This window comes from Sparus aurata, chromosome 17 (genome assembly GCF_900880675.1).
Source record: "Sparus aurata chromosome 17, fSpaAur1.1, whole genome shotgun sequence".
In the NCBI taxonomy this organism is placed as follows: domain Eukaryota; kingdom Metazoa; phylum Chordata; class Actinopteri; order Spariformes; family Sparidae; genus Sparus; species Sparus aurata.
The window spans coordinates 25,188,350-25,472,389 of NC_044203.1; the positions used below are offsets into that span (position 1 = coordinate 25,188,350).

Genomic DNA, 284,040 nt, shown 5'->3' on the forward strand with positions numbered 1-284,040 from the left:
TGAGTGAGTGACATGCAGCCACTGCATGCAAAGTGAACCACCAATATAATCATTCTTGATCATTTTAAGAAGGTGAGAGTTTTGAGGTGAAAATTACTATATTTTTTCATATCTCAGTGTACATATCTGATATTTTGTATACAAGTTAGGAATAAGAGGACAGTCTCTATCTTTAACCCCCAACTCTATTTTAATCATGAGGGATCATGTGGTGGGACAAGGAAGTAAACCTGTCCACTAATAAAGACGCAAAGAATTCCCTGCAGCACCATCTCCTTCTCGTTAATGAGACTTGTCATGATCTACACAGGAGAGTAGCGGGAAATGAAGCCTGTTGCCAATCAGTCATTGCAGAGTGCTGGCCTAATGAGTGTAATCATGCGAAGAGGTCCCAGCTCTGAGAGACCTCCAGGCCCCCCTGTCCTCCAGTCAGCAGCCCGCATTGGCTCCAGCACAGTGGTCAGAGGTCAGGGGGACTGCCACGCACAGCTGGCAAAGATTAACAACACAGCACATGTGCACATTCACATACACAAATGCACCATTGTACACAGACTCCTGCCCATGCATGCTTGCTTGCACACATGTTTGCAGTGTTTGCTTCATTTCCAACGTTCATTTAACTGTGATGGGCCTCGGCAGCTGGAAAACTGCCCACAGAAAAGAACATAAATAGAGTGAAGGTTCCGCAAGATTCCTGGGTATGGTGACGCTATAAATTCAGAAAATTTGAGAGAACATGCCACTGTTCCACTCTCCCTTACTTCAAAGGAAAGGCCCAAATACATCGCCAATTTTAATCCGCAGCACCATAGTTAGATCTGTGCATTTAGAAATAACCTCAGTGACCACATTTACAAAACATGCTGCAGGAAATACTGCTGCATGTGCACAGGGTGTTACTCACCTATCTGGCTGGGCTCGTTTGTGGGTCAGAAGGCCTCTTTGTGTGGAAACACCCAGGGCCAGAGAGAAAGTGCAGAGGGAGCACCCGGGGACAGTACCACTGTATGACTTTGTGTTAAACGTATGCTAGCGTGCATTGTCTCTCCATTGTCTCTCTCTGCAGCATGTATGTGTTCAGCGTACATGAGCATTGTCTGTGTGTCATTATCCCTGACTGAATGAGGCCTTTATTTTCCATGAGGGCGGAATGCACACACACCAGAGTGTGCTCGAGTACATATTCGCACCCACAGAGCATGTGACCAGACTAATCGGACCTTGACCAGATTCTCCTCTTCATACACAAATACGCATATATATACAGCTCACAAACTCGTATACACAGGGCATGTGACACCTTGCCTTAACATACACCCCACCTCAGCCCACATCGTCACACAAACGCATTTCATTTCCTTTTTGAGGCAGTAAACGCTCGTCAAATCTGGCCTTGGCACAAAGCATTCTCACGTGTGAACACACACACCTGAGTGTGAGCAGCTGGTGTGTGTGCAAGTGTGTAGAGGGGGCTCTGGCTCGGATGTGTGTGTAACAGCCAATGCTGACGAAAGAGGCAGAAAATAAACATGGGGCTCATGGGGAGTATTGTAATCCCAACTTCCTGTCACAGTCAGTGCCTATTTACAGCCCAACAATGGGCAAGGCACAGCCTGTCCACACACACACACACAAACACACATGCACACACACACAAGCGGCTTGGTTTACTTCATTTTTAGTGTTGATATTTGTGTTGGGTGAGTGTACAGAGTGATACAGAAATAGATTGGTGACCTTATACACATATCATATTATAGGTTAATGGTTGGCTATAGCAGACAGGTCTTTTGTCCTGAAGTAATACCCAATTACGTGAACTGAATGTACATATTTAGTTTACAATTATGTTCAATAATTTTTTTGTAGTAGTTTGCAGGCTGTGTTTTCAGTTATGGTAACATTGAACTCTCAAAAGTAATTGCTGAGGCATCGGAACACAAACATGAAAAAATAAATAAGACAAATGTGAGATCAAACATGAGATTTTTTACCTAATTGTGGCTGCATTACTTGATAAGTGAAATGTTATCATATATAGTAGAACCAATGCAAAAAAACCTGACTCACCAAATGGTTCTTTCACAGAACCATCTAAGGCACAACCCAAAACTGTTTGGAAAAGGGCAAACATTTTTTTAAAAAGATGCACGAAGATAGTGTAGAGAAGGGTGAGAAGTAAACTAAAAACTGAAAACTAAAAGTATTCTTTTAAATACCTAAAAACATTAAATTCACTAAGTCTAAAAGTAAAAAGACAATAAAATTTTTTTAATCACAGACAGGACACAAACTCAGCCCACCTACATGACAGTATAGACGGGACACAAACTCAGCCTACATGACAGTTGTACAAGAGCTATACATGAAGCTCATCTTGCTATGTACAAAGTCTTCATAAATCTTTAAACTACTACACCTGAATTCCTAAAGGCTGTCCAGTAGAAAACCTCTCATCTAACCGCTCAAATGCTTTTATGAGGTGGATTATCACTGTCCATGTCAATCGATGTGACATTGAGTACGCACATTATTGTTGTCCTTTGAGTCATTGTCGTGACATGATTCATGTTCTATTTAAGGTTATATTACTTTTCATTTAGTGAGGTTCATGTATGGCGGCTTGTGTGAAAAGTTGCTGGGCTTAAGAAGTTTGGCTCGTTTTGTGAACAAATGGAAGGGTTTTAGGGGAGGGGAAACTGATTATATTAATCAAAGTAATCAAACCACCTCCATTCAAATCTGTTTATAAGAGAATATTAATTAACACAATGGTGAATGAATAATAATACTGTGGTGTTTCCCTGTAAGTGGCTCCAAACCTGCTTAATGTGCTGTTATGAAATGCCTGTTCATTCACTGAGTTCCTGCACTCGTTGGTGTCTGTCTCTCTCTGCTTTGATCATATTTTTCGGACCACAGCAGGTCTGTGTAATCGCTGCCTTAATCCCTGGCCTAGAATCACACTTGGTAACAAGTGAGTTGATAGAAAGCCTCCCCTCTGCTCCCCTGCAGGCTTTGCCTAAATCCATACTTGCATTGATTGTTCAATCTACTCTTTTGGTTAAACAGGGAGCGGGATAAAGCTGCATCTCCTGGATGATACGCTCTGGGGGTGTGTGGAGGCACACATGTGTTTGAGTGTGCCTGAATGAGATGGCAGTTATAAAGTCAGGATAGGGGAGAGGTGTGTGTGTGTGTGTGTGTGTGTGTGTGTGTGTGTGTGTGTGTGTGTGTGTGTGTGTGTGTGTGTGTGTGTGTACTTGTGTGTGTTTAAGGCGAGTGCGGTGGGCAGCTAAACACAGGCACTCAAAGAATCTCTTTCTTCTCTTTTGAAGTGAGTTCAAATGCTCTTCAAAGACTGTCTGCCCATATGACGGCGCAGGAGGAGGGGGCGTGGAGAAAGAATGGGTGACCATGTGCTCTAAACACAGCTTCAGTTGTCTGCTTCCAACTCTGTATTTCAGCATTCTTTGTATTAGCTGCAATTGTCTGTACAGCCAATTGCAAATCAAATTTTAGTTGGCTATATTCTGTACTATCGCACTGCCATGAGCCAGAGTCAGACCGATGTGTCAATACAGTGATACTATTGGCCTTTGGGATGCATTCATATTTACACTATGTTACATACTTAGCTTATAAGATTGCACCCAGCTAAAACTATTGAAGTCTACTATAGAGCCTGAACAATATGTCAGCTGATCACAGATGTAAATGTTGTATGGAGTCCTGATATGAAAACTTTTTTTTAAGTACATAATGAAGACAAAGATGCTTGGGGTAGTAGTTTATACAAGACGAAAGATTCCCAGTGAGGATTACTATTTCAGTGCACTGTGTCATTTAAGACATAGTTCACTGTTAGACTGTAAAATATTCTGCTTCTTTTATGTATAAATCAGTCAATAAATGTCAGTGTCTGATAACAACATTTGAGGTATCAAAAATTTTGTATTTATGCATAAGTCCTGTGGTTATATGAATATCCCTAATATCAGGATCACGATTGGTTGGGCTGTAGTGTATTACAACTACTGTAGGTCGGTCTTGCTTATTACTTTAGCTAACCATATATTGTCCCAGAAAAAATAACCTGCAAATATATGCAATAAATAATATTATTGTCATTTCAAGAACATTTCTGCTGATATGATTATAATGTCTTTGCACAATAGTGAAAGGTACATCCTTGGGGCAATGAACTTGATAAGTCAATAATATAATCATTGTGACAATAAATCTGGCCATCGTCAAGGTGATAATGTACAGTTTTTGTTGAAAGCATTATTTAGGATGTGTTGATTCAACTACATTCAACATCAGAAGGTAGAGCTTGATGGTTAAAAATTGTGAACTATTTATTCAAATGAGGGAATCTCTGCAGGGAAGAAGCAGTGGGACAGAAAGTTTAGTCTTTACCTGCTGTGGATAAGTGTCCGTGGAGGAGAAGAGCATTATTGTTAGCTCATGGATTTCTCATTTGTATGTCCCCTGCCTCTAAAAGAAACATGCTGCTTGTAGTAAATAGAAAACATTTCAGGTTGCTTATTTACAGTGTTTGCTAACTAGCATGTAATCTTTAGCGACCAGCAAGCTCTAATTTTTATCGTACTTATCGTAATTTTGCACCACTTAGGGATTGCAGTGAGGTCGTGTGTTGCACAAAGTAGATTAATCTTAATTTTGTTTGTTTGTTTTCCACTCTTGCAATCCATATTTATATTAAACCAATATGTGGCCCTAGCACAGCCTGTTGAATTTTCTATCATCAGCTAATTCGATCACAGTCCTGTTGTGGTTTTAATTCTGCTTGACTTCCTGCCCATCTCTGCCCGTCCCCTTGCTCCCCCTCGCTCTCCTTCCCAGCCCTTGTGAGTGTCTCCCCTAGAGCAGAAATTACATGCTGCTTTGTGCCTGGCGTAAACAATGTTTTCAACAGTGCAGGCCTGTCCTGTCTCTCTCTGTCTCTCCCTCACCCTCTCCCATCGCCTCAGGGGATGAGAAGCGCAGGGAGAGTTGGGATTGGGGGGGGGGGGTTGATGAGAGAAAGAGAGAGAGCGGTATCAGTAGGATAAAGGGAGAGGAGAAGAAGAAGGGGGGTTGAAGATTGAAAAAGAGCAACAGTCTGTTCCCAGAGCAAAAACAGCCCAGCCAGTCTGTGTAATAAGCATAATAAGAGAGGGTGAAGGGCAACACCTCCCCACCACCAAACAGACAGACACCCACACACACACACACACACACACACACACCGCCGTCTGGATAACTACCATTCAGCGTAATGATAGTCAATGGGCTCTGATTAACTCAGCATTACCTACATACCCTGAAGCCCCTATCTTTGTCAGCACACTTCACTTAACTTGTGCCAGCAGACCCATGATTGAGGAAGGGAAAGCTGAGCCTAGTGCTATAAAAGCAGGTAGGCATGCAGACATGATGAGTAAATGTGCAGTCTGGTTGTGTTAAAAAGCCAAGGGTAGAGTGGAAGGGATAGGTGGTGGTTTTGGTGAGCTTCTACCCCGACGGACAAACACATCGTCTTTGTTCCTTTCTTGCTCTTTATCTCTTTCTCTTTTTACTTCACTCTGTCTCAGCCCTCAGCGTGTGAGGCTTGGCAGCCTGGGATCTAGAGGTTACATAAAGTGGATGTGGATCTGGGTAAGAAAGCAGAGATGTTACATAAAGAGCTGTAGCTGGACAAAGGTTAATAAAAATGGAGCCTTGTACTGTAGGCAGGAGCCATGGGAGCGAGAAAGCTTGGAAAAAAAGAGAGAGAGAGAAAGAGCGAGAGAGAGAATGGCCATTACATAAACAGATAAAGATGGGGTGAATTATTGGTGGCTTTGCTTTGGTGTTACATAAAGAGATGGGTCCATCTAGCAAAATGAATAACAGTGCGAGTGTGTTGCTGTGCGGCAAAATCTGCACTCAAAGGACCCTAAAATACTTTTTTCGTAATTCGTGACCTTCATTTAAACAGATGAAAAATTACAAAACATTCAAAATGTAGCACACAGCTGTGACATGCATGCAACTGTGCCCTTACTATCCACATTTGGCGGCGGTGTTAATGCTGAATACATTGACCTCTGCTCTCTTGATTGTTTGTTTGTCTGTTTATGCATCAACACCATTTTAAGCTGCTCCTCAGCTCAGTCCATCCACTGCTCCTCATCTATCTGTTTTCTCCCTTTTTTCTCCCCTTCCTCCCTCCTCCTCCCCCTCCACCTCCTTGTACTGGGTCTGCTTTGTGCAAACGTCATACAACACTCCGTAATATCTATCATTAGAGGGGGGGGGGGTGGTGACATGAAAGACTCCTGCTTATTAAAGTGTGTGCTTGAGTGTGCAGGCGCATCTGTCATTGGCTCAGTGACTTCAGGAGCAAAATGAGAAATTAAAATTTGGTGTTCATTTTGAATTGAATGTTTAGGTGTTGTTAGTGGGTTAGTATTTATGTTTTTTGGTAGAATACATCAAAATCATTGTATAAGATAATACACAGACATTTATTTAATCCTGATACGTTTCTTTACACAAATTATGCATGTGTGAACACAGCGTCTTTTCTTCAGGCTTTCAGTCTACATAAACCAACCATTTCCAGACTCTTGTAGCAATTCTCACCACAATTTCTCTGTTTTAATACGAGGATAGGCTCATTTCATTGCAGATCTTACAAGATTCTCAGTTAAGTCTGGTGTTGCTTGAATGAAACACCAGATATTTTGCAAAATCAAGCATTTCCTAACCCTGAAAATATAATGTTTAAATTATTATTTTTTTTTTTTTGCATTTACTTTCAAGACTTTATCATGTCTTTTCTATTCTCTTTGCCAGATACTACTACAACAAGAGGATCCTCCATAAGACCAAAGGCAAGAGGTTTACCTATAAGTTCAACTTCAATAAACTGGTCTTGGTCAACTACCCCTTTATCGACATGGGTTCTACTGGTAAGCCTTGACAGTCTGGCGCTGTGTGTGTATGTGTCCATGCCTGTGCATGTCCAGATATCTCCTAATCCCACAATAGGATAGCATGATTACATAGGATTACACAGGAGAACATTATATATTATTTCTCAGTATTCTCCCTCTTTTTTTTTCCCTCTCCCTCCCTTGGTGTTTCCAGGAAGCAGCGTTCCTCAGAGTGCCCCTCCCGTCCCAACCGGTGCAGGGACTCACTTTCGCTTTCCACCTTCAACCCCCTCTGAAGTCCTCTCCCCGAATGAAGACCTACGCAGCCCTGGTGGGATGTTCAGCTCGGTTGCCCGGCGAATGGCTCGCGGCTCCGTCAGCGACTGCAGCGATGGCACCTCAGTCAATTCTGAGATTGAGGATGGCAATACGGGAGCAGGAGAGGAGAGGGGTGAGAGGGGTGTGAGTGGAGCAGGAGAAAGAGGACCTGGTGGAGGAGGAGGTTACCGAAGTATCATCCATCCCCGTCTATCTCATGAAACCCTGTTCCGGATGTATGGAGGAGCAGGAAACCCTACCGGGCACCCAGGCTCCCGTGGCCCCACAGGGCACCGGATCCATCCAGAGCCCCTGTCGCCCTTCCCTGTGTCCCCTCTGCCGGGGCCGGGAGGAGCCGGGCTCCTGGCTCCTCCTCTGTCTCCAGCACTCTCCATGACCCCAACATCTCACCTCCCCTACACTCCCTCACCTACCCTGTCACCCATGTTAGGCTCCCACTTCTCCTTCAACCCAGAAGACATGAAGCGCTACCTGCAGGCCCACACCCAGTCAGTTTACAACTACGGCCTGAGCCCCAGAGCTTTCCTCCAGTACCCCAACATAGTCATCCCTCAGCCCCACCGGCCCGCTGCAGACAAGGCTGGTCTTGTCGAGCGAGGCGAGAGAGCAGAGAGGGCAGCAACAGCAGGAGAGAGGGGAGGGGAGCGGCACCACCATCCACCTCTGGCTCACTCCGCCCACCACCATCCACATCCACCTCACTCTGCCCACCCTCACTCGCATTCTCATCCCATGCATCACCCACTCCACCTGGGTGAGGAGCCTCCACACATGTCTCCCTTCAAGTTCAAGCTGCAGCCACCACCGCTTGGCAGGAAGCAGAGGGACAGTCAAAGCCAGGGTAAACCTAGGCAGAGCTCCATGTCTTCTGGCTCAGGGTCTGGGTCCATGTCGTCGACCTCTGGCCTGGGTTCCTCGCTGTCGTTTGGCAGCGACCTCAGCTCAGCCAGCGGCTCAGGCATCATCTCTGCCTCCTCTTCAACGCAGTCCTTAAACAGTGCAGGACTTCCCAAGATAAAGGTGAGATACAGAAATCCAGATCCAGTGTGTAGGATTTAGGGGGACTTAGGGTGTGTAGGATTTAGGGGGACTTAGGAAGATCTGTTTATATTATATTCCATTTCAGATATGGAATATAGTATTATGTATATATTATGTTTTCACAGGTGTATAATCACCTCAAACTAAAAATCTCTGTGTTTATCTGAATGTCCAGGTGGAGCCCATCTCCGATATTGAGTCAGAGGAAGAGGAAGAGGTGGAGGTGACCGACATAAGTGATGAGGACCCAGATGAAAGAGATGAAGATTTTGAGCTCTTCTCCCCTCGCCACCCGAGGGCGCCTGACCACCACCACCACCGCCTTGCTAACGGCTCAACTGCGGCCCAACACCAACCCCATCCTGATGAGGACCTGGACGAGGACGTCTTCAAAGCTCCTGCTCCGCCCCCACCTGGCCTGAGTCCCTTCTTCACCTCACATCACACACACTCCAATGTGCATCGCCTGCTGCCCACCCTCAAGACTGAACCAGTCGAACCAGGGGATGGTAACACACCCCCACCTCAGACAGGCACATCAGGGGCTCCCCAGACGAAGTGCATCCCCCTCAAGTTGCGCTTCAAGAGGCGTTGGAGCGAAGACCAGCGCATGGAGGCCTCACAAGAGGAGTCAGACGACAAAAAAGTGCGACCGGAGGAGGAGCGGGAAAGAGAGAGGCAAAGTAATGGGCGGATGGAGATGGAGGAGGACGGGACAGGCAGCGGAGAAGGGGACAGTCCTCCACCATTGTCGTATGAGGGCTCTTTAGCCACGCCGCTGAGGGTGAGCGCTGAGCTGCATCGTGCCACTGCACAGTTGTCTCTGGAGAACAAAGACTGCTGATGAGAGACACAGCTCAAACACTACTGCTCCAGTAGCACTGGAGGTGGTACAGGAGTATGTAAATGGTCCCTCTGTAATCCCTCTCCCACACTGACAAACTAGATTCCTGAAACCTCCAGTGAACTCGGAGCACAGTCCAACATACACACATATAAAACCAACACCTCAGAGACAGCCTGACTCTTGTTCTGTCAGATTCCCCACCAGTCCACTGTCTGGATCAGGGCTCTTCTGGGACACATCCTTTGGGAGGTGGGACTCACTCAGACTCGGCCATCCCAGGCACGGTGACTTTTAACAGGGCTGAAATCAGAGTTCACCTCCCACCTGGCCAGTGAAGCTCCAGACGCCCTGCCCCAGTAGCACAGCTCCTGCCGTCAGGCCCCATCAGTTGAATCAGCAGCCAGTCAGCACTTTCCTCAGGGGACACACACTCCCTTACAGCCCAGCAACACACCTAGGATGACAATGTGCACACTCCTCCCCTATGTTACTTTTCTTATACGCTGACGGGACTTTGATAAGTGCCTGTATCTAAAACCCACAGCCCTGGTGTGATGTGGAAGAGGACTGCTAGGAGTAATCATTCTTGGTCTCATGTAACTCTTGTAAAAGTTTGGCAGTTACTGAAAAATCATGGGGGGGGGGGGAATAGAAAGTGTGTCTCCAAGATTGAAGAGTGGGGCTGTTGGGTGTTGACTCTTAAACCTGGCCCACTCCACTCAGGGAAGCCATTTGCTGTATGTTTAATGGAATCATGCACACACACACACACACACACAAGCATAAAAAAAAAAAAAAAAAGGAAGGGGACTCACAGTCACAGCATTGCGTATGGACACTTTAAAATGTTCACTGCAACCCACGACTGTACACACATTTTACACACATTTTACACACACACACACACACAGACTTTGACTCTGGCACACTGTTCTCTCAGAGCTTTTGACTTTTGTATATCCTTCCTCCTGTCTCTCTCCTGTCCTGCCTCCTCTTTCTCTTGCGGACCACCTGTGGAAAGATCATGGCTCCACTCACAGAAATAATTTTAACCCAAGGGAGATGTGAGAAGAATGAAGAAGTACTTCATTGTAGAGGAAGCACTGCTAAGGGGATGACAAGGGGGAAGGCAGCAGAGGGGAAGGAAGGGGTTTTGAGGGGTTTCCGGTAACTGTTAACTAGCCTTCTTCTCACCTCACCTAACACGGCTTGTATACTGAAAAGAGTTTCTCTCGAGTCCCAGCATCCTAGTTCACCAGCTAAAGCTCCTCTAACAATCATAGATAGTGTTAAACTAAACCAGCAAAGACACATACACACAAACACATGCACAACACTGCCTTTAGCTGTTAAACATGCTCCCTCCATCTCCTTCTCTCTGTCTGGACCACCAGCTCTCCTTGTAGTGGCGTCATCCTCAGGTCCTGAGAGAGTGTGTGAGACTGCCAGGCCTGTTAACTACATGAATGTGAGAGCCTGAGAGAGCAGGGAATATCTTAGACCTCACACACACGCACACACAGACACACACACACACACACACACACACACACACACACACTGCCTCTCTATGCCTTGTTTTTATAGCATGTATAAAAGTGCAAACTGAGCTCTAATAACACACATACAGACTATATCTTTATATATTCTAATGAAATTATTGAGAAAGTGAGATTTTAAAAGAAACCATAGCATTTAAATTATATGATTGATTCAGGATTTTTTGTAAGTGGATTATTTTGAGTGGTAAGATGGGTGTCATGCCGCTCGCTTTGTGGTATGGAGGGTGGGTGTGCAGAAAACAAAGAGGGGTGGGGGTGTTTCTTGTACATTTGTTTCATAGACAGACAAGCCAGAGAAAAACGGCACACACCAGCCAGTCCACAAGACCAAGACCGACAAGAAAAGAACAAAAAGAAAACAGGACTGGAACAGACTGCTCATGAATCAGATGTGTGGCTCTCTCTGCTGTTCACTTCATTTGCAGTAGCTTGCCCTTTCAACGTGCAGCACTCCGCTATTTCCTGACTGTACAGTCTAGCTCCGCTCTGTGGGGTTCTCCCTGGCCGGAGCTGTCCTGGCTCCAGGCCACCTCTCCAGGCTCTGTGTGTGTGTGTGTGGATGCATGCACGTGTGTGTGAGTGTATGTGTGAGTGAAAGAGGGAGAGAGAGAGGTGGGGGTATGCTCAGAATTAGCTCATGGGTTATTAGTGAAGTAGTAATCTTTTCTGCATGTTAGCATAATGTTCACTTCACAGCAGCTCTGGATCGTGGCAAAGAGAGAGAGAGGGGGTTTCAATCATTACTGTAAGATAGCCTTTAAAAGTCTAGAGCTGCAACTAATAATCATTTTCATTGTCGAATAATCTGTTGATTATTTTCTTGATTAATCGATGAGTTGTTTGGTTTATAAAATGCCAGAAAGTGTCCCAAGATGACAACCCAAACAGCTTCAGTTTCCTGTCACTGAGGAGTAAAGACACCAGATATAATCACATCGACGAAGCTGAAATGTAGATGTTTGTTTTAAAATGACTCAAAACAGAACCATCGATTTAAGAAAATAGTGCTGGCGACTGATCGATCACACGTTGCAGCTCTAGCAAAGTCAGACATGCGAGGCCCCTCCCCAAACTATGCACATTCACACCTACACACTTAATTTGTGATCATGCTTTAACATCCCGGACCCTTTTCGTCTCAGCGGCCAGGTCATCCAGGCGTCTCATTGGCTAACAGAGCCGTGTTGACCAGCGGCCTGTCTGTCCCTGCCTGGCCGGCGACAAGACAGATCTATAGCAGTGAACTGTGAGATAGATGGCCTCCAGGCGGTCTGTGTAGCTGAGCTGATTGAATTTCCTCATCAGACCCCTGTGGTCTGGACTGGAGCATGTCACAACATGCACAGACACTCCTCTCTCTCTCACTCTCTCTCACACACACACACGCACACACCCTTACCCCCACCAAGTCCTGTGTCTGTATTTGAACTGACCGCTGCCTTACTACTACTTGTCATATCTCAGCATCAGATGAGGCATCAGTCTTGCCTGCTCTGCACTCTTTTTCTCTCTTCTTTCTGTTTATTTTTCCTCGTTCGGTTTCAGGCGTTGTCTGACAGCCTGGTAACCGTAGCGTGATCTGACTCGGTCATGATATTGCAGGGTAAAAAAAAAAAAAAAAAAAGATTGATTGGACTCTGATTGTAACACAGGCTCTCTCTCATCCTGTTTCATCAAAGAACAGTAGATAAACAGCACAAAGATTACATTTCTCTATCAAAAGAATAAAGATTTCTCAGTTTATTTTTCTGATGTCAATATTGCTATTGATTATTGTTGTTCTTCTTATTGTTCTCATTGGGTTATTTACCTCTCCACCTGGCATTATTGTTATTCCATGGATCTGTTAACTGTTGCTTTTTATGTTGTGTACATCTTTTTGGATGATGTGAACTCTCCTCCCCAGACTTCATTCCCTGTTTCAGACTTTCAAGCCCCCCAAACCTAGAGACCTTTTTTTCGTCTTTAGTTTTTACAAATGTAATATAACTAAAATGTGTAATATTAATTTTGATGCTGACAGAGAAATAACACCGGGGACTGAGAGGGAAGGGCAGCGGCGGAGGATTTTATTTAGGGGCAGAGGGGGAGTGATTTTATCTTTTTTGTCATGTATTGTAATTTTTATTTTATAATGTTTCATTTTCTCTCTCTTGCTCTTGTATATTTTTTTCTTGTTTTTTTTTTTTGTTTGAGGGGGGGTTGTATCATTTTAAAAGAAGAAAAAAGATGTGTATTGTTTGACTGTGTAAAGGTCTATCTTCTCCCTCTTTCAGTCTCTTTTCTTTCGCCTCGTCTCCCCCGAGCAGTTACATAACACTCAGATGGAGAGATGAGAGTTAATACCATGATGTAACATTGAATTTCTCCACTTCTTTCGTGTTTTTTTTTTCCAAACTTGTAATTAAGCTGTAATCAGGGTTAATTAAAACTGGTTAAAACCCAATATGAATATGCCTGTGTTGGTTTATGTCTGCCCTTCCTTCATACATCCATATTTATTAATGACTCACAATCAGACAGTGGAGTTTTATTATTTGTAAACAAAGAGATTAACCCCTGACTCTTTGTCTCATCAGCAGCTAGCAGACAGTCACATGAGGCCTTTTGGTATTTCTGTGAAGCTACTTTACGATCACAGTGAAGTACAATGAAAACAAAATCACACAAAACACTTGAAGCTTTTTGAAAAGTAGTTAAAAAGTAGTTAAAGCAACACTATGTAACCTTTTACCTTAAAATAACAGCTTAAAAATGATTTTGATGGTACAGTGAGGTGTAATAGGATGAATGGTGTCTCATCATTTGTTTTCTGCACTGTATAACTTCAGTGAGAGGGTAGGATCACAGTGTTACATACATGTATTAGTTTTGTTTGTAGTCAGCACCCACATTACATCTGACAAATTGTTACAGACCTGCGATTTGTATTTACAGCGATAGTGTTGCACTCAGAAACTGTGGGGGGACATTTTCTACTTAATGTTTTAACAGCTTTAACAAAACTGTTTCCACGCCAGAAAAAGAAAATGGCTCAAGTAATAACAGGAACAGTTTATCATTATAACATTATATCTTAAATTGTGCGAATCTATCATATAAAATATTTTTTTCTTTTATTATAACAGTATACTGTTAATCTTGTTATAACATACAATGTGAAATTTCATACATGGATAGTTGTTCTAACATAAAAATGTTTATCATAAACTACAAGAAACTTTATTCTTATGACCATATATCATTTATTTTTGTGATAACAATGAGGTATTTTTTAAGGCTAACCCAGAAGTTAGCGTCGCACTGGTTCCCTTTAGCAAATGTGCATTTGTTTTTTGGAATATTGCCGAAAATTAGACCTGAAGATTTGTACCTGCTAAGTGGCTAAGGCTAGGCTAAATGTAGATTCCCTGTAATGCAAATACTGGAAATAGTGTCAAGCGGCTAACCTGGCCCTGTGAAATGGCAACAAAATCACCTACCAGCCCCGTTAAAAACCTACTTATTAACACGTTTAGTTTTTGTCTGTTTAATCTCTGCAAAAACCAAAGTGTAAAAACGTCCACTCATGGTTGTATGCGGTGTTGTGTGGCGCACTATTTGTCTGCTGAGTAGCGAGTAACTTCCGGAATACTCTGCTGGTTGCTAGGCAAGAACTCAAGGCCGAGAAAAAAAACTCTGACCATCGTTTTTACACGTAATTGTTTACACGGATTTAACAAAGTAGATTTAGCGTGTTATTGGGTGCAGTATGGTGCTATTATGGTGTGATGGTATACCTTCGACAGAGCCAGGCTAGCTGTTTGCTCCTGTTTATGCCACACTTTATGCTAGCTGAGGGACCCACTGCTAGCTTTTTTTTAGCTTCAGCTTTAGCTAACTAATCAACAGGTAAGAGGTCTTCTAACTTTTCTCCAGTAAGTGAGTATGCCTATTTCCTAAAACATCTAACTGTTATTTTTAATGTAAGTTACAGTGTACTGTAGTGTTAAAGAAAAAAAAAGAAATCTCTTGCACAATTCATCAAAATGTTATTAAAATTGCAATATGGCAAAGTGCAATATCAAAGCAAGAAGCTGTAATATTTTGAAAAAGTACAAATGTGTGACAAAACAGCATTATAATGAGGCTCTTTAGATGCTCTGGCCTACAAATGATGTGAAAAAACGCCTTCCTGTCATTCCTGCTATCATGAATCATTTTTACCATATAATGCAGTTTTATTTTGTCCAGTCAGAGACTGGAATTAAAAAAGAGACATCCAAATCCATTTCTTATGTGAAATCAGCATTCCCTTCTTCTATCACACTTGATTTTCATAATTTTTAATTGTTAAAGAGGAAGAGCAGCCTTTTATCCTGGCCTTCATGATCCCTGATGCTCTGCGGGGGATGAAATGAACACACACACATCCACTCATGGCCTCTGAGGTCGTACGTTTAGCTGTGATAAAGAAAAGCACTTTGTCTGCGGCGCTGCTGCCCACTCACCCACATAAAGCTCATATAAGGCTCACCCATTTACCTTTTAAAGTGACGTCAGTAGTAGCTTCCTTGTCTTAAGCGCACTTACAGGCACATTTTGTATGTAAGTGGAGGAGGAGGAGGATGAGCTGCTGGAGCGAAGAGTTGCTGCCCTTGAGTGATTTTTTTAATGTCATAGGGGACATTTAAAGTAACGAAAATGCAATCCAAAACAAGAAACACCAAAACATGCAGCTCCATCATATATATATATATATATATATATATATATATCTTAATGAAAGGCTCAGCGTTTATTCACATTTGAGGTCAACGGCATTAAAACATTTTTCAATCATATTTTAAACAAAACACTGTTTGCCTGCTGAGCTCTGTGTTGTATAAAGAAACAGTGTCTCAAGTAGATCTAAGGGCTGTTAACAAACAATTAAAATTGTGTCATTAGATTGATACTTAATGTTGACTTTTGACATGATACAGTTTATGAACATCACATTTGTAAGAAACTTTTCCAGCCAGAATGAATCATAAACGTCACTAGATTATGTTTTTTTCACAAAAGTATCCACTCCTTCTATTGAAGCAAAGGCTAGCCAAAGCAAATGAATTTGAAAAACACAGTTCATACCCAAAGGCAACCCAAAGTTCATTGCAGGTGACACGGGTAAGAGCATATGGAAGAGATGCTAAAAACAAAATAAAACACAATACGAGCAAAAAAAGCAGACAAACAAATGTACATAGTATAAAAACAATAAGACAAACTAACAGGTTAATTTGATAATAAAGAAATGAAAAGACAGTGGTAAACGGATACAGTTTCTTCCACATTTGAGCATAATTTAAGATTGGCGTTACAACCATATACTGTTCTCAAGCTATACTGTGCTATGAAAACTGATCGTACCTTGATTGCTTACTAACGGTTTTGAACTCTAACAGAAATGTGTTTAGAGCATGATATTTTGTGAAATTATCATAAAAACCCTTTTGTTTTCATTCCTTTAATGTCCATCCTAAGTAATATTAATAATAATTATAATTAATGTATAATACCATATATTCTGATACTGTCAAACCATGATTTTCTCTGGTAAGGTTATTGGACCATGATAATCTCATACCATTGCGACCCTAATCAAAGCTGCATGCAGCATTGCCATGTTTACTTTTGACTCTGGAAACACCCAGAAATCCAGAAGCAGCTGACATGAGAGGTCTGCACACTGAGTTCAAATTGGGTTAACAGATCTGATAAGTATCTAGGGCCTAACTTAATAAGGCTTGAAGAATGGGGTTTAGATTTTTTCAAGTCTATGTTAATGATTCACTTATAGCGTGCTTGTATGTACACTGAAAGATTTAGTAACGGATGTAATCATTCATCCTCTCCATACTGGCTGTAAAGTGATCCCTTTCTAACATGACCACACTGGGCAGGATCAGGGAGAAAATCCACAGTCCTGTGTTTATGCAAAATTATCTACAGGTAAACTCCAAAGTACTACGAGGCTTCAGCTTTCTGGAAACAGAAATACAGTAAAATGACTTTTGATGAACTCACAAACTATAGCTCCGACTACTGAAGGGCTGAAGGATGCATCTGGATTTTGTCCTTCATCTTTTACCGAGTAATCACACCTGCAGCCTGCATGGAGAGGAGGGATGATTACAACAATAAAGAACTTTTTCAGTCTTCATCGGAGATGTGACTATTGCAGTAAGACAGACTTGTCATGTCCAAAAGCAATAGTTGTCTGCCTTGGGTTCCGGACCTGCTGGGTTATAAGATGATAAATGGAACAGGAAAGAAGCCAACTCTTGCTCTGCTGCTACATAAATGAAGATTTTTCAGAACTTTTGACCAATCTTTATTGTCTGTAAAATTTTGTAAAGTTTTACCTCCTCAGGCCTCTGACAGTCATTCACTTTAAGCTATATGATCGTTAGGAAGAGAAAATCCCTCTGTAGTAGGGCTGCAACCCCTGTTGTTGATTATTTTTACAAAATATCTATTAATTGTTTCCCAGTGCCCAAGATAACGTCTTCAAATGTATTGTTTTGCCCACAACCCAAAGCTATTCAGTTTACTAGAGAAGTATGTAGTCATAAATAAAGAGAAAAAAAAATCACATTTAAGAAACTAGAATCAGAAACTTGACTGTGGGATGGTGGCTCGCCTGACCTACAATCCCAATTTATCAGCATCTGGTGAGCCGGGAATGAGACTCAAAAATCAACTTTTCTTTTCTAAGATAACTCTAACCGATAAATTGATTATCAAAAAAGTTGCTGTTTAATTTGATAGTCATCATTGCAGCTCTACTCTGTAGTCAGACAGAGTAGAGCTCTGTTTTTAACCTGTGAGGAGGGGTCACAAGTGGGACCAGTGCTTTAAAGGATTCCCCGATACATGTGACTGCTGCCTTTACCTCCTTTGACCTCAGTGGGGGTCACTGTATGTGAGATTTCTGGCCCCTCTGCAGATGCACCAGTCACCCAGGTGCTCCATTCACAGCAGAGCAGAGAGAGAAAAAGAGAGACCACAGGAACCACTGTACTCTCTCACCTGTGCCACATCCTTCTCCCCTTGCTTCCTCTGAGCGCCTGCTTTCGCAGAAACCTGCAGAGAGCCAGCTCCATGCTCCACATATAACCACAACCTATGCATCATGCACCCGCTGCACAGCAAGAGGCCCTTGTGAATGCACACACGCACACACACACACATACGACTGTTGCATCCTCCAGAGTTACGGTACGGTGTCATACGGAGGCATGCTAGTAAGTTCACCACATCCTCCACCGTACAGAGAAAAGCTGCACCGCACAGGAGCGAGCGACGGCGCTTTTATTACACTGAGCACAGACGAGTGAGTGCGCACATTGATGTGGTTTGTTTGAAACTCTGGTGCTTGTATTTCCTTTTTATCTTTCCTTCTCACCAATCTTTCTGATTGACACACTTGACCCTAAAATAAATACTTTCCCTTTTCTCCTTTTGTCAGTTCAGGGGAATGAAATGTCACTGACCCTCCTGATATTTAAAGGATAAATCAGACTTGATGAAACAGACCGAAGTCGGCTTTTTCTATGCACCATGAAAACGAAAAAGGTTTACTTATCGCTCTCTGCTTACTCATTTCACATTGAATGTCTCCCCCTGTTGTTTGAACACTGCACTGCATAGTATGCAGCTGTAAGTTGCTTTATTTCTTAGATTGGAGATGCATCTTTTTTTTGACTCATTTGTTTATGAAATGACAACATTTAACATCGATTAAAACATCCAAATCTAACCCGATGGCGGTCCAACTTTGGCCCTTTGGCTCCACTTTTAGCAGCCATGGTTTCTGGGGACCATGGGATTTTTTTAAATTATTATTGTACAAATGTGGCAGTTACTTCAACTACATTCTTATATTTTCTAACAAATCAAAACGAAAAGAAATGCTGTAAATATTAAAATCAGGATATGAAAACCCAATTAAATATGCATGTTTGAAACTTAACTAGATTTGTAGGTGGGTGGGAGCACACATTTTGGCTGTGATCATTTTCATTAACAAGAACTTTTTACAATTTGTATTAGTAATGTACAACAGTATACTCTTATATTACTCATATATGATTATAATAATGGCAACGGCGCTGAGCATTTACATGCAAAATTTAATGCAAAAGTAAAATAATGGACTTGAAGCTCATTCTTCATCTTGTCTTTTATACAGGCAGGAATCTGTATGTCCAAGGACGCCTGTCCCTCAGAGACCTGTCTTCAGGTTCGGGACATGACGTGGACCTCGAAGAACAGCTGAGTGGTGTAAAGTTACTGTGAACAAGAATGCAGTGAGCACAAGGGCCTACTGTTCTCCATACTGGAGCATGTATGGATGCCGGCCTTCTGCGCCACTCTGTTAGGCTTTAATGATGTGGTCAGCTCTATGTGCTTTTCTAGCCGTTTACCAGTGTCGTGGAGCCAGCTGCATTAGATTGCACTGAACTCCTGTAAGCTACAGGAGCAGACTTGTCCTCTGCTGATCCTTGATACACAAAGAGCTGTTCCACTCCTTTAATAACAAACTTCATCCGTAAAAGCCCAAGGTAAAGAAAGCACAAGGTCAATGGTATAAAATAAAAGTACAAATCTATTAAAAGACTCTTGGCCTATTGTGTAAAGTTGCACAAAGCCCAAGTCGAATATTTTCTTAAGCTCAAGGTAGCCTGTGGGCGTTTGATGGGTAAAAACTGAAACTGAAAACTTGTAAGGAGCAAAAATAAGACATCACAATTCATATGAACCTCATGGTGGCACTACAGAAAAAGTCAGGAGAGAGCCTAAATTTATAGGACGCTGAGAAAACATGAGTGTTGTATGCCAATACATCTGATAGATTTTACGATATTGGATAAGGCAAAACTCAGATAAAGAGTCAGGGCATCAGCAGAGTCATTTGAATTCATCCTCTGGGCACCATGTACGGAGGACTGAAACTACCAACATCAGAAAAAAAATGAATTAATCAATAAATGAATTAATATTCCATAAATCGCAAACTTAAAAAAAAACCAATTAATTGCCACACTCCGCTAAATAGAGGAATTTATACAAATGTATAAATAATGATAATAAATAACCATGATTTGTTTTTTATTTACATATTTGTCCATTTATTTGGTTTTGAGTTTGGCTGCTTCGGTCCTCCATACTATGACTGCACAATCAGTCAAATATTTGTGGAGACTTTTAACTCTGGACCACAGTGGTGGACCAACCAGTACTGGCTCCCAGGGCTGCAGGGACAGTATAAAGACTGGCTTTAAGATGAAACACTGTATGACTTAAGGGTAGTACACTCGAAATCCGCTCTGAAACCTCAGAATCTGAGTTTTATTGTTGGTTTTCATCATTTTATTGGAGAGCGCCATCTCCATGACTGCAAAGCTATTGTTTTGACAACCTTTTGGTGCTTCGGTTTTCTATTTTCATCACTTCTTCAGGGTTAGCTGGGGCATGCGTGGTCTGACTGGGCTGGGTGAGAGGTCAAGGTAAGGGTTAGAGGTCAGAGGTTATGCTACTGTGAGCGTTACCCCTTTCAGAGACCTGGAGGTGAGAGACCTTCCTGAGGTCCTGGCTTTGTGTGGAATTAGCTGTAGTTTACAGATATGAACAGGGGCAATAGAATAAGAATGACGCTGAGTCATAGACCAGTTAATTTAAAATCATTTGCTGTTTTGAGCAAAGTATTTAATCAACATAACTTTGTCGAGCTCCGGTCATGTCATGCCCCATTGCTTTTCTTCTGGGCTCAAATGTTTCCCAGTGTCTTCCCTCTCTCTGTTTTCCTGCTGCTGTCTGTACCTGAGGCCAGACTGACAGCAGAGCCCAGCAGGAGAAGAGGGTCTCTGGTGTTTGACTGACAGACCAGTGATGAGCGCACAGAGAGAGGGTGAAGGCTGGAGGTGAGAGTTCAGTCTCCCATGGTGAGGGGGAGAGCAGAGCTAGGGAAACTAAAGGGGGGGGGGCTTGCTAACAAGGTTGGGTGATTGGTGGGGTTGCATGTGAGGAAAAGAGATGAAAAACCACACAGCAAATAGTTACTGGACATAAAAAGAAGAATCTAGATACAATGGGGTCCAAAGGTCTGAGCCTACTAGTCAGGATATTTCTATTTTATGAAACCTTGAGTCTAACTATGGTTTTATACTGAGAAAAGCCCTCCTTGCTTAGAATAACAATTTGACTTTGATACTTTCAGACACTTTACTTTCCTTATCCTCAAACTTTCTGATAGTTTCCAGGTTTGTAAGACAATATTACAGATTTTCTACTCACTCCTGTATAAATGCATTAACGGCTCAGTGTGTAGGATTTGGGGGGGATACATGAGACATGGAAGACATGGAACATAATTTTCATAACTTTCATAACTATCATTTCATTAATCTATGTGATATGAGTCTCATATGAAACTGAATTGTCCTGTGTAATCCAGGTCTCTGGCAGCCCCGAGGTCCCACACTGATTTGAAAAAATGTACGTATGTGGTCAAGTTCGTGCACCCACTTCAGACAGAGTTCATGTTAACGCTTCGAGCTTAGTAGCCACAACTATTTGGGCTTTAAAAAGGTTGTACATAATCTGTTTTCAAATCAGTGTGGGATCTCTGGGCCTTCAAAGGTTTGGATAACATGAAGACTACAGGGCTACAGATTGAAATCAAACCTGGACACTGTGGTGAGAACACAGCCTCTGTCCTTGGGGCACACGTATAGATGACTTTTCATCGGCATGCAATTTTCATTTTGGGTGAACTTATCCTTTAAGGCAATTTCGAAACAGGGTCCCTGCTGCTGCACAGTTTGTCCACCAGAGAGCACTGGCAGGTTTATTTTTGAATTATAAAATGTGTCATTCTGTACATCATACGTGGTAACCATTTTATAATAATATCAAACCTGTTGTGTGCTCAGCTAAAGAATTAAAAATATGGGTCAATTTGTTTTTATTAGATGTTTTGAACTATTAATTACCAGTATCAAAGTCAAAAATCTAAAATATGCTGCATTGGAAACCCAGTCCAGTACCTTAAATCTTAATGGTTGTGATCTGCTGATTGGTCTACTACAGAGGTTCCCCAAATGGGTTTCAGACCCCCTTGGTTAGGAGGAGAGCCACTGCAGAGGCACGGATCACCAGGGGAGAAACATGGAGTGAGACTATGTTAAATATGTCAGAAAAACAGTTTACTGATGCTGTCATGCTGAGCTTTAATTCAATCAAAATCAACTCAAATCACTTTTTATTAGTTGCTTCCCCTGACGTTAATAAAGATTGATTAAAAGTGGTGATGGATGGAATACTTTTTTCAGCTTCTGAAAAGTAAAGTTGCAATGTAGAAGATCCATGTAATGAACACCAAATATATTAAAAGCTCAAAAGAAAGATACATCTTCTGGTTGAAGAAGATTTAGTGTTGTGTTCACTTTAAAGAATATGTTCCCCCGAAAATGTACATTTCAGTCGTTATCTACTCACCCTCATGTCGAAAGCAAGACAGGTGAAGTTTTGCAGTCCACAAAACATTTCTGGAGCTTCACAGCAAAACAGAGTTGTGGGTGCACAAGCTTGACAGCTGGGATCTCGGGGCTTCTGTAGACTTGGATTATGCAGGACGAGCTGTATGGAGCCATTTCTAGGTTCAGAGGAATGTTTCCATGCTGTTTAGCAGTGAAGCTCCTGAAATCTTTTGTGGACCACAAAACATCACTTCTTGTCTCTCCATCATGGCAGGTGGGTAATTAGATATTTATTTTTGTGTGAACTTTAAGTCTGATGTTAACTTTTCAGATTGATTTGATTCATTTTATAATCTAAATTGTTTAATGCCTGATAAGAGGAGAAGTATCCAGTATTTCATAAAACAATTGAGAAAACTTGTTTGTTTTTTTTAATCTAATGATCCCTAAGATATTCAACATCAGGGGACGCCGAGGTTGGAAAATTATGTTTCCTCTGAAGACGTTAAACTTCTCGTGGACAAATAGCTCACCATTTAACTTGTAAGTTGTAGTTCTGAACAATTACAACTAGATGTCACTCTACATCAACATTTAATCAACAACCAGTCACGTCTCTGTCTTCTCCCCTCTCTCTACACACACACGTGCACAGACACAGGCAAACTCACATCATTGGCAAACAGACTCTTATAAAATATCCAGCTTCCTTTCAGCCAATCAGCACTTTCTTCTGTTTTTAGGTCTACTCTTCTCTCCCATCAGCGAGCTTGAGTGGATTCAACATGCATGCGTCAGATCACACCGACAGGGGGCGCTGTTCCTGTGAGCTCCCGCATGGCTGTCTATCTCAGCATGAGTCTGGTCTTTACTACACAGAGTAGGAGATTATGTAATGTTTACTATTATAGCACCATATCTTTTACGAGTTAGTGAGATTTTTCTACTTCTATGCAGAGGTTACAGGTCATAATACAGATGTCATATATCAAAGTGATCACACGTGCAAGGATGGCCGTTTGGCGCACGTGCCCTCATCTCAAACATGCACATCTTTCAGTCAGTGCTCAGCACACCGGCTCCTCTCTCCACCACTGCCTGCAAGTTACAAACACGGGGTTAGCCGAGTTTACGCCAGACCACGCCCCCTCGGTCCAGCTGGTGGCAACACTCTTGATGACATCACCGCCGCGCGCACCCATTGGCCCTGAGACGTGGCACACCTGCCCAATCGCCTGCCGGTGAAGTGACGTCAGCCGAGACCGGTCCCGTTGATTTTCAGTGGAGTGGGCGTGGCGGAGAGATCACCGACGTCAGAGCCAGCGGGATTCTGCGCCATGATTGGCTGTTGGCGGTGAAAGTGAGCGTCTGTTGCTGAGAGAAAAGGGAGAGGGAGAGCGGTTTGCAAGGGGCACCGATGCGTCGGCTGCGCCACATACGAGTTGACCATCTCTGAAGCAAACTTTTTAAGCACGCACTCATGCTAATTTTTGTACTGTGTCAATGCCTCTCTCCGGTTTGCCTGAATAATAACACAAAATAACAATTAAATGCACTTTGCAGCAGTTTGTATGCTGAGCCACAGAGCAGAAACAGCCGCATTGTGGTGCTTTAATCCTGCTGCACCAGCTTCTATCTCGACAAGCAGAAGGGTTGATGCATTATCACCGTCTGCTCAGGGATGGCACTTGTGCTGTCAATTATGGTAAACATACTCCTTTTCAGAAGGGGAGGGGGCATTTGTGCCTTTTTATTGGCTCTCAGTTTTTTGCTCCCTCCTCTCGACCCTCCCTCATGCTGTTCCTATGGTTCCCAACGCTCTTATTGGATACTGTAAAGTTTGGGATAGGACACCGGTCTGGCTCAGCATCACCGCCGCCATTGGCTGGACCTCACCGTCTGTCAACTGGACTTTGACAGCACGTCACGCCCCCTGTTCTGTGGCTCCGACACTGATTGGCTACTGTACCTGTCAGCGTTCACCGATTGGTCCGCTCCCCCAGCTGTTAGTGGTTCATTCACCATTTTGTGACTGTAGTGGAAAAGAAGACCGATAGTTTTTTATATCCCTGTTTGAGTTTCTGTGGGGGAAAGACATGTTTTGCGGAGGAAAAGTAAAGTGTGAGTCCGGACCGCACAGTCGCCAGAGCCGACAGCCGAGGGATGTTACCGAGAGTTGTGCGAGCCTCCTCATCGGCAAAATAAGACCATAAATCTTTCTGTGGCGAGAGGAAAAGCTCTGTTTGGGTGAGTTGAAACTAAGTTAGCGAAAGATAGCGAAGCTCATGCGACGTGAATTTTCCGTTTTCAGGAGCAACGGGTTAGCACGAAACGGGAATCAACTGCCAACGGTCGGTCGTTTCATCCGACACCGTCCGGAGAAATGGAGTGACACCGCTTGCGAGCCGAGGAAGAACCCGAGAGAAAGGGGAGGGGTGGGGGGTGTAACAGCCTAAAAACTTTCTCAAATGTTTTACCGCAGTCCCACGGACGACCGAGGAACATTTTAGCTTTCCTCGGGCGATCATAAAATATTGTTGAGTACTTTTGTTTGACCTTAGTTGTCGAGTTCGGCGTGGAGCAGCGCTAGCGTAGTAAAAAAACAAAAAAAACAATCGACCTATTTGCAGCATTGCAGCGCAAATGTTTACTAATAGCAACGCGGGCTTCGTTTATAAAAATGGACCCGGGAGAAAAATGGAAAAATAAAAACAGTGCGTATAACATCCCGTTCCCTTGTGGTCTGACTGGCGATGTCATTATGTGGGTACTAGTAGTCTGCTACCGTTGCGTACTACGACTACTACATCCACCACTACTACTAACGTTACTGAGCTGCTTACTAGAGCGAAACACCAACACGGGAAGATTCCTGCTTTTTTTCTTTTTTTTACAAGTTTTTAAAAATCATACGGAGAGAGTGTCACCTCGCTGGCTCCATGAAGGAAGCTTCACTGGTGTGGTTGCGTGTGTACACCAGGCGTTGTAGTGGATATTTGCATGCCCAAACATCGTTGTACGAGGAAGAATTAGGCCCTTCTTGATTATGAGACGTCACTTGAAACCGGTTGTGTGTGTTTGTTACCGGGCACCGTGCAGCAGAGCAGACCGGCTGACTGCCTCGAGTCATAATATTCCTTTGACATTGTGTAGCGCCTCTCGTAGTACTCGCAGAGATCAGCGCAAAGAAGCCGGGGAAGCATTCGGTGTTTTCTCGGCTTTTCCCTCGCCGACACTCCACTTTTCTGCACTGCAATCAGTGCAGAAACCACCGCTGACATCTCTGACTGGGCAGTTTTTTAACAGTCTTGTCAAATGTCTTTTTTCTCCGTATTTTCACTCACAGGAATTTAATACTTGTTTTTGACATTTGGACTTCAATTCTCCTCACACAAAGGCACGCGTTCCTCGTATCTACCTCATTGCTCTTGTTTACGCAGGAGACAAATCCCTGATGGTGTAGGCATCTTCGCATAGCTTGTAGAGCAGTTGGCCATTGATGTGGCATTGGCAGTTCTGCCATTTGGTCCCAAACAGGAACAGTCACCTCTGATCTGTGTTACTGCCTCCTGATCAATATGGGCCAGAATGCACAAATGCCAGGCCTCAATGTTTCTCTTTTATTGATATAATATCTACAGTCAGATATGCCACCCACTAAACAGCTGCCAGCATTCATAATACGTCACAATGGATGTTCTCCATAACAAGCGCAGTCACACACTTGCATGCACACACATACGCGCAACACAGCTCGCCCTCTTGCTACACCTAAAATACCCTAATGAAATGTTTTCTTATACTTGTTTCATGATGCCTGTACGATCACATCCCACTCACTCATGTGCATGTCAAACAAAGTGTGTGTGTGTGTATCAAAGAGCATGTTCTTTTTTTTGCTGTTTCATGTATGAGTGTGTTCCCCAGTGACCCAGTTAAGGGCAAAGCCGCCCTGCCATACTCAAGTGTATGAGGGCCATGGTAGGCTTCATGATCACTCCATTTCTACTGTCCTCGTCCGTTGTACCATGGCACGGTCTCCTCTCTCCATCCCTGTCCCCGTCACTGCAGCCCTGCGCCCATACAGACACCCATAAAATGCTTTTAGGAGAGGGATGAGCTGCAGTGTGCCTGCCTGGTAACTACGTATACACTCACACTGACATATAGTGCAAACGCAGCGTTGAACAAGGTAGACACAACCTGAAGACAGCTGTTTATAGTTGTATACCTTGTGTACTATAAGCAGCTCAAATGCCACCACGTCTCTCATGCACTCACACACACACATCCCGTGCTACGCCAGTAGGGCATAGGCTAAATTCTCTGTAAACGTCCAGATAAACTGGCTAGAATGGGGAGTTTTATTAGGGGTTGTATACCCTTCTAATAAATACTGTACAACTTCTTCTTGTAGTGTTGTCATTGAAATGAGATTTTCTAGTTAATGATCTTTCTGTGTGTGTGTGTGTGTGTGTGTGTGTTTGGCGCATACATGCACCTTCAACCAACCTGCCAAAAAAATCACCAGCAAGGTGCTCTTTGCATGAAATTTATATTTTTATTTTCAAAATTTAAGAATCACAACAGTTCAGTTGTTTTTATTTATTTTTATGTATGTAAACGTGTACTGACCACAGTGTGAGCTTGCATGTGTGCGTGTGGACGGGTGTTTATACAGCACAATGAATGTGTGAGACGATATATAGGTCCAAGGGAGATTTTAACAGTGTATGCATGACTGCACTGTAAATTCCGGGGACAGCATTTCGTGTGTGTGTAAAGTTTGATGTTGCTATGTCGTTGAGGGGGGTCACTTTGTGTGCTCCGGTGTGTGTGTGTGTGTTGGGTGAAACGGCATCTTTTTGCGGTTTAAGGAGGAGTCCAGTCCGACGCCACGGGTACTAAAGCCGTCGATTATCCGCCTATTCAGGATTTACAGTAGCTTTAGACCAGAGTGGCAAATATCTCACTCTTAACCTGCTCCAACGCTGGAAGGTGTAAACGTCTTGAATTGCCAAAATTATGACTGAGTTCCTCTCTGCTTTGTCTGGATTCAGCTCATGCTTCAATCTTTTTCAGTCTGCCCTCTATATTTTTTATCCAAATTTCTGATTATAACATATGCACTAAAACAAATCTCAAGAGAAGAGATTGTGATTTAAACTTGCACTTGGTATCTTGGATTGGAGCAAACAAACAACAAGAGTTAAAGGTCTGCAGTTATTTTCAATTTAGGGGATGCCTGTCAGGCACACACTGTGAGTGTAATGCTTTTGATCTTTTAGGGAAGAATCAGGACTATGTGAAATGTTAAAATCTTGTGCTGTTTATTATATGGCAGCACTGAAATTATACATACTTCATGAATACATTCATGTGCCTTTCCCTGTAATTTACTTTGACATATCTGATGTCTTTGACAACTTTGGTGTTTTGTTTGGAATTTTATACGAAATTCTGTGGATAAGACGATTGCTTATCCACACGTGTTTTAGCTTAAAGCCAGATTCACAAACGGGTACACATCGTTGAACAGTTAAAATTATTTTCACTCTTGAATTCCCGGTAAGAAAAACTTACAAGGCTTTCTATAACAAAAAGATACTGGTCACAAACTTGCACCACATTCTCAGCACTGACAGTGAGGACACGTCGGTGTTTAATTCTACAAGTTCCGCAGATAAAAGTCTCTTCATACAGACTGTGAATACACACACATGCCTGCTACTGGCTTATCAGCCAAATTGTGGAGCATTTTGGGAAGCCATGAGAGCATGACCAAACACATTTTTCTGAGCTAAGATCAGATCCTCCTGAGTCATTCAGTCAACTATTCAGTCGGCCAAGTGGCTCTGACTCCTTCCTGTCTTTTCCAGTCCACGACAGTAACTTTACAGGACCAACACTCCCAGTTCAGGCCGAAATGTCTACTTTAATGAAGGGTTATTTGGCCTGTTACTGGCAGGAGGTACATTCCTGCAGTAACCAAGTTTCTTTACTCTAAATGGTTCATACGTGGAATTTACAAACATGAACTGGAATTAAAAAGTGAGTAGTGGACTGTTTGTGGAGTTTCACTTCATGTTTTTCTCTGTATATATTTTTTATAGATAGTTCGAAACAGGAAATAGCGTCTGCTAATTTGTACTGTTTCTTATCAGCACTAATATCAAAACTGTGCCAAGTAGGTTCGATGGATTAATATGTTACTCACTGTAGATAATTTAGAAAAGACCAGAGATGATTTAAAACATCAGCATCCGTAAAAGTTTTCCATACATTTAAGATATAGACACTCTGTAACAGTTTTGTAAGTAGTAATAAAAGCCCTTATAGCAATAGAACATTGTTTTTCAACAGGAAGTATCACAGTTACAATACAATAGGTAAGCTCCAGATGTGAAATCACACTCAAGAAAAAAACAAAACCATACTATCGTTTTTGATATTTGTAATGATAAATATTTATATTTCACTACTGTGCCTTGACAGTCCATAAGAAAAATAATGAAGTAATGAAAATAAGAACTAATGAAATTGTTCAGTAATGAAAACAAAAGTATATTTTGTGAGGGCAGAGGTCAAAATGGAGGGCCAGAGACGACTGTGAACTACGCGCAAATGTTTATTACTCATTCAGGACCAGGAAGAGACGCTTTTCTGTACTGCAGGAAATTGAAATGGTGCGTAACTGGTTCACGTTATTACTATTTGTTACAGCAAGCAAACACATAACAACAAGGTCACCTTATGTGTGTGTGACAAACTTTTCCAACGTCTAGGACAGGAAGTGTGAGTATATGTGCCGTATAAATTTGTCCAGGCATTCTTGTCTGTATTTGTAGGAATGCAGGCATTTGCATATGGTGAGTTGCTGAGCTTAGTCGAGCAGAGCACATATGCACGGGTCTGTGTATGAGTGTGTGAGTATGCGTGTATTTGTGTGCATGTGTGGCTGTATTTAGCCTGTAATCTTGCATCAGTGACTGTGCCTGATCCTTTGCCAGCCTTTTAATTTCTCTCATTTTGGGCGTATCTTACCATGGCAGATTATTCCAATTATATTGTCCTTTTTGTAGAAATGTGTGTGTGTGTGTGTAAGTGTGTGTGTGTCAGTGAGACAATGACAAAAGACGACTGGGAAAGACTGAGACATCGAAAAAGAGTGAGAGCCCAGCGAAGGCTAGAATGACTGTGGAAATTCCCAATGACTACACAAGAACAGCCTATTTGAACAAACAGCCGCATACTCCTACCTCTCTCTCTCTCTCTCTCTCTCTCTCTCTCTCTCTCTCACTCTCTCTCTCTCTCAAGTAGGGTGACCTCACTCAGGCCACTGCCAGCCTTTTTCTTCCTGATGGAAATCAAAATAAAGGCTATGTTTTTTTGTTTTTTTGTTGCGCTCTCACGTCGACCAAGCAGCATCAAGTTTATAATGCATAGCGTGAGAAAGCTACCTTGTCGCATGTTGAAGTAGCCGGAGGGGGTACAGTGCAGAGATCGGGCGACCTGTAGTATGAGACTCAAGTGTGTGTGTGTGTGTGTGTGTGTGTGTGTGTGTGTGTGTGTGCGTTAGATAGAGAGAAAGCTTTTCTCTGCATGCATTTAAAATAAAAGAGATGTAGCCCTCGTTATGGCAGGCATTTGGATCCTGGAGAACTGTAAGAGACAAACCGAAACGAGTGACCTTGGATGTTTACCTTCCTTTCTTTCCTTCTTTCCCACTTTCTTTCTTTCTTTCTTTCTTTAGTTTGTCCTTTTTGCCTGTTTGTTTCCTTTTGTTGTGGACCCTTTATTTTTAAGAAAACTAACCCACAATTTGGAGTCTCGCAATATACCAGTAGTGATGAAAAAGGCGATGTTTAAAAATTATATGTTGATACCATGTAATAATACATCTCTTCCTTCTATTGCTGGTTTGTTACAGTAGGTGTTATGCACCTTAACGCTGGTCATAAAACCTGCCATACAAGGGAGCAATTGTGAGAAGAATAGTGTAATCATTGTTTTTTACACTTTTGTACAGTTTTGCTTACAGACTCTCGCCACACCTCCTTACACTGTATTTTGAGTGTAATGTATTTCCAAAAAAAGAGACAAAACACACACAAAGGTAAACATGACTGATAGCATATTTTTCTATAGATGTCACAATGATATCACTATCGTGAATTCCATGAAAGCCCTAAAAACATGAGAGTCCTACCCATTCTTTATGAGTGATATCATATCACTCATTTAGACAGATTTAATGGCATTCTCAGACACACTTACCCAGGATTACCTCGGAAATCAGTGAATCAATAATTAATCAACTGTTAAAACATAAATAGCATATTTTTTCACTTTTTATTAATTATTCAGTATTAAGCTAACTATGAGAGGGCCTTGAGAAGAATACAGATTTGTATGTGAAAATAAGTCCTTTATTTCCATGAAGCTCAATTTTTTTTAAATGTTGCTGTCTGGCTTTAAAATGGTGGATAACTAATGTGGGAATTAAGATTTTATGATTTGAGTACACAAACTCGCTCTTACAGAGAATCACACACACACACACACACTCACACATGTGCAGGCACACTCTAGTGGACCAGACAGACATGGATGGTGAATGAGAGCATACGTCAGATATTGAGCCAATGTGATAGTCAGTGCAGTGTAGCACACTTCCAGGTATGACGTCATTTTTATTCTCAGCAATTTTTGATTATAAAGATGATAATGACCACCTGTCTTCTGCGTCTCCCTCTTCCTTTCCAGTCTGCGAGTGATACAGAGGACAGAAAGACAGGGGAGAAGATTAAGTGGAGAAAAACAAAATAAAGGAGTGCCTTAGAAGTGAAAAAAAGAGGAGAGCTACGAAATCTGCAGCACTTTGTGGACAGGGAAGAAAAGATGAGACCAGTAAAGAAACACAGAGGGCGTTCTCCCCCTTTAACAAGAGGTAGAGGGGGGAGAAGGAGAGGGGGCGCTCAGCCCCTCCAAGAGAAAGACCCTAAAAGAGTCAAGAGGGAGACACTTGTTAAAACGACACAGCATTCACCCAACACTCCATCTACACGCAAACAGACCCTGCCCACAGCCTCCAACTCCAATGAAGAGCCAGTTACAAACAGCAATACCCCCATGAGGGAGGAGCCTACCAAGCTGAGGAAACCTGTGGAGTCACTCGACAAGGATGGAAAGAAGACAGAAGAAAAGACAGAAAATGAGAAGATAGTGGGCACGAATGGAAATAGTGCAATTTCCACTGACACTGTAGCATCTCCTACCTCTGCCCAAGCGCCACTCTCCACAGCCACGCCCACTCTAGCCACCAATCACAGCCCCAGCTTAGGCTCAGTCTCTAGCAGGAAAACAGCCACATTTAAGGCTCGCATACCCAAGAAAAAATACACATATGAGCACTTTGCTAACAATGCAAGTGCCCTGACTGCCATTCCTACCTCTAGTCCTGCACTCATCCACAACAGTAACTGCAGTATTAACAGCAAAATCAGTGATAGTGTGAATGCACCCAATAACTATTTCAAGACTAGTAACTATATTAGTAATACCATTAATAAAAGCATCAGTAGTTGTACAAACAGTAACACTACAAGTGGTATTAACAATCCGATTAACAGTAGTGCTGGGAGCCATAGTACTTTTATCAATAGCAGTAATAGTAGAAGTAATAATATCTCAGGTAATCAGCCATCAGTGCTAAATGTGGATAATAAAACTACAGAAGCAAACCATTTTGTTTCCACAGAGGATAGGCCCCTCAGAACAGCAGATTCCCAGGAAAAAGATGCCCAAACTATGGAAAATGAGTCTGAGGGGGCCCCGAACTCAGTGCGCTCCTCTTCCACTGATACAGCCAGCGAGCATTCAGCTGACCTGGACGTATTGGAGGCAACAGGACCAAGCCTTCATCAAAAGAACTCACACAACCCAGCTCCACTCCATAACTCGCACCATAAAGAGGCCAGTCTTTCAGAGGGTCTAGCTGAAGCTCTGGCCAAAGGCATGAAAAACCAGAGGGTTCTAGCTCGCCAGATAAAGAGGACCATGGAGAGTGGGCTTAAGGAGACTGACTCATGCACATTATCACCTGTTTTCCGACCAGGGGTGGTGCGTAGAGTGAATGGAGGTGCTGTTGAAGTCCAGCTCCAAGGAGAGGAAACCCTCATTAAATACCCTTTCCATGGTGGGACCATGATGGCATCATCATCAGGAGCTGAGAGAACTGTTGAGTTCATTTTGGATGCCCCCCCACCTGGCATGGCACCTGTTGCCATCAGGACGCGAGTGTGTGTGCCCTTTGCGGGAGAGGAGGGCCGTCCTCTGCTCTACAGAGAGGGGATTATTGCTCAGGTGGACCCCCACCCCGGTGTCTCATTTCCTTACCAGGTTCTCCTGAATGAAGAGACTCTGGACGATGGCTGGGTGGCAGAAGAGAAAGAGAAAAGGAAAGCTAATGCTCAAGCTGTGTGGGTCTCCCGACAAAGTCTGAGACTGCTCACTCCTCCTTGGGAGGTTCCACATTTAGATGGTGGAAGGGCCAAGGAGAGAGAGCGGGAGAGGGAGAGAGAAGAGAGGGAGCGGAGGGAGGAGATGGAAGTAGAGAGGGAGGTGTGCCAGTTGAGTATTGGAATGGGGGTGCTGGGAGGAGGGGCAAGGTTGGGACATGGTTTTGCGCATGAAGGGGTCACAGGAGGGCATCCCTTTGGAAACGTACATGCACCACCCCATTCTAGTCTAGCTGGCAACACAGTTAAGATAGATAACTACTCTGACAGAGAGAGACAGAAACAACCAAACACACCAGAGGAGGACGTTGAGGTGTCTCGTTTTAACATGGGCCTCACTGTTGGTCCCAAGCCACAGGCAGTGACCTCTCAGCACAGAAACATAATCTCCAAGTCCAGCAGCTACCCTCCCTCCTCCCCCCACCTCTCTGTGGTGCGGGGGCTGGGACCACCACACCTCTCCACCCTAGCTAGTCCTCAGCCTCCCCCTTCCCCTGCCTCACTGGCGTCCGAACTAAACAACACCACTTCAAACCTACCTCCATCAAAGACCACTCCCACTCAGAACCTTACTCCCACTTCTGGTGGGGGGTCCTCTTCTACCTCCTCTCGCTCCAGGACTCCCCTCTCGTTGGCTCAGCAGAAATACAAGAAGGGCGATGTGGTGTGCACCCCTAATGGCATCCGTAAGAAGTTCAATGGTAAGCAGTGGAGGAGGCTATGCTCCAGGGAGGGCTGTATGAAGGAGTCACAGCGTCGAGGATACTGCTCCAGACACTTGTCCATGAGGACCAAAGAGATGGAGGCAGCAGGGGGAGAGAGGGGAGGAGGAGGCAGTAGCTCAGGGACAGTCACCCCGTCTGACCTGCGGGGGAGAGCGAGCAGTGAGTTTGAGTGGGACGACACATCGAGAGAGAGCAGTGAGACCAGTAGCAGGGGAGATTCTCGACCCCGTTTGGTCCTCCCCTCCCTCCTCCCCCCTGACCTGTCGTCACGCTTTGACTTTGATGAGTGTGAGGCTGCCACCATGCTTGTGTCATTAGGGAGCTCCCGCTCTGGCACCCCCTCTTTTTCTCCCATCTCGAACCAGTCACCTTTCTCCCCTGCCCCCTCTCCCTCACCTTCTCCGCTGTTTGGCTTCAGGCCGGCCAACTTTTCCCCGATTACTGCCTCCCCGGTCCTGCAACACCGGAGGCACCGGCAACCCAGCGGAACAGGGGGAGGAGGTGCAGGGGGGAGTAAGTCAACTACCCCAGCTGGAGGAGGAGGAGAAAGGGAGAGACACACTTCAGGCATCCAGCCCTCCTTCCACAGCAACCTAATGTTTACAGTCCCCATGAGCCCCAGCAAAAGAAAGCCCGATGCTCCTCCACCACCACCCCTTCCCTCCCATCACCACGATTACACACCCAAGACAGAGCTGGAGCAGGGGGACCTCAACAACTCTTTCAGGGTGCTGTCACCCCAAACATCAGCTTCACATTCCCGCACACACACGCCCACCTTCTCCCGACCCAGAGGAGTGACCACCCCCTCCTCCTCTAGTAGGCCACCGTCCTCCACTGCTGTCTCCCCTCCTCCTCTGCTGGTGTCTCCAACTCCTCCTTCTCCTCTCACTCCAGATGGAGGGCCTCGTCGTGTGGTCCCTGTATCCCAACAAGCGTTACGGGACTCCCCTGTCATCGTGAGGAATCCCGAAGTCCCACTGGCAAAATTTACAGAGTGTCCCCTGGGAAGAGGAGGAGGAGGAGGAGGTGGAAACGAGGGAGGGACAGAAAACACCTCATCTAAAGACATCAGCCTAACACCCCTTACCCCTCAGCCAATTTCTGGCCTCCAGGTTCCCGTCCCCATTAATGCTGCTGCAGCCACAGTTCCCAATGGCACCGTCCTCTTGCGGAGCCCAGCCCAGACTCTGGTGCTTGTGTCCCCGACACCTTCCTCCCTGCCCGCCACTGAAACCCCCAACGCCCCCCTGCAGGCCCTGTCAGTTACAGTCAGCACAACAGTCACAGCTCCCGTTCCAAGTAGCTTGGACAGCTCTGTGGAACGAGAGGACAGCAGGGGGACAGGGTTTGGGGGCGAGGTCCAGCAGCCGGTTCCTTGTCACCCTTCTCCCACCGCTCTGCTGCCGCTGATCCTCCCAGCTGAAAGCCTTCACCCCGTCCCACGTAAAGACATCATCATGGGACGTCCTGGCACAGGTGAGAATTACCCCATATGTGTGAGTGTATTTAGTATGTGAGGTCAGTGACTTCAAAGGAATGAGGAGAAACTATGAAGAAATTAGCTGCAATTTGTGAATTCAGTTGCACTTAAATTAAACGGCATATTCTGGGCACCTTTAGAAAAAGTCACATAAACACAATCATAACTTTTCTTAATATGTGTATGAAAAGAAAGATGCTGAAAGAAATTCTTGTGTAAATGAGAAAATTAGATTGAAATTGAACATTGAACCGGAATAATGTGTTAAAAAAGGAAACATTTATAGTCTCACTATTTCAAAGAAAATAATATTTACACGAAATTCTCAGGAAACAGACTTTACACTGACGGTATTCTTTACACTGTTATTTTAAATACCTGAATTATAACTCAAGCATATTATTATAACTTTCAGTCAAATCAAACCAATTTTATTTATGTAGCCCAAAATCACAATAACGTCGCCCCAATGGGCTTTACAATCTGTACAGTGAACAATGTCCTCTGTCTTAATATGCTCGATTACAGTAAGGGAAATCTTCCTGTAATATAAATAAAAAACAGGGCAAAAAAATGAAAACCTAAGGAAGAGCCACAGAGGAGGAATCCCTCTCCCAGGATGGACAGACATGCAATAGATAACATGTGTACAGAACAAGACAACAAAATGACAGTATGACAGTATATAGAATTTAATGACAGAATGTCTGATACAAGTAGATTATATAAAATAATACACCCTGATTTCTAAACGGCATTCCAAATTGCAGCTCTGTACATACAAATGAAAAATGAAGGAAATATTCTTCTATATTTTTCTGACCTAACAAGCCAAGGACAAGATTTGCTGCAACGTCCCCAGTAGTGTGCATAAATTCTCAGAGTTCTTAATATATTTTAGTTTGCCTTAATAATTAAATGACATGTTATCTACAGATCATATTCACAAACTGAACTGTCATACCTTTTAAAATTCTATCGTTTGTGTTAGCTGCGTGGCTCTGTAGTGTCAACTACTGACAGTATCAACAGTATAAACACAGAATGGGCTGAAAACGCTCTGTTTACTTTCCTTGAACTAGCAGGTTAACACGCAGACTAGCAATATGAAGGCAGTTTTTCTTTTACTGAGAAACTCCACAGACAAATGCAGTGGTAGTGAAGCAACGTCTTGAGAAAAGTACCAGAGGAGAAATGTTGTTTATTAATGTGAATTCAGCTGAAGCTACTGCAAGTGGCGTAAGTATTATAATAATGAGAAGATGAAGCAAATAATGTTTAAATGTATGGTTTAGTTCTGTCATTTTATTTTTCACACACACACACACACACACACACACACACACACACACACACACACACACACACATATACACTGATTTAAAGATAGGGAGATGTATTAGGGCCTTGATTTTAAAATATTCCTGTTAAATAAAATAGTAAATAGAAAGGGCTGCAAATCACCATTTGTTACTCTCTTGATTTATCATTCTGATTATTAATGCCAGTCAGCCATGTATATACTGTGTTGAAATAATTCATCAAATAAATCAAATTCAGTGAAACAATTACTAATTTAACAATCACAGTGTCTTTAACAAAAAAGTATCAACCTGCAGTATATTTTTATTTTATTTTACCTAATAACCTGTATGAGAACGGGTTACGACCACAGTGTAATAGAGAGTTAGGTTGATATTAATATGCCATGACCTGTGTGTGTTGATGCCCAGTGAAAGACGCTTCTGTTAGCCAACATGCTGTTGTCCCATATGGCTTCCTCTGGTCCCCTGTCCACCATCCTCATGACTGCTGGTAACACTAAACTAAATGCTAAGGCTGGTCACGTGACCCACGTAAGCCCTTGAACAGGCGCCTGTGATTCAGCAGGCCAGGGGTAGGCTTGTGGGAATCACTGCTGATGACAAAAACTTGGAAATATGGTCACCATTTTCACAGAGTTTTACTCGTCAGTAAGAATAATCTGTGCCGTCCGTTTTAGCAACTTGGAGTAAGGGAGCTTAGTTCATCTGATGACCATTAGATATGATCACGTATCATATTTAAGAGCCAAACGCTGTTTGTATAAGAACAAAATTACCAAAGCAATAATGAAATTGTTGTATGTTTTGATTTTGAATGCAAATGGCTGCCTGGATGCAAAATTATCTCTATGTATCCGTGTGTGTGTGTGTGTGTGTGTGTGTGTGTGTGTGTGTGTGTGTGTGTGTGTGTGTGTGTGTGTGTGTGAGAAAGTGCAAAAGAGAAAATGTATGCATGGGCATGCATGCTTTGGTGTTTTTGTATTTTCTATGGGGATTAGACGGTACGTTATGCAGGATTAGCTTTGTTGATATTTAAGAGTCCCTCTTATATTCCAAGTCATTATAGACAAAAAACTTCATGTCTGAGTGGTAGCAATCATACCTACACCCTATAGACAAGACACAATGCGACAGAATGGTTTGATAACAGAGAGGAATGGGAAAGTTTAATAAGACAAAGAAGGAATCTGAAAAAAAGAAAATAATAAGGCTGAGTCCTGTTTCAATCACTGCTACACAAGAAATTAACATTTAAAGACGAAAGCAAAAGTGAGTATGGAACGTGTGGGCTACATGTACGTAGGTAGTCCAGTTATGGACTATTTCCGCCAGCTTTTCGGTTTGAGAAAGAGTTTGGGGGGTGGGGGGGAGACGGCCTTGATGAATAAAGACATAGAAGGAGAAAAAGAGGATTTAACAGCAAGTTTCGTACAAATGTTGCAGTCATTTATTTCTTGAAAAAGTCTGTCCAACATATTTATTTTAAGTGTATGTGTGCGTGTGTGTGACTTCCTGACCCGAGCGACGATCATCTTCTTACTCACTACAAACTATTTCCGCTGACTCTTGCCTTGTGTGTGTTCATGTGTTTGTTTGTTTATTAGTGACTCATGTCAGGATATAGTGAAACAAGGTGTGGGCAGGATTCTTGGCCTGTAACACTGAGGTGGGTTAATTCTAAATGTGTGTGTGCATGTAGGATATATGTTGCAGTGGATTGTGTGGGTGTGTGAAGAATTTGTTTCTCAAGCTCCTGTGTGGGGATATGCTGTAGTATAAAGTGTGTGTGTGTGTGTGTGTGTGTATGAAAGAGCATTGCTCATCATTAGCTGAAAAATAAAAACCTACTTCCTGATTCTTTTACATACACACATATAGTATAACTTCACCAGGGCCTTTTGCCCTCGGTGTGTAAGTACATGTCGCTGTGCGGACTTTGAGAGTGTGACAGAGAAGTGGACAGGAAAGAGAGCGCTGTCATTTTGAGTGTACGGTCTCTCCTCACATCCTTTTTTTTTTCGCTGCTGAGATGACGGTGAATGAATGAATGAATAGCATCTCTTTGTGTGAGTGCATGCACGCTTGTCCATGCGCTTGTGCATTTATTTTGAAGAGCTGTGAGTGAGAAGCACATGTGGGTGCTTTCTGTAGAGTTCAAAATGGAGCGCAAGCTTTTGCATATGGTCGTAGGAGAGTGTGAAATACAAGGGAAAGTAGGAAACACCATTCGGTATGTGTGCCATCACACATGTGGTATGTTGGTGATTTGCAAGTTTGTGTAGGTGTTAGTGTTTTCTTATCAGCTTGTGAAAAATAAAAAAACAGTTATTTTTTCAAGTTGGAGAGGTTAATCGGGTGTTCAAATGATCTTGAATATTATTTGTGTCAGAATATATTTTAATATCCTGAATATTATTTAAGAATACCAACTTGGCTGATTTTTAATCTCTCTGGTGTCAGTTTTTAAAAGTGAAACCGGAGCTGTAAACCCTCTTGAGAAATAATGTTGACACTTCTTGATCTTAAGGTATATTTGCATGTTAAATCTGTTTGTCTTTGTGTAATGGTTATAAACGTGATTCAGAGTACACACTGAAGTTCCCAATCAATATAAATACAGTCATATTTATGCCAAAAAGTACACACATTTCATGTAGGTAAGAAGTGTGTTCAAATGAAGATGAAAACACAAAAATATGTACACTGAAACTCAGGTTATTTAAAATTCTCCTGATGACACATTAAACCTATTCAAGGAGAGAAAAGCTGCTAGAATACATCATGCCCTTACATTAAAACTACATCCAAACAATTAGATAAACAAATAAAATGTAAAACTGAACATTATGTATCTTCTTCTGGTCAGGTGGGAGCTTAGATTTTATCAGGGGTGAAAAATTACTGTGAAAAATGTGGCAGTTGACAAAAGGCAATTTAGGTTGCTATTTCAGGAAAACAAATATACTTCTAACACCTTATAGATCATGTAATAAAATGCAGATTTAATGTGTAAGAGACCGTGATATGTAAGACGAAGGGAGCAAGTTAAATTAGATCTTGTACAATTCAAAAATAAGTAGTCTGTGAGTTCCTCCTATTTTGTCTGTTATGTACACATTTATGATGTTGTGTTTTTGATAATTCATTCTGAAATAAGGCAGCAATCCTCCACTAACACTGTCACACAAGTTTAACACAAAGCTGCGTATGTTCTCTGTGTTCCTACCTTAAGATGCACTAATGACTGATTATTTAATAACGTCTTTTTAAGTGTCTCCGTAACTTCCTGCCAAATAAAACTGTTAGATGAGCAGGCCCAAGGTGAAGGATGAGACCCTTTTTTTATGGTGTCACGTGTGTGTTGCATGCAGCGTGTGTGTGTGAGGCCGAGTAACCGAGCGTCAATCACTGAGTACCGGATATGATGTGTGAGCGCCAAACGTCTGTTGCCATGGCAACAAAGCAAACATCACACTGATGTAGCCTGTACATAACACAGAATATTCACAAATAGAAATAACAGCCCCTGTGTGTGTGTGAGTGTGTGTGCGTGTGTGTGTGCACGTGTGTGTGTGTGTGTGCGTGTGTGTGTGTGTACGTGTGTCCCTTTGCTTGTGTCACTTTCCACTTAGAGAGGAGAAACTTCAACATGCTCACATGTGTTTACACACCGACACATTATGATAAGACCCTTCTTATTCTGCCTTGTGTGTTTTACTCGACATTGAACTGAAAACAGAAACGATCCTGGATAATCGGAGGGTTTCCTCTAAATTATTTAAGCACTGACTGAAGTGTTCCCGGTCTAATATCCCTTTACACACTCACATTTACATCAGCCATTTCATCACCTACTACTGTTTGTTGTCTTTTTGAAAATGACAAATCTTATCATAAGCATGTGTTTAAAAAATGTTCTGACAATTTTTAAAATTAACTGAAAGTGAGAATGTGGCATTCTTGAGCGGCAGCTTTCATCAATCTATCTGAGGAAAGTGTGCAGGGTGTCCTTTTTATGACTTTGTTGCTTTAAAGGTCTTAAATGAGTGTTGTGTGTTCTTTCTGTCGCATTGAAATCCTGGATTCAACAGAAACGCCAGCATTCTCTGTATGACGACACACTGTAACTCCTCGGCATCTCTCATACTGTGCTGCATGATTATATCTGTTAAAATAACTGTTATAAACATGATTGGCCTTTGAACAAAACATCTTTTATTGTACTTCAAGGGGTTTAAATGAATGTGTTTAGAAATCACGATAGTGTTAAACTTATATCATGTCACACAGTTATAAATGCTTAAGTAAAATTACAGTAGTGCCTTTGCATGTTTGTTAAGTGTGCATATTCTCTATCTCTGTCTGTCTGTGTTGCTTACACTCACAAACATGCACACACACTTTGTGCACCACGGAGTAAACATGTCACGCTCCCTCAAGAACACGTGAATTCACTTTTTCGCACTGTTATTTTGCACTTGGATAGGTTTTTTTCTCTTAGCGCCCGCTTTCCTCTGTCTCATTTTTTAATTTTCTTTATAAAAAATTATGACACATTTGTGTTAACCCTTCGCTCCATCGCATTGCAGTGGCTTCGCTTCCCCTCCTTTTCACTTCGCTCTCTTCATCCTGGTCTACCCGGATACGGATACCCGGGAATAACATCCCCACTCCCTCCCGCCCCTGCTTTACGTAACGCTTAAAGCCCTGCATATCCTCCCTGGCCATGGCAACAACCACATCTGGATCACACAGCCATCTAGACTGGCACCAAAGCACATGTGAAGCCCTCAAGACTAACCACAAAAGTCATGTGCAATGATAATCATGTTCCTATTGGGTGAAGCAGCCTTTGGGGAGATTGTCAAAATGCACTGGTGCAGTGGGACTCTTTAGGCTGAGGTGGCTCCAAGACTTTGACTGCATGCACGTAAAGTTAGACCGATATTCAGATTCATTACGGCTTCTTCAGGATCTCAGTCAAGCCCACATTCATGAGTCTCAGGAGATCACACTCGTAATGTGTTCCTCACATCCCAGAATTTGGAATGAGAAGAGTTTTTATCTTGCTCAGGAATTTCTTTTCTCTCCTTCATCCCACTCTCCTCCTCTTCTTTGCTTGCATCTGTAACTCCACAGTCTTTGCTCTGGTTTTCTGCTGCTGCCCACCATTTATCTGCAGGCTAGTAGTGCCCCCAGATGGCCAGACACACACATTACAAGTTCCTTCACACGGGGGATGGAGGGATAGGTCTCCGAACACTGGTCTGAAGTTTGTGTTACGTGTTTTTTCTCCAGTGCTAATTATTCATTGTTTGGAAGAGAGAGTGATTGCATCTGCATATGTAGCCACAGAGTGTGAAGTGTGTTTTGTGGCAATGAGATCTGCTCAGTTCCCAGCAATTTTATTCTTCCCAATACTCTGTGTTATGTCTTCCCTTTGCAATGAACAAAATAAGGAGTAGCAGTTTTAATTAACTTTGAAACTAAGAAGAAGCTGTGATCGCATCCAGTCACTTCAAAATTCTCCTGCAAAGCCATCTATCTGCATGTCCATAAACCACATTGAAAAATGATCGGTTAACTTTATTTTGATGCAAAAGATGTTGATGGTCAGTGGCAGACTTGTGACCGCGGGCGACATGGGGACCTGTGCCCAACATAGCTGTTGCCATGGTAACTGCAAAGGACTGGTGGATCGAGTTATAATTGGACGGAGCAAATGGTGGGTTGTGGGAGGGAGAGACACGGAGCACAGGGGTGGAAGATGAATTAAGGGATGAGAGAGATGGGATGGGAGAGTGAGCGAAGGCGGTGCTCCTCCTCAGCGTAGGTAAAAGAGGAGGAGGAAAAGTTTTTCTCATGGAAGGTCACGTGCCATTTGACAGATGTAATTGGGGGGTAGAGACATGCATGCATACGCACAGCAAAAGCATGATGTCTGTGCAAGGAGACAGCCAATGAATGCTGCCGAACACCTACACAGATATTGCACTGCCAGCAGGGCAGCAGGGAGAGATAGTTAAGCTCAGCTGAAGGGGAATTTCTCTTCTTCTGTTTTTTTTCACACCTCTGTCTCTTACTTGTGCAGCTCTTCACTCCTTATCTCTGTTATATATGACTAAGCTATAAAATGTTGTTGTTTCCCAGCAGCAACTCATGACTACCTCCCTCCAACTGATTTTCTTATCTTGGCTCAACATCTATTGGGGCTCGCATAGCTGTTGTTTGATATTTGAAATTGTCTCAGAAGTGACAAAAACACTTTATATCTGAAGTGATTTGTTTGTGATGAATGCAGAATTTAGCTGTACACAAACCAGGCCAAAGGAAAAACCCATTACTCTGCTCTGAATAATTGGTCTGATGTAGTTCATTACTAAGAGCTTGTAATGTTTACCGAGGGTTGTAACCACTGAGCAGCCACAGTAATCCTTCATCTCCACCCTGCCCTCTTTTCACCCTCTTTCCTTTCACTCATACAGCCAAGCTGTCCAACTCCCTGCACTGAACACACTGTGTTTTCTGGATTGACTTGTTGAGAGCTCATTGCAGTTGATAAGCCTTAATCTCCTACTCTTTCTCTGTCTGTCTCTCTCTCACTCTCTGTCTCGCTCTGTCTTCCTCTAATGCCTATTAGTTGAATTCTTACTGGAAACGCCCAGGCTTAAAAGAAGTTCAGGCTGTCACCCAATTTTTTTACATGACGCAAGATGCCTTACTGATGCCAACAGACTGAAAAGATAAAGGGGCACGAGGGGTTATGATGGAGCTTCGGCACACAGTGAAAATGCTTCTTATTGCTTGACATGTTTGAATATTATTTATCCTTTTTCCAGATCCAAATTTGGATTTTTCAAGTATAGAGAAGTGTAACTCAGGGCTGAGAGGGTTAACTTTTTTACTACTGAGGACAGTGGCTCTCACAACCTCATTGGTCAATTCCTAAGCTTCCGATGAGCTGACTGGCTGGTAGTGATAATTAAGTCCCTCCCAGTATTGTATTAGTCTTATGGATAGATGAGCTAAGCTGAGCATGACTTCTTGACTCATACAGTGTGACGGGAAACCACATTATGCTCCTTCTTTTCCATCTTTGCTGTGTTATACCTAAATAACATAGGTATCTTTAAATCTTCTCCCTTTGTCTCCCCCATCTCTGGCCCCCCCCCCATACTCTCCCCTCCCTTCATTTAAGAGAAGTTCTGTTTTCATAAGTTGTTTTCTCTCCACCCACCCACCCTCCTCCTCCTCCATCCCTCCCTCCCTGCCTCTCCTGCTGAAAATGACTCTCTAGTCTATTTTTACCCTCTGGTCCTCTCCACTCTTAGCCTGTTCCACCCATTTTCCCTCTCTTTCTAACCACCCCTACTCTCCTGTTTTCAATTCTTCCCTCTCTCTTTTCTCCCTGTGAGTGTTGCATCAGAACATTTACATTTCTGTCTGGAGGAGGCACATTTGCACGACTGAAAGATGGAAAAATGTTTGGGGATTTGAAAAAGGGCCTTGAGTGGTGGAAGATTACATCACCTGCCTCTCTAGTGTTAGCTGCTTTCATAAAAACGATGGTTTAGCATTTTCAGAGAAGCAGTTTATAATGCTTTTCATAAGTGAATATTTCTGATTTATAAATACAAGGAATGAGCCTGCAGATTGGCTTGAATGGGTGCCTATGTGTTGTGTCAGAGCCCCCCTCCCCTCATCAACACCCATCCACTGTGCAGATTGCATAAAAAGACCAAAATCAGTGTGGAAAGTAAACAGTAGATGGCTCAATAGCGCCTTCCTGCATCAGATGGTCTTCATGGGTATTAAAGCTTTAGCTGAGCATTTGTAAGAAGGAGGGATCTTGTCGGACTTCTGTTAAGCTATTGGTTGGCCTACATCTGAGTGTCGGCTCTTGATTCGCGGAATCACGCATCAATCAGGGTTTACTACGAATCCTGTACCAATGACATGAGCCTGGGGTGGGCTTACTGATAGAAACAGAAAAATACACATTTTTGACACAATACTTTAACTCTAGCTTGTGTTTTAATAGAGATATGGAAGAGCTTAATGAGGTTTGTTTATTTATTGTTGTTTTGTATTAAAGAAAAGTTCCGTTTCTGTGGTACCAACAGCCGTTGCCCGTAAAGCCGGCTGAAATTTGCATATGACTGGCATTCCAGTGCACACTCCGACCAATCAGGGTCCGCGGCGGGCAGATGACAGGTGGCTGCCTCGGCCAATAGTAGCGTCGTATTCGCCGAAGGGGGGCGGGACAAGGCTGGGCGAGGTTGACAGGACGAGGAGGGGAGGGGGACGAGTACAGGGGGGGCAAGCAGCCTAGTTTACAACAAGAGGAAGAGGGAGGGAAAGAGAAAGAAAGGGCCAAGGCTTGCGAGAGACACAGCGAGACAAAATTACGAGAGTAAACTCGGGCTGGGAGGTGTGGAGATGCGATACGAGGACTTTTTTGGACCAAAACAACACTCGTAACGCCAAGTATTAACAGAACTGGACGGTGTGTGCGCCGATGTCGTCCACACGAAGTGGCTAGCTAAACTGCTGCAGACGGACGGACCTCACCAACGGCTTCAACCTAACGTACTGTATCGCTTCTTTTAAAGCCCCCCCGTCGGGTGCGGGTCCACGATTAGGGCATCTTTAACCAGCCACTCGGTCGCTGCCTTGAGGAGGCGACAGAAAAATACAACTGCGATTGATCCCCCCCCTTCTGCTCGCTGACTGGAGCCAGGAGTCTTCACCGCGTTGGCTTTTATCGCTGTGTTGTAGACTCATCAGTTGCTAGCTAACGTCAGGTCTGTTGCCAGATTGGCCAGGTAGAGTAGGAACTGGTACAATTAGACACTGGGTAGAGATCCGCTAACCTAGTTTGTAGTAGAGGTAGTGTTTTGAAGCTCTTGATATCCAAACCTGATGGGTTGCGGGCTTGTAAGCACTGGGTGATGGATGAATGCACCAGATTTACAGTCAGCGACATCTGCTTTTGCGTTGTAAACACGGATAAACTCGTGTTGGTCACTGCCCTTTAATAGGTGATTTTTGGATCTTGGTAGGTGTTAACTGTCAGGTTAGGACAGGTGCATAGTGGAGATCTGAAGGCAGATAACGGGAAAAACAAGTTAGTATTTGATGAAATGCACTTGTCAAACAGTCATCGCTGGATTATTTTGGCAGCCAATACGTGTGAATACGCCTTTGTAGTTGAGACATGAGAACAATCGCGTTTCTTTTGCCTCTGTCTGTGCGGAGGGTGCACGACCAGGGGCGTTCCCGAGAGGTTGGTCCAATTTGGAGTGGTGCACTTGAAGCTCCAAGAGGCAGCTAAATCAGCTGAGGTTGATTATTTGAATCAGAGAGTATTATAGTTTCAGTAAGCAGCTGTCTTGGACAGAAAGAGGATTGTCACGTCGCTCTTCCAAGCGCCAAGTAGACGAATCACCTTAGCTTTGATCGCCCCAATTTGCTTGTTGCAGTGCTGTTTAGCCTGGTCGATAGGGTGCTCTCTTACAGCAGACCTTCAGCTGTGTTACTCCGGAGCTTTATGTGCTTCTTGATACCCGCCGAGCCCACCTGTCTACAGCTGTATTGTAGCGCACAGCGAGGTTAGACATGGCCCAGGAAGACTGCGCATATCTCGGGCGGACGTTATAATCGAGGCCGTGGATGTGCTCGAGGCCTTGTTAACCCCTTCGTGGCCAAGCTGCTGTAGTAATGTAAACAAACAGGGAGAGAGGGCATCGGGGGTAATTAGACCAAAGGGAGGAGGATCGCTGCCTTCGATCATAATCGCCGTATCAGTGCGTCGTCTATACACTGATGCATTCTCACAGATTTCTTAAAGTTTTGTGATTTATTGTAATCCTTTATAGTACATTCTGTCCACTTATGTTTGACTCTTCCGTGTGCGTTATTAGATTGCGGCATTCTGCGATACGGAGACATGGACTCTACTTGACAGACACATTTCATTTCTACTCGCATTGGAACTGAAAAAAAAACATACCTCTTTGTGGCACATCTTTAAAATCCTCACGATGCAGTTATTATAGTGTATGTTGACTGCAACCTGTAGGGATGAAACGGCTACAGACACCATCGAGCACTTGTCGTCATCTGTAAGCTTCCCAGCAACATCACCCCGGGATTTTTTTATTTTATTTTTTGGATTAAAGATGTTTCCTCACCCGGATTTTTGTGTGTTGTAGAAGAAGAGAGATTTTTTAAAAGGACATATCATAATTCTTTTTGGGAGACTCAAAGCGAGGATTGAATTCAGCCATGTTCTCATCAGAGAATCCTCAGTATCTTCGCCAAGGATTAAGCATGTTTGGTTAGTCTGTGCCACTTACGTTACTGTTTATGTGAGAGTACAGGATCCTTATTTGCCAAATCTTAATCTTTGTTTGATTGTAGCAAAATGTAGTCCTAAAATGTTCAATCAATAACAGAACCTGATTTTAAAAGCTCCTATTTTAAAAAAGGGCATATTTTTGTACTTGAAAGTTTTTTTGGGGGAGAAGTGTTATTATTATGAGGTTGTTTTCAATAATACAGATAAGATGAGTTATCCAGTCTCTTTTTTTATTTATGATGGTTCAGAGTGTACCAGCTTCTGTCCTCCATCCAACCTGTTATTGAGAACAAACAGTCCTTTTGTACATCGGCTGTTGTCGGGGTGATTTAACCAGTTAAGTGGCTGGAGGTGTGCTTCTGTGGCAGCACTGATATTATTCACTGTAGTTTTCAAAGTACTGATGTTGTTGTATTTATTGCATTTACTTAGTTCCCAGATGTTAGTTGACCAAAATAAAGGCCAGTTGTGCTGTGCATCCAGTAGAACTACACTCAGAAGCAGTTGGCTCTCATTTATCACTGATTTTTTTTTTTTCTTCAGTTTATTTGTGGTTCTATCACTCCTAAATAATAAAAAAAACATGTATGGTAACATCACAAACTAATTATAAAAATGATTAGAGTTGGTGACTGGAGTAGGAATGCGTTGCTGGTGGGAGTGTTGCACCAAGGGCCTTGATTTGTTCCCCAAATAAGGAAATGGTATCTTGATATCTGAGCAGGGAAGCATATAATCAAGTTATGGACATCAGATGTGTCAGCTGTTGGTAGTAAACAATGCTCTCTTCCTCTGCAGTGTGGACCAACGTAGAGCCCCGGTCAGTTCCAGTCTTCCCCTGGCATTCATTGGTCCCTTTTCTGGCACCCACCCAATCAGATGCTTCTTCTCAGCCGGGAGAGGGCCCGCACCCAGTCAGCCACCCCCAAGCAGCCAGTCTGAAGACAGGTAATGAACACACGTATCCATCCCATTTGTTAAAACCGTAATAAAGTACATATATTGTTTACTTTGTCTTGAGCAAGTATCTCTTCTCTTGTTCTTCCTCAGAGTGTCAGGGGGTGGCAGCGCTGTCACAAGAGCCTGCAGAGGCACCTCCCACTGTAGAGAGAGGTCCCCTTTCCCAGCCTCCCCCCTCCTCTGATGAGCCACCTCCAGAGAAGGAGAAAGGAGAAGAGAGGGAGAGGCCTGACAGTGAGACAGAGAGTGATGTGGATGACCCGTAAGTCCGGGTTTATTTTTGATATAGTTAAGTCAAGTTACATGAATACATGAAGATACACGCCACACATATACCTTTATCAATGTCTTCATATAAAAGTGGTTATGTATTTGTCTAAGTCAGCCTTCACAGTCATTTTCTGTGTGGTACTGTGTGTACCCACACATACAGTAAAGGAGTGTGATATTTTCTGTATCCTTGCGCTAATTTGGGCAGAAGAGCTCCATGCCAGAACAAAGCAGATGGGAACAAAAGCATTCCATCTCTGGGCTCTATCACTATATGAAAGGCAGTGGCCAGGCTGTCAGCCATTGAAATGGCTGAGCTGAAACTGCTGATGTATCTCATGGGAGATGAACTACTTGTGCTCCGTGGTTACATGTGATAGATTTGAAGCTCTAAGATAAATAACTCCAGATATGGAGACTCTTTTCTTTTTTTTTTATTTAAGAGGGAAACTGAAATCAGTGTCAGTGTCAGATTGTATGAGCATATTGTCCCCAAGAGAAATCTAATAAAGATTGCAAACAGAGGGCTGTTTTTTTGTCTCCTTTCAGCTTTCTCCCAGGAGTTGTACCGGAGCAGCCCCTCTCTACATCACCAGTAAAGAGACGCACTCAGTCCCTCAGTGCGCTGCCCAAAGATGGAGATAAGAACAGTCCTGGAAAGGTAATCTTTCACTTCTCCTACCTGGCCATCAAAATTGTCAATGCTCCTTTTATAAAACCTTGTAATGTAATATCTCTTCATCTTTCTTGCACACTCTTTCAGAGGGAGAAGGATCACATCCGGCGACCAATGAATGCATTTATGATTTTCAGTAAGCGCCACCGAGCATTGGTGCACCAGCGGCACCCAAACCAGGACAACAGGACAGTCAGCAAGATCCTTGGGGAGTGGTGGTATGCTCTGGGACCCAAGGAGAAACAAAAGTATCATGATTTGGCCTTCCAGGTACACAGATGCATTTTCAACAACGTCAAAAAGACTGTGACATATTACTGAAATTTTCTGTTGTTGATATGCTGTATTTTTGTTTCTTTTTCACTTACTCCTTGTCCCTCCTTCTGTTCCCAGGTGAAAGAGGCCCATTTCAAGGCCCACCCAGACTGGAAGTGGTGCAACAAAGACAGGAAGAAGTCAAGCTCTGAAGGCCGTGGGGTGCCTGGGGGCAAAGACATAAGAGAGAGGAGCATGTCTGAGTCCACAGGTTTGTTTTACTCCACTTTCATGATATATCAGGCATACAGGCATATTTTTGTAACATCTGTCCTTTTAACAACATTTGTCCTTTCCAGTCTTTTAACTGTCTTCTTTTTGCCCCCTGATAGAGCCCCATTCAGTGGAGCTGAAGGGGGTTGGTCCAGGTCTGGTGGGCGTGTCTGAAAGGAGTGCAGGAGAAGGTCACGTCGGCCAGCTTACCCGTCCTCGAGCCTTCTCTCAAAGTGCCATGCACAGCCTGGAGCGGGTCGACAGGGGTAATACACAGGCCCTGGCAGAACTGGCACAGGTGAGAGTGAAACACAGCTCAAAGATCAGTAGAGCTGATTGTGTAAAATGCTCTTTGCATTTTGTTAACATAAATTGAAGACCACTATCACAGCTGGAGACATGAACAGTGTTCTACTGCTGTTTTTGTAAACATGACTTGATAAACAAAACTAGTTTGTTTTCTAATGGGTCTACTGCAACTTAAATATTTTTTTCTGGCATATGTTCCTCACAAACAAAACCGAATTTAAAATCTTTTTGATGCTTGCAGGTGTGACAGTGGCATTTCAGGTCTAACCTTTAAAAAAACAGAAGCCACATTAACGCACCGCGCTAGACAAAGCTAACCCAATTTGTTTCGAGTGCATCTTTGCTATAAAGTCTCTCACTTTGTCTTTTCAGATGTGTGGCGATGGTGGCAGTCAGTTTTCGAGTCATGCCCCACCCCTGTCACAGTCCCAAAGGGGGGTCAGCGAGGACATGACCAGTGACGAGGAGCGCATGGTCATCTGTGAGGAAGAGGGAGACGATGATGTCATCGGTGAGAAATCAGACCTACTTTACTGGTGAAACCAAATTTTGGATTACTGACCCTCCGTGTAAATTTCCATGAACTGCATGCAGAAATCTTATCAATTGATAAAATAAGATTATCAATCAGAAGTGATTTATTATGCCAGCAGTGATGTCTTATGTCACTCTGTCACAGAACAGTCCTGAGGTTGTTTTGCACATCATGTGGTTTTATTCTCCGCTCTGAACATTGTTAAATTGTGTCCAGTTTTGGACCACTTCCATCATTGGATTTAAAAATCTGCTGTCATTTAGAGCTGATTCATACACAAAGTACAGCCTGATTGTATTTGTTTGTAAATCGCAAGGAATGTCAAGTGTAGCTGTAGTGTATTGTTTCTTTTTCCACAGAGGACCCTTATCCTAGCAGTTCCATAGACCTCAAGTGTAAGGAGCGGGTGACTGACAGTGACAGTGAGAATGGTTCTGGAGACGAAAGTGAACAAAAGGTAACCAGTTTGAACAACTGTTTTCCCTCTGTTATTGAGTATTTTCCTTCAACTCAATCTGTGGTTTCTCAATGTATGTACTCTGTCTTCCATTTCAGAGAGTTTTTGCTCCAGTCATTTGCTCCTCTGCATTATCATCTTCCTCACAACATACGCCTCATGGCAGGAGCGTCTCGTTGTCCTCTTACCCTTCCAGTAAGCGCTATGATGAGGGGAGATCAGGTGGAGGAGGGTTTTCAGATCACAGGAGGAAGGACAGAGGAGAAGGAGAGGGTAAGGACACTTTTGGTGGGGAGGGAGGAGGAGGAGTGCAAGCCACTTCTCTCTCCCTCTCTTCTGGCCAGTCAGTCATCTCCACCTCTCCAGCTGGGGGGCCTCCATCCTCATCAGTAGGTTCACTGGGTGTGAACCCACTCCTGGGCATTGGTGCTGTTAGGGTGGCCTCCACAGTGGTGACCAATGTTATGCGTCCTGTTATCAGCACACCGCTCCCCATCGCCAGCAAACCCAGAGATGGAGGCACATCATCCAGCCCACATCCACCTGAGAGGAAGTCCCTGACCCCCCAGCAGCAGCAGCAGCCACAACTTCTAATTGGTTCAGGACCAGGAGGCGGGGCCACAGCCACAGGGGGTGGGTACTACTCCTCATCATCACCTAACCCTGTAGGTGCAGGCGTGGGCCCAGGTGGGGTAGTGACTAATCTGGTGTTGGGAGGGGCTTTGTCTGGTCAACCCTCTGTACAGCTCATCACCCCCTCCCCCCAGCCTCAGCCCCCCCAGCAGCAGGTGCATCACTCAACTGCTGTTTCATCACCGCATAGCCAAACCAATGGGCCCCTGCCTCTTCCTCTGCTTCAGCCCCAGTTTCTCCCAGCCTCTTCCCTAGCGCCCCATGGGGGTAAGGCCATCACACAAGTTCAGTACATCCTGCCCACCCTACCTGCCAACACCCACCCCAAGAGCCCACCTCAGCAGCTCAGCCAGCCAACCAGCATCTTCAACCTGCCCACAGCTCCACCCACACACATGTCCCTGGCCAATGGGAAGCAGCAGGGTACAGGTTCCCTGACGGGATATACGTCCAGCTCAGCAGTGGGTGTTGTCAGCCCAGGAGCTAGAGGTGAGAGTTTGAGAGCAGGAGTCATGTCAGTAAGGCCGAATCCATGACAGTTCCATAGATACATATAGCAGTTATTCTGTGGCGACACGTAATAAAATGCCTGTTCTCCCTCTTCCTGTCTCTTCCTCAGTGCATACACAGTCTCCGGTCCTCCAGAGTAAAATGCTTGTTCCCATGGCAACAGTACGGACTGCATCAGCCCCTGCCCAGCAGTTTCCCATCGTGGCTCCACCTCTTCCTGTCCAGAACGGAGCTCAGACCGGAAGCAAGGTCAGTGAGCACTTCAATGGCAACCTTGACATGAGAATATAATGTTTTGTTAGTAAAAACAAATAGTTTGCACGGCACTTGCACTGCTCAATCATTATTGTATTTGCCTTTCTCTAGATCATCCAGATAGCTCCCATGCCACTGGTCCAGTCCCAGCTGCCTCAGGGTGGAGCAGTCCACCCTGCCAGCCCCTTCCCTGTAACAGTTGGCACAGCAGCTGTGGTGGCTGCAGGATCAGCCCCCTCCCAGGCTGTTCTGTTACCACCCGCACCTACCAGGTAGGGAATAACAAACAAATTGAAAAATGAAAGAATAAATTTGGACTCACCCATTTGTGCTTTTTGTTGTGCACTGGGGCATCCACTGCTTACTTAATAACATCTGGCAAGCTATGTAAACAGACCACAGCATGAATGCTATGTGAAATATTAGTTCCAAGTAACATTGGGCTCACAGTTTGTGCTTGAAGCGGCAGTTATCCTAAATTGACTGTGAAATGTGTTTCTGTAATTGCCTGCTGAGACTAAACCCACCCACCTGCCAGTGAAAGAGGATTAAAAACAGGCACTTCATCCATAAATGTACTTTCAATTCAACATGTTGCTGTCATGTTAACGAAAGTCGCTTCGGCATTCTATCTTATTAGGAAGCAGTAACATTTCAAACCTCTCTTTCTGAGAGAACTACATTTTCATTAATGCATCCAGAAGACAATATGTGATGATTTAGATCCGTGACTTGTGGCACCCTATTAAGATAGCTGTGTAATACATTTAAAATCTAATCCCAATTATCATTTCTAAAGCGCAAGAAAATCTGTTTAATATACCCTTTTACAAACAAAATACTGTATATGAGCCCATTTTAAGGGAAGAGGAGATGTTCTCTTGTCATCTCGGGTGAGAATATTTTCTTTTTCAAGGAGGATTTTCACATTGCAGCACATCAAAGCAACAAAAACTGCCTTGGAAAAGCCCATTGATGAGATTATCAGCGAGTTGCCCTAAATTTTTCAGATCTCTCAATCTGGATACTTACGGGATGGAAATCCAGCAAAATGCTACAAATGACAGCATGTCAGCAAATTGAGAAATGAGTTGAGACCCAAACCTTAAATGTCTTGTCTCCTTTTCCTCACAAGCCGAATGTGGAAACTAAAGGATTTTAGAGTTCACATAATGTTCAGGCATTTCAGTCATGTTTCAGTCGCACTGTCTGTAATGGATATCTGCACTTTGTATCCCATAAAATGACCACGTATCTTTGGCATGTGGGGTGAGAAGGAGTTGCTTATATCAGACCAGAGCCATTCCAAAAGCGTCTATTTGACGACCTGAGAATGAGGCTAAAAAAAATCAACAATTTTTTAGAACATTTCTAAAGTTTGCCTACATAGTGTTGCCAGCTTTAGTGGACACACACTAGGGGTGGTGAAAAAAAACGATTATTGATTAATCGCGATTATAATATTGACGATTATGATTCGATTATTACATTTCCAAAAATCGATTAAAAAAAAAAACAACTTTTTTTTTTTTTTTGAAATAGTAATACAAACTGGAGTCCTCCTCTTACTGGCTTCCGCTACATGGCCCACAGTCTGGAGCCAAGATATGTTATTCCATCCTGGAGCTTTTTCACACTCAAATCGATTCCAAATCTTTACAAGGAGACAAAGCTTTCCGTGCAAGAGTCCCTCAACTCTGCTCACAGGGTAGCAATAACCTGCGATGCCTGGACATCCAGAGCTACAGTCTCATATGTGACCGTTACAGCTCATTATGTCAGCAGTTAATGGAAGCTAATGTCCTACGTACTTCAGACGAAAGCTATGGATGATAGCCACACAAGCGCAAATATGTGTGAGTTTCTCAAAGCAATGGCAGACGAGTGGGGAATATATAAACACGCCCTGGTTCTCACCCTGGTTCTCGTCACCAGCATGAGTCCGGCTGCTGAGCTTGGCAGCTTTCTTTTAACAGTGAAACACTACATTTAAAACAAATTAAAAGATAATAATTTTGATATTACAGTTACACTATACAATATCGAAGGTGCTGTGAGGTGTTACTCCCAAGATAAGTAAAATAATTCAGCAGCTGAATGTTAAATGGAAGATCAATAATCGTTAATAATTGAAAATCAAATCGATAATCGATAATAATCGAAAATCAATTTGTAATCGAATCGAGACTTCAATAATCGGAATTGAATCGAATCTGGAAATTGGGCCGATTAACCACCTCTAACACACACTGGCTTGCTTTGCCTTTCCTTTCCGTTTCTCTCTTTGTATGTGTCTGCTGTATTTACTTTCCCCGCCAGCATTATGGTTTTACAAAGTCTGCCATAAAAATACCTAATGTTTATTTTTTTTTTTCACCCGTGATTCCGTTTTCATAACAGAATGGAGCTGATGTGGAGGAGGCTTACTGTTAGTGGATTGCCCTATCTAAACTATCAAACCAATGTGTTGCAGAATGATATCTCATAAACCAACTGCACTTACAAGTTTTTTTGAAATGATGGCATAAGTTAAGAGATGATGCATCCCAATCACTCTGTTTACAGGAAGGATGTAATACCAGAGAACACATCTCTCTCTCCCTGTGTCTGTGTTTCTGTGCAGAGCATGTGCAATTCAGTGAGGGGAAAAAGTCCACTAGTTCATGGACTGAAAATGTAACCGTTCTCTCGGGCAGATACAGAATAAAAGTTAAAAAAAAAATTAAAATGCTAAAGTGGTTTAACAATTTCATTTAACTCGGGCCTACCGAAGTAAAGCTGATGACTTCCTTTGTTCATTCATAACAGTTACTTAATGTGCACATTTCTTTTTTTTCCTTTCTACCTTACTTGATTTAAAAAAAAAACATTTTTTTTAACCATTTTCTGACATTTTATAGGCCAATCAACTACACAACTAATTAAGACAATTGACAGTGGGAAAAAAATGTTAGTTGCTGCCATAGACAGCAGCCACTCATGGGACTTACAGTGACTCAGAATCTCCTTTTAACTAGTAAACATCACTTCACCAAAGATGATCCCCCTCAACCATCTTGGACTTAAATTGGCTTGCACAGAAATTGTGTTCTTGTCCAAAATTAGAGTGCAATCAGAAGTCTCACATGACAGTTTTTATCCTTCAGACAAATTACACATTTTCTGGTTCATTCAACCATTTTAGATAGCATGAAATGCCTTTCTAAATGGACAAAAGGAAAATGAATAAATAAGGCAGTTTTACTCTGAATACACTTCTGTTAGGGTTATTAGTGGGGTACAAAGCTCCATTTGGATATCACCGAATTAAGCTTTTTCTGATTACTGTCTAATAGGTATTGTTATAAAAAGTTGTATTTTCCACATAGTTTATGGATTGAAGTGACTCCAGTTACACTCTGGTACTTAAACTGGGATAAATGATCCTGTGAATTAGTAACGGGATCGGGAGTACGGCACTGATGACCGTATGTCTTAAAGCCCAGCGAGCAGACAATGCGAGAAACAAAAACTCCAGCAGGGGTGCAGCTGTAGCAGTGCAGCTCTATTCTGGATGTGTTAGTCATGCTGCTGGTGGCCCAAGTTGCCTCTGCCTGCCACCCCCACACTACCTCTCAGCTCCTAGCTCACACACACACACACACACACACACACACACACACACACACACACACACACACACACACACACACACACACCACAGAGCACTAGTCATCCAGTGCTTCTCGCTGTGATGTACACTCACCCACTGACCCTCACTGCAGCACTTCTTTTTCTGTCTTCCTCTTTCCTCCTAATCATGTCTCTGTTCCCTTCGTTCCTGTTCTGGCTCGTTACTGTAACTCAACACCTTCCAGCACAGCTATGTCGTCTTTCCTCAGAAAAATGTCATCCCGCCTTCTTCACTCTCCATATGCCATTTTGATTTAGATTTTCCTCGGCTCTTATCGCCTCTCCTTTTTTTGTACCCCCCGTCCAGGATCACTTATGTCCAGTCCACCCCAGGGGTCCCATCCAGTCTGCCTCTGGTCTCCACAACAACAGGCTCTTCCACCACACAGCAAGCCCTGCCGGTGGCTGGATCTGCATATGTTCCATCGCCCCTCGCAACACTCGGGTTCACAGCCATCGCACCACCGGGACAGACGCTGGTTCAGCCATTGATCACAGGTCAGTGCTGTGGAGAGCTGAATCCATAGGTTCTGTGTTATTTAGGGATTGTATGAAACAAGCCTTGTGAGCTAAAGCAGTGGTAGCGCTCCAACAAAGCCCAACACTGAAACAAAAGTATTTCACCCCCTGACAAATGTTTCCATTTCATAACTTACATTAAAACTTTGTATTGTTTTTTGTTTCTACACGAGATAAAGAAAACACGAGGCTAAATAATTTCCCATTAATAAGAACTCATGACATCTTTGGTATGCTGCTTCTTATTAGGCGTCATAAATAGACATCAAAGTGTTTTTCCTAAGATTTGATAATTACTTTTTCCTCTCTCTTTCACCACAATCTGCAACTGACTTTATTTAGCTGTGGACAGAGTCTCCATTTCCTTAGTGCATTGAATTGTGGTCAAATTGTGTCCAATAAAAAAATAATAAAGGCTTGTGTTTCGACTGGAAGAGAAGGAATCACTAATCTTTTTAATTAATCAGCTATAGATAAGCACCATGGACATGTAATCATGTGAAAATGTTGACGTTACAGAAAGTTAAATTAACGTTTGTCCTCCTGGGTCGTCTGTTTCCTTCCTACAGGTCAGCCGCCGCTCCTCGCCCCAGCTCACTCCCCGTCACCCTCCACCTCAGCCCCTGCCTCAGGCGGCCAGATCGTCACCGCCATCTACCCTCCTTCACCTAGCGTCACCATGGCAACAGGGGTGGTCTCCATGACAGCAGTGCCCCCCAGCGTTGTCTACTCCGTCTCCAGCCCCTCCAGTGCTTCCCCCCACATCCTGTCCAAGTACACGGCGACCCCCACCACAGTCACGCACATACATCCGCAGCTCCATCTGGACAGACAGGCAGACAGACACCTGCCTCCGGACAGACCCGCAGATCGACACACTGACAGACAGACCGAGAGGCAGACGGAACTGCTGATGCATTTGGACAGACAGTTGGAGAGGCAGGCGCAGACCTCCAGCAGTAGCAGCTCAGTGGCACCTCCCAGTGGCTCAGCTGGGTCCATGAGACCCTGCAGTCCTCCGCTTCAGCTCCAAACAACCGGTATTTGTTTATATTACCCTCGATCCACAAAGTTGTCATTTTTAGTGAACTATTTATTGATTTTACATATTAAATGTTTTACAGGCAGCACACCAGGTACACCCAAACTAACCCAGCTTCCAGTCAGGACCCCTCAGAAGGTGAAGGCGACGGTGGCCAACATCCCTGTGGGCAGCTATGAAGGAGGAGGCAGAGGAAAAGAGAGGGAGAGGGAGAAGGATAGGGAGAGAGAGAGAGAGAAGGAGCGCGACAGAGAGAGGGAGCGAGAGCGGGAAAAGGAGAGGGAGCGAGAAGCCGCAGCCACCAGTCACTTCTCCTTTGATCCCGACTCTCCGTCAACATATCCCACCGAGGAGCCGCCATCCTCTGACAGACCCCTGGAGGGCTCCAGTGCAGCCGACTCCTCTGACACACGGAGCAGGGAAAGCACAACCACCAAAGAGGTGAGAGGGGTGAAACACGCTGGCTTTCAGCTCGAACATAATGACAAGAAAGTTGTTGTCAAGTCATAAAATTAAACTGAACCTTCTGTGCAGGCTGGATGGAAGGAGTCCCTCCCCGCCTCTCCTCTCCTCCCTCCATCAGCCACAGAACCCACCCTGCCTCCTCCACAGACTGACAAAGACGGTCCAACACCCAAAAAGGTCAAAGCCCGCCCACCCCCGCTGAAGAAGACATTTGACTCTGTGGACAAGTGAGTTAACACCTTTGTGCATCTTTTCTGTAAGGCTGCAAATACGATGGTCGGACAGTGTATATATACTGTGTATTGTGTGTGTGTGTGTGCGTTGGTCTGGCAGGGTGCTGTCAGAGGTGTATTTTGAAGAGCGCTTTGCAGAGCTGCCGGAGTTTCGGCCTGAGGAGGTTTTGCCTTCGCCCACCCTGCAGAGTCTGGCCACTTCACCCCGTGCCATTCTGGGCAGTTACCGCCGCAAGAGGAAGAACTCGACAGGTCCGGCTCATATTAATGATCCTCTGAGTAAATGCTTTTAGACTACTGTGGCTGCAGCGACTGTCGGCAACAAATAGTTGTTGAAAGAAAGCATATTATTACGATAACTTTTTAAGAAATAAAAAGTCGAACATCCCTGATTCCATCTTCTTAAATGTTCGATTGATCGATTAATTGAGAAAATCACCCACAGATGAATCTCACTCTGTGTCCTGTTTCCTCTGCGTGCTTCTTCTAGATTTGGACTCAGCCACGGACGAGCAAGTCTCTCCTAAGAGAAAGAGTCGGCGGCGCTCAAGCTGCAGCTCGGAGCCCAACACACCTAAAAGTGCCGCCAAGTGTGAGGGAGACATCTTCACCTTCGACAGAGCAGGTAATGCACAGGGAGGAGCAAGGGCACGTAGACAGTTCTAGTGTGTTGTTCTACTATGCAAGTTTTCAAAAGTGATTATTATAATGAGAAACCCCTAATGTGTGACAGAACCCCCAAGTCGGGAGTGAGTGCTATATATTACACTTTACTTTCCAGGAATCAAAACATCAGATGAGATGGTGCAGTGAAATATGTCCAGTAGGCATGAAGGGACATAAATAAACATGTATCCTGAAGACTCAACTCTTTGTCTCTTTCCCAGCCACGGACGGAGAAGACATCCTGACAGAAATGGAGTTTGATAAGGTGCCGTACTCCTCCCTGCGACGAACACTGGACCAGAGGCGGGCACTGGTCATGCAGCTTTTCCAGGAGCAGGGCTTTTTTCCATCAGGTAAGACACAAAAACACACTCTGCCTACAGAAACACTTTCAGATCGGCTGTCCACATTCATCCATGTTGTCTTTTTTCCTTTCCAGCTCAAGCCACCGCAGCCTTCCAGACCAGATACTCCGATATATTCCCCACCAAGGTGTGTCTGCAGCTGAAGATCAGGGAGGTCCGGCAGAAGATCATGCAGACGGCCACCCCCTCTGACGCCACTGGATTAGGCATCCCGGACTCAACTGGTTCCCTCCCTGGACCCTCCAGCTCCCAGTCAGGAGAGGGATCTGCGAGAGGATGCGGGGACCTGCAGGATGATGAAGACGAGCATGGGACAGAGGCGAGCCCGGAGGATGTTCGCGATTCACAGGACTCTTCTAGATGAGGGACACTGACAAATCAGTCACACCTTTCCACCCCCGACATGCTTACACACTTGTTTTGATTTGATCCTGATTTCAACCTGTGAGAGTGAGAGATGTTTGTATGCAATGACAGGATGAGGGGTTTTTTGTAATCTGTGACCCTTGTACCAAAAAAAAGGACACAGGACAGACCAGTGGCACAAAACTACCATGTAACACACACAAACTATTGATTCCCACACTTGAATTAGCACTCTGTATTAACCACCTCGGAGAAAAAGCTCCCATGTTTGCCAGTGAACGAAGGACCATTGTGTGCAGCTGCACTCTTTCACCTTGAAGAAGAAAAAGGGTTCTTGTTTTTGAACGAAGGGACCTGATGAACCCTAAATGGGCAGTTTTAAAACAAGGACGATACATGTTTTGATATTTGTTTTTAGTAGGATAGGAGGAGTAAAGTATCTGCTTGAGGAACAAGCTGTACGTAGACTTAACTGTCTTGTTTCTGCTGACATTCGGGGGCTGGGCCCTCAACAGCCGGAAACTATTTGATTTGACAAGAGAAGTCATTACTACGGACCTGGAACGATCAGATTTTCTCCATTTTATTGCTCACAAGTAGACCTTCAGGGGAGGTCTACCAGGAAGTGACTGAAAAAAAAAAAAAAATGAAAAAACTGACTGAAACTCAAAGAAGATTTCTGGCAGTGCCATCATTCCTGAAATTAACCTGTCTGGCCAAGTCCTCCCTTCTTGCGACTGACCTGAGCACATGCCAGAAGGAAGGAACCAAGCATTCCTGTGCCTCTCATTCGCTAGCCATGAAGGAAGGAGGAAGGTCAGAGTCAATGGGCACATCCTGGCTCTTACTCGTAGAGGTTGGGCTGATACGGCCTTAATCCTCTATTGCCAAGCAGTTTTATTAACTTTTTTTAACATTGTCATATTCAGTTTGTTGTTGTATTATTCTGATGGTTATTATTATGATAATTATTATTACTTTTCATATCATTGCAGTGAGCCCTGGTCCTTTTGTTTCCTTAATTTCTACCAGCTGTTGATTTGTTGTACTAGTTTTTTTGTTTTTTTTTATAAATATAATTTTGGAGGCAGGAGAGCGATGCTGCTCCACACCTGTGCAGTTCCTCCATTGTAGTCTTCCCTTGACTGGCCTCTCACCTCAGCAAGGACCTGCGGTGCAGTTTATTTTTACTCATTTCAAAAAGGAGGACAGAAAACACGACATGGACCTTTATATTCTTTGAACAGTAATAAGCCGTATGTTTTTAGACGTATGCCTCTCTGTCCCTCGCTAAGTTTGATTCTATGCCCTCAAGACTTGTACATCGCCTTCCTCCACCTCTTCCCTTCCCTCCTTCCTCCCTTTGTCACTTTATTGCTCTTTCCAGACCTCCTTTTTTAGACAGGCGGAGAGAAAACTGGGGGAAGCGAGGGGAGGGTGATGAATCAAAGAGAGCTGGTAGGATCTAATTCTGGTTGTGTCTTTGTGCAAGACTTGGTTGTGTTGTAAATAATTACTGTAGAGTCAGTAGACTCGTTATATTATTGATAAGGAAAAATATCTGTCATTGAACATAAGTTGACTTTTAAGACACCCATTACCAAAAGTAAAACACAAGAAATGGAAAAAATAATAAATATGGCTGTTAATGTTTTTGTGTTATGCTCCTTGTTTTGCTGTTCCAGTATACAAGAGAGGAATTTATATGAATAATTTAAGTTTGTATCTGTATCTTTCAGTATGCAAATAAAATTAGGTGTTCAATTAAAGTGATTTCAACGCTGGAAATGTGAAAAATGGGTTTTCCTTAAGCACAGATACAAAAAAACAAAGTGGTGCAAGACTGTTATCTAAATTGAAGCATCATTTTTGTTCGGAGAGAGGCTCTGAGACGAGACGCTCGAACGTCACATCCTTTGGACGGTCACAGAAAATCTGACCCAAGTCCTTCACAAAGAAACCCACAGTCCAGCAGCATCAAACTACTTAAATCATCAACGAGAGCGACCGAGAAGGTCACATATTTCACATCATTTTACAACATATTTGCAAACCCTCCCCAATTTTCCCAGAGCCCTCCCATTTCCTATGGGGTCACAATTCTCCCAATATATGACAAATCTTCCCACTTCTACTTATCATTACCCATTTCTGGTGCTGTACATTGTGTAGTCTGCTGCACCTCATCCTTTTCAGTGAGTGGGAAAGGAGAAAGAATAACCAAATGTCAGACACCCTGGAGAGAAGAATCTAGTTCAGATAGTTTTGAAGGAAAGGTGGCGTAAAATCTGCCACGTCAATTTTTCTGTCCATCACGGGAGTCAAATAAAGAAGTGTTTAATTCATGTAAAATTGATATGAATGATTCACTAGAACCTCTAAAAATAAAAGTAGGTAATGAAAAAGTTCTCATTTCTACAAAGCTGTACAGAGTCGACTCTTGTTAAGTGAATGTTGATTGTTGAATAAGTTTGTGGGTTACAGATGATTATCATCTTGGAAAAACATTTATTGATTTCACATATTTACAACAGAACAGTTCACTGCAACAGTTCGCAGGAGCAAACCATTAGACAGAAGAAAAGTCACATCCATCTCATATAAATGCTAAAATTAATCATACAAATGTCATCTGACGCACAGCCAATGGTCCTTATCATAACGAATGCCAAATTTAAGTATTCATCACTTCAATAAATTTTTTGTATGATTCCTCTCAGAGCCTTGAGGGAGGTTGATATACTTTGGTGTGGTTACTGAACTCCATATGCATTTTGTCATTTTAAAGCATTCTCGTCCAGTAGAAATGATCAGGTTCCAGTAAACCATTACGCTGAACTGAATACTCAGTCAGCATTAAGACAATTACTGGAGTCATGGTTTCAGCGACAGCAGGATAAATCTTGTTTTTGTTGAAGGTAAGTCCTCAGAGGAGCTGCAGTCCATCCACAGCGAGGCTGTTCTCCAGAGCTGTGTGATAGATCTCCAGGGCCTGCTCCAGAGGCAGCTCCTCTCCCTCACTGGTCGATATGATGGCTATCGTCTCCCCAAACTCATTACACATGATGGTCGGAGTGCCCTGCCCCTGAGAGGAAAAACAGAATCCAGATTGAGTTTAGCTTATTGCACAGTGAGGACACGGACACATTTACTGATTAAATGTTATCCTCTCACAAGTTTTCAACAGTGTAACCTTCAGATTTTGTCAAAGTATGCCTCTCCTCCTCAGCTAAAACACACCAGAAGAACGATCTGGTCCCTACGTTTCTATAGAGGGAATTCAGACCTGGTAATAACACCTGTCCTGAGTGATCCGATCACAAGTGGACAGCTTCAGTCCGTCACTTAACTCCTGGCATTAAATGCGTCATTCACCTTTCAATATGAGCACTTACATCACTGGAACAAATGGATACGATGTATGTATGCTCATGTATAAATATGTTCATGTATAACTTCTGCCCAATGAATGAGGCCAAAATAGTTAAAAATGTGTTGTAGACTCAACAACTCGAAACAACTTTATCTATTGCGCTTAATGCTGCATTCACGGAAAGGCTCGAAGGATTCAGAATTTGACATCACTGTGAGAATCACAAGTTTATCCTCACCCAACACCTCTTAAAATCATGCAATTTGTAAAAAGGAGTCTGGGGATACTGCAGTTACTAGTTCAATGCTTGGTTGAAACAGTTTATAAACATCCGTTGCAAAACATTAACAGGTTTTAAGAAAGCCCACAGGTGTAATTCACATTAGCGAGCACGTGGATATCATACAGTGTTCGATCCATTCTGCCTTTTATCGGGCCGATATTTAGCATTATCCGATTATCAGGTAACAGGTCAGTGATTTTTCAGGCAGATTGCAGATGAAAGAATTTAAAGAATGTGCTACTTTGGCTCTGATGCAACATCCTCTCACTTGAGCCTAAAATGACTTCAGAGTGATAACACGTCTTGATCATTAACCTATAAACATGGAAAAATCTGTATCTGTAAAGTAACTAGTAACAAATGTAATGTTGAAAATTGCAGTTAAGAACAGCACCCAGCAACCTAAATGGTACTTGGGTTAATTTCATCACTGGTTGATTTTCATTTTTACTGCAAATGAATATCTGTTGTCAGTCACCTTGATTTCTAATAATTGGTAACAGCCTTGAAAAAGCCCTATCAGTCGACCCCTACCGCTAAAACAATGGCCAAGACGACCTCCAAATGTGGTCCGAGTGTGTCTCGGGGGTGTTCACATTTGTACCTACAGCTGTCCACTTGGGATCAGATCACCCAGGATGCATCTTGATACGAGGCTCGACAGCCTCGTAAAGTCCCGCTGCTGCACACCTTGTGCGCCATTATTAGCTAGAGACGTCCGGGACACCACAGAATGAGAAATTACAAAACAGATGGCAGTGTCTCTGCAGATACGAGCCCTTTCTGCACTGTCTACATCGCTTTTTAGATCCCCCAGTTGTGTTAACAAGTTGTCAAGACGTCACACCCCTGGTCCCATCCTGTCAGCCCTGCCAGCTCATATGACAGAAATCAATTCAACGCTCTCGCTACCCCTGCTGCCAACTCGGAGGCAAAACAACAATGACCCCTTTGTTCCACCTTTGCACCTTTATCTACAGAATGGATGGGTAGAGTAAAGTCACAACAGTCCCGTCTAGACCAGGCTGCTTCTGTGGGACAACAGACACTGCCCCATACTTCTGGTGGATCTTATGTGAATATTGAGGGGGATCATATTTTCATGAGTCTATACATTGTTTTTCAGGACAACTTGATTGATATATTTACTAGATAGGGCTCAACGTAGTCCCCATGGTATTATGCTCATGTTAGCTTCTTGCTGTGCTTTTATATTGGCTATTGGTTTAAATGGATGAGATGAATGCTACATTCATTCTAACCTGCTGAAGATCTGACGTTTGGATCTGGATGAGCTGAGGCTGCCCGTTAGCTAGTTCCACTGTGGAAGTGTCCACCACTGCCAAAGCAGAGCCGGTCTCCATGGCAGTTTGAGCGGCGGCCTCTTCGTCCAGCCTCTGCTGCCGGGCGTGGGTCTTTTTGTGGTTCCTCAGGTTGGAGAAGGTCTTGAAGGCTTTGCCACACTGTGGACACACATGCGGCCGTTCGCCTGTGTGTGTTCGACGGTGTTCAGCCAGGTGCATGCTCTGGATGAAACCCTTTCCGCACACCTCACAGTGGAATGGTCGTTCGCCCGAGTGTGTGCGCAGATGCTCTCGCAGGTGTGTGTTCTGACGGAAGCGCTTGCCGCACACCTGGCAAGGAAAGGGGCGCTCACCAGTGTGGACTCGCAGGTGAAGTGCGACTCCGGAGGAAGACACAAACAGTTTCCCACAGACGGGACACTGGTGGGCTTTGGGTCGCTTCCCTGAGGTGCAGCGAGGTCGTCCTGGGCCTAAGGTGCAGTGGCTCAGTCTGTGAAGTCGCAGATTGGCAGGAGAATTGAGCTTCTTCCCACAAATGTTGCAATCTAGACCCCCTCGCACAAAACTGGATGAATCCCCTGATTCTGTCTTTACTGTGGTTGAGGTGGAGGGCTCTGAGCTCGGATCTTTGCCCACCTCTGCTGGTTTGTCTGTCTCTTTGCTGACTTCTATCCCTGTACCAGCCTGCGCCAGGGTGGGGTGCTGCTCCAGACAGTGGCTCTCTCGTTGCCTCTTGGTCAGGAAGCCAGCCTCACAGTGAACACATGGGAAAGGAGCCGGAGCGCCTGGGTGTTGGGTGTAGCGATGTGCTGCTAACTTGGTGGGCCAGCGGAAGGTGGCAGGGCAGTCCGGACAGGTAAGTGCTGAAGCATTAGAGTGCAGCAGGGTGTGCTGACGGAGGTTTGAGGACTGTGAGAAGGAGCGGTGGCAGACATCACAGCGGTATGGTCGCACACCAGAGTGGATGAGGTTGTGCCTCATCAGATTGGCGAGGGATGAGAACGTTTTGCCGCAGTCTGAACACTGGAAGGGCCGCTCGCCGGTGTGAGTGCGGATGTGGTTGCGCACGTGGATGTGCTTCTTAAAACACTTGCCACACATGCCACAGATAAACTTGCGCTCGGTGACGTGTGCCTTGCGTCGATGGTGAACTAGCTGCAGCTGGGAGAGGAAGGTCTTAGAGCAGGAGCGACACGAAAAAGGCTCTTTTTCTGATGATGCAGCTGAAGCAGCTTCTGCTGAGTCAGCAGAGCCAGGTGTGACTCCAGTGTCATTCAGAGCAGCAGTGTTTGGAGCTGAGCTAGACTTGGTGGAATCTGCTACCTGCTGTGGGTCAGTGGTGTTGCCTTGAAGTGGGGCAGACACCTCCATGTTGTTGTCCTCCACCCATTTCTCCACGTCACCCCCTTGAGAACTTTGTATTGGGTTGAGCTCTCTGTGTTCTTCCCCCATCTTGTCCATCTCTTCCTCAGTGAGAGGGGCCAGCAGCTGACTTTTAGCGTCATCGGATTCAGAATTCTTCTTCTCTCTTGCTCTCTGTAAGATGGCAAGAGTTGAGCTAGATGCTCTTCTTGGAGCTGAGACCTACAGAAGAAAACAGGCAAATGTCATACTGAAACCGACAACCACGATTCCAAAAAACTTGGGATGCTGTGTAAAACATGAATGCAAGCATTTCAAACTAACTGTGTTAACCAATAACGAGTTCATGTAGTAACATCCCTCATACACAGGAGGAGTTTCACAAGCCCTTTTCAGACAGAAATTCCGCAATAGCACCGCAACGAAGGCTCCCCTATACGCCGCCTTTGTTTGTACACACTGAATCAAACAGTGCCTGCGTGAAGTCGCTCCATTGAGTCATTTCATTCGGCAAGCCAGCTTTGCAGAACCAAAATAGGTGCGATGGTACAAGTCATAACGTTGGGATCTGTGTGTTATTAGCTCTCTGTCTGGCTCTCACTCCCAGAGTGTGATGATGTGTCCCAGGGGGAAGTTCACAGTAGGCTCAGAAGCGAGGGCTGACCGGGTTGCGCTGACTATTCCACACTAAATTTGGTGATTTTTTTTCTATACAAGGTGCCAACGACAGTAAGTACAACAACAAAAGAGTGGAAGGCGAAGAGTTTTTTGCTCAAAATTATGTCACATAATTACCACGTGGTCAGGGAGCCAGGGAGAGTCTGCTTACCGGGCAGAAGTATGGCAACCTGTCAACAGGACAGACTCATCTTTTCGAGTATGCTCCTTTCATGCCCAAACATGGCTCTATCCCCTGTTATCAGTTGAAATGTTTCCCTGTTTGAAGTTCCAAACAGGTATTTTTTGAGCTTTCGACAATTTGCCCAGTCTTTTGTTGCCCCTGTACCAACTTTAAATGTATAGTCGTTTAACTGCTTTCAATTGAGTGTATGAGGTTGTAACTAGAGGTTGTGAACACAAATGCTGATGATTTTACTACCATGGAGACAGGGACAGATGTGCCAGATGAATCCCTGTTGAGGTGGGTTCTCCGGTGGTAGAGGTACTTGGTCATGTTGGTGAAGGTTTTGTTGCAGAACTGACACTTGTGAAGAGGATCTGCAGTGTGGGACTTCCTGCAAGACACCGGGAGCAAAGGATGAAACAATCATTAATCATATCTGAGGTCAGTTTCTCACTGTTATCTTGACTGCCGTGTTGGTGCTGAGCCTTTTACCTGTGCATAATTAGAGTCATCTCGGTGGTGAAGCCGTTGCCACAGTCCACGCACAGGTACCTGGCCACGCCCGAGTGTGTGCGCATATGTGTTTGCAATGACGTCGCCTTCTTGAACACCTTGCCGCACTCTGGACATTCATGCGTGCCCAGCTCATGCACGCGTTTGTGAGCAGCCAGCCGGTTGATGGAGGTGAATGTGCGGTTGCAGATCTCACACGGTTGGGGCTTGGCACAGAACGCTACCTTCTTCTCTGCCACTCTAATCCTAATGTCCTCCACCCTCTCTGTTGTCTCCTCCCTCCCTCGCACCTCCTCGAAGCCACTCATGACGCCTGGCTCTCCGCTCTCTTTGTCCTGACCAAGGAAGTGCTCTCCCTGGTGCTGGAGGAAGTCCTCTGGGGTCTGGAAGAGAAGGGAGCATTCTGAGCATTCATAAGGGTGGATGACAACCACCTCTGTTGGTTGCTGCTGCTGCTGGGTGTCATCCTGGGCACCGGGGGCCAACCTTAACTCCAGTCTCTGCACACCATTCTCCACGACCCCTAGCTTGGCCGAAGAACCTCGTCCCACAGCAGGCAGCAGAGGGGGCAGCCTGGAGCGGCGCTGACCGGGAGCGCCCGAGTTGTCTGCCAGCGCTTGAGCTGTGAGAATCTGTAGGTGCATGGTTGCAGAGCCAGGGGTGGGTGTCACTGGAGGCAGCAGGGCGGAACGGGAGGGTGCAGCATGTCTGGAGACTGACTGACGTTTCTTCTGTTGTTGCTGTTGTTGTTGTTGCTGCTGTTGCTGTTGCTGTAGCTGCTGCTGCTGCTGCTGCTGCTGCTGGGCAAACACCTGGGACATATACACAGACATGTTGAAAAAGGAACTTTCAAAAACTTTTCTAAAAAAAGGTGCCATTTTGTAAGAAAGGTTCTCATTCCCAACTAATCAAACACTGACACTTTGGAATGCCGTCCGACACGTCATACAATCCCATCTCATTATTTGAGGAGTTGGGAATGACGCTACAAAATCAACTTCTCTTACAAATAGCACCTTAAAAAACCCTCCCACATGTTGCCATATCTGTTCCTCTCTTGTGAGGTGTTGACAATTCCAAGTACCTGTGCCAAGATCTCTCCGGCCTGCTGCTCACTCAGCACGTAGTTCTGCATGTGATTCACTGGAGTGATGGTGCCATCAGGCTGAAGCACATACTCCAGCTTCAAGGGACAAAAAACATGGGGTTACTCCATTTAATTTCATTTTTATATTCAGTTCAGGCAACGCTAAGGAAATTAAGCAATATTTGATAACTGCTTGTTCATTTAGAATAGCAAAGGTCCAAGCATATTAGAGGTGCCATCACTCTGATTCATCTCCCCTTTAGTCGATTATCAGATGCTTGGGAGACTGGACGTCTGCTGTTTGGCAGTGACAACCATTGAGCTATTATTTTCTAGAATTAATAAACAGAAACAAACCAATCTGTGTTTTCCTACCTGACCCAAATTAGATAGCCAAGGACCCAAATGTTTCACTTTGAAGCAATAACAAGAGTATGCCTTGAGTATGCCTGACACAAATTAAATGAATGGAAAGTCAGAAACGATCACGAGTTATCTTTCTTGGAAAGTGATTCACTTTATGCCGACATCATCCAGAGATTTTTGGGAGAGTCTGCTACTGTATTTGTGGAAAAATAATTCCAGAAACTAAAGCTGTTTTTGACTGCTACCAAATAAACAAATTTTATAAAGAAGTTGAGCACGATGGATAATGAATGCCGACACCTGTATTACTGCTGGAATCTAACTTTGTTCCATCATCAGCCTAACTCCTCTATAATTTTATATAAGATTTTAAGATTTGACCAAGTATTGTCAGTTGTCGGCCATGTTGTGTGCCAAATGTGTTTTCTCAGAATTTGATCTTGGTCTAAAAACAAACTCCCAATAAAATCAAAACAATACAGGATTTCAGCATCAAGGGTGAAACCTTTGGAAAAGCCAAGTTAGACCTGAATATAGAGAGTGTGTTAAACTAACGACAGAGAACACATCGCTTGAGCAAATGATAGCCAACCTGCATAACCATAAAGAGTCATATTTGTTTGTGTTGAAGCAGTTTTTTTTCTTATATTATCAAGGATCAACATGTCATAGGAGCCAGAGACTATACTTGATACAACAACGTTACACTCAAGATCCCAAGGTTTTATTTGTCACGTACTCATACAGGATGCGCTGTGAAATGTTTTTGTGACATGTACTGTACTTCTGTGCTTAATTTAAGTAAAAATAAAAATATAATGCAGTGCAAGTAAAATACAATAGAATATAATAAATACAATAAAATACAATACAATAAAAACATTTTTTGTTCAGAGTGCAGAGTTCAGGGCTCTGATTGCCGCAGGGAAAAAACTGTCCCTCATCCTCTCTTTCAGGAAGCAAAATGTTTTAAAACTGGCAAAACAAGTGTTGTTGTTGTTCATACAGAAAACAGTTGATGAGTTATACTTTCTAGATCAGAACAAAAAAAGTCTCACAGTTATAAGTAAGTTGAATGAATCTTTCATGTGTGTAAAGTGTTTGGTCCCTTACCATTGTCTCAGTGTTACTGTGTGTGCTGCTCCTGCTGTGGGTCCGTCTGTGCTCCAGCCAGGTCTCAGGTGAGTGAAACAGAGCAAGGCAGTCAAGACACTGGTACTGGACAGGTCCCGATGCCTGAGCCTCCGATCCGGCCTCATCTGTCTCCAAAACCTCACACAGCTCTGGGGAACAGTCACATGCATAATCAGGTAGAGTTCTGTCTTGGCTTATACGATGACAAACAGAAATCTTACAGATAGTACGAAGAGAAGTGTTTGCTTCCCTTCTGTTATCTTATTGGATTAATGCATTTCCTTGTAAAAAGCCAGAAATCCCCTTCCATGAACAGCATCTCTCCAGTTATTCACGCTCACTCACCCTGATGCTCCACCTCCATCCCAGCTTCTCTCATGTGCATCTCCTGGTGCTGCAGCAGCTCCTCTGGGTTCACCAGTAGGGTCCCACACTCCAGACACTGGTACTGCTGGGTTTGCCCAATCTCATGGACACCCTGTATTGTCATGGCTTCCCCTTCTCCCTCTCCCTCTTGGCCAGTGTGGATCTGCTGGTGGATCAGCACATCTTCAAGGGTGTTGAAGAGCTGATGGCACTCACTGCACATATACTGGTGCTCCATGTACACACCTTCTGCCTCCTCCTGCTGCCCGGCCATGCTGGTGATCTATGAGTGTGTTGTGTTACGTGACTTCAATGCTGCGTCCAATGAATGAAGTGAACTACTTTAGTCATCCAGAAGGTGAAGGCACACCTGTGGTAAACAAACATTTAAAACGACAGGTAAGACAACTATGTCAGGATGCAGTGGCCATATTCCCTCACACAACTCAAACACTAGTCATATACTCATAAACATAAATGCACAGTCATACAAAAGACAGCAGTTTTCACACAGACACACTCTAGAACAACTCCGCGAGCAAACATCGCATTTTTCAGCCGTTAGCCAAATGGAGGCCCTCTGCTGCTAACAGTGCGCCCACTGCTCAGCAGTACCGCACATATAACGGCTAATTTTTCTCCCAAATGTGATTCATATCGTTGTTTACAGTGTGTGATGGCATATGGAGAGCTGTTGGCGGCGCTCCCTCCGATATTGCAGACCTGTTTCTCGGCACCGCGGTTTCCTGACAGCGGCTCCCCGTTTCGTCGGGCGGTCCGTCAGGCGGCGCTACCCACTTTTCCCCGCAGCTCAACGGCTACAACGGCGGGCCCTTCTTTCTCCTTACCTCTCATTTACTCTCGTTGGACAGTCGCCCATGTAGTCATCACTCGCAGTTCACACAAGCGTTCGCTTTTTGTTCGTCCCTGGTCGTCAACTGTGGCACGGAAATCCAAAAATGTAAAAGCATTCGTGGGAAATAACATTTCAAAGCGTGTAATGAAGCGTTTGCCCGCCGATCGCCTCCATTCTTGTGAAAGGAAGCCCTGCCCAATGCGGTAGTCTGAACATTTCAGTCTCTGTGATTGGACAGACTGACTGTCAATCATTAATGCGCCTCGCTGCCGGGTGTTGTAGTTTTTTGGTTAACAGATAAGAGCTTTTTTTTTATTTAGTTTTTTTTTTTATAGCACTTTAATCCCGAGCACTTCACTTTTAATAGTTTCTTTTTGAGCTTTTTGATTTTATGTGATGTTCTGTTGTGCTTTAATCTGTTTTCTATTATTATTTTTATTTAATTATTAAGACTAAAGACTAAACTATTTATTATATGAATGGCTGGTCGTTTTGAAAAAAAAAAAAAAAACATTGTTGACCCTATTAAAACTGTGTAAGCCAAATGTCCAGAACGCAATTTCAAAGTGACAGTCAATTATTAATCACTTGCAATCACAATATCCGTTGTAAATATGATGTGAAAATTACATTAGAGCGGAACTCGGGACTTTAAGCTCCATAGAACTCATTTTCCCAGTAACCCTTGCGAGCTTTACGTTGTCGTGCGTCAACTCCCCAGTCCCCCCACCATCACCGTTCTACAGAGGAAGAAAGGGGGAGACGGGCAACCTATACAGAACGCTGTAAGTGTAGTCTATATTTATATCGAATTTTAAAATACATACATATATAGCTAAAGTCTGTGCCGGTGTGGCTGCTAATAACGTTCAACCTTGCCCCGGGTTTAGTTCACACAAATATGAGCGGCAGCGGGCGGGCCAGGACGAGCTCATTCGCTGAGCCTCCCGGAGCTCCCGGATCCGCTGCAGCCGGTGCCGGATCAGCAGTAGCCGGTGGAAGCTCGACAGGAAAAACTGGGGCTTCACAAGCCAGTGGAAGCAGCTCGACGAGCTTTGGGAATTTGAAACTGCCTAGTGAGTATTGTTATATATTTCCATCATAGTCTCAATTTACATGTCATTGCAAAGACTCGGATTGTACTTTATTTTAAATTAAATGTGCCGGAGAGTATTAATGTCGATCATTGTCGCGGAGCTAACCTTAGCCAGCGAGCTGTTAGCTGGTTAGCTAACTTAAGTTAGCTGTTCAGCTAACGCTAGCTGTGTTTTTCATTAAGGAACCACTGCGATCAAGGGCTTTTATCGCATAGCTAACATTATCGTTAGCTTCTGGTGGCAAGCTTGGAAATAAGCCGCTGATATTTCGACGGTAAATAACGTTATGAAATATTTTTCGGCAACATTACCTAACCATTATTATTGCATTGTAACCCAAGAATGTAGTTGGTGCCGACCGATACTCCAATATATTCGTCATTAATATCAAATGTGGAAGCTAGGTAGCTTGCTAACGTTTGTAAGGAGTAGGTTGAAATTATATGGTCTAAGTTTTTAGGCGTCGTCCTTGGTCTAGTCTCATCTTGCACGGAGTTTTTGCTAAACTAGGGTCAGGCTTGTATAACGTTACGTCTTATGGTAGCCTGAAGAAATAAAAAAATATAAATTATCAGTGAAAATGTCTAAAATGCACTTCCAGCTGCCTATTAAATAGTATATGGTGACTTATATAAACATGATTGCACATATGCATGAGTTCAAACTGCTGGTTTAGTTTAATCTAAACCCATCTCAGGCCATCTTTAATCTGGAAAGTGAGAGTTCTTGCCATGTGTAATGGAAACAATTTGGCAAACGTATTTTGCATATTGTCTGTGCAACTCCGTCACTAACCCACAGGTGGAGGACAAGTTCTCAATCAAATTACATTCCTGTACTCCTTTAGTAGGTTGTCTACTTTTTTGCTGATGCTTACTCTTAATCATTATGTTGCCTGTACTGAAAACCCTTGTTAGCCAACAACAAGTCCCTCCAGTTGGTTTTGTTGGTGTCATGACAAGAACTTGCAGAATGCTCTGGGGTCATGTAGCTATGCCGCGGTAGCAGTTGGCTGAAGATCTGTAGAGTTGGACAGAGGTGTGCAGAAGGACAGACTGGGAGAGACAGAAGAAAATAGCATCATAGGTCTTGTGTCAGATTGCGTTTTCAAAAGCTGAAAGAAAAACAGGAGTTATTTGAGGCCCTCCTGGAAAATTATTGCTGTTGATTATTAGAACAAGTGAAAAGACTAATAAAAAAATAGAAGCCAAAGATCAAAGTTGTCTCAGCCTGCTGTGTAGGAAGCCTTTGCTGAGGTTAGTACATACAGCTAATCAGCAGGTCTCAGGTGATTTAACTCATTCATAAGATCACTTTTTCCCTTACACAGTATTCAGAACGTTCTTGTCAGAGGTGCGTCGACCCTGCAGGAACCCAAACAAAATGCTGTTTTAGACAATTTGATATTAAGCTGGCTAAATCTGAAAACACCTCTCCATCGCTACCTTTTGGCTGAACTGATCCTACTATTTTCACACCAAAAACTAAGCTCTCTTGGGTGGATACATCTGAAAACCTCAGGCTTATTTTTTAATGTGCGTGTGGAAAACTGATCTTGAGGCAGCATCATGTCTGCCTGCTCAGAAGCTGTGTAGCAGTAATGTTAACAGGCCACTTTCTGCTACCTCTACTCTCTCTCTGCGAGTCTGCCAATACTTCCAATCACACAATACTGATATTGCCATTAACATCAATTAACTGTTGTCAGACAACTTGGCAGCATGTAATAGTGATTTGATCAGTGGTTTAAGTGCATAAGGGAAGGAACAACTGGACTGAATCACTGGTTTATACTCATTCAGATGCCTGTCAACAGTACAGTATGTCAATGTGAACAACTAATTGGTATCTTCATCAATATTGAAAATTCTCATTCTCAAAAGTCATCGTTGAGAGCAGGAGGTGACAGAGATCAGCTTAGGCTGACCAAAGTAGAAGAGGAAGGGAAAACATAGTCATTTTGGCTGATCAAAGCCTCAAGGGATCTTTACTGATGTGAAGTGAATAGAACTGGTGAAACAAACAACCATCACAAAGTCAATCTTAGCAGTTGGTATCAATACAGATTATTTGATAACATCAGTTGAAAAAATTAAACATTTTTTCGACGCTGTATTTTGAAGAATCTAAACAGTTTTTTTTCTCTATAAAAAGCCCCATCGTCATTTAACAAAAAATATTTCCATTCTGGAAATGATAAGTGTGGCCTAACCATGATTAGTTTAGACTAATTGCAGCACAGTACTAATTTTGCCCCAAAAATATAGGATACAATAGAGTTAAACAAGAAATGATCCCATAATTACTAAGAAGAGTAAGAAGTAGAGGTGTAACAATTCTCCAAAGCCACAATTTGATGTGACTTTCAGTTTTGAATATTATTTCATGCATTTTGGATTAAAACTTTTTTCATGTTTCTCTTTCCAGCATTGATGGCTATGCTATTGTAAGACTATCACGTCTGGATTTGTAAAGATTACCAGAAGGTTTTAAGCCCTCACAACAATCTTTTACATTTTCAACTTGTTCTTTAAAAAAGATATGAGTATTTTACAACAACAGCTCAACTCCATTCTGGTGCATTGCACAGGGAGAGCTTGGGCAGTATCGCCGATACTGCTTTTTAACAATTTGACAATAGAGAGCAAATTTCAATCGGTTTCTCAGTAAGACTCCGATATCGGGACACCCTTTGCAAGATTCTGAGCAAACATTTCCAGCCAGCTTTCATTACTTTAAAGATTTTAATAGTCTGCAATGTATTTTCTTAATATGTACCTTTTATACTGCCAGTTAAATATTTTAAAGTTATTAAGCTATTTTACGACGATCTGTAGGTTATTACATATCCTTGTATGCTGTCAGACCCTTTAAAGATCCAGTTGCACCTGTCTTGCCTTCAAATTATGAACACATACACACATATGATTAACGCCATAGTAAATGTATGTTCAAGTACAGGGATTTACCAACACTAATCAAGCGACACGTGACAAATACACATTTAATACATTTTCTTAAGCTGAATTTCATGATGACACTGCTAATCAGTTGCCTTTTGTTTCAGTATTTAGTGCCAATACAATTACAGCAACAAAAAGATAGATATGGAACAACTACACAGATTTATATTCAGTTAAAAGAGAACGTCGTTTTTGATCAGCACTTACGGTAGGTTACGCAAGAGAAAAGTTGGATCTGTAAAAAAGAGCATGATTTTGAGTCTGCGCAGCACAACACAAGAACATTGGAGGGCGTTCAATAGTTATTAGATACGTTTATTTTGTGACTCAGATTGGTATCGGTGACTTGGGTCAATTCAATTATCTTCTATTGTGGAGTCACCAAAACCTTTGACGTGATTTATCCAAGCCACGCCCAGTTTAAATCTATCATCATTCAGTATCAGGCAAGGTGCTGTTGTAGTCATCATTTGCACTGATGATGATGGAATAGTTCTTCAGTTCATCATACAATTGCTGATCATATTATCAAGTTAAATGTGTATTACACTTACAAACAAGCCCTGAGCTAATTGCTCATAATTGTTGGTGTGATGAAAGCTAATCTGCTCATCCCTTTTCTCTTACTCATCAGGCTTTCGTTGAGTTATCAGAAACCAAAGCTCTTCATTGACAGCTGGGCAGAGTGCTCATTTTTGCATTCATTATTCAGGGGACTATCATGCCACAGCTGCTCCATATTTAATGTGCTCCCCTCTGACTTGACTTGTTTAAAAAGAGTGTGAAAGTGATGCTAAAAGAAGATACAGAGGAACAGTGTATTGTGGAGCTGGAATACAGGAATGTGGAGGAAACCGCACAATGACTGATCTCAAAAGCTGAATGCTTCCCTGCTGACCTGTGGGAAGAGATCAGATCTAGGTCAATCATGTGGCTATGCCATCGGCTGCTGTTTACTGATAACCTTGAAAAACTTTTTCCTGGAAAATTGCAAAAATGGAAAAGAATACAGTCGAGAAGAATCAATTGGAGGTGGTAAATCTAATTTGGAAATGATTAAATCGCTAAATATTATTTTTTAAAAGCAAACATTTTCATAGAGAAATTGCAGGTGATGGCAACAAATCACTGTCCTGGTATTTTGTTCATTTATGGGAGAAACCAAAATGCTTTATTGTGTGACTCCATTTTGAGACTCGGAGACCTACTAGAGATCAGGAGGGGTCCTGTCAAGACAGGCGAAGTGAGCAAGCCCAGGAAATGGTAGCACTTCTGGGTGTGCTACTGTCCACGCAATTTTATCACAGGCTCTGACAAGCCTTTTGGCAATGGCCCTCTTCTCTGCTCTTCTTCCCCTCCCAGTGTCTTTGCTTCTGGTACCGCTTTGTCAGATCAGTCTTGACCCAACACGTGCACAGGCGTAGAACACTGAGCAGCTACTTGACCCTAACTAGAGCTGTCAGTTACTGTTAGATCTTGATCATCTCACTTTGCCTGATTTCCACAAGGTCAAACATTAGCCTGATGATGACACTATACTCCTTCCTTCCTCTAAAATACTTTGTAATATAAGTGGTTGAGATCCCTCTTGTCCTCTTAGCTCTGTATAATGTGATCATGGTGCAGTGGCTGTTACTGTATTCCTTTTTCTAAAGCCACTTCAACCAGCAAAGCATTTTAGTTTAAGTGTTGTTCCATTGAATTAAATCTGACTTTGTTGTTAATTTAACCAGTCTACTCACAAGTCCTAGAGGCAGGGAAAATGTTGAATGGGTGTTCCTTTGAAGGTTCAGATCATAACATCACAACAAGTTATTCTTATCCAAGAGTCGCATCTCAGCCTGGACTTGATGTCATGTTCCTGTTTACATGATATTGCACTATGCAACACTCTACAGCGTGGTCCGAAGCTTGTTTTGATCTGGTATTCTGCAGTCCTCCCTATCATCACTAACACCTTACTTGTGGCACAAGTCACTTCATAAAAATGTATTTATTGTGATATTCACATTAAAAACTCTTCCAAATAGAGCTACCAATATGTGTTTCACTAGCCCTTTTTACTAGAGCCCATGTATATATCAGCTGTTATCTGAATTTCATGCATATGAATATATCAGCACCCAAAAATCAAACATCACATGTCCTGCTGCCTTGCCAGCCCCTGTTTTTGAAATTTGATTAATATCGCAATGGGGCAAAGTACAATATCCACATCGCAGGAAGCTGCAGTATTTTGATTATGGTAAAATTGGGACAAAACAGCATTGTAATGAAGTATCGTGGTGCTGCAGAGGTGCCTCGGACAGCAACTCTTACTCTCGCAGTGTAAGAAAACGTTTGTTTTGTGAAGAACACAACAAATGTTACCTCATCATGACTTATTTATAAATCTTTTTTTTTTCTGTGAAAATGAAAATTGTGTCACCCGGCCTGGCTTTGTGACTTGTCCCGAACTGGGTTTAATGTAGGCTGCAGTGCTGCTCCGGGCTCTCCTATTTTTAATGGGAATTTAATCTCACTAGATTTTAAACAACATTTAGCCGGCTTTTCAAACATTAGCCATAAGCGGAGGGAATAGGCGAGCGAAGCAAAGAAGCTTGCTGCAAGGCAAACCAACAAATTCATTGGTTAATTTATTTGTTAAGTACATAAATAATGGTGTATTTTTAGCAGTTACACACAGTTGTAAGTCTTAACTGTGATGACAAGGGATTCATCTTTGACTAGTCTCCCGAATGGGTCAAACTCAGGTTAAACACAGACTTGCATTATATACGTGTCTCCAGTTTGAAAGGTGTTTAGTCTAGTTTTACCTACCAGGCTTGCCTCATTCAGGGGAGAAGCAGGAAAGTATTGTGGGGAAGTATCAGGAGCCCATTATGAGCTAGTGGAGTGTGTCTGGTTAGCCACCACATACTGTAGGTCATAACCATTCAGAGCAGGAAGGAGTGCTTGTTGATATGTAACTTCTCTCTTAGGGACACTGTTTTAAAGACTGAACTGGGGAGGGTTATCTCACTGTGTTTCTCACTGTGTTTCTCACATGCTTGAATAACATTTGTTGCTTTAAATTGCCTTGATGGTTTCACTACAATATGTTTGTGTGTTTAGGTTGTTCCAATTTTACATATGTACATTTAGTTTGAAGCTAGAGTGCATTTCTTGATGGTGGGTGTGTCCAAGCGTTCAGGATCTTTCTAACAAGGTGTGTTTTGGTCTCTAATCCACAGGAGACAGTGGCAAAGTGACGACGGTGGTAGCCACACCCGGGCAGGGCCCTGATCGCCCGCAGGAAGTGTCTTACACAGACATAAAAGTTATAGGAAATGGCTCCTTTGGAGTGGTCTACCAGGCTCGCCTCATTGACAGCCAGGAGATGGTGGCAATTAAGAAAGTTCTCCAAGACAAGAGGTTTAAGGTATGCTTAGACAGGCTTACTCGTCAGATAATAACCGTGAAGGAGTAAGCTTTAAATTAGAAGTTTGCAACTACAGAGAACATTGTGGTGGCCGTTAGAAGAAGCAAATGACCTAATGTGTATTTTTTTATAATCATTAATCTTTCACTCTGGAATAGATCATTACATTCTTCAGTAACTGTTCTGATTTAAGGACATGTGCCAATTTGCAATGAAACTCATATTTTTGCACAATTCACAATGTTTGCCTTTCTTCCCCTTTTCCTTTCTTCATTTTAGAATAGGGAGCTGCAAATTATGAGGAAATTGGACCACTGCAACATTGTGAGGCTACGTTACTTCTTCTACTCCAGCGGAGAGAAGGTGTGTGTGCACTGACTTGACATTTCATGTGTTAGGAATCAAGTTTATAGATGAAGTACTGTGTTGCCACACCCAACCTTTTTAATGTGCATGCATCAACGATGATTCATAGACATGTTTCAGACAAGTTCATCTTGGTCTTTATTGTACATCAAATTAACACTCTGTACTGTAATGTAAGGTAAGGGTCAAAGCACATTTGCATTTCTTATTATTACTGCCTTTTCCCTGAAACGTGTCTGCATCTGAGAAAACACAAGCTACATCAGTTTAGCATCACTTACAACTCAGTCAACAAATACTACCTCTGCTGTCAAGTAAGCTAACCTTTTAGTCTATAACCTCTGAACTTTTTGCAATATAAATAAAATATGTGTGTCTTTGGATTCCTTAGATCAAAATGCATTTGCTCATACGACACACTGCATTTTCTGCCAAATCATACATAGAATATTCCCATAGAAAGAGAATCGGCTTTAGCACAGTTGTATTTTATCCTAGATGCCTTAAAGAGTACTAATCCTGTTATCCTATTTCATAATGAAAGGTTGTACAGTTTATGCCTATTATTAGAGTAGTATTACATTGGAGTCAATATCCTCCCCATATACTCTCCATTGTACTCCAATATTTACTGTGGCAGGTAAATCAATTGTGTTCAAGCTCATAAAGATATATCTTTAAGGTAATATGCACATCTTCAGTCAAATGGCTAATCACTGCATACAGTCACATAATTATTTTGTGTTTGTTTACTCACCATGTACTCTCCAACATGTTCAATTAGATTGTTTTGTTTGTTTGTACTCACAAAATTAGATTTATTATAGATTTCACTTCTTCCTCTGATTATGCATTATTCTGTTTTTTTCTTTCTCTCCAGAAAGATGAGGTGTATTTGAATCTGGTGCTGGACTTCGTTCCTGAGACGGTGTATAGGGTGGCTCGGCACTTCAACAAAGCCAAGACCACCATCCCTATCATCTATGTTAAGGTGGGTGGACACAACACTTACACACAGCTGGCTCTGGCTCTTACTCCTGACTGCTTTTACCATGCCACTGTAGCCATCAAACAGGTTCATTTAAGTCATGTCTCGCTTCATTTCTATATTCATCATGAAGGGAAATGCCGTCATAATCTTAGAAGCTAATATGCTATCCATTTCTTTCTGACTACAGACAATCCTGCATCAACGCTCATAGAGGTCATGTTTCCCCCCGTCTTTTAATCTTTAAAATGCTGAGAATGGAAATTAAGTTTGCTTTTTCTGGGTTCATTTTTGCGATTGATGTGGGACTAATGTGTCTAAGATGCATTTTAACTTACGATGCTGCACTTGTTTGTTTTTGGGAAGCCCTGACATCCGGATTGCCAAACAGCATTTCCTTCACGTTCTGTTTTGTAGGAGATACTCACAAGATAAACAAATATGATCTGTTAAAAAGACAGCTGCTTTGGCAGAGATCTGTGCTCTCTGCACTTTTGCAGTTTGAAGTATACTACTGAAAATGTTTGCATGCCCTGATTTCCAGGCTAGGTCATCCTACCAAATGATAAATGGAATGAGATTTACATATTTCATCCTAGCTTTTTATTTGAGTTTCCTCTTTTATCTTGCATTTTTCCAAAAGAAAACTGAAAGTTTTGTTCAGCAATTGCCTGTGGATGTTGTACGCAGTGCAATGTTTGTTTTTCACAGACGGCTCACTGTTTTAAGGATTATGAAAGCAGAACGGGAAAGGTGGTCTCATGGGAATTAATCTGTTTGCAATAGACTTGGTTCCCTGTTTAAAAGGGTGCTCATTTTAGAGACAGTGTTTGTGTGTTTACTGTGTTTGGAGCAGCAGAGAGGACATTATAGCTGTCTCATGGCCCATTTCCCTACCTCAGCCTGCTGCTCCCCTGTGGCTTTGAGATGCATACTAAGCTCTCACTCTCTCTCTCCTCTGTCATCCCTCCGTCCTCCAGCTACACACTTCTATCACAGCATGTCTGGGGTCTTTTTTTCCCCCCTCTCTGTCCCCTGGGTCTTGTGTTTTGTTTTGTCTTATCGTTTCCATCTTTCTCTTCTCTCTCTTTGCCCCCTTTCACCCGTCATCTCTCATCCCTCAGTCATCTTGTCTGTAATCATTTTGTAATCTGTGGCCCAGCCTGCTGTCACTGCATCATGTGGGTAATAGTGACGATAATGGTGATGATGACGGTGATTTGTCATATTAAGATGTTTATGTCTGCATTCCACAGACACAGTAAATGGGTGCAGACTTAACTGTGGGAGCCATATTTATTGGAGAATGATATCATCGACCTAGGATGTGTAGTCAAATGTCAGATAGGAGTTGGATGAAGGTGGTTAAACAATTTTTCACCCCTGTGTATGTTTTGTTGTATTAACACCACTGCATGTTCCATCGAGACCACACAGCTGCTTTTTTCAACCTACACAGGGCACTCAAGACAAAATTGGGGCACATTTTGAAGTGATTGGCACCTGACATAAATGTTACCGACACACGTGTTGGTGCACTGAGGATAACACAAGGCGATACATTTTTTCCCCCAAGCGCAAGAGCCACATAGAGAGTAAAGTTTTTTTGAGGATAGCTCGACCCATTTTCAGATGTTCACAAAATTGTTGTCTTGTTATTAATTAAAATTCTGATCAATATCTTTAATTGATAGTCGACTGCCTTAACAATTGATCTATTAATCAATAATGATGTGTTAAATATGTTGGACTTTTTCCATCAAAAACTGTTTTAACCCTTAACTAACTAAAAACCAAGTCACTTGAATGACCAACTAAGCTAAAATTGATTTCATTTTAACTGCAGAGCTCCTTTCTGTTGCTTCTCAACAACAGGCCCAACAAAACCCAACCCATATTGAGGCTACTGAAAGTATAAAATGTAGTAATGAGTTTGCCTAAAAACTCTTCTTTTTCAATCAGAAGTTACTTGTATTTTACAACATTAACATTTTCACACATATTCTGATACCGCTATTTTTTATTTTAATATATCTCATAAGCAAGTAGTTGTTATTGGTAGTAATTTGTAGTGTCACGCAGCACACACTACAGCTAGCTACAGTAGCTGGGAATGACTAAGCGTAAATTCTAGACTAACTTACATTCATGTCATTATGTCTTTAGGAATTATTGTTATATAATGCTGGGAACAACTGAAATATTAGATTTTTGTTATACTTTACCCACTAGTTTTCCATCATTTATAGAATGTAATGGAATATCTGCCTGATTCTGTTGGAGTTGTTAAACACTGTCGAGCGTCATGCTGACCCTCTCTGTCCCCCCTCAGGTGTACATGTACCAGCTGTTCCGCAGTCTGGCTTATATCCATTCCCAGGGCGTGTGTCACAGAGACATCAAGCCCCAGAACCTACTGGTGGACCCAGAGACGGCCATCCTCAAACTCTGTGACTTTGGCAGGTCAGTAGTAGACACCGCCTCTGGATGTCTCTGTCTGTCTTTATCATATTATGCTGACTGTCTTGTGTCTCATGTGCTTGTTTAGACGGCTGTCTGTTTGTGTAGCCTCAGTTCTCAATCTTGACTTTCCCTGTTGTTGATCCATCGTAAGCCTTCTTGCCTCTCTGTATTGTTGGCTCACATACTGTCGTTTTGTCGCCAAACATACCGAAAAATGCTTCACGACTGTTTCATGTTGACTGCCGCTCTCCACCTGAACTGTATTTTCTGCTTCATCGTGCTTCTACCATCTATTTTCTAGTGCAAAGCAGCTAGTCCGGGGGGAGCCCAATGTGTCCTATATCTGCTCACGGTACTATCGTGCCCCAGAGCTCATCTTTGGTGCCACCGACTACACGTCCAACATTGACATCTGGTCAGCCGGCTGTGTGCTGGCTGAGCTGCTGCTGGGCCAGCCCATCTTCCCTGGGGACAGCGGTGTGGACCAGCTAGTAGAGATCATCAAGGTGCGGCAGGGGGACTGCACACACTGGCCGAAAGCCAGCTGATGTCAAGATGCTAGATAAAAGAGGAGCAATGTAAAGTTTTGAATTAAAACTAATGTCAGTACAGGCTTTGGGTATCAAGGAACTGTGGAAAAGAAACAAATTGATTTCTTCCAGCAAAGTTTGTAACATGCTACCTCACCGCATGCACTTTGATGTAAATGTATTATCTAGTAATGTTGTTACGATACCACTTTGATGAAATAGTAGATTGCTCTTTTGATACCACAGCAAAAAGAGAAAAATCCTAGGCACACAAAATAGGTTTACTTTATTCAGTCTTTCCTTTTTTTAGCTCACCGTCCTGGTCCCAAAAAGTCACAAATACCAACACATTTCTAATATTGTTAATATCTGTGCAGCCCTTAAGTTGACAATCTGATTGTAGATCAGTTTTAATAGCTCTGGTACTCTCAAGCTATCAAATATGATATCGTTTCAAACACATGGTACAGAAGAAGTATTGATACTTCTGACAACCTCAGTTACTAGATAAAGATATGATTAAATAGAAATCACTACATCCAGTAGAATAATGCAAGCTGTACACCTTATATAACAAGGAGTATTTGTTACGCTGACACAATCCCTCCTCCACATTTTGTGTGCAGGCATGCGAGATGTCTGATTAATATTAATGAACATTAACTTTTCACCCTTGTTTGTCAGGTTCTTGGGACACCAACAAGGGAGCAGATCCGTGAGATGAACCCTAACTACACAGAGTTCAAATTCCCACAGATCAAAGCACACCCTTGGACAAAGGTATGTTCACACTACTGGAGAATATTGATCCTAGATGGGAGTTATCCCAACATCAGTGTGAGTTTTTTGTGTTTATATCTCTCTGAAACTGCTATTTAAAAAATAAATAAATAAATTTTGCCCCGAGATAAGGAAATGCAATTGCAAATACCAAACTTGGACTTTGATGGTTTATGTTGTTGCGCATGTAGAGTTGAGGATTTCGGTATTTAAAAGTAGCTCACACTTACTTAAAAATCTTACATAATTCTGTATTTTTCAAGGAGCAACAACAGTGTTTGGTATTTTGGATGGATGGCTACAGGGCACATCTCTGTCACTACTGCTTCCTGTAGGCTTCCCCATAAGCTGCTGCTGTCCACCTAGGATTAGCTAATCACCTAGTTAAGTAGAGTTAGTTGTAGCTTTACAATTGAGGAAATCGGTATGACATGATTTATATAGCAATTGTCTTCTAGCCCTGACCATAAACATTGTTTATTACCTCAGAGTTGATAACTTTGAAGCTCCAATTTGTTTCTCCTTATCGACCAGTCTATTCATCTCTGCCGGTGAAATTCATGGAACTCTGATTCGGCGCAATCAGCTCCTGTATAATTTCTCTTGATGTAGTTTCTGTTATTGCTGCAGAAAGTTGTATACTTGCACAGCTGTCGCTCTCTTCACCGCTACTATCATGTTGACATTAAAAAGCAAGCAGCTGCAACTCTTCTCTGTTTGAGAGCACCGTAAGCCTTGGATTTACATAAACCCAAATACCTCTCCAGACTAAGGTAATACAGAATCCTGAATTTCTTTTCCAAATGTTTCTCTTCTGTCAGGTGTTTAAGCCTCGTACCCCACCAGAGGCCATTGCCCTCTGCTCTCGACTGCTGGAATACACGCCGGTGACCAGGCTGTCTCCCCTGGAGGCGTGTGCGCACGCATTCTTCGATGAGCTGCGTCAGCCCAACACCCGCCTACCCAGTGGGCGAGAACTGCCGCTTCTCTTCAACTTCAGTCCCGTTGGTCAGTTTACCTCCCTGTCATTATTTTTTGTTGTCTGAAGTGGTTAATGTTTAATTAAACATTTGTTTGTCTCTGTGTTCCCAGAGCTGTCTATCCAGCCCCAGTTGAACTCCACACTCATTCCTCCTCACGCTCGTGCACAGACATCACCTGCCTCACATGGTACGTATCATAAAATAAAATAATTAAATATTTTTTGATGCTGTCATCCTCATTAAGATTCCTTATTTGTGTTTTTGACAGTATTTCTTTGGCTCTTTGTCGTTGAAGCACAAGTTAATTTACAAAATAATTGCAAGTAGGGCTGGTCATAGTATCGATCTTATATCGTTATCATGATATCAGACTATATACTGCCCCAGATTTTCGATATTATATCATAATTTGGCATGCAAGTGTTGTCTTTTCCTGGTTTGAAAGGCTGCATTACAGTAAAGTGATGTAACTTTCTGAACTGATTGAATGTTTACATTTATTTTTAGATGCATTATAATCACTTGATATATGGATTCAATATCACTGAATTATCAACCAAAAAGGTAAATTATTTCTATGAGAGGAGCTGTTTGTGACAATTGTTTTCCCTCTCTCTTCCTACAGAGGGCAGTGTGTCAGACAGTTCCGCCCAGCCCAGCTCAGCACCTGGATCCATCAACAACAGCACCTGAGCATCCATCCCTCTGTCATCCTTTCTTTTTGTCTTCCCCCATTTTTCCTTTTCTCTCCTCTGCTCTTCCCCCTCTCAACCTCCCTCCTGGCTCCAACCCCCCCCCCCCCCCAAGATAGAAAAGAACTATACACATTCACATAAACACTCTCTGAATTTTTTACCAATAGAAAGCAATTTCTTTGGCTGCCACCTTCAGGAAAATGTTGTTTTAAGGACAAATTGGTAGCCATGCTTGGTCTTAATATAAGCTGCAGTTCTATGCCTGTGCTGGCTCTTATCTGGCCTGTACGAATACACAAACTTCACATTGGTTGGGTTGGATTTTTGGGAGATGTGATGGGAGGTCGAATATGTTCTATAGATTTTCTGTGTTATTATCTAAAGTTGACTTTTATCCCTTTTTTATGTTCATTTTATTTGCAAAAGCTAATTTTATGTGTGGCAGTGTTGCCGTTGAATGTGGTCCTGATTGGCTATGGAGTTGAGAGTTAGGGCCGTGTGATGAGGCCTGACTAATATTGACAATCATCCTTAGTAGGGTTAAAAATGTCTCACACGTAAAGTACGAGCCACTGTGTAGACATGTGGCTTTTCTGTCACTTTCTACCCTGAACTCTACTAAAATATTGCAACTTCACCCAGCCCAAGTGAAGAGTTTTTAAAATCTCCAGACAGAACCTTTTGACTGTTTTTGTCCATGTCATTTTAGATGAAAGGTGGTTTTAAATTTTATGATAAAGGGGGGCACCACAACCTGTCTTCACTTTTTCTTTTTGACCATTAGCTCCTCAGCTCCTCAGCTGCCTTTTATGTGAACGAGTGGGAGCTTAATGCGAGTGGAGTGTACAACTTCAGTTTCTACAGTATAAGCTTGTGTTTTCTTTGGTTAAGCTGGAAACCAAGTGTTTCATGTTGATTGCACATCTTCAAAGGGAGTAGATGGGAAACAAAGGGGCCAGTTATGAGTACTGTCCAGCTGTTAACATAACTTCACTCAGAGGGAGCTGTCGGTGAGGGGCTCCAGTTGCATCTAATACAGAAGCCTCCAGGTCTCTCATGTCATACACCCAATTGCCTAGCACTGTAGGGTGAATAGTCACCTCATTAATTATGTGGCTTTATGGTATCAAGTTTCATATTAACTTGATTATGTTGAAGAATGCAGAGAAAGACTACTGGCTGCTTTCGCTGCTCACCTGGCTCGTCATTGTCATTTCAGCTAGTATTCAGTAATTGTTTGTGCAAGGGGAGGACTCCGAACGGATTAAGTTAGAGAGAGATTAGTTGAAACCCTCGTCGCACCTTCCCAAAAAGCCTGCCTGTGATGCTCATATCATGTTCTTCTTGTCCTTTGATGGAGGCAGGAACTGATCTTGAATGACTTACGCAGCCTAACGGTCTACTTTTCTTTTCTCCCACAACGCAAGTGTGCATGTTCAGCCTGAGTTGGCCACACTATATTACTTCCACTAATCTTGGTTACAATCTGACCTGAAACAATGCTCAAATCCCTGATAGCCAACAGCTTTTTGGAGCCTCCCCTTTCCATTCCTTTCTGTCCTCATCCCTCTGCCTACTGCTTCCCTCTGTCCTCCTCCTTTTTTCACTGCTAAACTGTAAATATCAAGTACCTTTTATTTTATTTTGTTATTTTTTGTTATTATTGTTATTATATTGTTGTTATTGTAATTTTTTTTTTCTCTAGTAGACCGGTGCAGCAGCGGCCGGACTGTTTATCCTCAGTCGCAGTCTGTAAATACAATTTCATTTCAGTCCCTGGTTCAGGAGGGGAAAAACAGAACAAAATGTTTCATTTTTATTCTCTCTCCCTCAATTTCTCTCTTCACGACTTTCCCTTTTCCCCATAAATGTTGTCATAATTGTTTTATTTATTGTATTGTGTTTTTTGGGCGGGTGGGGTATCTCTTCTTTTCCAAGGGGGGGGTAAAATCGAGTTGTTTTTTTTTTGTTTTTTTTTTAGTCTAAATTTTAGTCCACATGCAAAGTGATTTCACATCCAAGATACTGTACTCAAATCCAGATGTTGGTGTGTGTCCTCCAATCAGTGGTCTTGTATGTATGCAGGTGCACATGCCAGCCAACAGGTGGAACTCCAGTTTTCCATTTAACTTCAATGTGAAGGGAATGTTACAAGCTTCTGGAACTATGGGGTCGTGGTGTTGGGAGGGAGCGCAGATCACCCCGTGTCTGTGTGTTTGTGTGTGCGTGTGTGTGTGTGTGTGCGCGCGCGCTTGTGTGTGCGTGTGTTTGTGTGTGTGCGTGCGCATGTGTGTCTGGAGGTAAAGGGGAAATAATGAATCTGTCCACTGACATGTATCATCTCCTGTGTCCGACCGTCTCCTGTTTTCGTTTACCGTGTGTTGTATGAGTGTAACGGGTTTGACCTGTTAGTACAGTGTGTGTCTGCTCCACAGATACTTGGTGAGTTTCTTGAGCACAGCTGCAGGGAATGTATGTGTGTCTGTATGTGTGCTGGCAGACCATGGACATTATTCTCTGTACTCCTGACTCTTTCTTAAATGAAGAGTTGAGTAAATGTGCTATTTTAAGGGGGGGGGGGGGATGTTTGTTTTTTTTTGTTTCCACCTTTTGATCTGTCACACTTTGTTTTTAATTTGCTGTGACCCTGCTCTTTTATCGCCCTTGTCTTGAGGGTAAAACGACATTGTTGGGAACAGAACGGTTGGATAAAGGAGATGATGAAGAGAGAGGGATGGAGGGAGAGAGACAGTTTTTGTTTGTTGGTATAAATAATTAAACTCATTAATAAAGTGATGAAACTGTTCCTGTCTCACGTTCGTGATTGAATTATAACTGATTGATTGAGCCATGTTTACATGATCACAGTGGGAACACAATTCACAATGACGTTAGAACAGCATGTTTATTGATTCTTTGCCTGTCTGGGGTAGAAGAAAAGCCATGAGTAATATTAAGTAAAACAATGATACCTGAAGTCCTGCAGCACAAGGTTCAGCTGCCCCAAAAATGCAGGTTTGACTTAATTTAATGGACATTGATAATAGATGATGGACTGATAAGCACATGGCATTTAATGGGTTCTTCTTATTAAAGGGTAATGCAATAGATTTTACACATAACGTGTGTTTACAGGCCTTGGAGTGCAATGGCATCCAGGGAAAAAAGCAATGTGGAATTGCCACGGTTTTTAAAAATGTATCTCTGATGTTGCATTGTGGGTATTAGGTTATGAAAAGCGGTCCACTTCTAACAATGTTCTCCTAACACTGTCATACTCATTATGGACAGTTAAAAAGCAAATTAACAAAAACTTGACACAGCAGAACCAGAGATGCCGCCTTTTTTATTTCACACGTGCTTCTTTTAAAAAAAACTTGAGGTCTACATTACCCACGATGCAATTGGACTACTGAGTGACATCACTGGAGGCAATTTATCAGATTACATGCAGCTTTCTCTGCAGCCACAGAAGGCTTTACACTAATTTTCCACATAAGCAGTAGCTCACCAAGACCTGTAAACGCACTTTAATGAGGAACATTGGAGGAGTCACCCTTTGCCCTACATCAAAATTTAATTATAAGCTTGTTTCCATTTCATGCTCATACAAAAGCGTATGAGCATGAAGTGTTTAGATACAGCATTTTGAGGCCCAAGAAGCGAGTCCAGCAGCAATGTGGCAATAATGACACAGATGATCTCTTCTTTGTTGCTGATACTGATTCAATAACTGATGATGGATCTGTTGCAATGCTAAAATCCTCAAAAAATATACATTTTCAGTGTGTAGTCTTTTCTGCCAATGTAAAGTTCCAATTCAACCATTCAACAAAAACACTTTCTTTAGAAGTAAAATCCTGCATTTACATAGTTCAAGTACAGAAGTATTATCAGCAAAATGTACTTTAGGTACCAGATGTTGAAAGGCCTCACATTGTAGACCACACCTATCCACTGAAATGCCATTTTTCTGAACAATAACATTTATCGATGCTATAATCCACCAGTATAAAAGAATTACAACAATGCAAAGAGAGTGAATGGAGAAGGAATTTAAGGGGTCAAATGGCGGCTTTTTTTGCCCCAGGGCCCCATAACAGGTTATGGTGCAACAGAAAACCAGAGGTAAAAAAGAATAGTTGTTCAAACGCTGTTTAGTATACCCATGAAGTAATTATACTTTACTTTATCAGCTTTATAAGTGTGTCTTTTCAACTTCACTGTGGGTTACTTTTCAGATTAAAGGTTTAAAGACCTACAATTATATTGTAAACCGTTATAATTCTTATGCAGTAAATTAAACTACTTGGAAATATACAAATTGATTTGTATTAGCTCCACCTCAACCAAATATGATCTACACACATTAATGACTATTGATGTCAAGACATGTAGCTGAAGATGACAACATTTTGATTTTGAACATTTATTATGCCTTATTTAGGAGACAAAGTTGATTAATTAATACAGTGAAGATGCTTGTAATAAGTCAGATGATGATTTGAGGCCTTTACATTTTGTTTTGTAACTCTGGCTGGCAGAACTGAGCCATCCCTCAGATGACGGGGTGGAAGTCTTGCATTTTTCTTGCCTTCCATTTTTCTCATCCCAGGATGCCATCTGTTTTCAGTCATACATCACCATGAAAAGCTTGTGTTTAGCTGAGGAAGGAGCCGAGCCATTAACCAATCAAAAGATTGGTTAATGGCTCGGGAGTGCTGTTAGTCTTCTTTCCAGTTTCTAGGATTCTTTTAACCATGTACCTTTTCCATTACAAGAAATGTTGATAACTAGATGTGCTGAATATAAAGCAGCTCTCATTTAATGTACTTTGGTGCATTATAAATTGCTTATCAGGTGTGAGTCATAGGATTTACTTTAGCTTTGAATGAAACCTTTTTCAAGGAGGGATTAATGAAATGAAGCTCTCGTATGCTCTGCAGTGGAGTCGGCGGATCAGTGAACTCTGGAAGGGACCATTTGGAGAATGATGAAATCAGAACGGTTGTTATGGGAACCATGCAATTGGAAATGTCAGTGAACATGTTTTTGACCTTGACTGATGAAATCTTTTGCTTCCACAGTGTGATTATATCAGACGTGTGAATAGAGGGGGGGGCTGGCTCTTGAACAATTACCACGCTGGTATTGTACCAGTGCTGTATTTCACTCACTCTGTTTCATAACCGTTATACCGCTGTCTCACTTCAGTTTTAAGATATCTGATGATCACGTTGACTTCAGGTCTCATTTGGCTCCGGGATGTCAAGGACCTTCAGCACCCATCTCAAACGCCTTTTTGAATAACTTCATGGGTGCTTAACAAGAACCAGCAAAGTCTCTCCAAACAACTCAAATGTTTCATTCAGACAAGAATCTGCCGTTCACAAAAGAAGAGCAGGATTTAATGAAGTCTCAGGGTGTCCGTGAACTTCGTTCTTTTGTCTTTCGCCGTGTTCAGAAGAAAATATTTATAGGCTCTGGCAGAACCTTTGCTGCCAGGTACTTGACTAAAATATCTTGCTTGCCCTTCAGATTCATAAATTAATACCTTGCCCTGGTATTACCTGGCCTTGACCTACATCTCTATTCATAAAGATGAATTCAAGGCCTGACATTCTTTGATGATTCTTGAAGAAAGATTTTGGTTTACATTAAAAGAAAACATTAAAATGTGAATATTATGATTTTTGTGCTGTTTGTAAGAAAAGTTGGTTTTTGGGTCTCTATACCAACTCGTCAAAAAGAGATGTTTTGGGATTCGAGCATCGGTCCGCCTCCATCCCGAAGAGACACTTTTTGATGAGTTGGGAATGAGCGATTTCTCTGATGACATGCTGCTAACCTTTTTGTTCTGGGTATCAATTCAACAGTTGGACAATTCCAACTTAATGCACCTTTAATCATTGTAGCAGTTTGGTTCAGCTGATATTCAGTTGCTCCTGACAACCGCCTCAGTTTCTCTGACATGTTTTGACATTCATGGCACAACTGTTGATGTGGCTTCATTAACATCAGCTTTCAAGTTGGGGACACAGAACGTATGCAACACACATTTCATAACAACACCAGTACGTGAGGGTAAAGGAAGGGAAAAACACCAAGACAAGCGCACGAGGAATACATTAGCACAATACAACCTGTTGTGAATTTAGAAATAATCTGAAAACTCATCCAAGTCATTTTCCCTATTTCACGTCATGTGAACGCTATTATTCACCTGAAAGTGAACCTTTTTCAAAGATTGAACTTTCTACTCGTATTGTTAATCTTATGTTATCATGGAAAAACAGAATTGAGTTAGAGGCAATTGTAAATGGAGAAGTGTTTCCACAAGTGATCCCAGACTTTCTGTCTCTACTGGTGCGTTATTTCATTTATCTCCTCCATACACTTTTTTATTCTATCAATTCTCAACATCAGTCCATCCAGTGGTAATAGATTAATGAGACTGTACACTCAATTCTATCAATTCATTGATTTGAGTGTACAGTCTCATTAATCTATTACCACTGGATGGACTGATGTTGAGAAAAACAACACAATATGACGATAAAGACGGATCAAATGGATGAATCCAGAGCATGTGAGATGATACAGAGCAATCATCGCTGCATAACATGACAGCCCTCCTCTCTTGAGACCTGAACCGTAGCCTTCGATGAAAAACACGCCAAGTCATCATCACGGTGATACGATATGTCAAGGATGAATAATGTTATTCCGCAGTGTGTCAAGCAGATTGAACAGTTTCTGCGGAGCCGGAGTGGCCCCAGACCGTCTGGCTGAATGCCCAACGGGCTCTTTAATATCATTTGGAGTCAGGTTAAGCAGTCTGGAGGAGCTGCTCATCTTCACAATCAGCCAGTGGGGCACATCAGGGCACTGTGTAATTCTGCGAAATGAGTGGAGTGGGCTAGTCTATACTTTCACTGACCTCAGTATATAATACTTGGTGCAGCTGCCTGGCTGTATTCACTCTGAAGAGGATCAATCTGATAAGTGTGAGGCTATAGAGTGTAGACTTAATAAACCTCTGTAGGTATTAAAGTACAGTTGAGTCAAATAACTGCAGCCATACAGCTCAGATTGTGGTGGTTTGATTACATCGCTTGGTTAACAATGTTGTTTATCAAAAACTGAAACATTTGACTCAGTAATCAAGTGTTAGTCAGAGTTCCGTCCCCTTTTCTGTTGCCCTATAAAACCATTTGTGTAGCACAAATGGTGACTTAAAATAACAATAAGGATTTAACAAGATCAGTTGTTGCTAGGATGAAATGTTTTACATGGAGTGCTTTGGTTTGAGAAGTGTCGCAAAACATTGGTTCAGAAGTTATTTGAATAATAGGTTTCAGTATGTAAAAATCAATAATACTGCATCACATCATAGGAGTAGCCTGTAGTGTTCTACAAGGTTGGAAACTAAGTTATTTGTATTTTATATAGCCTAAAAAAATAGTTGTACTGTATCTAATACTCTGAAATTTGTAACATCAACCTATTCACTTTTTCAGTTATCAATTGTAAGACATTTTTTTATTTGTAATGTATATAGAAATGTTATTTTAAATGTGTGTTTCTATCTGATTTAGATTTTGTGGCATTTTATCTGTTTTTCATTTTGTCTTTAAATCAGTGTCATTGCTGCCAACTCAAAAAAGTGATTTTTATTGTCAGATAGACTTCCCTCCTAAATGAGTTTACACAATGTTTGTGATATCATGTCAGGCTCTTGTGAATGGACTTTTGCTTGTGCATAAAATCAGCAGTGATGAAATGTAACTTAGTACATTATTTAAGTAAAGTACTTCAAGACACTTTTGAACTTGAGTTTTTTCTATTTTTTGCTTCTTTATACTTCCAATCCACTACATTTTGGATACCAATATTGTATTTTTTACTCCACTACATTTAATTTTATAGTGCTGCATCAGAATAGCAAGGCAATTTTAAAGGTGCAAAATGTACAACTTCAGTTTTTACTTGTGCTTTTGATAATTAAGTATATTTATTGCCAGAAAATTCCTTTTGGCACTTTATATGGTCAATATCACATAAGTAATATTTCAGCATATCTTTAATGTTATTAAAAGACTTTTGAGTCTTACTGTTTATAACACTAAACCCTGGTCCAATGGCCCTTTGCTCTTCCTCTTATGCAACTTATTTACCTAAATGGAAATAAAACAAAGTAGCCTATACTCTTGTAAGATATTTCAGTGTATTTGAGCTTCATGCTAATGAAGCAACCGCTGTTGATGTTATCATGGTCTCAAGCAGGAAAGGGGAAACACTGACAATAACCAGAAGTGACCTCTGGCTGAATTTCTGGTTTGGAACCTGCATGTCAGAAACATATGCAGTTTATGCTCTGCATGAGAGTTTAGCTGCCTGTCCTTTTGTAAAAAGGGGGTTTTGACTTATAAAGTTAAATTACTGTATATATATTTGTATTGGTATTTACACTTACTATTTCTTATTATTTCACAAGCTAAGCATGGAAGTTCATTCTTGCTAATAATAATACTAGTTTCTTATGAAATACACTGTAGGGCCTATGTGCTGGTACTTTGTATGCAAAGTGTATGAGACTGAACTGTCACTGCCCTTTAGCGCGCTTTTGAACTACAAACCCCCTCAGTGTTGTGTGTAGTCTGCCACTATTGGTTTATCTATTGACCGAAACAGCCAATCAGAGCGAGCCTTCTAACATGCAGAAAAAACTGAAGTTGCTGTCCTATTTCCTCGACCGACAATGTCTGAGGACGGTGAGTTTTGTTGAAATACTTTAACTTAATTTACACGAATGCTACTTTTTCAGTGACGTATAGCACATTGATATTTATGTATGGAGGATTTCAACGGGGGGAGACAGCTAATGTTAACTTTTAGTCTGTCGCCGCCATTATACCACCGAAGAAGCATATCCCGCCCTCCTTCTTCGGTCTTTTCTTCTTCTTCTCCTTGTGTCTGAAAGTAAGCACCACTGGTCCAAGTGGTAAAAAGAGGTTTAGACGCTAGCTATGTTGTCTTGGACGCCCGCTATGAAGCACTGATCTCACGGCCGTTTTTTATTAGCTTGCGAGCTAGCAAGAGAGCTAGCTTCCACGCCGGCGGCACGTTAGCCATGTTGCTAGAAAGATGGCCATCGTTGCATATCAGCAACACTGTGATAGCGTTAATATAGTTTGCCAGTTAGGTTAGCTGCTAACCATTAGCTTCGATTAGCTGTGGAGCTGCTGTAAGAGAAGCTAGCTCGGGACAGACTCCCACCATGCCGATCAAAGGAGCTAACATAACACGAGGCTTGGTGTTAGTCGGCGATGACGTGAACTCACGTTAGAAGTTATTAATATTTTCCCTTTCCCTTGTGTGTGTCAACATCGGACTGACATTGTCCCTGCAGATGACCTAACGCTAGCTAGCGCTCATGAGTGTTTACTAGCATTAGGTCACCATCCACAGTGCATATAAGGGGTTTAAGACACAATGTGAACTACACCTGGCTCACTCAGAAAGGCATTATGTGAAAAAGGAAATTATTACAGGTGCTTGCAAGTTAATGGTTAAAAACGGATGCAGGACATCTCACATCTGACCCTTAAACGTTGCTGTCAGACTGAACAGTATTGCGCAAATCCAGTGGCTTGTATCTGACCACCTGTGCCAGGATAGTGTAGCCTCTGCTGATAAGAGACACCAGACAGGCCAAGTGGGGCATTATTAGTATGCTATGATCGTGTCTGCTTATAGTCTTTATCTTTCTTTCTATAAGCAAGACCCATCAAAAGACCAAAACTTCAACAGGTGACATGTTGGCTCATTTCAATAAATATGGCTACTGTTGCATTCTTCTGATTTGACCCCACATACACTGTCCAGCTGCTTTACATACTGATACTCACCACATTTTCATCTGGAAAACGTCCCAAACAAACACACCTTTGACTCCTTTTTTAGTAACTTGCTAAAACCTACATTTTCCAGCTGTTATGGGACTAGTTTTTTTGGGGGGGATAAAGTCAATTTAACAAAAATGAACTGATGTGATTTTCAGTAGGCACAAATTTGTCATGGACAAGCTGAAGTATTTGGAAAGCAGTGAGACTGACAGCATTATTAACTGTGTTCCAAAACATGGAATATGGCCAGCCAGTCTCAAGATCAATTTTTTTTACACTGGTTGCACCAGTATGCCTAACTTTATCAAGTTAATTTCTCAACAAATTATGAAAGGGATATTTCAACAGTTCTATGTTGAAAAATATCTTGAAAGTCTATGTTTTCTCTTAATGCTGCTGACTTTCAGGCACACCAGTTGAATCAATGAAAATGTTCAGTCGAACTTGCACCCCGGAGCCCTGGCCAGCCTTATCTTTGAAGTTATTGCATTGTCTGCCAATTATAATTTTCTACTAGAAGGCGTGTCACATTGATGTCTGTCAAAGGTATTGATGTGTGTCTTTCAGTGGGTTTCTTTATTTGTTTATTTGTCGAAGTAAAGCTTTGCTGGGCTGTGTAAGATCTGATTGGTATCCAGCAAGTGGGAAGGTTTGTGTTTTGATTATAGTTTCTTTTAAAAGCTGCATGAGCTAGACTGCACTTCCACCGGGTCCAATTACAGCACATATCTAATTGATGTTGGAGCTAAACGTCGCCTTAGCCCATGAAATGGCAGACAGAGAGAAAAGGCTTGGCAAGGTTTCTACCTGAGCAGCCACCTGCATGGTCAAAATAACAATTAGCTCAGGCTCAGCGCATGGTGAGTCATCTTGGCAACCCCAGAGTTAGCCCCCTGGCACTTGTGTCCAAGCTGTTGTCTTGATAATGTATGCAGGCACATCTTTTCATCAGGAGAGGGCAATGTTCACAACCTAACTTCAAATGTAATGCACTGGTGGGTAGGCATCTGTATAATGCTCACGTTGTGATATTATTTTCATATTCCAAGCATGCAGAGTTTTGTGAACTGTTTCACCTTTATCTAAATCAGTTTTGCATTGCTGCGTTTCTTATGAAATGTTTTTGATTTCTAATCCCCTGGCAGCCATGGAGAGTTCGTCCGTGTACATGTGCTTCCCCTGCTACCAGGAGTTTAACACTCTGGAGGAGGTACTCGAGCACCAGTTGACATGCACTGCTGAGGATGAACAGCCAGACACATCTGCAGCCACCACTGCCACTATTCCATTGCTACAGACTCGGGTAAATACTGGACCCTTTTCTCATGTAAATTGTGTCTGGGTGTTTTGAATGCAGGATATTGACTTTCGCTTGGAATAGAACCTAAAACATCAATATTGTGACCTAACATCACAGCAGCGTTATAACATGAAAGCCCCTGGATCAGATCTGGCGAACGACGTTGAAGAGATCTTTAGTCATAAATTGACAATGCTCTGCTACTCATCATAGTAATAGTGACCTTGATCAGAGCACTTAACATCGAGTTGTTTGTAATGATTTACTGACTCATTTCAAGGTGTTGCTGTGTATTAATATCTGATTTAGTTGCGCGCCTCATTGATAGGTGGACAAAATAATAGAATAAACAAGATTATCGCAACACAACAGCTCCACAAACTTTAGCCTTCAAGATGACAATATAGTTGGATCAACACCTCATAGGCAGGATTTATTGCAGGACTGTTTCATTAGGCTTAATACGTTTAAGTTAAGTGTACGTAATCAAGTAGCTAATAATGATAATTCTAATAATTGCTACTTGACATGACTCCTTGTAATGTTTTCCTATATTTGATGAGGTAAAGGTGCTTTTTCAAGAAAATCCTGGCCAACAGGGCAGCATCTAAACATTAAACTGAATAGAAGAACAACAAATACAAACAACCTAAACAGGCTAAGAAGCTGTCAGATGGTAAAAGAGAATATGCAATAGACGATATTCAGTTGGGGAGCATAAACACATATGAGGTGCTAAACATGATCCAAATAAAGCATAAGCAAAAATCATCATCATAAATGTGTTCAGTAGATGTGGAGATCTTAACATTACCTGTAATGTGGTTTTTGTTTTGTTTTTTGCACTGGAGTACTTATGTGCCTACATTATACTGGTAAATCTATCACTAAGTCATTGCACATGCACATCTGTCAGACCTCTAACTCTCCCCTAGTGTAGTAAAGCCTCCAGATTATTCAACAGTTTTTCCAAGTACTTAAGTGCTACCTGGAACTGCTCTCTGTCTAGCTTAATGGCAAAATAACACATTAGCACACTGTTTATCCGAGTAATGAATCACTGGTGAGGCAAACAGGTGTATCGGGAGAAAATGTGGCAGTGCTGAAACTGGATTGATTATGGGATGTTCAACCAGGCTTTATAATTCAGATTATATTACAGTGCATGCTTTTTATTTTTATTTAGCTCTAATGTGGCATAAATCATACATGTTGGTTGAGCTCCATTCTGAAACGTCTGCTTTATAGGAGGTTCTGGTCACATGATTAAATGCAATAGCAGTCTTCAGTTTGAAGAAATATAAACCAGTACAGCATTACTATTGGCCATGAATTTGAATCAAAGTTGAGGAGAACAGGAGGGAATGACCTGATAAAGGTTGCAGGCCAGATTGAGGTCCAGGGAACCATATTTACATGGTATCCGGCAAAGCCATCTGAATCACCAGAATGTTCCTCATGCTCCATTGACATTGAACAATTTGATGAAAAAAACAAAATGTCTTCATCTTTTTTGTGTTCTCCCCCTGTGTGCTTCCCTATGTAGATTCAGTTGTATTTCTATTGTTTTGGCTCGAATTTAAGAATTCGAATTTAAGAGGCCTGCAGATTTTTGCATTTTATTCAGTATTTTTTTGCCGTATGTGTGCTGTTTGGAATAGATTCCTCAGAACTGCTGAGCTCTATTATTTCTGAGTTCGACAAAAAAACTATTTGAATTACAAAATTTGGAAGTTGTTAAATAGAGCCGTTTTTTCCGTTTAACTCTGACACATTCAGCTGAGCCTATGTGCGACTGGCCCCTTTTTCTTTTGGCTTTCCCATGACAGGCTCAGAAAGCCCCGAGGGTTAAAAGCAGTCTTTGGCCCTCGTTTAGCAGTATGGCATGGCTGTCTGAGCCAGTGCCAAGGCTTCTATCCTTACAGTCTTCAGCACACGTCCATAAAGCACACTGACACTCATGACAGACAAATTGCATCCTGAGTCGCCAGCGGGAAGAGGAGCATGAGGAATGCATCAGTCAATGCCATACTTTCTCCTGATGGATCGCTCATTGGCCTTCTCATAGATGAAACAGCTGGAGAAACACTATAAAACCCGGGTACCTTATGGCTTCCTGCCCTCCACTTTGCCAAAAGCCGGTTTATTGCAAGCATCCCCACTTCATTAGTTAGATTATCGCAATATCTGCGTATATTATGCAACATTGCTTTAAAACAGTGTCTGTTTATTTTACAAATGACTGCAAAGGGTTTATTCCAATCAATGTCTTTTCAATACTGTCCACTAAATTAATGTAAGTTTGCTTTTCACTCCTTTGGTTGATCAGAAGGGAACCCTGCTCTTACAAAACAAATTCACCTCTTCTCCCTTTTGGACCAGAGTATGACTCATCTGCAGCATCTGCTAACTTCCTTATCAGCATACTGAAAAAAATGCACTTCACATATGGCACCATTGAAGCTCTGCAATAATGATTGATTAATTGGGTCATATCATTCGCTGGGTCTGCCATCTGAAAAATGAAATCTTCAGTTTTCTTAATTTTAAAAATAGCAACACAATAACTGCATGGTCAGGTTGGTGGACCTTAAGATTGGCACATTAGCCATGGTTTAGTAGTCTCGGTTCTCTGGCTAGTGGCTTGCTACCTGTCTGGCAGATATTGCTCAGAGTCATTCAAACAAGAACCATTTGTTTCATTAATTTCAGTCGTCAGCAAAATGTAAGCAGTTGATAAACCCGTGCAATAGAGGAGTCGAATAAATTGAGAACTTTGATGTAGGTCCAATACATTGTCATGTTTATTCAGTATTAAATTAGCATGTCCAAATGTTTAGTGAGATCAGTTGCTAAATGGACAGTGCAGACAAAGCTTTAAGGACAGAGCTTGGGCCCTGTCTCCACACTTTATCTACCATTTATCAGCTGCAAATGGGTTTGTTTGTGTTGTGTTTTTTGTTTTGATCGGATGGTTATCATTGTCAATTACTGAAGCTTCAACACCAATTAACAATACGCACAAAAGCCATAATAATTTTGGTGACAAAAGTTATTATATTATTGATATTAATGGCAATCTAAAAACATTTTGCACTTATCAAAAATGTGAAACAGACTTCATTTTTGGTTGTATCCCTTTTAGGATTGTTCATGAATATTGAAATCAAATAAATAATTGAAAAAAAAAAGGACATTCCATTCTGAAAACTAATATTTGATTGTGAAAAAAAGGCAGCACTACTGCAGCTGTCTGCCTCACTGCACTGAAGGCACTGCAAGATGGACAGGAGTCACATACACAACGTCACTTTCATTGATCGTCAAGGAAATGTAGGTCAAGCTTAGAGGAGCCAATAATTCAACAACAACTGTGTCGTAATGATTGCAGAGTTCACAACCCTTCTCTGTCCTAGAGGAATCTATTAAGTCTTGTTTGGAAATACTGGGATTTTGGTCATTGTGGAACCTCTAGATTAAGATTCATGCAATGTTTGTCAACTCCAGTTAGTTAGCAACCTTAGGTGCTAACCTATATTAGAAATTATAAAACGAAATTTGAATTTACAATTAGTTCATTTGATCTTACTCCGAGGGAGAGCATGTTCTCAATTCTCACCGTAGCACCAACCATAGCAAAGAGAGCGAAGTCTATGTTCTTTAAATGAAGTTTTATGGCATAAGACTTTGCATGGCATTTGTCTTTTTGGTGTGTGGGTATGCAGATCTTGATGAATAAAGAATAGGATTTTGAATATTTTGAACATGTGTGTTTTTTAGACTACTTAAAACTTGCAAGTTTCGTGCATACAGTATATGCCTGCAATTGGTTTGGTATGTCAGTTTCATAATGAAAGCTTAAAAAATGAATATAAGTCTGACTTGTATCATAAAAATGACAGCACAGAGGATGTGATCACACACTTTGTTAATCAAAAATCTTTACAAATTTCAGAAACCCTTTTCTTCATATCCTCCATTTTAATGCTGCCCAAGGTTTCTTCGGTGCACAGTGTGAAAAGCCTTATTCAGGATGGTAAATGCCTGACCACTTATCAGAAGAATCAAAGGTTCAAACTAGAGGTTATTAATATTAAGATGTTAGCTTTTATAACAACCCTTTTCACATATGAGACCTCTAGTATTGATGGGTTCAGGTTTCTGAATGAGGGAGTATTGGTGAAACAGGTCCAGTTGCCTATGATGCAGCACATAGATTAACCATGACCTGGATGACTTACAACCTTCAGCAACAATATAAAAAAAAGTTTTTATTTTTTATTAGTTTTGTTTTTATTATTATTATTTTTTTACTAATAATGCCAATAGGTGTCATTCTCTGTGTGCTTTTTGATCATGTGAAACCCTGTCTCCAATTTAGCTACTCTACTTGAGATGGACAGACTGAGACCAATACCAATGAAATTGCTAGCATCTTTGATATCTACACAACAGTGCATCTCGGACATTATGAAAAAGACAGTTAAATTGTGTGTGAACTAAGGCTTGATTCGGTGGTCATGAATAAAACAGTTATTTTAAACAAACATTTTGATTTTGACTATAAAGAAAAATGCATGTTATTGCAGTCAGCGTGCTATGGAATCAGCCATCACATGAAGGCGTTCTTCAGTATTCTCATACCACAATGTTAATATAAAAGCCCATAAATCATTAGAGTATGTGAGACATGGTGAACTGTCATGATTGAGACTGTTTCATACGTCTTTAACCTAAACCTTAATGTTCTGTTTTTGTCATCTAAATAGATTAAGGGAGCAAATGTAAGACCCTGCGGATTGACCCATTCAACCCTGATGGGCCTTTGATAGTTATCGGCCAGGCTGAAGGCCTTATCTTGGCTGTCTGGAGCCCTCAGTGGAACACTGGCTCTAAACACATGCTGCTCTAATTGACCTCAGTACCCCAATACTAAATTCTCATCCCTCATCTGCCTGAGAGAAAAAATAGAAATAAAATAAAAGCACTGCAGGTTGAATTTACTTCAAACAGCTATTTGATTTGTAATGCAAGAGTCGTTTTCGTTTATACACAGAAGCACAGAAAAAGTGAAATACTGAGAAATAATCTCTGATGTGTTCTTTTTTTTCACCCTTGCCTTTGCAGCAACAGATAATAAATATATCTAAGGCCATTGCAGTACCACAGATTCAAATCCAAACAACACAAACCTCCGTGCAACCTGTGAAGAGCGTATTCAAACAGGCTGCAGTCACTACAACAACAACATCGGACCAGCCCAGAATCCTCTACCAGTGTGGGGACTGTGATGAACTATTCAAGACCCTGGACCAATGGCAGCAACATCGTAAGGAAGGGACATGTCAGGACACTCCCTCTGGGAGCAAGTCAGAAGCTGATGCACAACCTGAGCAAGAGGACGATGCAGCTCAGAGCTCCAGTTCAACTTTGAATCCAGAAGATTCTGCACTCTCTCAGAGTGAAACCTTCGAAGATCTTAAGCCAGAACCAGTGGAGGAACCCATAGTGGAGCAGGAAAGGCCGCAAGTTGAAGAAACTACTTCGGCTCAGAGCTCTGATCCTCCTGTTGCTGTGACTGCTTCGACCTCTAGTCCAGAAGAGTCGTCTCCCAAGAGGAGAGGGGCAAACAAAAAGCCTAAGCCAGAACCAGTGCTCCTGTGTGTGGACTGTGGCTCATGCTTTGGCCTGGTGTCTGAACTCGTGGCCCACCGCAAGACCCAACACGGCTTTGAGGAAGCTCTGCACCGCTGCTCTGTGTGTGGTGAAAGCTTTCTAAACACTACTCTTTTTCTCTACCACCGCAAGCAGCACCGGCAGAAAGGTGAGGAAAAGGTGGTAGAAGCACCAGAGGAAATTTGCACTCAGAACAATGGGGCTGATGAGCAGGAGCAGGATGCCGCTCTCCCCACCGCTGCTGTCAGCAGTAGTTTTACACAGCCTGAGTTGTTTATGTGCACCCACTGTGGACAGAGCTTTAATGAAGAGGCAGGGCTGGGCGCCCATCGTAAGGAGAAGCATGACCTGAAGGAGCCACTTCACAGCTGCACCCACTGCGGGGAGAGCTTCATGAACACCACCCTGTTCCTTTACCATCGCCGGCAGCACAGCTTCACATCAGTGACTGAGGTGGCGGATGGAGCTGAAACTAGTGATGAAATGACCACCAGTAAAGATCAGGATGCACCGCAGAGCTCAAAACGGCTGCTTTCCCCGTCTGCCTCTGCTAGTGAGTCAGGTTCTTCACCTGTACCAAAGAGGAGCAGGCCCTCTTTCAGGATTGTGAGTGGCACCAGTGCGCTCAAAGGTAAGCAAAATATTTGTTTAAAAGTCCAGTGTGTGGGATTTGGTGGCATCAAGCACAGAGTTTGCAGATGGCCCATGTCCCTCCAGATTTTGGCTGTCGATCACATTTTCAGTTGCTGATAAATTTGTGAGACAATTAAATGACAATTTGTTAGATTTCTTGGACACTGGACCTTTTCTAAAGCTTTATTAAGAAAATTAGGCATTTGTCACTTGATATTTTGGTTCTCAATGAACGGTGTTTTTGGTGTCAGGAAACAAGAGCTCAGGCACCAAAGAGGAGTCAGAGTGCAGCACTACAGCAGACTCGGACAACACCAACCACCCTCCGCCTGCCAAGCTGCTGCAGGACTGGGCCCGCACACCACTACCACATGTTTGCCCCTACTGTGGCAAAACCTTCACCCGGCGCGTCTTCCTCCGCACCCATGTCTACAGCCACACTGGAGAAAAGCTCTTCACGTGCAAGGTGGCAAGGGATATTCTTCTTTGATGTTAATGTGATTTATGTCATGTAGCTGACTTTGAGGTGATGATCTACAGCATCTCTGCATAATTTATGTTGTTTAGTAAGTTATAATATGAGGAAAAAAAAAAAAGCCATTTAAACCTTTATTTCAAGAGATATAAAAAAAAAAAAGGGAACTGCTAACACTGATTGTTGTTGTTGTCGTCTTTGAAGGTGTGCACAAAGTCCTTCACCAACTCCCAGAGCCTGCTGCGCCACAGCATGAGCCACACAGGCAACAAGCCCTACAGCTGCGATGTTTGTGGCAAAAACTTCTCGCAGGCGCCAACCCTGAAGAGACACCAACGCATTCACACATCCACACTGGCGCCACGCAAGCGCGGTCGCAAACCGGTACAGTCTCATTACATTTTGTTTTTAATGACATACCACTCAAATCAAAGGGTTTCATTCTAATATCTCATTTACAGGGTTTGTGTAAAGTTTTGAAATGTATGCAAACTTTTATTTTAACCTTTAGGTCAGGAATATGCTAAAATTCAATTGATTCTTGCAAAATGTTAGATTTTCAACATAATCCGTTGTTTCATCCACACAATCACTCAACACCAAAAATGTTTTACATTTGAAATGAAACAATCCTGTCGTACAGAAAATACAATCCAATATGAGAGGCTGGTCAAGTAAACAAAATGACAATATACATTTAATGTTGTGGGTATAAAGTATCATGTACGCTTTATTTTTTACAGTAACAATTTTAGATGTCATCACAATTGCTATGAGAGTGTGGCCATTTCTGGCATTAATTAATTATCTTGAGAAGTACTTGAATTTTACCCTCAAAAAGCTTTATGATCACTGCACATATACAATTTATATAAAAGTTTCTAGTCCTCACACTATTGAAATGGTAGATATTATTTTATTTTATGACAAAACCTTCCAGACTTTCTATAAAAAGATGGTTTTGGTAGATAACCTGCCATGAAATCCTTTTTTATTGACCGTGACTGTTGTGTCCCTCGATGCAGGTGTGCACTCTGGACAATGAGGGAGCCGCTCATCTCTTCGCTTGTCCTCACTGCCCCTCACGGTTCAACACCGAGGATCAGCTCAACCATCACAAGTAATAACAACAGCAGCACTCCAGTAACATTAGTTATTCTGTTTTTGCAGTAATGGAATTGACCAGAACACTTTGATTGCACTCTGAACACTATATTCAACACTCTATCCAGCTCTGAACGTCTGGATTTCCATATAGACCAGAGATTGTCAATATTCAATAATTTCCAACCCTGTTTACCGTGTAAATAGATCAGAATTATGGCTCCAAACAGAACCCAGGACGGGATTTAGATAAACCTGTTCCCCTTCGCCAGGAGCAGTAGTAGCTGAGCCGTGTCCGACTACTGAGCAAGACCTTTAAGCTGTGTAGCAAACACGCTGACTGAGATGTCTGGTTGCCCTTGAGCCGCAGCCACATATGATTGACAGACAGAGGCCCAGTAAATTAAGATGATAATGATAACCCAGGATGGGGAAGAGCCTGGTCCAGTCCTACCTGGCTAAGCAAGGAGGAGAGGATATAGTGCGTGTGTGTGTGTCTGTCTGTCTGTCTGTCTGTCTGATAGTTAGCATTCTTTGGATTATTGGACTCTGAATCAATATTTGCCTCCAAAATGTAGTTCAATGGAAGTCTAAAGTAGCAGAACAGGGAAGTACTTAGGTGAAAGTATGAGTCCCTCAAAATTGTATTTAAATACACGACTTCCATAAGTCATTAACTGGTTGGTCTAAACATTTAAATGTATAATGGTTCAAATTGATTAATAATAATTGGTATCTATCCAGAAATAAATGTATCTTTCATCCCTTACTTGTAAGGTATTCTGCAAATTAGTTTTTTTGATTAAAATTTCTAGAAAAATGGTGAAAAATGTGCTTTATATGATGTCCAATCTAATTTCCTCAGATTATTTGGGTTTTGAACTGTGTGAGGCAAAAACAAACAATCTTCGGTAAATGTCCATGAGCTTTTTCCAGAGTCCAGTCTTCATCAGCAGATGGAATTTGGAGTTGAGATTCTCTTGTTTTTTTCCAAGGTCAAGAAAGAACATGCGGCTAAACAAAGAAATTCAGTTTCCTATTTTAGAAGATTAGAAAAGGAACATCTTTACATTTGACAAGATGTTTTTTTGGCATGTGGGTTTAAAAAACATGGCTAAAACAATTCAGTGTTTCTCAAACTTGTTGCTGATTAACCTTCTGACTATCGACAAATTGATTAATCCGATTGTTTCAGCTTAAATCAGTGTGTACCTGCGTGTAGTAGTACTAATGCTGTCGTGTCACCCCTACTCATTAAAGAGCATCTGGCTTGAAGAAGAGGTGACCCTGACTGAATTTGTAATTCTCTCAGCTGCCTCAGGGTCAGCTGTTCCTGAAATATTGATTTCTATTGTCTATTTAACAGGGAACAGAAACAGCCTGGCCTCTTGCACAGGCCTTGAGAGGTCCTTTCGCGCCACCTCTAGCATCCTGCTATGCTTTAAGTAACTTTTGTGGTTAAGAGCTTTCGCTGGCACATTACCTGCAGCAGTATGATATACACAATACATATACTTGTATGTAATACTAAGCAGAGCCGTATGTTTCCTGAACATTAACATCATCTGTGTTTGTTCTGATTATGAGAAGCTACCAAAAGAGCCGGTACTTTATTTTTTCCCTGCTGTGAAAGCAGGTCTGATGCAGCATTAGGTGAATATATCCCAACACTTCTCTCCTCCCCTAAGGCTATATCCAGCGTAACGTTATGCAATGGATAAATATAGTCTTTCATGTCCTAACTCTGACTCCTCCTAGTTTACTGCTGTTCTTTTATCTCCAGCGTTTATACACTCACTTAATACCCCTTATTTAACCTGAAGCACAGCTAAGCACATACTTGCTGGTAATCCTCCTACGAGTCACATATAGAGTGGCAGCTTAAAACCAAAACATGACCCTCATTATTATAGTTTTTATGACTCTATTTTGGTGGAAGTTATGCATAATTATTACATTTAATTGTTTGTGTGAAAGTTGCCTGTTACTGTGAGACATTTTGTGTGTACATGTCATTGTTTCTGCAAGTTAAAATATGTTAAATTGAATTATTTCAGTGTGCTAAATGGTCCAGGATACACAAAATGGTTAAAGCACCGACATGAATATGTTTGTTTGTGTATTCAACAGACTGCTCCACACCAGCCATCCATTCCCTTGTCCTGAATGTGGAGAGGCCTTCAAACGCAGGAAAGACCTGGACCTGCACTCGCTCACTCACCAAGGTGAGAGTTCAGCACACAGTATGTTGTTTTATTTATTCATTTATTCATTCTAATATATTCAACAAACAACCATTACACCCATATGCCCACAAGTATCTAAACATGGAGTACACTCACCTCAAGGAGCAGAAGGAAAAAAACCAAAACAAAAAAAACCTGATGAGATCACATTTGTCCATTATCATTTTTAGAAAAATACAATATATGTCTGATTAACAGGTGACTGCAAAACATAGCGCCAATCACCCCTCTCTGTTAGAGTGACCATTTTTGTGTTCTCAGTACCAAACAAAATAAGAGAGTGCTGCAGCTTCACTGGTTTGAAATTCAAGACGAAATCATGGCTAAAATCAACCCAATCATGTTCTCATCTCGCATAAATGCCAACCCATCTCCTCAAATCTATTGTTGTAGTGTTTTGATGTTTTAAAACGTTATTCTTGTAGATGCTGTTGTAGAGGATGCCGACGTTGTACTCAAGTGAACATGCATTGTCTTCATTTTCTCATTGGAGATGTTATCTCTTGCCGTTTTTCCACTAGCAGGGTTCAGTGATGTCTTGCGACTGCAGCTAGCCTGTAACAAGCACCCGTCTCTTACAAACAACGTGTTTCCAACTGAATTAGTGGAGCCACTTTGTTAGTGGTGATTGTTCGATTGTTCGTTATTGCTTTGCATCACCCCTTCAAGCAGGTAGCACATGTGTGGTGGAAGTGCAAAATCCCAGCCGCCCCCGGCTGCCCTGCCGAGTAAACTGAGTAAAGGCCAGCAGATGTAATAAAAAAACTTAAATATAAATTAGCTTAAAGCTAACTCTGGTACATCTTAGAAGCTATGCTCTGTTTCTTTCAAATAAACAAATACAACATAAATAAATATACATATGTTCCCTCATCAAATCTACAAGATATATACATAACAAATGCAATATACATAGAGCACACATTTATTCCCAAAAGTTAGAAACAAAGCACCCAAACTATTCCTTATCTGAGCCCTGTTGTATTTACATATTGAGAAAAACTCTCACGTCCTTCCACTGTGTGACCATTTGATCTCATGTGTCGCTCATCGATCTTTCCATCTTTCTGTCTGCATTATAACATTCAGGGAGATTAAAGATGAGATCAGATGTGGTGAACATATCGGATGTAAGCCCCTGCAAGCCTGCTTGTAATGGAAACCAATTAGATATGATGTCCTTATCGTACTGCAGGCAGTGAATTACTATTGATTAACACAAAGTCGCCGTTAAATGCCCCCCCCCCCCCCCCCCCCCCCCATCTGTTTGCCTGGGTGGCCTATCTTGTTTATTCACAAACATACATCTATGTTATATGTGCATTGTTACGCCGATGCATTAGGTCAATGACTTTCCATTGATTTGTGTCTGGAACGGAGGAGGAAGTGGAGGTAAATGAATTGGGGGGGCGTTGGAACGTCAACCTCATTAATTAAGCATGAAGAGTCAGCGGACAGCAGGGGTCAGAGGTACGTGGGTCCTCTGAGAGAGATGATTGGAGAGATTGATCCATTGATCATTTCAGGGCCATAGGCAGAGATTGTCCTTATTAAAGGTTTAATTAGACGGTCCCAATGGGGAGCGGGGTGGATCCTCCCCACTGAGGTAGGCAGTACAGATGGTTAGCAGATTGCAAGATGTTGGCGTGACGACTCATCGACATGCTGATGAACCATCAGTGTCAGCGATTTCAGTTCACCCAGTGAGAGTCTGGTTTGCATTGCCAAAATACAACCAGGGCAGCAGCTGATTGGAAGTGATCAGTCAACTGATCTGCAGCAAATTTGCAAATCAATCAAAATCAATCACGTAAGTCAAGTTTCAAGCAAGAAACAACACATAAACAGTAACTCATTAGATTTTCCCTTGTTATACGGCTGTAAATTCAATATTTTAAAGTTCTGGACTATTAGTTAGATGAAAAAGTAGCTTGAAATGTCACATTGGCCACTGATCACATTTTTGCTCTTAACTGACATTTAACAACACCAAAAGTATTTAAAATGTTATATAAAATGGAGACAGGTTGCAAATGTTTGATATTAGCTCATTCTGGATTTGCTTTTTTTCCCTCTTATATAGCTCTAAATGTAATATTTGTATTACTGTTGGATTGAAAAAAGGTAGTTTGAAATGTCACATGGGGCACTTTGTTACTCTTTTCTGACATTTCATAGATCACAAATTGATCAGTAAACATAGAGAGTAACAAGCTAGATAAACTGATAATACAAATAATTGTAAGTTCTATTCTAAGGATCTATTTTAAAATGATTATTAGTAAAGCTCGATGAATTGATTTGTCTACAAAATGTGGAGAGAGAAGAGCCATTATAATATAACAGAGCTTCAGAATTCTTGTTTTGTCTGACCGACAGTCGAAAAACCTAAAGTTTGATTCATTATTATATAAAACAGAGAAGCAGAAAGTGAATATTTGCTTGATAAATGACATAAATATCCGTGTATTTCAATTCATTTACTAGTTTAATTGTTAAATTGTGTTGCTGTGTGATTAATTGTCATACTAGGGAAAGCACAGGTGTTTCTAATAACATGAATGATTGCTCTGCTCTGTTCGAGTGGCCCAGTCAGTCATGACAGTGTGACAGTTAATCAGCAATGAGGAGACTGAAAAAAGAAATTCAGCCATCGCTCATTTTGATTACCTACACCTGTATTATTATTACTGTAACAAGTCTAAAGAGCTGTTGTTTAATCACTTATTCCAACAGTTCATTCCTTACATCTAGCGGCACATATTTGTTGAGGAGCTACCGTGTGTATTCACATTATAAGCAATCAAGACCACAGGTGCTTCCTGTGTCGACGCTGAAAAATTGGCTGCGTTTGAATGTTTGAGTACAGCAGCCAATCACCTGTCGCTGCATGACTGCTGGCATGACGGCTGGAAAATACCAAACTCAAATCAGCCAACCGATAATTAGCATGGCAGTGTGATCAGAGTATGACTACCTGCCTAACACCTGACACTGCTCCGTTACAGACAAGCAGCCAGCGATGTGTCCGCACTGTTCATCCCAGTTTGTGAACCAGTCAGTGCTGGAAATCCACATGCAGCGTTGCCCTATCACAGAAGAGGAGAAGACCGCTGGACGTGGACGCGGCCAAGGCCGAGGACGAAGCACTGGACAGGTGGAGAGAAAACCATGATAATTAAAACTGATTGTTCTTTTTTTCAGATTTGTTTTAACAAGTACTCAGGCAATGTGTTGAAATCCTGCTATAAATTCTCCTCTTTCCATCTCATTATGTTTTGTATATGGATTTTTATTTTTGTTATTTTGCCATTAGTAGTTTGCTAACGGTCCAGACAGAGAGAAAATGTGGGGTTTGATAAAGCTGGGTGACATCTAACAAAGGTCCCTCGTTTTAATCAAACTGTGACGTTGTGGTTACGTCTCAGTCAGACCACGAGGACGACGACCTTTTCTCTTTTCATTAATTGCTCTCCGCTGTCTGTTTGTCATATCTTGCCTTCCTTTTTTTCATCCTTCTTTCCTCCCTCCTCCCTTTATTCTGCCGTCAGATTGAGTGTGACCTATGCGGCCACCGTTGCATGACCCAGGAGGGCCTCGACCTCCATCGGTTATCCCACACTGGCCAGACTCCCCTCAAATGCCCAGTGAGGCCCTGCCGCCGACGCTTTACCTCTAACAGTGCCCTGGAGGAGCATGTGCTGGCCCACTTCCAAGGAACGCTCAGCAAGTCCAAAAACCGACCCCGCTTTCGCTGTCAGATTTGCCACAAGGATTTTGCCTACAATTCCACCTTCAATGTTCACATGAGGACACACACTGATGAGAGGCCCTTTGAGGTAAGAAAGCTAGAGGCGATGGTGTACAAGTGTCTGTGTGTGTGTGTGTGTGTGTGTGTGTGTGTGTATGTGTGTGTGTGTGTGTGTCTCCGTTTGAATGAAAAGGGGATTTCTCTGAGCCTCCTCGAACTTATTTTGTCCTTCTTACACAAGACTTTCAAACCCTTAACATCCATATTTCAAATTGAAATCCAGCACAGCCTCACCCCCCATGGTCACACCCGTTCATGGCTGTGGCCATCTCTCTGGTTCTGGACCATGGCCATTTGTGCAGTGTGTGTCCTGCGGGTGTTTCCTCCCTCCCTGTGTACCTGTGATTAATGGCAGGGCTGAGTTAGGGCCTGTCAGCTCCCCTCTGTGCCTGTTACTATTCTGGGACTCTCTCCCTCTCTCTCCGCTGCTCTGGTGACGAGGCAGGACATCAACCATGGACCCACCCAAGCCCATCTCAGCACATCGGACTGTTGGAATTGATTTAATGTTTGTGGCTTTGCTTTGAGTCATATCTATCAGCCATGCTAAGGATTGAGGTTCAAGGAGCATTGGTCCTCAAACACACCAGTGGTTGTGCGGATGAATTTTAATTTAAATCAAATACACTGTGCATTCCTAAAGGAACATTTATATTTGCTGACTATGTAAAAAGCAGACTCACCAGAAGAGGTAGTTTTATTAGAGTTTATCTCCCAGAGATTAAGAAACTGCAGAACTGACAGCAGGGATTACACTTTCAATCTGAGTGTCCCCAGTAGGAATCAAAGCACAACAGAGTCATTCTTCTGTATTGCTCCAGGTTTAATCAAGTGTCTTCTTGTAGTTCATTGTCTGCACTCAGGTAGTAACAAGCAGAGAGCGAGTGTAGGGTGGCAGCAAAGGTACGACTTGAATTGTTAATGTGATTACTTTATTTATAAATTGTTTTGCTCTTAGCAGACTGGCAAAATTTCCAGTTATGGAACTGCAGACACTATGCCTATGCCTTACAACCTCAAGATCAATCACTATGCCTATGCCTTACACACTCTTAGAGCTACAACGATAAATTGAAAAATAAATACATTTTTATAAATAAAAAAATAAATAAAATAGAAAATATGTGTTTCTGCGTCAACATTACAATTTGCACAATAGTCAAATCGTAGGACGTGCAGGATGTCAAGTAGTTAATTAGCTCAGCTTGCCTTTTTTTTGTTTCTGTAGCACTCAAGCAAAACATTAAGATGGCATCACTTGATCTCTCTCTCTCTCTCTCTCCCTCTCTCTCTCTCTCTCTCTCTCTCTCTCTCTCTCTCTCTCTCTCTCTCTCTCTCTCTCTCTCTCTCTCTCTCTCTCTCTGTCCCTCCCTCTTAGATATTTTTCTCGAAGATTTTGCTCTCCTGTGCTTTGCCTCTGTGCCTGTATTCTGACATTTTGAAAAACACATAGCTGAAAACCAAAATAATGCAATTTCAGTTTTTCCAGTATCATGTAGCCTTAGACCAGAGAGTTAATTGATTTATTATGTGAAAATAATCTGCAGATTAATTGATAATGAAAAGCATTGTTTGTTGCAGTGTGACACACTTGTTTAGTTTTTATTGCCTTCCCTCATACCCTGTTCTCTCTGCTCCTCCTCTACACCAGCCAGAGCGGAAGTGCTGCTTCTGCAGAAAAATATAGAGAGTTCTCAGGAAAATATTAATTGCAGTTGAGTTTTGTGCACTGGCTCTGTTGTGAACTGTATTTTCTTTCCATCCTCTTACCTTGTTTTAATATTTTGTCCACCAGTGTGCCACATGTGGCAAACGCTTCCGCCAGCTGCCCCACCTGCAGGACCACGAACGCATCCACAGTGGCCTGCGGCCTTTCTGCTGTTGGATCTGTGGCAAGAGCTTCAGCGTGGCTGCCCGGCTCACTGAGCACGCCCGCACCCACAGTGGCGAGAAGCCTTACCCATGTGCCCACTGCCCTGCCGCCTTCCGCTCCCGCTCCAACCTGGATAAACACATCCGGCTACACGGTGACCTGCCTATGGATACTGTCGAGGAGGTAGAACAGGCCGCTGAGGCTGCTCACGTCCAGAAGGTGCTGGAGGGGGCCAAGGTGCTGTCTACTATGACCACCACAGGGGACGTTGATTCTGGCACGGTGCAGACCATCTACGTCCTGCAGGGGGGTGAAGGAGGTACAGAGACGGTCATGATACCGTCCGATCAGCTCAGTGGCATTGATGGCGCCTCACAGGTCGTCATCCTGCCCTCCTCTGTTCTGGGAGCTCAGGGCATCACTGTTCCCACGATCACCATGGATGGGAATGAAATCACCATGGTGGAGACGAGCCAGTCACCGCAGCATGCTATCGAGTTCATTGTGGAGGAGACTGTATGAAAACTATTGTTTAAAGGACAACACGGTAGAGAAAGACGGAAAGGTTACCTGAGAATATAGACTGTTGATGAAGTTCAAAGTTTGATGATTGTTCGTTGAAGGATTGCCAGTTATTACCTTGTATGTAAATAGTTTGATAGGTTTCTGAGCCAGTTTCAATAAAAGTTCCCATCCTGTGTAGAAGTACAATTTTACATCTTCCCTTGAGCAACAAGATTAATAAAGGTGGCGGTGTAAATCTAATTAATTATAAGTTGATGCACAGAATGTACCCTGAATTAGTCTTTCAAACTGATTGGAAAAACGGGGAGTAAAATCGGCCCAGGATTGTATGCAGACGTGTATTTACGGCCTCCTTTATTAGGGGGAAGACCAGTGGTGGCCCATGAAATGTCTTCTGCTTTCTTTATAATAAAACGCTTCAGCTTTCACACTTGTGAACGTCCATCATTTTATAAGGTGGATGACACAAGGGCATCGCCACCATCCCATCAAATGGGATTGACTTTATAGGTTCTGCTGTAAATGGCCACTTCTGCCATTTGACAAACAATATGAGGTCTTCTGCCGAGAAATATACGGACCACTCAGCACAAGAACAGCTGCTCAAACCGCTCTGTCACGCACACTTGTGTAAGCGGACAGCAGAATGAAGTAGGATTGTGTGTGTGTGTGTGTGTGTAGATCAATCCTAATGTTCCAATAATTTGTAGGACATTATGTAATTGATTGGTTTTAAGCTGTAATTAGATACAGTAATCGCAGATACGGTAGGATTTATGATGATTTAGCTAAAGTAGGGCATTATGTGGTGGCAAGTAGTCCAATGAAATTATCCAGCTCTTGCCGTATAGTTATCAAAAATAATGATCCTATTTGTGTCTGAATGGGAAGAGGCATAATATGATATAAGTTTTGCCGGCGCTGCAGTAGCCCATTATAGGCTTCTAAAGCGCAGTTTATGGCTGTCTCCCACCCAGTGATTGCTGACAGGGGGGTTTGAAACCACACACACGCAGAGGCACTCAGTCTTAGTTTGTTTTCATGTCATGGAAGGAGAAATGCTGATGATTGTGCAGGGAAACTGAAATGAGGAAATGGCAGCATTTCTGCAGGGTGAGAAGCATATCAGGAAATAGAGGGCTCCTGAGGAGCAAAAAAGGAGCCGCTGCCAAGAATTTAGCTGCTTTTCGTTTCTTTTCTGAGAGAGTCAACAGGCAACCAGTCGATAAATACATGTTATTTTTTTTCCCTTCCTGGCAAATCTAGAGAGCTGATATTCTGGTGGAGTGCTGTTTATCATACCTGCTGCCTAACATTGAAAGTGAAAGACACCAAACACACAGATGTGTAATGAAATTGTTGATGCTGGAGGTGAAATCACGAAACACATGCTCCAGGGAAGCCGTCTGACTGCAGTTTAATGGTCTATTTGCTGTACAGAAGACAATATATTGTCTTGCTGTTTTCGTTCCTTTGCTCAGACTTGAGCTTGTGGATTTGTCTTTTGTTCTGGGTTGGGATAAACAAAGCAGCTTTTCCCCACAGTCATACAGAGTCTTGAAATCCAGATTTAAATGTAATTTAAATCCTCCTCAGTCTATATCTTCACTTGTGGCTTTAAATGTGATTTTTACATCGTGTCACGACGCCAAGACATGAGCAGACAGATTTGATCTGGTTTTACTTGCCGTGTGCCTTGGCTGTTAAACGGCAAACACCAAATTGTAAATATTGAAATGAGGAATGGCTACGGTCAAACAAATGCAGCTGATTTCAGCAGCTCTCTGTTGATAATCACAATGAAAATGGAGCATTTAAGTTAAGTGTCAGCAAATAAATACAGCCGGCGCTTGATGTATGAAAATGAATAAAACTGCAAATAGAGGCAGAAATAAGTAGCTGACTGGTTTTGGAAAACTAAACTGAATCCTGATGATTTAAACCAAAACAATTATGTGTACAGTAAAATGTTGGACAAAAATATAATTTATGATGTTAAAACATTACCTTGGGAGCTGTTGCTTTTAAAGATACCTTTCAAAGATACCTTTGAAACAAGAAAAAAGATAAAAACCCTCAGTTTGCTGAAGATTTTCACTGAAAACTGACAAGGCGAACCGAGCAGCTTTTCTGTTTTGCACCTCGCTGACGAAGACACAAACCAATATACTTTAAATGATTTATAATCATCCGTGCACACAGCTGAGAGGAATATAAACTACTGTATTTGCTGGCATGTGCAATTACATATTTAAATTATTCATGGCATTGATAGGCTGTAGAAGCAGCCAGAGAGAAGAGGGCTTTTATTTATTTTTAATACAACCAAATGAAACGGACAATTATGCAGATACGGCTGTAAAATCACCATCAGATGTAGAAATGTAATTCTTCCAAATGAAAAAAAAGAGAGAGAGAAACAAGCACATTCAATAGATGCTCTCTCCCTGGGCATCCGTTTGGTTATCGCCCCTTATTATTATTTTTTTTGTTATATCATAATAACCAAAAATAGTGAAGTGACCCTCAGGAGAGGATGTGCATATTCAGCTCTTACAGCACTAAACTCGCTGACATCACAGTGTCCCGTGCAGTTGGAGGACACCACCGGCTCGTTTTTTGGCTCACACCTCCAGGTAAGAATAGTACCAGGGCAGCGTATGAGGTAGACACGCATGTTTAGTTGGAACTTGATTTCGAATTTAAATGTTCTTTTTTTAATTTATATATATTTTTAATTGTTTCTTTCCCCCCTGTGGTCAGTGTTAACTTCTGTAAACCGTTTTGTCAGAAGCCGTTATGTCATGTTTGTACGGGTGGCACAAGATGGACGTTCAGCCATAAGTTAATGCTAACTAGCTTACTTTTAGCTAGCATACGGACAGCCATTTTAATCTTTTTCAACCACATTGCTCTTAACCGCTTCCCTATTCTAGCATTTTTAACTATACTTTTAGCTTGCGTTAATTCAACAGTTTCTTCATGAGCTAACTAGCAATTGTCTTAGCTAAATACTTCCAGCACTCCACACAGTCTGTTAATCTAAGCAAATCTTAACATTCACGGTTTAGTTATTTCAACAGTTTTTATCCCTGAATGTTGCTTTGCTTAAGCTTAACCATGTATGTTTTTAAGGGTTTTAATCCTTCATGCCATATTTTGAGCTATTTGACTCAATAGGTTACCTTAAGCAATTTAGCTATGATGTTAGCCATTAGCAGGTTCAACCATTAATGTAATCTATTTGTGTAGAGAGGCTAAGTAGGCTTTTTTCTAGCTTTAATAATCTTTTTTAATCATCAGTCAGTCTTCTTTGATAAGTATTTTAACATTTTATTCATTTCCTTTTTTAAAACCTAAATTCGCGAACGACACTTTTAGCTTTTTTTACCAGATTATAATATATTTGATCTTATTGTTTAAAACTCTTATCCACACTTTTTTTTTTTTTTTTTTTTAGCTATTTCAAATAGGGTTGCAACAGTATGAGATATTTCTTGTGGAAAATATTTTGTCCAGACAAACATAAAACTTGAGATATTATTTTTTAAGTTAACACTAATGTGGGAGAATCCATTACCATAGATAAGCAGATGTACTTAGTGTGATAGCTTTCATTTTATGGTATACCTTAAAAACTGTGTATTGATGCAACCCTTAATTCAACCATTAAATCCATTTATCCATGTATTTACCTGATTTACTTTTTTATGTTATCAATCATTTTTTGGAAACTATTTCAACGATCTGTCACTTTTAACCAGTTCAAGGTTAATCCATTGCTTTCAGCATTTCAACAATTTATCCATCATTGTAGCATGTAGGCTATAACTGTTTCAGCTTCTGTAGTTTGCTAATTAGTTTTCCGACACTCAATGAGATGTTCTGGTGTTGTTGCTCAATCAAATCATAATTTAATTTTTTCAAATTAGTTGTGCTACCTCTCATTCTTCCCACTTGACCTCTGGCAATAGCAAAGTTACCCCCGGCGGCACAAGTACCCCTGATTGAGAATCAAAAATAACACCAAACTATAATTATAGTGTTGTACTAATTGTAAATGCTAAGAGTAAATGAAACACTACCGTATAATCACTACTCTTGCCTTCCTGTTTAATATGGATTGCGTTTTTGCAGTATGGTCCACTGTGATGCTATAATGATCTGTCAGAAGGATACACTAAAAATGTTATGGATGGAAGTATATTATTGTAAATCACTGGAAATAAAAAAAAACATAGACCTACAGTAAACTTCTATAGAGTCACTGTGTACCCATTAACCACAGAGTCTCAAGAGAAGTAAATAAAGTCATGCTTTGTTGATGGCATTTTTATTGACATCTTGGCAATGTGGAGATGCTGGCCATAGCTTTGTTTCCACGGTAACATGATGGATTATTCTGTTTGCTGACACTTTATTAACACTTGTGAAACAGGCTGAAAATGTAACCATGCAACCATTTTCTAACAATGATAATTGCAGTGATAGGGTGTTATCTCTGCATACATACATGCGTGGTATAATGTCTTCAAGTGCTAAAAGAGCAGTCTTAATGGATTAAATGCTATATTTATATGCTACAGTAATGAACTTTGCCCAGAGTATTTCATGCAAATCAAGTCTTTGCGAGGGGGCTGATTTCATCCACTCCTTAAACAGCGAACCCAAGACATGCTGCAAAGTATTTTTGAAGGGATGCAATATAAATATCACAGTAAAACTATCATGTAGCTGTTAAAGGTCAAAAATTTTACCAGAGACACACACATCCAGTAGTTATGCTTCAGGAGAAGGAAAAGATGAATCATGTTAAGGTCAATGCAGTATGTGCAGTGCTACACAATATGTCACTGCAAGACAAATTATGCAGTTTTCTATACGGGGAGAAAACATTGTTTTAATAAGTTATATTTATACACTACCAAAGATGTATGCAGAATCTGAAATTACCTTGGTCTCCCCTGCTCGGGGTGTGTTATATGTTATCCATATTTATCTATGCTCTAATAGACAAATACTCCTTTCTCTTTTCCACTTGCAGTCCAGGCGACATTAGGCTGTTTAAGATTATGCAGTGTCACCTGCAACATCACAAGTACCAGGCTTAGATGCTGTATATTTGAAAGATAAGTTCACAAAAAAATGTAAATACAGTTATTATCTACTCACCCCTATGCCAATTGAAAGCTGTGTGAAGTTTCATAGACCAAAAAATATTTCTTGAGCTCCGCAACAATACAGTGTTTCAGCAGTGTTTGTCGTAACAACTGGAGTAGATAGGGACTTGTAGAGAAAACGACTAAAAGCAAACATAAAATGGCCCCATACAGTTTATACAGTGTAATCCAGGTCTTCGGTAGCCCAGACATTCCAAATTGAAGAGACAGTTTTTACGCCCTTAATGGTCCACGCTGAACGAGCTTGTATGGAGCCATTTTATGGGTTGTTCTTGGACACGTTAAACAAGTCCACATCTACTCCATTTGTAAAGGAGAATGCTGTTTTGCTGCGAAGCTCCAGAAATCCTGCTACGCAACATTACCTGGCTCTTCAATTCTCAGAAGGTTGAGTAGATAATGACTTTATTTTAATTTTGGGGGGAATTTATCCTTTGAATATAAGGCATTTAAGTCTCGTCCTCATGATGGTGCAGGTGGTATTTTATAATCTCCATCAGTTTAATGTATCCTGGACTGCATCTGTTGTTTCTATGCTACTATACTTATTGATAATCATATTTTCTTTTAGCTGAGCCCTACAGGTAGCATTACAGAAAATACTTTCCTTTGAATATTTCCATATTAATTGAAAAACATCTCACTTCTCTCTTGATGATCTGCATTAAAATAAGAAAGTCTTGAGTTAGGGGGGCGTGCAAAAACATGATGTAGTTCTTTGTATTTGACTAAGTGAGCACACTTATGCAAACTTAGTCAGTCGGCTACAGCTGACTTCCCAACTCTATTATCATATTGTGGTTATTAATGTATGATTGACCTATTTAAGTAATGGTATACATTTATCATTCTCCATGCCTTGTGATTACATATTTATTGCTTGCACATGCTTCCTCTCCACCCTCTGCCCTTCTCCTATTTTCTTTTTCTCCTTTCTCCCTTTTTTTCATCATTACTACCCCGTTCTGTCGCTCCCTCTCTTCCCCCCCTGCGACATAGCCTCTGTCTCTCTCTTTGCTGAGGTGGCTGTACCTGCTGTGACTTTGACAAAGTAGTCTCCACGCGTGTAGTGGTGTATTTTTCTCCCTACGTGTGTTTGTGTGTGCGTGCGTGGATGGATGCGACGGTGCACAAGAGTGTTTGTGTGCATGCACGAGCTTAGTTTATAGTTTGACTGATGCATTTTTTTACGTGAACATGTGCGGTGTGCATCAGTGTGTGTGTGTGTGTGTGTGTGTGTGAACATTCTGCAGCATACTAGCACGTACGTTTAGTGCTTATGTCATACTATACTCCTCTGTTTTGTCCTCTATTACCCCTCACTTTTTTCATCCCTTGCTCTCTTGTTCACCTTGTTTCTCACTGTGTGCTCCTCTCCTCCCGTGCCCCCTCTCCATCCTCCCTCTTCATCATCCCCCCCCCCCCACACCTCCCCCTGCTTGTCTCCTCCCTCTGTGTCCCCTCCCTCGTGTTTCCTCCTTCCTCTCTCTTTCCCTCTCTCTCTCATTGATAGTGTAGCATTTGTGACTAGAATACTGAGGAGCTAATCATTATTCCACGAGCACAGCGCAGTGCTCGGGCAGAATGTCAATTCTCCCCCCTCCCTCTGTCATCCTCTCCCTCTCCCTCCCTCGTTTGCATGCTTTCCAAGCAATAGTTAACATGGAAGCCACATTTGTGTTCTACAAAGAGAAAAGTCAGGAAACACTCACTCGCGATTGCAAACACTGGGCTCTCGACACCTGCAGCGAGGTGTGCGTGTAATGGTTGAGTAAGGTTTACATTTGTGCTGTGGATGGTGTTTCGAGTGTGTGTGTGTGATACGTAGTTGTTATGTAAAAGCGCTCCACATCAATTTGTCAAGAGCAAAGTGGTGTGGGATGGAGATGAGAGAGAGACAGCTGTTGAATGCATATTTAGAGAGAGGAGGGAGAGTAAAACAGAGAGTGACAGCAGACTTCGAGTGGATGCAATAAGGCTCAAAATTACCAGTATTATTAAGTCAAATTGCCTCATTGCATTTCTATAAATTGGATTATCAATGTATAGTTTAGACATAAAAACACTAAGGTAAAATGCGCTGACAGTCACTCTCACAGAACAGATTCAGTGTCACCCTGTAGTGCTGAAAACCAAGAGAGGGGTAAATTAAACCAGAGGTAAATTAGACAACACACACACACACACTCACACACACACACTGGGACTGCGGGGCGTGTGTCAGTGTGTGTGATGGAATGGGAGAGACAGCGCACGGAGAGTCCTCCCGACTTCCTGAAAACTACAGCTGTGGGTCGCAGCCGGGGGTAACGCTGTGTACGTAACCATCCCGACGCTCACACACACACAAACACACACACCACGTGCACAGAGCCTAATAAAGAATCTTACATTTGCAAGTAGGACGCACGCAGAAACAGTCATATCCAAATGTCTGTGCAGACAAACAAACAAAAAAAATGCCATGGCCTTAGGGAACCACTGGCGTGACATGTCTGCAGTCTAAAAGGCTCAAGCATGAGTGAGTAATAGGTGTTACAGCACTGTCCGCCCACTGGACAAAGACATCTTGAGATGCACATTATTTTATGAGATGCAAAGTGAATAGGTGAAAACATGATGAAGCATTGGGTGGGGGGGTCGTTTGAGACTAAAGCAGAGGAGACAGCTCAGCATTGTCACAAACTATATTTGCTTCCCTGTTTGATTAGGGGACAGCTTAGTGGACGAACCTGAGTTGATGTATCCAAAGGCTCAAATCAGAGGGTATTAGTCAATATGGGAGACACAAATAGGCCCTAACTTTACATTACGCCACTGTGCATTTATATTATGTGTAGACTAAGTTAAAGTATCGGTTGGACTGAAAAAATAAAGACCAATTATCAGTACAGGCACAGCAAATTGAGTTGCCTTTTTTCCATTTAAATTCTAATAGCAATCTTGTAACATCACACCTCCTCTAAAAATCTTTTAAAGCATTATTTACAAAGACCACTGTAAGGAAACACAGTGTTGTCACCAGCAATTAAAGAGCCACCTCATGCACAGAGTGACAAAATCAATGATTCAACACACTGTGGCAAGTTTAATAGCCTTGGAGGACAAGAAATGCTAAAGTGAGCACTGGAGCTGCAAGGTTAGGGAAAGGTTCTATAGTGAAAAGGCTCCTTGGACCGACCAGAGCACCAGCAGAGAGAAACAAAGGCATCATAAGGCCAACGTCCCAGTCTCGTTAGGGGGGATGAGACAGCGTGGCGTGATAGAAGTGGGATATGGGAGTTGGGCAGTGACATCATGTAGTGTGAGCTGCTTCTCTGGAGACTGCTGTCGGCTTGCAGTGGACTCATGCTGTTGTGGAGTTGTGCCTTATATGAGTGAACATTATAAATAGTGAGGAGGATGTCAACTCCATTCAAGGGAGTCCCACATGAAGTGTCAGGGTGCTCTGGTGAGAAGAGGGATGATTTTGAGCAATGTGAGAGTGTACAGTATGTGTGCATGTGTTCGCCCAGTGCTGGAAGAAGTACTTCAATCAGTTAAAGGTCCTCTTTCTTAATTTTACCTAACTAATTAAGTGCAGAAGTATTGCATTTACTTAAATGGCGCCCACTATGCAGAGTGAACCTTTTTGGAGTGTTGCATTACTTTTAGAAATGCATTATAGCATGTAGATTATACAACTGCATATTAGAGCCTCAAAGCCATCATAATTTTTAAACTCATATGTTTTGTGTGTGAAATTGAAAATCAACAGGGTGCCCTGGCATGGTTTTCGTCATCCGGTAATCACTGTTTTATAGCAGGAAATTTCTGTCAGATATATTTAAATCTCTTCAGTACTTCTTAGCACAATTTGAATTTGTATTAAAGGTGGTCCCAAGTTGTCAAATACCGACAATTTGGATCAGTGATGTGAGGCATCATCCGTCTCTGTGAACACAGATAATTTAACTGCAATTTCTCCCATTTGTTTGGGAAATTTAAATATTCCAGGACGAGGTCCAGCCACAGTTTTTTTTTTCCTGAAATCCATCAACCTAATTGCCAGAATAAATTTTTGTTAAGTATGTTTCTGCAAAACCAACAATAAGTTCAAGCTGAACATTCTTTATTTTTCAACTTTACTTTTGTTAAGGTTCAAGGTTCTATTTCTCTCTCATCATCTTAGGTTTAGGCGCAAAAAAACACTTATTGTTATGGTTATTAAAACATCGTGTTTTGGCATAAAACATCTCCTCTGGTTGCCACAAAAATGGCTGCAAATATCCTCAGGTATCCTTAAAAATAACCCGATTCTCTCACCACAAACACAGCTGCAGATGGCCCGACTTCTCATGAAAGATTTTCGGTTTCAGTCGCAACAAACATGTGTGGAAATGCCCCCAGGTCTCCTCAAAAATATCCTGTGTTCTCACACTTACAAAGGCCCAAATGCAGACTTGAACTGCAATTGCCTCTTTGGCTGCCTTTTTACTTGTAACTCCACCGTCATCTCCTCTACCTCCTGATGTGAAAGTCAGTTGATAAACATGTAATATGGGCGTGATAGGGCAGGTTTTGTATAAGTTGTACAATATGCCTAGTCTATGAAACAAACACACTTGGATGTTTATTTTTGCAGAAAGTTAACTGCCAACATTATATCCTGTGTTAGTGCGTGATGTGTGTCATAGGGTATGAGGCGAGTTGCGTGGTGCTGTGATGGCGTTCATCACCCTGAGCATGTAGCCATGTCAAACTCTGTCAGGGTAGAATACCCTGGCTGGGGATGTAACACATCCCTATGATTACTCCCTCACTCCCTCTCTCTGTTGGGGTGTGTGTTTCAGAAAGTGTGTGTTTTCTTCTTGCCCAGTTTTTTGCCTTTCCCCTTATTTTAAATGCTTATCGCAGAGACTGACAGAGAGAAGAGAGGGGTGGGGGGGTGAGTAGATATTCATCTTTGAGAAAAATACCTTGGAGGGAGGGAGGGAGAAAGAGAGACTGAGAGAGAGAGAGAAAGGGAGAGCGAGAGAGTAAAGGAGTGGGTGTTGGGAAGTAGGAGGGAGGGAGGGGAGAGAGTGGGAGGGTGCAGAGAGAGAGAGAGGGAGAGCTGATTAGATTGGAGAAAGCCAAGGAGGTACGGGTATACTATTGAGCAAGGGGAGAGACAGAGCGGAGAGAGGCAGAGGGGAGGGTGACTAAGTGAATGCAGTTTGCCGTCGCGTGTCGCCAAATCACAGCGAAGTCCACAGGCAGGCGGACGGATTGGACCTGAATCAACAAATGGAAACAGAAAAACTGGATGTACACTGCATATGAGGAGAAAATAAGGAAGGGCGAAGAGTCTGCCTTCATATCCTTTTATCTCTGCATCAGATACTGCTTTGAGGAACCCACGGAGAGGGAAAGGAAAATAGCGGACAACTCATTTCTCTCTAACATCCTCGGAAGCCGACGAGCTGTGAGCCAGAATAGAGTCGGCTGTGGGACTTGCTGGGATTGAATATTTGCTCAGTAAGTATTTGTATGGGCTGCAAATGCCAGTGTGTGAGCATGTGTATGTGTGTGTGGACTGATGCCTCTGGCTTGTGCACTGCCTCTGATGCTTTTTTCATGAAGAAAGAGAAAATAAGAGGGGAAGAAGGGAATGCAAATGCAGTTGTGCTGCAATGTCTCTTCTATTGTGATATGCTGTTTGCATCACTGAACAGCCTTTTTTAATTTCCTAATTCAAAGAACTACACCAGACTTGACTCTATATGTTTGTGCCTTTTCCTCCACAGTGCCGGTGTGTGTATGTGAGCGTGTGTGTGTGAGCTGATAATAGCAGCCCCATTGGTATTCAGTGGAGGGAGCTCCAGGATCTAGCTGCGCCTTTCCCCAGGATGGGATCACAGAGCGGGGATTGTGCTCGCCTGTGGAGATCCCACTGAAATGGGTGAGTGTCCGTCCTTCTCTTCCTCCTTTCTTTCCTCTTTCACCTCTCATTTTCTTGTTTCTTATGTCTCTCTGTCTGCCTCCTCTTCTTCAGTCTGCAGTTATGTTCAGAGCATTTTCACCGCTGCTGGGATTTCCCCTTTCATTTTCTTGTGTCTCTCACCCACTCACCCTGTCCAACCCACCTCTCTACCATTCCCCCACCTGTTTCCCTCTATCCCTCCATCCCTTCTTGCGTCCTCTTTTCATCCAGCGTCCATCTCCCCTCATCCTTTTTGCTTTCCATCGAAACATTAATGGGCCTGTCCAGTTTGATGGATTTGAATGAAATCTGAATGGCTCACTTCAATTTGTTGCTTCCCACACCACTCTCCCCCCATCCCCTTTTTGCCTCTCCATTTCTCCCCCTCTTCGGCTGTGTCACCCCTCCCCCTCCTCGCCTCCATCCCTCTCTCGGTCTCTTCAAGCTTCTCTCTACATTCTGTTGGAATTCAGACTCACCGAAGATGTTTGGGTCTCTTTCCTGAAACAGGCAATGAATGGAGATGCTGTGAAAGTATGTGTGTGTGTGAAGGGATTGCTATTTCTGTGTCTGTGTCAATCATTTTGATAGCGTTTCATGTGTGTGCGTCTGTTACACAATGCAGAGAGGGCAGAGGTGTGTGTTCAGCCTCAGTGTGTGGGATTGGTACAACAGAAGGTTATGATGGAGATCAATGTGTTTAATTGCTTCAGGCATGACAGCTGTGACACGCATGTGCACGCACACGCACACACACACACACACACACACACACACACACACACACACACACAGGCATTGTCACTAGCTTTACACACACCTCCATTTTTGCACTCCTTGCTGACATACCTTCTGCACACCAATTCACACCCACCTCCATCTTTTCACACGTGTGACACAAAAGCATGCAGATGATGCCAACAAAGGCTGTGCACACAGGCAGACACACACACAGGCACTGGGCACTAACCAAGTCAGTGAGTCAACACACACACAAACACACACACGCACACACACACACACACATACACACACACACACACACACACACACACACACACACACACACACACACACACACACACACACACACATGGCCTCATCCTAAATGGTCCTATGAGGATATGGGTGTCACAAGGGGGTCACATTTACCCACACAGCAGTATTGATTGGAGCTGATACACTGAATGACCTCTAATGTTTCATTTTAAATGGACCATCACCTCACTGGGCTACGGAATAAAGGATGGAGTCAATAAGCCTATTTAATGATTTAATTTTGTTCTGTCAAAAGCGGAGTTATTGTCACTGCACCGCTCTGAGTTCACATCTACTTTTAAATAAATGCTCGCTTTCTCCTGCTGTTCTGAATTAGGCAAGTATTCATCATTCCGCTGTGAGGTTTTTGATCAAAATTCAAAAATGACTTTTATATATTCAACAGGTGCAAACTGTTGCATAGTAACAGAGGCAAGACTACCTGTTGGGTAGCAAAGATCTTACATGCTGCTGCTATTTTTAGGTTCAGGCAATCTAGTTGACAAAAGGCGGTATGATTTATTAGGAGATAAAAAAAAAAAAAAAAACTCAACAGGCTTCCAAGACTGTCTCAGCTCAGACCAACATTAGTTTTGCCATCTGTCATCTACTGGCATACCTGTCTGCCTGGAGCATTGTTTGTGTGAGGAGATGTAACAATATGTCTTGGCACAATAGAAAGGTACATAAATATGACTATGTTAATCATGGAGATGAATAATTTATCAAAGAATAAGCCTAATCTGACCAGTTATTGCTCCCAAAAGGCATTAAAGTTTAACTGCGTACATTAAATGCAAGAGAGCACAATCAGATGCCTACATTATGACCTGTGAGAGGTCTCAAATGCTGCCAGGAAAAGTTACAGACTTGAAATGTTATTTTGTTACTCCCAAATCTAATATTAGTTTGTGTAAAAACATTTATATTCAGTTTGTGGCAAACTGAGAATGGTTCTCAGCTCTCACATCCTCATTCTCACCCTCTAGAAATGCACGATTGTATCCGACAGATAAATTATCTGCCAGATATTGGGAATGTTTTATTCTCAGCTATTTATCTGTATTGACTTCACTGAAGCGCAGCATCTATGCACTTGGAGTTGGTGACAAACAAGTCCAGTTGCCTACGATACAGCACTTAGGTGGTAAACAGCTTTATTGTGGGGTTGGCCTAAATTTTAACGGGTCTGCCCAAAGTGGGGGGCTTTGGAGCAAACCATTAGGTTTAGGGAAGTCAAAATACAAATTACTGTTTACACAGTGTTATTTTTAGTGAGGTAGAAATGCTCTTAAAATATATTGGATCCCTAATCTTCTATTGTATTTAATAGTCTGAGCATGTTAGGCAGTGATTTTGTGCAAAAAGTCTCTTGGGATCCTACTACCACTTTGCTTCTTTACAAAGCAATGCAATACAAATACAGTTTTGGCAGTCCAAGAGAAAAAGTTTGGGCACCCGTGCCCACCCGTGAAAAAAAAAATCTTTCTAAGATACAAAAATGTGAAATTATCAGCATCAGACATGTGAAGGAGGTAATTATCAGTTATTGGTATTGGTTGAAAATAATCAACATTGTGCATCTCTATCATCGATACATTTATATTCTAATGTTATTTTATTTTCTGGACAATTCAGTGGTGCTCAATAACTACTGACTAATTGAATTTATTCCTTGATTTGCATTTGCTTTGAAACCTGTGAGAAAAAGTATGGATAGTAAAACTCAAAAGTGCAGTTTTCACTCAAACAAGTACAACTTTGTTAATACTTTTAAAGTGTACAAAGTTATGATCCCGCCATCCTGAATTGTAACAAGACATGAGCAGACAATTGCAACCCTATTATTAGTTTGAGAAGAAAAGTGACGCATGTTTATACTCGGGCTGTCACCTTTTTCTGTAAAAAAAAAAATTTGTGAAAAATCAAACTGAAACCCAGGTAGCTTCATCCTGAAATACATTGTTTAATTTACTGTTTCGTTCATTCATGGCGCTTCAGCTGTCTCAGTTGAGTGACAAGTGTTACGATAAAGCAGTTGCATTTTACAAAGTTAGCAAACTGCCCAATCTTTTTACGCAATTTCTCCATCTTCAGTGAATCCAGAATGCTCCCTCCAATTATCTCTGAGATGGTTTGGTGTCATGATTATCCATTCAGCACAGCTCTCAAGTCTCTCATTTCCTTTTCATGTCAGCAGAGAGAGCAACCGCGGTTTACTGAGAGCAACAGGGCATGGTGGATCAGACGGACAGTGTGTTTAAGGAACGACCCAGCAGTATTACAAGGCACATTGCAACATTTTGATATTCTTATACATAATAACAGACGCTGGACAGATGCTAGTTTGAATTTTGAATACAACTGACAACCCTAGTCTACACCAGTCAAGTCTGACTACTTGTACCTGACCACTGCTATGAGCCTGGACTGCAGTCCTCCACATGCCTCAGGCACATTCAGTCAGAGGTCTGTCTCTGTCCGTCAACACGCTCCTTCACATGCTTCTTGTCTTGGATACTGTGGAGTGTGATAGACAGGTAACTTGGAATTGAAGAAAAAGACAAGAGAAATGATTGGATGAAAGCGGGCTAGGTGTAGATTTAAGATTGGATAGAGGCAATAGAGGAGAGATGTGACGGCAGGGGAGAGTGTTTGAAGATGAGCTCGTTGGGAGAGACTGAAAGGATCAAATCATAGAGTGAGTGGAGAGTAGGAAGGAGCAAACAAGCAGCAAAGTCGGAGGAAGAGTGACAAGGACAGAATAGACAGCAGGACGACAGGCAGGGTGGAGTGTGACGAGGAGGAGAATGACGTACGCGATAAGGCAGAGTGACACAAATGTCACCATGCTAACCTTTCATGCACTCTCACTCTCTCTCCTCTCTACTTTCCCACCTCTCTTCTTCTTTCCCTTCTTCCAGATCTGAAGACTTGCAGAGATGGACACCAAATGGGCAGCATGGAAGCCAACACACACCCTCCAGCGACTAGCTTTCCACACCTAACCGCCACCACCATCTCCAGCCATCAGCTCGAGCTACTCCAGCGAGGACTGCACCTGCAGAGTTGAGGCCAGACAAGCTTGTGATACCAGAAGCCGTCTACAGGAAGCAGAGAAAAGTCGAGTTTGACAAGCCTCAGGGGAGTTGACTTACAACAAACCAATCAAGTTGTTGACCGTACGATTGTGCTTCTTGGACTTCATTTGAAATGAAATAGGCTGCAGTGATGCTTGAGCAATGGTATGGAGCTTTCGGACATGTCCGGATTTATCGGCCGGATATCCTATCGAGATTACGACACTTTTGTGCACACCTCACAGCTGGGCCACTTCTCCAGATTGGCTTGTGGGCAAAAGCGAGTAATTGAAAATCACCCCTCGAGAGGTTCTCTCTTCTGATTTGCTGTGGGGGAAAAGGACTTTTTTTTTTTTTGGAACAATTTAAAGAAACCCTCTCTCTGTCCTACATTTCCCCCCTTTCCTTTTTACCATCTTTCTCACACATTGCGGAGAAATACATTATGAAGCTGCACCATTCTTCTTCATCCTCCCTCAGTGATGGAGAGAGAGGAGGGACAGACTGTCCAGAATAGATAACGAGCAAGGAGACGGGCACTGAGGAGAGGAGAAGGAGAGAAAAAGCACAGAATAGAGGGAAACAGGTGGAGAGGGAACGAAGAAGTAAGAGAAATAGGCAGAGAAGGAAAGAAAAGAAAAATAGAGAATTAACTAGGATTGTTCAAAATCCTCCTAGAGACTGTCTTGCTAAATCGTCTGTGCTGTGTCGGAGGCTAGTTTACGCAATGGGCAGGGGAGGGGTCAGGATTTACACCAGGGGGGGCACTTGAGCAGGAGAGTAGGGTTATGTCCCCCCTGCACCTGCCTGGTCTGTATCTCAGTGTTTGGCATAAAGACAGACTGAAAGATGGCCTGGTAAACAGACAGCTATACTGAATGACAGACAAGCTCTGAGGCTGGTAAGACAGACAGACAGACAGACGGGAAGATAGACAGGAAGACGGGTACGCAGCCTATTCCAAGTGTCAGGCACAGAGCCAGGCAGACATCCATTGCCGGCACGGCAGACATCCATTGCCGGCACAGTAGACAGCGTGCGATTCATTGTCATTCTATGCAGTATGTGAGGAAGAGACAGAGAGAGGGAAAGAAAGCCGAGACAGAAAGAAAGAAGAGGAGCACCCCTGTGTTTGTAGCTTCTGGAGAATCTCACTCCATCTGCACCCACCTCAGTCAGTACTGTGGCAAGCCCATGCACTGAAGAAAATACAGGCTGGGAGGGTGTGGGCTGTTACTAGAAAGGAAATACAGGTTGGAGAGAGAGCGGAAGGGAGGCAGGCAGGCAGAGAAGCAGAGGGAGAGAGCAGGTGTCGGAAATCCTCCCCTTCATCTGCTTGTCATTTACTCCTTTATGTTCTCTTGTCGTCTGGCGAGGTGATTGGTTTTCTGACGCTGGCGTTCCTCTGCTCCCAGGCCCACCGCAATCCCGAGGATAACAAGAAGTGGGCACACAGAGGAAAGCAGAAAAAGACAGCATAAAGAAAAGGTGGAGCCCCATTTTGATTGACTAATTTTTCACCCTTTTCCTTTTCTCACCTGTCAAGACGCACTCTTGCTATCTTTTTTTCTTGAAGTAAGAGACAGAAAGAAGAAAAACACCGACCCAGTCGATCCCTCATTCTCTTTGTACACAGAGTTGAACCTTCCCTCTCTCAATTGTTGATTTTTCTTGCTTTGACCCAACGGGATTATTTTCTCCATCTGAGTATAAACATTGGAATCCTCTAGATTCCCTCTATATGTCCTCACCCCCCAATGACACAGTGTGAACCCCTCTGACTCCCACCCGACTTCCCCCCTTCGGCTGATGTGCAAAAACTCTGTGGTCTCAGATCTCAATGCCTGTGTTGACTCACTACTACAGCGATAATATGGCACAGCACTTCTGATAACGTCTGATTCATTCTGTAAGTAGGACTCTCTCTCTCTTTATGTGTGTATGTGCGTGTATTCTCACATGTCCACTGCATGTCGTTTTGGTGTATTCAGCTCATGTATGCAGAAACACAGACGTGGTCTGTCTTTCTGCAGTGTTGGTTTTATAGTGTCTTCACAGCGGATTTGCTTTCCTGTGCTTCCTCTGCTCCGGGCAATTTGAGCATGTGTGTGTGTTTGCGTATGTGTGTGTGTGTGTGTGTGTCTGCCAAAGACTGAGATTTTGATCTTACAGCCAAGCTTACAACCGCATCAGAGTAGTGTCAGAGAGAGGCGATGGAGGTGCCTTTCTGTGTGTGTGTCTGTGTGGAGGGGTGTGTGTCTGTGCACGCCTACATATTGGTCCTGAGGTTAATTTGAACTAATTAGTGGTGAGTATTTTTGCTTCTCAGAGCAGTTTTTTGGTTCTGTGTCAGTGTACTTGCATTCATTAGGATGAGATGGAAAAGGGGATGGGGGGCTCAAACTGAAGAGGGTGAACTGGCTAATGAGAATGACTCTGATTCCCTGACTAGTTCTTTGTTGCCTCCATTTCACGTCTAATGCCCTGAGCATTACACCCCAACTGCATATCATTCCAGCCTCCTTTTATCTCACTCTATGTTGCCTTGGATGAAACCCTATCCTGAGACCCAGCCTCAGCAATGTCCTGCATATTACTAAGCCCATCTATCTCCGTGGACACATCCACATCTTTATACACTCCCACAGTCACCAGGCCCTGCACCAGGAGACGCTCAATCAAGATAGTCCCTTCAAACAGACCAATGAACTGTGAATAACGCCATTACACAAACTCCCAGCTCAGAGCGTTACAGAGACAGAAAGATTGGGAGGGTGGGGGGGGGGAAAAAAAGGAAGGAATAAAGCGAGAGAGAGAGAGAAAATGAAAAACATTCGGGAGACAGAAGAACAAGAGCAGAAGGGGGATGAGAGAGGAGACAGAGAGTGTGAGACAGAAAGCAACAGAGAGGAGGATGCAAAGAGGAGGGAGGGTGAGAAACAGACAGGCAAAAGGGAGTGCGTGGGCCTACAGGGGCCGTGGAGCAGGAAAAGACCTCTGCTCCATGGGAGCACTCTGATGGGCTTAGCAAGGCCCCGCTTTGTTCACACTGTTGGTCAGCCTCTCAGAATTAAGATTACTAAATAATACGATTACTGCGGCTGCACAGTGATAACACACTGCTGCCGATCCCCTTTGTCACTGTCAGAAGACCCAGAGAAGAGAGGAGGAGTGGCATATGATGGCATCAAAGGCATGACAGTACTGACTACATTACACAGTCTCAAGGGCCCTTGCTTCACAACATGGCTTCTCTGCTTGCCGCTCAGTGGAAAGATTTGGTGCGGCTGTTCATATGTGTGAGTGGCCATAAACAAAACACACAGTGAGTTACAGATAATGTCAGCACAGGATTTTTCCTCAAATGGATGGATGGCATCAAGTTCAGTCATGTGACGTACATTTTGACTCGCCTTATCTTTTCTCCAGTTCTTAATGTTGCTCTGTTGGCTCAAAAAAGGACAAAAATCAAGCAAATGGGGGAAACACTCCGTATATTACCAGATTCCACACACGTAAACATAAACCAGGGCTCTCGTGGCGAGACTTGCGCTCCTTATCTCGATGTTTTACACCACATCCTCTGCGTGGGCTATTTGTTTCATGTTTCCGCGCTTGACAGCTTTGACACGGATTCCTGCCAAGTTGACCTTGCAGTTTAAAGTGTAATAAAAGCTGAATTCCCAGGCTGTGTTGCACATTGATACATGTTCTTGTGGTAGCTGATAAATGGTCTCCCACCCCCCCGGGAGAGGGGAAAAACAAGCAGACAGCAAAAACCGCTGTCCAGTCCTGCTCAGCGGAAGTAAAGTACAAGCATGTGAAACCTACCGCTCCCAGTGTCATGAGCTAATATCAGGGTTGGGCTGGGCTCGAACCACCTTCTATGATCTATGAAGTATCTCCACTCTCCTCTCAGCAGGAACGACGGTTTGCCTGCAGAGCTGAAGATGAGCTTGGAGCTGAAAACTGAAAAGACTTATTTAGCATGTGATGATATAGTACAGGAGGAGGACAAATAACAAAGCAGAGCGGAGGATACAAAACGAAATCAATGAAATATGACACACAGGGCACAAACATGCAGCTTAAAGCCGCCTTAAACCACTGCGAGTTGGCAACCATTCATTTCAGTTTCTCTGCCTGTGCAGCACATTTGTCATCCAGTGGAGGTTTCACGTACATGTCATGTAGTGTATTTGCTTCAGTGACATCAAATGAACTTCGACCCCGGCCGGCCCCAGCTGAGCCCCACAGTCACAGAATAACTGTGTGAGTCACTCCGTAGAACCAGTAGAGCTCCAGTCAGAAAGCATCGTTGAATCACATGCACCCTGCTCAGCGAGTCCAGACATGCAGAAACAGAAAGGCAACATGGAGATGATGTTCCAAATTATCAGTTATGTGCTTGTGTCATTCGGTCTCCCCTTTTTAAGTGCTTTTCGCGGCAGCAGTACAGTAAATCATTTCACTTGACTTGGTCTAAATTGTGACAGAAATGCACATGGCTCATGAGAAAATCTCTCAAATTGGGTTCCAGAGCTTCCCCTTGCCCCTGTTTGGATCATTTAGGCCTTTTCAGATCAGTGATCCCATCATCCCTCAGGGTTTGATTTTCTAATCGCTGGTCTAGATTTGTATTTGCTGGTTCCAGCTTTGATTGTGCTTGACAGTATCGTATCCCAATGATTCTCCGCTTCCGTTACTGTTTAGACAAAAACACATTTTTACATTGTTTGCATCATTAATCCTTTTACAGTTCTTTGGTTGGAACAGATGTTGTTTCTTCAGAGGTGGTCAGCAGATGTTTTGTCTTTAACTGTACTGTCATGTAGAAGGGAATGCTTCATTCCTCTATACATATATAGGTGTGGATTTTTTCAGCTGATATGACAACCGATAATTCTGTGCTTCTCCTGGCCCATATAAGAGAACAATATAATTTCCTATTCTGATATTTAAAAATGTATAACCTGTCATTTTTGCACACTGGAGGGTAAGAAAGGCTAAGATGTAGTGAGTGGACACGGATGATTCATAACTCCAATAAGATTTGTTGTAACATTTCCCACCTTGCATCGCTACATGTTTGGCTCTCTAGTCTACACTGCAGGGTTTTACTCAGGTGCAGCAGGTTGACGTCATGAGCATCAGTCTTCTTCTCTGTATCATTGGCGGCTCACAAACCAACTTTAAGGACGCATACCGTTATTTACCGCACCCATTAAGTCATTGAAGGCATAATTACGTCAATACTGATACATAGACAGCAATACAAATTTCAGAATATCAACTGATAAATGATCATGCATGAATATTTTTCGGTGTTATAGCAGGAACAGATAAGTGTTGGCTTGTTGTCAATGCTGAATCCATCATTTTCTTATCAGCTGCGACTGGCTTCCTTTTGTTCTAATGGCCGTTCACCCCTAAAGTGTCTCAGCCTGCTCCAGCTCCAAAAGCGAGCCAGGCTAATTTGGGATATGAGATCTCTTCTAACACTGAGCAGCACTTCAGTTTCCTCTGCCTTCAATCTTCCGCCGCTTGACCACCAGCGCGAGGCACTGCAGCCTGCACTAAACCTTTGCTCCTCATTGCCTAATGGAGCACAAAAAATGGCCCTGTTTGCTTAGTCGTTTGTCCACTCCTGCTTCCTTCAGGCTAGCTGGCCTTGGGGGGGAGAAGATTGAGTGAGTGTATGAGTGTGTGTGTGAGGAGGATGACAAGAAATGGACATTAGGACACACATGCCCTTTCCATAATATGCTCCCGGCTGGGCTGTTTGGCTGGCCATAAAGTGAACGCCGCTAATGGCCTCTCAGTTAATGGAGTCATTAAGATTGGATTGCAAAAAGATAAAAGCAATGTGTACAATGTGTGTGAACCGGATGGAAGTGTGATTGTTTGTATATGTGTACTGTTACTGTAACCGCTTTGTGTACTTCTGGTTATTCAGTGCTTCAGTAGATAAACCCAGGACAACACTAAAGACAGCAGTGACACTCTCCTGCATTAGCATCAGTAGAAAAGGTCAGTATTCTATCAGTGTAATTGTAAAACGGTCTGAGGCTCAGGTGATCAGTCCTGACCCGGCCTGTCCCAATCAGTTGGCTGGCAGAGGCTCGGAAAGTCACAGCTTTAATGTTTCACAGCGAGATTGCCGCTGCCTTGTGTGAGCGTGTAAGTGACAATAGCTGATAGGCTCTATTTGAGGTCATTTCAGGACCTGTCCCTGAGAGAACATGGCAAGACTGGCGAAAAGCATTCTGGGTAGTGTTGCGTGTTGTTTTCATGGTGGCATGACTGCTCATTAAGTCTGTGTCAATTTCTTGATTTTTACCAGAGGGGTTTACTCATGTCACCGCGCTCATCATGTTTTTTTAAGGCTTCAGCTGAGTTTGGTTCTCCTCGCCTCGTTTATTTGTTTTATTCAATAAAATGCAGGAAAAGCTAGTTTGCGGGCAGAATTAACATTAAATCAAAGTACTAAATGGTTAAAACAGAATAGAAAATTGTTTTTAAATAGGTCAGAGAGACAGTCAATAGTTTGGCTGCTAAACGGCATGATTGTTTTTCTCTTGTAATGTCTATTTAAGAAAAAAAAAACTCGAAATAGAAGTTGTTTACAAATATTTTACACACACAGAACGTTGCCAGCTTCATGGTAATAACCATATATTTCTCTGTCAGAGGGTGTCAGTCCTGGATCGGAAGATCAGACAATAAATTTCAGCGTGAAAGAGCACACCTTTTAATCTAATCAGTGACTATGCAGGCAAAGCCCGTGGCTGGAAATGGAGTCTCAGCAGGGGATGTCACACTGCAATCACTGATCAAACCTGTCTGAGGACCCCCGAGGAGGCCTGAGGGGGTCATGCTGCAAAATAGGGAAAACTGGTTTAATTTGACTGATATTGTGTTTTGGGATAATACAGTGATAATGGGAGTGGCTGTTCTGATCAGAGATTTAATTATAAAGCATTGAAGTCATGTGCCTGCGTTTAGGGATGCTTTTTGTGAAGACATTTAAGAGTCCATATTTAGACAGTGTGACTAAAGTCAAAGGACGATGTCGTTGATGACATTATGAGCTGAAGCACTCTGTAAACAGTCTCGTACTGTTCATCCATTCTAGTACAATTCTACATAATTGCCTTTGTGTGAAAAATTGTTCAAAAGTCATCGAGGTAACAGCATTGTCAGCCTCGGTCTAGTGAGTCTATTTCACATTTTCATGTTTCACTGCGGCTCCTGCTGAGCGGCAGTTTTCCTGACAGTGTAATAATGGCACTCATCATGATATCTACAGGTAGCGCCTCTCTCTGAAGCTGATCATTAATACACGTGTGACTAAGCTCAGCCCTGCAAGACTCCAAAGGACTTCATGGTGGATTTGGATCAGGCAGAATGTCCACATATTTGCTCTAATGTACTCTAGTGTTATTTGAGTAGTGAGATAAATAGTAGTTGTTGGTTAGGAGGCAATTTAAAATAACCATCATGAATAAATGATCAATTTTCAGTTAATTAAACTTTAGTAAATAGTTAATTAACTGTTTACCACTTATTAATGATGGTTATTATATTTTCTCCTGTTATTTATTGTGTCATGCTTATACCAGTACTCAGCCCTCATGGATTCTAAAAAGGTAAAATAATGCTGAACCAAATTCAGAACTTGAAGCTTCTAGTGTTGTAATGGTAATGAATGTCAAAATCTGTTTTTGAAGGACGCGTGTTGGCAGCGCTGAAAGAGAGGCAAAAGATGGATAAAGAGAGGGATAAATGGAGCTCCTCTTTGGTGTTCAAGTAGTCTCAAAACCTGCACACACAAAAACCAGCGAGGAAGCCTTCCTCTTCCGCATGCGCAAAAGTCCTGCGAACACACACTCCACATTCGCGAGAGCTCAGCACTTGCTTGCTCTTCAAGTTTGAGACTTTGGAGGCTGAAACAGTAGCTGATGTCTCGTTTCTCGTTAAACTAATAATTGCAATAATAACAAGTTATAAAGGTAGGTAATGACCGCGTGTTTAACATCCCGTTAAAGTCCAAAAGCTTGATCTTGGATGTTGTGCTGCAGACAGGTCTCTGTAAAGATGTTGACACATCAGTCTCTGATTTCACATTTGTCCATCTCATTTGCTTGTGACTGGACATTAGCAGGCACCAACCTTAAATCCAAGCTGGATTAGCATGAAATCAACAAATCAACAAATAATGCTTTTCTGAAAAACAACATTTTGTGAAGAAGTGTAGGCTCTAAATCGTTATAAAATGACAATATATCAGCATGGTCTCACCTGAGACATTTGATGAACATTTCTATTAATAATATTAATAAACCTGAATATTACTATGCACACAGAGATCGATTTGTTACGAGTTAAGTTCACGATTTAGGTTTGTATCAATCATTGATATTGGTCTTTGCTTAGAAATACGAATCAATATGCTCTGGCATATATATTACTAGTTTCATCATTTTGATGAAATAAAGAATAAACTGACCACATAAAAAATACAAATGTCAGCTCACGTCCAGGGATGTCCACGCAAAATGCCTCAGTGAAAGATTTTTGGTAGAATCTCTTCAGCTTCCCTTGACATCCACAAAACATGATAAAGAATTTTCTCAAGAAATTGTGGCTAGCATAAATATACAGGATGTTAATGAAATCACCCACCTGAGATTTTTCATTTCTAATATAATTATCTAAATAGCTTTGTATTAAATCATCCTTATGACATTTTCCGCCTGACCAGATGTCAGACTCCACCAGATGCATCATCCTCTGTTAAATAATCAGTAAGATGTTAATTCACTCACGTTGGGAGACTTTTGTCTCTGAATTAGTGAGCAAACCAGGTTATTCCGGCGTTTGTGATCTGATAAAAAACACACTGAATAGAAAAGATGCCGTCTCTGCTTCTTGTTCTTGAAATAAGTCTATGGCCGGATTTCATCACCACTTCCATGTTTTGCCCTGTGTCTCAGTGTTTGCACAACACTGGTATTTTTGGATCGTGAGTCAAGAGCTTGCAATCAGCTTCGCCAATCAGAAGTATTAACATGCGAGTCAGTTCCAGCTCAGCTGCCCAAATGGTGATGCAGCAGTTGATTATGGGCTAGTGGCTGATTTTAAACTGCTGAATATTTAATTGACTCAATGAAACATAATACTCCAAATGGGCTCATATCACGTCATTATAACTGAATTAAAAAAAAATACAACATATGTGATTAATTAACTCATTTGTGATTTTATGGCCTTCAGATTTCCAGCGTGTGGAGGGTCGGGAAAATACGGCAGCTTTTTTCCCACTGAGTTAAAGCTTGGCAGCTCCCCACCACTGCCCCCTGCTGCAACTATGTAGAGAGAAGTGTCATGAAATAATATAATTTTATCTGCATCATTGCCTTCTTGAGGTATAACGTTTAGATGAGCTCAGATGTAAAAAAGTAGCCTGTGAATACCATAAATTCACCGACTCGGGGAAGGAAGTGTTGACTGTAATTAAGCTCATGTGGAGGTGTGCGTGACACAAAGCAAAAATGCTGCGCTAAAGCAAAGCAGCTCTTTAAACGGTCTGACACCTTCCTGAGGGCGATACTTTTTTACTTTGCGTGAGCTACACAATAGGAGCACATCATCCACGAGGCTCAGTTACAAATTAAAAACAATTTTTGCCTCAGGTTTGGTGGTACTTGATGTAATCCTCAGAGTTGTTTGACCAGTGGTTATTTCAAGTCCTGCTGAGCTATTCACTTGCTCAGGGATCAGAGTCTAAAGCTAGGGTAATTTATCTAGTGCTTTTCTCTGAAATCCAAGTGTGTGGTGATGTTCCAATTTCATCACCCCCAAAAAGTCACAAAAAATTATTTTCCAGTGCACAATGAACTACTTGTACACTGAGCTGTTTGTGCATTTGCATGAGCAAATTATATGTTCCTTTTAAATGTATATCTTACATAACCTGTGAGTATGCGCATGAGTGTACCATGTTTCTGCATACCATGCTTGTATGTGCCATATAAATGTTGTGTAAGCATTTTTTTCCTTTCATATATCAAGATAAGTGATCTGTCAAGATTAGAGCTGTATTGCACTGCCCGCCTGTGCTTATAATTCCTTCGAATTTCATACATAATGAAACCCTGAGGCGGGGCTTCACGTGTGCATGCTGCCGATGTCATGGTAAGCGCTGGTGTGTCATAGATGCCTGAATAAATGTTTTCATTATACCACAAAAGCAGAACTGTGGTCATGCTGAAAGGCACGGAGGATACCAGACAGTCTTTGATCCACAGGCTGAAAGAGCACACACTCCTGATCCACACAGGCGATAGCAGCCTATTAGCACCTGCCGTCAGCCTCAGCTCTGCTGTTCACAGGTGGGTAGTAGAAAATAAGATACGAAAGTCAGTAGGATAACTTAAGACACAACATTTTGTGTGTCTCATTTTAAAGCTGCTAGATTAAAGCTGCTAAGCATTGGTAATTAGTGAGCAAATTGGGGATTAGGAATAGTATGGTATGAAGGTATTATATAGCAGATGCTATATTAACTTTAATTGTATTCAACAGCATCTAAACCGGCAATCAGTGGTGTTTTGGCAACTTGGGAGAAACAGAAATAGAGCTAACATGTCAAAGCTTAGCCCCAGAAAGTTGAGGATGTGTTAGTACACAGATGTTTATTTAAATCCAGCAGATGCAGAGACGTGAGCATTCAGTTGGAGACATCGGGTCACTTGATGAATCTCAGTCCTATTTTCACTCCCTCTTTCAGATCTGTTTTGGATGTCAACCAGTTCCTGAGGAAAAATCTGCTATATGCTGTACGACTATCTATTAACTGTCTTTCTCCATCTGTAAGTTTATGTTAGTGGACTCCATCTCTAAACTAAGTTTAGCTACTGTTGATGAGACACTCAAAAAGGTGCATAAAATCACATCGTTTAGACTGTCATAGAAAATCTGACCTGAGTCCTTCACAGAGAAACCCACAGTCCGGCAGCATTAAACGACTTAAGGAAATCTTTCACAGTCTTGTAGGCAACCTAGATAAATGGGGAAGGTCTCATATCTTGATTTCTTCTGTAAAGCAGTGATAAGGGCCAGGACTAGGCGAACAAATCAAATTTCACGTTATTTTTGATATTGATATGTTAGAATGACTATTGGTATTTTCATAAAACATTAAAACAATAAGATTTTTGATAAATACAACAGTCTGGTAAGTTTAGAAAATTACATAATTTTACTGTGACGTAGCCCTTGAAACGGATAAAAAACAACACTTAACAATATCCAAGATCTATGATGATAAATAGTCTCAAATCACAATAACTATATATATGTGTGTATATATATATATATATATATATATATATATATATATATATATATATATATATATATATATATATATATATATATATATGTATATATATGTATATATATGTATATATTTATGTATGTATATATATGTCTAATGTTTTTAATTTTTAAACAACACTAGTGGTAAGAGTAAAACAAAACAGTTCTGCCCAAAAAAATTGCTTATAGATGTATAATCCCTCTTTACAGCTCACAGAATTAACTTTCTTTCTCATGATATAAAACAACTTTAAAGTTAAAGTTAGGAACAACCTGCATAAAACATCAGAAAAAAAAGATTTTGTAATTCCACCGTATCTTGGTGGAAATCCAAGTACATACCAGGTGGCTAATTAGCTGTTATGTGTTGTTTCCCCAGTGAAGATTCACTGTTAACCTGACAGTGTCAGACCTTTGCCCACTCAACAAATGAGGACAAAACACACAGCCATCATTTGCACCGCCGGAAGATTTGTGTGACCTCACCTCCCGATATCACCATTTTCCAATTTCGCCGTCCAGTCCCAATGGGACATAATCAGTCGGTAGCAGTTGGCCAGTGGCACTCGCTGGCGATATCCTGTCCACGATAATAACAGCCTCGCCTCATAAGGGGATAACCTGCCTTATTGCTCAATGGATTTACATACAGCAGGTAATCATTGTGACCGCAGGCTATCTGTGACTGATGGTGTGTGTCAGCACTGTACATGCAGCCTTTGTTTTCATTTGGCGATCAAGCCTGTCGGGCCATGCTGCTGTGGAGATCAGTGTACCATTCGGATGATTGTAATGTGTGTGTGGGTCTGTGTGTGCGTAATTCATCTGAATGCCTACCTGTGGGCCATCATCTCTACTGCCTCCATGTATCCATCTCACTCAGCGTTGCTGTGAAGCAGAGAAAACATTGGGCTCCCGTCACTGGAGACCACAACATTACAGTGCCAACCTGATTTACTGTCCCACAGAGGCTTCGATATTAAAACACTGTTGTACAATAATCCATTTTAAAAGAAAACCCAAATTCAGAAATATGCTAATAAGGGAAGTGTGTGTGTACAACCGTATCCTCCAAGGCTTCTCGAATGAGGGGATGTTGGAGGAAGAGGGGAGGAGATGTGGGGGAGAGGAGATAGGAAGCGATAGCTCAGCAGAAAGATGTAAAGTCCTCGAGTGGCTAGCTAATCTGCCAGACTTAGGGCGGCTAGTTTTCTCGGTGCCCTCATGGAGGTAGAAAGGGGAAGCTTTGTTGGGCTCACCTTTCAAGCCGCCTGGGCCACAGCCACTCGGGGAAACCCAAACACATTGATTAGCCATCAGGAAGCAGGGGGGAGACAGAGGCAGTGGGCTGGACTAAGTCTGTCTCTATCCTATCATCTGCTTTCCCTCCAACTCCTCCGACCACCTCCTCCAGCTCAGGCCACTGCTTTCTCACGGGTACAGTGGAGAGAATATTGAGGATGAAAGGGAAAGCAATCAAAAATTAGGTGGATGAAAAATGAGGAAGGTGTGTTGAGCGAGAACAGTCGACAAAAAGAAAGACAGGAATCAAACAAACAGGCGAGCCCAGAACAGCCGTGTTTTGTTTTGCTCTGATCGTAAGCCAAAATCTGGGGTGCGTGCTGGTGCACAAAATGCACTCGCGTGCGCCCACGTGTGTGTGGACTGTGAGTGTGTGTGCACTGCAGCTGCTGAGTTGCTGTGTTTATCTGTGTGAAAGCTTTACGGTAAATAAAGCTCGAGTCCTGGCAGGGAGACAGGTGTGGCAGGCTGGGCCAAAGAGGAGCTACTGTAACTCAGGAAAAGAGAGAGAGGGAGGAAGAGAGCAACTCCCTTGAAAGTGCCAAACGGACAATCTTTTGAAGTGGCCCATATTGGCATATCATGAATAAACATGAGCGATGTTTGCTTTCGAGCAGAGCAATGCTGAAGGTGTACGGCTCATTAGAGACCAAGAGGCCATGTTGATAAAAGAACTGTAGCCATGATCATTTACTGCGATGAAAACTCTGCTAGGATTTATCATTTTAACCCTCGTGGTCGTCTAATCATGCATGCATTGATGATAAAGAATGGAGGCGCCAATTAAAAGAAAGTTCACAGAGCTGAAGTGTACCATGTAGACATGAAAACATCTGAGAACCTCTACCGCACCGTATTATCTGTTCATAGCTGAGTGTTTCAAAATTACCTACCAATTACGCTGTCAACGACCCAATGATACTGTTTTGTCAGCACATTTATTAAGAAAACCATTATAATAATCTGCAGAGTTTCACTGTAATGCCTTCACTTTTTTTCATTTGCCGGAAACAAACTGATGATAATGTCTATTACTGCTGATAACGATAACACAAATTACATAACTCTCCCAGCACTTGCACTTCCAAATCATAACTCATCTATAGGCAGTTGGAATATTAACCCGGTGCTCCCCCAAGGCTGAGAATATGAACCAGCACCTTATAAACCCATGCAGCCCTGTGCAGCCGTGGTGTGATTAGAAACCCTGCCTGGTGAATTGCTAATACACTCGTGAAGTTTGATAGCCTCCAGTGTAGCAGGCTGCTGGTTATGAATAACCCTCTACATAACCAACCCTCCCCCACATCACTCATGGTGAGATACACAGTTTTCACTGCTTTTCCATCACTGTTTTACGCTGTGCAGATTGAGGGTGTTTTTTTTTTTTTTTGCCAGCTAACTGAATACATGTCAGAGCATAGGTTTCATCTGAAAGCATTAGAGAAATCAGTAACAGCCCTTAAGTCGTTCTGAGGCGGATCTGGGTGGAGATTAAGCAACATCGGTTAAAGGGAGACGAGAGGGGAAATGTGTTTTGGTCTTATAGGCATCTGACAGCTCCTCCATAATAGTGAGTTAATCCATTTTATGCAGTGTGTGTTCCTTTTCTACACACATTGGCAGCATCCAGACACATACGCAAATACACCACACAGACACATGCTTTCATAAACACATAAACAAAAGAGTACACAGCAGTCTTGGCTGAACTGCTGAATGAAGAGGCCTTTGAACTGTTGGTAATTTCTTGATGCGTTTCATCATCTCAACTTGACATCTGTCAAAACTGCTCAGGCCACCGTGGCCAAATAAGTGCTGTCGTCCTACCAGGAATTATTACTCCAAGTCATGCTAGCGGCTAAGGTGTTGAAGGAGCGTGCTCGGCTATTTCTGGCACGCTGCTACAAGCTTTTTAGACACCAAACTGACTCATTGTAAGTGCTAATGACAGGTGTCCCTTTGTGTTCGGTTTGCGGTATGGAAATGCTGCCAAATGCCTGCCATCACTAGCGTCAAAGCCTGCGGCGTGCAGATATTCTGTAGGGTGAGGTGCCTTGTCTGTTGTCGTGCATTCGTTCAACTCATTAAACATTAATTGATATGTGACATTTGATATCCATTGTTGAATCACTTTAATGACATTGATGTGACAGACTCGATTTAGCCAGTTATGCTACATCAGAGTGAGAAGTCGCTTCGTCCCTCCCGTCATTATCCTCCTCATCGCACCCGAAGATTGCACGGACCAATTAAAACGCATTAGCCTCCCATGCAGTGCAACCTTTTCTGCCACCAAATTGTTGCTGAGCATCATGGCTGCCCGGGCTCACTAGTTGTTTTTTGTTCCTCTCTCTCAGGGGCTGTCGAAAGTAATAATTGTGTTTCTGGCTGTGTGATAATGCGGTGCTCTCTGTTCCTTTCGGGCCTGTATTGAAATCTTGATCCTGTCCCTGTGCAGTGACTATCTCCCTCCGTATCTGAAGAACTGATGGTATCTCCCTCCCCCTGTGAATTTCCTCCTCTCCAGCTGAATTATCCATTCTCCCCCTATTGCACTCTTTCTCAACTTTCAATATTTCCTCTCCAGCTTCCCTATCTTCTCACCTTATCTCTGCTTCACCACTACATTTCCCCGATCTTGCTCCCCCTGTCTTATTTCTCCTACTTTCCCCTTTCTCTGCTCTGTCACATTTCTCTCTTGCCTCTTATCTGTCCACCTCAATCGCTCTTCTTCTGTCTTACTTCGGTCTAACTCGGCATCCTAAAGACACCTTGCATGTGTCTGGCCAGGAAGCATCGGAGTGTAACGCGCTAAATTGGAACGTTATGGTGAGGCAACACACATGCATGAGAAACTCTTGAGTTAATGGACAATTTACCTCACCTCATTGTTATAGCCTTTACATTCATTAAGCCCCCTCTGCTCCCTCCTCTGGCTCTTTATCTTTCGCCCACTCACTCCTTTATTCCTTCATTCTGTCCTATCTTTCTCTGCCCTCGTTGTCTTCATCCTGAAAGTCTGGCCGCATTCTTCTTCATTGTGTCCTAACTATGGCTGTTCTTGGAAGCACCAACCACATAAAATTGAATCTAATTGATTTATTTTGCAGTAGGCTTGGCCAGGCTAGATGCAAACCACAGCTCGATTGTGGAATTCACTTATACTTTGAAAACAATAAGTTATATGTCGATTTTCCCATAAAAGAGAGATTTTTAACACTTATCTACAAATGTGTTGGAGCTCAATCACTCATTTTTTTCTTGGTTTGGAAGTGTAACATTATCTGTATGTTCTAACAATTTCATTAAACTTACCGAAAATTTCATGAAAATTCACATTATCACTGTATCACTGTACGTGGTACAGTATGTACACATATGCATACACTGTGGGGCAAGAGAAGTCAATGAGCTTAACTGGCCGGTCCACAGTCGCTTTTGGACTGTCCGACGTCTGACAACATTGATGATTTTCTTCAATTTTCGTAAAAACCGCCAATATTTAAAATCCACAAAGATGATTTCTCACCTCAAAAATCTGCCAAAAATTAATTTTAGTGAAGAAACAGGATGTGAAACTTCCCGTTGTTGGTATGACCCATTGTTCTGACCATGAACCTAGTAAAGGTTCTGCTCAATTTTCACTCATCGAAATGAGGCTTTTTAAAATTTAGCTGCTTGGAAAGAATTGGTACATGGGGACACAATTCACCTGCATGCTGCCTCATGTAAGTTTTACTGCCTTGATGCTTTGTATCACAGTTCTCTCTAATTTAAAAACAGCTCCTTCAACAGAACACATAATGTACTTTATAATTTGATTTCCTGGTCTTCATTAAGCCTAAGAAGACTGCAGCATTGGTGTATTTTTCATTTTCAAAGCCATGCTGGATAAAGTCCCTTTGTGTCTGCTATCACTTAAAAACAACTGTTTACTATTTACTGAATGCTGATCCACTCGATGGGTGCTCTTCTGGGTTCCCAAGATTTTTCTGGACTTGGCAAAGCAGTGTTCTCTTATTCTGTGCCCTGGTCATGCAATAATCTTCAGAACACAATTCAGCAAACGTGTAACCAACAAGTTACTATTCCTAAGATGGACCTGGTATTATGTATCTGTTGGCCCTCGTCTCTTTTCAAATGTGGTCCTTTTTTGACTTTTCGACTTACTCTATTTTACAATTGTATTGACTGTATTGACCAGGTCTCACTTGAAAATGAGATTTTAACTTCAAGGGACTTCCTAGTTTAATAAAGGTTAAACAAATTAATGAAAGATTGTGGGGAACTATGGACGTAGACTTTTCTGATGAATGCTGGTGATTGTTTCTCAGTCAGTGTGACTTCCTGGCATTGTTGGCATACTGCAGATTTTGTTTTTGCCTGCGCTCTGCATGCCACATGCTACATTTTGGCCAAATTTGTACGCACTGCTAGTATAGTAGGCATTGTCGTGTACAGCCAGTGTTCCCTGTGGCTCTGCTGTTCTGCTCTCTAGCCCACCTCTGGCTTGAGCTGTCCAGCCTGGTTCCTCCAGCCTGCTGGAGTAAATGGTGAAATAATGGTTACAGCCAGCCATAAATCAACCCAATTGAAAAACATCACCATTAGATTCTCCCTCTCTTTCCCTCCCTCATCTGCTCTTTTCCGTGCCCTTCACCTTTGTTCCAGGAGGGAACGAGGGAGGGAAAGATGACTATTAGCAAGTGTTGTTGGGGGAAAACAGGCTTCCTGAGAAGGTGAAAGATAATGAAAAAATAAATGCACCACATGTGTTTGTGTGTGTGTTTGTTTCATTGTGTTTGTTTCATTAGGCTTGTGTTGTGTGTTGATTTCAGAGCAGGAGAACCACTCTTTAAGCTGTTACTAGTATGTGGATGCTATGAGCTCTGTCCTGACCCGGAGCTTAGAGGAGAAGACTCATGCGGAAGGAAGAATATCCTTGTGTCAGCACATCCGCAATCCGTTTGTGTGTGTGTGTGTGTGTGTGGTGGTGTATAGCCATGCATGTATTACAGGCTTAAGGGAGGGAAGGGAAAATGCATCACAGTGAGACAGATGCAAAATGGCAAAAAAACAAAGGAGTGATGCTGACAGATCATCATGGTAGTCTGAATCAATGGCTGGTGAGTGAAGCGACGCGTTAAATGTGATATGACACAGGTACATACATATTGTAGACACAGAGAGCTGTCTTTCCTCACTCATTGAAATAAAAATGCATCGACACACACACATCGACACACACACAAATTTAGTTATAGCAGCTGATTGCAGATATACACATTGACACACACACATTTTTAGTTATAGCAGCTGATTGCAGGCAGCGGTGTGTTGTTCAGGCTCTATTGGACCAGTAAAAGCCTGTCTGTGTTTGGTTGCTGTGGTGATGCTTGCCAAGGTACATGACCGAAAGCAGCGATGAAGAAGGTGTTTAGATCTGTTACTTAAATCATAATCAATTGCTTAAAACAGCGATTCGCTCATTGCTCTTATTATTAACAAAATAACTGAGTTACAGATCTTAGCCTGTTCACTTGAATTACATCATTTCTCACTTTCTTCTGTTGGTATCTAGCCATCCAGGTAGTTTTGGTAAAATCATCCAAGTATCAAGATATAAGTCTCTGATATTGCTGTTTGCTTATGGTGCTCAATAAAATATTACCTTGAAACAGCTCAGCAGCACAGTGTCATTCCAGAAACAATGTCCCAATTACTCTGGATGACTTTGCAGTGAGCAATTTTTATTGGAATTACTTTCTACCGAAGGTACAGTTTCTATTAAAACCCCTGCCTGTGTGTTTCAACCAACCAGATCCAGAACTATCTTTATGCCAGGAAAGATAAATGAGAATTTTTGTTCTGGTTAATTTGGGTGAATTGTCAGTTTAATTATATACATTCAAGTATTAGCTAAAATATTTTAAGATAGGTATCAAAATGTAAAATTACTGCCCTTTCAGCGTGTTTGTTATATCTTTAGTTTTTGTTACTGATGAACATGTAAGCAATATTTAGTGCTGTCACTGGTAGAAAGTAGGGGTGTAACGACCCATTGATCTGATCTGATCTGATCTGACCTCGCTTACATAATGAACAATACAATAGCATTGATGCAAAGTGTAAACATCATCATCCATATTATCATTTGTCAGATACTCATTATTTTGAAATTCCCATAGCACATCTGTGTCACCTTCGCCATCCTCTGTAACTGTGTTAAATTGGCATCTGATATCGTCTCAGGCCCCTGAATTGAATCAAATCGAAATCGACAATTATCATATAATTGTCAAAGGAATCAGTATAGAATTGTGTCGTGATATAATTTCCGGTTTACAACCCGAGTAGAAATGTGTCTAATGTAAACTACAGGCTACAGGTTTGGCAGTTGCATCATATTTATTTTGTACGTTTTGTTTATTATCCTTTGGGAAATTATTTTTGTTAAAACAACAAGCAATAAAAAATATTTATATTCAAAATGCAAGTGAGACACACGTCATACCACAAGTAGTTGTTCAACAGAGCTGCGGTATACTGGAAGGATCCCGGTTTTAGGAAGTCCGAAAAGATGTTGCTCTGTACTGTACCTCTGTCCGGAGGGTAACAGCTCATATTCACCATAGAGAGGGTGTGATACAACACTGAGGATTGCCCGTCCATTCCTTGCCACTCGTGTGTCACAAAGCAGCGACAAACTGCATTGTTTTTGACCTGCAATCTTATTGGACATAATAACAATCTCACTTTACTATGGTCAGTGTCCGTCAGTGAAGCAGAAAGTTAAAATACAAATGAACGATAAAACAAAACCAGTATTTCTTTGTCCGCTCTAGATGATTGAAGCTTCTGCATGAAAAGCAATCATTGTAATATTTTCCTATAGATGACATCAGTGTTTCTATACAACAGTTTTTCATCAATTACTGTGCCTAGATATTTATACTAGATATTTATTCTCATTTACAACTTCAGTGCAGTCACCCCTTGATAAATACTTGTTGGTATGAACCTCTTCTCACCCTGAAATTGATTTTTATCAATGCAATCATAAGTTTGTAATATGTATAATGTATTTTTTTCTGCAAGTTAACATGTAACTATAGCTGTCAAATCAAAATGGTAAAATTGGCCAAGAAGCACAAGACAGCAAAAAATATACACCTCAGATACAATAACTGTGAATAAATATTCATGTATGTTCTGCCTGCTTGCCCTCTCCGCTCCCGCACACTTGACTGAACCACGCGAGCCGTGACACATCTTTACACATACACACCCATCCACGCATCCTTACAGACTCGCGGTGCAAAGGCCACGCTGCACAGAGGTGCTGACGGCTGTCATGTTAATATGCCACGGAGGCTGGAAGATTGGGTTGTTACCAGCAAGATGAAGTTGGAGAAGTACAGAAGGGGGAGGCGAGGAAAAAGGAAGGTGGTGTGAGGGCAAAACAAAAACTTTGAATTATTTTATTCAGCTCTTTGACAAAAAGTGATGTCTAGGCTTGGAAAATAAAAAATAAAAAAGCTTCTTATTTCTTTGTAAAAGATGTGGGCGTATAAGATCCGTAACACTGAGCAATAGCCTGATAAGTCATGAATTGTTAATGAGCTCTTGAATAACTCTGATTAGAGGGCTGTATAGTGGATACTAATGAGTTACTAGAGAACAAACTTGGAGATACTATGTCAGTTTTAAGGCAATGCATGAAGTGGTTGTTAGATATTTTAGTCTGGATGGGCTGACCAACTGGTTGACAGACGTACAGAGTGCCATTGCCATTCCAAGGCCATATACTGTAGCTAGCATGGCTAAAACCTATGAAAACAGAAGTTTTTGTTATATACTATATAATAGTGACACATAGCTAATTGCTGGACATCATTTTGGCATTTAACATGAGAATTCCGCAAATTTACTGTTGAGTTTTACATATATATTGTTGTATATATTAATATCATCCCAGCTGCTTTAAGGATCTACTTCAGGCCTCGATGTTTTCCCACAAAATAATGAATAAACAGAGGTGTGGAATGGAGGGCCCTCTTTGTATAGTGGATGCAAAAAGCATGGTTGATGAGATGAAAATGAGGGGGGTGGCGACAAGGGAACGAGGGAGGGGCAGAAGGAGGCTATCCAGGACGAGGGAGGGGAGAGAAGTCATAACTGAGAAAGCAACATGGAATGTTGATAGGCTGAAGATACGCAGGGCGAGCAGGGGAGGGTGGAGGCGTGTTGTGGAGGAGCGGGGTAAAGGGATGGAGGGATTGTTGCAAGGACGGGAAGGAGAAGGAGGGGGATGTGTCTTCCATCCGGCAGGAGTGTGGTCCTTGCTGGCCCCTGCGGCACTGTCTTCCCAATCTCCATCCCTTAATCAAGAGGAAGAACAAAGATATGCATGTTATTAAAACCAGGCCCGTCACAGGGAGCAGGGGAGAGAAAGAAATAAATAATAGCATAGTAGAGTATAAATATAGTGATATCCTCCAGGCATGTCCTATCTATCCCTCATTTTTCCTGAGCCATTAAGGAATTCTTGTCTCTCTCTTGCCTCTCTCTTTTAAATAAAAATGGAATGGTGTTGATTTTCATTGTCTGCCTTTGTCTAGTCTCTGCGTCCCATCTCTATTTCAGCGGCGACTGCCCATCTCTTCTTCCTCTCGTTCATTTCAGTGCCTCTATTCTGCGACTGGCTCGAGCTCGCCGTCTTGTTAGCTTTGGTCTCGTTTCCTGCCTCTCACCTGTTCTTCATTTTTCTCTTGCACTCGCCTGCCACCCCTCCCCGAGTGCACCCTTATTTTATGTGATGTCAAGCTAATCACTCTGCCACTGTTTCTCTCTGCCTCGCTGCCCTGCTCTGTCCCTCTGAGGTGTGAAACTGATTATAGTGGATGGCGCATTAGGTGGTTTGTGTATGTGTGGGAGTGACGCTGATGGCATGTTGAGAGACAGGTGAAAGGTGAGGCACGGGGCGCGGCTGCAGACGGAGGCGTCGGTGTGTCATCTCTTATCAGCTGTACTTAGTACCGGATGTGTTACCCCAGTGTAATTTGAGGCCCAATATGGAATAATACAATATTTACAGCTCAGGATAATTAGAGGGCTGCAGTCAGCTATCACAGTGTCACCGAGGACATGGGCACTCTTAATTACATGTCACATGTTTAGACGTTAATATTTATAGGGGTTAGAGCATCATCTGTACGTTCTGTAACAGTGGAAAAAGCTGTGTCTCTGTTCCATAAAACATACTGGTTTTTATAATGTAGTGTGGGCAGAATTCATGCAAAGATGGCTTGATTTTGATGCTGCTGTTTATGTACCAAGTCCCCTGGACGAGAGCTGGTCTGTGCAGTGGTTTTGGTGGAGTGGCTGCACTGAGTATCAGTAACATCCAGGATCATCGCATGCTGGCCATGCACACTGGCCCATACACTAGGGGTGTGCCAAAATATCGATACTACGATATATCGCGATATTTCGTCCTGAGGTACGTTATTGATACACTGGTGCCAAATATCGATATTTAAAAATGTAATATATATATATATATATATATATATATATATATATATATATATATATATATATATATATATAATTTTTTTTTTCATTTAAATTTTTTTTTTGGCCCACCACCACCACCCCTCTTCGGAGGACAGCTTTATCTTTATTCAAAAATAGGTATACAACCAAATAAAATTAAAAAAATGGTTTAAGTAGCTCTGAAACCCACACATATAGATATTTAATGATAGTTGTAGTCAGTGTGTGTGTTAAGAAGAGACAGTGTGCAATACACTCTTTGTTTACTTGGCTGTCATTCATGTGAAATTGATTGACAATGTTTTGTAATTCCTGTGAAATGGATTCAGTGCAGTCAATAAATTCTGAATTTCTTCAGTGACACAGATATCGTGATGTATCGTGGATAAAATTTCTTGCAATATATCGATTATCGCAGAATCGCTGTATCGTGATATTATCGTTATCGTGGGCAAAATATCGTGATGGTATCGTATCGCGAGGTACCTGGTGATACCCAGCCCTACCATACACAGTCATTGGAAAAGACGCAGCTGTAAAACAAATACATTTTTCTGAGCATGACAACTTACCCTGAAATGTGACACTTCATCCAGTCTAGAAAGTCAAATAGAGCCATATGATATAATAATTTTGTCTTATGAATGTATGTGAGGAGCCAATATGAAGCATGTGTTCATTTGGCAAACTTTCATTGAAATCTGTCTCTGATTGGCTTACCATGATAATCTTACCCTAAACCTAACCAATCTCATTATTCATTCCTTACGCTAATCAACCCAACCAACAAAGGCAACGAGTACTCGCCAATCAGAGGCAGAGAAGGGTAGGTCATGTCTAGCATATCATTACCTTTAGATCGCAAACTTTATCAAGGAATAATCAGAAGACACTGGGCTCATTAGAGGAGGATTCATTACACTGATGACACTATTGAATGAAACTCAAGAGAGAAAATGTGGAAAAGAAGGGTACCTTGTATTTAAGGGGGTGGTATATTATGTTAGGCCTATTGAAACAAATTAAGTATAAATATGAGGGTTTTTTTTTACATTCTATTCCTACCTAATAAGCCATTTGAAGATAATTATAACAACAACAACATAAAAGCCTTTATCAGAATTCATAACAACCATACACATAAGGGTCAACATGAATGGAAAAGACCACTCCAACAATGATCAATGTCATTTATTTGCTGAAGTCAGGGAAAACAGCCAGTTAAATGTCATGTATTCACATCCCCACCCTGTGGAAAAAAATTGCGTCCACTAGTTTCTCACATACTGCATCATATCTTGTTTAGGAATGCTTTGTGCTGGAGTACAAGGTTCGATCAATTGCTCTTATACCAACAGACTGGTCAAATATTTTCTGTGTTTACCGACAAAACAACACCAACCCAACGTATTGGAATCTGACCATGGGAATGAAACACCTTTATAAAATTCCAATTGTGCTAAAAGAGCTAATTTTTTTATTGGATATAATAACTGTAGAGATTTGAATAAGTGAGACTTCAACAGAAATTTCCTGTTTGAAAAAACGATAATTACCAGTGAATGGAAATCCTCTTTTATTCACTGATTTTTTTGAATTCAGAAAAATCATTACAGATCCAGTATTTACCCACATTTAAATGGTAATTTGAATTTGGAATAAAAAATGACAGCTTGAGTGTTAAGTGTAAAATTCAGTGTGACTGTAATGCTCATTATGGACCAGAAAACAAACCAAATGAATTAGAATTAGAATTTGGTTTGAGGGTGCGACTGGATGAATACCACATTGTTGCATGAACAACAGGGTTTAGCGTTACTTCAGTGGACATTTTAATACATCTCAGACACTCTACTACTTTAATCAGACTAAGCCTCAGCTGTACATGAAGTTCTGGTAGTGTTTCATGAATGTTAACATTAGCTTGCCAGCATGGAGCATAGCAAGCTAATACCACCATTACATGTATAATAATTATTACCTTTGTGAAGCCGTTCTGTTGAATCTAAGTCAAACAAAGCCTTTATTCATAGGCCCTAGAATTGTATTATACTATTCAGGAATTAATGTTATTGCGTTGACCCCTATATTTGCCGTAATGTAAGTTTGAATCACTTACTTACCAACCAGCCTTCCTCTCCTCTTTATTATTATAAAAATGTGACAGTACAGAGATGGTGTTGACCGCTTTGACCTTTCGTTGACCCTTTCCTTTGTTATCATTTATGAGTTTAAAGTGATTCCATGTCTGTATATGAACTCTGAAAGCACATAAACTGTGCGTGTCTCTGCTCTGTTTAGCCTCACACTCTTTCTCGGCCTCTATTACACACACGCAAACACACAAAAGCGTACCTGCCTGACACAAACCATTTATTTCAATATACAAACAATCTACCAAATGCTGCCCAATTTCTCAGGTTTTCCTGCAGCATTCATGATCTTCCTTCTATGACAAATGGATCATTTGTTGGACAAGAAATAAGCAGATTGCAAGAAAGCGAGTCGGATTTCTAGCATCGCTCCAAATTCCTACCGTCTATAGGCCCAGGTGCAGAACATGATTGGTTTTCTAATAGGTGAGCTGGCTTGAGACACAACAAGGATATGAGACCACCTGGCTGTGTGTATGTGCACGTGTTTCATGGTATGTTTGACAGGTAAATGTGTGTGTGTGTGTGTGTGTGTGTGAGTGTGTGTGTGTGTGTGTGTGTGTGTGTGTGTCTGTGAGGGGGTGTGAAGCTGCATTTGCCCTTGGTTCTGCTCATTAGGCTGTATGAGGAGGGTTTATGCTCATTACTACATGAAGATTCACAAGGGCACCATTGTATCCAACATGAAGTCACTGAGGAAGGCAACAAAGAACATGCAGCACGTGATTTGTTCTCTGTGGTTGAAACTTATGTTGAGATCAAAGAACCTTAAATGTACAATTTGAATCAAGCTGCAACCGCCTCTGAGAAGACAACATCGAAATAACTAACTGGAATAGTGCTCAGTAAAGCCCAACAGTCCCCTCAGGGGCGTCTCTAGGAGTGCAAAACTCTGTAAACTTAACTGTGCTGGTACTCCAAATGTTTCTTCAAATTTGACGTTGTGTTTTTGAAGCTAAGCTTGATAGTACTTTGTCGCCAGCACAGAGTGTACAACACACCTTAATATTCTCATCTTTAGCTAACACAAACTCAAAATAATGAATGTATTTCCAGCTAGAAAATGTGCATCTCTCTCCTCCCTCCATTGTTGTTTGTGTTTGTGTCACTGCGTGGTGTTGTCCTCATGCTGAAAACGTGACTTATCGCATACGTGACATCACTCCCCGAGACGCAAGAAGAAAGCAAAAATATATTTTTACTAAGGAAAATTTAAAAAATAATAGTAACGCACAGTGACTTGAATAAGTAACTTTAATCTGATTACTTGTTTGGAAATATTAACGTGTGAAATATTAAAAGTGGTCAGATTAGATTCGGCATCACCACCCGCAGATAGTCTTTTTTTAACGGGGGTCCGGGGATTACTCCCCCCTGAGGTTGTTGTGTAATCCTGCTGACAAACCAACCAACAAACAAGCGGACATAGGTGAAGACATAATTACCTTGGCAGAGGTAGAAATACTGTACTACATAACCTCACATAACCTTGCTTAGCAAAGGCTTTGAATGTATACCATTTCCCTTCCCACATGCCAAAGACTGCTGCAAGTTAAAGACAGGGTTTGACATTTTGGGAAATGGGCTTAGTCGCTTTCCTGCCAGAGGTTATATGAGAAGATCAATACCATTTTCATGTCTAAATGCTTATTATTGAGCTACAGCCTGGACGTGGTTAGCTTTAGCTGAAAACTGTGGGAAATAGTTACCCAGGCTCTGTCCCAAAGTTCAGCATGCAGACTGAAATGTATAAATGACAAGTAGTTTCCCCAAACGTGAAACTATTCCTTTAAAGGTTACCAACTTGGCAGACTGGGGCTCATCTAGTCCAGAAAGGCTGTAACAAAGACACCACAGATGATCCAAAAGATGTAAAAAAGGTTCATTTAAAGATAAGGAAGCCTGAATGTATAAACAGGAACACACAATACAGAAAAAAGCTGAAGTTGTCCTAATGCCAACAGTTGTCAAGTTTATCATGAAGGGTTCAAGATTCCTCCTCATATCAAGTGTTGTAGTGGATTATCATTTATCTTCCCGTTCCTCTTACGGAATCCATTGTAAACACAAAGAGCACATTTTACTTTTTCAGAAAGACTCAGTGGGAGATGTATTTATTAACTAACAGAAGTTTGTGAAACAGCTACTAGCGCAAATGTCACATGAGGACTTTGAGTCTCTGTTGAAATCAACAGAAAAACCCTCGTTTAGAAATCCAGAGTTGGTACACAGTAGCAATTTCAATAGCTAATTGTACTTTTTCCAAAGTGTTTCTTAGTGGTGATTTTGAAAATTATTGTTCCATTAAGGGTAATAATGGTTTAAATGGAAGTTGTTTTCCCAAGTTACTGCACTCAGCTGCAGCGTTTCCTACTCGTTTAAATCATCTGAGCTCCTCGGAGCCTGCGTGCCCTGCTGAAACTTTAAATTTGTGGTTTGACTAACTGATGGCAATGAGTGATTAATCCAACCTCAGGGTTTTAAACCTGCCATCAGACACCTTTAGGAGCTAATCCCCTGTTCTTCTACAGTCAATGAGTCCAGCCATTCCCCCCCCCCCTTCTTTTTCCAGCAGTAGCTGCTTGGCATGCCGTGGATGCGTCCTCCTTGCAGACATGACTAATGCATGGAACACTCAATCTGCCAGTCAAAGTGAGCTAGACCTGCGTGGGCGAGAATGCTCTCACATTTACCTTTTGTTTATGCTTAATAAAATAATTTCATCTGCTAAATATACATAAGCCTGGATTAAAACGTATGATACAAGAGCACCTGCACAAACCTCACAACACACACAAACACGCATATAGATTTTCTCATCTCCATGTTGATTGTTCTTCACCTGATGAGAGTGTTTATGTAGTGGTGGTGAGATTCCTGCGGTTTGCTGATGTTCCATCATAGCGTTCCCTCTCAGTGAGCTGGCACCTCGCCACAGGGCTGGTCACGCTAATAAAGACCCTTTGAACTGAACCGAATTGACTTGAGACATGCGGAGAAAGGGGGAGGAGAAGCAGAAAAGAGAAAGAGAAACGGAATTAGGAACAAAGACTGAAAGAAAGAGGGAGATAATGAAAGGTTTTGTCCTCTAGGTAGAAGACCTGCCATTTTTTTCTGTCACCCATGCTTACATTAATAATTAAAGGCTAAGGCTGGATGGGTTCCCTGGATAAGGGCAGATGACGTCCATAGATAATGCTTGTTTCAACCTTCATTTTGATATTTAAGGTCGTATTCAAGGGGCATTTGACATTTTGACATTTGACATTTTAAAGGAGTGTGCTGTAGACTTCACTTTGGCATTTTATTAGGTTTTTTGTGACAGAAGTACATTCAAAATAAAATATGAAGGGAGAGAAATGCGACCCAGGCCTGAAAAGAACCCATTTCTGGCTCACATGTCAGTCATGGAGCGTTGCCAGACGTCATGTTATGCCCTCCTCTCCAGTCATTGTGCACCTCTAACTGTTCCTCCAATGACAAGTGGAGTCTTGAATTTTCACTGCCCTGATCTTGTATAATACTTACTGTTATCTGTGTCAGATCTGTCAACATTCCTGTGAATTCCACCTCACCTACATTTGAGAAAAAATGCTGGTGAAATTCTTACCGATCACTGTTGAGTTTATTTGGAACCTGCTTCCAGATTAGCAAAAAGGCTATCATAAGAACCAGACTGAATGTCAATCAAACAGTCAATTATGGCACAACAAGACGTCCATGAGCAGGATGAGACCTACAGGCTGTGTGCATTAGTTACTGTACCACTGATGAAGCGATGTGACATCTTGTGTGTGGGCCTGCGGCAGCGTCAGGCCTGCAGAGGCTGTCTAGTCCAACTAATGAGGATGGAGAGAGAGGTCAGAGATGATAGCCAATCTAAATAAGGACCTTGATGTGACTTTAACACTGTGTCATAGTGTGTCACTGTGTATGTGTGTGTGTGCGCTTGGAGGTGATGTCCTCCCACCTTCCTGCTGTTATGTTATGACTGGCATCCTCGCTCCAAGCCCACTGTCAACAGGAGGTGTCATCCACGCAGCGCAGCCATCAGCGCACTGCTGGCTGCATTCTGAACGCTGACAGAGACAGACACACCTTCACGAACACACAAGCACTTGAATGTTCACAAATACAACGCGCGCGCACACACACACACACACATACACACACACACACACACACACACACACACACAATTGCATAAGAAATATACTTCTTATTAGGCATTCTGCAAGCATAGCCAAGTACAGGACATGCTCCTTTGTGCACGCACATGCTTCCTGCTGTCAGTTCTCCCACTGGCCATCGGTGAGTGTCCATGTTATGCAAACTCATAACAAAACACTGTCAGAAACTGTGAGTGTGTGTCAGCTCACCTGACAGGAACAGAGGGCCGTCTTTCTCCCTCACTATCCCATTTTTGTTCACTCCATCCTCACCCGTCCTGAGGCAGATCCTAACAGCACTTAAATTCAACTGAACTTGACATATACTCACTTACCATTGACATGTTTCTTCTTTCTGTCTTTCTTTCTTTTTCTAGTTCCTTTGTAACATCTGACCACTGTTTTTATCAGATAAAGACCTCATAGTTTTTTGTTTTCTAAAGATTTATAAAGCAGTATCCACGATACACTGGACGTGTACAGTAATTGCTTACTTGAAATTGCTATTTTTTTCATTGCAGGAAGTTTGTAATTTTCCCTGCTCAGCAGGACTCTGAATGAAACCATGCCTGACTAACGTGGCATGCAGAGAACTCTTTTGGCGTCCTATCTATGCTTTAATACAGGGCTTAGCAGCCACAGTGGAGTTGTTAAGCAGCATAGTAGCTGAATGTTAACCAATACTGTGATGCCAACAGGCCTCATTGTAAGTGTAGCTGTCAGGAAGAACAGGAACTAAGCCCCACACTGGGGCCTGTTTCAAATGCACAGCAGATGAGCGGTTGATGAAGAGGACGATGCCTCGCAGACGAACGCAAGTGACATTTTGAACACTTGAACAATTCCCAGAGTTGTTGTTGGAAACATTTCCTGGGCGGAGGGGAAGGATTTGAGAATGTGCTGTTACTGAGCATATTTCTTGATGATAATGGGTACATTTGTGTGTGGGCTGTCACAAACATACTGTAAACAGCATCTCTTTGTTGTGTCATTGTTTACACTGTGGTGGCAGATACGTCGTGGGCGTATGTTTCAGATTCCCCCATGAAATGTGTATGATCGCTCCTCTGAATCTTTGTAATAAACTCACATTCTTTGAATTCTGGCTGCCCCAACAGCCTGTACACCGTTTCTCAGCTGTTGTTATTTCAGCCTGCAGGCCCTTGTGATAGGATCATTTAGGTCTTATTCGCTTCAATGATAGCGAGAGTGACACCTCCCTTTATGTGTCCATATATATGGAGCAATGTTAGGCTTCTTCACTTTGTCACATTTAGAGCCTTCTCACCTAGCAGCTCTATCCTTTTGAAGGCATTTCTTTGCCGCATGACTGGCTTTACTGTACAGTACATTAGTTGTTTAAGGTGTTTTTACAGCTGCAGGAATGTGATTGTTTCTGCAGCTCCTGACACAGAAGCCATAATGAAGAGACCCCTTCTTTTGAAGCACTGCTCCTTGATATAATGGCTTTATGCAGGCAGGAATGGAATTTCTCTGTGTGTACTGATGTGAGACCCACTGGTCAATCATAGCAACTCACATAGCAACAAGACCTGCGTAGGAAAACTGAAATAGATGAGATGAATCAGTAGCAGTGCTTTACTGTTGGCATGTTTCATCTCCCGGCCATGGCAACGCCTTTGTGATCAGTGTTTGTCAATTTGTACCCACATTCTGGGGTGAATAGCGTTGCCAGGAAATACACTGAGGAAAAATGATGCTAATTAGGAGATGGAATAATTCAAAAGCAAAAACCAATGTGTACGACACAGATACACTGTTGCTGTTATCGGAGACTACATCTAAAGATGGAGAGGACAAACAACAACAGGAGGTGAGCCACTTGCAGCAATGCCCTTGGTCTATCCGTATTTGTACATCCCTGATTGCCGCCCATACGTACAGATGTTGCCCATGAAGGTTGTTGACCACATGGTTTGTGTATGGTGGGTGTCTCCAGTCCATTACACCGTAGCCCAGAGTGAAACCTAAGGGCAGCCTTCATAGATTGATGAGAGTTCACACAGCTTGGTGGAGCCCCGGGTGGCATGACACAGACGCATATAACCAGGGAGGCACACTTAATGCGGTCAGAGGAGCCCAAACACATTCGCACACAAACACAGATGGACAGGTACAGTGTGTTTCACAACCTGTTCAGTCACCCTCACACACTTTAGAAGCGTCCCTCATCGCCGTTTTCTAGATGGGGTCGGCATGTCAACTAGCTCACCATGAAAGAGAGGGAATTAGAGAGATCTGTGTGTGTGTGTTTGTGTGTGTATGTGTGTGTGTGTAAGCATGCTGTAGGGCTTTGTTTGTATATTAGGCCTTAGTCCTGCATCACTCATTCCAGCACGACACATCAAAGAGACAGGAGCCGACGCTGCCGCCCGCTGACCATATATGGTTATTCCTGCACCATCCAGGCTATGGTTTAGCCCATTAGAGAAAGTAGGACAGAGCTGGGTCCTGATGACCATATTTGGCCGGGTGCTTTGTCCCCTGCAGCCATCTTGCCTGCCTCCACCGCACGCTGCCAGGGCACTGCTGCTCCGCGCCTTCCCTCTCCTCGACTATCCCCATTTCCTCTGTTTTCTCCTCCTCCTTCTCCTCCTCCACCACCAGAACAGAACACTTTTCATCCCCCTCTTGGTTTCTCTTTCTGCTCACTCGGCCCCTTATCGCTCCTCTCCCCTCCTCCTCTCTCTCGCTCATCCTGTTACTGCGCTGTTTTGTCTATTCTCCCCAAACCCACTTCCTCCGCTCATCCTCCTTCTCCCCGCTTCACCCCTCTTTACTGCTTTCTTTGTTCTTTCCCTTCTCATTACTTCCTGTGTTCCCCCTTTCTCCCTTATCCTTCTCCAGCAGGAAGCAGTGCGCATCCAGGTTTACTCCACTGGCTGCGTGCAGGGAGCTGGATCTGCTGGCCCCTGGCCTATTCTGGCTCCATCCCCGTGTTCCTAATCAGCCCTGTTGCATGGTGCACACGTGTTTGTTAGTTCATTAACGTACACACAGCCTCACACACAGACACTTTTGTTATGTGTCAGTCTGTTAGGGTGTTAAGCCTACATCTGCACACCCACACCAATGTGATTGTTAAAGCATGCGGACTTCACACAAACTCAATTTGGGTGAGTTAATAGTCACACACACACACACACACACACACACACACGCGAGCTCTCTCCACCTCCTGGCAGCAGGTTTGATCGCCTGGAAAATGAATACTAAATGCAGGGCAAAATGGCTGGCAGGGATCACCTTGGCTGCATGCAGCTCAGCGCCTGCTCTATGCAGGCATGAAACTGGAGCACCTCCATACCTCTATCCTCATCAGATATTCTTGGACTCCACAGCTTGGTAAGGAGACACAAAGTGATCATTGGCTTTTGTTAGTAATTTGGTGTCTAAGTAGAGAGGAGAGAGTCCCCCCTTCTGTGCCCCGACGGTAGCATTCCCTCCGAGCCCTCAGCCTTTCCTCTCATCGCCTCAGACTGGAAGGAAACAAACCAGGCAGCGGTGTGTAGATGTCTCCACAGCATGTACACACATACTGTTAACACTCAGAGACATAGAGTAAAGCTCGTATACACACTCACACTCTCAGGCAAGCATGCACACACACACACGGGAAACTATTTAATTTCCCCAATCGCTGGGATTCAAAAGAGGTGGAGCAGCTAGCTGAAGACTGGCCCAGCTGGGAGCAGGTCTTCCCGAGGCTGAAGGAAGCTGTTTGGGATCCACACACACACACACACACACACACACACACACACACACACACACACACACACACACACACACACACACACACCCCTAGGTAATTCGGTTGAATGTTTTTCCTTGATTTTGAAACACTTATTTCTTGGGGCATATCACATAATTATTTTGTTATGTAGTAATGTTTTGAGTAGAAAAACAATTTCTCTTAACTCTCTATCTAAAACAGTATTCCAACCATACAGAATGATGCAACCAATTTGAATTATTTACCTTTCCAAGTACGGGACTATGTGACTTACTTTTATAGCTCTGCTGACATTTTTAATGTGAACACTAGCAGGGAAGAAGCGCCTGTTGCATGAAGAGATTGATGAATGTTCTTTGACATTTTGATGCAACATTGTCAGTGTCTTCTGCTATTGTGATTGATTTGAGAATAGATCTCAGATTAAGCCACCTGTTAATCAAGTTTCTGCACTTTGTCTACTTGCCCCTTACCCCTAATCCTCCATTTTGTGTATTCATGCCTGCTGGTTGTGTGTTCTGATTCTTGTTGGGATAGTGGGGCCATAGGGGTCCCTTGAAAGCAAGGCATAGGGATAAAAAAGAGTTGGACAAAACCGCTGCAGGAATTCATCCAGTTGTATTGCCATTAGGGGTCTGTGATCTCAATGCTGATTGGACAAATGACTTAACATGGCTCTCCCTTGTGCAAAAAAAGAACTATCTTTAATATAATGATGTGTTGCAAAAGGGTGCAAATGGAGAAATCTATAAGTTATTTTGAGTCTGGCTGTAGTCTACAGGAAACCTATTCAACTAGTATGCCCAATCATTAGTTTTTTTTTGCTATACTTTTGTATATTTAAGGTTTTGTTTTCAATCATGAAAATTAATTAACAAAGAAAAAAAAAAAGATGTTCTTATTTTTGACACGTTCAGAGGACAGACATAGTAAATGTAAAAAAGCCCCATGGCACGTTTTTTATTTCTTTTGGAAAAAAAATTAAGGTCTGGCCCCTCAATTTTGGATTGTGATTGTGATTAAATAGATTGTAACATCACACTCTTGCCAGATGCCCACCCCTAACTAAAATAATAATGCCATCTCAAGGCTAGACTTTTCATGAACATTTTAAATATGTAAGAGAACAAGCGTGCACAGACAAACAAGCAGAGGCATTCAAAAATTGAATGATGATTGCCAGAATTTCAGGTAATAATGGGATCTCGGTTGTTGTCCTACTTAGCTGGCACACCTCCTCTCAGACCACAATAGAAAAAGGTTAGAGTTCTTACAGAGCAAAAAATGAACAATTAAGGTCTTTGCCATGGCTCATTGTGTCTGCTCTGTGTCCGCCTGTGTGTGGCAGGAGACTAGCATGGCTACTCGGGTGGAGTGTTTACAATACAGCCATGTCTGTGTGTTTATATGTGATTATGAATCTTTTTATGTATGTGAGATGTGTTCGAGGCACGGCAAGAATGTGTTTGTGTCCGAGTGTTTGTGTTTGTGAGTGGGCAGTGTTTGCTTCCGTTATCAATCCGGGCCAGACGACAGAAGCTCTTTAGTGGAGAGTTAGTTCAGTTTAGCATGAAGATGAGGTTTGCTGGCCCGCGTGTGCCAACCTTACTTTGCCGGGCGTGTATGTGTGTCAATGACTGTGTGCGCAGGGTATCTGTGTGTGTGTGTGTGTGTGTGTGGTCTTTGATGTCAGCTGGTGGCTGCTACTGTTTGCAGATGTGAGTGTTAGGTAATCACAAAACACAATCACTCTGATCTATTCCTGAACCTCTGCCATTATATATAGCATTCTCCACATCCACCCACAACCTCTCTCCATTCCTCTCTTTCTCACACACACACACACACACACACACACACACACACACACGTTTTGTCTTTTTTTTCCCCTCTATTTTCCATCTCTCCTCTGCCTCTGCCACTCCTCATCTCTGTCCTCCATCTCCTACTCCCACACTCACTCTATCTCCGTGTTGTGTTATATATTACTGCTCTCCGTTGTTTGTCTCTGCTCTCTGGACATTTTTCTTGTCATCTCTCTTTTTTCCCCTGTTCCTTCACCCGCTGCCCCCGAGCCCTCCACTCCCCATCACTAACGCTCCCCTTCCTCCCCTGCCTTTCTACCCCTCTTCCCCCTCCCATATCCCTTCTTTACCCTTGCTGTCCTCCTCCTCTCCTCCCTTTTTGCCTTCCATCACATGTGTGCACGCTGTCGGAGGGGGAGTATTGATTGCAAGCTTGGCTGACAGGCACAGTAATGGACGACTTGTAGCGCATGTGTGTGTGTGTGTGTGGTGTTGGTGGTGGGGGGGTGTTTAAGGAACAGTCCTGGCAATAATTCACCTGACCGAGTGGACGGCCGCCGGGCAGGCAGGCAGGCGGGCGGAGTGAGAGGTGCTGCAGCATGCGGTGCGACTTGACAGGCTGAATTTGAAAGCAACTGAGCCAAATATAGGGCAAGTTTCAAATCACTCCCTATTTATTCCTCAGGGAACTCATTTTTTTTGACCAGACGCAATAAAATAAAATGGACGAGTAAATTCAGGGACCGCAGTGACTGGGGCTCCTGTGCAGTCATATTACATTGTTGTACATTTATCTCAGACATGCAGGATATAAAAAGTGCCGTTTTCAAAAACACTTTGTGTGCTTTGTTGTTGCCAAATCATTAGCCATGCACCTCAATAATCACCACTGCAGCATGGACACCAACACACTGTAAGACTTACGCTGCAGTTAAAATGCAAATATGGGCGATTCAATTAAAACTTTCTTTGTCATCGCCCATAACACGGTTTTTGTGGCTTTTTGTGTCCACTCTTTCATGGATTATTATGGAAACAGAGGGTTGGGTTTCTCTTTTCCTTAGCAGTTTTCGGACATTGTCATAATGATTGCAGGGCTTTATGCAGCAGCTCTTTTGACAGTGGAATAGCTTTTGTTTCATGGTGCTGATCTTATAGAGGGAGGCTGTGAAATCTGGGTTCAGGCTGGATGCTATTACAAGTACTGTACATATATTAAATCTAATTCTGGTCTCGTTATGTTATTTCTATGCGCACCAGTACAATACATGTATTATTACAAACATAGCACACACAGGTCTCTTCATCATTCCTGCTGGCGTAATGTGCAGCACAAACAGTACATAAATACATGCTCATAAACATTAAATCACATTGTGTGAAAAGATATATTAGATTACTTTCACCCGCAAACGATATGATATTTTATTTACTTCATTCAATCTCTATTCAGATGTGGGAAAATGCAGCTGTCAGGCATGAAAACATTGATAGTGCGCTAGACATAGTGATTCAGATAAATGAGCAATTGAATAAACAAACATTTCTCATGCATAATGAAGTTAAACCTGACCTAGATCAAGTAACGTGAATGAGTGATTCTAATTTGAGATGCCAGTTGTAAGGCGTGTAAAAAATGAATGTGGATATTCATAATTCTGTAGTAAGTTGTGGAACTTCTAAGGCTAATGTACCATGGGCTAACTGAATGCATTATGCATTTATTCACCAGTGCTTGGTTCTGATTTACTCAACAATGGAGCAAACAAATGCTAATCCTGCATTAAATACGGCGCTGTTGCATAAATATTCTAACAGACATTGCTTTTAGCATATGCTACCATCTATTAGCATAGAGCCGGCGGAGGGATAACCAACAATTTAGCATGAGAAAGCTGAACTGAATGTTCTGCAGCAGTGTTTGACCACTGAATCATTTAATTGACCTTGAGAAGGTTACACTGTGGTCATGGAGGACCACACACAAACACACACACAAACACACACACACACATGCACACACAGCCTGAAAGTGACCCACTTCTCTACTGAAAATAAGCACCATATAGCAGTTTGTTTTCTTTTTATATTTCGACAGCTCTTCTGCAGTGAGGCAGCCCTACTTCTAAGCTGAAACGTGCGGAGATGGTTAAAGAGCCAATCTGTCCTGCTGGCCAGGGACATTAAATATTAACTTACAGATAGCATCAAGGTCCAAATGGCAAGAAATTATTCATCATTTGTCAGATGTGATGTTTTTGATCATCTGAACCATTGTTATGCATCCGAACTCTGGCCTCCAGTGCTCCGCTGCTGACCGTCATATTCATATTAAGGTGAAATGCCTATTGTAGCTAACAGCTAACTTCTTAAAAACATGACCTGAGCCGCTGAAAACACTGATAGTACACTCATGTGGTGCGCTCAGAGAATATTAGGGATCTATGCACAATAAAATACTCTCTTTTACCCTTATTTATACTTCAAGGTCCCATATTGTACTAAGTGAGATTCCCATGTCTTTTTTGATTATTAAGCAGGTCTTGGTGCTATATAAATAGAAAGAAATTCACACAGCCCGTATTAAGAAACTGTCTGTTTGAATGAGCTGTCAGGACTTTTGTAAGATTGTGAAGTCACAGCTATACAGTACCCGCCCTTAGCCATGCCCCCAGGACAGACATGGTTGCAAAAACGCAATCAGCGCTGCAGCAATTGACAGCATGAGAAAAATGATGTGTCTTTTTGAACATTAAGCATTAAATAGTTCTAGTAGACACTCAAAATTCAAACCTGGAATGAACATAATATGAGACATTTAAGGGCTGTCCATAAGAAGAATTATATCAATTTGAGCATCCACATTGATGTACAATGTTCTATAAATGACAGCAACAAGCTGTGTCAGTTCTGGTTCTATAAATGCTTCAAAGACTCTGGTGTGTTAGTTGTTGTGTCTTGATCAAATTACTAATTTTTATGTGAGTCGGTTATCCTGGCAATTGTCAAAGAGGACATCAGTAAGGAAAAACCAACATCAGATACCCCTGTCAGTGCCAAAGACCGTTTGGCAGTATGTCTCAGATAAAATGACGTGTTTTAGTGTGTAATTTGCAGCCTAAAATGCATTATAGGCGTTTAATAAGTTGTGAATGTGGCACCCTGTGAATTCAGATGGATGGTGACTGGCCTCAGTGTGTCTATCATTCATCAAATCTGAAAGTGATCCCAAAATTATTGTCCGCCATTTGTGGTGTGGACTAGCCATCTGTTTGAGGTTCATAAAACCTACTTATACATATTCATATTGCAATAGTAATGTTTCTTGGTGTGGATGTTCCTTTAATTGCATATTTGCGTTTGCTCAACGCACATTAAAGTTTTAATTTCTAGATCCAATGTTGAGAACTGCTGTTGGTAGTTAATACAATTCTTAATCAAAACAGTATTACTTTATCATTTTGCATTCCTGTATCCCTTCCTCCCATATTTAGTCAAACATTTTCAGCAATATACAGTACAACATGAAATGTTATGCTTTTTCCTCAGCAACTGTAAAAAGCATTCATCTTCCGACAACTTGGAAACTAAAATTGTGTTCATTAATCATACTGCTTGGAAAGTGTTCAAATCTTCACTTTTTCTTCCTGCATGATGTCCTTTTCTGTTTTTTAACTGGGCCTTAGAGGTACAACAAATGCCTCTCGCCCGGGGCATCTGAAAACAATTTGGGAATGCTGTTGTTTGTAACGCATTTAGCACAGATGGATACACAAATAAAAAGCTTTTTATGCAAAACTGATGCACAACAACATTTTGAAAGTGCCCAGTCACTCCACATTTCTGTGTTTTGCTGAATCTCGCTCTCCCCCCCTCCAGTCAGTCCCTATCAGACCTAATAGTGTGATGCCTCATGTTGAGCGGAGATGACCAATTTTAGACTCAGTCATGGGTGACATAATTATACAACGTCTTGAAGAGACATGCTACATATTCAGGTAAACTGTGAAATGATTTTGAGGGGAATACAATTCTGATAAATGCCGACCATTAGCCCCTGTTCAGACCACGAATCTAAAAAGATAATTATATGACTAATTTGATCTGATTAATATGTATTGCAGCCAGTCGAATAGCTCAGCCAGGCTAACAATCAGAACAGAACAAACTATCCCTTGACAATTTACATAACATAAATACCAATAAATTACACTTTTATTTCATAATATAAGAATTATAATCTGAAACAAGGAGCCATGAGAGGACATATGCACAGCTTTAGGATTAGAATGATAAAATATGGTCTGATGAAAGTGTTTTTCATGGTCAGTATTAAAATACGGTTATTAATGTGTTCATGCTCTGTGGGCATGTGTAGTGAAATTGTAAAACTGATGAAAACATTTGATTAAAAGGATAATTTATGGCTTAACACAAATAGAACACTGAAAATTCATTATTGTGCGTTTGTTGCCTCCTCCAGCGATGTGGCATTTTCTTTACATTCGAACAACTCCGCTATCTGGTAAAGGACATTATTAAAGATTATTCTCCTGGCATTTCCAGTGTGCTGGATGTTGCGGAGCGCGGAATGAAAGACAACATGAGAGAGAGGCAATGACATCGACCAAGGTCATGCGCTTTGATCATACCCATGTTGTTTTCAACATGAGACACAATGAAATAGAGTCCCTCCAGGCTTCATTGTGTCATTGTATTGCTTGTGTGACCTTTTTTAAAACGGATGCTGCTGTGCTTCTTTTTTTTTTTTTTTTCTGCTCATAAATTGCTCATAAATAATTTGATCAATTATGTAATCCAATACAGCCACCAGGACTGCCCCTGCTCATCACAGCTTTTGTTAATTTATCTATACACATGCACATGTAGGGATAAGAAATAGAACTAATTGTGTGTATTATTTCATTTAATTGTGGATACCATATTTAGAGATTTTTCTGCTACAGTAACATGAAGGCCAAAGTAAGTATTATCTATTAAGACGCAGACTTCAGATTGTCGCTGAGTCAACACAGATTGGCGCTGTCTCGAGTTGCATGGCATTATTCACGGCTTATATTCACTATTTTAGCAGCAGAATCAAAAGTAAAAATGTATTTTTTATGCGTTTATCCCAAGGCACAATCCTTAACATGAGCCGAAAACAATGTCAGGCATAGAAACATGAAGTAAACAAGATAATTACCACATTTATTCTCATTAAATTAAAGTATTTTAACATCCACTGCCTGGCGCGGACTTAACTAATAAGTGTATTACAGTCACAGATTAACAAGTGACTATGTGGAGAAGGCTTTGATTCAGAGGGTTGAACTGGCAAGTACTTACAAATAGCAATTACTAATAAAACACTGCTCTTACGCTGTCGTTAATTTGAAACCATCACATTGTCTGATCGTTTTAAAGATAAATGTCAGTTCATAGAAAGAAATTTACTGGAGAGATATACCAAAGTTTTTATTTTGTCATATTGATTCTCTGAAAGGCTTTCATCACACCTGCAGCCATCGTAAAAATACACTTCATCTAACTAAGAGACAATTCAAGTCTTGTTCATTTAGAATGCATCTGTGCAAATTTCCTTGAGCAAAGAAAGATTTCTTTGTGGAACATCTTCCTCTTGAAAAAAAAAACAACATGATGTAACGTTTTATTTTCGGCAGGATTTTTACTGGCACTCCACGTAAATACTTGACAATTTTAACACTACAAGGGAGCACGATCTTTCATCTCCTGAATGAGAACAGTGGCTTGCCCTACATATTTTGGTCTTTGCTTAGTTACTTTGCATAGTTGCAAGTGAATCCTTTTCAGATGTTGAACTGAGTCTGAGAAGTGCAGTCAGAGAGAATTTGTCTCTTGCCCGGGGCAGCTGAAAACAAACCAAATTTGAGCATGCTGCTTTCTGCAGTGCAAATTAGTACAGACGAAAAAAACACAAATTAGAAGCCCCACATGTAAACTTGAATCAGAGGAGCACTTTCGTAGCACTCAGTTGCCCCTTTATTTTCATGTTTGTTTTCTCCCCTCTCCTCCCAGTCGCCCTCTATCAGTTCGGACTGTGTGACGGCTCGCCCTGATCCCGGATGACCAATTTTAGACGTGGTCGTGGGTGACGGAATTACACAACGATATGAGTGGACACGCAACATGTCCTAGTCATACAGTACACACACACCCGAGTCAGACGCAGAGTGCACACTTGTTCCCAGTCACGTAGCAAATACACATTCCTTGTGTTTCTGCCTCTCACTATTAGAGCATAGTCAATCACACACGCACAGTAAAACACACACTGCAGCAGTGACGAAGCCCCGCCTCACATGACCGGTGGGCTCTGACTCCCCGATCTCTCATTTACCTGTTCCATCGCTGGCTCGCTCTCCTCTCCTCTCCTTTCTCTCCGTCTCCTTCACACTACCTCCCCACTCCCACTCCCTCCTCCTCTCATCCTCGACTCTGTTGCCACGGCAGCAAAACCTGACAATGAGAGAGAGAGAGAGAGAGAGAGAGAGAGAGAGAGAGAGCAAATGGCATCTGAGTCATTTAATCCACAACCTGTGAGTGTGTGTGTTTGTGTGTGTGTGTGTGTCTGTGCATGAAGATGAATATGTCTGATATGTTTGTGTACATCCCTATGTATCTGTTGCGTGTGTGTGTGTGCGTGAGGCGTGTGGGTGTCTAAGTGGGAGAGCTGTGTGGAGTTGGTTCATCGGTTCATCACAAAGCTACGGCAGTGCGAAGGCAAACACTCTACCTTTGTCTGTCTCACTGCATATAGCAGCGCTATTTCCGTTTTTTCTATTTGATGTTCACTGTAAATATGTGGTTATTTTATAAGCAATATTCACTCACCAGCCTCAAGTGATTCACAGACATCTGTGTTGTGAAGCCTTTGCTCTGCTCTGACTGATCGAACAAACTAAAAATCTGACTGATGTGCTTTCATGATGCACAGTACCACAGTCTCTCTCGCTGTGTAGTGTCAACCATGATGTTAATATTCTGCATCAGAGTTTGGCTGAAACACACAGACGATCTCTGTGTTAATACGAGGTCCTTAAGTCAAGTCAGATTTATTTGTATAGCATCATCTAACGTGTGAATGTCTCAATGGGCCTTACAGGCCCACACCATCGGCACTAAGCTCTCTAAGAAGTGAAGAGAAGTAAAATACTATTCACACACGCAAAAACCCTTTAGCACATAAGCGAACAAATTTGAAAGAAGCCTCAGGAGAGGCAATTCAAAAAGAAAACCCTCCTCCTTGGATGGTCGGCTGTAAAGTGGGAGCAGCAGTTTGGGAAAAAGGCAACTGCTAAAAAAGCAAGTTAGTAAAAATTCCAAAACACAAGGGGGTTTAGGGTACAAGAGCAGGATTGTGATAAGTCAAATAGAGTATGCACCAGTGCTATTATACAAAAATCCTATAACGAAACCCATGACAGCCATTTGTGATGGAAATTAAAGGGGCAATATGTAAGAACTGACAACCTGTCGAATTCATACGAAAAACAATTGGTGGCAGCATATCACTAAAAAAAACCAACTGCTGCTAACTGTAGATATCATTAGCTAGTTAGCCTCAATAGCAGTGCATCTAGCAGTCCAGACTGGGAGCTCAGATTACCGGGCATGTGTTGGTGTTTACGCCACTAGCACAGGAGCTTTGGACCGGTATAGACTGGGGCTATACATAGTTACAACTATTTATTTATCCCTATCGTTATATGTACAGGAAGATTTTATGATTTCGCGATTACTTATTTAACTCTCTAAGGTCTCAGTCAATTATTCTAGTTTCCTTCGGAAATAATGCTTCTTTAACTTTCTAACCACCAACCAAACTTTTAACTTCCAAACTTTAACCTCAAAGTCGGCAAGTCAGGTGCCAAAATGTTCGCAGTTTCAGAGTTGTTGACTTAAAGGGTTGCTCATCGGAATTTATCCAGTCAGGAACTCATTTTCTGATTACATGAATGCATAACTTCTTGTTATAGGTCACAGCACTGCCATATAGAGCTCTGCCAGTGCAACATGGACAAAAAAAAACAAAAACATAAATGTTATGTGTTAAAATCAATTACAGCATACCTTAACTTGATTTTTTGTTTTTCACTAAAAAAAGATGTGTCCTCAATGTGATGCAATGTAAACAAAAATGTCTAACAAAATGTAATGTTAGTAGGGATTCCAGTATATTTTTTTTTATTCTAAAATTTGAAGAATACTTGATGATTGTGGGGATGATTTCGGGAATCGCAATTATGTTGGACAGGATAAATGTGACATGAAATATTCATATTGTTCCATGTCTATACCTGACACTGATTTAAGTTGACAGTGCTCTTTTCTGACTCAGGCGTTGTTCTCTTTGCAGCGCCGTGTGTAATAATATCACTCATATATTTCCAAGGCTTTGTTCTGAATGCAAATTTTAGCTCTCTAAACAAGCCATGGGGCGAGTGAGTTCAAGGAGAGCTTCCTAATTGTGATTAAACTGCTGTGCTTACATAAGCCACAGCTGCAACAAGTGGTGCCTGCGTTGACGGATAGTCACATGGAGCAGCACATCTTTTTTAAACAGCTCCTTTGGAAAGCAGTGCACTGAGTTTCACCCCCCTCAAACCAGACCGGTCTGAACAGCAGGTGGTACATATGCATGCAGGGAGGCTGAAATGCAAACTCACCGCTGGCACATACAAACGCATGACACGCAGGCATAGATCGGCAGGGGGAAAAACAAAAAGACGCGCTTACGCATCAGCGAGCGCACACAATATCCTTTGAACCTTCCTCGAGAGTTTGGTGTATGCGTGTGCAGCTAGTGAATGCTCGTGCGCTTGTGTGTGCATGTTTCTGCGTGACATACTCAGATGTGACAGTGTCACAGGAGCACGGTGGTTCCCCAAGCAGCCGGTGTCACTGACTGAGGGCCTCTTTGTCAAGGAGAACACTGGGAAGAATTTATCCATGTCCAATGAACAGAGAGAGAGAGAAGGGGGGAGTCGGAGGGAGCTTGGGGGGGCAAGGGGGACTGTAACAGAGAAAGTGCACTGTCGAGATTGAAGAGACCAGTGAGAGCTAAGATAGGGAGAGAAGAGAGAAGCCAGAGAGGTCAGTAAAGAGACAGGGGTATAGAGTGTTCCTGAGGAAGAGAGACAAAATAGATAGAGGTTGAGTGAGAAGAGATACAGAGGTGGGGGAGGATGGCAAGAGAGAGAGAGGGAGAGAGAAAAGGAGAGAGAGAGGGAGAGAGAAAAGGAGAGAGAGACTGGAAATGAGAGATCAAAGTGTCTGCAGCCCTGCTGAGGGAGGACAAGGTGAGAACATATAGGAAGTGGGTGGGAGTAACAGCGAGAGAGAAGGCTGGAGACCTGTACACAATAATACGAACACTTGGTGCAAAATGATAGTCAGGTAATGAATGTGAGGAATATAATTACCATTGTAACTAATGTTTATCATACAAATTAGAAAGAGCGAAGTTAGGCGCACATCACATGTGGGTGCAAGGTTATTGGAAATTAGCACCAATTAGTAGAGTCACGCCTGCACACTTTTTTATTGAAGTAGACAGTGGTTTTCGATTCCAGGCGGATCTGCATCCGACTTGTTTTTTTTTTTTTTTAGACTTGATGAAGATCCGACTGGCTTTGTCTACTTCAGTAGATACAGTTTGGTTTGGATGCACTTTCCCAAAACCCACGGTGATATCTTTTTCTGAACTGCCCCAAACCCAAGCAAACTCATTTTATAATGATTTGACACAAAAATGTCCTTATGTTTGAGAAGCTACAACCAGCACATTTTTTTTTCATTTAGTTATTTTTTACATGTTTGCTTCATAAATGATTTAAACTTGTCATGAATGCTACATTTGTTGATTAATTGGTTGCCTGTTGTCTGATCTCTTTATCTCTGCTTATGAAGTTCTTCTCTTTCTCTTGCTGAGCAGCTCAGTTGTCCTTTTTATATTCTATAATGGAGTTTATGTCCACGACCAGTGTTCGGTGCCAATCATATGGTTACAATACAGGAAGTGGTTTGCCGTTTTATGCTGCGAAGCAGAATGTAAGGGTGTGGAGATTGTGGAAGTTTTCCAAAATGACCTGTTTAAGCTACCTTAAATGTTTAGGTGTGTTGGTTTGTTCAGGTGTGTACAAAGGGCCAAATGCATAGAAGAAGCCTTGTTCTTAAGAAACATTTGTGTACGTGTAGACAGGTTCTTAGTGTTTACCTTTTAAAAACTGAAAACACAGTTCCTCCGTAAACTTACACTAATCATTCAGCATCAAGAAGTTAAGTGTGGCAGTTGTGTTTGGCTGAGAGTTGTTGATTTGTTCAAGTAAAGCCACAAAGCATCTGTTACTTGATCTAAATGAGCTGCATATGTAATCATGCTTGTAACACATTAATGTGGCTGCAGAAGAACAGACGCTGCGCTTTAGAAAGAAAAGGGCCATGACATCATATATGTCGGTAAAATAAAACCTTATTCACTGTGAATGCACCTCACAAAACACGGTTGTGGGGGGTAATTACTAAATCACATGAGGTCCCTTGCTAATACTATTCCTATGTGAATTGGACTTTAGATTGCGCTTCCTTGTCAGATCTTCATTTAATTGTCACCCCCTGCTAGGCTGAGAGGAAGTCTCCCCTGAAACACCCACTCAACACAAAGCCTGTAAGGTTGTGTTAATTAATACTGTTGTATTTAATTGCATTGCTTACTGTAGCTGTCCACGTTATTGTTTTTTAATTCCATATGGCCAAGCCGCTATGACAGTTTACTCGACATTCTCCAGCCTCCATCATCACAGGAATAAATCACATTTGCTCAACTTAGTGTCTGGTGTAGACTGTAAGGTGAGGGTAATAATCCACAGAGAAAAATGGAAATAGGGAAACAAAGGGGATAAGAGGAACAAAGAGACAGCAGAATAGAGAGGAGGACGAAGATAAGAAGAGAAAGGCAGAGATGGTGAGATTAGAGAGGTACATGTAAGAGCAGAGGAGAGGGAGAAAGTGTGAGGTGTGTGCAAAATGAAACTGCTGAGTCAATGCGACCACGAACATGTGCTGCTGCTTTGATATGAGATGCAGACACAAAGCGCTAAACACTTAATCCTACAAAAAGCCAAAAGAGGTGAATGAAGGGGTCCTTGGTATTTTTCCACTCCCACTGACACTGCTTAGACACACGAACACACACACACACACACACACACACACACACACACACACACACACACACACACACACACACACCAGGCCGACCTCCCAGCTCATCCACAGCGTCTGGGGGTTGACAAATGCTCTGAAATGGCCTGCCTGTGCTCATTCAGGGACAGCAGCCTGGCCGTCTGCAGCAGGCCCTCTCTAGTCAACAAAGACTGTTAATTGTAAGAAGAATGAGAAAAATAACACTTGCGTCCCACAATAGCTGGCGGTGCAGTCTTCTTTAAATCCACAGCCACTGAAGCCGTTCCACTTGCAGATTCAATTATGGGAATGATTCATCCTTCCATTATGATAACTGTCAGATTTTCTTGTGTCATACAATAAGGCAGAAGGGGAAAAAACAAATGATTCGCCAGCCCCCCCCCACCACCACCCTTCTCTCCCCCCCCCACGCGCACGCTCCCCCCCGCAAGCTGCTTTTCTCCATCTGAGTCCTTTTTGTCTTTCTCCGCATCCCTCTCTTCCTGCTCTCCTCCCTTTGCTATTGCTCATCCTGCTTCCCCTGCCTTAGTCTCCGTTCATCCTCTCCTCATATGCCTGGGGGTTTGAGGCGAGATAGCGTTCCCTCGTTTTCTGATTTTCTCCATATACCCCACCTCCCTCCCCCCACCTCCTTCCATCCCACTCTGGCCCACCCTCCCCCCGTCCTTCCTCACGCTCCCTCTAGATAATTAAGATCTCTGATTTTATGGTTTTCTCTTTCATAATAGGCACTGCAGACACTATAAGCAAGCCGCCAAGTCTTGAGAACACACACACGCAAACAAATCAGCGGACACACACAAATATGCGTATGCCTTCATACACACCCGCTAAGACGAATGCATGCAGCAAACGGCTAAATCTCCAACCGGGATGGATGTCCCCTCGCTCATTCCATTCCAATTCCATTCTCTCTCTGTCTGTCGATCTTTTATAATTTCTCCTGCACACACACACACACACACGCACACAGAGAACGGGAGAGAGAGAGTAAGTCAGGATATTTATGTATTTTAGCTTTTGTATATTTCTCAGTGGTGCCAGTACGCAGGGTGACTTACAGCAGGGTGCAGAATGAAAGCGAGCGTGTGGGAGGGGTGGGGGGGCGGCTAGAAGCGTCGTTTTCTGTACAGCTCAGACTAGTCTGGCTCTGCTCGGGCCTCTCACTGCTCCAGCTCCCCACAGACTGACACCCGACTGCTACAGGGACTCAGCCATGTACTATTACAGCAGCAGCGAGAGCACGTACATCAGCCAGACACACAGTCCTCACAGATTAAACAGTGTAGTATAGTAAAAGTATCTCGCCGTTTGCTCTCTCCCTATCCCTGACTGTGTCTGTTTCTCTGACTCCCTCCACCTTTTTACTACCACATTACAGCTGCCGCTTCCTTTCACTCTCGTGCAGTGGAGGTAGGAGTCAAATCATTAATGCCACGAATGCATGTCTTGCATTGCAAATTTCACCTAAACAGGAACTTGTATTTTGGTTGTCTATCAAAATGAACAATGTTAGACTTCTCTCCATTTTGCCTGCACTCAGAGCCCCCCCCCCCGACTTTTTTTTACAAATATCCCTGCAAACTGTCATTTGATGGCTTCTAGGCCTGTTGTATCAACTAAAGATTGTAGTACTAATTCTGTAAGCGTACATCCAGGGAGTCAAAGAATATAGTCCAAAGTCCTATACATAATTTAGCATGCTGCTTATTTACAGTAGAGACTGATTGTGAACTGGAAATTGTCATCTTACATTTTGCTGTACTGTGTAAACCAAGGCTGAAAAAACTTTAAGTGTTTTGCTCTAATAAGTTTGCTACCAGCTGGCTGCGTTACGGTTTCCTATCTCAAAATGCTAGCCAAAATTGAGCACCACTCAACTCGAGTACCCATCAGCAGGAGTGTTTATTGGTCCAGTGCATTCTTGGTTGTTGTAGGTTTTCTACCTTTTGAGGAAAAGGGAATACAATAACCACTTTTCTCTGTTTTGTTTTTTTGGTCATGTTGCACCAATTTAAAACAATATTTGTCTTTGTACCGCATCAGCCAAGCGTGGCACAGATTTACTTTTCCATCACCACAAGGCTACCCGCTTGAAGGTCTTTAACTGATGAAGTCCCTGGCTTGTGTAGTGGTTGCAGAAAAGAGCCGCTAACATCGCTGGCAAACTTGTTTAACTTCCATCAGATTTTGTACAAGTAAACTCCTTTGTTATTTAGTGTTTGAAAAGCTTTTAATCAAAATCAGGAAATCTTGGGTTTTCACCAGCAATAACTTAACACGTCTTCTGAAACAGCTGAATTTTGTCAGTCAGCGATTATGTCAGTCAGTACACAGCAGATATCTGCATGCATGAACAGGGACACGTCTGAGCGAGAGACAGGCGTCATCATGGGTTGGCCACAGTCGCTACATGTCACAGTGGCCTGCTTGAAGGCAGGGCGAATGTATTTTGGCCTTAAAATGCCAAAAGTGCTATTGGAATAACCCCAATAGAAAAATATATGCAAGGGCTGCCTTTTCAGCGGTGAAGTACTATTTTATACTTACTTTGAAATATTAAGGGTAAATGCAATTATCATGCAAAACAGGCTCTTTCAGAGAGTTTTATCTCAGAACAAGATATTTGAAACATTGATAATCAGTAAACGAATCAACTTGCATTGAAAAGCATCTTAAGTTAAACAAGCAACATTTAAACGACAAGCAGAATTAATAAAAAACGAAAACATTTGACAGTAAGGCTTAAAATTCTCAAAGGTTAATGTAGCTGTAAGGCAACCCGTTCCATGCAAATTGTGCATATATTACATCAGTGTGTACTGTGGATATCTAAGCAAGATGTGAGCTGTGCTTCAGAGATGAATATCGTGAAATGATTTCACTTCCTTCTTGTCAGTGAAGAAGTCCATCCAGATTTATGATACGGAGAGCAGTGATGAATATGAAATTTGTCATTAACACACAGTGATAAACAGAGTTTAATGGCTGAAGTAATAATGGGGTCAGCCTGACAGTACTGACTGTCCCCAGTCTATTTAATTGTACTGGATTAGAGTTATTGATGAACATATAAGCAGCATTTTAACGTTGCAGCCAGGTGATATGAAGCTTTATTTTACTTAATGTACTGTTCGAAGCTTCATCTATAACAATGCATCATATTTTATATCGTTGATCGTATATTTTGGAGTACCACACTTGAATAAACGTACTATACTGCTACTTTCCACCTCTGCTCTTCTGCCTTTCTATGTCTATCCCGCTCTGCGTCTCTTTTTGCAGAAACACTTTCCAATCTCTTTTCTCTGTATTCAATTTTGTTCTTTTATTCCCCCATCGTCCCCAGCCCATTCCCACTGCTTCTTCTTTTTTTTTTTTTCTCTGATTCTCCTTACTTCTATCACGACTTTCCATCTCCCCCCCTCCCCCCCATCTCCTTCCCCTTGGAGTATAGATGCTGTAATCTTCCCTGTCTAATGCTGTCAATAGCTCTCAATAACAATGAAATAGCACCAGTTCCATCCCATCATTGATGAAGGCATTGCCTCAGTTAGGATCTTATTCGTCATCATGGCAATCTGCTTCTTGGTAAAAGCCAATCAGATGGCTCCTGTGAAATGCACTGCTCCCTTGATAGGTTCCCCATTGTTTTGATTGACCGCACCTGAGGGCCCGCCACTTGAGCTGGGCTCGATCAATACGCCATCACACTCACACGAAGTAAGCGCATGCCCATACATGTCCTGGAATAAACACACAGGTCTCGGGCGCCTCACACACACTTTGGCAAGGAGTAAATTGAGAAAGAGAGCGCTGGTGTGGGGAGCAAACAGAGCACAGTGGCTACCAGCAAAATGGACTACAATGCAGCTGTGTGACAGTCAGTGATCTCACTTTGTGGTGAGAATAATCAGCTGTTGGATAAAGTGTGTCTGTTGTACACCATTACATACGTGGAACATCATAGAACTCTTTGATGCAGTAATTATTTATTGGTACCTTTAATGTAACATGATATGATAAAACGACAAATGATTTATGAAAAACAAAAAAACCTCCTACTGTGTGCTTGTTATTCTGTGTTGTGTCACACATACAGATGGCCTGCATAAACCCTGCCTCTGTTCTGTTTCAGCTGTGGTAACCATAATGAGAGCAAGAGAGCCATCTGCACAGTATGGCACATGCTATTAGTATTACAAACATGTTTGTGCACACACTTGCTGCGCAAACTCAAGAATGAGAGACATGTAGCGTTTGACAAGAAGAACGTGAGGTCAGTAATTGCATATAGAACAAAGAAGAAGAAAAGGGTAAAAAGGGAATTTTGGCTGATTTATGAGACGGCCAGAGGGATTCAAAGCACAGGGTTGCAGTTTTTTGATGTGCTTTAAACATCAAAGCTAAACAAGGTGAGCAGGAGATGAAAAAGACAAAATAAAGATCTCAAAGTGAAAAAGATGGAGGTGGGAGGGATGTTCCTTTAACACAAACCCCACATGCACTTGTCAGGGTCAAGGGTCAGCCTTCCTCCACTCCAGCGTCCCCTTGTTTACAGCTGCAGGGGTCAATTGAAGGCCATGAACTGACTCTTTCAGCTGTCTGTCAGACCTGTCTAAAGCTCAGACTGGTGATCCAGACGCTTGAAACATTTGCAGGTCAATAGCCCCCACCACCTCCACCACCATCATCACCACCACTCCCTCAATCTCCCCGCCTAGTCCGTCACGCGACACTTCTTCCCCTCGCTTCTGTATTCATCCCTCCTTTCATCTCTCCATCCTTTTGCCTTGTCATGTCGTCAGTCAGAGCAAGGCTTTGTCACTACTAGAGAGGGCTGCTTAGTATCAGTGGAGCTCTGCTGAGCTCTCTTTGTGTGCGTTCTGTGTGTTTGTGTGTCTGTTTTGAGGTGAGGATGATTGTTAGGTGTTAGAATACATGTAAATGTGTGGGCATGAGTGGGTATATATTTATTGAATGGTTGTCAGGGCCCATGGGTGTTGAGTGAGCTTTTGCAGAATGTGACCGTGTGTTGGTTTGTTTACTTATGTATGCATGTCTACATAAAGCGTAGATGTGTTTTTGTGTGTGTGTGTGTGTGTGTGTATGGCAGTATGTGTGCCATTTATTGTGATTTTCTTCTTGGAATCGCTGGAGATTTCTTCAAGGCTGAGTCTTGTCACATCTAAACGGCAGACTTTCCACAGGAGACATGAATAGAGATGTGCGTTCTTCTTTTGTAATAGACAGGCTCTATGCATGGGACTTGGCTGCCTCTGTGATGTGACAGTGAACGTCTTCATAGCTGAATATAAATGTCTATTGTATGTGCTGTCAAATTAAAGGTGTTTCCACTACATGGAAATGTGACAGAGCAAACTGAAGATAAGCCGCAGGATGACAATTTAAAGAGAGACATCTTGTGCCAGGGGAACGATTACGTGTCCACTAACGTGCAGTGTGTCCTCCGCTCCTGCAGGTGGTGGTACAGGCAGCCAGCAGACCATTCTCCATGAGGAGCAGTAGAAGATGCCGGCTCTGCCAGCACTGCTGCTGTCAATACACTTCCTCTCCTTCCTGCTAGTCACCATGCCGCCACGCTCCCTCAGTCAGGCCCCCCTGCTCTCCTCCGTCCGCATGGGTGAGTGGCCAGCCGCCCTTCCTGACAACACCTGGATCACAAAGTTTTTCAGCATACTTTTCATGGTTTGTTTTTAGCCTGTTTTGGAACCTCAGAGTGCCACATAAATCAGCGAAAAAGTCACAGCAACGCATTTAAAAACCAGACAAGAAATAATACTATGCATGATTGTGTCCAAAGTGTTCTTTCACAATGAAATATGACCGCACCCAAAGACTGACTGACGGATACAATCTTTGTGTAATTATCTAAGTCTTTTACACCTCCATACATACAGCATGCAGGTGTTAGAATCAAGTTAGAGTTACCCCTAAAAAGAGAAAAAAGCTTTCTGACACCTGCAGCAATGTCTCTGTCCTCTTTTGGAGGAACTCTGTTTTGAATAAAGGGGGATCCCCTAGAGTATGTGCATAATATTGAAACATACAAATGGAAGTTTTCTGAAAGCACTAAAGACTTTTGTCTGGCCTAAACAGCTAACGCACACAGTGAATGAAGACGTTATAGGTTAATTTCCAACTACTTTCTATCTAACTTGACGTATGTCAAGTGCATTACATTTTTTTAACCATTTACATTTTTTCCCTTCAGCAAATCAGTCCAACTTTGAAACAATCTTCCTAAATGTCTTTTTTTTCAAATATAGTTTAGCCACTGTTAATTGTTAATCACAGATAACTCTATAATCAAGAATCAAGTGAAAAATGTCCTGTATTAAAAGTTAAGTGCCTTATTGCTTATCAAGTAAGACCTAATAATATTGTCTGCACACCACTCAAGTTAAATGTCACCATTTATATTTTGAGACAACAATAAATTAGCAAATAAATTAATAACAGGAAAAAAGAAAGTTGATATTCACAATCATTTGTGTGCCTGTGTGTGTGTGACAGAGAAAGAGAGAGGGAGTCTGATTGTGGATTGTTGACTTGAGAATGTAAATGGTTGAAAAGTTGGGCAGAAACTATGGAAAGAAAGCTCCAACACACACATACATTTAGTGGCCTGCTGAGAGGAAGTTAGACGGATACTACTGGGAATCTAAGATGGTGTGATCAGCAGAAGTTAAGCAGAAACCAGTTCCAACTTTCCTGGAAATGTATCAAAGAAATTACCAGCCATTAAGTCCTCATTTGGAAATAGCATAATATTATTATTAAACCATGTCTGGGTAATTTTCACGACATATTGAGGTAATTATTGTAGTTATTGTGGGCCTTTTCAAAGACATTTCAAATATGTTAATTGGTAATAAGCACATACTTATCATGACGTTTCCAGGCCTGTCACATAAAGTGTTCCTGAATTTTGCTTTTAGATGTTTTTTAAAAAGTGTTTCAAACCCAGGACCAAAATACCACTTAATAATAATATTACTGTTACGTACTGTTATTACTTATGGATGGAATTATAGTGAAAACATGTCACTTCCATTTTGCTAGGGACCCTCTCTTCCACTTTGAGAATCACTAAACTATAAAGGACTTGAGCTTTGAAGCAACTTAATCTGAACTACAAACACTGCGACAAAACTGGGTAAAATTGTGCTGAATGCCAATTAACGGCATTTGTAAGCTATCAAAGGGGTCTGGCAATTAGCGTTTTGATAACTGGGTAACTCCACCGAAGACAGATTGTATCACCCCAAATAATTTTTTATGACAAAGGGAATCTTTTTGAAAATAATACGAAGTGTCAAACAGTTCTTATTATTTCTGATACTGTTTGAATTTGATATTGCATGCTAATTTGATTAAGCTCAGATACCATTATTCCTTACCCGCACACAAGCATGGATCTTCCACCTGTACTCCTCATCTCGTTTGGCTACTCCTCACCTGCTCCCTCCATCTTCATGCTTCGTCCTCCTCTACACTGCGTCACCTATCTTTCTTTCCCTTCCCGCCTCTCTAGCGGCAATCCTGGATGACCAGTCTGTGTGTGGGCGTGGGGAGCGACTGGCGCTGGCCCTGGCCAGGGAGAACATCAACAGTGTGATGGAGGGTCCGGCCCGAGCTCGAGTGGAGGTGGACATATACGAGCTGCAAAAAGACTCCCAGTACGACACTACTGACACCAGTGAGTAGAGCTGATGTTCACTACAGAAGACCAGTAGAGCATATTCAGACAGCCCACCAGAAAGTGATTAAGTCCAGCTCTATCCATTAGAGTCCAATAGGGCATAGCTTTTAATTAGCACAGGCAAAAGTGGTCACTAAAAATACAGGTAGATATTATTAGTAATATGGATTATTATTATTAATACTGACCAGTACAGAGTAGAAAAGAGTGAAAGTCTACATTATGCTGCCAGTTTTATTCTACTTAAGAGGAAAGTTCACCACAAAGTCAAAAATACATATTTTTCCTCTTACCTGTAGTGCTATTTAGCCACCTAGATTTGGTGTACGTTGACAACTTTTGAACATAACAGGTGTAGAGATCCAAGCACCAAAACGAACAGCAACATCTCTTTTCAAAAATCATTACGTGGTTACTCAAGATAGTCCACAGACCTCGTTGTGAGCAGTTTCAAGGAACAAGTTTCTCTCTAAACTACACCTGCCAACTATATCACTGTGCAGAGGGAAGTGATATAATGACAAAACTGATGGTGTCCTCCTCAGCTGAGCTTTACGTTTATTTAGCTTAGTTGACTGGGTAGTTTAGTTCGGTAGGAAGAAAATAGCTCCAACATCAAACTCCTCACAACAAGGTCTGTGGACTATCTTGAGTATCCAGGTCATGATTTCTTTCTTTCTATTGTTTTGGCCTTTTCTATGTTTTATTGGATAGGACAGGTGAAGAATGACAGGGAACGGAGGTAGAAGGGAGATGACAGGAGAGGGTCATAGGTTGGAAACAAACCCTGGGCCACTGCGGCGAGCAGTCCATGGGCGACATACTCTACGAACTGAGCTCCTGGGGCCCCAACCCGGTCATGATTTTTGGAAGGAAATATGCTGTTTTCAAACATATTTTGGTGCTTTGTATGAGCACCACAACCCGAGTGCCATCTAGTTTCATTATATTCAAGAGAAGGCAGACATCTCGACAGCCGATATCTCAAAAAAAAAAAAAAAAAATTGCACTACGGATAAGAGGTTTTTTTTTATTGGGGGGGTCCCTTTACGAAAGGTGCTGATATTTTCTCCAGATAGATAATTAGATTTGCTCAAAAGCTGCCACTTTGTGAGCAAAAACCTAGGATGATGACAAAAATGATAAAAAACACGACCACTTTCATGTGTTTAGCAACCAGTAAGGGCTTTGCTGATTAGTTTACATCTCATTGGAGACTAGTAATGGGCTAGTAAGCCTGTCTCATTAAAAACAGTGGACCAATGCCCTAACAGCTGGCACTGTCTGCTCTGCAGGCTACGACACAAACAAATCATCAGATACTAATACAGACCAGCAGTGCAGGCCAACAGAAAACAGCACCGCACCACAGAGGCCGCTGCATGAAATTTGTATCGATATACAGCGTTAAAACTGAATGTTTGGAGTCTGTAAAGACAGAAGAAGAACTGCTGAATCGAGTCACTGAGGAGACACAGACTCCCTGCTCGTATTCTAATAGGTCACTGACCCTGCCACAAGCTACTGGCAAAATGTGTACGTGTGCTTGAGAAGAGTTGTGTACATATGTGCATGCTTGAGTTGCAGGCATGTGTCTCTGAGTGTATGTGTGTGTGTCCTTGACCGATGGGCAGGAGACTCTGACAGGCTTGTTTGCTTGCAGCGTTTTTTGGTCTGTGGATCAGAGAGCTCATCATCTTACAGCTACGGCTGTCTGAGGCGTGCTCGCACACACCCGCACACACCCGCACACACAGGCGTTTACACATGCATGCACACACATCTGCAGACACATATACACTTTCACACATGAGGCATAGTGAGGACATATACAGTACAGCTCACACACAGGCACACACACACACACACACACACACACACACACACACACAGACAGTGGCAGGGACTGAGGAGGACTAATTGGAATGAAATTAGATACCAACTAAATATACCAGCTGAGTGTTTTGACTATAAGAATAAAACAGTTATGCCAGCAGACTTTTTTCTCCGATATCTGTTCGAGCATTTTTGATTTGGTTAGAATAAAAATATTGTCAATAAAAATGAACTCACCGGACAGTCAAAGGCTTACAGGACTAAAAAGTAAGTATAACATAATAATAAATAGCAGATGTTTGAGTTTGAGTATAAAAGACTTAAAATGTAAAATGTGCTCTTTTTTTTTGACCATTTAAGTGAAGCTTCATATTTACCATGAAGATTTCTGTCTGCTCATCCAATTTCCAACGAGGAAGTGAATAAGCAGATTTTCCAGTGACTTCCTTCAAGCATTTACTAGTTTCTTATAATTGTCTTTGGCAGGTGGACATGTGAGTTCTGTTACGGCTCTTGAACCGTAACACAGACTACAAGCCGGTCAATTAGTCAAGCATAAGACAGACAATGAACATAACCTGTAATTTAATCATTTATTCATGTACCTACTCAGCGCAGTGGAAATGTGTGCAAAAGAGCAAACTTCATGCATAGAGGAGAAAGCGTGTCGTTTTGATAAAAAACCTTCATTGGTTACATGGCTTGTTCATGAAACAGTTGACCTTAGCTGATCTTTGTTGAGGGACACAACAGCTGAGCAGCCGTTTCATTCATTTATTCAAGGGTAAAAGTGGGAGATAATGACAGAAACACGAACCAGCATAACACAGGTGGCTAACGCAGGTATAACACGACAGGAAGACAGGACCAGGGAACAGACAAGAAACGCTGGAACACAGAGACACAGGATGAAAATAGACAAACCAAAAGATAGTGTGGGGGAAACAGGCTTAAATACACAGGGAGTGATGAACGAATGGAACAAAGGTGAGCAGGCAAAAAGGGCGAGAAAACAGACAAAGATAGGAAGCGGAAAGTAAAACATATGAAGATGAATATTCAACACAAAACAGGAAATCACAAAACTAAAACTGTGTGGACGTAGTAGAGGCATTTGTTGTCACTTGGCGGTTTTGATTCAGTAAATCTGATTACTGAGTAGACCGTACGGATTCAGAAAGATAGTGTTTAATTGAGCTGTTCTTGAGCAAAGTAGTTATAGTAATAGACCAATGTGTCACAGTTTCTCCCACATAAATGTCCTCCTGTTAAAAGAGTAACAATGAAACTGACATTTGTTAACTGGGATCATCCACCAGTCTGTTTTATTCTAATGATTATAGCCTAATATGTCTTACCAATCGTCTAAACGTCTAAAGAAGTGAATAATAGCAGCAGGTAACCCCTGGCCTGCCCCCTGCTCTAGTCTTTGGAGTGTTTATCTCAAAATAAAATTGGTGTCTTAAAAGAAATCATGATGTATCCTCTGAGTTTTCTCTGCATTTTTAAATTTTCCACATAGCATCCCCTACTGTATGCCAGCTGGAGGCTGCCATCAAAATGAAGCAGAGGGAAGGTGTGTGTCTCCGTACTCAGGGTTTATTTTCTCTTTTCTTCCTTTCAGTGTGTCAGATTCTACCCAAAGGCGTTGTATCTGTGATCGGTCCCGCCTCCAGCCCCGCCTCTGGCTCTACTGTCAGTCATATATGTGGAGAGAAGGAGGTGAGTGTGGAAGATAAACCCGCACACACAAAACTATACAAAACTGCCTCTGCGTCATGTGTGCATACAGTCGTGTAGCAACGTCTTCCCTCTGACTTACTTCCCCTCCTACCCACACAGACGTCATGATAAATGCATCTAGAGATTTGTTTCTTCTTGCCCGTTCAATTTCTACTCATCTAATTAACCGTCACCCACTTCTTCCGACTGTTTCCCCCTTTTTTCCTGTGGCCTTTTATCTCAACGCCACTCTGTTCTCTGCCTCTGCCATCTTTCTTATCTCTCTTTTCAGCCCGTAGCACCTCTAATGGATCCTCCTTACTCACTGTTTTTTCCTGTTGTGTTTGGATGGAAGTTAATAACAACATATTTGCTTTTCTTGCCTTCCCTAATCGCCTCTCCCCACCGTTTCTCTCTCCGTCTGGCAGATCCCTCATGTAAAGATTGGTCCGGAGGAAACTCCCCGCTTGCCGTACCTGCGCTTCGCCTCTGTCACTCTGTACCCTAGCAACGAGGACCTGAGCCTGGCCATAGGAGCCATCTTGCGCTCGTTCAGTTACCCCTCAGCCAGCCTGGTCTGCGCCAAGGCTGAATGTGAGTATACATGTAGCCTGCACTATAGTTTTACAGTAACATTATGTTTGACTGCAAGGTTGTGTTTATGATTAGGTGGGTGTAAATGCATCGGTTGTCTTCTCGCAAGCTTATTCACCTACTATATGTGTGTGTGAAAATGCCTCTGTGGGAGTGTTGGCACGTTCACACTGTTTGGGCGGATATGACTGTTTTGCGCAGTTGGACACTCACTTTGACAGTCTGGTCATAAAGTTCTGTCTGTTGTCAGAGTTCAGAACATGGCTCATGCTGCAGCATTTCCTATTTATTACTCATGCTCTCACACACTGTCTCTTATCCACCTCAGAGGGTTGTTAGTCCAAACCAATTTAATAAATATTCGTGTTTGAAATGCTTTCCAGTATTGCAAGAACTTAGGGGAGTTGATTTAACTTGCCAGGCACTCAGAGAGCTTTAACATCACAGGGGATTCGGGGCTTAGTCACTAGCCCTCTTTATTTTCATTTTGAAAGAGTGCGTTATTGATTTATTATGCACTACCCTATCGAAAGTCACAGGAATTAAAGGGCCTGGTCGGATGGTGGCTGTAGTATTCAATCAGCGCTTTGTGAATACATGACAGGGTACGCTATGTGCTGTAGGAGGTGGCAAATTTGTAATTTTTACGCTGAATAATTGCCAGACTTTTTGCCCAGTCCTGAGTGAAACCGAGCCGAGACCAGTTGTTGTGCAGCTGTTGACTGCTCACACCGGCCAAGTAGCTCCGTGCAAAAACTGAAGGGCAATCGCATAAACAATGAGTGGGACCACTGAAGCCTGTGAACACCTCTTGTAGCCATGAGAAAAGGGTAGATTTTGACGAACAAAAAGCTGTGACATTATGAAAAATGGATTCAATCAGTGAGATGCTTTCATTATCTCCCCAGCAGTTAAGCAGCCTCCTGCAGGTTTCCTGAAAGTAAGCTGAATTCCTTGTGGACTTGTCATTTGATTGAACTAAAAGAGCTTTGAAATGGCATCAGACAACCTTTTTTTCGAATCCAGTTTTGATCATCGGTTGAATGGGCAGATAAGAGCAGTCCCTCTCACAGGACTTTCTCATAGAGGCAACAGATAGGCTGATAGTTGCCATCCGGGCCAAGAGATGCAGTGGAGAGACGGAGTGGTGCGTGTGTGTAATGTATTTGGTTTGAAGGTGATCTATACAAGGTTATCACACTCACAGACTCTGACCCACTTGGCTGCGCTATCTATCGCCATGGAGCTGGTTGCCATGGCTGCAGAATAGGTGCTAACTGCCACTCAACAGGCTTGTTCCACACTCTGAACGAGGGCGTGGGTGTGTGTGGCCACGGTATGTGTGTATTTCATATATTTGTTGTGTTTGATATATTTGAGTGCTCGGTTCACTTTGTCTGTACGTGTGTGTGTGTGTGTGTGTGTGTGTGTGTGTGTGTGTGTGTGTGTGTGTTTTATATATTCATGCATGTGTGTGTGTGTGTGTGTGTGTGTGTGTTGCCCCTGAGTGTACTGCATATGTGTACATGTGAGAGTGGGTTTTGGGGTACTTGTTTGGTTGTGTGTGCGGCTCTATTTTGGCGCTGCAGAGGTTCAACATCAGACAATGTTTACCACCAGCTCACTTGTTTTATTCATCTTGTTTACCCCAGTGTAGAGTGGTGTGTTCAAGTGCAGTAGACAATCTCTCTTTTTTGCCAGTGAGGCGAGTAATGTGTGAAGTCACACATTTCATTGACACCTGCTGTGCGTGCATCCTAATTAAGCAACAGGTCTAGAAACTGGTCATTTTTTTCAACAGCACGTAAACGGCATCAAACTAATTCGTCCCCTTTAGCCCGTGCAAGTCGCAGTTCGCAGATATTCTGTTAAATGAGAGTGAGTCAGAGATTTTTGGGTCATTTCCGATGTATCCTTCTCCTGCCACACCTGGGTCAGAAATGAGCTATCTGAGCCTAATTCTATTATGCAGTTTTCATGAGATGGATGAGGTTAAGGACAGCGAGAGGGAGAGAGTGAGCGCAAGGAGGAGGAGATGGCGGCAGCGTAAGAGCAAGATGGATAAAGACAGAGAGAGGTAACTAGAGCACAGGGTGAAGACGAGAGAGACACAGAGAGGTTAGGGCTTCTGTGTGTGAGGGAGAGAATAAGTGAAAGAAGGCAAGTGAGAGAGAAAAAGAGAGAGAGAGATGGAGAGAGAGAGAGAAAGAGAGGAGAGGAGAGGAAGCTGTAAAGTGCATTGATTTTTTCCCCTCCTTCCTCAAACTAATTAAAGTTTTGGCCTGGTTCAGTGATTACCCCACTGCTTACAGAGGCTTTCTTCTGCTGAAGGGCTCTGTGCACTACCTCTCCCCTCCCCTCTGTCCCTCTAGATGCCTGCCCCACCACTTATTTACATAGCTAGGAGTGCTTTACTATGGAATTACAATTAGGAAGCGGCAGAGTAGACTTTCTAGTAAAGGCTCATTCCATGCACAATGTCAAGTGAGTCTTGACTGCCACTGGTTATACTCATTTTCAAGAGGAATTCACTCGAAGTGGGTGAATTGTCTCGAGCATTGTATTGCAGCCTTTCTTTTTGAGGAGAACTAAGACATTTAAAGCAGGAAACAAAAAAGCCAAAAAAGAAGATAACACACAATGAAAAATAAATAATTTATATGTCAAAAGACATGGTTTTGTTTTAATTTTTATATAAATGAGGTTACTTTTTTTTTTTTTATCTTAATTAACAGCTTCAAATTCATGGTGATGGCACAGTGCCTTGTCATAGGGTGAATGGTTTCACTCCACCCCCCAGTCACTTGTTTCTGCACCATGTATGTTCACTGAGAGGGTAGAATCACAGTGATATGTGTTATGTACATGTTTGAGGTTGCAAGACATAACATTGTTATCCTGTAATGATGCACTATTTATATTTAGATGATTTAGATGATTAAAGGGCTACTTGTATGCAATTGGCCCTATGTTGGTTTGGTTGTATTTTTTCTAGCTGATAGTATTCAATTTCCCACTTTATCGAGCTGAGGTGGTAATATTCTTACTGAGGTGGTCCACCACTCCTGAATGAATGTGGAGGAAGCACTGGACTGGTTCCCTACACACGTCGCTTTCACTATGCAGTTTTGTCTGCCACCAGGCACGAAATCTCTTTTGGAAAATGAAGGCTGACTGGCGATCCAGTCAGGCTGGCAGCTTGGCACCATATCTATCTGCTTTCAAATCTCCAATAGAGGCTAAATTAATGCATAAACTCACATTTGTCACTCACACGGCTTGGAGGAAATTGCAAAAAGGGATACGTTTGTCTTTGCGACGGCAGTGCCAACAATAAGACCACTTGGGAACGCTCCGAACAAAAAGGAAAAAATAGAGAGAATTTAGTGTACTGTTATTGAGATCAGGCTCTAGAGCATTTACTAATCAGTAATGAAAGTATAAGCAAGTATCAGTATGTAAGTCCATTATTACTTTCCACAATTGCTGTTCCTAATCATAAAGTTTAGAAAGTGATCGTCTCTAGGAGCAACAGTCCATCTCCAAATGCATCCTTCCAGTTTGTTGCTATCAGTCTTTTAACTGTCATGTATTTGGTTCATAAGACTTGTTTTGTGTGATCGGATCAGGTTCCTTCCACCGTGTGATTTAAAAAGCAAATTGCTGGATCACAATGAACAGAATATTTAATGATCTTTAATTGAGGGACAAGAGTAACATTTTGACAGAAGGTTTTTACTTGAGCACAAATCATACCATATGTGCCAACAAAGATCACAGTTGGATACACCCATCATGTGCAATCAAACAGAGGTGAAATATTCTCTAGGAGCAAAAGTTTATTTGATCATTTTGCTCTTTTAGATGCTTTGTGAGGTGTTTTCTGGACATTCTTCAGTTTCTTTACAGTTTTATGCCATTCCAATTTTTCCCTGGTGTGTCGTTCATCAGTTTGTGTCATTTCTATGCAATGTTGTCTTTTTTCTAGTGTAGACTCCGCTTCATGCATGATCAGGCGACCTCTTGTCAAAAGTCTATCAAAAAGTCTTTATATAACTCACTTTTCTGTCATGTGGATTTTTCATGTGGTCTCCTTTGGATTCCCAGTAATCATTTTAAAGTAGCCTGCCATTCATCATGACTCTATAGGCACCCTGTGAGAGTTATTAACCTTACAATGTGGTTTTATAATGTTTTTTTAATAACGGAGAAATGTTCTCACATAATGTTCTTACCACAGCCCTTGCATTAAACTTTTTCTAACACGTATAAAGCCTCCCCCTTCTATTCTTTCCTAACTCATGTGCCGTGAATAAAAGCCATGATCCTAATTCAAAGGAAATCTTTGTTAAATGCAATGTAATAAATATATTTGAAAGGCCAAGGACCCCCTTTTCTTATTTAAGTCTGTAGATTTTCGTGGACTCTGTCAGAATCCGCACATTTCCAAATTTGTCATGCGAGTTTAAGCTCGTCATTATTTTTTGAACACACACTACTTTACTCAAATTACATACATTGCTCATAGGACTCAAACAATTATTGATGGATGAGACAACAGACACAAAGTGAATTACAAAGCACTCAAAGAGTGTCTACCTGCACCAAGGCCCCACAACCATCTAAATGTATTATTCTATTAATAGAGAATGTTTGGAAATTTGTCATGCTGTTTGGCCGATGGTAGCCATGAATTTTGGAGGGCACTTAAACCCAGTCTGGGAATATTTGGACTTTGTATTCACCTTAATCCTAACCCCCCAATATGTATAGTGAATTATGAGCTTGACTTCCCTTAATCATAATCAGTGGTTTTTTTTTATGTTAACAGGATGCTCATCCTCTTTCTTAGAGCCATTGATACGGCATATCATTTGTTCATGAAGATCTAGGTTAGTGACCATGCGTGTGAATACTACTAACACTATTATTATTGCTTAGCCCACTTAGCTAACATGACAAGTACAGCTAGTGCGTCAGTTATTAGGGTGGTTTAATAATTTCGGTAGTTTGAACGATCACTGGACACATCACCCATAATTGCTCCCCCAGAAACCTCATCAGCGGTCTCCCCAAGAAACGCTTCGGACTCACTTACACTTAGTTCTGTTGAGTTGTATTTTGTCATGTTGCTGTAGCTACGTACATGTTTAAAGTACAGCAAGTAGAGTAAAGTAGAGTGTATATGTACACCCATTATCTTGCTGCATTTGCAAAGTGGATTTACATGTTATGGTAAAAAAAGACACGTGTAAGCATGATTTTATGACATTACAACTAGTTTGGCCCAATATGCAACCTATACAAATGTGATGTGAAAACTTGAAAGCTGCATATGCACTGAATGGACAGTAAGACAGGAGGCATTTTGTGTTTAGTTGTTAAAGCCCACCCTTCAGTCATTTTGTTTTTTTCTTTCTGCTTCTTCTTCTTCTTCTTCTTCTTCTTCTTCTTCTTCTTCGTCTTTTTCCTACAGCTGAATGTTAAAGCTTCACTGTAGAATAATGTATGTGCAGAGTTTCACACTGAAAGGATATTCTCGCAGTCTTTTTTTTTCTATGCTCTGATTTTAAGAGGTGGACTTAAAAGCATGATTTGTGACATCTCAAATAGTTTGGAAGCCACCAATCCTGGTCCATGTTCAAGTGTGAAGTGGAAACTCGAAGCCTCCAGTGCACATACACTGAGAATGGACTTTATAGTGAAGTAGGAGACATCCTGAGAGCAACGCTTCAACTTGCGAAATGAGAAAATATTTGTGCGTTCAAAAATACTAGAATTTGTAATAAGGGAGAAGGAATGGGTTCCATTTTAAGGATTTTAATTTGGTAATTCTACTTTTTTTTTTAAAGATCTGTACCAGCAAGGATCAAGATGGATTACACACTAAGTTTTATGTGCATGATGCGTTATTTAAAATGAAGTGGCAGGCACCTAAACAGCACACTAAAAAACACCCTTTGTAGGTGTGATGAAAAGTTCATTTTCATGCTAAGATATTCTGCTAACAACTAACTGAATAAAGAATCTCCTTGGTGGAGGTCATATTTCTATAGATAGAAATAAGTTCTACAGAGAGAGACACCATATTAAATTATGTCACATTTCAGTGAAGATTTACTCAAACCATCGATCATGTTTGCAAGATGACACAAATGCATAGCCATCCGAGGATAACTCATGATTCTCACAGGTCCTGCAAAGCTTACGTTCTGGAAAATATGAGTAGTATCTGCTGATATAGACCTTGATATGCTGCCCGGCTCTGCTTTGGCTCTGCCTCAGGCCTGCTGAGATTGGAGGAACTGGTCCGCCGCTTTCTCATTTCTCGGGAGACGCTGTCAATCAGGATGCTGGATGACAACCTGGACCCTACGCCGTTGCTGAAGGAGATCCGTGACGACAAAGTGGCCACCATCATCATCGACGCCAATGCTTCTGTCTCCTATCTCATCCTCAAGAAGGTCAGATCTCGAACATCAATACGTCCCTCAGAGCCTCCCACTAGTGCAGGATGTGAAGTTACTTGGGTTTGAAGTACACACAGCAGCACTCTGGGATTTGAGCTTTTCTCTTTAACGTTCCCATTTGGGAAAGAATCGGGTTACAGTCGTGAAGGGTGTGCAGAGCTCACCATCTGTAGAATAATAAAACAACTCTCTCAGAGTCCCACAGGGTGCACATTTGTTGTCTTAACAGAATTAACATGTATTTTTTTACCTTCTCTGCCCTCTAGAGCTGCACAGGGAACAATATTTATTCGTTCCTGCCAGCAACAATGACTTACACTCTTAAGAAAGTCTTTGACAAAAGAACATTTTGCTGGAATGCGGTGCAGATGTTACACAGGCTTGTTCTGATTCATGGTACGGCCTGTAATGCCGATAGCCAGCGCAGTGAGTCACAGTTTGAATGCGTATGGGATGTTTTCGCTGGGCATATTGGAGCGGCTGTCCGCCCTCAGCGAAATGTCCTAGTGTTAGTCTGATGATGTAAAACTGTGATTAACGTATGCTCCCTCTCCCTCCTCCTTTCCTCCCCCATATTCTCTCCCACTTTGTCCCCCAACTGTCTCCTTTACTCTCTGCCTCTCAATAACCCTCCTCCTTTGCCCTTTCTCTCCCTCCCTCCATCAATCTTTCCACATCTTCCCTTATTCCACATTCTGTATCCCACCTGCCTCTTCTTTATTTTCCCCTCTCACTCTCTCTTTCTCTTTGTCCTACAGGCGTCAGAGCTGGGGATGACATCAGCATTTTACAAGTACATCCTCACCACCATGGTAAGAGCTCACCAATGCTACCCCATCCTCTCCTCGGCCTTTTGTGGCTCCGCGTTCGCTCGTTCCTCCCTCCCACTTTGTCCCTTTATTAGCGGGCAAAGGTGCTAAAGCGGAGAAAGTGTGATAACGGGAGAGGAAATGACAGAGGGAGAGAAAAGAGAGGGGAGATGAAGGATGAGGAGAGGGAAAGAGAGAGAAAAGATCTGAGAAATGAACATACTGTAAAAAGATGTGTAAGTGCAGAGGAGGATGGCAAAAAACTTGGAAGAAAAAGGGGTTCTGGGGTGGAGGCGATGACAGACAAGATGTGCCCTTTTTCTCCCTTCCACCCTCTCTACACGTCGGGTGTTTTCATCTGCCTCTTTGATATCCTCTCCACCCCTTCTACCATTTGAATTAATGTGTCACTTTATGCTTTGCGCCTGATTTTTGTGTTTTTTTTAATCCCCTCATCGTCCTCTGAACATGGTGTGCTCTTGTGCTTTAGATGTCTTGTGTGTGTTTTTTCAGCGAGGTGCTACTGGAGTCATTTCCATCAACCTCTCTTTCCCCTTTGTCACTGTTTTACCCTTTTCATTGCTGTCGATATCTTTATTGCTCCCTCCTCCCCCGTTTTTTCGTCATCACACTCTCTTTTGCACAGTGTTATTAAAGAACATTGTCACTCGCCTGAATTTCTTCTCATCCTTTCTAGGACTTCCCACTACTGAGGCTGGATGACATCGTGGATGAGCAGTCCAACATCGTGGGTTTCTCCATGTTTAACACCACCCATCCCTTCTATTTGGAGTTCATCAGGAGTCTCAACCTCTCCTGGAGGGAGGGCTGTGACCTAACTTATCCCGGCCCTGCGGTCAGTCTCGTGGACGCTTGAGTATTCATGCATGCACACGTTGAGGAGTAATTTTCGAAGCCTTGTTTGTAAGCCACGTAACATTAAGCAACTTTATTCCTCACTCTGATTCATGGAGCAGTTAAAGAGATTCAACTAGTCTTTTGCTTGTATTTAATGGGTATTGATGTATCCATCTGTGTTTCCTCCCCACTGGTTTGCTCATACCTCACATCTCCTCTCCCTCTCTCTCTCTCCTCTTATTTTCCCTGCCTCCATCCCCCTCTCCTCATTGCATCTTCTCCCTTGGCTCCATGTCTTTCCTCGCTTTGTATCCATCCCCCCCCCCCACCCCTCTACCCCTCTTTTGTTTCCTCTCCCCCCTTTCCACAGCTCTCGTCAGCGCTGATGTTTGATGCGGTGCATGTGGTGGTGGGGGCGGTGAGGGAATTGAACCGCAGTCAGGAAATCGGAGTGAAGCCACTCAGCTGCACCTCACCTCAGATCTGGCAACACGGGACCAGTCTTATGAACTACCTGCGCATGGTAAACGCTTGAAACTCAACATGCGTTCAAATCACTAATGCATGCTCATAAACATGTACTTCTGAAGGATCAGTTTAATTAAGTTTTGACTTTTTTAAATGTCCATATTTGATATTCACATCCATTGTAGCATCTCCATGTGTTATCATAGTCAAGAGGTTTTCTTTTTTACATTACGATCGATTACTCCATTAGCAAAAATTGTATTGGAAACTGTTTTGATGATCTAATATATATATATATATATATATATATATATATATATATATATATATATATATATATATATATATATATATATATATATATACATATATGTATATATATTAGATATATTGGAGTTAATGATGGGTTACTAGAGAACAGACTGGGAGATGGCATATTAATAAATCATCAGGTACAGGAACGATTAGTTCATAACCAGCAGCTGAAAGACTGACTCATTAATGACTAATTACTAAATCATTAGTTACTATTTTTGCGCCTCCTCAAATGATGTGATACATAACACTGAGTCCTTAACTTTACCTTTTTTCTGACACTGTACTTCATAATAACAAAGTTATGAGACTACTTAGGAGATTGTGATATGTTTCTGTATTTCCTGACAACTCACAGATCAAACGGAAAAATCTGTCAGATTTATTGTTAATAAAGATAATCATTGCAGCCCTCCTTCAAACATTTTACATTTATAATGATATGAATCAGAGAAAAGAAAGTACAACCAGCAAATGTTTGGCATTGTTGCTTTAAAAAAAATGACTCAAATGATTAGCACTAATCAGAATTATTGATTGATGACTGCTGTACAGCTACACTGTGAATCACCATCATCTCATGTTGCATGTAACATCTGTCTCCTGTTACTCTTTGTCATCTCCCATCTCTGGTCGTCTGTGTCTGTCTCTCTCATCGACGACCTGTTGTCAAGGCAGCCCGGGCCCCATCCCTCATTGCCTCCGCCCCACCGGCCCGACATCTGCCTTTGTTAGTCAACATCATGGTGTGCTCCATCTTCAGCACTGTGCCATTCATCATAGATCTCGCTAACTGTGCCAGCAGTGGGTTTTGGAGAGCTGAGCTGTGAGGTGCAGTTCTGAGTCTTATTAGGGTGCTGTTGACTCCTTTTGCTGCTCCATCTGAGCCTCTCTCACTCAGTCACTTTCTCCTAGTTGATCCAAAGTTGATCACCCATGTCTGGTCCAGCCTCAAACACTTCCTCTTCTCCCTTTTTTTTCTGTCTTTGCCCCAATCACTGTAGATAGTACCTGTTTGCGAAACCTTAATAGATAGTGTGAAGAAGATGTTTGTTTTTATGCAAAAGATTGCTTGTTTTAATCTCTTATTCACTGTTTCTACCTACTCCACTCTCATTTTCTTATCTTTCCTTCTGTGCTTTTCCCCTCCTCCCTCACCTCACGCTCTCCACGTGCCTGCCAGGTGGAGTACGACGGCCTGACGGGGCGTGTGGAGTTCAACAGCAAAGGTCAGAGGACAAACTACACCCTGCGGATCCTGGAGAAACACCGAGGAGGCCACAAAGAGGTCAGGAGTCACCTGTTATCATGCTGCAGCCAGGTTACATCACCCATAGGCTTGCGGTTAGTTACAGGTCGGCCGTCTGAGGTCACAGTGCCAGGGGAGGCGTTTAACACTGAGGTCAGCGTCATCACAAACTCTCCTGATAGTGTCCAAATATCTTTCCTCTGTGAAGCTTGTTTGATGCGTTTCATCTGACGCCACTGCAGTGTAACCTGCCATTAGACATGGGTAATGCAGTAGCTGCAAATTTGTATTCACATTTAGTTTATCTGAAGGCCATTGGAATACATTAGCTGCTTGTATAGTCCATCAATTTCATTTAATCAAATTGAATGGTTGGTAAATTTTATAGCATGTCTGCTGAGTCGAGTTCAGAGTAAGTATTGTCCTTAGTCTTACAGTATGAATATGTACAGATGTTTGGACCGTTGCAGATGTTTTGTTTTTTTTCGCAGCCACAGCTGGAAGTTGACTTGATATTCTCTGATATCAAAACATACAAAAATTGTATTTTATTAACGCTTGATTTATTTTCTTCCCACGGCTTCAAACAATGACATCAATTTGTTGGGATCAGTGTTTGTAATTTGCCTCAAGCTCAGTTCAGAGTGTACAGTATGTGCAGAACCATCTACATCTCTGTTAATCAGATACACAATACTGCATACACTATTTATAAGGGGTCTTAATGGAGTTTATTTTTGTCTTTTTCTTGTCTCGTATTGCACTGGACCAAGGTCTTGGAGTTTAAAGATGTTTTTTAAAAGTGCTCATGTTTCCTAGAACCTCTTAAACTCTCTTGAAACCACAATTCAAAAACACTAAAATGTTATTATGTTGAAAAGATTGGTTCAAGTTTCCCTGCTCCTTTACTCACTCACTGCCATGCCGATGGAAATTGGAAAAGTTTCGTAGTCCACAAAACATTTCTCAAGGTTCAAAGCAAAACAATGATGCAGCATTCTCCAAAACAGCTGAAGTAGATGGGGACTTAAAAACAACTAAAACGTTTGAATAACATGGCTCCATGCAGTTGGTCTGGTGTAATCTAAGCTTCTGGAAGCCTGCTGCTAAGCTAAAATTGTTAGCATTCACCTTGTTTGAGGTGGCTGCACAAGCTCAACCAAGCATTAAGGGTGTAAATAATGTCTTTTCAAATCATCTTTGGTACTTGGGGCTGCCAGAAACTTGGATAAGTCTTCATCGACTTCACTAAATTGTCATTACTGGATCAAATCCTTTAAGCAGCACCTTGTAGTTTTTTCGTATTGTTAAGATACATATAACATCAGGGATCTTAGCAGTAGGCCTGAATTGAACAATCAGTTGGGTATAAGATCTATTTAGCAGTGAAATTTGTGAAATTGTATATTGATGATATGGTCATATCATGTAATAGTTTTTGTAAATGATCAGAATCAAGCTTCGATTGAAAACTACCAAGCGTTTGCGTACCCCCCACTGTGCCCACAAGTGGCAATTACAAGATTATAAGTACAGAGGAATGCTGCAAACTTCCTCAATAATGTTAGTGATAAAGCTACTGGTCATACTAGACAAAGTAAAGCTGTTGCAACAAAACCCCCTGAGTCTACTGAATTCTAAGAGCATGTTTCATTGCTCACAGTTTTCATTTGTAAGAGGGATCGCGTGTCATTTCTTCTTTGAAAAGTTACACAGTCTCGTTTAAAAGTTTTTGTTCTACACATTCCTTCTCATTCATTTTCCCTGTTAGCCTGGGCATTTTATCTTTCTGATGTACTGGTTACAAGCCAAAATGAATTTGTTCGGGTTAGTTGGACATTGTGGGAAACCAAAAAAAAAAAAAATGTTGTCAGCCCCAGCCTGCGAGGTGTTCAGGACCATTTTGGTGCATTATTCTGTCAATACAGACTCGGTGAACATTAAAGAAAAGGGTGAGGGACAATTTTCAGTGTGTTTTCACCTGCATTTCAAAGTCAGGAATAAATGAAGCATAAGCACACACATCACTGCAGATCCAGACTGAGGGAATTACGTCGCGGTTCATTGACTGGTGGAAACACTTTCTCTCCGCGGTCCCTTAATACATCTTGCTGTTTTCTACTGTAGGCCAACTGCCTCCCATGCTAACACTAAATGCCACCTGATAGCCGTACTTAAACCTGGATGTTAACTCTGCGGGAGAGTTGCGATAATTAACACTTTAACTCTGTACACCTCTCTGCACAGCTGCACACACACTGTGGTGGTGGCAGGGAGGGAAAAGAACACTCTTAAATGTCAGGGTGGGATAAAGAGTGTCAGAGAAAAACTGTGACTCTGTCTGAGGAGTCATTACCTCTCCTCTGACCTATTGAAAGACGTACAGTAATATCTCCCAAAGAAATGCCTCTGCGGGCTGCGGTTCCACCCCTGCACATTGGCTAGGTCATAATCACACACTTACGTACCTAAGCGGCTTTACTGTCGCCATAAAATGGAAATATGTGAGCTGTTGCTTTATGCAATTTGAGGTGTTAGTGAAGGAAAATAGACGTGGCAATGAAACTCCGGCTCACGAATGCTTTCACTTACTTTGCCATCCTGTCCCAGCTCATTGCTCTGCTTGTAAACAGAATTTGTTTTTCTGTTTTTTTACAATGCATGGTACTGCAGGTGTGTGTATAGCTCCCATGGGGGGAATTAGAGCATTGTGCATACGCAGTATGTTACACTATGGTTACCAGAGCAAAGCATCAAAATATTCAGCATGCAAAAGCACTCTATAAAATAGACCGGTAGTGTTAATGCACTCACTGAAATACTTCTTTGCTATAGATGGTGTGTAGGCTGCCACAACAGTAAAACAGTGGCAGTGAAATTAGAGCTTAACGGTACATTATTCATCCAACAATAGCCATTGATTTTCTCTCGCTTTCTCTTTTCTGTTAGATCGGGATCTGGTACTCTAACAACACCCTGGCAATGAACTCCACCAGCCTGGATATTAATGTATCAGAGACGCTGGCAAACAAGACCCTCATTGTCACCACCATCCTGGTAAAGTTACCTTCTCAACCGCCACGCTGCTGAGGTCAGGACTGTTTTCCTGTGGTGGCACAGCCTGTACCGCAGCTCATGCTGTGTTGTGATCTGTTTCTGATAATTTTCCTGTCACTGTAGCTGTCATAGCAACTGACAGAGCGCTGAGAGAGATGTGTGAGGAAATTCAAACTGCCAAAATTCTGATCAAAACACTAGAGGTTGTCTCCTTCTGGTTTCCATATGAGTAATGTCATATGAGAAAATCACTAAATCCTTTATATGACAGTGCTCCATCATCTTAACGTTGGTCCAGATGTGTAAAAACACAGTATGTTTATCTGCGTCTACCTCTTTTCTCCCACTGCGGTCACTGAATCTGTCTGCCTTTTGGCTCTTTTGCCTACTTCTGCAGCCATTTTATCTATTTTAAAGGAGTACTCCAGCAGTCCAACAGTAGACATCCATAATGGGGACTCACATGAGACAGATTAAAAAAAAGAAAGGTCTAAATTGATTCTGCAGAGGCCAAGATATCCTGACTTTCAGTCCATAGTATTGGTCAAGCTCCAAAAAAGCTGAATCCTTCAATTCCCATGATGAAACTGTAAATATATAATGTCTTAGACACTCCCTGCCAAGTAAAGTCCCAGTTTTTTTTTTTTACTCAAGCCTTCCAGCTATACTGAATCTGTTTTGACAAGCTGAACAATACCCCAAATGACAGCTAAACTGATTTTGATATATGAAATTAGTGGAATAATCTTTTGAGTACATTATAATTAATTTGAGTAGAGAGTTACATTTGAGAAAATGTACTTCCCACTCAATTACCAATGACATGCTAATAGCAACTTATGGGGGTATCTTAAGTGGAGTGGTTCGATATTTGGGAAATAAGCTTATTCTTGCCAAAAGCTGAACATAAAGCTTGGCTTAGCACAAAGACTGGCCTGTACGCATTAAACAAACAAGCCATAACTTAGTAATAAAGAAGCTTTGGAGAGGGAGATGTTAACATTCTGCAAAGCAGTAACTTTTAGGCTTCTGTAAGCAATATTGTTTATCAATATTTATTAAAGATAAGATAAGTGTTGATTCGCTCTACATTCCAACAGTTATCTTTTTCCCTGTAATTACTCTCCTCCTGCTTATGCACTAAAAGAGAGAAGAAATGTTCCCACTTTATCAAAACAGGACAGAGAACTCCATAACGAGTCGTGTCTGCTTGTGAATGCGCCAAGATCAGGAGCCTTTTGTTTGCTGTCTGCCGATTTCTGCTGCATGCTTATGTTGTGACGTAGACATGAGAGAACGTATGGCTAACTCCAAACAGACAGGAAGTTAGCCTATAGCAGCATTAATGTGTTTTAATTACATGTACATCTTCCAGTTCAAAGTGCCACATTTGATGCAAAGGTTTGAGTGTGTTGAGTCAGTATGTATTAATACCTAGATGTGTGATTTTCTTCCTTACAGAATAACCAATTTAAAATGCGCTACTTTTATGTATAGTAATTGAAAAATAAACCCTTTTTTATGTCATAATTGAATAAAGGTTTATGTATAAATCTGTATTTATTTAATACAAATCAGACATAGCTAATTAAAATGCATTACATTTGACACTTAACATTTCACTTATATAATATGAATAGATGCCGATTTTACGTGTAATTCAACTACTGTCAGTCATTTGTCATGCAAATCATATATGAGTGAACAGACCCAGGTTAGCTGTTTCACCCTGTTTCCAGTCTTTGTGCAAGTTATTCTGGTTTTAGGAGAGCACAGATATGAGAATCTTGTTTCATCACTCTCTTGCAGAAAACAAAAACCCCCCACAATTCCCAAAATGTCGGACTATTCTTTCAATCTATTATTGATATAACAGTTATTTTTTACAATAGGATCCCTGTTTTGAAACACTGAGCCTTACATTTCAATCTGTAATCCCTCCTAAAAACATGATATTCGTACTCCTTGATTGAAACCTCTCTCTTGTCCCCCGATGTTCAGGAGAACCCATATGTCATGCGCAAAGAGAACTACCAGGACTTCCAGGGCAACGACCAGTATGAAGGCTTCTGTGTCGACATGCTGAGGGAGCTGGCAGACATCTTGAAATTCTCCTTCAAGATCAAGCTGGTGGATGATGGGCTGTACGGGGCTCCAGAGCCCAACGGCTCTTGGACTGGCATGGTTGGAGAGCTAATCAACAGGGTGAGCACTCTCCCTCTCCCTCTCCCTCCCATCCCCTGTCTCTCCCTTTCTCTCTCTTTTCTTTCTCTCTCCCTCTGTCTCACGTACACACACCAGAAGCACAGAAACATGCTCAAATGTTCCAACCAGTGTCTCTAAGAACAGAAACTTGTAGTGAGAACGCACACACACACACACGCTCACGCTGTAGCCCCAAACCACAACTCTGCTGTAACTTCCCATGTCTCAAATTGCCCTCAAAGGGGAGTAAGACTCTTATCTAGGACAAAAGCTGACTTGATAATTCCCCAAAAGAGAGTGGTAGCATTGCCTAAAATTGTCTGCACCATCTTTCCTCGCAGTAACCCTCCGCCTTCCCAGCCCTCCCCGCCTCCTTCTCTCCCTGTCCAGGCCTAGTGCGCCTCTGACAGACACTCTGGTTGAAGCAGGCTAATGAGAGCCCCTCTTTGCTTAATTACCATACGGTATACTTCAATTACTAGACTGTGGTCCCTGTGTGGGGCCTGCCACACTGGTGCTCCCCCAGCTCTCCACGCTTCCTCTCCCTCCCTGCCCACCCCACTGCCTGATCACTCAGCTCTAATTAGCAGCCCATGTTCATCAATTAGTGTTTAATGGAAGAGATGGAGGGGAGGCAAAGCGACCAGAGACCTGTGAGGTTTTATACAGGTGGAAAGACCAGCCACCCAGTGCTTACTTGCAATTAGCCTAATTTGGATGGTGGATGATGTGTGAATGTGTGTGCCAGAGGGAAAGGGACAGAGTGCACGTCTGTGTGTTTTTCCAAATGTGTTTTCGAGTGCGTTGTCAAACTTTTTCTTTTTTTCCCAAGTCAACATTTTACACAAACAGAGCTCTCATCTACCCAGTGCGGCATCAAGTGTCTTTCTATTTTTGCACAGTTACCTGACCGCTTTGTCGTTTCTCTCTCCGACTCTCTCTTCCTCTGCCTCTACCATTCTCTCGCCCCCACAACTATCTATCTACCTATCTATCTTTGTCAATCCAACAGAAAGCGGACCTGGCCGTGGCAGGCTTCACCATCACGTCAGAGAGAGAGAAAGTTATCGACTTCTCTAAGCCGTTCATGACCCTGGGGATCAGCATCTTGTACAGAGTTCAACTGGTGAGGGTGTTATCTGGGGCTGTAGGGCGCCCGCTGGGAGATGCTCACGACAGATCGAGTGTTGGATTTCATTTCTTTTGTTTGCACTGCTTGCAAAGCTGGCAGGGTCGCACAGAAGGCGACGTCCTACACTTGTAAGAGGAGTCTTAACGAATCAGACTGAATATTACATAAGAGTTGATCTCATCCGAGGATTGTGTTTGTGTTGTACGCTACGCGCTGCATCCACTGTGTCCACAGTGAAATTTGTAGATGTAATTTAAATTTCTCTGTAAGTCAGTGCTCTGTAACTGGGTAACAGTGGCAGCTTTACATTGCTAATGAGGTTTTGGGTTTAAGCCAAGTATGCTTCAGCAGTAGGCATTGTGAAACGGAGCATTTATGGATTGTAGCATTAGCGTATCAAAGCACTGCAGACTTACTATGAGGGTACAGTGAAGGACACTGCCCTCCTGTGGTGCAAAGGGGACATTCCTCGCCTGCCGAGACATGACACCTTGTTTTCTAACACACTGTACCTTCCTGTCTGTCTCTCTGTCGCCCCAACCCTCTACTTGTCTTTCTCTTCTTCTTCTTGCTCCCTGTACCAGGGTCGGAAGCCGGGTTACTTCTCCTTCCTCGATCCCTTCTCTCCAGCTGTCTGGCTCTTCATGCTGCTTGCCTACCTGGCTGTCAGCTGTGTGCTCTTCCTGGCTGCAAGGTCCATACATTACATCACACACATCTGCGCTCTATCGCCATTTATCTTGTCGAGCACAAGTTGCCTGTCACATAAAGGAATTTTTTACCGTACACAACCTGCCGCAGACACTTTGACAGGGATCAAGTGACTGATTGGCTCTGACTTGAATGATACGACAGACGTATAATACTGTGCTGCAGGTTAACCTCAAGGTCATTCATGTACCTGTGTTTCCCGCCCCAGGCTGAGCCCATATGAGTGGTACAACCCTCACCCGTGTCTGCGAGAGCGTAGGGACATGTTGGAGAACCAGTACACCCTTGGAAACAGCCTGTGGTTCCCTGTCGGAGGCTTCATGCAGCAGGGATCGGAGATAATGCCCAGAGCCCTGTCCACCAGATGTGTTAGTGGGGTGTGGTGAGTTAAAGAATGATTGCTTCCTCATCCAGTCAAAAATGTGTTTTGTTTTCTCTTGTGCATGCAACCATAAGATCTTCATAAAAAAATAATAATGACAGAAAAGTAGAATAGATACTTCCCTAACAAAATATGAGTATTTGTAGATTCTACATTTTTCAATATAAAGAAATGTTCACTAGTTTATTCAGTGTAACACAAATCATCATTCAAAGCAGAATATGTTTCTATATCTTTCTTTTTAACAAAATTAACATGTTGCCGTAACAATAACAAGAATGGCACTCAGTAGAGTGCATACCTCTGCCAAGGCCCAACAGTCACCTTTATTTCAAACAAGCCTAATTCAATATCAAATGTGATAGCCCTGTATCACCCCCAGATTCCACTGGGCCCGTCTGTATTGTGTGACGTTTTTAGACAATGCTCGTGGTTCAATTGGCTGCGCATGGCACATCTCAGCAGCGTCCCAGAAACAGCCCTCTGCTCTGAATATGTGCCAAGTCTGTTTTTGATGGAAGTGGACCACAGCTGCGTCTAGCTGCACAGAGCAGATCGAGCCGAGGGGAAGTCAGACAGCAGTATGACGTGGTGCATCCCGTCAATTTCCGAATTAAAACACACGTTTTGACTATGTGGCCTACTCGACCACAGCGACAAAATAAACACAATCTGAACAAGTCAACAGAAAGGCACGATGCTCAGCTTCTGAAATGCTTCCAGTGGGGTATAAAGCCACGTGGAGGATGGTACAAAGCTTAACCATAATCTTATCTCACCAAATCCAGGATCTGCATCAAATTGTACTTTCTCATAGATACCAGCAGACCAAATACGACTGCTTTTTTCATCAACAACCATGCATTATTTCCTGAGAATATTTTGTAATAAAAACCCCCAATGATTTTAGATAAAAGATTACATTATTGTTTATTGTTATAAACAAAGGAGAGGAAACACACTTGGACACATCGAAATGATAAAAGTGTTAGTAGACCAATTATGTTATAAAAACAGTTAAGTTCCAGTTATTCAAATGAGTCTTGAGAGAAAATAGAGCCACGACAATAGATGGTAAACCTTTTCAAGGTTTCAGAGGCCATATTTGCAAAAGCCCCCCTTTGGAAAAATGTTTTGAAATACTGGCTCATGTTTATCAAGAACCTGCTTTTTTCCCTTGAGGTTGCTTTTTTTTTCATCTGCAATGCGAGATAATGTCTCTTACGTTTTAAATTTTAAGCATATGGGCAACATACATTTCAGGCCCTGAGCTCCAGCATTTCAAGCAAACAATAGAAAAATGCTAAGTTCACAGAAATACCAGAGTAGCCTGATGATATTCATGTGGCTGTGAACGAGACGCATGCTTAGAAGAAAAAATAATCGCTAGGAGAGCTAAGGAGATAAAGGGTAGGGGAAGACAGGAGGGCAAATTGAGCGAGATATGGCATAGTGGATATTATTAAGTGGAGTGGGGACACAAAGTTCCCTCTTGAAGCTTTTAGACATGGAAGAAAGGTCATGAGAGAATCCCATTTTTGAGGTTGTGGGTGAAGAATATTATCTGTTAGTCGAGGAAACCTGAGCCTAGTTTTTGCCCAACTGAGCTATCTCTCCATTTTAACATTTCTGGGTGTTTTAGGCCATTGTGGGCAGTGTTGCAAGTCAATGAGCAGGACTGATTTAGAGTAATGCTGGGTGTATTTGTATTTATGTATAAATAACATGTGACCTGTATAAAAGATTTCATCGACATCTGCCATTCTTATTTACAGCTTTCACTTGTGTCTCAACCGCATAGGTGGGCGTTTACCCTGATCATCATCTCCTCCTACACGGCAAACCTGGCAGCCTTCCTGACCGTCCAGAGGATGGAGGCTCCCATCGAGTCTCCGGACGACTTGGCTGACCAGACCAACATTGAGTATGGCACCATCCACGGAGGGAGCACCATGACGTTCTTCATGGTACGGCCGGCTGCAGCAGCTAAACGGCTCTGCTTGGCTTGTTGTTTGTTTTCATGTGAACTTGTTAAATTGTGTTGTTCTTGATGGGAGGTGGATATATCTGACAATTTCCCAAATTGCCTTTTTTAGTTTTTTGGTGTTTGTGTGAATGTGTGATTTATTGCGGTGCTTTTGTCTCTATTGCCGCGCCTGGAGTGAGCAGTTGTCCTCATATTTGCTACTATATCTCTGAGTTCCTCTGTTGTTTTCTTTATAGCTGTTTGTGTTAAGTGGCTGACTGCCTGTGTTTGCTTATGAGAGAGCTTCCGGCATCTGTGTCGGCATCTGTGTTTGTCATCGAGTGTGTGTGTGTGTGTGTGTGTGTGTCTAGGTGTGTTTGCATGTGGGAGTGTGCGTAGGTGAGTGTATAAAAAGCCATGTATTTGTTTACTTGTGTGCATGCATGGGAAATGGCTACATGCCAGATTGAGTGTGTGTGTGAGTGCGTGTGTGTGTGTTTTGCATTCTGGTGGCGTTTGTCCATATTGAGAATATAAGAAAGAGTGGTTTATGTTTGCCTACGTAAGCCAGCTTCAATGCTACAGTACATTACTCCACTCAATGCCTAATCCACACACACAGACACACTAACACACACATACAATACACACCCGTCTTATTACACCCAGCTGCCGTGCTCTCTACTCTTTTCCTTTCTTCTCACACACAATGCACAGAGATACCTCATGTAATTGTACACTTTAAACACCTAATCCTGTTTTGGAGCTTGCCATATTTTGCTAAGTGCTGAACCACCTCCTCTGTGTTGATTTACCTCCATCTGTATGACAGATGATGCATCAGCTACGCCATGAGTGAATTATCTGTTGCTTCACGTTGCCTTTCTTCCCTCCACTTTCGCCATTGATGTTGTACTCCGCTTGTCATTATTCACACTTGATTCTCCGTTGTACGCGTACTTTCCTCCAATGTTTATCGAGGATGCATCTCTCTTCCTCTTCTTCCATCCTTCCCTCTTTCATTTCTTATTGAGCTGCATTCGATTTCTGCTGAAAAGACAGATGATAGGACACGTTGGGAGCCAAACGTCTGTAGTCAGTGTTTAATTCCCATTGTTGTTCCCATTTCTCTGCAGAACTCACGGTACCAGACCTACCAGCGGATGTGGAACTACATGAACTCCAAGCAGCCCAGTGTGTTTGTGAAGAGCACAGAGGAAGGCATCGCCCGCGTGGTCAACTCCAAGTACGCCTTCCTGATGGAGAGCACAATGAACGAGTACCACCGTGGCCTCAACTGCAATCTCACACAGATCGGAGGCCTGCTGGACACCAAGGGCTACGGCATCGGCATGCCACTGGGTAAGAGGACTAATATATCAGGTCGAAACAAAACACATGCTTTACAAAGTGCTTGTAGCAACTGATGAATCAAAAACGTCAAATCATTTTATTAACGTCAAATATTGACATTGGAGTAAATCCTGTAAACTTGAATTATCTCAGTAGGTGCGTTTCTATCCACTTGTTTTTTGTGCATAAAAAATTAGGGACTAATTGACGAGTGAATCACAGGTAACAGGTGAAAAAGCAGGAAGTGCAAAGCGAAATGTGACACATAAGGAGAGAACTTCCAAAATGAGACCGGAATTATTGAAATAATAACCCAAAACCATGACACAGTGTCCACAAAGACATACAAAAAAATGACGATTAAAGATTAATCTCCACATCTCTCCGATGTTTGACTGGCACTCGTTTTTATTTCATCATCTTGTTGCATCCACTTCTTCTGCCATGGCACGATGGTTTTCTGACTGCAGACTTGGCTCTACCTGCTGCTCTGAACGAACTCCTACTGATCGTATAATGGTAATTGATGGAAACAGACGTTCGTTCACATTCTCTTCTGCCAATTTTCTCAAAATTTTGTTAAAATCAATGAAGCATGGAAACCTGGCAAGTGTGATCATGTTATCTCATCATTAGGTAAACAAATGTTACACTCCTTAAATTCATAATCATACAGAAGTTTGAGATTGCCACTGTGTAAAGATACTATCTGGTAATCTGTTACTTCCATTTTTATTACCTTTACTAGTTGGGGACAAAACAGCACGTTATCATATTTGATGTATTACTCTAATGTATATTACATTATGAGTTGTTACTATGATTTATGCACAAACAGACAAATAGATACAGTGTAAAATATGTAAATGAAATTATCACAAGTCTTATGAATAGCTTTTTGAGAACATCAACATCAGTAGTCAGTCTCATTGCCAGGCAGAATATTCACAAACCTAAAAGCCCTTACAGCAAGCACCCATCCCCTTCTGCCTTTTCACCTCGAACGACAGAAGATCTTAGGCTCCCACTGGCCTGTCAGGGGTTCAGAGGTCATGGGAGATCACAAATGTTGCTGTTATTTCTGTCATAAGTTCTATAATTTAGCAATAAGCCATGAAATCAAGCCACAGGGAAACCACATGCAGCTAAAGAAGCAGAAGGACCATAATTACCAACACGACACAAAATCTAACATGAAAAGTGAAGATGACAGCAATTCCAGTGTGTGCAGGGATGTAAACATATCATCTGTGGCTGTTATGATCAGTGTCACACCGAGTTTAAAAGAAATATATGTAATCAAAACTGCGTGAAAGCGGATCCTGAAGGACTTTCTCTCAACGCCTAATCAAAGAAAAAACCCTCCGTCGACTGAAAAAGAGACAGAAGCACCTGCATGAGATCAATTATGCTAAACAGACACATGTAGCAGTGCTGATCGGTGAGAGATTAGATCTGAAAAAAGTTGTGTACGTGGCTGATTTATTTATTTTTTCTATCTAAGGGATTAGTGAGTATTTCAACTGGAAGTAATGAACATGCAGTTAATTGCTTTTCCACACGCGTCCAGCTCTTCTGAAGCACATAGAGGTGGTGTCAGTGCATCACAGTGATCTGTTCTAACGAAGAGGAGGAGGCCGTGACTGGAGAGAAGAAGGAGAAGGAAAGAAAGTGAGACATGATGGACTAAAGGAGCAGAGTTACTGCACATCGGCATGGAGAGCAGACCTAAAAGAGAGATATTTATATATTCAAAAATGCTAAAAATAAAAATAAAGGGCTTGTTCAGCCAAATACAAATAATACAAAAACAAGTTTTCTCTTTTGCCTCTATTCACAATTCAGTTTAAAGGAGATGTTCGACATTTTTGGGAAATACACTTGATCTCTTGTCTTGAAGTTTCTTGAAGTTAGATGACTGATAGTACCCTGAAGTTGGCACCTTAAATATTGAAGCTCCGGCCAGGACACAGTTAGCTTAAGTCCGCATAAATTCTGGGAATACAGGGAGGCAGCCGGTCTTGGCTTTGTCCAAAGGCTAATAAAATTCAGTTTTACGAGGAGTTATGTGCCGGACTGTTTCTTTTTAGGGAACAGTGGCTCTCTGAGGGCGGCAAGTCTTCAGGAGGTATCTGCCCAGCACAAAACAGCCATTCCATTGTAATGCATTGTTGAATTAAATTAAGATAAATTTGATCAATAAAAAATAAAATAAAATATATTAATTAAAATTTAAAGGACTGATTTTATTTATTCTTGGGATAGAACCAGTCTAGCTTTTCCAGAGAAGCTAATCACTTCCTGGCTTTTACAGTAGCTGCATATTTAACTGTGGTATTCTCTGTGGTATTGTGGTACTGTGGTATTCTCTGTGGTATTCTCCTCTAACTCTAACTCTAAGGAGCTTTTTCTTATTTCATTGTGTTGTTATTGTCTCTGTGTGTAATGCTGCTGCTACACTGGAATTTCCCAGCTTGGGATCAATAAAGTCTATCTATCTATCTATCTATCTATCTATCTATCTATCTATCTATCTATCTATCTATCTATCTATCAACTAAGCAGCTTTCCCAAAATGTTGAACTGATCCTTTAATTCAGTCTGACAACCACACAGACATGCTGACATATGACATCGGTACAGTGTGTAAAAGCACACTGCTTTGGAATACAAACACGTAACAAAAAGTATATTCAAATATCCAACCACCACAGCTCCACAGCTCACTCAAAGGGCAGTAATTAGTGGGAAATATAAAACTTTTGTTTATTACCTTCGCCAAGGAGGTTATGTTTCCACTCCCATCTGTTTGGTGCTTGGCTTGTTAGCAGGATAACATAAAAACTACTGTATGTCTTTCCACAAAACTTTGAAGGAAGGTGGGTCTCAGCCAAGAGGGGGTGGGGGGATCTGGGGGGGAGGGATACTTTGGGCTTTATTAAAAAACAACAACAAAACATTGACTAGTAATGTGTCTTTCTAGAAACACTACCTGCCCGGTTACGCATACAACAAATCCCATAAGGTCTATTTTCTTGCAGAGAGTAGTTCCAATGATTACTGTTCACAATGGCGTCTGCTGATTATCCTCGAGGCTCTTCATTACTCGGGTAAATGAGAATATATATATGCAATTTTGGGTGGACTGACCCTTTAAACCTCCCTTCCTACTGTATCTAGTTCATAAGATGCTTTGTATGCTGTCTGACCAGCGGCTGTACCACTGGCTCTTTCTGGCTGTAATCTCGCTCTTTATCTCTCACTAATCCTCTCTTTATTCTCACAGTTAGATCACTCGTAGCCATCTCGAGGCGGCAACAGAATTTCTCTCCCCTTGATTCCGTCTCCTTTACTTTCTACACATTCCTCATCTTTTTCTCCACTTCCTCTGAAAAAACCTCTCTCTCTCGTCTGGGCTCCTTTGCTGCACCTTCTCTGCCCGCCCCCCCCTCCAAACCAATTGCTCTTATCCTTCTTTCCTGTCATTTGCCAGGGTCTCCGTTCAGAGATGAGATCACGCTGGCCATCCTCCAGCTGCAGGAGAATAACAGGCTTGAGATACTGAAGAGGAGGTGGTGGGAGGGAGGCCAGTGTCCCAAAGAGGAGGACCACCGTGCCAAGGGTCAGTCGACCGCAGCTGTCTGTCTCCTCTCCCTCCTTCTCCCTAATGTCCCCAGTAATAGTCTCCTCACTCTCTGCTACAGTCCAGCTAATGGCTAATGCCTAATCTAATGTCCTTGTGAAGGGTGCTTAGCGCAATCTACTTTCCCAAATGTCTTCTGTTTGTCTCAGGTGGTGTGTAATTGCAGTTTTATTAGAGTGAGTGTATCTGTCCAGGTGTGTGTGTGTGTGTGTGTGTGTGTGTGTGTTAAATGTGTCTATGCCTGTGTAATTGACAAAGACAGTGAAAACGCCTCAACGTTTATCCCACCGCTGTCAAATGAAAATCGCTTTGAGTTTTGCTAACTCTGGAAACAATTTCATGCCTTCCTTTTCAGCATCATTGAGCTTCATCTTTGCTGTGCATCTCAAGCGTCTGAGGGCCCCATAACTCTGTTATTCAGTGAGCTACTTCATCATGGGTCATTTCCATTTTTTAATTCAATTGAGAGAGAGGACTCCTGTGATTTAGTATTCCGCTTGGACAAAGTTGAAATGCTTGCAAGAGACAGATTTTTTCGAAAAAGAAAGGTCGAAACCAGCTGCAGAGGCTGAGAAATCCAGAGGGTGTCTGTACAACAATATAAGGCTACAACCGGCGGCTGGTTAGCTTAGTTTAGGATTAAGAATTGAAACGGGGAAACAGTCTGGCTGTCAGAATCTCTCTCGTGGACACCAATAACATGTTATATCTAGTTTAATTTTATGTGGACAAACGCTGAGCCTTCCTATGGACAAGCTCGCATTTATTTTTCCAATACTCTTATCTCCAGATCGCAAATTTGTTATGTTGTTAACTCAATATAACAAAAGCTTGTTTTCTCATGATAATTACATCATTTATAACAAGAAAAAGACGTTACAGGATTCATAACAGAGGACTGTGACATACACAATCTGCTCTATGTTGTGGGTTTGAGAATTTCCAGGGAAGCGCTTTCTACTATTTGAACATTTGCCATTTATTGTTAGTATGTTTTCCCTTGTGATTTCATACGAGGGTTATTGTATATTATTATGTCTAACTATTTTAAGAGATAGGCTTACATACAGTCTGAGTAAAACAACAACACTGTTGTAATTACAAATCCCAGGTCTGTAACAGTTTGTCACATCACATCAAAACAAGGTTATGTGTTGAAAACTTGTATCTTGAAGGAAACATGTATGTAACGCTGTGATCCCACCCTCTCTGAAGGTACATAGCGCAGAAACAAGTGATAGAGACACCACACACCCTATTACAAGACACCGTACCATCAACATGATTCTGAAGCTGTTATTTGAAGTTGAAATTTTTAAAAAATAATGTTGCAGACACGGCTCTCCTGTGGTTGGTTGCACTAACAGGAGTCATGGTCTTAACCTAAGTCTGAAAATCTTACACCTGGTCAGGAGCAGGCATAAAGTCAAACCAGGTGTTGCATTCATCTGTGCAGCTGTCCTGCTGTTTACAGGGCAATTTATCTAGACACAGAGAAGCATACAGTACAACCTGGCACCGTAACACACCGGGACAAACTAACACATTATTAGGAAATGAATAACTGAATTGTACTGCCGAATTTATAAGAGGAGACAAATAATTAAGAATTTGTCGCAGACAGAGTTTCACAACATGTATTAAGTTTCCTCTGACTCAAACACGCTTTAAGAGAGTCTCTTATTACCTTCAACAGTCATTGTTTTCTCGTGCTGGCTCTATTAATATTCTTATTTCATTGTCTGTGTAATTGCCTATTCTCTCTTTTTGAAAAACACTTCCTCCACCTCCATAATGATGCTGCAATTTAGAAATGATTAGCTACAAATTAGCGAGACAGTGGAAGGTTGTTAACAATGTGTCTTCACTTTTCCAGCAGTTGTTAAACAACACACCGAACTGGGCTTTTGTCTTGTTAGGACCGCAGCTTTTATTCACTGACAAACTATCATATATTATACACTGTACGCGAACTGTCAAACTGAAAACGCACTGCTAACTTTCTTCCCTGCTCCGCTTGTATTCACTGTCACTTTGTGCCGCTCACTCCACCGCACACTCACTCCACACACACATTATGCACTGCCCTATTAATTAAGGAAGGTACAGCACTCTTATAATAAACCCTCACCCTAACCCGAACACCCGAGAGCCAGTCACACGGATGTGCATCACTAAAACACTGCCGTAGTCAAGACTAGGCTTAAGTTTGATTGGTGCAACTGACATGATGTCAGATTAAAAGACTTAACACAGACCGATGTAGCAGTTAGACCAGGCTTAGTAAAGAAACATTATAAGTAATAAGAGGAAATAACAACCTTTTATATATTTGTATCCTGAGACAATAAAGCTTGTATTCCCAAGATAACACAATAATTAATTTGTGAAAAATAATATCAAGTATCACCGTTCTCGGCTTCCGTACCTTCAGCTGGGCTAGCTGTTTTCAGTATCAATGCTAAGCTAAGATAACCCACTGCTGGGGATAATAGCTTGTCGTACAGACATGAGAGTGATAACAATCTCCCCATCAACCCTCGACTAGACAGCAAACAAACACCTTTCCCAAAATGTTAAAGTATTTCTCCAACAGGGCTCCTGCAGAGCCACGGAAAACTTTACACAATGTTTTCACAGGCTGTGAAGTACTCTCCATGGCTAGCAAATCCGAAAAAAAAAAACAGACGTGTACTAATGTTTGTTTCCTGTGGCCCACTTCCAGGTCTGGGCATGGAGAACATTGGGGGCATCTTCGTGGTGCTGATCTGTGGCCTCATTATTGCCGTGTTTGTGGCCATTATGGAGTTTGTGTGGTCGACACGGCGCTCGGCAGAGACCGATGAGGTATGCCCCCATACCTGCCCTCGCCGACCCCACAGACACACCCCAGTAGGTTCCCATGGCATCCCGCCAACCCTTTTGATTATGTTGTTCTGTGTGTGTGTTGGTGTGTGAGAGCGGGTAGATTCTTTTCAGCTTCTGCCTCCATTTCTGTCCGTTTGTTTGCGTGTGCTATAACATTTGAGGTCCAGTGTGTTATGTGCATGCAAGACGAGAGGAATGTACAAGTATGCGGCACTGAAATGCTGTATTGTCCGAAATGTTTATGACAAATGGAGAACTTGGTTTCACTTTGCATGTCCTGCCTGTTTTTTAAGTCAGTGTGCCCTTTTAGTGTTTGGTGTTTAACAGTATGGCACTAAGTGTTTGTGAGCTAAACTTACGGATAAGCAATATTGAGAGATGCCAATATTTGCTTGCATAAAGAAGTAGTGTGATCTTTTTCCCTGGCATTAAATGTCATGATGTATCTTCTTTTACATGCCTCACATGTACACTGGTATTCTTCGTTTCCATTCTTGGATTACTTCTCACCCATCTCACTGTGTGCCTCCCTCTATCTCTCTGTCAAACACGCACCTCCTCTCATCAGTGTCTGTTCTCCGACAACGAGTACTGTTTCTGTTTATGTGAGCACATGACTTTTTTTATGATTTCACCCACAATGTTGTTTTCTGTAGTGGACGTGTTGATGCATTTTGTTCGCCGTGTGTGCAAATTACAGTTGTCATGCTGCTGGAATGATTTCAGATAATTGTGGGTGTGAGTCTTACTGTGTGTGTGTATGTGTGTGTGTGAAGGTGTGCACAGCTGCTGTGAGTTTGTATGTGTGCCCCTGAGTCTGTAGGCCTGCCTGTCCGTTCATAGTGCATAGTGCCATAATGAAGTGCCCATAAACTAAACAACATTTTGGTGTTCTGTGTGTTTGGATTGTAATAACTCTCTCTGCTCCTTGGATATTCTCCCATCTCTATCCATCTCCATGTCCTTCCCCATCACCTCCTCATTTCTGTTTTCAAACCAACCCTCCATTCGTTGATCTCTGTGCCCTCGCTCCTCCTGCGACTTTTTCGTTCACCATGCCTTACTGTGTCTGTTCCTTCTGCCTTGTTCCCGCCTTGTTTTTGTTTTGCTTTTCCATTCATTTTTATTGTTTTTCCTCTGCTCCTCTATTTATGTACTGCCTTACCACTGTCTTGTTCTGCTGCCTGCCTACTTTGGGTCTGTGGCGTCCCTCCTATTTTTGCCTCCTTCCCGTCCGTCTTTCCCTCTTCCCTCCCTCCTTCCTTTCAGGTGTCTGTCTGTCGGGAGATGATCACAGAGTTCCGAAACGCCGTCTCCTGTAAGAAGACCTCCCGGATGCGGCGCCGTCGGCCCCTTAGCAGCTCAGCAGCCCTGCGCCACCCCACACGCATTGCTCTCGGCGCCCCTCGGCCCCTGCGCCTGGTCCGGGAGATGCGCCTCAGCAACGGGAAGCTCTACAGTGGAGCCGGCCCGCTGACTGGTGGAGCTGGAGGTGGAGGAGGTGGAGGAGGTGGTGCAGGAGGAACAGGGCCTGTCGACCTTGGCCCAGGGCCACAGCGGATCCTAGATGATCCACTGGGGGCCAACACCACACCTCCTCCACCAGCCCCCACCCCTGTGATGCTGCCTGCCCGCAGCTGCACACATGTGAGGATCTGCCAGGAGTGCCGGAGGATCCAGAGCCTGAGATCAGGCACCAGTATAGGATCAACCACCACGAGAATACCGCCTTCGTCAGCACCCCTGCCCAGGCTACCCCCGCCCCCACCTCCATCCTCATCCAACACAGACAGTGAGGGCGGAGGGGGGCCCAGCCCGAGGCGGCTACACCACAGCCCTCCACCACATACCTCGCGACCCATTCCACCTCCACAGAACAGCAACACCACAGACCTACTGGGTGACCAGGACTGAGACCAGAAACACTGGGCGGGGTGAGAGGGCTGCAAGGAGCCGGTGATGAGGTGACTGAGGAACACTTGTGCTGCTGAGAGAGACGCTGCTGTGAGATTCATTGGAGAACAGAAGAGGGAGAGAAGGAGGGAAGTAGTTGAACTCCACAAGGTCAGCCAACGGAAAAAAGCGATGACTTTTAAAAGGAGAATGTGCAGGGAAAACCTTTCCTCCGGGGGAGCTTGAGGCCCGCAGATACAGAACTGGCTACGAGCACGCTGCGAGATGATAAAGCCTCTGTAATCGAACAGTTCAGTTCGGACAAATCTGAGCGGAAATGCACATGACCAGGTGATGGTTTCCACTGGCCTCCTTTTTCTCTCCTTCCTCCCCTCTAACTTCACCTTTAGATCTGAGGGCGCTGGTTTTCTTCCACAGAAACTCCCCTGGAAGCTAACTACCGTACCCCTCTAGTAAAACGAAGCCTTGTTGGAGGACATACTGTATTCGTATGTGATTTAAAACTAAGCAACTAAAAGACTTACAGAGAATTATTTCCTGTTGTTTTTTGTTTTTTTTCCTTTTGTTGTCTTTCTTGTTTTGTTACCATTGTTCAAAGTGGGAATTACAGAGTTAAATTCAGACTGTGTGTGACAATATGGTGGATTATAGCATACTAAGACTGCGGCTAATTGTGTTCAAGAGTTTTGTGTCCCTCCCTGCGCCCTACAGCTGCTTTTTTTTTTCTCGAATGGTACCAGGAAAGGTGGATGAAAAGACTTCAAGACAACAAAATGCACACAGTAGCAGAGGACACTGTCCGTCTGCCTTTCTTTACGCCGTGTGTGTATGTATGTGTGTGTTCGTAAAACAAAAAAAAATTGTGCTTCCTGTAAGTCTGTCTGTAACTACTTTAAGCGAGGAGAACAATGTACCCGGCAACAGCACCCTTCTACAAATGTTAGATAATCAGGCACGAAAAGAGGAGAGCGAGAGGGAGAGCAAGAGCCTTTGAAATGTGAAATTAATGTCCCTCGTTATCCTGGGTAACGCTTGCCAAGCCCTTACTTCTTTTTCACCTCTGTTCACACAGCATAGAGGAGATAGAGAGAGAGCGGGTGAGGCAGAGACAGAGAGGCAAGATAGAGAAGAACAGAAAGAGTGAAAGGGACACTACTGAATTTGAATGAGAAATCCCGAACTGAACTACTTCCATTATTAGATCTGTCCTGATCTGTTAATTCTGGGCATCTTTTAAGGGGCTTGTTAATGCGCCAGCAGGCTGTAGCCGCGGCTTCCTCCCTTCTCTCTGTTTAACAGACAGACTTGGCCGTTCGCGATAGAGGCTCCTGCCAGAGTGATAGACTCAACACAGCCTTGTCAATACTGTCTCAAGCTTTTGATCGGCTAATTACTCCCCTCGGTGGCTGGGGACTCATTCAGGAGGGGGTTGAACGCAGCAAAACATGCTGATAAATAGGTTTAGAGGAAATACATGCTTTACACCCTGGCTGTGAAGGGAATCTGGTCGCTTTTAATTGTGTTGTTAATGTTACTGTTGTGTGAAACTACAACTGAAACAATCTACAGTATATTAGCCGCGCTGCTTAGAGGGAATACACTGGTGGATTTGCACGTTTTAGCCCTTTAAATGGAAATTGGGTACACTTCTTGTTATTGCTGATGATTATTCAAAGCATACAATATGCATTAACACAGATCTCCAATCCCACAAGTCGCTACTGCATTTCCACCAAGTAAGTGTTGCATAAACAATCAAGATCACAAAGAGCATTTGAGGATAGAGCTGATGACATTCTGTATCTTTCTTACTGTCAACAAATTAAATGGAAAGACCAAAACCACAATAAGTAGCCAAAGCCTCATGTAGCTTATTCCTCTGTGCCGTAAAACCTCTGACTTTAAAAACTATTTAAAAAACACATGAGTTGGGTCGTTGCTAAAAAAATTCAGTGCCCAGTGCAAAAAAACAAAATGTTTGTAAATTAAAGTATATATTTGTGCCCATTTTCTAAGAGTTGCATTTTCAGTGGGACCAAAGAGGCTTGGGGTAGAGGAAGTCGGAAACTATTGAGAGACAGACTAACACGTTGTTGGTTTTGGCCTTTTCAAGGTATCTGTTGACAAGAACAAAATATACAATACTGCCAGCTGCTTTAAAGGTCCAGTGTGTAGGATTTAGTTTTGGTTTATAGTTCGGTTTAAGTATGTTTTCTTCAGTGTAAATTCACCTGAAACTGAGTCGCTGTCATTTTTCTACCTAAGAATGAGCTTTTCATATCTACGGAGGAAGCAGATCCTCTTCAGGAGTCTGCCATGTTTCTACTGTAGGCCAGAATGGACAAACCAAACACTGACTCTCGAGAAGGACTTTTCTTGTATTTTTTGGCATTTTTAGTGGCCACTGTAGGGGGGGGTGAGATGAGGGGTATTCAGTTGGTTGCAATCTGCAGCCTCAACGCTAGATTCCATTACATTCTATATACTGGGCCTTTAAATGTGATTTATTTTTATACCACATTAGAAGTTAAAGTCTGAGGTGCACTCTGCGTGTTTTCATGAATGTATGACAGATATCAGACGTGACTGCAGCGTGATTTTCCTTTAGTTTATTCTCATCACACACACCCATGATTACACTTGCGTGCTGCAGCCGTCTTCTCTGCGGTATAACAGCTCTGCGAAATGATCCCCTCAGAAGCAAATGTAACTGTGTCATTATTTGCACAATAGCCCATCATCCCCTGATTATATCTTTTTTTGCCATGACATCATTATCAAGTGCTGTATTTGCATTTTTCTGCACTGCAGGCCATTGACTCATCAGTGTCTCAGTTGTTCTTTGAATCAGTTACCTAATCATTTCCCAAAATATTCACTGTAGAGTGACTCACTACTTACTGACTGAACTGGAGGGCGGCTTGATTCACACGCTTAGTTATAGTTAGTCTACTTATAGTTTTAGTCATAAAAAGTCTTTCTGGAGTGTTCAAGGAAATGCTGACACCTGAGATTTGAGGGTAAAGCTGATGTAAGATATTACTGAATTCCCATCATTCGGTTAAAGGTGTAGTTGAAATCTAAATGAGTATTTCGAGAGTGTGGTTGTGGTCTGACCCTTGCGTACTAAGAACTCATGTAATAATTATTTAATGAGTAGTCCTGGGTCAGAAGGTGAACATGTTGACAGGATTAACAGCTGGTGTGATCTCATCCGAAGATGGCCTCCAGGCCTTCCTGACTGCAGATGTTCTGAATTTAATGCTTTTCAGCAGCTGAATTTCAGAAATTGAAAGTCCCTGTTTTCTGCCTGCTGAGCATCAATACAAACTTTAAAATTATTATTTTTTTGTAGCTTTTTCGACGCAGTTTGAAATGACGAGAGCCTGATCCAAAATGTCCGACCCATTGAAGTTGCATGCCACCAAGCTTACCAATTCATTTCATTGATACCGAAAAAAAGTTTGCCAAAAGTTGCATTGCAAAACAGTGAAGTTAAACTCATCTGAAGAAACAGTCCAATTTTATTGCATTTTATGAATGTAATGCGTTTCCCTGTCTCAGTTCTTGAGTGTCTCTCTTTTTCTGCCTCCTGAATGCACATATCTGTATTTTTTCTTTTTTCTTTTACATTCCCATCTTTTTCAGCCCAGTTTGAAATGACAAAGTTCCCTTTAGTACAACGATCCTCCTCTTGAACGTATACCACCGAGCTTATCAATTCTTATTATCGATGCTGACATGTTTTTGTGAAAGCTATGCATTGCGAGACAAGGGTTTCAACTTTAAGAGATTTTCACGGTACGATAACCATCTCACAAATTATCACTGTTTCAAGTCACCATATTATACCGTGTTACATTATTTTTTGTTGAAATGACCCTTGAAGAAATTAAATGATTTGATATCAACTTTAATTAACACATATGAACAGTAAAATTTTCATACCATGCTACACTTCAAAACCAGTATATTGCTGCAACCCCCAGTGGGGATGTCGATCTCGACTACACTGGTAGAAACTTGCAATAACAAGGAGTTAGAAAGAAAAATCTTTCTTCTCCTCAAAAAGAAAGATGGCAACAGTGCTACCCGAGGTGTCTGTAAAAATGATCATTTCAAGTCAACATGGGCTTAGATTCCAGGAATAGCTTGTATTTGACACTCTGCACACAGGTGCCACTTCTTTGACGAGGAAAACCTTAATGAAAACATTTTCCCTTTCTACAGCCAGCTCGACTCGGTCATCAACAGTTTTTTTATCTTCACAAAAAAAGATCAGGAATCAACAGGGGAATGGTTAAAGTCCATATTGGCATTGGTTTAAACACTTAAAAGTTAGCAGCTGCTTTTTTCATCTTTAACTGAGGAGCTTCATGCTATCATCACAGCAGCAGTTGGTGCATCAAAAAAGATCCCTCACTGGCTTCCCACCCATCCATATTCAGCAGTAGTATTACATGTCTGAGGTAAAATGCGAAACCACCAGTTCAACCCTTTACAAATCCCCATGGTAAAAAAAACAAAAAAAAACAACCCAGTATTGTTGTCTTGGCAAACATTTCATTGTTGTATGAAATTATGCATTTATGCAGTGAAATAGATTTGCAGACACTGTTGTGCTCCAGATAACGAATGATAACATTGTTTGCACACATTATGCTGTTTCTCTGAACGATCGCTGTCAGCAGAAGCGGGTCTGGATTTGATGCGTCTCTTTCTCTCTGTTTACTTCTGCCTTTGTGTTCAGAATGCTGACAAGGCAACAGGAAAAAACCAAACCTTCCACATGTAGTCACAGCACGCGCACAAACACTCACATGCTAACAAACAGACAAACACGCCCACGACATCTTTATTTCTGACTTCCTGCTCTGTCGTCTAAAAAGGCTGTCAACCCATGTTGATGTTTGTGTTTTTTTTGTTTTCAAAATTGCCTTCAGAGTCTTATTTCCATGTCTTCTTTGGTTTGTTCTGTGTACGAAACTTGATGCGTGACCGCACCACATAGCCAAAAAGTGGCTATAAACAGCTTTAAACCATCAGCTGGAGGCATTTATTAGCTGCAGAGCATTTTTGGAGAGGCAGGAGGAGGGTGAAAGCCCTAAAAAGCCAAAATATTGTCGGTATGAATATGAAAGGGAAGGGAGGGTCACAAAACAAATGTGATGGGGTGTCTGAACGCTCCACAAAACAAACCTTTTCGTTTACTTTTGCGTTCTTTTCTTTGATATTTTTTCATATTTCTATACTAGTGCTAAATGGATTATTAAAACGATGATGATGATGAATATTATGATTAAATTGTTGTTATTATTCCTATTGAAGAGCAAGAGGTTCTATAGTGTGATTGTGGGTGAAAGGTGTGGGACGGGAGGTGTCGGGGTGAAGGTGCACCGTGTTCTTCAGAGAGATCGCCCTGTTGTTCAAACCTATAGACACACAAACTTCTTTTGGAATAAAAATACTCAAACAGTCCCTCGCTGACATGTGTCTTTGCTTTCTGAGTAGACGGTTCGCTGCCGCTTTTTTTCCCTTCTCCTGCCTGGATGGTGACTTAGACAATGATGGAAAGTAACTAAGTACATTTACTCAAATACTGTACGATTTGAGGTATTTCTACTTTACTTACGTATTTCATTTTCTGGTACTTTATACTTCCACTCCACTGCATTTTTTAGTCAAGTCTCGTATTTTTTACTTACATTAATAACTTTAGTTATTACTTACGTTTCAGATAATATCAGAGCTTGAAGTTTATGTTCAAATTAACTTATTTTATAATCAATCAGATTTTAAAAACTCCAATCATTTATCCATTCATCCATCCATCCATCTTCTTCCGCGTTATCCGGGGCCAATAATCATTAAATGCTGAATATTAGATCTGATAATTACAGAAGCCCTGAGGGGCAAGGGAGATTTTATTTTATTTTTTCCCCAGTACTCTTTTTTCTAATTTCTAAAATTGGAGTGACAAAACAAAAAATTCAATTGCCAGACTATTACAGGAATAAACACTTGAGCCTAAGTTCCTCTGGAAAAATATTTCATTCACTCGGTTTCACACACACAGAAAAAAATATTTCAATCGTGAACTTATTTTTTACTCCTCTGTAAATGTTTCTTTCACTCGGCCCGACACATGAAGAAAAATGTTTTTCTCTGTTTCACACATGTAAAAAAAATTTTAGAACTTAGAAAAGAAAATAGTCCAGGCTGATAATCGATCAACCCATAGTAAAAAGTTTATATTCATGTCAATATATGTATTATTTACTTAAACTTGTACTTTTGATACTTAGGAATAGGAAATATCACATAAACTACCAGTAAAAGAACAGAAGAATTTTCGACCAAGTGTACACACAGCTGCATTTTTCTTTTTTTTTTTAATTTCAGTTTCCTTTGGTCTGTGAAAATAAGGAACTTTATTAACCAACAACATCTGGAGACTGAGAGTAAGTTCTGTTTTAAAGCAAAAGTAGAGACAATTCACTGCACTGTTGTTCCTGTTCACCAACAGGACTGATTTTTCTCAATACTGTGAACAAATGTTAAGCATCAATAGTTAGAAAATAGATGTAACTGCTTGACAAAAAACAAAACAAATGAAAAACAATTTCTTAAGCAGTGAATTTTAATGTCAAAATAATAAAACAACGCAGCTAATTTTAAAAAAAAGGACCGGTAAGAATATTTTCAGAAAGCAACAAATGATTTTGTCTCAGATGAGAACACGAGGTGAGCACAGCAGACATGATCAGAGACAGGGACCCTCGACCTGTGGGAGGACATCAGGCAACCAGCTGTTTCCTTTTCTAAATATCTCTTAAACATACTATTTTAGCATGCTTTTTAACTTTTTTGTGGTTTTATTCTGTGTAAAAGGCTTCATACTTCTTCTTTCACATATGCAGTGGGACTTTCCAAGATCTTTAAATGCGCTTTAATCTGTAAAATTGGTCGACTTCAAAACTTTAAAACTGTGGGCGTGACATGAGTGGCATGTACGATCCGGTTGCTGTGAGATCTATGAGATCATCAACTGGTGGACTGAAGGCGCCACATTTTCCAGGATTACTGAATAAGGACAACGTTATTCTACATTCCACAAGATGAACAAAACCAGCATTGATCTGTTGTCCAAAAACCAATGAGAACAACTTATCGAGCCTTGTGAGCCTGTTACAATGACGTATGCAGTCTCAAACAACTCTGAGCTCCTTTTGTCTCCTTCAATCACTCATCACTGGACTGACTATATCTGAAAGACAGACAAGCTTTTGTCAAAGGGCACTGAAACAATAAGATATGATTTAATAAGCTGCCGTTTAGAAATAGAGAAAAGAGGCACGTGTTTTTTTGCTCACCAGTGTAGACGCTGTCCTTGACTGACGCCTCACGTCTGAGTAAAGAATACAGACATAATTAGTTCATTTGCACCTAATTTCAGGAAGACATTTTCTCCCAATTCACTGAGACCCTTTGAAGTGCAGTTTGTGCTTTAATAACCCATGAATCACAGCTTCTCTTTACAGTTTGAATGGACTGAATATAAAATGACCTTAATATAGTGTCTGTAGGACAAAGACTTGAAAATGTTAACTGAATACATGATAACTGCTGATATATTAGTAATCTCATGTCATGACCTGCGTGGTCATAGGACGAGTTTGTTTTTCAGCAGCTCACACTGTATACTCTGACACATCTGACAAACACGCACCTGATTCTGGCGATGATGAAGTAAGTTGTGGTAAACATGGTCAAAACTATGAGCACGAACACTCCAACAGCAATCATCCGAGGTAACATCGGCATCTGCACGGGCATCTGTTCTGTGAGGAGGAAAACCACCACGATCAACAAGTCTGGATATTTGGGGAAAGGCACTTGTTCATTTGTTTTTTTCTTTATTTAACCAGATAAAAGTCTCATCTAAATTAAAATCTCCTTCTCAAAAGAGATAACCAACTCACTCTCTTGCCAAGAATGAGATGAATTGATACCACTCTCAGTAGTGACAGTGCAATCGATCGTCTCATCTAAGTCTTGGCAAAAAAACTACACTCTCCAAAATGTTTAACTTTCCTTTAACTCATTTTAAATTCAAGTTTGGTTTTGATTATAATCAGTGCCACCAACTTTGTGTCAATTCAGACCCTGCAATTCCTTTTCAATCCAGCAGTCGTCCTCAGTGTGTTGTGTCTGTCCCCACCTTCATACCTTCCCCTGATTACCTCATTATCTCCCTACCTGCCCTTTAATTTCAGCTCCTTGTCAGACTGTCTATTGCCTTCCTGACTCAACCCCGGTGTTCTTGTTGTTCACCCGGTCTTGAGCCTATAACTCTCTGCTACTGATGGACTCCTTCCTGCCTGCTCACTCCATCGTTTGCTTCTGCTGGCTGCCTTCCTCTTAACCCAAAACCTACTTTTATTATTGGTCAGGTAAACCTCATTTTATCATACCTCCCTGTGAGTTGGGCTCATGAGTTCAAGCTTCGCATGTCAGATATGAACTTCGGATATTTGATGCTCACCTTGAACAACAAGGTTGGTGGTTCCCTCAAATGAACCACTTGGAAAGGTTGTGATGCTGCAGGTGTACGAGCCTGCATCTGCCTTTTCCACATCTCTAATTATCAAAGATGGTTCTTCAATCTCCACTCTGCCCTTCAGAAACGTCTCAGGAACATCAACTCCATACGTACTACTGAAAGCAATAATGATGATTTCCTCTCCTTCTGGTGGCTTGAGCGCCCACTGAACCTGAGTGATTTTGCTGTCGTTTTGTCCTTGGATGAAATGGCATGGCAGGGTGACATCATGCCCGACGTATCTGGTCACTTCAGGCGGGACTTTGATATCTTGTGATTTAAGAACTGACAAAAAAAAAAAAAAAAAAAAGAGAAGTTAATATGATATGGTGATGGTGATATGATGGCAGATGTTCAGTTATGATGAACTCACCATCTTTGACTGACTTTGTATCATCAGTTATTATCAGTTCACCTTTTCATCAGCAGTATATAAAGACATTTTTACATCACAGAAGAGTTGCTATTATAGAGAAGTTGTACACTGTTATATAAAAAAGTGTGAATAGTGTTAGAGGGAGGGGTGTTATTTTATATGAACATAGCCAGCTACTGCAAGAGTTCTACAAGCTGGCAATAGCCTACATGACTTTGCATTGTACCCACAATGTACAGCGTAACCATTGGTGTGAAACTGTGAGTCGTTTTGTCCTGGAATGAAATCACATGGCAGCCTGACATCATGCCTGACGTATCCGGTCACTTCAGGCAGGACTTTGATATCTTGTGATTCAAGATGTGATAAAAAAAAAAAAAAAAGAAAAAAAGATCATGTTGCTTTTTTTTCACTTTCATGACACATCAGTCAAAATGTGACTGCCTTTATAAATATTTGTAACTTTCAACATGTGTTGCCTTTTATTCGGCTATTATCCCTCAAGGCACCGCACTTCTTTGTACACACATGGTAGTCTTAATCAGCGATGGCAAGTAACTCTACGTACATGTATCCACGGACTGCTTTACAATTTCGAGGTACTTGCACTTGACCTGTATACCTCAATTTGAAGTTCACACCCATTTCTGACAGTTGAGTTGCTCCGAAGATTAACATTTTACATGCAGAACATACAAGCAACTTACACATTTTGGAACCTGAATGCTTTCAGGATATTTTTCTACAAATACTTTTACTTTAAGTACAGTTTTAAATGCAGGATTTTCACTTGTAAAGGAGTTTCTTTAGAATGTGGTGTTGGCTCACTTCACTCAAGTAAAAAGAAATTGAAGACACTTCCCTAAAAACAAGAACAACCAAAGCTTTTCAGAAATAGAAATGTAAATCTTCTTATCTTACCGTGGATCGTGTTGAACCACAGGAGTATGAGGAGTGATCTCCTGCCAGTTTTCATTGTGCTCAAATAAATGACAGACACGATGTATTGTTATACAAAAGGTCCTGCCACTGTCTTTTCTGCTTTCAGACTGTGTGTGGTGCACTTATGATGATTTCCTTCCTCTGGTAGGAAATCATGTGTTCAAGTGCAACAATAATGTGCAGAGAAGCGGCGCTCGTGTGTTGTTGACTCTCAGGTGGTTGCCCTGACAGAATCCATCAGATTAATTGAATGTTCAAATTTGGAGGAATTAGAATCAGAATCAGCTTTATTGGCCAAGTTTGCCGCGTTGGCTACACAGACGAGGTTTCATGTTGCTCTCAATGTTACAACCAGTTCCAAAAAAATATTTACTGGAGGATACATAGAAATCTGGAGTGTTGGCACGTAGCTACATCTACAAAAAGTTATAATGTATGAAAAGTAAATGAAGGAGTAACACAACGATGGATAATTCTGAAAAAAAACCCTACAGTTTACCAGAGAGCCAGCCTGGAAATAGAAGAGGTGGAAAGAGTTTAGAGTTTTGTCATATTTTTCTTACTGATCATGTCAGAGATGGTATCACATCCTTAAAAAAATAACCTGGCATACTTACAGCAGAATATTTAGATTTAAAGTTTATGTGTTTCATGGGAATACTTAAAATATGTCCATACATTAGGTGGTATAATTCCGCTTAATGCTTTAAAGAGTCCCAAAATAACAGTTAATATGTTGGTTGTCGGCCAAATGTATATAAATGGCTCACCAGGTGAAGAGGGGGTCACATTAACAGTTTAGACTCATATCTCACTGGAACAGTTTGTAATGATTTATATATCAAGAATCTAGAAAAAAACAGGCTTTTACTGTAAAAAGCTTGAAAGCTTAGCTTAAAATGCAGTTCTTAAAGACAGGTCTGGAAAATATTTGTTCTTTGACATATCACTTTGCACTAAATTGTCTCCTGTTTTTGTTGTACTCTTGTTCTTATATGCAGTGTCCTTGAGTGCTTTGAAAGGCTTTTTCTTCTTCTTCTTCTTCTTCATCTTCTTCTTTTTCTTCTTCTTCTTCTTCTTCTTATTCTTCTTCTTATTATTATTATCATTTTGATGTTGATGGCTAATGGTGAATGGTAAACTACAAGGGTTACTGTATATATCTGAAATAAGGTGAAAGTAACAAATATGTTTCCTTATTTCTGCATTTTGTGAGCTAGAGACCAGTGAATACATGTTCATCAAAATTCACAGAACTCTTTTCCACATCAACTGTGTGCAATTCCCCAGACGTTTTCAGCTATCTTGCCCTAATCAGGGTGGTGTTTCCTTAACTCCTAATTATGGATGGAAGTAATGTAATTTCCTTGTGGGGATGTACCGTGCAGAGCAAAAGAAAAAAAAAAAAAAGAGAGGAGGACATCACTAGTATTCAGACCTGTGCACAATAAGCTCAGGATTAATGCAAAGGGAAGAGGCGGTGAGGGATTTTCACACTACAAAGAGACCGAACTACTACAAAGAGGTGCAAAATGACCACAAAGATAAACTAAATGACTTCAAAGAGACGCCAAACAACTACAAAGACAAAGCCAATACAAATAAATAAGAAAAGTTGCAAAACAGTTCAAATAAAGTAAAACACAACCACAAAGAGACCCTTAATGAAAGCAAAGTCAACGAACAACCACAAAGTAATGCAAAAAAGGACAAAGAGACGCAAGGCAACCACAAAGAGACACAAAATGAACACAGAGTGACACAAAACAACTACAAAGACATAACAACAAAATCAAAGTGATTATGTAAGTAAGCAAAACAATTTAAATACAGTGCAACACAACCACAAAGAGATGCAAAACAACAACAGAGAGACACATAATGAACACAGAGACACATAATGAACACAAAGAGACACATAATGAACACAGAGACACATAATGAACACAAAGAGACACATAATGAACACATAGACACATAATGAACACAAAGAGACACATAATGAACACAGAGACACATAATGAACACAAGGAGACCAAAAAAGGGCGACAAAGACATTCAGAACAACCACAAAGAGACATATAATGACTACAAGAGAGGCAAAACAATCACAAAGAGATAAAAAAAACGGCTACAAAGAGACACATTATGAACACAAAGAGATGCAAAACAACCACAAAGAGACACATAATGAACACAGAGACACATAATGAACACAAAGAGACACAAAATGGCGGCAAAGACATTCAGAACAACCACAAAGAGACGTACAATGACTACAAGAGAGGCAAAACAATCACAAAGAGATGAAAAACGGCTACAAAGAGATGCAAAATGACCACAGAGAAGCATTAAGTGAAACAAAACTACCAAGACAGATAATGAATTCATTTCATTTCTTGACGACATAGCTTATGTGTGGTTCGTTCTCAAAAGTGCTACAATGACACTTGTCTTTGCTCTGTCTTCTGCATTTTTTCTTCTTGGTTTGAGTAATTATCACGCACTGCTCTGGGAAGACTTTCACAATGCACTCCCTTTACACAACAATTACCTTATCTCTCTTATCGGTTTCCTGTCACGACAGAACCCGACAGTAAGGAAAGAGAAATGAGAAACCACGGATTTGGTCGGGTCTGTGAAAATGTTTATTAAGCAACATCAGAACACGAACAAAAAGCAACATTTACAGAAGTGTGCACTGTTGTGTCTGTCTGCTCATCTGGACAATTTGTTAAAACAAGCAACAGGACTTCAATATCTCAAAAGCATGACACTGATTTTTAATTAAAGTTCCAAGCACTGCATGACTATCAAACAAAAAAGTAGATGGAACAACAACACATATCAAAATTAGCCCTTAAGTTAGACTTTTTACAAAACCAAAAAAACTGGTTATGTGTTCTCACTTTCTGACTGCACAGTGAGCTGACACAATCTCACACCCACAAAAATCACACTGCCAGGAAGCCATGCTACCAGCAGGTGACAGATAGCGTCTGTCTCCGAGACGACGGTACACTCGGTCGGTACAGCAACTTTGCAAACCATCTTTTATCACCTTTGTACATTTGGCCCGCTCAGACTGTCACACCTGTGAACATCTGCACAACACACTAAAAGCAGACAGAATAAAAGGGTAGTGTCAAATACTGCGACATCTGTTACCAATATCTGTGCTCTTTGAATGCAGGCACTCCAGTGTTGTGTAATTTACTTGTTTTTTGTTTTGAAGCTGCTGCAAGGAAGTCTGAACAAATAGGTAGAATGATAAAAGAACAAGTGAGAATTTGAAAGAGTACAGTCACAGCTGCAGCCTTCCTCTCTGACTCACAAACCCTTTAATCCTAAAAAGGTTCACATGCGAAGGCTGGATAGTAACTGAGTTAAAACAAGAGGCACGCACCGTAGTGTCTAAATGTATGATGCCAAATTTAGCTGAATTACGATAAAATCTACTAAAATCAATCAAGTTTGGTGGCACTTTTTAGGGCCCTAAACCATCAGCTCGCTGCACACATGAGTGAGTTAGTTCCCTATTAATTGTGTGTTTAAACATTTTTTCTTCTTCTTTTTTCTTCCCCCTTGGATGGTCGAAGGACACAAGGGGAACAGTGTGGTTTGTGTGGTGAGATATTTTCGACACATGTGCTTTACTTCAATAGCGACAGCCTTAGAGAAACAGTAGAGGCTGGGGAGAAAGAGAAGAGATTGCATGCAGCAATCACACCCAGGCTGCAGCTACTGTAGCTGCCTCACTGAAATATAACGATGGATTGAATTGCTGTGAAAGTTGGTACAAACATTAATGATCCCCAGTGAAAAACCTTTGATCTACTGGGTTTTCATCTAGCACCATGGTAAGGTTAAAATTTCATTTTTGTGCGCAGATACCTGCAGAACTAATGATATAAAGTGATGATGTATTTTTGTCAAAGGCAGACTCGCGGCTGCTAGCATGGCTGTAGACTTAACACATCGGGCCTCAACCATTTGACGAGGCCGTCAGTGAGCGTCCGTGGCTCTAGTTGGCGCCCTTGTCAGCAGCTTTTTGGGCGATTGAGCATTCAGAATCAGCTATTATATATCTGCTATAATGGCAAGAGATGCTCCTTGATCATAACAATGGTTTGTATTTAGGCAGAGTATTTCCTTTCAATGTACAGGCTTGTTGGGTGTTGACTGTCATCTTTGCGGTGTGTTCAAGTGCAGTAAAAGTCAACGGTGAGTTCAGCTCAAGAACTTCTACATTACTCTGGCATATACATCTCATACGTGCTGCTGGCGCGAAACAAAAACCTCAGAATACGTGACATCAACACCATCATGTGCCACGTCTGTAGGTTTGTCACTGGATGAAGGAGTTCTGTCTCTGGACGGTTTGACATTGACATCAGCGTAGACCACGTCCTGTGAGTAAATGTGTGAGACAGTTTGATGATGGACACCTTTTGCTCAATTGTATCATTATGTCGCCTTGCTGAAACAAATTCTTATCAGAACAACAGCATTATTAAACTTGATCAGACTGAAAGCTGTGAACTCACCTCCTGTTTCACAATAACAGACGGCCTGGTCGCATCCCTCACTGGGCCACAGGTATCTGAGACGACAGACAGACTTTTGTCAAGGGAAGTGAAACAGTAGACTGGTGGACTAAAAGAATCGTCCGCTGTAGAAATAGAATATCAAGTAACTTGTGCGTTGGCTCTCACCAATATGGACACGATGCCTGACTGTAGAAAAAGGTCTGAGTAAAAGGAAACAAAATTGCAGCGATTAGTTTTTCTGCATGATAATTCGAATAAATATTTGTTACTTTTCTTTCTTATTCTAAAAGTATGTAAAAGTACATTTTTAATCATTTCTCAAATTTAAAAAAGGCCAAAACAAACCAACAAAATGCAAATTTTTCATATTTTACATTTACTATAAAATGACCTCTCTAAAAAAACTAAATGTTCGCAAGGAGAGACAGTCCAACTTTGTGGTACAGGCCAAATATTCCAAATTATAATGCACTGTGTCTTTGAAAGAATGAAAAAGACTGATAATAATTACAAAAATACATGACGGTGAAGAGTCATGCACACATGGCTCATGTTGGGCCACCGCCTTTTAGATACTGATACTGTACATTTAAATGCCAAAGACCACAAGAAAGAAGAAGAGGAAGAAGAAGAAGAGCCATGTCCTCATTAGTCTCCCGTACACAGAGATGTTGATAAAAACACAATCAGCCTGACAGATTTAGTTATTATAAGATGATTAATACTGATTTACAGTATTTGTAATATCTTGTGATTACGAGTCTCGGTTATGGAAAAAGACACACACACACACACACACACACACACACACACACACACACACATACACACCTTCTGATAAAGATGAGGTATGCTATTGCAGCCAAAATCCCCAACAGCAAGAAGACAGCAATCACCACAGCAGAAACCACACCTGATGACAACGGCATCTGTTCTGGGAGAAGAAACATGACTGTCACAAACCGTGTGTGTGTGTGTGTGTGTGCGCATGTGTATCATTGAATTACTTTAAGTTTAAGTCCTAGTTCATTTATCACTGCAGTTTGATCAGTGAAGATGAACACAACACAATATGTTTCTTATTTACAAAGAGAATCAAAGCCATGTTAACGGGTAACAGGATAAAAAGATACTCCAAAACAAAATATTGTAATCAAATTGCCAGTTTTAAAGATTACTTCATATCAATATGTTAAATTTGGGTGAAAATGCTTCTCTGACTCACCTTGAACAACAAGGTTGGTGGTTCCTTCAAATGAACCACTTGGAAAGGTTGCGATGCTGCAGGTGTACGAGCCTGCATCTCCCTTTTCTACATCTCTAATCATCAAAGATTGTTCTTCAATCTCCACTCTGCCCTTCAGAAACGTCTCAGGAACATTAACTCCATGCAAACTACTGGAAACAATAATGATGATTTCCTTTCCTTCTGGTGGCTTAAGCGACCACTGAACCTGAGTGATTTTGATGTCCTTTTGTCCTTGGATGAATTGGCATGGCAGGGTGACATCATGCCCGACATATCCGGTCACTTCAGGCGGGACTTTGATATCTTGTGATTTAAGAACTGACAAAATAAAAAAAAAGAAGTTAATATGATATGGTGATGTGATGGTGATATGATGGCAGATGTTCAGTTATGATGAACTCACCATCTTTGACTGACTTTGTATCATCAGTTATTATCAGTTCACCTTTTCATCAGCAGTATATAAAGACATTTTTACATCACAGAAGAGTTGCTATTATAGAGAAGTTGTACACTGTTATATAAAAAAGTGTGAATAGTGTTAGAGGGAGGGGTGTTATTTTACATGAACATAGCCAGCTACTGCAAGAGTTCTACAAGCTGGCAATAGCCTACATGACTTTGCACTGTACCCACAATGTACAGCGTAACCATTGGTGTGAAACTGTGAACCGATGCAGTATGTATGACACCCTGGGGTACAAGGGAACACGATGTTAGATGGTAACTATGTGGTATCTTCAAAAGAATTCATGCTTTGGGTATTTTAACTAACAGGTGCTGCTTCTGATATGAGCATGAGAACCCTTCAGAGCCACACACAGCTCCTACATGAGCCTCCGGGCAACATGAGTTGTTGTTACACTGTAACACTGTTGTTAACGGACACTATTAACAGAGATCATTTGTGTGGTTAACGCCTGTGGTTCGAAGAGTCCTGCTAAGGTTGAAAGTTTTGAAATGGCTTGTCATATCTTTTAATTTTGATATTGACAGGACATAAAAGCATCTTCATACTCTACAACAAAAGCAACTTTTACTACACATTTTTCGCAGCATAACAACAATGAACTGTGTGACAACAGTGAGGCAACACCAAGCTGCTGAGTCTTAATATATGGTTGTACCTCTATACTGTAACTGTAAGTAGACTTTCTTTACAACATGGGTGTGCAGTACGTTCTTGGTAATACTCAACTCATTCGTTCCCCAGTGAAAACACAAACCTATCCTTATAGTTATTTAGGTAGTGAAATGAAGTTTGCCTCCTCATTTTCTTACCATCTCCATCCCTCCAAGTGTTGCTCATTAGTGTATGACAATTTTGAATTAAACCAGTTAAAGAGTTAAAGTCTGGTAGGACTCATTATCTCATCTTCCCCGAAACGTTTAAGCTTTGTTGTTCAGTTGTTTCAGTGTTGGAAAAAGTACCCAAGCGTCATGCTTGAGTAAAAGCGAAGGTATCATGCTAAAATATGACGTTGATAAAAGTCACCCATATGAATAGTACTTGAGTAAAAATCTTAAAATGTCTTACATTTCAAAAGTGAAAGCAAATTGAACATATATTTATAAATATGTATACCAATATTAATCATTTTCCTGAATATCAGAATCAATGCTTTTGAATCTGATTGCCAATAACATGAATTAATTCCAGTGTTGCAAAAAGTACCAAAAAGTCAAACTTGAGTAAAAATTAAGATAAAATATAACTTCTGTAACCTTAAAATTTACTCATAGAATGATAATTGAGTAAAAGTTTTAAAGTATCTGCTATTAAATGTACTCACCTACCAAAAGTAATTTTATTAGGTTTTTATTAAGTATATTATCGCTAAAATACAGTGATTTGAAATTGTGCTTGTGTGGCTCTGATGCAGCATGCAATCTTCATAGTAATTAGTAACTAAAGTTACCCCCAAAAAGTTCTTTATAATGTAATGCCGTGGAAGGATAAAGTAGCTGAAAGTGGAAAATGAGTACATGTACCTTAAAAAATTGTACAGTATTTAAGTTAATGTACTTATTTAGATTCCGTGACTGATTATTTAGAAAAGTGCTACTTTGGCTCTGATGCAGCGTGTTATCAGCAAAGTAACTAGTAACTAAAGTTATCGAATGAATAAAGTGGAATTAAAGTGCAATATTTGCCATCAAAAGGGAGTAGAGTGGAAGTAAAAAGTAGGAAAAAAGATGGAAATATCAAAGTAAAGTACAAGTACCTCAAAACCTCAGTACTTGAGTATTGAGTACATGAGTAGCTACACATAAGTACACTGTGGAGAAGACTTAATGAACACTGCACTGAGATCTGAAACTCTCTCAAAGTTTAAAACAGTTTCTTACCTGGGAGTAAAGTGATGTACATCAGCTTTAGCAACATGAGAGCTGATCTGCTGCACGTTTTCATGGCGCAAGACTACAGGCGATGGACAAAATAACAGAAACATGTTAACAGAGCAACATGAGTGGGTGTGGATGAGCCACATGAATTTTAAAACAGCAGATCAACTTTGGTACAACAGCTTTTCAGTCAACATTCGGGAAACCTACAGGGCTACAAAGAGCCAGCTGTCCAGTGGCTCCTGTATTCACTCGAGACACTGACAAAACATCCTGTGAGGCCACAGGAGAAAAGTCTCAATTATGACGGTAAAGAATAGAATTTGCAAAGAGGAACATAGTCTGAACTGGGGCATCGACACCAGCACCGACTGATAGACATCTGCAGCAGCACAGCGCTGCAAAACCACAGCCTCAGAATGGAGTTAACTCAGACTAATTTAAACAGAGGAAAACACTGTAAGATGAACACAGTGTTTGCCCACGTTTTGTACATAATTGATAAGATTCAAATGAGACAAGATCCACAGTGCAACATCTCATTGAAGCTTTATCAGGTTTAACACCCAAAGTCACTTACCCAAGAGAGAGAAGAGGATGACAGGGACATGGTGGCAGGACGATGCTCACATGTTTCACCAGGTTATCAAACTGCTTACAGGCTGACTGTTTCTCTTTAGAACTATTCAGGTCTTTGATTCTACAAGTCAGCAATCAGCAGTCTGTGTTATTTCCGACTGTTGGTTCAGTCCCTTCTGCAGCCCAGGTGATAGAACAGGGACCTCTGGTGGTCAAAGGGCGACAATGACGTCTGGAGAAACAATCCTGTGAACTTGAAACATGACCTTTTTTTTGGAAGCAAATGGCAGAGTTTTAATATTTGAACAAAGCAATTGCTATAAAGCAAGATTGGCAGTATGGTTCCTGGATTCGGAGCTGTGTAAATATCAGAAGCTTTGCAACATCTCTGGCTGGTAAAAGCTTTCAGATGCTTTGACTATAGTCGCTGTATGGGGTGAAGTGCACGGCAAAATGTATTTATCCAAACAGAAGAGTAATTTTGACCTCCTTGCACATGTTTTGTTCTAATTCAGCTCCATATTCGAAAGCAAAAAACACCCAAGCATGTCCTACTACTATGTTCCGGTGTGTAGATTTCCTGGAGATGAAAGTAGAAATACAGGATGTGAGTCAACACCAACCTCACAAAGTTTGCTGATGATTGATTTGTACATGCAATGCTCGTGATACGTTATCTTATATATATTTGTTCTGAAAAATGTATGACTCATGCTATTCACTGGTATGCAGATGTCAGATCTGTGATAATGCTCGATGCTTCTGTTCCCCTTTATGGGGGAGGAAATTAAAGCCATTAGAAGTGGATATTCAGAATCAGTGTGTTTGTGCGACTTGAAAAAGAGAAAGAGAGGGGAACATAAATAGTCTAAAAAAGGGAAATTAAAAGGGAAATTGCTCGTTCCGAGGTTGAGAAAGTAAAAGGAAGAAGTTTTGAAAGCAGGTAACTTATTAAAAAACTCGAATTAGTATAAAGTCAAAAGTTTCAATTGCGAAGAGAGGAATACAATATGGTAATGAACTGTGAGACTCCTACAGAGAGCATTATTATCAGACGAGAAATCTTATTGCTCGATCTAAATAGCTTTCTCATCATAGTTCCATAATATGAAATTCTAAATCTTTGACAAAGACATGTTCGACTAAAGAGCTAAAAAAACACCATTTCATCCAGTTTTACCTTCCATTAGACTCTACAGGTTTTCTCCTAGACAATATAAAACAACTCAATTCTGTGACTTCTTGAAACTATTACTAACTAAACTGTCATATTTAAGTATTTTATGTTATGTGTTGGTTTTAAATAGCTCCCAACTGATATATTATCAGCGAATTTTGGACCTCTCGCAGATATACGTATAGGTGTCAGTATACTGTATGTTGTAATGTGGATTTTTAATTCTTAACAGAACGTAGCGCAGAACAAGTTGTTTTGGAATCTTTTAGGTTTTATTGTTTCAGTGCACTGATAAAAAAAGTAAAAAATCAATCAGATTGTAGTATTTATATAACATCTTTAATCTTGTGAAAAATACTTTGTTTCATTTCTACTGTTGCAACATTCTGCACAGTTTTTTTTACCCCCACGTGTTTTCAGGCTGTCAGTCAAAGCTCACCTTGCTCGACAGTTTCAGTTAAGATGCTGGATGATAGCAGTGTGGAGAAACAAAGCAGAACAGTGCATTAATCTTGAAGCCTCGCACCAGTGACCTCGTGTCAAGCCTCCTGAAGGGAGCTGCATCTCAGAAAAGTGATGCATAATTATCTCCACCAATCAAAGTCCCCTGCTGAATTAGCCCCAGGTGTTCAACAGGGTAATCAGGTCGGGGATGCAAAGCTTTGTCTGTTTCAGTTGGTCGAACTCAGCTTGTTGCCTGCATGTAAATGACTGGTCCACAGGGCGAGACAGGAATAACAAGTGCAACAGGCCCAGCTCTGCATCCTGAGTTACATTCCTCCAAGTCGAAGCATACAAAAGTACAAAATGTACAACACTGTAAAGGACAGTTTGTGTTTCACTGCTGACTGTATCAGTGCATATTTGGGTTCTTGAGCTCAGGAAACATCTGAGATCCGACCAGATCGAGTCTTTCTCATAAATATTGGTGCTCTGGAGGATGTTACAATAGAGAGATCTTGTTGTTGTAGATGAAGGTCCTCAGACCTTGAAAAGTCAAAGTAAAATCAATGAACTTCAGTGGCTTCTGTGCTGTTGTCAGTGTGGGAGTCTAGTGCATTTACTCAAGCATTGTGTTTACTTCAAGCATGGTGCTGAAATACTAAATCATTTCCAAATGATAGAACTTGAAGCCTCTACAAGGACTTAGATTCTTTGTTGATTCTAGTGCCCCCTGTGGCCATAAGCAACAAAAGCACCACTGCTTCCTGTGCTGAAGAGCTTGATCTGTCTGTGTGTGCATTCGTTCTGAAAGCGAGTGAAAGAAAGAGGCAACATATTTTAAAAAAACGATTGATCTTTTGTCTGCAGGATGCATGGCAATACCGTAATGTATATATTTGTGACTGTGTAGTATCAATAACACTGCCATGAGAATAGTTAAACAATTCACATTTGTTTCAGTGCCGTACCAGACTACCAGACTACAGATTCATTTTTATTGCTCCACCACAAAAAATAGTTTTAATTAATTTACTTCACTATATTTCAGATGGAAATAATAGCACTAACAGACCTAAGACTAGATAAGTCTGGGCTGTAGTTTTGGTAAACTGTAAGTAAATAAGTTACAAAACAGACTCAGTAAAGAAGATATTGCTGAATGCTGAACAGAACATTCATGAAATTAAATGCTGCATCTTGTAAAACAACGAGACAATCATTTCTTCAGCAAGATAATCAAATTTTACTGAGATAATTATGTGATTATTCGTAGATCATTCAACGCGAATAATAAAATTCACATATGCCTTCATACAGTCTAATATACCAGCAAAAAAGATGAATAACTTCGAACTGTCAGGCCTGCATTCAATAACACACACAATTTTAAATGCACAAACTCTGATGCATGAACCCACAAGCATGTGCACACAGTGTTCTGTTTATCTGTGAGCAGGGACAGAAAACACAAGTCCAGGAATCCAGTGATCAACAGGAACATGTTGGATTAAAACTTGTGGTGTAAGTTACTATGGAAAAGGCAGTTAATGTGCAAAAATGTTGATTTATAATAATAATAATAATAAGAAGAACAGACTTTATTAATAAATCGCCTTTTAACCAGTGTTGCAAGGTGCTATGTAATGCATTCAAAAACAAATATTAAAGCCATAAAATCTACGTATCAAGGCAGCAAAGAATTCAAACACACAAACAACAAAAACGTAAATATAAACACTCCTATCTCTGGATACATGCAAAAATAATACACAATAAATGAGAATAATAAATCCAGCAAGTGCTCAAATAAAGAATAAAGTTTTGAACATAAATATTTAAGAAGTAATGGAATTATATAACCTATATCTTCTGTGTGATTATTTTCAAACAGATTTCAAAAAGTCAAACAAGAAAGATGAGTGATGAGCAGTGTGAGAGTTTCATTTTTGTCTCACGTATGACATCCTGTTGCATCAAGGTCTCTTGAGTCAAGATATCATTTCAAGTGTTGCACATTCTGGTTGACATTCGGGGTCCTCAGTGAGGCTCGGGAAGAATCTGAGTTCAAAGAACAAAGTTTAATATGAAGATATGAATAAAACAAAAAGACAAAGCAAATATGAACAATAAAGGATCACATCTTAATAAGTTAAGACTCTCACCTGCCACTTCTTCTTACATTAACCCTCTCAGAGTCAGCGCACTAATCAGCAGCACTAAAAACGACCAGCAGGGAGCAGCGCAGGACGCTTCATAAAGGGAAGAAGACGACACTTATCACCCTTTGCACTGCCACTTTAAAAATGACCATGACCATTAAGAACATTACATATATTTTCGTTGACAAATAAGAAAATCTCACCTCTAAGATTCAGAACTGTGGAGTTTTCCCACATGGTCATCATGTTACTGGCAGTGCAGGTGTAATTCCCAATGCTGTCTTCATCTAGCCTCTCGATAACATACAAGGAGGTATTAACATGAGTCTCATTGCCGTTGAACGTCCAGCTGAAGTTTGCTGGAGGGACAGAGTCCGCTGTGCACCGCAGCATCACTCTGCCGCCTGGTGCTGCTGCTGATGGCCCATCAATTGATATGTTATGAGGTCCAACTGCACAGAGAAAAGAGATCAACCATGTTAAGACTTGTAGGAGATAGTGTGTGTGTCCATGGTCTACAGAGCAGTACTCACAGTTCACAGTGAGATTATAGGACGCAGTCATGGCACTGACTGGGTTGCTGACTCGACACTGGTAGGTGCCGTGGTTGGAGCTTTGGACAGGTTGTAAGAAGATGATTCTGTTGTCCAAGGAGAAGCTGACTGTGCCACCTGGATGCAGCGGTCGGCCGTCCTTCATCCAGTCTCTGGTGCCGATGGAGCCGGAGGCCTCGCAGCTGAGGTTGGTGGAGCTTTTGTCTTCGATCAAGATGGCGGCCGGGCTGCGGATGGTGGCTCCAGTTATCGGCACTGTCAGAACATTAAGTGTCAATGCTATGATTCTAAAAAGATATATTTCATGCTTTTTAACACACAACTGATTTACTACCAATCTTTGAGTTTTTTCTCTAATTCTTACTTTCTCATTAGTCCTAAGAGTAGCTACAGAGGAGAGACAAACCAGAACCAAATGTTTGCCCCACCCCAAAGATGCAGTTAAAACTTTTCTTAAATCTAGTTTTTATTTTTTTTATTTCAGTTAACTAAATATTTTCTCATTTTCTTTTATTAATCTTGTTATGAAGAGATAAAGATTTAAATTCATACTTCTGTACTAAATCAGTGACCTGTTTATCCATGCATTTATTCATCCAGTACTATGACCTTTAGATACAGAACTCCTTACCCTTTATATTAAATGACCGTAAGGTCTTTTCTCATCAGATATTCTGAACATTAAACCCACCATACACATTCAATGTGATCTTCCCCTGTTTCTGCAGGCCTCCGTCTGGTATGATGGTGACAGCGTACTCTCCGTTGTCCTCCAGCACCAGATTCCTGAGCTCCAGGGACCCTGTGGCTCGGTCTAGCGAGATCCTGTTCGCATGTCCAGGCTCAGTGATGTTGACACTGGTGGAGGTGATGATGTTCATCCCTTTGAAGCTCCAGCTGACGGAGAGGAACGGCTTCTCTGAGGGTGTGAGGGTGGTGGTGAACTCCACTTTACCTCCCACGGCTCCGCTCAGGGGTCCTTGGGGTAAGATGCCCTCACCAACACACATACCTGATCCGATAGCAAATGAAGAACAACACTGTTAAAAGTCTCTTTGAGTCCAATGTGGCCTGAAAATGATTAATCTGTGTTTTTGATGCAACAAAGCATTCACGATGTAGCTCATTAAATATTTGAATTTAATGTACCTGATAAAACAATCAGCAAACCAGCAGCAGTCCTGAGCATCTCCACGGTGAACAATGACTCTTGTGACATTGTCTCACACTCACTGAAATGAAAACTAGGAGAGCTGTGGTGCTCCTGCTCTTTTATCGTCCCACACACCCACCGCACAGCAATGAAAAGCACAAACACTGTTTACGCTGCCACTGTGTACATACTCCAAAATGCCTGTGGGTATATGTTCAGTCAGTGGTAACCCAGACTAGGGGAGATGGACTAATTTGTTTTTGTAGAAAATTTCCTTTGATCAGACAAATAACAGCCAGTTGTATTTAAGGAACAACAATTCTTTGTCCTTTGTTTGTTGGAAAAAATAAATCACAAAGAAGAATTTCATGTCTTTAAGCTAAACTTTGATATGATTGTGGTAACCATTTAACCCTTAAGCAGTTTGCCCTTGATAAAGTAAGATAGAACTTTATCTTTAGTAAATGGAAACGATAAATAGTCATGTCGTCAGATCACAAAAATACTTTTCACAATAATCCAGAAAGTCACTGAAGCAAAAGCTTTAATTGCAATGACTTTGCTAATGGTCTTGTCCTGTCCTTGCCTCATCAACACAGCAGATCCTCTAGTGAATTGTAAGATTGTTTCCCACTTGAAAAGAAATAAATAAGAAAAATAAAGACATTGCATGACAAAAAATATATTTAAATATAATATAAATATATATATTTATAAGGTCATGTAATTACTTAACATTTAATCAACAATCAATTAATGAGTGTTGCCTCAAAGAAGGTTGATTATAATTAACATCTCCCAAAATTGAAACCACTAGAGTGTTTGCCTGCCTCTCCCTGAAGAACTGAGCTTGATTTGTGTTTTACGCATTAAGCATGAAGGTAGTTGCATCAGAATGGTTGCATTGATCAGCTGTATAACTCATACCTCAGACAAGTTCCAGTCAGAAACCCCTAATCTTTGGATGGAAAAGTCTACCAATAAGCAGGTGTTGTGAGGTGTTAACGTGTAAATTTTGTATTTCAACTTGTGTTGTCAGTATAAGGTCAGTTAGTTTATTCAGTTCGAGAAAACACATTTTAATTTAGTTTGTTTTGACATAAATAAAATAAGTCAGTGAAGATCTTTCTGTTCAGATTAAAATTGTATCCCAAAACGACATAATGCACATTTGATGATAAACTACACAGACTGAAAACATACAATATCATTCAAAATTGGACAGAAAGAAGAACTATTCATTAGTTAAGCAATGATTTAGAAGCAGATGTTTATCCTCAAGTCAGGTTGAATCAGGTCTTCCTGGTCATCAGCTTCAGGACTAGAGTCGAAATCAAGTGAGCTGAAGATTCTTAAACTGGTAGATCATCAACATTCAACAATTAGTAAATCATTTTCAAAATTGGGGGCGGCTGTAGCTCAGTGGGTAGAGCAGGTTGACTAGTGATCGGAAGGTCACTGGTTCAAATCCCAGCTCTGGCTGGGCTGAGCTGCATGTTGAGGTGTCCTTGAGCAAGATACTGAACCCCACCTTGCTCATCAGTGAGGGCCCTGCGATGAGCTGGCGACTTGTCCAGGGAGTACCCTGCCCTCGCCCTGAGACGACACTGGGATTGGCTCCAGCAGCAACACCCCGCGACCCCATGGAAAGGGATAAGCGGTTACGGACGATGACATGACATGACAATTTCAAAATTGTACTATATTACATAACATCTGAGTCACAGCGGTGAAGGAGTGTTGTGCATCAGCTTTATGAGCTCCTCAGAGAGTGGTTTCGGGTCTCTCAGGCAGCAGTGAGCCGTAGCATTCCTCGAGGATCAAAGATATCCAGGAGGCACTTAACCTCCTTCAGACTGCTTTACAAACAGGTCTCAGCTTCAACGTCTGCAGAGAGACTGAATTTTAGATAGTCAACAAATGGAGATAGTCATATACTGTCTTTTGATATGTTTGTGTTTGTCATCAGATCAGCTGAAACAAAGAGGTTTTTACAGCCACGTGTGTCTACAGTTCCTGACATGTGAACAATATGGGAGGTGACATGTCCGTCATGGATGTGTCACCGACAGACACAGTTTGCTTTAGTAAGTGGCTCTCTCAGGGTAAATATAATGTTACTTTACCTCTGTTGTCTCGCTGTATGCTGGGAGTGTTTGAGTTAATGTGGCTCATCAGCTGCTGAGTGTTTGATAAGAGAACACCAGAAGCGGTTTTCAATGTTTTTCACCATAAAATCACGTGAAGTTTCTATTTAAGACCGGAAGTTGAAAGAATTCCTTAATTTAATTTACCAAAAATTTAACATAAAACTGAATTATTTTCCATTAAATCATCTCACAATGCATCACATCTTAATTTTTATTCATCTTATTTTACCATTATTTGAGCAAACTGCCATTGAGATTCAGATTTTTGATTTACCTAAAGCAGCCAAAATAAAAAAGAAGAAACAAGAAACAAGCGACTGATTTAAAACAGCAAAATACAGCCAGATTTAACTTCTGACATCCCCAAAATAAAAGTTTTACCAGGTAGAGTTAAATGAATTGTCTCTATATCTAAAATATAGAGAAAACATTTTTTACTGACTCCTTTTTACTTTCTTTAACGCCCTTTAATCAATACTACTCCAGGTTTTTCATTCTGATTATGAGTGAACAGTATTCTATAATATGTATGTGCTGTTTGTATTGTTCACCTGTCTAGAAATCAGGGATGAAAATGAGCTTTTAGCTACATCTCTGTAAAATGCATCAGATTTCATATAATGAAATTGATGTTTATTATATGTGGTTCTTGTCAAATAAACTGATAAATAAAATAAAAATGAACAAAACAATACCCATACATTGCTTCAAAACCAAATCAAGCTTAAGTTCCCCACTTACAAAGCTTAATTTCACAACTCCGGTTCAATACAGAAACCAGAGTTTTATGTGATACAAAATACATTCTTCACGTATGGAGTCATGCTACATCTCTGTAACCTTTTATGAGCTCTGAATGGATTATTTGGCTAAATTCCAAGTCTGTAAATATTTCACAGTACGTAGTCTGTTGTAATGTAAACACTTAACAGACAGACAGGCTTTACATTTAAAACCAAACCCCCTTTCTCAATAGAATAACCACGTCAGAAGGTCTCCATTAAAAATGCACTCCGAACTGTCCTTTCTGTGACTAATGCTTGTAGGACTGTCATGAAAGAAATTGACCGTACTGTATGTTTCTGGTTGCTTTGTAAATGTCAATTAAAATGATAATATAATGATATATACAATAACATTGTTTGTAAGAAAGGTCGGTACAATAAGCTGAAGCTTCAGCCTACACGAAGGTCTCAGGACAGAGGATGTCATTCATTCAACAGATTGTTAAAACTCACTGAGACACTGTGATTGTGATTTTGGGATATAGAAATAAAACTGACTTGATTTGATTTGATTTAAACTGTTTCAGTTTTTTGTTGGAAAACTGTTAATAATGACCAAAATGAATTACTATTGCCACTACCACCACCACCATGATATGTTGTAAAGACTAGACAGAATTTAAGAAAAATAACCTTCCTTCAGTACTACAAATTCTTGCAGTATTCTCTCATATTTGATAGGATTTGAAGATTTTAAGTAATTTTTTGATCTATGTTTTTGATATATGACAAAAGAAGAAAAAAATTATTTAGCGATTTTCGAAATAGTTTTTTTGTTGATTCTGCTGATTTCAGCTCAGCTCATCTTGTCATGACGATCCACTCAGTAGTTGCTGAGATTCTTCAGGAGGTCTGGTAGAGGAAGGGCGTTGTCATCCCTTCAGCCACACAGTTAAAATTGAAAATGTTCTGGATTGCTTTCACAATGCTCACACTTCACAAGGTTGTATTTTTCCATAAAGTAAAACTTCATTCAACTTCCTTAAAGCCTCAGAAAACTGGGTTAACTGGCTTCAACTGTGGGCGATTTGACCACTTCGGTAGTGAGGTAATTTTTCCATTTGAGTAATTAAAGCCTCACCTTATCTCATTCTCCAAGGCAGCTGTCCAAATGTGAGTTTGACGATCACTGAAATGATGAACAGTGTTTCAGTAGACTACAGCTGAGTTTTGAGGTCATGTATGTGCACACAGTAACTAGATGGACTTTCTTTGATGTCTTTAAAAGAAGATGAAGTTAAAAAGTTAATGATGCCAAATTCTCCAGAGAATCATAAAATGTTTTATCTGATTGGATGTACTGAACTAATCTTATCTTTGAAGCTCATATAACAATCATGGGTGATCATGGGTGAGAACAGAAAGATATGCTGTTTTGATATGTGACAGTTTATCTTGTTTTTACTACTTTGCTGTTTATCATCTTAGATTCACTTTTTAGCTTCATTTAATAGCACTGTAAACAAATCAACGACCTCTCAATCAGAAGCATGTTATTGTCCAGCAAAAGCAATTTTAATAATGTAATATCTCAAATCATCTGTTTATCATCTGTGCAGCACCCTTTCTCATTATACTTTTGATTCAAAAATAGTTCTGCCCCAAAAAACCTCAGGAACAACAACCAAGGACGATCCATGTCACCGGATGCACAGTCATACAATAATGATGATTCCTTGCCCTGATTTGTCTTATTCTTTTAAAGTTTCTTTTTATTTAAAGGTTTGTTTTAAATATTCAAATATGAAGCACTCTGTAACCTGGGTTTTAGGGTTGATATAATATGAATATAAAAACAGTGTGTGCCTACTTGTTCCACTTACATTAAAGGATACAGTACATTTTAGGATCTCCTTCTATCTTCCTTCTTAAAACATATCTTTATTGCACAGCCTTCCTTATTTTACTATTTCGTTTTCTTTATCTGACCGACTGTTTTCGGTTTGATTTCTGTTAATTTGTTTTCTTGTATCTGTTGCCTGTTGTTACCAGGTTTTTCTTTAAAACCAGATGATTGTATGACTTAAATGTTTTATTATTGCTGCCTTTGTGAAGCACTTTTGGAAAGTGCTCTATAAATAAATAATCTAAAGTTGTTATTATTTCACGTGCAGTTCTCAATGCGCTAGAATTTAAGACATTGCAGCATTTTGACTGTTTATTCCCTCTTGAAGATGTTTTAACCAAAAAACAATCAAAAAATACAAAGAGATGACAATCTGTTTTGTTATTCTTTAGAATTTCAGTGTGATTCTGTACACATTTACTGCTCAGATTGGTCGGCGAATCATCTGGCAAGATAAATCAATATCAGAGTTTGTTATCAGCTGGTGAACTGGTGACCTGTAGTCCTCCCCTGTCTTCTGCCTCGTGTAATCTTGAGAAGCTCCCGGTAAAAAGACATAAGCTGACACGTCCACTCAACTGTTGTGTCAGAGCACTGCATCAGTCTTTCACCTCTCAAATGTCATTGAAAATAAAAACCATGTCATGATTCATGTTTCACATATTGGTGTTGCTGTCTGACTTCTCTCTGTACTTTCTTCTCAAACACTTCAAAAGTGTGATAGTAGTCTATATTTTAACAGGAATGGCATTTAAACATTTTTTTTCATTTAAGTGTTTTGCATGATTAAAGGATATATAAACATCTTATTAGCTAATGTAAAATAAAAAAAAAGCTAGATCAAAGCTGTATTTATAATTGACACCAAATACAGATGAATGTTAATGAAACTGTCAGTGCTTTGTGTCTGTTCAGGTGGAAAATCATGACACCACTGACCTTGCTGCTGGACTCAATAGACAAATGTCCCTGAGTTCAGAATTTATGTCTATTATAATCATTTTATGATACCTGTTGTGTATAAAAAAATAAATGGACTTTGTCTGTTATTTATTACTGAAGTTATGTATCTGACCCTTCATCAGACGTGTCAGGCCGGTCCGGTCAAACACAATGGAAGTCATGGAGCATCTTTAGCAGCTGACCTGCACTCAGGTGAAATCTTATCTACTTTGTCACTATTAAGCCATCACTATTACACATGTAATCATTAATCCACAGTGTTCGGACAGAGCAGGCCAAGGACAAGGAGGAAGTCCACATTGTTCTCAGGCCAGCTGATCTCAGTGAGTTTGTTACAAAAGAAAAGGTTTTAAACGTGTGGTCCTCCTCGTGGACCTGTTTATTCAACACAGATAAAGACAGGTGCAGGGGAAGACGTATCTGCAAATGCAAAAAAAGCAAAGGAAAAGTAATTGTTTACAGAACAGAGAGAATACCGTGGAATAAAATGAATAAAACAATGCTGCGCAAACACCAAGGCTACTAAATCTAAACTGAAAATTAAACATTTGAATAGAGTATGTTAAAAGGAATCCTCGACTTTAGAAAAAAAATGAAAACTAACTGAAATTATGTACCCACAAAACTAAATGGAATAAAATAGAAATGTTTCCACAAAGTGTTGTGAAGGCAACAAATACCCCTAATGCAATATCCATGTAGCATACTTAGTAAACAAAAACAAACAAACAAAAGGCTAACAACAGAAACTAAACTAAATGAAAATGAATAAATAAATGCATGGATAGATAAAATACAAACTAACGAAAAACACCATACTACAATAAATCTGCAGTGCACAAAGAACATCACAGTGATAAAACCTGGAAGACGGTTAGTTTTTGATCATTTAAAACTTGAAACAAAACTCAGTCAAAGCTACCTGTGATTCTTTTCAGTCTCATGTTTTGAACTAGTTTTCTCATATTTTTTTATTTGTGTTTTACCTTTTTACTATTTTCATCCCTACACAGCTCATGATGTCAAGGACTCAAAGGACTACACACACAACAGCTGCATGTTTTGTGTTTATAGAGAGACTGAAGCCTGCAGTCGTACATTACACGCTGTATGTGATCTCTACAGTGAACTTCTGTGATCTCATAGGCACGTGGAGAACATCACAGAGCATGTAAATATCTTCTAATAATTGTTCAGCATTACAGCATTTGCTGCATGTGCATGTCGGCACCACTGAGTCTGCCTTCAGTCTTTCTATCTTTATCAGACAAAATAAACGGAAGTCAACACACGTATCTGTTCAGAGTGGTGGCGCATTAACATTGTGCTACTTTAATGTTTTCTGATTTGGCAGATGTCAGACAAGCAGTACGGTTGAGTAAATATGGAGGATTTTATGAGATGTAAAACAGTGGCTTTTTCTGAGCTGTAAAATATTAACTCATTTAACAGCTGACAGATAAGACTCGGCAGTAGCTACACTCTGTCGAGGTCACAGGTCAGCCCAGTTGAAAGATCTAAAAAGTCGAGACTTAAACGCCTTTTATCCTTTTACAGCTCAAAGATGGTGAACATGTAAACATGCTAAACATCAACATTTGGCATTGTTATTATTAGCGTGCTGATGTTAGCGTTTAGCCTAGAGCACCACATGGAGCCTGAGAACAGCCTCACAGTGTAGCTTGCAGCTTTATAACGTCTGCTTCTGCAGAGATTGGAGATGACTACTGGCTACAGTCGTTTATATTGGAGTCTTGTTGTTCTAGTTGTGGTGAAGGATGTTATTCCAGACAAGATGGGAGCGGATAACAGGTGAAGGTGGCTGCATGTGTTATAGTCATCTTTAATAATATAATCTTTTGGCCCGGTCTTTGTGACAGAGGTACTTGACACTTTGGATAACTTGTTTATTGAATGAACACATATTTACATGACATGTATGATAAAAGACACAATCAATTACTTTATACAGTAACCGCTTAAATAAATAACAATCATTATCTGAATTATTTACAACTATTGCAATGTATAACATTATTATATATATGCACTTGCACAACCATCAGACATTATCATAAAATATGGTTGCATAAAGCTCAAACATAAAACTCAATAATCTGAAGAAGGCATAACATGGTTTGTTTGAATAAATACATTAAAAAACAATTCCACTGCTCTTTTTCTTTTTGAGATTGTTGATCTTGGAAACTGCGGAAGGCTTCTTTTGATTGTGCTGTTTATGCTGCAGGAGGAGAAGTTAAGAGATGATTACAAAGAGGATTCAGAGTTTTGATAAAACAGCAGCACGCCTACAGTGTTGTTGAACTAAAGCGAGGTGTCATTTCTGAACAAAGAGAGAGCAACTGAAAATACAGAAAGACTGCAACTGGAAATACATGAGTTGTTGTTTGTGGCACGCAGTCAATATATTGATTAAGTAAGACCACAGAACAGACAGGTGTGAAAACTCAAAGAAAACACAAACTGGCTGCTTCTCACTCTCAACTCACCTTCATAGGTAGACACATCGCTCCGTGATGTCCGTGAGATCTTATAAATGTCTGAATGTCTCTGCTTCACACTTAATTTTTCTAGGGGATGAAAACAGCGACTGTTAAATCTCATGATTCATTATCACTGGCACCATTATGATTGAGAAATAAGTCATTCCATTGTCATCGCCTGATACAGTGAGACAAGATAAGACTTGAACTTACTCACCTTTCTGATGTGCTGGGTAAATGCTGTTGACTCTGAAAAACATAAAAGTGAGGCATTGTTAAAATGTGACCAGCCCGACGTTATGCAAAAGTCAATTTAAACCAGCTTCCTGATATTTCCGCTTTATAGAAATGGATTAACTTCAATGAGGCATTAAGAACTCTTGTGGCTCAGAAGTTAATGTTAAATCGAAAAACAGCTGAGGCACACAAATCTTCAGGAAGTTAATTAACCAGCATCAATTAAAACATTAATCTATGTCTGTTGGAGTCTTGTAAGTGACCAGAAAAATAGAAATATTAACATCCACTGAGAAATATTATGTAATATATTTACAAATACATACACATTTAGCCATAAATACCAATATATTGCAATTTTGCTTCTAGAATATACTACAAAAAATAATGTATGTACATTTTGATAATTCATAATTAATATACACAGACATTTATAAAAAAATAGCAACGATCTGTGTATTTGTTGATAAATATTGAATATATACTTCAATAAAACATTGCAAGTATATTATGAAATATATATTTCTGAAACTAGTTTAAAACATATTCTTATTCTTATTCTTAGTATTAATATTGTCATAACACTGTTTAAATAACACAAATGATAAAAAAAGCTAGAATATTAATATATTCTTCATTTATGGAAAATATATCACCGTCGCATAAGGGTTATAATTCAGTCCAATATGAAAATTTAATAACATGATATTTAATTAGTGTTGTCTCTGTGTCAATTAAGTTTTAAATGAATTCTACACTGATTACTTAGGCTGTAGTTGAAAGGTGTTTCAAATATTTTGCTCCCTTTGACCTTTTGATATGATGCATTTCAAAAACCAAAACGTACAGCCTCAAAGAAACTGCCATCAATTTTGGTCAACACACAATAACATTTTCAATCTATGTAAAATCAACTATGAAACTAAAATCAGGGTCTTGAGGAGCATTTCACCAAACCAGTTAATCTTCCATTAGTTAGGCTACATCTACCATGACCAAATGTAAGCACTGCAAGGACATTTATAACATTTTGTGCCTATATACAATTGTTTGTAATAGTTTTTTTAGTACAAGTCAAATGTTGCTTACCGTTTCCTCCTCACTACATAAAACACAATTGTTCCACACACTGCTGCAATTACAAGACAACATACAGCCGTTATGATAGTTGCTGTTCCCACAAGAGCTGAGCAGTCACAGCCTGAGGAATCAGAAGAAAAAAACAATTTATCCAAAATTAATGTTTTCTCATCCAAAACACACATCTCATATATATAATATTAATGTTTGTCAGTTTTTCTTTTCTTTGTCACATACCTACAACAGTTAGCTCATGGGTCACTGTTCGAGTCTGCCCTGTCACAGCGTTCACAGCAGTGCAGGTGTACGTCCCACTGTCGGAGACTGTGATGGACGGTAGGACGTACACAGCCTCATGAAAACTAGTTGGATTTCCGTTAAAAAGCCACGTGAAGGTTGCTGATGGTACAGACGTGGTGGAGCAGTACAACATGGTGAAATCTCCAACATGTGCAGATTTAGGTCCTTTGATGGTGGCGTTGTCAGGTCCATCTGGAGCACAAGCAAAGACATTGGTATTACATTCTTGGCTTTCTGACTTATTGATACAAAGCTCATTGTGGACCTTTGCATTTGCAGTACTACTCGGGGTATTGAAAAACCCTGAATCACAATTAAAAAGGGAAGCACTCAACACATTTTGGGAATTTGCTGCCTGGAAGGAAATTCAGGTTGACTCAACGAAACTAATGTTGTCTAGCCTGATTTATGCAACATTTTATTTCAACTAATAAGGTGGGAAATTGATTTTTAATTGCAGGATTTTCTGATTTATGGAGTGATAAAAAAGATATCCAAAATCAAGTATTGATTTTTGTTCTGGGAATATATAAGTTCTATAACTTGACATGTATTAGTAAAACTTGTACCCCATTCATGTGTAGTGTCTTACCCACACACAGTCCATAGCACTCAGAGCACCCTGATGTTTAGAACAATGGGTGAATTTCAAAGTAATTATAATAAATCATACTTTTATCAATTTAATCTAAAGAGCTGGCAAGAACAGATTTACAGGTACAGTTCAATAAGCACTGTTTCTAATTCTTTACTCTATGAAGGTACTATTGTTACATCCAGAAAGGAGGAACAAATACTTAATATTACACATAAAATATAAGATTTACACTTTGATGGTTTCAATTTCTATATGGAGACCGATTTGTCTTGTTCGCTTGAACTCACATTGGATAAAAAGATAGACCGGCAGGCTGATTTCACCAGTGACACCATTGGACACGTTGCACCTGAATGGCCCCTGGTCATACCGGGTCACATTAATTATAGTGAGAGTGGCACCTCCGTCAGTGAGCTGAATCCTGTCACTTTGTGTAACCTCAGAGCTGCCGTTCATCCAGAGGAAAGAGAGAGAGGATCCAGAGGAGGAGCAGGACAGACTGACGGAGCTGCTGAACTCGAAGAGGTGTGTGTTGTTTGAGGCCACCACCACACCGGAGACTGGTGCTGTGGGTGAAATAGAAAAAATCAGTTATCAGCAATTATTCAAATGGTAAACCATTTAATTAAACCTATTCTAACGTACCCAGTACAGAGATGACGGCAGGCTGAGATGTTTGATTTCTCATAGTTTTGTTGTTAAAGGCCTGACAGCTGTAGTTTCCACTCTGACTCATCTGAATGTTCATCAGTCTGAGTTCTGGTCCAGTATCAGGCAGCAGGTCCCCATTCAGAAACCAGTGAAGCTGGGCAGAGGGTCTGGAGTCAGCTGAGCAGGACAGGATGATGTTTGATCCTTCCTCATAGTGTTCTTGCGACGGAGACAGCTTCAAATTAATATTTTCTGGGCCAACTGGGGAAAAAAGACATAAAACAGCATGGTCTTCGATAAAAGAAAAGTAGCTTGGAGAAAAGCTGCTTGTTGCATTCAGCTTGTCTCAGCGTGGAGGCTTCATTACTGTTTTTTAAATGCCGAGCTGCATCATTAAACTTAATCCAGTTGTCATTTACTCAGTACGAGTCAAACACTGGTAACAATCAAACAGCAAGGAGCACGATAACAAGTCATTTAGATGAGACCACTGCTGACACGATGGCTGTAATAATCATGAATCAACCTGCAAATTTAATGGTCTGCCAAGCATTCGCATGCAGGTGCTGTAACATCAAAGACTGATCATGCAGGTAAGCCCTGTAACTCACAGCTGATGGAGAGCTCCACTGGATCGCTGGTGTAATTACTGAAGTTATTGAACACATGACATATGAATGGGCCCTGGTCGTAGCGGGTCACGTTGATTATAGAGAGAATGGAGCCCCCGTCGGTGAGCTGGACTCTGTCGCTGGCTGTGACCTCAGAACTGCTGTTCAGCCAGAGGAAAGAGAGGTAAGATCCAGAGGCGGAGCAGGACAGACTGACGGAGCATCCCGGCTCCGACAGGTCTGTGGTGTTGGGAGTTATCACTACATTGGAGACTTCCGCTGTTGGTAGAAAAAAACAAAATGACAAATGACATGTGTTATCATCTGCAAAAGCAAACGCTCCACGCTCCATATGTTAAGAAAACATTTAACAGTCACTAAGGAATTATTTTTTTGATCCATTAGATAATTACTATAGCCCTTGAAATAACCAGTATTTACAAGAGAGCTTCAGCTATAATTTATTTCGCTTTTCTTCTCCAATCTTTCCCATAGTCTTGTTTTAATTGGTACCTGATTCATACAACGACACTGCATTGTAAATTGCAGGCTGTTTCATAAAGTGATTTCTTTTCAAACTCTCTGACTACTTAAAAAAAGCATCTTATGAAAAGCCTCTAACCTTCAGAGACACTAAAAGCCTACAGTAAGTGTTAGGTGCTGTTTTAGCCCTTAGCAACAAAAAGTGTGTCATCCAACTTACACTTTAGTACAGAGACAGCAACAGACTGTGATGTTTGATTTCTCATAGTTATGTTGTTAAAGGCCCAACAGCTGTAGTTTCCACTCTCGCTCATATGGATGTTTGTCAGTCTGAGCTCTGGTCCGGTACCAGGCAGCAGGTCTCCATCCAGAAACCAGTAAACCTGGGGAGCAGGTCCGGAGTCAGTTGAGCAGATCAGGCTGATGTCTGACCCTTCTTCATAGTATTCTTGTGATGGGGACAGCGTCAGATTTATATTTTCTGGGCCGACTGCGGCAATAAACATAAAAAGAAATGGTCACCAATAAAAAAATGGGGAGAAAACTGCCACAAAAAGAACATAACAGATAAATAATGTTTATAGCGTGAGGCAAAGGGAGTATATGACACAAAGCTTAATGACTCACTGTCAATCATAGAGCTGGAGAATTTACTGATATGAAGTGAGATGAACATGCAGGTTAGTAACTCACAGTGGATGGAGAGGGTTACTGGATCACTGGTTCCAGTGCTCACAAGATTGGACACATGACACATAAATGGTCCCTGGTCATAGCGGGTCACGTTGACTATTGTGAGAGTGGCGCCTCCATCGGTGAGCTGAACTCTGTCGCTTTGTGTAACCTCGGAGCTTTTGTTCAGCCAGAGGAAAGAAGGGGAGGATCCAGAGGAGGAGCAGGACAGACTGACGGAGCCGCTGCTGGACTCCAAAATGTCTGTGGTGCTGGCATTCACCTTCACGTTGGATACTGGAGCTGTGGGATGAAAATGTATTCATTATTCAGACTACTGTCACACGTTATGGCCCAACAGTGGTGCACAAGCAGTCATTTAAATCCACATGAACTTATTCATAATGAGCTAAAATATATCAGGTGAGAGATCTAGAATTCATTATTTGATAAGCATCATAAAAATCTAAAAGGTTTTTCTCTTCTGTCAACATTAAAAAGCCATTTTATTGAATGTGACTGTAAAATGTTTCATTTCAGCTTACCCAACACAGTCACAGCTGAGGGCTGAGATGTTTCATATCTCAGAGTCTTGTTGTTAAAGGCCTGACAGCTGTAGTTTCCATTCTGACTCATCTGGATGTTCACCAGTCTGAGCTCTGGTCCAGTGTCAAACAACTTGTCTCCATTCAGAAGCCAGTAAAACACAGCAGCAGGTCTGGAGGCAGCTGAGCAGGACAGGCTGATGTTTGATCCTTCCACGTGGTATTCTTGTGATGGAGATGTCAAATTAATATTTTCTGGGCCGTCTGCACAGTGTGGTATAATGGAAAGAGGATAAGAAAACAAGAGAAAATCACCAATAAAAGGTTTGTAAGTTGAGTAAAAAAAAGGGAACTGAAGGAACATGCATCACCTGAGGATTGAATTTATTAACTTACAGCTGATGGAGAGGCTCAGTGGATCATTGGTGTCATTGCTGACAAGATTGGACACATGACACGTGAATGGTCCCTGGTCATAGCGGGTCACACTGACTACAGTGAGAGTGGCACCTCCATCAGTGAGCTGAACTCTGTCACTTGCTGTAACGTCAGAGCTGCTGTTCAGCCAGAGGAAAGAAGGGGAGGATCCAGAGGCGGAGCAGAACAGACTGACGGAGCCGCTGAGCTCCACCAAGTCTGTGCTGCTGGTAGTTACGACTACGTTAGAGACCGGCACTGTGGGTTGAAATACAACAAATACTAGGATTTGCAAATGGAAGACTGCACAAATCACTGGCTTCGACCACTTTTAAAATTTCCCTTTTAAAGGATCAAAATATCGACAAGGTTTTCTGTATGTTTTTAGTTTAAGGGGGAGAAAGTGATGTAACAACTTACTTTGCACAACCAGTCTGCAGTTTCCCTTCAGCGCTGCTCCAGCATTTGATATAATGGTGACTGTGTATTCTCCAGTGTCATTAAGAGTCAGATCTCTGAGCTCCAGAGATCCAGTGGAGGGGAAGAGGGTGATCCTGTCTGGATACGCTGGGTCTGTTATGTTTATAGCAGTCTGGGACATTATTATATTAACATCAGAAAAACTCCAGGTCACTACCAGGAAAGGCATTTCTGGTGGAGTCACTGTTGTGGTGAATGTCACTGTTTCTCCAACAGCTGCAGTGAGACTGTCGGGTAGCACGCCATCTCCATGGCTTAAACCTGGAGGAGACAGATGTTTGGATACATGTGACAGAGACCAAGGTGGCAGAATTCTCTAGACTAGAAGAATGTAATCACTAAAGCACTGGCTGATACAAGATTGATATTTAAGTATCGGAATGATTTGCTGGCAAAGCTTATCTGTGTAATCCCAGGCGACAAATTTTACAGTTAAAAGGATTATAATAAAGGTCATAAGCGTACTGCCGTCCAGCAAGTCTTCATAATCAAACTGACATTATCAAGTTTAATTCCAATATTTGCAGAGGATTATTAAAATCTTAATCAAGGCTATACTAATGATATTTTGATTATTAAGAATAAATCACTGTTCAGCAATTAAGTTTTTGGATGCCATGTAATAATTTTCTGAATTAATAATAACATAATACTGTTACACCAAGACTTTGGTCACAGCTGAAGAGAAAATTGATATGAGACCTTTTTTTATATTATACTATAAAAATCAACATTATAAAAATGATATTTAATGCATTTTTAAACCTGAATATTTGTGGGGAAAGCTCACCTGAGATGGCTACCAGGATGATCAACAGAACCACAGGTGTTTCCATTTCTCCTGCAGCTTCGGGGAATGTAGAAAGTGTTTTCACAGAGGAAGTGCTGTAACTGTAGTCAGTGTCTGAGGGGAGGGATCATGGACTTCATCACCTGTTACAACCTTCACTTCTTTTGTGGTGCCTCTCTCTGGACAAAAACCAATGATCAATAGCAATAGAGATAATGTGAGATGTTGTTATCAGTTAACTACAGGTCCTTGTGTATCAATCATCCACGACAGAAATGTAATAGTTATTGTTGAACAAAAAACGCAAAGGTAGATTTAAAAACCTTTCACGCGAAATTAAAAAAAGTGTTTCACACAAACCACACTTCATTTAATCATGAACACAGAGCAACATGTTAAAACATTGTGCACATAAGGTGCTGCAAATGTATGAAATCTCTGTTAGTGGTTAATCTTCATCACTTTTACTTTTATTTACTGTTATTGCTACAATCTCTGAGCTTTTACACAAGCAGTTCTTTCTGACAAACCATACAGAGGAGAGGTGATGTCGGGTAATTTGCATAATTTAGCTGAAAAATAAATCTGTAAATCTGCTGGTTATGTTATCATTAGTGTTGGACACAAATTAAAGACTCATTTATTATTATTTATATCATTTTAAAATCGCAATACTTATAATTACAATAAATTCCTACTTAATAAAGTTTACAGTATTGAGGTAGTCACTGAGAAATCGTTTTGATTGGTCCTCGTCTTTCTATTTTATGTATGGTTATGTTTATTAAAATAAGTGTTTGTGTCGACAACATTAAATATTCCAGCTCTCGGACATTTTCTCACATAGTCAGATTTTCACTGTGTCTTGCTGCCCACACAATATATCACACTAATATGATGCATTTACAACACAGTGCACTCATTGTGATAATAGTAATACAATCTTAAGCTGTAAATGATGTGCTGTTGCTGTGGTTGTTATTAGCTGTTTAAGTAGTTTATTTGTTGGTGACAGGGACAACTTGAAGGGCTTTACTTGTATAAAATATATACATCCCTATAATTTTGGAAGATTTGTCACTGTCGTCAGTGTTTATAATCGAAACACAAGTGCAACACACTGATTACATATGAAATTACAGGTATGACAGTGTGTTAACTGGAATGTTTAAGCATAGAAGAAAAAAACCCCACAAACAAACAGGGATAGTAAGCAGCCAGATGTCTTAATTTTCACAGTCTGAAAGTTTATCAAGTACGTTACACAACAGCAGTACAATAGATCATTTGTCCAGCTGCAAATCAGCCTTTCCAGCTTTGATAAAACTTTATAATGGCTATAATTTGATAAGCATTCATTGGTCACATTGCATTATGTCATAAAAAAAGAAAAACAGTTGCAGGGTAGATTAAGGAAAGAATAAATGTTAGTTCTGTAGGAGAGAAGAAATACAGCTGCAGAAAATTGATCTAAATAAAGAAATGCAAAAATATAGATATGGAACATAAAAAATAATGCTGTTAATATTCTTTAGAGTGGGAGTAAATACTGCCCACCATATCTCATAGCTCATGCTAAAAAACCTGCAGGTCACAGACAGCTTTGAAATTAAAAACTTTTCATCGGGGTTTCAGTTAACTTTTCTTTATTTAGTAACTGTTTCTATTGTGAATCTGTTTACCTTCTCAAAATAATGGAGGTTTGGTTTTTGATGTCACACAATTAAGTGTGACTGGACAATACTGTTTACTGTATTGTACGTGTTGGTGTCCCAAATGGTTCCAGTGTTCGATCATTTACAGCAGACCTGTTCCATGGCCGATGAATGACGTCTTTTAACGACTGCATTGTAGCCCTTTGATCATTTTTTTGAAGCCAATTAGCCCGTTCATTAGTTATATCTGTTGCTTAGCAAAAAAACAACCAAAAAATAAACAACAAAGTTTTGACCTAAACTTTTCAATTAATGGAATTTACAAGACTCAAACCAACAACCTCCTTCGAAGATTAAAAAAGTGCACTGTATGTGTTTTCCTGTTTATTCTGTATATATTAGTGTTATATACAGTATTGTAACTAATAAAGCAGAGGAAAAAGCACATTTAAGTTTAAAGCTTTACAGGTCAGACATATGGAAAACATTTTGAAACTTTGAAAATTTGTACCCTCTAAAAAGGTTGTACATATACATATGTTGCTACATTTCTTGGGAGCTTTTTATTTTTTTTCCATAAAAGTAAAGTTACGTTTTTTATATGAGCATTAATTTAAACTAATACTTAAAATTCTGAATCATTATTAATAATAACATATTCTAATGACCTGAATACAGGCACAACTTTAAAGACTCAATGGTTAAACCTGATGATCCACGGACTTAATTCTGAACAATTTCCACTGGAACTACTTTTGGCTGAAGACACAATCCCTACCAAGACGCTGGTGAGGAAAGTGGATTATATAGATTATATCAAAAGAAAAAGCAAGTTGCTTTTACATTTTTAGTTGTCCTGTCCAACACTTTTACTTGTCTAATTCCACCAAAACATTTTTGATTTCTTTTGTCTGCTGTAGAGTTTCAAGTCCTGCAGTAAGACCTCACTGCTAAAGATTCAAGAGACTTGTCATTGTACTACTGTGAAAATCAACAACACAATAAAAATACCATGGCACTGCCTGTTGTAAGGAAGAAGAAAAAATATAAAAAGAAGAACATATATATGAAATAGTTATTTAAGAGTTATACTATTTGACAAATTGACTTGCAAGACCAAGTGCTAGATGCACTAGTCTCATTAACACAATACAATCAGATAAAACAATTGTATTCCAGGACTCTGTGCAAACCCAAATGTATTCTTTAAAAGTCATATTTTAATAGAGAATTAAGCAACTGATTTATGCCCACTTGTACTTAAATCTACTGCTCTTGAGCTCTTAAACACTGTTTTGCACCAGTTTCCATTATCTCTTATTGAACACTAGTTCCACTTTTTTGTGTTAATTTTTTCATCCACTTTGGTCATGGAAAGTGTTTTGAGTGTAAAGACTGCTGGGAAGCTCGTGGCAGCACTCGGGTGCACCCTTGTGGAAAAAGGGGGACAGAATGGATGGTACATGATACTGTTCATTAACACTACAGAATCTGATATAGAGTTTTAATAAAAGTTTATTATGTGAACAGTTTGATAAGATGCGATCAGGATTCAGTCAGTGTTGAAGAACATTAGACACTTCATCATACATTTGACACGAGAACAAAGTATGTCAGGTCAGTTATACAACACCTGAAATGTTAAGTAGTGTCAAGATTGATTTATTAATCTGAAGCTGTCATGAGACCAAAGCTGCTGTGAAGACAAATTGTTCTTGTCTCATAGATATGAGGCAACATTACAGAAATAATTGATTGCCTTAATATATAATAAAAAGAACTGAGACAGCTATTAGTCATCACACACATTAATGAATGACAGTGCTGAATAGGACAGAACATTATAAAAAATAGTGCAGGGACTAAAATAAATGTGAAGGTCCTCTCGATGTCATTCTCTCATTTATCATTTACAGCTTTATTTTATGTGAGTTTAAAGGGACACAGCAACAATACATAGAAATTATTTGAAACAAACACAATAATTGAACGAAATGATCTCCAGAGAGAGTAAATGCAGTCTTTAGACCAACATGAGTCCCACCGAGGTCAGGACAGTGCAAACCATCATGGACATAGAACCACTGATGGAAGTAGAGGAGTCTGGATCAGAAGAAAAACACATTACTCCGTTTTTTTTCTCTCCATTATTTTCATTCACACATCAGTATTAAAACCAGAGATATATGAAAGAGAGCTCAAATACCACTCAGTGTGTGGAACACAGAGGCCTCCAGACCAGTGATGGCGTTAGTGGCGGTGCAGGTGTACCTCCCCAGGTGCCACCATTCCATCTCATGGATGTAGAGTCTGGACCCATAAATCTTCTTGTTATTGAACGTCCAGACAAAATCTGCCTTCGGGAGGGAGTCAGCAGAGCAGATGAGAGTGACACTATCCTCAAGTTCTGCTCCTATTGGTTTCTGACTGAGGTCTGGTCTGTCTGGTCCATCTGGAATGAATGAGATGAAGAGAAAGATCATCTACATGGTATTTCATGATGATGAGAGTGTAGAAAAAGGCTTCTTATCAGGGTTTAAAGGCAACGTGTAGATGTTAATAAACATACTGTGGCACAATTGAAAGTACTTACAGTAGACTTTAAGGTTGCATTTGGCCGTATCAAAGCTGAAATCATTGCTGACGTTACAAAGAAACTCTCCGGTGTCTTTTCTATCCACGGGGCTGATGGACAACACTCTGTTGCCATCGTGAAAGCTGAATCTATGTCCAGAAGCGAGGGGTTGGCCATCTTTCGTCCACACTCTGGTAACTACGACACCACTGGCATCGCAAGTGAGGTTCACAGAGGTTTTTCCTTCAATTAAGTCTTCGGTGGGGCAGGCTGTCGGGAGTATTGACACTTTGGCTGTGCACAAAACACGAATGAAAAGATTATAAGAAACTTGACCAAAGCAATGTGATAATGTATCAAATAAAAAAACTAGTAAATTCTAGTAAAGGTGCAGAAAGTGACTCTAGAGAAAGATAGTCCCAGTTTGTCAAATACCAACCCAAGCATCACCTCTCTTACTTCTATCTTACAATGTGCACCTTTAAATCCTCTCCTATCGTTAAATACAGCATCAGAAGAATAAATCTTACTCACTCAGCACCACCAGTTTGGCAGTTCCTTGAATCTGCGGCGCTCCGTATGGGATGATGATCAATTCGTACTCTCCGGTGTCTTTTTCAGTCAGGTTTCGCAGCACCAGAGATCCAGTCAACCTGTCCAGGCTGATCCTGTTCTCATAGCCTTGTCCCACTACATCTACGCTGGTAGAGGTTACCACGTTTGTGGTACCATTGAAGCTCCAAGTCAGGGCAAGAAACGGCTCAGCGGTCGGTGTCACAGATGTTGTAAAGGTCACACTTTCACCCGCTGCTCTGCGAATCGAGTCAACAGTGAGAACACCGGTTCCATGGCAAAGACCTGCTGAAATGTGGACAGAGTTAACCAACCTGCGGTTCTGTAGGTGATGAATTTGAACATCACTCCATTACATTTCTTACCTGAGGACAGGAGCACAAGGATGGTTGACCTGAGAAATGTGTAGTTCATGGTGTATAACTCAGTTTGGTCCCCTTCTGATGTTATCTGACCCTCTGCCGTCTGTGTTGGAGCAAGAGTGTTGGAGTGTCCCTGAGATTATCAGCAATAAATGAAACTGGGCATCAAGAAGTCCGCAGGCTCGATGTGCTTAATTATTACCTCTCTTAACCCTTTGTAATTGTGGCTCTCCAGACTTATATAACAGGCTGATAAAACACTCGATAGCACGGTAGCACATGTACTAAGGTTAATTCTCATCTCCCTGATCAAGGGGCTGCCTTTGAGCTGGAGGCGGTCCCACTGCTGCTCGTGTTAGAGTGGGATGAATGCAGAAAAAAGACTTCACTACTCTTTGATTGTGTATGTGACGGTAAACCTGATCTGATTTGAAAACAAAACTCCAGGGCTCGTATTCCTAAAGATTCTGAGAATCCTCTCAGAGAGCTCCTAACTTAACCTAAAAATTCATAGCAAGGAGTCTTAGCTTAGGAGTGATTCCACAACATTCTCAGAGAACTCTGAGCAAGGAATGGACAGAAACTCCTATCTTAGTGAGGAGGTGTGGTTGACCCTGTTGCTAGGTATGAGTCATCATTTCAAAAGCTGTGATTGGTTGATCCTAAAAGCTAGATAAAAAATATACTTTTGGTGATAATGGGCAAAGGATAGACCCTGAAATCGATAAACTTAATCATAGAATCTAATCTTATGAAGACTATGTAATTGTTAATAATATTTCACATAAAAGAAAATATCTGTTAAATGAATAGTAAGCTATAGTTTAAAAATATCCTACAAAATGTGTGAAAACTTAGGCCCACTTGCACAGCTTTCACATAGTGTTAGTTATATTTATTTGCTTATATTAATTGCCATGCTGGTAATTTTTGCACTTTTAACTTTCAACATTTCAACTCAATTTGGTATTAACGAGGGTAAAATGGCTCAGCTTTCATCAATGTCTGTGATTGCTGACTGGCCTATAAGAAGCAGTGTTGTGATGACTTTCATTTCGGTTGGTATTGCATTGTGGCATTGGGTTGGAGAAGTAAGTGCATCTCTAATGAGATCAACCACAAACATGATTCCTGCACAATCCAATCTGTAGCGTTTCATTAATTCACTGTCATCCAGGGTTTGGAGAATATCTCTCCTGCCTCTTCCGTCCGCCATTTTGTCCTCTGCTTAGGGAACTCCTAAGCCGTTTAAAAGTCCTCTTCCCTGCTCTTAACAGATCTCACCTTAGGAGCTCTCCTAAGAGCTAGGATTCTTTAGGAATAGCTTTTATTTTTACTAGGATCTACTCTTCACTTTTAGGGGAAATTCTAAGAAAACATCATGATTCTAAGAATTTTCTTAGAATTTGGCCACTAGGAGCCAATCTTTGCACTATGAATCTTTAGGAATACGGCCCCAGGTCTGTGCTCTGAACACCAGATACTATGATAACCATTCACCATTTCCTTAGAGTTTATTTATTCATTTATTAAGCAGTTCTTTGAGCTAAATGCTAACATCTGCAGGTACAATGTTAATATAATCATGTTTATACTACTACTATTACTAATAACTACAATAACTGATTGTTTATTTTTATTTTCAAAAGGTTTGTATTAATACATTAATAAATTAATAAATGTATTTATTTAGCACTGTAACGGCCGCCAATGTAATAATGTCTGCAAACGTAATAAACCCACAAACGTAATAAAAATCTGCAGCATTTAATGGGCGTTACAAGCACTTTTTAAAAAAAGTAAAAAAATGTATACAATGCTTTATATGGAAGCCGGAGAGAAACATGTCAGCTGCAATAGGGAAAATGAAATCAATACAAAAATTAATTGTAAAGAAAAATATACCAATGACAGGATAAGAAAAATAAACTGTAGTAATAGTAATAATAAGCAGAGAATACATAATTGGAACACATCAGAATGCTGACATTAATAAAAGGCTAGTACAGGATATTAAATGAAGTTTGACATGGTCACCATCTTAGTTTACTAGGTTAGTATGCAGTCATTTACTGTTTGGAACCAGATGATGGTGCTAGATTAAAAGTCAAGTGATCACTAAAGTGGGACATGACTGTGTGAACCAAATGTCACAGCAATCCAGGGACAGTTATCCAAAAAACTGAAGATGTCCTGTTTAAATCAATTTTTGATATTTAGTCTGGACCAAAATGGTGAATCAACTGACCAACAACACCCTAAAAATCAACATGCTGAATATTTTATTTCCTTAACTTCTCCTTGCCTGTTACATATCATTCATAACAGGAGCTCATCTGACTCTATGGGTGAATGATATGAAGTCAGCTGCTCACTCCTTAATTAATCCATAATAAGGCTAAATCCATGAAAATAAAAAAAATATTTCACGATGAACATTTAGATCTTTAATTTGAATAATTACCAACACACCCACTCACCTCTGTTTTTAGAGCTTATATGTCAATTGAGTACCCAACACTGCTCTAATACACTAGTTTTGCTTAATTAACTCCTATGAATATCACACATTTAATCCACTGTTGAACTTCAGTTTAAAAGAAGGTTTGCACTTAATATTAGGTTACACTTATAAGATGTAATAAGCCTTACTTTTTGTCAAACTAGGCAAAAACTAGAACTAATAAGGACTATATTAGCATGTAAACACGGTTATACGTTTAGTAATCTATTAAAAATGTTATAAGCCAAAATTTGTATTTAATTATGTAACACCTAGAATTATGTTATTTATTAGAAAATAAATAGTGTGATATCCTAACTAAGACGTAACAAACTGAATTTTACATCAGATTAGGTCAAAAAGATTTTCTATATATTCTCATGATTAACCATTCACCTAAATCACACTGTAATTAGAATTTGCTTATAATGTATTATTAGAGCTAGTAGAGGATATACCATACTTTGACACTGCTGGACTGAATTATCATTTAATTGGAAAACAAATAGGAGATCCTTGTACACTATTACATACAATTTCACAAGAATATTCAATTAAAAAAACAAATCCAAGTCCATATCAGATCCAAAATCTATTAATTAGACGCTATTTTACCCTTTCTACCAGATAAGAATGAAGACAGCATGCCTAATGCTAACAAATATGGACTAATGGTGACTTAAATAGACAAGACTGGCTGATCTGACAAATGCAGTGCCATATTAATAATGGTCAGACAAAAAACAGAGTTCAGAGGATGACACATTTATGTGGGCTTCATTTAACATCGTTTAACTTTATTACAGGGCTAATTTATTGCTAATAAAACCTTGTTAGACCATTATTAGACATTTCTATAGGTTAATCCGTCACACAAATCTTGTATCTATTCTCATTCTTGCTAATTGTCGTTGTGTGGCCTGTCCTTCCTCCAAGGTCATCATGGCAGAGAGGAGGTCGTATGGCACAGGTGCCACTTGGCGACACCTCCAGCTATTCAGTTCCTCCTGGATCAACATACAATGTTGTCACTGTAAACTGTGTATTCTGTGATTTTGTTGGATTTGTTCTGTAAATGTGACATCTGTTGTATCCTACCTGTTTGCTTCTTCATCAGATTTCTTTAATGTTTTTCATGCTTAAGGGGTTTAACTAAAGTGTATTTTACTAACCTTGAATGTTTAACATGTTCTATTCTCTATCAGAACAATGAGCCAACAACTTACCTTTAACATTCTCACTGTAGGATTCTACTTCTTAAAGGATCAAATACACAGGTTCTTCTCCTTCAAGGCGAAGAAAAAGTTTAATTATATCCAATTAATCATACATTATGATTATGTCTATCTGGTCATATAGATGTGATGTATTGTAGTTTATTCTATAATTCGTCCATCCGGCCATATTTGTTAGTATAATTAAATCATACAGTGAAAAAAAAACACTATCAGAAATACATGACCTTTTCTCTAAATCAAAACAATGAGTTCAAAACATACCTTCAATGTTTTCACATAGGTATTCGACTTCTAAAGGGAACAAGTACACAGGTTCTTCTCCTTCTAAGGAAAAAACAAACAAAAAAACATATATTTTAACATATAACAAATATTCACCTATAATATCTATACAATTTTGATATACTGTAGTTTAATCTGTATTCTGTCTATCTGGCTTTATAATGTAGTGTAAGGTGAAGTAACATCAGGTAAATAATGACCTTGTTTCCCAGTTTGTTGTTTTCCTTGTAGGCAAAAAACATAATATTTATGATAATTGTCATTATTATTATAAGTATTGTGATATATTGTGCTTTATCCCCCCCCCGATATACAGAAAAAAACAATAAGATAAAAACTTACCTTTCATGTTCTCATATTGAAGTTGTACTTCTAAAGGGGCAAAACATTGTTTTTTATTACATCTGATTATTGAAAGGTAACATTTATATAATTGATACATACTGTAGTTTCTTATATTTTCTGTCTAACTGGCCATATATTCAATAACAAGATTAGGTCTAACCAGGTAATTACTGACCCTTTTTCACAGTTTGTGACAGTTTTCTCCTTGTAGACAAAAAACCCCCAACACTTTTATTACATTTGATTATTGACATATAAAATGTATATAATTGTGACAACTTTTGGTGCTTCTCTTTTTAGAAATGCATTTAAACTTTTTCTCTCAGTTTGAAACAATGTCTTACAAACTTACCTTTCATGTTCTCATATTGGCTCTCTTCCTCTAAAGGGATCGAATACACAGGTTCTTCAACTTCTAGACAAAAATTTGAAAAATATTACAAAAATATTACAGCCGATTATTCACATATAAAAATCATATAATTGTGATATTCTGTAGTATATTCTTTATTCTGTCTATCTTGCCATATATATGATAGTGTAAGTGTATGAGGAAATGGCATTTGGTAAAAACTGACCTATTCTCCCAGATTGTGACAGAGCTTTGTTGGAGCATCTAAAAAAAAAGAAGATGTGGTCATGCATTCAGATGCGATTCAAAATTCCAACAGTAACAGTAATGTGTTTTGTGATGATCTATTTTTTAGTATAAGATTTTTTGATGCAAGTTATTTAAAATAATAATGAATTACAACAACTAAATGTGTTTTTATTGCATGGTGTATGCAACTTTTAATTTAAAATCATGTGAAATTTGATCAACAGATTAATTTCATATCTAGGGTCAGAGTTTTGGTCAGACCTCCAGGGTATGTTTATAATTACATTTTCATTAAAACTTCTCTTAAGGTTCATCAAATGTCCAGCCATAGCTTTTTGTTGTTTATATATTAAGACCAGATTAATTTGATTGTACTATATATTGTTAGAGTAAAGTTGGTGTTAATGTCATTTAAAGTCAGACACCTATTGAGAAATGATTAAAAAAGAAGTTTCTTGTTAGTATTACTAGGAGTTTTTTTTTTTTTTTTTTATAAATAGGTAAGTGACCCTTTGTTGAACTTCATCCTTTTGAAAGTGAAGTAATCAACATTTATAGTTCCACATTTCCTATCTGTTCTTCTGTCATTTTGGGGAAGTGTTACTTCCTCCTTCCCACTGTCTTCATACATTTCCTTTCTAATGACAGGATTTAATGGACTTTCTTGTCTGAAAAGTCTGTCTAAGTTTCTTGTCTGTCTATTTATACATTTGCATGTTTCATGTTTCTGACCCCTTACTTTTTACTTCACCGGCCTGGTCTCTGAGCTGTGCTTTTGGGTCTAAACCCGGTCATACTATGCTGTTACTTACACCAATCTTAATAGTATCGAAATAGCTTCCTGCTTATCTCACTACTTACTTTTCTTTATAGATGTAATACCCTCCACCAGCAGCTGCTGCACAGACGATGAGACATGCAATTACTGCTCCAGCGATGCAACCAGCCGAACTGCATGATGTTTTCTCTGGGATGGGTTGAATAAAGAAGGAAATATGAACATGAACAGGAAGTGTCTCATGAAACCTATTAACACAAAGCATACAGTAACTTCTCCCTTTACAAGTTCATAGCCAGCCAGTAAATTATTTATTTATAGATAAATTGCCTTAGGTGATGTCAGGTGTGTCAACGTCTGTTGGGCTGAAAGCTTTCTAGTTTGTTAAAAAAATGTGAAGGTGTGGAGTTATTGAAGATATGGAAGTTTTCCAACATCTCTGATTAAGGCTACGTTAGCTGCTATTAGCATAGACGAATCCAAAAGGATTCTTGGAATAATAACAATGACCATTTCTGGTTTTGCTATTTTAATTATGATGCAAAACTGTAAAAGGTGCAATGCAAACTTTTACTTCACTGCACTAAGCGGAGTCTTGGATTTCAAGCCATTGTTGATGCATAACTCGCTTAAATTAATAATAATAATAATTATTATTATTATTATTAAAAAAATACATCTGCTGGTGTAATGGGTCTGTGAGAAAAATCTTTTGGAATCCTTCTAGAAAAATAATACTGTAGGTTAGGCACAAAACATCAACAAATTCTACAATCAACACCATCTTGGTACCTGTTACAGTCAAATGATGCACTGCTGATGATATTCTCTCAGTTATATGATTCATGGCTTGACAGGTGTAGTTGCCACTGTCAGAAATTTCAGTGATGACTTTAGTGAACACAGAAGAATTGTGTATCTCTGTCCCATTCAGTGTCCAGGTGTAAGTAGCAGATGGTTCAGACTCAGCAGAGCAGGTTAATTTTAAGGTCTGTTCAAAATGTATCTCACTTGGACCTGTGATTTGAACATTTTCTGGTCCATCTGAAAAACAGACATTTGTACAGTTATTACAGCAGCACAAATAATACTGAATATAAGGCTTATCTACTGAGTGATTTGAAATGTAAAATTACAAAATGACTTGTGTTAAAGGCAGACAAACAAAACACATGCGTAGTACACTGTTGTTATGGCACACATTTTGAAAAGTCAATGTACACTGTGGTTACTTACAGTTAACAACCGTGATGAATGTAGCTTCAATGTTGCTGACAGGATTGCTGATTTTACATGAATATCCTCCACTGTCTTTTTTATTCAGACTTTTAAATGACAAAACTCTGTTGTTGCTGTAAAGCGTTACATTGTCAGTTGGGATCAGATCTGAGTCATCCTTCTTCCACTGTCTGGTAAAACCAGAGCCAGCAGCAGCATCACAGGTTAAGTTGACAGAGTTCCCCTCAATCAGCAGGTTTGTTGATGATGTGACGAGAGCACCTGATAACCTCTCTGTTGGGCGAAAGATCATGAATAAGTGGTATGTGACATGTGACATAGTTCACACACTTCATCATGGTGAAGAAAATGGATAGATTCTTGAAAAGCTGACTCTAAACAAGTGACGATTAGAAGACCCATGATTTGTGCTTTCCATTAGAAGAGTCATTGATTTCAGTATTTCTACCACAAATCTTGATGGAACATAATATCTTTAAACAAGCAAGTACTGATTGACTTTTCCAGCATTTTACCCTGTACCTAAGGCATTTCTGATACTGGTGCCATTATCGGAATATTAAGGCACACTGATTTGAGTAGTGTCCAACATGACACTACTAAATAATGAATGCTACATTGGGGACTGGTTCTTTGGGCGAAAAACAAAATGTTTTCTTATTTGCCATCACGAGACAAAGGGAATATTGTTCTAAAGACAGAAGTGAGTCTGGATTTAATGTAAGAAACACCATGATGAGTATTCATGATTGAATTTGAAGGTTTGTATTAGAGCTTGAGGCTTGCATGAAGTAATGAAGAGTTTAGCCTTTAAAGTATGATATGAGCAATAGATACATAAACCAAATAAATCACATATTTGACAGCCTTGCATGTGACTACTCAACAAGACAGTGCAATAAAGTCTTAACCTGTTTAAGCTTCCCAAACCTCAGTTATTGAAGTGAGACTTTAGAAATCATGCTTAAAAAGAACTCGAGGCTTAACTTTTCAGTTGAAAATATAAATATATCTCAACCGATTCTCATGCTACACAAACAAATCTCACATCCTGAAAAGAAAAGCCTCAAAGCGTCAAACTTCATCATGAAAAAATATAACTATATATGTTAAACAGGCATGCAGGACAAAGTCTGAACATCAGGCTTCAACAAAGGTGCACACACGTACAGCTACAACATCAAAAAGAACTTTTGTACATTGAACATTTATAAAAATACAACTTTTATTACAGTTACAACAGGTGAGGTTGTATTGATTAGGGTCAACAATAACATGCAACCAAACTGCCCCTAGAGGTGAGAATTCAAATCTTAGCATTAGTATTTATCCACCATTTTTTTACAAGACAGAAACATTGGTTTATAGCTTAATTTGACTACAAAGGTGTCAGAAGATAAACTGCTTTTGTATTCTCATGCATTAATATGTGTGAAAGCTTTGGACAACGAATATTATTCACTGATACTGGAGGGCTTTTTAATGATATGTATGTAATCTTTATTAAACACAGTCATCTAATAATGTTGATGCATTTACAACATGTGAAACCTTTCATATCTAATATAATTTATTTAGTGTTTAATACTTATGGTTAATCTTCTCTGTTCAGAGATGCAGCATATTAAACATTTGCTCACCATAAACTTCCAATCTGGTGGATCCATTCTTTGCAATGTCTCCCTGTGGCTGAAGGCTAACTCTGTATTCTCCTCTGTCATTAAGAGTCAGGTTCCTGAGCTCCAGAGATCCAGTCGACATGGAGAGGGTGATCCTGCTTGTATAATCTGGTGCAATCACATTTCCACCAGAAAAGGTGACAACAATTCTGCTCCCAAATGTCCAACCAATAGTTGTAAAGGGTTTTTCTGACGGAGTCAGTGTTGTGGTGAACATCACTGTCCCTCCCAGGACTGCATTCAGAGGACCATCTGGCAACACACCAGCTCCTTTGGTTAAACCTGGAACACATAGTTACAGGTCTGAGAACAACTCTAATAATTTGAGTGTTTTGCAAAATGAACCACTGGGACAATTTCTTTAATCCTTACCACAATCACACAAAACCTCTGAGTGAAGCTAAGCTTGCTAAGCAGCTGACAGAACAGACACGTTCGAGTCGCTAAAGATCCTCAGTCAATCACATGAAAAAAGGGTTTCATCTCACTGAAAATAATGTTTCGATCACAACAACAGACTACTAATTCTCCTCTAACAGAGAGAGGAAGTCACTTGGAGACACTTCATTAAAAAAAGCAACAACCTTTGCTTTATAAATGTTTTATAGTGATTACATTTTATAACTGAATCTTTTTGTTTTAATGTCTGTATCAACAGTACAGGTACATGCTGTAAATGAAGCCTATGTATGCTGCTTATGTTGCTACAATATGTGCTATCTCGTCTGAATTTGGAGAAGACATTTGATGATGACAGTATCATAGAGGTTTCTCCATCCACAGAGCCTGCACGCCTTACTAAGTTTCTCAAAACATTGATATTACTAACATTGAGAAGCTCATACCATCTTATGTAAAAAACAGAAACAACAAAGAAAAATTAGCAACTTCTTTGCAGTAAAAGTAGAAAAGTAATCTGATGCTGTTACAAATCCCCTACTGATGATTACATTCTGAGAAATTAGTGAATAAAAACTTGCTTTTATTTGCTGTATCAAGGGATGAGAGCTCACCTGAGATGACTCCCAGGACGATGAAGTGTATCACAGGTATTTCCATTTCATCTGCAGTATCCTTAAGTATGACAACAGAGGAGAAGATCACACTACTTAACTTTCCCTTTTATGATTTTAGCTTAATGACTGCTGATTTGAATATATGAAGATAATAAAGGGAAGTACTGTGCAATGGAAATTTCCCATCATACCTCTGAAGCATCCATGTAACGATCAAAAAGGTCCCTCTTGCCAGATAAACTACAGTTTGACCACAGGAGGGCAGCATACTACAGCTGTTGGCAAGAAGTAGTTCTGATAGAGGATTTATCTCATAGTTCAGGCATTTTGCCACACAGCTCTTGGATACGTTTTCTAAATTAATTACAGTACGATTTCCAAATGCCAACTGCTCAAAGAGAACTGTCAAAGTCTGATGATTTGTGCTGCAGCATATGAACAGGCTTTTTGTTTATTTGTTGCAATTGTCTTTTCTGAACACTGGGTTGTGTTTAGATACAGGAAGGAATATAGGTGAGCTCACCAGGACAGGTGGAGGATATTAGGACTGGCCTGATGTTTTTGTTGTATTGTTCATTGATTGATTGTTCATTGAAACATTTCATTATTGTTTGTATTTATTGTTTATTGTGTGTTGTTTTTGCAAGTAAATTAGTAATTTCAAGTAAACAATGACAGGATAAACCTCATTTTAACAGTTACCATTGTTTGCATCTATGCATCATTTCTGTATAGTCAAATTTCAATGCTGAAGTCTGACACAATAAAAGACCAGGAGAATATAAATATATACACTTTAGATTAGATATAGACTGTACAATTCAGAAGTCAGAATCAAATGCAAACATTATCACTTTTTAGCAAAAGCAGATTCAGAAATGTTCAAACTCAACGGTTGAAAGTGCAATAAAAGCTTGTGTAAACTGTAACCTCCTGATAAACACAGCACTTCTCTAACTTCTGTTGTTTGTTGTTCCTGTTTCCCTCAAACTGCCAAACTGCGTTTCTCTAGTAACTCCTCCTCTTCTCGTCTCTATACACTACACATATTGTAAACGTTGAAGCAATGTGAGTCATGATTTTTGTCTACAGAAATCAAATTTACTTGACTTGACAAACAATTTCTGAGTTTGCAGCAAAGTGCTGTGATAAACTCACTGTTAACGGTGCCTGCTAAAAGGAGAGTGAACATTGGACTTCACAAGTCCGTAGATGCTGTGGAAGTGGCACTGTTTCTCGGTATCAGATGAGTAATAAGGAAACTGTTTGCTAGACATTAGTCATACGCATAATTAGAATGATAACATGTTATTGCTGCTACATCTGTCATCTTCTTGTGGAGCCTTTCTGCGTCCAAGTGGCCAATGAGTCAGTTAACAGTAATCCTGTTACTGCCAAGTTTACTGGGTAACCTAAAGATAGAGGAGAAATAGTTGATGTCTGCAGTGTCTTCTTTTCTTGGTTTAGGTGAAGGCGTTTATTTTTCTGATCATCTGCAGGACACAGACAGAAACAAGAGATTAAAGTAAAGAGTTGCAGTTTTGTTTCAGTATATTCAAACCAAGCTTGTGGTGCTTCTTTAACTGAGGACAGTAACAAACTTACCTTAAAGGGAAAGCACATTAATTTAATACGGTGTCATACACATCTGAACTGTCATCGGACACAGGTTCTTCTACTTCTAGGCAAAAGAAGAAAAAAGGTTGAATACATTCTGTCTGTGTGGTCATATGATAAAAGTAACATCAGGTACATACTGACCTTTTTCCTGAGTTTGGGGTGGAGGTCTGTTTCTGGCTCTAAACATTAGAAAGAAATCTTTATTAAAAGTGTTCAGATGTAGAATATATGTTGTGTTTGTGTGTTGTTTGCAACATAAATGCGATCGTAAAGGAAATGTCTGAAGATTGTTAACTCTTCATTGTGAAATTTTTTTTTTGTTGGGATGCAGGAGTATACAATACATTGCAACACTCGAGCAAAAGGAGCTCAGAGGCAAGTGACTTTTTGTAGGTTGAATAAATTACCCTACCCACATCACCCTCATTCTAGTTCCAAGTTTCCCATCTCCCCTTTTTCACTTGTCATGTACCAAATCTCATGTGATTTCAGATCCTAACATGCTCTGCAGCAGCTGTTGTTAGTTCATTCACCTCACTTGACCCAACTGCGCCCACAACACACCTATAAATGGGCCATTCACATTTATTTATCTGTGGCCATCTCTTCCTGCTTCTTGACATCTACTCCTTAGCTTGGTCCCTAACTAGAAACATTTGTCTACTTTTCTTTCCTGTTGGGTATTGACTTCTACCCGTTTCTGACAACAGCCGCAGCTAAACTTTTAATATAACTGCCAGGACTCTGAGTTGTGCTGTTTTTCCAAACCTGTTACTTCTGAGCCATTTAACATGACTGTGATTGATATTCAATAAAAATGGAATGGCTCCCTGGTTATAGCTCTCTTACCTTTTTATAAAGATGTAGTACCCTCCTGCAGCAGCTGCTGCACAGACGAGCAAACATGCGATTACTATTCCAGCGATGCAACCAGCCGAACAGCCTGATGTTTTGCCCGGGATGGCTTGAAAAAAGTGGGATAAGAAAATGATTTAGTGAAAACAGGAACTGTCTCATAATACCTGTGGATGCAAAACATACAATAATGTCTCTCTGTATGTGATTTCAGTTGACAGTTACAAGACTTTTTATCTTTGCCATGTAATGTGCTTTCTGTTTTTTGTTTTTTTTTTATCCACTTTGGGTTAATACTACAAGCTGTAAACTTAACATTAAAACCAAAGTTCCTATAGCAAATTTGTTGGCAAACAGCTGACTTGAGTAAATATAGAGTAATGGACCAGTTTCTTGAAACCTGATTAATGTAATCCCAATATCATCAACTACTGAGAGAAATATCTGACTCTTCAGCTGCGAAATATCCCACTATGTTCACCAGCTAGTCGCTGACTTTGTCTGTCATTTAGTGCTTTGTGTATGGTGCGTCTTGCTGAAAGCTGATGCCTCTCAAATGTTACACAAGAAATGTTTTTTGTTGTCTTTTTTAAAATTTCTTTTTTTTGTTTTTTGATATCACAGCACACCCATTTGAGTTTTCACCTAGCTAATACAGATTATGAAGGTGGATACATCCTGTAAGTGTCCAACTTTCTGACCCATGACAGTACTACATACACTCGCCCTAGTAATTGCAACTTACTCAGTACAGAAACAACTAATGACGTTTCATATCTCAGAGTTATGTTGTTGAAAGCCTGACAGCTGTAGTTTCCACTCTGACTCATCTGAATGTTCACCAGTTTAAGCTCTGGTCCAGTATCAGTCAGGTTGCGTCCATTTAGAATCCAGGAAAAGAGGGCAGAGGGGCTGCAGACAGCCGAGCAGGACAGAGTGACGCTTGAACCTTCCACGTAGGATTCTTGTGATGGAGATAGAGTCAATGTGACATTTTCTGGGCCGTCTACATGTAGCTGCAACAATAAAAAAAAATCACCAACATGTTGTAAAATTGCATGAAACTAAAAGATACATGGGATGCAGCTTTGAGACATTGATACTGATTAATATACACTAATGTGCTATTATATAGAAAAAAAAGAAACTTATTCACAATATTAGGCAACAGAACAGCACTGCAATTAAAACTTTATAAATGGCTGTTTAATTATAAAATTAACACGTGGTACAAAAACAAAATAAGCAACCAAACACAAAAAGATGTTGATGCTGATGTTTTCATGCAGATGTTGTCAGTTTAAGTGCCGAACATGCAGGTTAACTCACAGATAATGGACAGTGTTACTGGATCACTGGTACCACTGCTTACTGGATTGGACACACGACACCTGAATCGTTCCTGGTCATAGCGGGTCACATTGACTATAGTGAGGGTGGAGTTTTCATCAGTGAGCTGTAACCTGTCGGTATCTGTAACCTCAGAGCTGCCGTCCAGCCAGAGAAAAGAAAGAGAGGATCCAGAGGCGGTGCAGGACAGATTGACGGAGCTGCTGAACTCCATCAAGCCTGAGTTGCTGGGAGTTACCATTACATTGGAGACTGGCTCTGTGGAAGAAAAAAAAAGTGTATTATATTTGGCATAACAGGAGAAAATAAATGTATAAAAACAAATGTTCTGTTTGATGTGAGTCCAGAATATTGTTGTAAGACATTTGATTTTATTGAATTGTGAACCTATCCATTAACACTGTTTGGTGTGACTGCAGGTCAAGCAAAGCACATTTCACCTGACCTGATTAGAGATGATGGGTGTAGTCCAGGAGGGGAAGGTATACTTTTGCTTAATTACTCATTAACTTTTACATTTGGTCGGCCTTATATCTACAACACTATCGTTGTCCATGCTAAGTTATTAAACATTTTCAGCACTTATCACAAATAATGTGGATTAGTTTGATATTTGTGATTAATTTTATGAAAAACCTCAAAGTTTCAGTTAGAGAGTTTATTTGATTACAGATTTGCGCTTTTTAAAAATACAACTACATTGATCTTTTGCATTCCATCATAGCAATTATGATTTGTAGTAACACTATGAACCTGAGATGTTTGGGATTTTCAAATGTGTCACATTCAGAAATTAAATATGATTCACTGGTATTGGAGGTTTCATATGAAAACATTGTTAAATGAGTATTTCCAAACTAGGTGATGCCTTCAGTGGTTTTCCAACTGTGTAATTGAAATCTGTACAAGAATCAAGAACTGATGCGGTTCAAAAAGTTTTAAAACCAATAAAATACATTTCTTTTTCAACTGTATTATTAATCTCCTCCATTCAGCACTGGAAGAGATGCAACATATGAAACATTTGCTCACCATAAACTTCCAGTCTGGTCGATCCTTCCATTAATGGTTCTGTCTGTGGTTGAATGACAACTGTGTATTCTCCACTGTCATTAAGAGTCAGATACCTGAGCTCCAGAGATCCAGTAGATAAGAAGAGAGTTATCCTGCCTTCATACTCTGGTCCAGTTGAGTTTTCAACATTAGAGGTGTAGCATTGCCCCCAAATGTCCAACGAATAGATGTAAGTTGTTCTGATGGAAGCAGTGTTGTGGTGAACATCACTGTGTCTCCCACAGTTGCATTCAGAGGACCGTCTGGCAACACACCAGCTCCTTTGGTTAAACCTGGAACCAAAGTCACAGGTCTGAGAAGAGCTCTAATAATCTGAGTACATCTCGAAATGGGCTGCTCGGACAATATCCTTAATCAAAATCAAAATCACACAAATCCACAGGATTTAGTTGTTGAATTTCTTCGCTGCGCTGAAATGGCTTAAGTGTCCTTCAACTCATCGAATAGAAAGAATTAAAATAGAAAATAGACAAGAGCACATTTTCACTGTTTTACATCAAATATCTCCATCCATACTGAACTACATGTCTCTGCATTGATATAATCAAGAGCAGAAACTGAGTTATTTTCAGTAAAAAAAATATCCCAAAGTAAAACTGTAAGGCAGTGTAATATGACACAATGTAACATGCATAACTGATGATTATATTTAGAGAATATAAATGAATTAATATTCGCTGTTATCTGCCATGTCAAATAATGCGAGCTTACCTGAGATGACTCAAAGGATGATGAACTGTATCACAACCTTTTCCATTTCATGTCCAGTATCATCAAGTAGGACAAGAAAAAAAGAGGCTCACTCTACTTCGCCATCTCTTTACTAATTTATGAATAGTGAATGCTGATTTCAGTGTATGAAGGTTGTATCAGGAAGTACTGTGCAATATCAATCAAATGAGCCACAAAGTCCACCTTGTTGATCATTGACAATGCAGTCATGCAGCAACAATTGTAAAGATAATCAAAGATTTTAAGTAAGTCTTGGGAAGGAGTAATTTATCTTTTTAAACTCCAAACAGCACAGGCTTCACAATTTGACAAGACTAAATATTCAGGGGTTTACTTAGAGTTACTCACAGTGTTGGGGAGTAACGAATTACATGTAACGACGTTACGTAATTTAATTACAAAATTTACGTAATTGTAATCAGTTACATTACTGGGAGAAAATATGTAATTAAATTACAGTTGCTTTTGGAAATTGCAATGATTACAACTTAAGTTACATTTGAAAAATAACCGCAAAAGCTCAGATTTATGAAATACTTTTTCGTTCCTTCTGGATTCATGTTTGTTTTTAGTTTTTTTTCATATCAACATCCTCCTTCCAAAACTGACGCGTGTGATTGGCTCTCTCTGGTCATGTGCCATTCGACTCCACCGACAAACCGTACGGCGGCAGTCAGACTCAGCAGCAACAGTGTCGGCGGCGCACAAGATGTTCCTGTGCTGGAAACACAGAAAACACTTCATACAGACAGAAGCCAGGCTTCCCTGTATACAAAGGTGGCTCTCTGTTAACCGGCTAGATCACCATGGTAACTTATGCTTAGCTCATAACCTGGTCCCGACCAGGTTCTGTTCAGAGTTTAATCATAAAATCGGCTATAAAAGCGCCGCTGTTTCACCGTTAAACTCATTTACAGCTGGCGTCACCTTTACTTTGAAAGTCCAGTGGAGCTGGATCAGAACATTTGTACGGAGGGAGAGATCGCGCTGATCCGCTGCTGGTTACTTTCTCTCTGAGCGTCTCCGCCTACAGGTGTTCAGCTGAGGGGATACGCTGCTCAGCTGTTGATCCGACTCGCGTCAGGAGGTCATTTATTAGACTATAGCCTGTTTACTTTATATACAGTCAGTCACCACTGAAAGAAGTTGTGCACTCGCAGCAGGACAGATAATTTAACTTAATGTGGCCATGAATAAATGAATTGTTTCGCCTGTTATGTGTTGCCCAAATGCAGTAAATCTTGAGTAGGTCTACTCTGTTTTCTCACATTTAAAAAGGTCTTTGTACAGAGACAACATGAGATTTGCTTGTAGCTACAGCACCTAAAAAAACCCACTGTAACCTATTTTCATACGCACACCAGCCTCGCTTTCAATAAAACACACACTGACATTTTATAATTGCGATCAGTGAAATATATGAAAATAATATAAAACTTTTTAAAACAACAGTTGTTGTTGCTCTAAAGCTTCATATTTAAAAGCAGCTCAGTGTAGAGCTGTCAGAAATTAAAATCAGCCTCCTCTTGTCATATTTGCAGCAACACTGTTGCTTCAGGCTGTGATCAGGCTTTTTATATCGCTCATACTCTCTCCATTAAAACAACCTGCTCCTCTTGGCTGAAATCAGCCCGTTGTCGCTCCATTTAGTGAGGAAGTGAGCCTCCTTCAGTACAGGCCGAAGGTCAAACTCATATATGGTTAAACGTTTGAACTGAAAGGTTAATCACACTATAGGTCCTAAAATGTGAAAATTCAAAATTAAGAAAAGTAATCAAAATGTAATCAAATGTAATTAGTTACATTACTTTGAGAAAGTAATTGAAATAGTTACACTACTATTACATTTTCAACAGGGTAACTTGTAATTGTAACCAATTACATTTCCAAAGTAATCTTCCCAACACTGGTTACTCATATGCTGTGTGAAACATACGGCACAGAGGTATTTTAGCCATATCGTCACACAAGAGGGTAACGTCTTGCAGCTTTAGGGCATCAATGCAAATTCAGTGTGTTTCTCTCATCATGCAGACAAGTTGTAACTCCACATGTAGGTAACTCATCTGTGTACATTTCACAAACATAAATCAATGAAGACTTTACCTTTCCTTTGCATCGTCTTTATGACTTTACCATGTAAGAATGTTTAACGTCTTCTGCTGTCATGGTTTAATTTTTTTTCTTTAAAACTTCATTGAATTGTTAAAACGTTATTAGGGTTATAGGAGTTCAGGTTCAAGATCATTGATGAATACATGAGTGAAAATTAAATGTATCAGTTCAAGCACACGGTAATAGAATTCACTTGTATATACAGCTTTATTAAATTACTATACACTTTAAAATCTCATATCCACAGTTACCAGTGTTTGGACATCATTGACATTAGCTATAAACATGAGTAAGACAATAATAGGCCCAGATCTGCCATCTTTTATCTTTTCATTGAGCTTTTCTTCCTCCGTCTTTATGGCTTAAACATGAAAGAAAGTTTTAATGTCTTCTGCTGTCATGGTTTAAAACTTTGTTAAAATGTTGAAGAGCTATTAGAGTTATTAGTAGTTCAGGTTAAAGATTATTGAGCAAATCTCAAGCTATTGATGCCTACTATCCATGCGTTATCAAATGTATCAATTAAAGTACACAGTAATATAATTCTCTTGTATATACAGTTTTATTGAATTACTGAACACTTTAAAATCTCATATTCACAGTTGCCAGTGTTTGGACATCATTTTGACAACAGTTACATATTAAATGGTTATTTGAATCACATGATATGGAGAATATTATCATTCAGGGCTTATTCCAACCAAATATTTCTCTATTTTCAATGTTGAGGTTGGACACAATAAGAGATCAGAAGAATGAAAATAAGATTAGGTATACACAGTAAAAAATTCAAAAAGTACACAGAACATGTATAAAACAGACAATTCAATGCTTCAAATGACATCACTGTGTTGTAAAAGTAGAAAAAGTTGAACATGAAATATATTTTAACTCAATTGTTTTGGTGAAATAAAAGCTAGTGTACATGTTCATATCAATATATTTTATATTCACAATCACTGTATTATCACCAACCCTGCAGCTCTACAGAACTTTTAATCTCGAGTTTGAAGAAATGTCTCTCATAAATAATCATGTAATCAACCAGACACTTTTATGTGGTGAAATGTATAATTGGTATATGGTATAGACATAAATAAAATTGACTTGATTTGATAAACCTTCCAGTTTTCAGCAAAAAGCTCTGATAAACACACTTTAGATGCTACCTGCTAAAAGAAGTGTGAATATTGAAATTGTATTCAACACGTGTCTGAAGAAATGAAGAATAAATGTTAAAAATGTACTTGGTAAATGGATATTGTTAAGACATGAGCTATAAACATGATTATGACAATAATATGTCTATATCTGCCATCTTTCATCTTTTCAATTAGTTTTTCTTCCTCCAAGTGGTAAAAAGGTCAATTAATTAAAGCCACTTATATTGCTGGATGTTTGAATATACCACGGCTATATAAGTAATTCTCTTACACTTGATTTTGACTGTAAAACCTAAAAATAGAAGAGAAATAGCTGAAATCCTAAACACATGTGTGTGTCTTCTTTTCTTGGTGCAGGTGAAGGTTTTTATTGTGTGATCACCTGCAGGAGAAAAAAGGATATGAGTGATTTAAGAGCTGCTTTTAAAGTTACTGTCTGTTACACTGAGTGGACAGTTATTGTGGGATTATAGTACTTTTAATAGATTCAAACTTAGATTAATGTCATTATACAGAAAATAACTCTTGTTTTTTCCCTTTTCATTCATACCTTTTCCCTTGATCAGAATAATGAGTTAAAAGCTTACCTTGAACGGAATCAAACAGTTGATTTTATATGTTTGCATACACCATAGAAGTGTCTTCATACACATGTTCTTCTACGTCTAGGCAAAACAATTATAACATCTGATTATTCTCATGTATTTACATATATAAGTTTGTCTGTAAGATCATCAGATCTTTTTGACCAGATTGTGGTGGAGCTTTGTTGTTGATTCTAAATATTAAAAGTAAAGAAATAATCAGCACCCAGATGCTACTCAAAATTAAAACGTAAAAAGTAATATATGTCATATTTGTGTCATTTGTAAATATGATTAAACAGGAAATTTCAACATTTAAATATAACATTGTTTTTGTCTTTTTGTCCCGAGCCTCTTGTTTATTTTTGTTAACAGAAAAATAATGAATGTGCTCAACAGATTAATTTATTTTCTCTCTCTTTCTCTTAACTAATAAATTCGAATCCTAACCTGGGATAGATTAATTTCTAATAATCTGATAATCTCCTAACCTGAGATTCTTAATAACAACAAAGTGGCTTCATGGTTATGTTTCTCTACTTACTTTTTGTTATAGACGTAGTACCCTCCACCAGCAGCTCCTCCCAAGACGACCAAACATGCAATTACTATTCCAGCGATGCAACCAGCCCAACAGCCTGATGTTTTGCCTTGGTTGGCTTAAAAAAAGGGGAATAAGAACATGATTTTTACAACATTCTGTAAACAGGAACTGTCTAATTATACCTGTGGATACAAAGCATACAAAAACTTCTTCCTTTATCAATTCAAAATATCTTCTGTCCTTTGACCCTCTTTATGTGATTTCATAGCCATTTTTAAATACCTATTTGATTATTGTCACACCTTATTAATTAGTGGGCCTGCCTTTTTTAGTTACTCCATTATGTTTTGCACAAAATATGAGGAATCCCTTTCAACCTTAGAATCCAGTGCAGTTGGAAAATAATACAAAACGCAGGATAACAACCAGAACTTTACCAGAATAGTTATGTTATATTTTTTTGTATCCTAATTACGTAATCCTGTTACATGTATTCAGTTACTCCCCAAACCTGACTGTAAAGTAATCAAACTGTTTTAGGCAGATAAACACTGCATGTGTAACACAAACAAACAAAAATATTCCCGCGATTAAACTCACTTCACTGGTAGTGAACACACCATTAAACAATCTCTCTGACATGATTCAAGTACAAATGTTAACAAATTAGGTAAAGTTTTAAAGATTTAATTACTTAAATTTTGTCTTTTCTGACGCAACGACCAAACAGAGCACACCGTTTGTGTGTAAACGTGTGTAAAAAAAAAAAGTTGACTTCTGTAGGTTTGAACATTGTTGGAAACATGACAATGTAAGAACACAGCTTAACAAAATACTGTATATACGGTAATAAAGGTCTCTTCATTTTTAGATATTCAGTATTAATGCAGGATTCCTACATATGATATCTTTAAGGGCAATTACACAGAGTGTTGAATTTCAAGCCAATGTTGACTGGCTTAAAATATCATATCTGCTGGTGGAATGGGTCTGTCGGAAAAATCTTTACGAAGCCTGCCACTCTTTAGAAGTATAATACTGTGGGTTAAAATCAACATCTGGTATCAAAAAAATCTACAATCAACATTTCTGAAGATGTATAGCAGCCACAAACAACTATTTGGTACCTGTTACAGTCACTTGATGCATCGCTGAAGATGTTCTCTCAGTTATATTGTTCATGGCTTGACAGGTGTAGTTGCCTGTTGGGACCCACAGATGAAGTCATTCATTGTGGATTTCAAAATGGACTCTGAAATGAACTCAGTGTCCCAGAATTCCCCATTCTTCACACCTAGGTGCAGAATTCAGGTTTGAGCTACTATTGGTCAGGGTGACAGACCCCCTGCTGATCAGGTAGTCAAAACCCCAGAGCATTCAATGTTCTCTCTCTCACTCAACGCGCTCTACTCCTTTAACTTTGGATCTTCAAGGGCTCGTCTCCACCCCCCCCCCGCCACCCCACGGGGCTGCCTGCCTTCTCGATCCCTTCTTCTGGGCCCAACAAGCTGTGGGGAGCTGCAAGCTGCATTGGCAGCAGGCCCAAAGAACTTCTCCTCACTGCAGCGACACGAGGTCCTGCCAATCTGAGGATCTAAGGAACACCAAGCAGGTTAGCACCGAGCTGCTATCCTTACAAAGTAAAGGAGCGACCAGTTTCCTCCTCTGCCGACTTTCATCAAACCTTGCACAGCAAGAGCAGCTTGTTCAACCTTGGAGCCCCAACTTTCTCCTGCAACCGCCAGCACCTTCTCTTCAAAGACTGGTAACGTTGAACTGGGCTTAGATAGCGAAACCATAGCACGGCTAGGCACAGGACTTTAAACTCTGGTTGATGTAATGTGTTCAATTGATGTGTTTGTTCAATGTTTTGGTGTTATGGTGACCTCGAGTCAAGTTATTGGTAGTTTGCTTTCCTAGAAGGCTAATTCGACATTAGTCGAGTTATGCTTCACACAGACTCAGGGTCTCTGCATGCAACTAACCATCTTCTATAACCTGGCACCACGTCACACACACATACATACTCACAGACACACACATTCCTGGAGGCTAGAGCATATCACACCCACATGTGATATCATTGACCGCCATTGTTCCTTTGTTCTGCCAGGCACTCGCACACACACACACACACACACACACACACACTGGTATAGTACATGTTAGTTAGATTGTGTGTTTCCATTTTGTGTTAAATAAAAGATCTTGAACCTTACTTGCTCTCTATTTAATATTGTACATGAGTGAATGTTGCCAACCTCTACACTGTCAAGAACTCCAAAATCCTTCAACCATTACTAGCTGTTATGGTGAATTTGGTTGTAGTTATTAAGTTAATTATTAACCAGAGTTATAAACAGTTCAGTACATTTTTATGAGACTGATTTAGTAAAATTGCCATCTTTTTCCCTTCTTCAGGGGTGGTGCCCCGAGGTGATCTAATGCAAATTGGATCATATTATTTATCATAATTAATAATTATCCCAAATAATCATTAATTATTATTGATAGCCAAATTTAACCTAAATCCCCCTTTTATTGTTGTTAAACACACCTTAACCGGGCCTTGTGTAAGGTGAGGCCCAACATAAATGGTGCCCCATGTGAGGCAGTGTACTGTTGGCAATCATTCATAAATGTGCAATATTAATTTCAGCATAATTTGAACAGTGCTAAAATGTAAGATTCACATCTTGAACCATTTAGCCAAAAGTATTTACATTTAACTACTAGTCTACCACAGGAGTAGGCGTTGATTTGTACTTACAAACAATTGCAGTGTGATGAGAATTGATTTATCAATTTTATAACCCATTTGATTAACCAAAATCTTTTAGGTTATTAACTGCCGCTTTGAGCCATTTGCTAATGCCGCTATCGATTCAAGTTGAAAGTGCTCTGTAGAAATTCTGAGAATTTCAGTTCAGCATTTGAATATCCCGTATTCAATGCATTGTAGCCAAGCTGTTGATGACAATTTAAGTGTTCCTCGTGTTAATCACAGCGTGCCACCCGCTCTGTGACCCAAAGAAGTTTATATCTGGCTGTTACTGCCGTGCATTTCAGCCTGAGTAAGAGGTAGAGCCAGAGATAGAGCCACAGCGTGCTACCAGCCCTGTGAAAAATAAGTTTTGTACTTTAGCTGTTTCTACCACGTATTTCAGCTTAAGTCAACTTTAAGAGACAATCGTCTGATTTGTTACAGCCCTGCATTCTAGTTAGTGCATGTTTAAGGTTTGGTAAACAAAGTTACACTGTAAACTGTTTTTCCCTTTACTGGCCACAATCTGTATGCCCAGAGCCACCCCTCCTCCACAGGAAGCTACCCCCTATGGTGTAGGCCAGCACACAATTTGGTTAGGCTAGTGTACTCCCCCCAAGCTACACTACAAAGTGTTTGCCAAAGCAACACAATAGCCAACCAAACTGATCGTTGTTTAGACAACTTGCTTAACAATGGAGAGCCCCTCTGTAGAGCGATTTATTTCTTCCCTGGCACAGAGTGTAAAACCTGGCTGCCCTGAAGTCATTAACAGGTTAAATCTCATTGAGTGCAATGAAGAGATAGAGTCCCTACTTAAGGACAGTTGTGATGCGCAGACAGCATCCACAGGCCAGTTGTTAAGATGTTTGCTTCTGATCTTCCACAGGCAAACCAGCCTTGCTGTTCAGAGCAAAACAACCCTAGAACAGGAGTTAGAACTCCTTAGAGCGCATAATTCTAGTCTCCTCAAGGAAGTTCAGATGGCTAATAAGAAAGCCATGCGCTATTTAGATGACCTGCACTCAGCAGAGTTAGATCTTTGTTCATACAAGGAGGAGTTGTTAAGACTTAGGTCAGGATGTCTCTCCCCACCACCGTCGTTCAGCCAATGTGATTCGGGTTACTCCGATTCACACTCCTCCCTTGATGGAAGGTTAACTCCCTCTCCACTTGGAAGATGTGAACAATTCTCAACTGACCCTAAGTCCTTGGGAATGAAGTCAGTTCCTCAACCTCCACTGAGAGACAGAGATAACAGTAACATGACTTCCCACCTTCCTGAAACAGACAGTGAGGTCACAGGTAGTTTATCCCACAGAAGATATTCTACCAACTGTTCCCAGTCTCTGATGCATGACACCTTCATAAAGGCCCCTCCCTCTGAAAGGGGGACCAGATCACTCCAGGAGTGCCCCACCTCCTCTCTGCACCTCCATGAGGGTGATAACAGCTGGCCAGCCCCTGCCTCCCAGCTAGACAGAACTGCAGCATGGGATGTCAATGTCCATAGAAACGCTAGCTTAGAGGGCCCCCGCTTTAAAGAGCTTGAGTCTATGGCTAGGCACATTGAACATTTTGAGCCAGACAACTGTGATCACCATGTTGAGAATTACCTAAGTTCACTTGACCATTGTCTAGCTGACTTGCACCATGCAACCCAGAGGGAGAAAGTTAAACTTGTGGAGACCACTAGCACCAAAGCTGTACGCAAGTTTATAGAAACACAACCTCCCAGTGTCAGACATGACTACAAGGAGCTTTGTCACGCATTGAAAGAAGAATTCTCTTCTCCTGCTGATGAAGCCACCGGAATAGTTGCAGCCATCCAAGTGAAACATTCCCGTCGCGAGCATCCCAGAGATTATTACATACGTTTTAGGCACGCTTACTTCCAGGGCAGGAATGCACCAGGCTTAGAAGAGAACCCTATCTTCAAGGTTTTGTTTGTGAAGAACCTTCACCCATGTGTACGCCCTCATGTTGAAATGAGCACGCGCCAAGAGAACCTCTCACTGAAGGAGATAAGGAAGATGACACAGGAGATTTGGGAAATTATAGTCAATTCCAAATCCAGTGGTAAGACACCTGAGCCTGCCTTCTCAAACACAACAGCGTCTCAAAAATCTCCTGCCTCAAAACACCACCCTCCCAACAGACCAAAGGGGGGTGACAAAAGGACGCATAGGGACATAGAGCGTAACCGCCACGTCCACCAACTGCGTCGTGATAGGCACGCAGACAAAAGGAGCTGTAGAAGGCCATATGCAGAAATCCTGGCCCAGAACTATGACCAGCCAGCATATCACTCAGATGATGACCACAGCTTCTCTGACCACGGCTCAGTGCACAGTCATAAATCCTTAGCCAGTGACAGTGGCTCAGAATTCCTCTCTCCATCCAGATACTCAGAGCGTTACAGCCCTGAGCCACAGTTTAAGCAAAACTTAAACTCCAAGAACAACAGATTTAGCTTCTGGTAACTGACGGCTCGATCCATCCCTGTACTGACTGCTAACGATAAGTAACTCACTTTCTTACAGTTACAATAGGAAACCACGGATTTGTTAGCAACAGCAGCAAGCTCAAGTCTTCTGAATTTAGTAATAGCCAAAAACCATGCTATCGAGACTAAATTCTGATTGGACAGAAACCACTGTCCAACTTTGTAAATACACTGCGACTAGCTCATTTGTTGTATTTCCTTTTTTTTTTTTTGTGAATTAACTGTTGTAAACCTAAGCTTAGGACACCACATTCTGACCTTACAGAACAAGACATACACATGTCCTTGTCCAACACTGCTTTACAACATTACCACACTGCCAAA

At 41.1% G+C, this 284,040-nt stretch overlaps 12 protein-coding genes and 3 long non-coding RNA genes across 31 annotated transcripts in view; 6 read left to right on the plus strand and 9 right to left on the minus strand.

Annotated features, from left to right (window-relative positions):
* erfl3 (Ets2 repressor factor like 3) overlaps positions 1–13,170 on the plus strand; it is a 51,883-nt gene extending 38,713 nt beyond the window's left edge. Inside the window, exons 3-5 of the mRNA XM_030393994.1 lie at positions 6,850–6,965; positions 7,144–8,288; positions 8,485–13,170. Of these exons, the coding sequence (XP_030249854.1) occupies positions 6,850–6,965; positions 7,144–8,288; positions 8,485–9,153 (1,930 nt within the window). The 3' untranslated portion in view covers positions 9,154–13,170. The remainder of the gene's footprint in view (positions 1–6,849; positions 6,966–7,143; positions 8,289–8,484) is intronic.
* A 1,203-nt stretch (positions 13,171–14,373) lies between these two features.
* Positions 14,374–19,353, plus strand: LOC115567814 (uncharacterized). Of its 2 annotated transcripts, XR_003981261.1 has the most exons (3): positions 14,374–14,609; positions 18,211–18,317; positions 18,934–19,353. It is a non-coding gene; the product is annotated as an uncharacterized LOC115567814 (long non-coding RNA). The 2 variants fall into 2 exon arrangements; XR_003981262.1 differs by lacking the exon at positions 18,211–18,317.
* Positions 19,354–24,231: 4,878 nt separating this feature from the next.
* On the plus strand, positions 24,232–60,880 carry cicb (capicua transcriptional repressor b). Of its 2 annotated transcripts, XM_030394567.1 has the most exons (21): positions 24,232–24,469; positions 30,989–34,946; positions 47,434–47,583; positions 47,686–47,857; positions 48,415–48,526; positions 48,629–48,811; positions 48,935–49,067; positions 49,189–49,367; positions 49,751–49,889; positions 50,273–50,370; positions 50,469–51,492; positions 51,623–51,762; positions 51,880–52,040; positions 55,748–55,938; positions 56,529–56,999; positions 57,084–57,442; positions 57,536–57,693; positions 57,791–57,951; positions 58,190–58,324; positions 58,587–58,718; positions 58,805–60,880. In XM_030394567.1, exons 2-21 carry the CDS (start codon positions 31,124–31,126, stop codon positions 59,092–59,094), a joined length of 8,211 nt encoding a protein of 2,736 aa, XP_030250427.1. In that variant the 5' UTR covers positions 24,232–24,469; positions 30,989–31,123; the 3' UTR covers positions 59,095–60,880. The 2 variants fall into 2 exon arrangements, with proteins under 2 accessions (XP_030250427.1, XP_030250428.1); XM_030394568.1 differs by lacking the exon at positions 24,232–24,469 and having other exon boundaries at positions 31,124–34,946; positions 57,800–57,951.
* Positions 60,881–61,584: 704 nt separating this feature from the next.
* znf526 (zinc finger protein 526) lies at positions 61,585–70,799 on the minus strand. Of its 2 annotated transcripts, none has more exons than XM_030394569.1 (8): positions 70,577–70,799; positions 69,708–70,098; positions 69,342–69,511; positions 67,860–67,958; positions 66,755–67,587; positions 66,518–66,653; positions 64,015–65,640; positions 61,585–62,181 (listed from the first exon to the last, which is right to left on the minus strand). In XM_030394569.1, the coding sequence occupies exons 2-8, from the start codon at positions 70,000–70,002 to the stop codon at positions 62,023–62,025; spliced, it is 3,318 nt and encodes a 1,105-aa protein (XP_030250429.1). In that variant the 5' UTR covers positions 70,003–70,098; positions 70,577–70,799; the 3' UTR covers positions 61,585–62,022. The 2 variants fall into 2 exon arrangements, with proteins under 2 accessions (XP_030250429.1, XP_030250430.1); XM_030394570.1 differs by lacking the exon at positions 70,577–70,799 and adding an exon at positions 70,452–70,535.
* Positions 70,800–71,250: 451 nt separating this feature from the next.
* On the plus strand, positions 71,251–87,675 carry gsk3ab (glycogen synthase kinase 3 alpha b). Its single transcript, XM_030393861.1, has 11 exons — positions 71,251–71,369; positions 71,475–71,660; positions 77,878–78,065; positions 78,345–78,428; positions 79,312–79,422; positions 81,752–81,882; positions 82,184–82,388; positions 83,097–83,192; positions 84,014–84,200; positions 84,285–84,362; positions 84,801–87,675. Exons 2-11 carry the CDS (start codon positions 71,486–71,488, stop codon positions 84,866–84,868), a joined length of 1,323 nt encoding a protein of 440 aa, XP_030249721.1. The 5' UTR covers positions 71,251–71,369; positions 71,475–71,485; the 3' UTR covers positions 84,869–87,675.
* A 5,853-nt stretch (positions 87,676–93,528) lies between these two features.
* Positions 93,529–112,849, plus strand: znf574 (zinc finger protein 574). Of its 6 annotated transcripts, none has more exons than XM_030394880.1 (11): positions 93,608–93,644; positions 95,376–95,427; positions 95,924–96,081; positions 101,206–102,385; positions 102,639–102,853; positions 103,067–103,246; positions 103,888–103,982; positions 106,097–106,191; positions 109,221–109,369; positions 109,764–110,051; positions 111,819–112,849. In XM_030394880.1, exons 3-11 carry the CDS (start codon positions 95,926–95,928, stop codon positions 112,416–112,418), a joined length of 2,958 nt encoding a protein of 985 aa, XP_030250740.1. In that variant the 5' UTR covers positions 93,608–93,644; positions 95,376–95,427; positions 95,924–95,925; the 3' UTR covers positions 112,419–112,849. The 6 variants fall into 6 exon arrangements, with proteins under 6 accessions (XP_030250739.1, XP_030250740.1, XP_030250742.1 ...); XM_030394882.1 differs by having other exon boundaries at positions 93,629–93,644; positions 95,381–95,427; XM_030394879.1 differs by lacking the exon at positions 95,376–95,427 and having other exon boundaries at positions 93,529–93,644.
* Positions 112,850–114,944: 2,095 nt separating this feature from the next.
* On the plus strand, positions 114,945–219,798 carry grik5 (glutamate receptor, ionotropic, kainate 5). Of its 5 annotated transcripts, none has more exons than XM_030393298.1 (23): positions 114,945–115,057; positions 122,963–123,100; positions 123,370–123,524; positions 127,508–129,572; positions 178,525–178,686; positions 180,601–180,765; positions 184,229–184,326; positions 184,755–184,920; positions 191,206–191,384; positions 192,149–192,202; positions 192,897–193,055; positions 193,428–193,580; positions 195,024–195,128; positions 198,039–198,146; positions 200,148–200,351; positions 201,364–201,477; positions 202,068–202,177; positions 202,403–202,576; positions 204,378–204,543; positions 205,679–205,904; positions 209,389–209,517; positions 212,264–212,430; positions 213,604–219,798. In XM_030393298.1, exons 5-23 carry the CDS (start codon positions 178,575–178,577, stop codon positions 214,318–214,320), a joined length of 3,306 nt encoding a protein of 1,101 aa, XP_030249158.1. In that variant the 5' UTR covers positions 114,945–115,057; positions 122,963–123,100; positions 123,370–123,524; positions 127,508–129,572; positions 178,525–178,574; the 3' UTR covers positions 214,321–219,798. The 5 variants fall into 5 exon arrangements, with proteins under 5 accessions (XP_030249158.1, XP_030249162.1, XP_030249159.1 ...); XM_030393302.1 differs by lacking the exon at positions 114,945–115,057 and adding an exon at positions 212,975–213,011 and having other exon boundaries at positions 122,695–123,100; positions 213,676–213,862; XM_030393299.1 differs by lacking the exon at positions 114,945–115,057 and having other exon boundaries at positions 122,695–123,100; positions 213,676–219,798.
* Positions 219,799–220,940: 1,142 nt separating this feature from the next.
* On the minus strand, positions 220,941–224,372 carry LOC115566680 (nectin-4-like). 4 transcript variants are annotated; one of them, XM_030392598.1, is made up of 6 exons: positions 224,220–224,353; positions 223,529–223,645; positions 222,866–223,207; positions 222,050–222,161; positions 221,694–221,728; positions 220,941–221,587 (listed from the first exon to the last, which is right to left on the minus strand). In XM_030392598.1, the coding sequence occupies exons 1-6, from the start codon at positions 224,272–224,274 to the stop codon at positions 221,559–221,561; spliced, it is 690 nt and encodes a 229-aa protein (XP_030248458.1). In that variant the 5' UTR covers positions 224,275–224,353; the 3' UTR covers positions 220,941–221,558. The 4 variants fall into 4 exon arrangements, with proteins under 4 accessions (XP_030248458.1, XP_030248457.1, XP_030248460.1 ...); XM_030392597.1 differs by having other exon boundaries at positions 220,941–221,728; positions 224,220–224,356; XM_030392601.1 differs by lacking the exon at positions 223,529–223,645 and having other exon boundaries at positions 221,186–221,587; positions 224,220–224,372.
* Positions 224,373–226,870: 2,498 nt separating this feature from the next.
* Positions 226,871–235,614, minus strand: LOC115566681 (myelin protein P0-like). Of its 2 annotated transcripts, none has more exons than XM_030392603.1 (8): positions 234,581–235,614; positions 232,966–233,217; positions 232,389–232,461; positions 230,016–230,357; positions 229,622–229,724; positions 228,956–228,990; positions 228,788–228,843; positions 226,871–228,650 (listed from the first exon to the last, which is right to left on the minus strand). In XM_030392603.1, the coding sequence occupies exons 2-8, from the start codon at positions 232,993–232,995 to the stop codon at positions 228,510–228,512; spliced, it is 780 nt and encodes a 259-aa protein (XP_030248463.1). In that variant the 5' UTR covers positions 232,996–233,217; positions 234,581–235,614; the 3' UTR covers positions 226,871–228,509. The 2 variants fall into 2 exon arrangements, with proteins under 2 accessions (XP_030248463.1, XP_030248462.1); XM_030392602.1 differs by having other exon boundaries at positions 232,966–233,230.
* A 199-nt stretch (positions 235,615–235,813) lies between these two features.
* On the minus strand, positions 235,814–238,500 carry LOC115566679 (V-set and immunoglobulin domain-containing protein 10-like). Its single transcript, XM_030392596.1, has 6 exons — positions 238,448–238,500; positions 237,990–238,310; positions 237,278–237,553; positions 236,948–237,196; positions 236,748–236,834; positions 235,814–236,643 (listed from the first exon to the last, which is right to left on the minus strand). Exons 1-5 carry the CDS (start codon positions 238,485–238,487, stop codon positions 236,761–236,763), a joined length of 960 nt encoding a protein of 319 aa, XP_030248456.1. The 5' UTR covers positions 238,488–238,500; the 3' UTR covers positions 235,814–236,643; positions 236,748–236,760.
* A 7,825-nt stretch (positions 238,501–246,325) lies between these two features.
* LOC115566699 (uncharacterized) lies at positions 246,326–246,995 on the minus strand. Its single transcript, XR_003981069.1, has 3 exons — positions 246,917–246,995; positions 246,706–246,786; positions 246,326–246,437 (listed from the first exon to the last, which is right to left on the minus strand). It is a non-coding gene; the product is annotated as an uncharacterized LOC115566699 (long non-coding RNA).
* A 1,026-nt stretch (positions 246,996–248,021) lies between these two features.
* LOC115567752 (carcinoembryonic antigen-related cell adhesion molecule 5-like) lies at positions 248,022–253,609 on the minus strand. Its single transcript, XM_030394601.1, has 11 exons — positions 253,564–253,609; positions 252,714–253,034; positions 252,273–252,551; positions 251,877–252,140; positions 251,353–251,634; positions 250,880–251,149; positions 250,177–250,455; positions 249,560–249,826; positions 249,202–249,480; positions 248,254–248,508; positions 248,022–248,137 (listed from the first exon to the last, which is right to left on the minus strand). Exons 1-11 carry the CDS (start codon positions 253,607–253,609, stop codon positions 248,022–248,024), a joined length of 2,658 nt encoding a protein of 885 aa, XP_030250461.1.
* A 3,171-nt stretch (positions 253,610–256,780) lies between these two features.
* Positions 256,781–258,827, minus strand: LOC115566684 (carcinoembryonic antigen-related cell adhesion molecule 2-like). Its single transcript, XM_030392609.1, has 5 exons — positions 258,732–258,827; positions 258,328–258,651; positions 257,812–258,087; positions 257,425–257,670; positions 256,781–257,321 (listed from the first exon to the last, which is right to left on the minus strand). Exons 1-5 carry the CDS (start codon positions 258,778–258,780, stop codon positions 257,242–257,244), a joined length of 975 nt encoding a protein of 324 aa, XP_030248469.1. The 5' UTR covers positions 258,781–258,827; the 3' UTR covers positions 256,781–257,241.
* Positions 258,828–261,798: 2,971 nt separating this feature from the next.
* Positions 261,799–263,514, minus strand: LOC115566685 (uncharacterized). The gene is made up of 6 exons (XR_003981067.1): positions 263,449–263,514; positions 263,094–263,123; positions 262,952–262,975; positions 262,731–262,793; positions 262,458–262,517; positions 261,799–262,238 (listed from the first exon to the last, which is right to left on the minus strand). It is a non-coding gene; the product is annotated as an uncharacterized LOC115566685 (long non-coding RNA).
* A 5,499-nt stretch (positions 263,515–269,013) lies between these two features.
* On the minus strand, positions 269,014–274,124 carry LOC115567753 (carcinoembryonic antigen-related cell adhesion molecule 6-like). The gene is made up of 8 exons (XM_030394602.1): positions 274,117–274,124; positions 273,267–273,580; positions 272,214–272,492; positions 271,630–271,890; positions 270,879–270,993; positions 270,171–270,208; positions 270,015–270,090; positions 269,014–269,902 (listed from the first exon to the last, which is right to left on the minus strand). The coding sequence occupies exons 1-7, from the start codon at positions 274,122–274,124 to the stop codon at positions 270,032–270,034; spliced, it is 1,074 nt and encodes a 357-aa protein (XP_030250462.1). The 3' UTR covers positions 269,014–269,902; positions 270,015–270,031.
* Positions 274,125–284,040: the final 9,916 nt, after the last annotated feature.

Excerpts from the sequence above, each read along its gene's own strand:
- znf526 (XM_030394569.1), bottom strand. The coding sequence starts at position 70,002 with ATGGCCGGGCAGCAGGAGGAGGCAGAAGGTGTGTACATGGAGCACCAG. Across the intron at positions 67,959-69,341 it reads ACAGTAACACTGAGACAATG|CTGGAGTATGTGCTTCAGCC; the intron begins GTAAGGGACCAA and ends TGTCCCTTGAAG. Across the intron at positions 65,641-66,517 it reads CATCTGTCCCTGTCTCCATG|GTCTCAGCTCCAAGAAGAGC; the intron begins GTAGTAAAATCA and ends TTTCTTCTGTAG.
- LOC115566684 (XM_030392609.1), bottom strand. The coding sequence starts at position 258,780 with ATGAACTACACATTTCTCAGGTCAACCATCCTTGTGCTCCTGTCCTCA. Across the intron at positions 258,088-258,327 it reads TGCCAAACTGGTGGTGCTGA|CCAAAGTGTCAATACTCCCG; the intron begins GTGAGTAAGATT and ends TTTTGTGCACAG. Across the intron at positions 257,322-257,424 it reads TGTGTTCCACACACTGAGTG|ACTCCTCTACTTCCATCAGT; the intron begins GTATTTGAGCTC and ends CTTCTGATCCAG.
- LOC115566679 (XM_030392596.1), bottom strand. The coding sequence starts at position 238,487 with ATGCTCAGGACTGCTGCTGGTTTGCTGATTGTTTTATCAG. Across the intron at positions 238,311-238,447 it reads TTTGCTGATTGTTTTATCAG|GTATGTGTGTTGGTGAGGGC; the intron begins GTACATTAAATT and ends CTATCGGATCAG. Across the intron at positions 237,197-237,277 it reads CTATAATCTCACTGTGAACT|TTGGACCTCATAACATATCA; the intron begins GTGAGTACTGCT and ends TTCTCTGTGCAG.
- LOC115566681 (XM_030392603.1), bottom strand. The coding sequence starts at position 232,995 with ATGTCCCTGTCATCCTCTTCTCTCTCTTGG. Across the intron at positions 228,991-229,621 it reads TACCTCATCTTTATCAGAAG|ACCTTTTTCTACAGTCAGGC; the intron begins GTGTGTATGTGT and ends CCTTTTACTCAG. Across the intron at positions 228,844-228,955 it reads CAGGCATCGTGTCCATATTG|ATACCTGTGGCCCAGTGAGG; the intron begins GTGAGAGCCAAC and ends CTGTCGTCTCAG.
- LOC115566680 (XM_030392597.1), bottom strand. The coding sequence starts at position 224,274 with ATGAAAACTGGCAGGAGATCACTCCTCATACTCCTGTGGTTCAACACG. Across the intron at positions 223,646-224,219 it reads GTGGTTCAACACGATCCACG|ATATCAAAGTCCTGCCTGAA; the intron begins GTAAGATAAGAA and ends TTGAATCACAAG. Across the intron at positions 222,162-222,865 it reads CACCAACCTTGTTGTTCAAG|AACAGATGCCCGTGCAGATG; the intron begins GTGAGCATCAAA and ends TCCTCCTCACAG.
- znf574 (XM_030394879.1), top strand. Across the intron at positions 102,854-103,066 it reads AAAAGCTCTTCACGTGCAAG|GTGTGCACAAAGTCCTTCAC; the intron begins GTGGCAAGGGAT and ends TCGTCTTTGAAG. Across the intron at positions 103,983-106,096 it reads GATCAGCTCAACCATCACAA|ACTGCTCCACACCAGCCATC; the intron begins GTAATAACAACA and ends TGTATTCAACAG.
- gsk3ab (XM_030393861.1), top strand. The coding sequence starts at position 71,486 with ATGAGCGGCAGCGGGCGGGCCAGGACGAGCTCATTCGCTGAGCCTCCC. Across the intron at positions 78,429-79,311 it reads TCTACTCCAGCGGAGAGAAG|AAAGATGAGGTGTATTTGAA; the intron begins GTGTGTGTGCAC and ends CTTTCTCTCCAG. Across the intron at positions 79,423-81,751 it reads TCCCTATCATCTATGTTAAG|GTGTACATGTACCAGCTGTT; the intron begins GTGGGTGGACAC and ends GTCCCCCCTCAG.
- cicb (XM_030394567.1), top strand. The coding sequence starts at position 31,124 with ATGAGACCAGTAAAGAAACACAGAGGGCGTTCTCCCCCTTTAACAAGA. Across the intron at positions 55,939-56,528 it reads GGTTCAGCCATTGATCACAG|GTCAGCCGCCGCTCCTCGCC; the intron begins GTCAGTGCTGTG and ends TCCTTCCTACAG. Across the intron at positions 57,952-58,189 it reads CAAGAGGAAGAACTCGACAG|ATTTGGACTCAGCCACGGAC; the intron begins GTCCGGCTCATA and ends TGCTTCTTCTAG.
- LOC115567752 (XM_030394601.1), bottom strand. The coding sequence starts at position 253,609 with ATGGAAACACCTGTGGTTCTGTTGATCATCCTGGTAGCCATCTCAG. Across the intron at positions 248,509-249,201 it reads GGTCTATCTTTTTATCCAAT|ATGGACCTGACAACGCCACC; the intron begins GTGAGTTCAAGC and ends CTTGTGCTCCAG. Across the intron at positions 248,138-248,253 it reads CCATGAGCTAACTGTTGTAG|GCTGTGACTGCTCAGCTCTT; the intron begins GTATGTGACAAA and ends CTGATTCCTCAG.
- LOC115567753 (XM_030394602.1), bottom strand. Across the intron at positions 270,209-270,878 it reads TACTACATCTTTATAAAAAG|AGCCAGAAACAGACCTCCAC; the intron begins GTAAGAGAGCTA and ends TCTAATGTTTAG. Across the intron at positions 270,091-270,170 it reads ACCCCAAACTCAGGAAAAAG|AAGTAGAAGAACCTGTGTCC; the intron begins GTCAGTATGTAC and ends TCTTTTGCCTAG.
- grik5 (XM_030393298.1), top strand. The coding sequence starts at position 178,575 with ATGCCGGCTCTGCCAGCACTGCTGCTGTCAATACACTTCCTCTCCTTC. Across the intron at positions 193,056-193,427 it reads TAACTTATCCCGGCCCTGCG|CTCTCGTCAGCGCTGATGTT; the intron begins GTCAGTCTCGTG and ends CCCTTTCCACAG. Across the intron at positions 201,478-202,067 it reads TCTTGTACAGAGTTCAACTG|GGTCGGAAGCCGGGTTACTT; the intron begins GTGAGGGTGTTA and ends TCCCTGTACCAG.